The sequence below is a fragment of the Hemiscyllium ocellatum genome, chromosome 9 (genome assembly GCF_020745735.1).
Source record: "Hemiscyllium ocellatum isolate sHemOce1 chromosome 9, sHemOce1.pat.X.cur, whole genome shotgun sequence".
In the NCBI taxonomy this organism is placed as follows: domain Eukaryota; kingdom Metazoa; phylum Chordata; class Chondrichthyes; order Orectolobiformes; family Hemiscylliidae; genus Hemiscyllium; species Hemiscyllium ocellatum.
The window spans coordinates 66,110,850-66,399,207 of NC_083409.1; the positions used below are offsets into that span (position 1 = coordinate 66,110,850).

Here is a 288,358-nt window from a genome sequence, read left to right on the forward strand (position 1 = left end):
CACTGTAATCTTTTGCTATAAATTCTGTGTCTTAAAATTGTGTACTCCACAACCACCTGACGAAGGAGCAGTGCTCTGAAAGCTAATGCTTCCAATTAAACCTGTTGGACTATAACCTGGTGTTGTATGATTTCTAACTGTGTACACCCCAGTACAACACTGGCATCTTCAAATCAGTCTCAGGTAGAGCCTATAACCCACTCATGGTCATAAAGTTGAAACCTTGTCAACTTCACTCAATTGAGACATTCACACTGTCTCTCTCTCTCTCTCTCTCTCTCATATGCAGGTGCACACACATATATATCCATGGGGTGAATTTGTATTTGCAGATACATTCTATTTTGCTCAATCTTTAGGCAGTCAATTTATGTAATATTTTATAAATTCCTACTTTGGAAATAGAACCAGTCTGAATCAAGATTGGGATACAGACTGACTCTAATGTCACACTTTTAATGCACTGTCTGAGCTGAGATGTCACTTTTTTTTCATAAAACCTTAAGTTATCTCCAGAATGTGACTTAAAAGAAGTTCTGAGATTTACATATTAATGAACCGAAACCTGCAACCATTCTAAAAGATGAAATACTTAACAGCAATCTAGATATGTTCACGTATCTGACTTCAGTTGCATGACACTGTAATCTTTTGCAATAAATTCTGTGTCTTATGATTCATCATCAGTTACATGATGCTGGAACAGCACTCCGAAAGCTAATACTTCCAAATAAACCTGTTGGACTATAACCTGGTGTTGTTTGATTTTTTAACTGATTCGGTAATGCTTTACAGATGCTATCAAGTTAGATTTTAAATATTTTTAATCAACCTGCTCACATATGTTACTACACACCTCTGGAATAGGTATTCTATTCTGAACCTGGGCTTCTAACTCCAAAGGAAGGACAGAAAGTCCCTCAGCTAACTCCCCTGATGTAAGATAAGAACTTTGAATCTGCAACACACATTTGCATACGTTTACATGGCCCAGAGCTCCATAATGAAGCATGACATTTGATGAAAATTGGGTCCTCTTTAAAACTGTGTTCTCTTTGTATTTTCATTTATCTAATTTTGTATTAGTCTTTCAGGTTTACCAGGAGCCACGTTGCCCTATCTAAATGCAGTGTTTTAATAAATAAGACACCTTTTTAAAAAAGCTTTGAATGGAGGTAGATAAGGGGTTAACAGTCATGCAGGCATCAGGGCTTGTGAGGGCTCAGACAAATGATGGACACAACAGAGTTAGCCAACCCCAAATGATGTATGTCACCAAAGGTAGGTAGTGAAAGGAGGAGAGAGAGGATCCAGGGAATGAGCCACCATCTTCTTGGAAGAAGATCAGGAGTTCCTCTACATCAGCCCAGGGAAGAAGAAAAATGCATGAAATTAGGATTAACACTTCCATTCTAAAACTACCGCCCTGATCCCCCATTTCATTTTGAAAACATTGTACTCCTAATAGGGTAGTGTAGCACCCTCAAAATCTTCTTTCAATGCTTGTAGAAGGGTAGTTATTAATATAACACAGTTCAATGAGGTTTCATGCTACACAAGAAGTACCAAATATGGAATCTTGAACCAACTTCCAACAGATCTTAAAGGGAAAGGTACACGAGAGAAGATAGTGGCTTACCTTTGTGGAGTGCAGAATGTTACAAACCTTTGAAAAAGAATGTTTCTCATGTGACTACTTTTTCAAGGATCCTGACTCGTACCTTTAAAGTAGCTGCTAGAAACCTGCCATTTATCTTTTGTGGGCACTGGAGATGTTTGTATCCAGTGATCTCAGGGTATATGAGCATGTCACTGCCTGGCTGCAGACTGCTGCATGTTAGCCACTGCTGCAGCTTTGTCCAGCTGCCTAATAAACACCATAGCAGCTATTGGTTGAGTGGATGGAAAGAGAACAGGCATGCTGCCATCATGAGTGAAAGCAGCAATTAGCATTTGTTGTGCTATTCCTGGCCTGACTGGAAAGCTGGCGGGCGGCACGGTGGCACAGTGGTTAGCACTGCTGCCTCACAGCGCCAGAGACCCGGGTTCAATGCCCGCCTCAGGCGACTGACTGTGTGGAGTTTGCACGTTCTCCCTGTGTCTGCGTGGGTTTCCTCCGGGTGCTTCGGTTTCCTCCCACAGTCTAAAGATGTGTGGGTCAGGTGAATTGGCCATGCTAAATTGCCCGTAGTGTTAGGTAAGGGGTAAATATAGGGGTAGGGGTATGGGTGGGTTGCGCTTCGGCAGGTCGATGTGGATTTGTTGGGCCGAAGGGCCTGTTTCCACATTGTAAGTAATCTAATCTGGTAAGGTGGATGCATTCCTTTTATTGGAACAAAAGCTAAGCAGCTCAACATCTTACAAGGAAAACAATTTATTAATAGGATGGACATTCACTCAAGTAAATCACATGTAAGCATGCATTTTCTGTCTACATTGAATTTAGATGCTCAAAATGTCTCCTGTTGGACATTATTTCTCTTATCATGTTTAATGGATTGGCTCTGTTCACCACTTGAACTCAGCAATTTTCATTCTATCCCAATTCAAAACCCAGGCTATTTTGTATGCAGTTTTTCTGCTGTATGCTTTCTGTGTCAAACTTGCAAAGACACAGCTGCATTTTCAATAACTCTTTTGTTGATCAAACTTGTACAGCCAGAGGCAGTTTTCTGGCAGACATTCAATTTAAGGCACAATGCCTTATTCACTACATTACGATTCAATTAGGCATACATATTATCTTACAGTATGACCTCTGTATGTTGAATGAACTTTCAACTTCCCAATGGTCTCCCTGCTAAGCGCCTTTTTTTAAAGGCTTCTCAACTGCTCCTCTACTTTTTACTCTGCCCAATAATGTAGTTCAACAAGGGTGCTACTTCTCACTACTTATGGTACTCAAGTTTTTTGATTTCCTGTTTTATTCCAGTTTTTTAAAATAAGTTGATCAAAGTGCAAATGACAGAGAGCCAAAGCTTGTGGCTTTTTGTTTTGCCAAAGAGCAAGTAACGTTGAGTTCTGTGGAGTAAGAGCTGGATCCCAGGTGGAAAGGTGGCGAGGTTGAAACATATCTCCCCTTTAATGCACAGGTTGCCCAAGTAGGAGAGAACCCCACTCCAGTGCCCATTGCCGGGCTGTAGACATAATCACCAAAGTTCATGCAGCAGATTGTTCACAAAGCCTGACTCCCACCCACCCTGATAAAGTACCAGCAGCACTAGGTTAAGGTCCAAACATGGCACTTAAGGGGCTCATTTCCCCTTAAGCCTGCATTGACCCTACCCAGGAGAAAGTGGGGACTACAGATGCTGGAGACCAGAGTTGATAAGTGTGGTGCTGGAAAAGCACCCTAGCCACCCTGGATTGACTTGCAGGAGGAATTAGGAAATTGATGAGGTCTGCAACACGGAACTTCTCATCTGATTATATAGCAGCTCCCCTCCCAGTCCACCACCAGGGAATATTAAATTCTACCCCATGTTATTTGGTCCACTCCTTTCTGGATTATTTTTGTCATTAAGTCTCTCATTTCTAGCTTCTTCCTGGCTATCATCTAAAGATCTATCAATTTATTTTTCCAATTTATCCAATGATCTCACTAACTGCACTTTTCTTTGTGTTGAAATAAAGGATCTCCCTCTTGCTGATTAGTGTTGGATAATATGCCTTTCAGTTCCTCATCTCATTATGGTCCTATCAGCTCAGTTCGTTCAGACAAATCTGATAGGCTTAACCCTACAGGGTCATCTTCTGCCAGGCCTGGCAGTCTTGAGCACCAGCAGTCTGCAATGTTTGTTCCTTGGCCAGAGGTGTCACAGGGAAATGTACACCAGATTGAGCTCCCACATCTTCTAAATTTAATCTGAGGTGTTGGTATCTGGAGTGTGTGTGGCGCGGGGTGGGAGGTGGTTGGGGGTGTGGGGGCTGGGGAGGAGCAGTGACGAGTGGCAGCCTTGTTGATACATCATCTAAGGCCCAATTATTCTCATTTCCAGAGGCCAAGGGGATCTTTCTTCGGGAGTAATTCATTTCTCCAGCTGTAGCTGCAAGATTTGAGAGATGGTTTCATGGCTAGAGGTTAGAAGTGGCATGCAATGAATGAAATTGTCAGTGGTAGACTGGCACTAGCATACATAGAACCATAAGATACAGGAGCAGAATTAGGCCATTCAGCCCATCAAGTTTGCTCTGCCATTTGACCATACCTTTGGATGTCCGTAGAGTGACAAGTTGTTCCGAGAATGACGAGTATGAAGATGGTGTAGAAATCAAACATGTGAAACACCACAGGAGTGTGGTTGGTAACTAATGCAGTGAGTTGGGGAAGTTATGGTAAGAAAACCCACCAGGCTTCATGCTGAGAAACTTGTCATAAAAATTGGATGCAACTTAGCCAATTAAAAAGTTAGACTCAGCCCAAAGTCCTTATTGTGATTGCACATTCTGAATGGAATAAAATCAAAATGTGTCTCCTTCTCACATTTGGGTTTCTTAAACCTGTGAAACTTATCCAAAAAAGATAAAGTCAATATTTACACCTGTCTGAATCCAGTTATGTATCTTGTTTGTATTCCATAGTTTCTGGGCTGCCTCTTTAAAACTCACCTCCCTTGCTGGCTTAGTAAATGTAACCATTGAATTTTAATATCCGGGTTATTGATATGAATCAGAAGACTAAGCCTTCACACTTGATCCTTCCATCATGCAGACAGAAGATGGGGCTAGAGGAGCAGCAAAAGTCAATCACATCTAGATTTGTGATTTGGAGATTCCAGTGTTGGACTGGGGTGTACCACCTGATGAAGGAGCAGCGCTTCGAAAGCTAGTCCTTTCAATTAAACCTGTTGGACTATAACCTGGTGTTGTGTGATTTTTAACTTTGTACATCTAGATTTATCTCCTTACAATATTACCATCCCACTGTGAAATCTAATTTCTCCTTTCTTCTGTTCTATTAGACCTTTTTGTTCTTTATCCTCCCTCTCACTGCCTCTGTACTTTCATAAACATGTCATGACTTTGACTTGTTTCATTTGGATCATCACCTTAAAACATTATTTCTGTTTCTCCCTCAAACATGTTTGCCAAACCTGTTGAGTATTTCCAGTGCTTCCTAATTTTGTTTCCAATTTCTAGCATTTGAAAAATATTGTCTTTGTGAATGAAGATTGGAAACTAATGAGTAGTGAGGGATACATAGTTTACTTTGTTACTCACAGTCAAGACAACTTTCATTACCAATCTTTTACGGGATCTTTTGGATATTTGACCATATGACAGTATAAGCTTAACTAAGTCAACATGGGTTGTCACTCCATCAGGTTTGACCTAATATCAGATTGATTGTTGTTTTCCAGGCTTTTGAACTACCGCGTTGAATAGTTGATTCAATTATTTTGTTCAATTTGAGACAGATGAATATCTAAGAGAATCCTCCATGTGATCTCTGGGCTGGATCGAATTGAATATAATGTGCAACATCATGGCCCAGACCAGACCCTCATCATCTCTTAGATAATATCACATAACCAGACCAGCTACTTGTATGTAGCATGCTTTGTCATAAGCAAAAGTGTCACAAATGTAACTTTATAAGCAAGATTTGTTACTAATACAACTCACAATGGCAAGATTGGATTTTTCAGCGCTTGTGAGACTGAGAACAAAGAGAAGGAACCAGCCGAAAGCGAAGCTGAATGTGAGACTGAGGCTCCCCAGTTTAAAATACACATCTCTTCACTAACATCTCCTCACAAACAGAAATAATATCTTTCCAGTAATTTTAATGTTATTTTTTCCCACAGCAGGATCTGACTGGTAGGTAGTTCTCAGGATTGCTTGACTTTCCACAGTGGTAGAAACAACAGTTTTGAAAATCACTACTTTAAACGGATGGAGATAAACAAAAGTGTCACCTATAAACAGAGGAATGGTCCCAGTTTATCCTGCTTCTTTGCTCCTTTCACTTTATACATTTTTTATTTTAATAATCAGGGCTTTCCTTCTTGCTAGACTTGCCTTGTGTCAACTCCATTGGCAGTAATAGGAGTTGTGACTTAAAATTACCCAAAGTGTTTGTCACGGGCATCTAAACCAGAAAGTACACATGATTGACTTGAACTCAAACCCATCCAAGATTCACAAGGCTGGAATCAGCTATGGGACTGAATTGACAATCAGTTATATTAACTGGACAAACTCAAGTTTGCTTTCTATTTGTGGCACCATGAATGGCCTAATAACCTAGCAATAAAGACTCTGGTTAAAAAAAGTTACCAGATATTTGATAGGAAACGGGATAACATTATGTTCTTTGGATTGACATAAACTTTCACTGCAAGTATTATAAACATCCAAGAGTATTGAGAGATATGCAAACACCAGAATTATCCGGCGAATTCATTTTTGTGTTATGCATGAACATTTCACTGATAAGAAAGGAAATCCTGAACTGGTTGATGAGAAGTTCGCATCTGGCAGATTTCCAGTTACATTGGTTGTTGCTAAGCCAGTGCAAGAATGTTGAAGGCCAAATCAGGCAGGAAGACAGTTCAGCCTACATCTCAGCTTAGGCACACATCAAACCGTCAGAGAGCATACCGGATTGATTCCATTTCCAGATTGTGTTTATTACCAGGATTCCAGAGCTTTATGTTTTAACGCACAGCAGTGTTTTATTGCTCTGTTTGTGAAATGTGTAGCTTGGAATTTACCAATCGGCAAGATAAATCATGTTCAGCCAATGGCAGGTTTTGATCAGAGATTTTCTATAAAAAAATGTCACTTCTGTCCAAACAGCTTTTGCATTTCTTGGAAGGAATGGGTAACAGTATTAGTTGGGAAATGGAAATAAAGAATCTTTCCTGTTTAAACTTAATGCCAAGTTGATGTGGTTTCCATTTTTATTTCTACTATTTGTGTTCATTTTCATGTAGGAGGTTGGAATTCTCCATACTCTGGGTGTTGAGGATTTCCCATTTGTCTTGTTGTGTTGTCATTTCTTTCTGCTGGGTTCAAAGGAGCATCAGATTCAGTTTTGCAAGATAATGTGCAAATATATGTAGTTGTGAGAATATGAATTAGTACAAGTAAATTAATTCTGAAAATATAGTAGAAAAATTGTACTTCATAGTTATTGAAAATAGCTATTGAAATTAGTGGAAACTTATTGTAGGTCTGTCAATATTTGTAAAGAGAAAGTACAATTCTTTTTTAAAAATTCAAATTGAGGTAACCTATAGATCCACCTGACACCATCTGATAAGCAAATTATCAACAGGAAATATAGTAATATTTTACTCCTGTCTTGGAACAAATAAACTGGGGGTAACTTGCATATACATGTGTCTAAAGCATGGATCAAAGGGTCTTTGCATGCAGTAAATAAGTTATAGACTGGAGTTAATAAGGCAAGCACAATTAATAACCAAAAGAATGTTTATGCACATTTAATACCTTTACATGACATATTTTTGTAGTTATTTAAATGATACATTAACGCATTATAATTAAAGTTATTCTTTGATTGAAATAAAGAGGAATGTATTTGCATGCATTTAGCATTCATACACTAACATTGACACAATGCAAAAATGATTGTCCAAAAGGGTTGGTATTTGTGACTCTTCACTCATCTGCCTGCCACAGTATGACAATGGGGTGAATAGAAGAGCCAAGCTCCAAGGACTGCCTCAGCTATACATGAAGTTGCCTTTATTGGTCAGTGCATTGAATATTGGAGTTGGGAGGTCATGTTGTAGCTGTACAGATGTTGGTCAGGCCACTTTTGGATTACTGCATTGAGTTCCGGTCGCTCTGCTGTAGGAAAGATGTTGTGAAACTTGAAAGGGCTCAGAAAAGATTTACAAGGACGTTGCCAGGGTCAGAGGGTTTGAGCTATAGGCAGAGGCTGAATAGGCTGGGGCTGTTTTGCCTGGAGCATCAGAGGCTGAGGAGTAACCTTATTTGTAAAATCACAAGGGGCATAGATAGCATGACTAATCAAGGTCTTTACCGCAGGGTAGGGGAGTCCAAAACTAGAGGGCATAGGTTTAAGGTGAAGGGAAATATTTAAAAGGGACCGAAAGGATAACTTTTTCATGCTAAGGTTTGTGCCTGTCTGGAATGAGCTGCCAGAGGAAGTGGAGGATGCTAGTACAATTACGACATTTAAAAGGCATCTGGATGGTTATAGAAATAGGAAAGGTTTAGAAATGCTGGCAAATGTCACTAGATTAATTTAGGATATTTGCTCGGCATGGGCACTTTGGACCAATGGGTCAGGTTCCATGCTGTACATTTCTAAGACTCTAAAATGTAATTGTCTGAACTATTGAACAGTATAGAATAGAGGAAAGGGTCGAAAAGAGCTTCCACTGGATTTGAGTCAGGCTTTGTTTTACAAGAGACTGCATTTCACATCACTCAGGTGTCCTACCCTCATGGAGGAGCTTACAAATGTTTTGCTGGATAAGTGTAGCAGGTCAGGCAGCATCAAAGGAGCAGGAAAATTGACGTTTTGGGCATAAGCCTCATGTTTGGCTTCAGAGCTACCTAACGATAGTGAACATACACTATCTTGATGCTACCTTTATCATAAAAGTAATGTAGGGGGCAGGTTATGCTTAGCTTGTTTAATATTAAGGATCACACAACACCAGGTTATAGTCCAACAGGTTTATTTGGAAGCACTAGCTTTCAAAGCGTTGCTCTTTCATCAGGTGGAAGAAGCAGCACTTCAAAGGCTAGTGCTTCCAAATAAACCTGTTGGACTATAACCTGGTGTTGTGTGATTTTTAACTTTGTCCAACACCGGCACCTCCAAGTCATGTTTAATGTGGTAACATCTGGAGAAATCGTTTGCAGCCTAATATGGCTATTGAGTGGAAACTTTTTAAGCCAGAGCAAGGTGAATCTATGGAATTCACTGCCACAGAAGGCTGTGGAGGCCAGATTATTGAGTTTATTTAAGACAGAGATAGATAGGTTCTTGATTGCCAAGGGGATAAAGGGTTATGGTGAGAAAGTGAGAGAATGGGGTTGAGAAACTTATCAGCCACGATTGAATGGCAGAGCAGACAGTATGAGCTGAATGGCCTATTTTCTGTGCCTATGTCTTATGGTCTGATAAAAATTTATAAACACAAAAGGTGTAGAACTCCCAACTGTCAAGATCTAAATGCCCTTTGCATGAAACAGGGAGCTGTCTGGTGAATAAGCAATAGATTCAAATGAATCTGACTCCAGCTCAGTCATCCTGGGAATAGATAGGTAGAAGGTTGGCTCTGACCTCTCTCTCTGCAATATATTTCTCTGTCCATCTCTTGTGGATGGCACTCCTGGTAAAACTCCTGATCATTTGCCTCCCTTCATCCTCTGAAGATTCCTTTAGATAGTCCTTTCAGCTGAATCCAGAATATTTGTGTTTTGCTAGTCCCAGTTGTAAAGGGTACAACATGCCACAATGATATGGCACACTGATTCTGGGCTGTAGTGCAGAGCGCACCCCCCACCCCACCCAACCCCAACCCACCCCCACACCCCACCGTCACCACCTCCAAAATAAAGTCCACGGATCAAAATCTCATCTTAAGGAGACCTATGAAGTGTTTCACTATAGCCCTGGTGGAAGCTTGAGTGGCATTATATGTTCATTCTGTGTCAGTCTGAGGGTTCTGTAAAGAGGTAATGAACCATGTTTGGACAAGATTGTCCATGTTTCCCAGTTCCCATCCCTGTATGGCCCAAGGACCTTGGAAAATTGACTTGTCAATTCTGAAGTACCTAAAAGTTATTTTAAGTCACAGGATATCTGGGGCTGACCCAGATTAGTTGAATACTATAATGCTAAAAGTTGGTGTCAAAGCAACACAAGTATAATTAATAGTACCCTGCATCCAGTGGTGAATCGAGTTGTCTAAGCTGCTTGACTGTAATTGCCAAGGAGGAAGGTAATGAAGAGGCCTGCTTTGGCAAAAATGGTATCAGTAACAGCCTGAATAAAGCTGGATGTTATGCCCTCACGCACTGTGGCATGGAGACTTCCCAAAGAGATCATTGTAATATCTCAATATGGAACTCCAAGAAAGGTGACCTTATCCATTGTGGATAACCAGTTTTTCTATGTTCCATTGAGAATGGACTTCTGCTGGCAACATACCATGCACCATAAACTGCCTTCCTTCAATATCCTTGTATACCTACTTTTCAGTGCAAAATTCTTGTCACTGTGATGCATGGTGTTCTGTACTTACCATGAAACGTCACTGACAAACAGAAACTTCAGGTTCTGTTTCTAATACCTGGATACGTGAACACTTGTTGAGCTTAAATTACATGGAAATAATCAGTGGGCAATTTAATGCTCATGATTGCTTGGTTTCTTCATTCTGTGACAATTATTGATGTCTAGATGATGTGAGCATTGAAGGCAGATGGGTCGCATTGCTTAATCAGTGGAGGACTGATTACTGCAAGTGTCCTTTCAGAAGCCTCAAAAAATGTCATTAACTCCACCCTCCAGATGTTTCCACAGCACCTTGTCTGACTATGTATAAAACCTGAAATGCTTTCACTGTACCTCGAGAACTGACCAAGGCCCAATCCCCAAACATAGATCCTTGCACTCACAAAGGAGCAAGCACCAGTGTGACAGCAGCTAGTCCCCTGCTGTGAAAACAGAAGATTGTGATGATACCTCCTGATTGACAGGAAGTCTACCCTCGCCCCACAAAGCTGTCTCATACTTTGAGTGGCACACCACCATTTCCTTCACAATGTGTTTTTTGGGTTAGATATTGCACATGCTGTGGCCCTGATGTTAAAGTAGTACTGCATGGTAAAGAACATAGAACAGTACAGCATAAGAACAGGCTCTTCAGCCCACCATGATGTCATTCCAAACTAATCACATTTGACTGCACGTGGTCTTTATGGCCCTCTTCTCAGCCAGTTCACCTATTTGTCTAAATGCCTCATAAATGCAGACACCTACCATCTTTTGTATTAAAAAAGCCTGTTTTGCATATTTTCTTTAAGTTTGTCCCCTCATCTTAAACCTATGCCCCCAAGTATTTGACCTTTTCACCCTAGGAAAAAGACTCTGACTATCAACCCCATCCATACATGGGAAAGTGATAGCCCAGAGAGGAGGGTGGAGCAGATAGATGGGAAAGACGATGGATGGGTCAAGAGGGCGATTCCGAGTTGGAGGCTTGGGACTGGGATTGCTGTGCTTTTCCAGTACCACACTTTCGACTCTGATCTCCAGCATCTGCAGTCCTCACTTTCACCTAGTTATCTTCTGCGGCAGTCTATCATGAGAGGCCTTATCAAATTCTTTACTAAAATCTGTGCCGTACCCTCAATTGTCTTCCTCAAAATACTCAAACAAATCTATGACATGATCTTCCCCATTCAAAGTCATTCTGACTATCCTTAATAAGTCCATTATTTTCTAAATGTCTAGATTAGAGTGGTGCTGGAAAAGCGCAGCAGTTCAGGAAGCATCCGAGGAGCAGTAAAATCGATGTTTCAGGCAAAAACCCCTCATCAGGAATACAGGCTGTATTCCTGATGAAGGGCTATTGCCAGAAACGTCGATTTTCCTGCTCCTCGGATGCTTCCTGAACTGCTGTGCTTTTCCAGCACCACTCTAATCTAGACTCTGGTTTCCAGCATCTGCAATCATTGTTTTTACCCATTATTTTCTAAATGCCCATCGGAAACTTCTCCAATAATTTTCCGACTTCTGATGCAAGGTTCACTGGCCTATAATTTCCTGGATTATTCTTGTTGTTCTTCTTAAACACAGGAACAAGATTGGCTATTTGCCAGTCCTCTGGGACCTTGTCTGTGGCTAAAGAGGATACAAAGATCCCTGACAAAGCCCACGAAATCTCTTCCCTTACCTCCTGCAATATTCTGGGGTACACCCCATCAGGCCCTGAGGACGTATCTATCTTAAGGTTTTTCAAGACACCTTCTTGTTAATATTGTTAATATAATTAACAACTCCTTTTTTTAAGTATTGACACATCATTGCATATCAACATACCCTTCCCTAATTTCACCATCATCCATATCCTTGTCCTTGGTGAATATCAATGCAAAGCACTCATTAAGAACCTCAATCACTTCCTCTGGTTCCACACAAAAATTCTCTCCTTTGTCCTTGAGTGGACCTACCATTTCCCTAGCTACCCTCTTGCTTCTTTTATTTATATAAAATGTCTTGGGATTCTTCACAAACTTATTTACCAATTCCCTCCTATTTTCTTGTTTAAGTCTCTCCTACTTCCTTTGTATTCCTCAAAGGCCTTGTCTTACTTCAGTTCCCTAAAACTTACAAATGCTTCCTTTTATTGATTAAATTTTCAATATCTCTTGTTATCCAGGGCTCCTAAACCTTGCCATCTTTATCTTTCATCCTCACAGGAACGTGGTAGACCTGAACTCTAATTGACCCGCCTTTAAAAGAAACTCCGACATGTCAGATGTGGATTTACCCTCAAATAGCCACTCCTAATCTAATTTCTCCAGTTCCTGCCTAGTACTTTCATTCATGGAACAGTTTTAATCTTATCCATAGCTGTCTGAAAACTTAAATAATGATCACTGTTCCTAAAACTTACACCCACTGAAACATCAATCACCTGATTAGGCTCGTTCACCAATAGAAGGTCTAGTACCGCCCCTTCCCAAATGGAGTAGGCCCTTCAGCCCACTGTGTCTGTACTGACCATAATGCGAATCTAAATTAACATCTCTGCCTGCACATGACCCATATTCCTTGTCTGTTCATGTGTCTGTCTAAATGCTTCTGAAACATTGCTATCATATCCAGTTTTACCACCTCCTGTGACAGTGTGTTCCAGGCACCTACTACCTTCTGTGTGAAACAACTTTTTTCTGTGGAGTATAGGAGGTTGAGAGGTGACTTTGTAGAGTTTGATAAAATCATGAGGGGCTTAGATAAGGTGAATAATAAAGGTCTTTTCCCTAGGGCAGGGGAATTCAAAACTAGAGGGCACAGTTTTAAGGTGAGAAGGGTAAGATTTACAAGTGACCCAAGGGGTAACTTTTTCACATAGAAAGTAGTGCATATATGGAATGAACTGTCTATTGAGTTTTTGCACCATTGTGTTTCTCAGTAGAGGCAAGGCAAATTGTGAGTGCAATGTGAATATGGCAAGTTGGGCTATTCCTGAGATGTCAGCGCAAGGGAATGGGCTTGTCTTCACTTGAGGATGAGATTCTAAAAGAGAAGATCTTTGAGAATGTCAATCAGATTCTCAGTTATGAAGCGAATAAACAAAACTGATCCAGGCAAATAATATTATTCCCACATTTAAGACAATAATGGTTAGATCATTGTTAAACAAATACATGCTTTCTCAGATTAAACAGAGCAAAATGTACAGAGTTCAAAGGGCCCAATATTAACACAAGCCTAATGCATGGATTTGAGGTGAATCATGGGAATGGCTTTGAATTTGGCTGAAAAGTAGAAAGCAGTTAGTAATGGTAAGAGGAGATATGTTTAGGTCAGCAAAATACAAAGAGGGACACTCCAAAATTGGTGTTGGGATCCCTAAGATTTCCAATCTGCATGATTTGAATACTTGGGATTTAATGCATTTTAGAGTGAGTGTGTCTAGCTTGTGATTTAAAGAGTTTGGTAGTAACCCTCATTTAATTCTTGCAGGCTGACTACCAGGATGACAGAGCCAAAACAAAGCTGCTGCAAGAGGTTAACTTTGGATCACATGCCTTGGAACCCCACTAAACTTAAAATCAAAGCAATTTTTAAAAAGGTTGTAAACTGGAAGAACCAGCTCAGGAAATGGAAAATAAACAAAACAGATGATTGGTCTGCGGGATGGTACATAAAAATATTGTGCAGAAAATGGTAAGGTGTTACACAGGAAAGGAACATGAGCAGAGTTGTTTGGCAGTGCAGAACATCAATCAAACAGAATATTGAATGACATAAATATAACAAGACAAAATCACATTTGGAGCTATCCTTACATTTGAACTGTTTAGAACATCCTAAGTACTATGCCTAGCTTTGATCACTGAATCTCAAGAATGACATTTACTCTAGAGACTGCACAAAGAGAGACATGAGTTTGGTACCTGAGAGTTAACTGTAGCTGACCAGTGGGTAAGGAACTGATGCGATTAGTCCAGACACCTGTTTACACCTCATTTGATTTTATTATTCATATAATTAATACAATGTAAATTGGATTTGGTTAAAATTACATCCCCATAAAACTATCAGAAAGAACCAATTGGAGAGACAAAAAACCTGGCCTACAAAACCTCACTGACAATGTATTCAAAGTAACACCAACTAAGATACATTTTTATACATCCTGTGGATGGGATGAATTAAAAAAACTTGTTTTTTTTCTGTCTTATGAGAAGCACATTTCGAGGTTATGTTATGTACAGTGCTAAATGGCACTGAAAGCACAGATTTTCAGTGTAGTCATTAGAATAGGACAAGAGGAAATTTAGGACTTGTATTGGAAAGTTCTATACATAATGGAATGATTAGAGCACTGGAAATAAAACATATGAATTCTACATGAAAGGAATATTTGAATAAATGAAACATTGTTTGCAAAGTGACTTTATGTGTATCTATATTATGATCTCATAATTTTGTTTAGCTTGTAAATGATGTTTGCATTAGTTTTTAAATGGATTACAGTAATAACAGGAACAATAACAATGCAGTTAGTTTGGCTATCAATCAGCTTATGACTGTCCAGTGAAACAGTTATTTGGGGAAAAAAGTGTCAATTTAGATCAATACTTATGTAGGGCAGTGCATTTTATGATAACAAGACATGTCAAGAGATTAATAGGAGACATGAAAGGTACTTACGGTAAAGATAACAAATAATAAGTTATTGGAAAAATAACTACATATTGCACTCAGAGTTTCATTAAATTCTTAAGGTTTACTATGTGGTTCTTGCTGCCCTCTAGTGGTGTTTTGGGAAATGTCCAAACCAGCAGTAATTTAAAAGAACTGGCAGCTGCCCTCACCTGTGGTTATGGGGCAATCTTATTGAAAAGTACTGAAAGGACTATCAGTGATCATAGATTCCCTACAGCATGAAGGGTAACCCACTCCGACCAATTCCACTGTCCTATATTTACCCTTGACTAATGTACCTAACCTACACATCCCTGAACACTATGGGCAGTTTAGCATGTTCAATGCACCTAACCTGCACATCTTTGGATTGTGGGAGGAAACCAGAGCACGTGGAGGAAACATATGCAAACATGGGGAAAATGTGCAAACTCCACACAGACAGTCACCCGAGGCTGGAATCAAACCCAGGTGTCTGGCACTCTGAGGCAGCAGTGCCAACCTCTGAGCCACTGTGTCGCCCCTGATTTACACAACGGTACAGAAACATACAAAACAGGAGCAGGAGTAACTCAGTACCCTGTCCCTTCTCATACTGTTTGATCCCTTTAGACCTAAGAACTATGTCAAACTCCTTCTTGAAGGTCCATAATCTCTGCAACAAAAACAGCTTTCTGTTCTGTTGCACAGGTTCTGAGGGATTTAACACTCACCTCCATCCAATCTGATGAGGTCATACATTAGATTCTAACTAAGTAGGTAAAGGCAACATATGTATTCTGGACAGCTCCTGAGAGACCTTAGTAACAATGCCTAGTTATATAAACAGTACTTTTTGCTATGTGAAATAAATTGCTTTGTTAACTAAGACTAATGCCTCTTCTGTTTAAACTTGTCAGTGGTCTATCCAAGACATAATATAGACAAAGAAGGATTGGTGGTAGCAAACTACCCTAATTGAGCACCACATACTAGCAATGTTCGGTGAATACCACATATCCTGGCCAGAAACATTAAGGCAAAGCAGAGTTGAAGATTTACACCTAGAACAATAAAAAGTGCATCTTAGAATTCAAACCAGGATAAGGATGAGCAGAGAATGTGTTGATTAATTACATTTTTTCCATCGTTTTGTGCTTGACATTTTGGTATTTGTTTTTCAATATACATTTATACACATGGGACAATAAAAATGTCAGAAGAATAGCACAAAAAGGACTAAAATGGCAGACATTTTGCATATGGCTTGATTGGAACAGTGTGGGAGTCAAAATAGGTGGTCCAGAGAAAATCCTTTGCATTCTCTTTATCCAATAGCAAGTGGAACCTGCAGTGTCTATCCAGGTGGATGCCAGAGCTGTACAAAAAGTGGAATTACTTCTGCTTGTATCATGCTACTTACAACGCAAATTGAAGAATAGCCAATATCTATGGCACTATTGAGACTATTATTTTTCACGTGAATTTAAATTATGATAGCTCCCATTCGTCACATTGGTGGTTTCTCAGTCAATGTTAAATTCTAGGACTATTTATTACAAAAAAGCCATTTAGAACAACTTGCATTAATGTAGTATCATTAATATAGACAAAAAGTCCAAAGTGACTCACATAGTCCAAATAGACACAGCCAGAAAAAAATAAGCAATTAGGAGAGAAACCTTTGATAAAGAGATGCGTTTTAAGATGAGTATTAAAGAAATGATTTGGAGATGCCGGTGTTGTACTGGGGTGTACAAAGTTAAAAATCACACGACACCAGGTTATAGTCCAACAGGTCTAATTAGAAACACTAGATTTTGGAGCGCAGCTCCTTCATCAGAGGAGCAGTGCTCCTAAAGCTAGTGCTTCCAATTAGATCTGTTGCACTACAACCTGGTGTTGTGTGATTTTTAACTTTATATTAAAGAAAGGCTGAGTGTTGGAGAATTGGAGGGATCAGGGATGGAATGCAGAATATGGCAAATGAGTGATTGAAGGCATGACTGAAGTAATGGATTAGTGTCAGTGGGAGTGGGGAACTGGCAATATCTGAGGGATGAAATGTTTGTTCAGGGAGGAGGCTTTAAAACTGAAGTTTACAGAGATTGCCCATGGAGAAGATTAAATTCTAAAGTTTAAAGTTGAGGTCCTGAATACTGGAAGCAAACATAGGTCAACAAACAGAGGTAACACGTGAGCTGAACATAATAAGCAATAAGAAAGAGAAGGCATCATTTCAGATGAGCAGAAAATTCTGGATTATAAGGTATGAGGTTTCCAGGAAGGCACTAGCAAGTTGAAAGTCTGATGATGACAAATGTTCAGGTGAGGATTTCATCAGCAGTTGCAATGAAGTGGGAATTGATGTGTAATATTTCACAGTCAGTATATCTTTAAGAGACATGCTCATGGTATGTTCACTTCTTGTATAACAAATGCTTATTCTGTTTTACTGAGACCATTTGAAGTATGACCTGCTGCTGAAAGCATGGCACCCTTTATAATCAGAGAGTTTCATGTGAGTCAAAACTCTGATGTATATGTAATGTAATATTCATATACAATAGTGAGCTATAGTAAACATCCACTGAATTCTTCAATCCAATGTTATCCACACTAGTTTCTTACATACTAGAGACAACATAGGCATTGCTATTGTTACGACATGGGGTAAACCCTCCTGCTAAATTTAAAACCAGCAACACAGAAAATTCTGTAAAATTTCAAGTGGCCAGGAACTATTTAAAGTAAAAATCAACAACTTTATTTCTTAAAGTAAAACAGAGGGTAATTAACTAACAGCTATTTACAAGTCCTTCCTCTAACCTATCTTTTACCTTCACTTCTATAATACTAGTCTGATAAAACTCCCAATTAGGATTTGGAGTAGAATTCAAATGTTAAAACCAGCCAGCGGTTGAATCTTCTCTTTATCTTCTTTGGTAGATTGACTCTCCAGTTCAGTGTTGATGTTTTTCTCAGTGCAAGCTCCTTCTCTCGACAGGTACCCCTCAGAGAGTTCTGACTAACAGTCTACTTTGGTTGGTCTGGTGGCAGTTCTCCATCCAACTGTTCAATTTTACCTGGTCTTATACCCCAAAGCATTAGATTGTGTCATTGGCTTTTAAGATTATTAATATATTCAATTCAACCTTGATTGGAATTTGGTATTTTTTGGGGTATAATTTAAACTGACTGGCCTAATTCGGATCTGTTTTGTTGTTTCCAGGCAACTAGCTACCCCAGTAGCTGGAGCACATGTTACACTGTGTCTTATTGAAAACACTTGGTGCTGTCACTGCTAGCGTTTACTCTCTTAAAGGTATAGTACACCCTCATCTTCATAACACTATAACAAATAAAACATTGTGCTGGAAGCAAAACATATCACAGTTAGCAGTGGCAGACATCTATGCGAAATAACTCCAAAGTATTAGTGGCAGACATTTGGAAAACTAATTAATGACCAACTGGATAACAGCCTTAGACATCATAGTTACAAAGACAATAAAAACTATAGGCACATTCCTGTAACAGTGAGCACTCTTTATTTCTCCCTTTAAAAAAAAACAATAATGTATTATTCTGATTCGAAAAGGCAGTTAAGTGGTCCTGACAGAATAGCTAAAAAATTCTTCTAAAACAAAATAGGTCTTTAAAAACATAGAAACATTTTATTCCTGAAGAAGATTTACCTCTGTCCAGACTTCACTGGTTCTGCCATTTTCTTTTTAAAAATAAATTGACAAAAAAGAGCCCATGTGACACCACTTGGTATGAATGCCATCGAGAGGCTGAAGCTGATTACTACTGCCTGCAATGTTCAGACGACAAACCCAGGTTCTCAAAACAACACACTTAAAGCAAGTAAATGGGCAACAACATGCAAAATCAAAGGAAACCAGAGGCAAAAATGTGAAAGAATAAAAGGAGAGCAAAGCAAAACAGGTTAAATAAATAAACAAAGACTGCATGGTGTTCTACTTTTTAAAAAATTAAACACCTTGCAAAGAGAAATGGCAATTGGCCACTTACTTATGAACTGTGCATACAATGATAAAGTTACTTATTTAAACTTTCCAAAGAATGTTTGCAGTTCTGTTTTATAGATCAAGCAATAGATGATCCTGAGAAAAGAGTTCAGAATATCTTCCTTGACATTAAGAATGAAGGGCTTTGCAGAATTTGCTTATCTGGTCTTTCTGTGGTCGTATGCACAGAAACTGAAAAGATCTGTAAAGTTCTCAAAATCATCTGAAGGGAAGAATTAACTTTAAGCTTAATAGACTCCAATTCACATCATACAGAGACTAAGGCCAAGAGTTCATTGACCAGTTTGTCAGAAGATACCTCAGGAAAGTGTATGACTTTTTGAAAGTGGAACTTGTCAGAGGCGCTCATTGAATTTGTCATCACCTCCACTGCAAATAAAACCTTTGGGAAGGATCTTTTTGGCAAGAGAAAGGGCCATACAGTTAATATATTACTTGAAGATGGATGCAGGTATGGAGCCATATTGTGAGATCAACAACAACATCAAGTGATAGCAATCAGCAGTCAGACAACCAAGTTGTCAACCAAGTGCAAAAGTGAACAAACCCCTCACTTGATAGGTGTATAATCACTCAATCAAAACAACTTTGGGTAGAACTGCTCACATTTAGTGAATAGGGAGTAATGCTATTGCTGCTACCTTAGCAGCCCTGGGCAGTACCCGATCTTAATCCACTCTGTGTCAGAGATAGGTCACTCAGGCCTCATTAAATTTGTTCTTTGTGAGATTAACCACTTTGTCAGCTGACTGTATTTTCTGGAGGAGGGTTTCTAGTTGCTCTGAATGGGTTTTGCATGTGTCTCTGTATACTATGAACTTGTTACAGTACACTATGGTATCAGGTATGCTTCCTACTTTCTTTTTAATTAGCCTTTGATAGATAGCTGAGTTATTTTGGAGTACAAATAACATGCTCAATGCTGGTAAAAACCATCTGGAGTTATGAATGTTGAGATTTTCTCAAAGGTGTCTGCTAGTACCTCTTGAGTCCATCTAATCTGGTAACATAGGTGGTATTTTAAAAATCTATTTCATTCACAGGATGAAGGCATCATTGGCCAGGCAGTATTTATTGCCCATCCCTAATCACCCAGTGGGCAGTTAAGAGTCAACCACTTTGCTGTGAGTCTAAAGTCACATGTAGGCAAGACCAGGTAAGATCAGCAGTTTCCTTTCCGAAAGGACATTAGTGAACCAGATGGGTTTTATTTGATAGACAACAATCAATTCATGATCATCATTCGACTCTTAATTCCAGATAGTTAATGAATTCAAATTCAATTCGAACCTGGGTCTCCAGAACATTATCTGGGTTAACCATTCAGTGATAATACCATTGGGCCATCACCTCCCACAACAACATCCATGCAATTGTCCAGCCAGTGTCAGTTAGAAGTCAGCTCTGGTCAATGCAGAGTCTTCTAGAGTCATCCAATTTGGATATGAGCACAATTGGGGAGCTCTAATTACTGTTGCAGGGCTCAGACGGTTACTGCTCCAGTATGTAGTTCATCTCCTTCCGAACCTGGGCCAACTTTACTGAGCCTGGCTGACTGGGATGTGTTATGGCACAGGCTGGCCCCACATCCATTTCATGTAGAGCTGGCCTGGACTGACTCACTTGAAAGCATTGAGCAACCTCACTACATTTGCTCGCTGTTCTGTACCTAAATGAGTGAATAAGGAATCTATATTTGCTAGTATTTCTGTACTGGAAACTGCTGCTGCCATCTTCCACGAGGTCAGTGGCCATAGCTCAGACAGTTACTCCTGCTTGGCAGTGGTATTGTTTTATCATGTTCAGGTGATAGAGCCTTTACTTTTGTCCCCAGTCTGCAATCACAATCGGGTAATTCACTTTCCCAAACTTCGTTGCCACTCCATACATGCTACCCCTGCGATTTAATGGTTCACACTGATATTTGTAGGAGTGCTATCACATAGTGTCTTGGCTGAAAGAATCAGGCCTGATATGTTTGTCTAGCTGTTTCTTCATCATTGTTTGGGAGATTTTCACATTGCCTTAACTACTTCACAGGTAAAAGTCACTCTTGGAACTCTACACTATTGTCTAACACAGAGACTTCCTTCTTCTCTTCCTAAAACTGTCTTTGAGTAGTTTCAGAGACTCTCACACTCATTCATTAATGAATTTAAATGGAGTAAAAGCAGTGAAACTTGGTGGTGAATCGAAAAACATCTCCTTTATCCCAGTCATGGGGATGCCATGGAAATATGCCCTGCTCATTGCTTTTAGGGGCTGCTGGTGGCTGCTTCATGCCTAGGTTACCTATCACTTGCCAGAATATTTTGGGGGATGAAATTTGAGCTGTGGTCCAATTGGATATCAGTGGCAGACCAGATGGGTGACAAATTATGCCAATTTCCTCACTGCTGTTTTAGTAGATTATGGTTTTCAGGGGACAGCTTGTATCAAATGAATAGCCACATCATGAGAGTGAGAATATGCTGGTAGTCCCCATTTGTTTTGGGCTGAGGTTCTGCACAGTCCGCTAACACTTTGCTGAATGGCTCAACAAAAGTTGGCACAGGTTAACAGGTTGACCTATAACAGGTAAAGACTTTGCCAGAAATTAGGAAGGCTCTGCAAGATGTTACTATAGTAAAACTGCAGGCTGATGTGGATTTGGTTTTACATGTGTTGTGAAGTAATACAGGGGACTGTACCTTTCAGAAAATTAAAAGCTAGCAGAACTACCTGACACAACACCAAGTTTTCTGGACAAGGTAACAATGTAACATTTGGTCAAACAGCTAGTTGGGTTGCCTGAAGACAAAAAAAATTTCAAATTCGGCTCATCAGTCAGAATTTTGTGGACATTGTGGAGGGAAACAACTCACTCATTGAATCTTAAGTGTCAGTGTGGAGACAGAAAACAATGAGGAATCTTGGAGTGACCTTGTGGATTGAGCATCTAGGGGATGCATCTAATGTGGGGAGGCCTACTCCCTCCCAGGAAATTGGTGCAGGGAAGACTTTCCAGGAGGTAAAAACTGAAGCAACAAGTGCCATCAATCATACAAGTGCTGGAGCTCTGACTGACCTAGACCCCAACATAGTGATTCGCCACAGAGTCTGGATCCCTTAGAAAGTACCAGTGTGGGTAAGAGGCTGAGATGGTCTGTTTTGGCAAATGCCAATATCACCCCAACCCTTACCAAATGCAAGGTTTGTGAAGCAAAAACAGAATAATGTGAGCTGAAACATTCTAGCCATCTTGGTGCAAGTGAACCTGCTAAAGATGCAACTGCTGAACACAAAGTAATTGTGTGCTGCATGGCAACTTGCAAACAGGGAAATGCATAACAGGACTTCCAACAGCAGAGGGCTACTGTGATGGAGGGGCATTGAGGTTCCTGAGCAATTCATTGGTACCACCACCAGCTGGTGAGGGAGGGCTGCTGAAGCAGTATAATGGATTCATGGTGGAAAAAAAAAGTGACTTTGGTGAAAGGAAGGCAGATGAGAAGGGAGATAACATAGACAAAGGATTCATAGCTGGTCTCTCATTTTGTGCATTTTGTTTCAATAATCTTCTTGGAAGATACCTGCTCATCTATCCAGACTCGCTGACCTGTGCTTCCACCCATCTGGGAGACAAAAGGCTTGAACATATCCTCGTTGTCAGCATTCTGGTTAATCTGACATAACTGAATACGTTCCCTGGCACTGGAATGAATTGAGTTCAGTAACAGTCCAGTGAATTTAATGCATTTGTGGTTGCTGGTGGTCTGCTGGGTCAAGGGCACATGTCATATCTGAAAGATGGATTGTTCCACTATATAATGAAATTGATTAACATGAAGTTATGCTTTCTGCTCCTGCTACATGCATGACCATATATCAGTCAGGAACTAGAATTACTCAGGTTTCTTCAGCAACTATAAATATAGAAGCTTTATTTTATTGATCTCAGGAAAATATTGCTTGAAAACTAATGGGCACACGGTGGCTCAGTGGTTAGCACTGCTGCCTCACAGCACCAGTGTCCCAAGTTTGATTCCAGCCTCAGGTGACTGTCTGTATGGAGTTTGCACATTCCCCCCGTGTCTGCGAGGGTTTTCTCTGGGTGCTCCAGTTTCCTCTCACAGTCCAAAGATGTGCAGTCAGGTGAATTGGCCATGTTAAATTGCCCATAGCGTTAGGTGCTTTGGTCAGAGGGAGATGGGTTACTCTTTGGAGGGTCGGTGTGGACTGGCTGGGCCGAAGGGCCTTTTTTCACACTGTATGGTATCTAATCTAATCAAAACCCATTGGAGAAAGGCTTTGCACCATTCTATTACCAACAGGGCATTTGCCAAATTGATGAAGATCCAGGTTGGCTAGTGATTTTTTTTCCCACTGGATGAAGAACAAAAGGAGATTTGGCACCACTTTGGAGAGGAGAGGGACGGCAGAGAAAGAGAGACAGTGACAGACAGAGGAAACAAGAAGGATTCGAGTGAGACAGTGGAAAAGGAGAAGTTGGGGGTTAGTTAGATGGGGAAACAGATGAGGAAATATTGCAATTTTAAGAATTCATATTTATTTTAAGCAAATTTACCCTGAATAATAATAATTTTACACTGAACTTAAGCTGATTGTAATTTGCATTTTGTTATGTTCTATTCACCATGCCACCATTTTTGCTGTGACTGTTGATCCTTGCTCATACTTGCCTTCAATTGACATGAAATATATCACAGTCTGATGTCTGTAAATGGCTCTGAGTTCTCCTGTACTTGCACAAATGCTAAACTCATTGGTAAATTTAATTTTCAGTGCAAACCTGAACCTTGAAACAAAGATTTTGACTTTACAGGAATTGGGCACAGTTACTCTTAGGATCGAATGGAACAGTTGCTCACAAGACATTACCAATGTACTGATCTTAAAATACCACTTGGTTTAGATCCTATAAAAAAAAATTCTGCCACAGTTTTCTTTACAGATTTGGATCTTAGAAATCCTTTCCCTGACTCCACAATCATCACCCTAAAATGCTAAAATTAGCATGGAAGCTTGTGTCAACATATTATCACTATAGTAAGGTAAGGTACCTCAGCAAGTGGTCAAGAGTGTGGTGCTGGAAAAGCACAGCAGGTCATGCAGCATCCAAGGAGCAGGAGAATTGACGTTTCAGGCAGGAGCCCTTCATCAGGCATGCCTTCATTATTCCCCCAGACTTCCCCCTCACTGAGGACCAACATTTAGTTCTAGTAAAGACCTCACCTTTATCCCTCTATGGTCCCAGATTAATGGGTTCAACACATGCTGCAACCTTGATCATTTCTTTCATCGCTTCCGCTGCCTCAACCTCCTGGCCCACTTTTTAAACCAAAATTCCCACCCACTCACTAAGGAACCCTTCATCAGTCTCTAACACACCCCATCCATCTGGACAACCTGTCCATACCCCTCCCCCATTCCAACCTGCCCCCCCCCCTCACAATGTGCAGCCCTCCACTCCCTCTGCTCCAATCCCAACTTCACCAACAAACCAGCAGACAAAGAGGGTGCAGTGGTAGTTTGGCGCACTGACCTCTACACAGCTGAAGCCAGGCACCAACTCGAAGACACCTCCATCTACCGCCCACTCACCAAATCATCACCTCCTATCACCAAACCATCATCTCCCAGACCATACACAACCTCATCACCTCAGGGGATCGCCCATCCACAGCTTCCAACTTCATAGTCTGGGAACCCCACACCGCCCGATCCTACCTCCTTCCCAAGATCCAAAAGCCTGACTACCCTGGCCAAACCATTGTCTCAGCATGCTCCTGCCCCATTGAATTCATCTCCACCTACCTTGATACTGTCCTATTCCCTCTAGTCCAGGAACTCCCCACATACATTTGAGACACCAACCACACCCTCCACCTCCTCCAAAACTTCCGTTTCCCCGACCCCCAATGCCTCATCTTCATCATGGACATCGAATCCCTCTACACCTCCATCAGCCATGACGAGGCCATCCAAACCCTCTGTTTCTTCCTGTCCCGACGTGCCCACCAGTACCCTTCCACTGACACTCTTATTCATTTGGCTGAACTGGTCCTCACCCTCAACAATTTCTCCTTCAAATCCTTCCACTTCCTCCAGATGATAGGGATAGTGATAGGCACCTGTATGGGCCCCAGCTATGCCTGTCTCTTTGTTGGCTACATAGAACAGTCCAACTTCCGGAGTTACACTGGCACCACTGCCCACCTTTTCCTCCATTTCATTGATGACTGCATCTGTTCCATCTCGTGCTCCCATGAGAAGGTTGAACTGTTCATCAACTTCACCAACACATTCCACCCCGACCTTAAATTCACCTGGACCATCTCTGACACTTCCCTCTACTTCTTGGGACTCTCCACCTCCATCAACGATGACCAACTCAACACTGATATTTTTAACAAACACCTCGACTCCCACAACTACCTGGATTATACCTCCTCCCATCCTACCTCTTGCAAATATGTTATCCCATATTTCCAATTCCTCTGCCTTGGTCACATTTGCTCCCAGGAGGACAAGCTCCCCCATGGAACATACCACATGGCCTCCTTCTTTAAAGAACAAAATTTCCCCTCCCACGTGGTTGAAGATGCCCTCCAACATATCTCATCCATGTCCCGCACCTCTGCCATTGAACCCCACCCCTCCAACTGCAACAAGGACAGAACCCCCCCCAGTCTCAACTTCCACCCCACCAATCTCCATATACATCCATCATCCTCTGCCACTTCTGCCACCTACAAATGGGCCCCACACCAGGGATATATTTCCCTCCCCACCCCTACCCACTTTCCATAAAGACCATTCCCTCCGCGATTACCTGGTTCGGTCCATGCCCCCTAACAACCCACGCTCCCCTCCTGGCACCTTCCCCTGCCACCATAGAGAATTGCAAAACCTGTGCCCACACCTCTCCCTTCACCCCCGTTCAAGGCCCCCAAACAGCCTTCTACATCCATCAAGGTTTCGCCTGCACTTCCACACACGTCATCTATTGTATCCGTTGCTGCTGATGCGGTCTCCTCTACATTGGGGAAGCTGGACGCCTTCTCGCAGAACGCTTCAGGGAACACCTCTGGGGCAGCCGCACCAATCAATCCCACCACCCTGTGGCTGAACATTTCAACTCCCCCTCCCACTCTGCGGGGACAGGCAGCCTGGACCTCCTAAAAAAAAAAGATTCCTGATGAAGGGCTCCTGCCCAAAATGTTGATTCTCCTGCTCCTCAGATGCTGCCTTACCTGCTGTGCTTTTCCAGCACCACACACCCTCAACTCTAATCTCCAGCATCTACAGTCCTCACTTTCTCCCATCTCAGCAAGTGGTGCACTACAGTACAGCCTACAAAAGTATTGTATGGCAGCATAGAATGAATCATCAATTCTATGCATTGCAGACTCTCACTATGGTACCAGTACACAAGTTCATCTTGCTTTCTGAAACCTTCTGTAGTCTAGCATTGGCAGGATGCCAGTGTGCACGGGTTTCAGTGTAGTCGCAAAGCAAGCCACACCCTCTGTCAGAGCAGAACACACATGGTGGAAATAATTCAGTCAACAATGTGGAAAGAAATAATGTTTAAGTGAGATATAAGCCAGGTACCAGGATAAAATACATCTGTGTGAATTACTCAACCCACACAAAGCCCGAGATATCCTTTTTGATCTACATGTTGATGGTCTCATGTATAAAGTTAAAAAGCTTTCAAGCTTGATCTGTTCCACTTTGGTCACAGCCAGCATGAGCAGTTGTAATCAGTACTGCCAAAGATGAGCAACTATAATAGTTGCAGAAAAACATTATCCACAAATGTTCTTACAGAATTAATGAAAAAAGTTGAGAATATCCATTCATTTTGGCCACATGGTGATGGACCTAAAATATCATTACAATGATGTGGGGGTGCTGGTGCTGGACTGAGGTGGGCAAAGTCAAAAACCTGGTGTTGTGTGATTTTTAGCTATATCACAACAAGTCATTTTCAAGGTCATAACAGTTAAAATAACAAAAACATCACGTTATTAAGATATCAAGTCTGTGTTACTTGAGGAAATCATTTTGAGTGCACAATATGTCTAAAATGAGATATTGTGTCCTAGCCTGGGAATTAATCAAGATCTTGCATGACTCATCAATGTATGTGAGGAATGCCAAATGTATTGATTTTAGCCACTGAAGGAGCCTCTGGTTCTATACAAAGTTCCATTCGCTCCTTAGATGGATGTAGCAACAGACCTGTTCAGAGTGCACGGGGAAGTTTATTTGTGATGGATTAGTTCTCTTAAGTTTCACATTGTTCAATGTCTCAGTAAAAGAATGAGCATGACAATCACTCAAAGGATCAGTGCTATTTGCAGTTTAGTCAGTGTCCTAGAACAGACAGTACCTGACATCAGGCAAAAGTACATAGGCGAATTACTTCCAGAAATGCACTGAGTAGGCAGTGAGCCATATGACATTATCCTTGGTCAAGTTGTAAATTTGAACATTTTCAAGTTCTATCAAATAAGTGATTGTTAAATATTCAGTGAAAAATTAAAGGTTTTTCATTGTACTGCTGTATTTTCCTGCAATGAGGTTGGAGAAGGTATAAACATTTCCAGAACAAATTATGCTTGAAAGACAAATACAAATGATTTTGCCCAGAAACCAATTGCATCACCATTTTTGAGACACAAGTAATTCTTCTTCAAAGACAGACTGATTAAAAACCACACAGTAGGGTGGAGCATAAGTGAAGAAATAATGGAAGTTTGCCAGAAGGTCACTGGGTTAATCATGGAAGATAGTAACCCACATGTAGACTTGAAAGGTTGGATGGGTAAAAGGCAGCCATAATGAAGAGTTCATAGAATATTTTTGGGATAGTTTCATAGATGTTCTGGAGCTGACCAAAGGTGGGTGGGCTGGCGATTATAGCTGTGCGGTGGTGGCAGGGGCTGAAGGGGTGGAGTGTGGTTGGCTTGTGGAGGCTGTGTTGAACAAATTGTAACTGATATTGTACAAATTAATCACCTCCCAGTGGCAATAGTGACCATAATATGAATAAATGTTGCCTTCAGGCTGAGGAAGAAAGCAATGAGCCTGAGACATTTAAAAAATTTAAATAAGAACAATTTGTTTTAACCCCTACAATGTGGAAGCAGGCCATTCAGCCCATTCAGTCTGAAGAGCATCCCACCCAAACTCATCCCTAAAACTCTGCATTTCCACAGCTAGCCTACACATCCCTGGATACTATGGGCAATTTTACCTGGGCAATCCATCTAACGTGCACATCTTTGGACTGTGGGAGGAAACCCATGCAGACACGTGAACAATGTGCCAACTCCACAAAGACAGTTGCCCGAGGCTGGAATCGAATCTGGGTCTCTGGCACTGAGGCGGCAGTGCTAACCACTGAGCCATCATGCCATTATGAGGACATGAAAACTGAGTTGGGTAGAGTGACTTGGAAAATTAAGTTAAAGGTTAACTCTATGTGAAATGCAGTAGCAGATGTTCAGGGGATATTTCAGAACATGCCAACGATGAGGAAAAATTCAAGGGATTCATGGTAGAAAACTCAAAAGATTAAGGATAATGTAAAATTAAAAGAAAAGCATAAAATTGTGCATAAATAGGTAATATGTCAGAAGATTGGCCAAAATATAAAAAACAGCAAAGAATAACTAAAAACTTAAAAAGCAACAATAAAAAGGAGCACAAGAGAAAACTATCTAAATATATAACTGATCGTAAGAGTTTTCAAAAGTTTTTCTTTAAAGATGTTAACAAAGTGAGTATTGGTCTTGTAGAGAGTGAACCTGGATAATTAGTCATGGAAAAAAAATTGGCAAATGAATTGAACAAGTATTTTTCATTGGTCTATGCTATAAGTAACATCCCAGAAGCAGAGATCCAGCAGAGAAAATAGGAAGGAGGAACTCAGGAAAATCACAATAGCCAGAGCAATGACACTATATGAATTGTGATTAGTTGATGCATTGGTTTTAATTTTCCAAAAGTTTCATGATTCTGTAAAGGACCCATTAGATTTGAAGATAGTGAATATTTCTTCAGAAACAGGAATCAGGAAACTGCAGACAGGCTAACACTTATCATAGGAAAGATGTTAAAACCTATTTTGAGTGAAGTTGTAGCAATGCACTTAAATAAGTTTGAGGTAACCAGGGAGAGTCAATATAATTTCATGATAAGGAAATTATAATTAACCAATATATCCCTGAGTGTAACAGTGGTGATGAGGTAGAGATGATCAAAACTTCAAGTTCCTAGGAGTAAATGCCAGCAACAATCTGTCCTGGTCCATCCATGTCGACACCACAGTCATGAAAGCACACCAACACCTCTACGTCTTCAGAAAACTAAGGACTCTAACCTTATCTATAGTGTGCCATAGAAAGAATCCTATCTGAAGGCATAACAGTGTGGAGTAAAGTACTCTACCCAAGACTGCAAGAAATTAGAGAGTTGTGAATGCAGCCCAGTCCATCATGAAAACCAACCTCCCTTGCCTTGCCTCAGGAAAGCAACCAATATAATCAAAGACATCTCCCCCCTGGTTATACACATCTCCATCCTCTTCCTTTGGGCAGGATATACAAGTGTTTGAAAACTACCAATAGATGCAAGAACACCTTCTTCTCCACTTATGGAGGGACCTCCCAGATATTAAAGTTGATCTTTCCCTGCATCTTCTCCATAACTGGAACACTATATTCTGCATTCTGTTCTATTACCCTGATGTACTTATGTTAGAATGGTTTGCCTGGATAGCATACAAAACAATACTTTTCTGTATACCTTGGTACATGTGGCAATAATAAATCAAATCAAATCAAATTTATTCAATTTTCTTTGAGGAAGTAACATTTGCTCAGTAATTGGTGGATATACTGTAATTAAATTTTCAGGATGCATTTTCAAATGTCATTGCAGAAGACAAAAACTTGATGCCAGGTTAGATTCAGGGAATGGATAGATGATTGGCTGGTTAACAGGAAGCAGAGAGGAGGCATAAATGGATCTTCTTGTTGACAAGTTGGTAAATGAGTGGTGTGTCACATGGATCAGTGCTTGTACCTGAACTGTTTACAATTTTTGACATAAATTACTTTGATGAAGGAACTGAAGGTCTGCTTGTCTAATTTGCTGATGACATAAACAGGTAGTAAAGTAAGTTGCTAAAATAGTGTAACGTGGCTATATATATTTTTAAAATTGGTTAAGAGAATGAGAAAAGATCTGTCAAATGGAATATAATGAGTCTGGAAACAGTCTATTACCAATGGATGTTTGGGAGTCATTTTGACTTTGGTTGACCGTGAATAATGATTTTTGTTTTTATTGTATTATTATCCAAAATCTAAACTACTACCACCTATACCAACAAGTCCAAAGATCATAAACCTAAGCCTTTCCAATGAAATTTGCATAGTATTGCCCCTATAGCATTAACACAACCTCAAGGTTGCCCTTCAGTGTTTGTAATATTTAATGCTGTGCTTTACAGATGGCAGAACAATAAGGCAAATGCATTGCAGGTGGTATAAACCTAACAGCCTGAAAGTTATGAACATTCCAGTATTCTAAGCACAGCCACAGGACACCTGTGTCTCTGGCAGAGAGTTTGAAACACCAGCGCCAATGTTATTCTTGATTAGCACAGGACAATATTCCTGTTGCATGTATAATTATCAGCATTTGTTTTAAAACGCCTGAATCAGACACAAGTTTATTAGAAATCTATTTCAAAAAAATGATATGTTTCAGTGATTTGCTATTGTTCTTAATTGCTAGCTTGTTTCTCCCCATCTCTTTCACAGCTGTTGGCCACATCTCATGGTAGACGTCATTAATTATTTGATACCAGGATAGAGTCTTTTATCGTTGGTTTCCATCTTAATACGTGAATGTGTTCCAAAATGCTGCTGTTTTTTGCATGTGGATCACAAGGGTCACCAGCTGCAACAAATTATCCAGTTAAAGCTCATAACTTATTAGAAAGCAGAGCCAGTCTACCATATTTACCCACAGCTGTGTTGGCTTAATTTTCATGACGATTAAATATAAAAAGATATAGTCTGCTTACTGGAAAATTATTGGCATTTTTTCCTGCTCTTTATTTCCTTTACTACACATCCTTGTTTACTGAATGTCTTTTTCAGGCTTCAGAATCCACTAAAATGTTCTACAAACCAGTGGAATATTACTCTGTTAATTTTTGACACTAAGTGACTTGAAATATGTAAGCATTCACCCTCCGATGGGCTGAGTACCAGCGTGATTTTTAAAAAATAGTTAATCAGATAGCTATTCCTTTGTTAATGCTGTGCTCATACGATCAGAATAATAATCAAGACAGAGGAGGTGGCAATATGGTCTGTCACAACATATAACTTGTAATGATCTTTTTATTTCTCTGTTTTTTCTTCTCCCTCTATTCCTAATTTTAACACCATCTATCTTCATTTGGAAGCATTCACTTAAGCTTGATTCTCTGTGTGGTAAGCATATAGGTATAAAATTTAACTTTGGTAGGAGCTACAATATCGATCGGTTCACCCACTCAACATTCCATTCAATTCTCCCTTCTAGGGAAGACATTTTTAGCCCCTACATTTTTTCCAGATTCACTTCAATCCACCATATATTATTATCCCCTTTCTTTTTACAGATTAATTAACAAGCTGCCTCCAATTTTCTACCTCTAATCCTAAAGATCTGATGTATTTAGCAACACAGCTTTACTGCAGTATTCTGTCCAAATTTTGAGTCTGTTCTCACTGGATATCCATCTATTCATATGTAGGAGTCATTGGATAGTAGAATGCCAATTGACTGGAACTGACTGAGCCTTCCTTTCTTCAGCCTGCATGTCACATAATGCCCTACGGATGACCTGTTTGTGACCATCTGATTTGCTAAGAGATCTAGGTTTAAATCTGAGTCAGTCCTGCCTGTGTGGGGATTACATCTGCCAGTTCCAGTCTCTTCACCCTCTTACCATTCATCCTCAGTTTCTCACACTAGTTTTAATATTTCCATTTTCACCCCTTATAATTAGAATTGTTTTTGCACATTAGAGAGATCTGATCACCTTTAACCCCGGAGTTATATGTCAACATTTTTAAAAAAATTGTTCAATGACAATCTTTTCAACCAGCTCGAGAAATAAATAAAGCTTTTAATAATGATTTGCATTTCTTCACTCATTTCCTATTTATTCTCACTGATTGTGACTTAAGAAAACTGCTCCAAAAATATGTCAGTGTTCAATTCTGCAAGTGAGCAATTTTCATGTTGTCTGGAGGATTTGTAGGAGACTTGGAACTATTTTGTTTTTGGTCTAAAACATAAGAAGAATTGTCATTAATCCTACATTTGACTGATGTAGTTGAATGGGTAGTGAGACTGGGAGCTGACTGCATAGTAGGACTTCAGCCTAGTGTACAAATAACTGGAAACAGTTTTGGAAAGTTCACATTGAGACACTAAATAAAGAGATTTGATTTAAAATAAGATTTAATGAAAAGATTTAATGAAAAATTATAATTGTACAGAAAATACATTACTTTGTTTACACATAAGATTGTTTCAAAATGTTTCTGATGAATGGAGCATAGATTCATAGAGATGTACAGCACAGAAACAGACCCTTCGGTCCAACCCGCCCATGCTGATCAGATATCCCAGGCCAACCTAGTACCACCTGCCAGCACCCGGCCCACACCCCTCAGCATCCTTCCTATTCATATATCCATCCAGATGCCTTTTAAATGTTGCAGTTGTACTAGCCTCCACCACTTCCTCTGGCAGCTCACTCTATACACGTACCACCCTCTGTGTGAAAAGGTGCCCCTTAGGTCTCTTTTATATCTTTCCCCTCTCACTCTAAACTTATGCCCTTGAGTTCTGGACTCCCTCACCCCAGGGAAAAGACTATTATTCCTATCCATGCCCCTCATAATTTTGTAAACCTCTATAGGGTCACCCCTCAGCGTCTGACGCTCCAGGGAAAACAGCCTGTTCAATCTCTCCTTATAGCTCAAATCCTCCAACCCTGGCAACATCCTTGTAAATCTTTTCTAAACCCTTTCAAGTTTCACAACATCTTTCCAATAGGAAGGAAACCAGAATTGCATGCAATATTCTAACAGTGGCCTAATACTCTGAACAATAAAAGAAAGCATACCAAACGCCTTCTTCACTCTCCTATCTACCTGCTACTCTACTTTCAAGGAGCTATGAACTTGTACTTTAAGATCTCTATGTTCAGCAACACTCCCTAAGACCTTACCATTAAGTGTACAGATCCTGCTAAGATTTGCTTTCCAAAAATGCAGCATCTCGCATTTATCTGAATTAAACTCCATCTGCCACCCCTCAGCCCTTTGGTCCATCTGATCAAGGTCCTGTTGTAATCTGAGGTAACCTTCTTCGCTGTCCACTGCACCTCCAATTTTGATGTCATCTGCAAACTTACTAACTATACCTCTTACGCTGACATTCAAATCATTTATATATAAATGACGAAAAGAAGTGGAACCAGCACTGATCCTTGTGGCACTCCACTGGTCACAGGCCTCCAGTACATTTTGTGGTCTTTTTATTATTATAGAATCCCTACTGTGTAGAAACAGGCCCTTCAGCCCAGCAAATCTACACTGACCCTCCGAAGAGTATACCACCCAAACAAATTCCCCAGTACTCTACATTTACCTCTGACTAACGTACCTGACTTACACATCCCTGCACACTTTGAGCAATTTAGCATGGCCAATTCACCTAACCTGCACATCTTTCGACAGTGGGAGGAAACTCACGCAGACACATTGAGAGTATGCAGACTCCACACAGACAGTGGCCCAAGGCTGGAATCAAACCCGGGTCCCTGGCACTGTTAGGCAGTAGTACTAACTACTGAGCCACCATGCCTCCCTGTCTGGCAGAACTATTAAGATCGGAATAACCGATACTTTGTTAATGTTTTGAAAAGAGAAAGTTTCCATAGTCCCAGGAACTCCTCTTTCATCAGAGAGATACAGTGGTGGTGAGTTGAATCTGAGGGTCATCTGAGAGGTGAAGTTGAGAATCCAGGATCTTAATGATAACCTTAGGCAGCACCAGAATTGAACCCTTACCTTTACTACACTTCCTCTGCATCATAGATGAGCTGTACTGCCAACTCAGTTAACAAACACATGAGAAGTAAGCTATCCTTTTTGATTTGAACAGAAATGGAGCAGAAGAGCAAGAATACAGAATTGTACCTAAGACTCATACAAACATAGTCATTGCAATCCTTTTCATCAATCCCATCCTTCTAAACTTCTTCCCTCCATTCCATGCCAATTTAATAGCGCAATTTTAACTTTTGGATAATAGGCCTCATTTCATATAAATGACAAAGTTTACTATATAAATTTGCCATAAATGATGAGGAAGGCAATGGGTAGGAATAGGATTTTTGAGTTGCAGGAAGGCATCAGGATCCAACTATATGACCCCAACATTAAAGTAAGTTGATAGGTCCAATCATATTTGGGGGTGGGGAGGGGGGTTGCAGGGAATGGACAAGGAGGCCTTGGAAAAGGAAGTCCAAAGCTTTCTTTGTATAACTGGACTGAAACAATCTGAAATAAAGACAGAGTGTGCTTGAGAAACACAGCAAGTCTGGCTGCAACTGCACAGAGAAAAACAGAGTTAACGTTAAATCCAGTAACCCTTTGTCAAACCTGCAGTTTAGCAACTGGGGATGGGTAACAAATGTTGTTGCAAACAGAGACAACGATGTCCAATGAATGAATTAAAGAGAATCAGTAGAGATGTGACTACTGCAATTATCCCCTAAAGTGCCTCAAAGAAATGTTGCAAGATTTGTTCCCAGAGATAAAAGTTTAACATGCTCCTCCTGTTTTCGTGATGGCCCCAGCAACTGAAATTATTTTGCTTTTGATTTCTAACTTCATGTGAATGTGACGTGCAGACCTTGCCTACAACCTAAAAAAATTCCTCCATTCTTCATGTTCCTCTTTGTTTTGCCATCCCTGTGGTCCTGTTGATGCTTTAGCCTCTACCCAGTTTTGGTTGTGTTCCTTTACATGATTAGAGTGGTGCTGGAAAAGCACAGCAAGTCAGGCAGCATCCAAGGAGCAGGAAAATCGACGTTTCAGGCAAAAGCCCTTCATCAGGAATGATCTTTTGCCCGAAATGTCGATTTTCCTGCTCCTCAGATGCTGCCTGACCTGCTGTGCTTTTCCAGCACCACTCTAACCTTGACTCTAATCTCCAACATCTGCAGCACCCACTTCTACCTAGTCCCTTGCCTTCTTCACCCCCAGAGAACATGAATCTGAAGGTTCCTATGCCCCTGATGCTTCTACTCTCTTCACGTATAGTGGCTGGAGTAACTGGAACCTGTTTGAATCCACCTTCCTTCAAGACCTTCCATTTCCCTGCCATTTATTATGAGACTCCACTCCACTATTGACAATTGCCCTCTATCCCAGCGACCATTTCCTTTATGAACCAATGCAACCAGACACATCCCCAGACTTGAGTTCATCACTTTACCCACAAAATCAAGGACTTCTTTGATAAACCTTTAGACAAGGCACAGCCCAATCCCTTTCAATGATCATGTGCTCCCCCAGACGGATCCCTTAACTGCACCTCAATGGGTGTACATGTCATCCTTGGGTTGCTTGACCTTGTCCTTGAGGAGTGACTATGCCTAATCCACAGACTGCAAAAGGAAATACATGAGCATATAGACTGGAATCAGACGAGCCCCTTGACTAAGTAGAGACACCCTTCACCCTGGTAAACATTCATCCCTTTGAATCCACACATTTTCTTCAAGCATATGCAATGTGCTTGCCAGAGTGTTTGCTGGCTCTCTGACATTGATGTAGGTGATACATTTATTGTCCAATACTCCTCATCACTCCAAGCTTCCTGCCTCTCCTTCTGCAGTAAAAATCAAGTACTGAGGCTACCTGCCTCTAAGAAAGGACTAAAGATCTTCTATACTAACAAATAAAATAGAATACAGAGGATGCCAGTCTCTATGTTAGTGTTATAAATCCTGTAGAAATATACAAGATGTCTCGCTGTCATTTAGATTTAAAATAAATACTGTGAGACCTCAGGTTGTATCTGAGTTAGGTCAAAACCAAGACATGATGATGTTGTGAGACTGGTGCTTTTAGAATATCAAATTGCATGGATAAAGTTTGCAGCAAGATTATAAAGACCATAAAATATATGAACAGAATTAGGCTATGCAGCCCATCAAATCTGCTCCACCATTCAATCAAGACTGATATGCTTCTCCATTACATTCTCCTGTCTTCTCCCCATAATCTTGATCTTTTTGTGAATTAAGAAATATCTATCTCTGTCTTTAACACACTCAATGACTTAACCTTCACAACCTTTGCAGCAATGAATGGCAAGAGAGTGCCATTGACCAGGGAGAAACTGTGTACAGAAACAGCAGCTCAATATAAAGGGAGGCTCAATAGCCAAGAGTGGGTGCTGATGAAAGAACTTGGCAGGCACCTTCACTATTGTACAATTGAATTATTGAGCCATTGAATTTCTAGATTGTGTAAAGGAAGATCGAAGTGTGATGCCAATATAGCAAGTTGTGTAATTAATGAGATGCAAATACATGGAGATGAGCTTCTCAACAGATTCTGAACTTCATCAGGCGAGAGTTTCATGCCATTGGGAATCTGATTTTTGTCCTCACGACTAACCACATCAAATCACTCATTCTCACCAGCTCAGAGGGATAATTCTGCCATGAATTCCTTATTTATTATTTGAGCCACATATTAAATTTCAATGTAACATGGACATAATTAAGGAATGCAGTGGAATTTCTTATATAAAGTAAGGTAGGAGGTAAAACAAGGATGCATTAAGAATCAAAGCAGCATTGAAAACTCATAGCATCACAGTTAGCAGAATTAGCAAAATAGTTAGCAGTATTTCATAGAGGACCAGTACTCGGTCAGGCTCAAAATCTGTGGATTACAATCTGAAACATGAACTGTATTGAGAACCAACTGTCTGCTCTCTAACTTTGGTGGTATTGAAGGTGATTGCTCTACATTCATCCGGGTGTTAACTGGAACACCACACGACTTGGTCACTATGACAATAGGCAACCAAAGATGAAAAATCAGTGAGTCCCCCTCAATACCAAGGTCTTCTTGCACTCCAATCCTCACCAGCAGCTATTGTATTTCCACATTGCTTCTCTCAAGGTACAGGACATCACTAAATACAGACATTAATTGATGATCAACAATTTCCAAACTTTAAGAGTTGATACGGCTGATCTGTTTAGAATTATACCAAAAGTTGATTCTCTCAAAGTTTAGAAAATAACCCCTTAGTTTAAAAAGAGGACAATGATTGAGCCTATGATTAAATAAAATAGTTTAAGTCCTTTCACCTGGCATAAACAATGCAAAAGAGTAAAAATTGAACTGAAGCAATTATCATTTTCCATACCATCATTTTACATCTGGTGCTTTCATGGGAGGTTGAGGAGTCTGCCTGTAACAGGTCATTGGGGAGTTTGCTGAATGTATGCTACACCCTGTATTAAAATCCTCCATATAATTCTCAGGTCAATTGTGAAAATATTGCTTGATAAACACTCATAATTAACTCGAAGAATCACATTGAGGAGCACAGTTTAACAGGAGACACCAGTTCAAATAACACACAGTTTAAAGAAACAAATCAGTGAGCAAGTTAGTGCTAAAGGGTCAACATCTGCTTGTAAGGCAGTTGTTCCTTATTCACTACAGCAAACTGGCAACTTCCCAGAATTTGTGGCTGCATCTTCAGCAGAAAAATAGATAAATGTGTTACATTTTTAGATGAATGTGAGCAACATTGGAATAGCAGTACATATTTATTGCCCATCCCTAGGTGCCCTGAGGACATTTTCAGTAAATCACACAGATTTACAAAGGGGTGAATAATGGCAGGTTCCCTCCCAGAGAGACAGCAGTGAACTGTATTTTACAACAGTATTTTATTGCATTTTTTTCTTTGACTGATCCACAAATAATCTGATTTTTAAAAAATTAGTTTAACAGTTTGAAAGCTGAAAGGATTTGAACCCAGAACCTCTCAACTACAGGTTCAGTCCCACTGTCTAGTGATTACTGTACTGTACTTCTATACTAATCAGCTTATAGACTCTACCAACCTACTTAAAATCAATGCCTTCAAAAATGATTTCCTTACGTACTTGTTCTTGTGTTGTGCTGGAATTATGTGCTATCTGTTCTAAATTTTGTTTTTTTTTAAAATAAGCATATATTAAAACGTGAGACAGCTAACCAGAAAACCTTATGTTTGAGGGGTAGTCCATTCATTGCTTGACTATGGACACTTTTTCATTTCATGGTATCTATACATGTCCCTTAGCAACATACCATCATGTCTAATCAGCTAGAAATTGTGCCTTTAGGTTTGATCAGCTCTTCGAGTTTCTCCATTTGCCAATTTTTCTGAACTCATGCCACTAGTGGGCAACCTTGCCTGCTGTAAACACATTTGTAAAACATGGGTCACATTGCCAATGATTTTCTGATATGCCCAGCTGCTGGGCAAGGTTCCCCACTGATGGTGTTAACTTGGAAAATTATCCCCTTAAAGCAAAACACGATACATATTGGAGAAATGTAACACAAGTAATTCTGCCTGCATGAGAGCAAGGCCCCAGCAGGGGCTGCATGACAATAAACAATTATATCCCTTACCCCAACCCCCCAAAATGATATGATAGACAGATGATAATGTTTTGTTTGTGTTGATGTGCTTTAGTCCTGTAACTTGAATATATTTATAAATATAATGTACTGTAACTTCCAAAAATTAGCTTGCAATAAATCCTCCATTTATAACAAGTAAAAAATACAACAGAGATGGGAAATAATAATTTACATTACTTGTCAGTCAGGAAACCCACCTGAAATCAGTTGCATTGCTGATTTTACAATTTGTCCAACATTACTGAATTAAATTAGCTTCATTGTCACATATAGTCAAATAAGTACAGTGAAAAGTTTGCAGTCACCACATTACATTGCCATCTTAGGTACAAAGATGCCTAGGTATAGATAGGAATAAATTAGAAAAATAAAGAAGTAAAACATTAAGGATATCAGTCTTTCCAACCCAGTCCATGCCAGCACCTAGCATCAAGAGAGAACTCCACCACCTAGTTCAATGAAGATTAAAAGCAGACAGTGCGTAAAATCAGTGTTATACTCAATCTCTTCAGTTTCCCAAACAACCCAAAATTTTGAGCTAATATCCTCCATCGTCCTTGCAATGTTAGGGGAGCACTTCTCATATCTTTTAAAATTATAATGGGTGAATATACCAGTCAAGAAGTGCAAAAGTTACATTTAAACATGAAATGGAAAGTGCTTAAACACTAGATGCAAATATCTGAAAGAACAGAGGTTGCTGGATATTTAAAACGAAAACAGCAATTGCTATAAAACTTAAACATTAAACATCATTGCTTAAGCATTATCGGTATACTGGGGCAGTCAAGAGGATTATGCAAATCAAGCTTTTCAGATTCCTGAAAATTTGTATTTTAAACCTCAAATGTTTGTTCTTCAACTTTTTACTGATGTCTAATGGCCCTGATCATGTGCTAGCTGGCATTACATTAATTATCATGAGGGTACTCACGTTGTATCATTTGCTATCTATAATTGTAAACAGCGCTTTATATATCCTTCAGTTCTTATTCAGAAAGAAGAACATTTGCTATTAACATCCAAAAAACTAACAATTTTGATGCTGATGAATTATGAAAAGGAGAAGAGCAAAAAATGTCACCTAATGGACCAGTTTTCTTTTGTCAACACTAATGGTTTGAAGTATGCATGAAGAATTTTGGAAGCAAAAGGATGTATACCTTGCTTTGGATTGTTTCCCACAATATAAAAGGGCAATTACATTATTCATAAGTGTAACATAACAATGTACACCCCTTTAACAATGGTCTGTACATTACCTCTCTTCCAGGTTTCAGAATGGTTGTACCCAACCAAAGACTATATCTAAAGATAAGAATAGTTGGTTTTGATTTTTAAATTGTTTAATCCATTTTGATACATAATGAATCTCAAAGAACATTTGATTATTCATGGCATAAACATTCAAATTTTCCTGAAAATGATGATTGAAACAATTTTATTTACTATGAAAAATCTGGAAACATCACACATAATAAGAATGGAAATGTAGTTACATTGTGGAACAATAATCGATAAGTTCAGATGTAGCTTGCTATGTCATAACTAATACAACCTAAATAAGAATTTAGAAATGATTTTCCAGGATAGCATTTTCAATCAAAAATCCTTTCTTCCTTTTACTATAGGGTATATATTTCTGCACAACTATTTTTAAAATTCATGATATTATAAATCATTTAACATGCTACTATGTACAAGCCTCTTACTAACTTATATTGAAGCTTTTTTAATATGTTCTTATGATTTGAAGTATCACTACATGAGAGAATTTTAAACCTAAATGCAGTATAAAATGCTTGTCTGAAGAAAATAAAGGCAAAAGTATGCTATTGATGCACATTACTATTTTATTTATTGAAAAAAATAATGTGTTGATATTACATAATGTGGATATCAGCCGAAGTTTGAAAAGAGTAGGAGTGAAGTTTTGTGGTCTTAGAAGACTAATTGGAGTTGAATTCCATGAGATAAATTTTAATTTACAAAAATACAAGAACATTATGTACTTCTTGTGACTGCCACAATGACAAAACCCTCAATCGTGCTGATAAGCAATAATTTCACACATGCTGTAGTTTCATTGATAATTTCTCTGAAGTGTTGTTGGCAGATGCTGTAATATCAACAGCAAAGGATATTTAATACAAAGCTCTGGCTAATATTTGATTCTATTTACTGGGGAAGTAAGAGTGTGAGAGGAATGAGGAAAATTCCAGTCGGAAGAATCTAATGTTTGTGTTGAAATTACATAAATGGGTAAGAATTGTTTCATCACCACATGCAGCAATATTTTAGGCATATTTATAAATTAGTCCTCTGGTTGTTAGTTCAAAATAAGTCATAAATTTATCCTTTTAGGTAATACATGTGAAAATATCTACAGAAAGAATAATTTTCTGCAAATTGACAATGTTGCAATACACTGGCCAGAACAATTCAACTAATCCATGATTATTAAACTGAATAGCAAATTAAATTGCAATATTGGGCTTACCTCAAATTGAATTATTTTTCTTGTAGAGATAATTATTTTGTATCCTACTTGTATCTGAAAGATAACTTTAATTATTTGATTTTTTAGGAATTTCCACTTGCAGGCATCTTTTACTCACTTTAATGGTCATTATATAGGGATTTATCATTCACCATTGAAATTTAACATACATTCAAAATATGTTTTTTAGTACTTCACAATAAGTCACTCAATAGGGCATAAACAATAGAGTCTGCATTTTCTGTTTGAGCAGCTGGCTAACAATTATTTGAATGGCAAATACCTGAAAGAAATATTTAAGATTGTCATTATTTGCATATAAAGGTAGTCAGCGATTCTGTATTTTGCATTTTGAAGCATTTACCCTAGACATTTGCAAACACATAACCTCTCTTAAGGTGGCCTGGTTAAGGTCTTGATACAGAAGTACAGCAGATATACCTATCCTTTTTTTCATTACATAGTCTAGTCACCCATTTGCCTCCATGTTGGACAAGAGTACATCTCAGCTGAATATTTCCTCGTATTGAAGGCTTATTTTTCTTCCAGTTTGTAAAGGTTACTGGTCTTCCATTAGTCCATCTCCAATTTCCAGAGCCAGTCTCAGCTATTAAACCTGCAATGGAAATATTTAAAAATAATACAATCTACCTTGCCAATGTGTACACTGCAATTTACATGTGACTTAATATACACATTTGTCTATAACACATATAATATTTTTTTAACCAGATCAGTTATCATACTTTTGCAGAAGCTATATTACAAGTATTTACATTGTTAAACACTCACGTATGCTCATACATGACTATCATTTATCAATAAATTGTTCCATTTCATTCTAAAACCATTGATGATGCTTCTCAAAAATTATTTGCTGTAAATGCAGTCTCCTAAAATACCCTAAATTGAAGCCTGCATCCCCCTAAATGTCCTTAAAAAGTTGAAGGTCAACAACAAAAATGCCAAAAAACACTGCAGTTGATTTTGATACTTGGGTAGTTTTAAGGGATTAAAAGTAAAAGTAAAGTCACCACTGTCTTTCCACACTATAGGGCTGCTCTCTCATTAGAGAGAAATGACTGTTAACCTGAGGGTCACCACACCTAAGGTAAAGGGAGAGGTTGAGGAGGAGAGTCCTTTATGATAACCTGAACCACTGAGGAAGTGAACCCACACTGCTGCCATTTCTCTGCACTGCAAACCAGCCATCCAGCCAACTGAGCAAACTTACACCAACATCCACCTTAATCACTTACTGCTTTATACAGACTGCTATAATGGTTTAAAATTCAAGGTGGAAATGATGGGAACTGGGATGGGTGATGCCATTCACTCGTAAACCTATTCTTTTCATGACTATACTCATGAAGATGAGAGCACATTTTATTCTAATCATCAATTCAATTATAAAACTTCACATAGCACACAATGGCTAGATCCCTGACCCCTGTTTTCCAGCTGACTGCTCGACTCAACATCTTCCCATCTATTCAACCAAGATTTTGGTTTCACAGAGCATAACTATTCTTATAAAGGTGTAAAGATGTATAAATTAACTTTGCTGTGGTCTAAACGATTGAAATTAATTTGATCATGCAATAATGATATCTTGTTGAAATGGAGTAGTTCTGCTCTACACGGCAAAAGTTTGAGAAATCTATAACAAAAGAAAGAGGAGCAGGACCAGGCATCTAGTCACTGTTATTATATAAGATCACGATTGATCTGACCCCGGCCTCAATTCCTTTTCCATATCAGCACCTCATAAGCTTCAACTCCTTGAAATGTCAAAAATCTACCTAACTCATCTTTAAATATGTACTGTGAACTAGCTCCACATTAGTCTGAGGTAGAGAATTCCAGACATTCACTGATCTCAGAAGAAATTTCTTCACATCTCAGTTTTAAATCAGTGCCCCCTTATTCAGCAACTACGTCCCTTTTCTCACCCCACGAATGGGAACAATTTTCAGCATCTACCCTATCAAAGTCCCCAATAATCTTAAAAGTTTCAATCATTCTACCCCTTATTTTTCCAAACTGTAATGAATAAAGGCCTAACTTGTTTAGCTGTTCTCGATAAGTCAAACCCTTCATTCTAGATATGAGCCTAATGAATCTCTTTTGAACTGCTTTCAATGCCAGTACACCATTGTTAAATACCAGAACCAAAACTGTGCACAGCACTTCAGTTGTAGCCTCAACTGCACCTTATACACTTGTAACAAGATTTTCCTGTTTGTGAACTCCAAACCTGAGCAATAAAGGCCAACATTCTATATGCCTTGTTAATAACTTGCTGGACCCACATACTAACTTTTTACGTCTCACATACAAGAACACTAGATCCTATTCTCTGCAATTCTTTGGTATCTTAATCAACAGAAAAATAATACTTTGCCTTGTGATTCTTCCTGCCAAGTTTTTACCCACTCACTCAACCAATCTATATCCCTTTGGAGATTCTTTATGTCCTCATCACAACATGCCTTCCAGCCTGAAGAAAGGTCACTGAATCCAAAATGTTAACTCTGCTTTCTCACCACTGATGTTTATCTAAGAGTACAATGGGATCTTGATCAACTGGGCCAATGAGCTGAGGAGTGCCAGATGGAGTTTAATTGAATAAAGGAAAGATTTTGCATTTTGGTAATATGAACAAGGACAGGACTTATACAGTTACTGGTAGGGCCCTGGGGAGTGTTGTCCAACAGAGAGACCTTGTGGTTCAGGTACATATATCCTTGAAAGTTGTGTCATAAGTAGACAGGGTGGCAAAGGAGGCATTGAAGACACTTGCCTTCATTGCTCAGACCATTAAGTGCAGGAGTTGGGACATCATGTTGTGGTTGTACTGGACATTAGTGAATCTACTTTTGGAGTACCGTGTCCAGTCCTGGATGCCATTCTATAGGAAGAACATTATTAAATTGAAGAGGGTTCAGAATAGATCTACAAAGACGTTAACAGGATTGGACGGTTTGAGTTATAAGGAGGGACTGGATAGGCTGGGATGCTTTTCACTGCAGCATAGGAGGTTGAGGGGAGATCTTATAGAAGTTTATAAGTTCAAGACGGGCATTGATAAAGTGAATAGCAAAGATCTTTTCCCTAGGATAGGAGTGTTCAAAACTAGAGGGCACAATTTTAAGGTAAAAGAAAGCGAGGACTGCAGATGTTGGAGATCAGAGCTGAAAATGTGTTGCTGGAAAAGCGCAGCAGGTAAGGTAGCATCCAAGGAGCAGGAGAATCGACGTTTGGGCATGAGCCCTTCTTCAGGAATGAGGAGAGTGTGCCAAGCAGGCTAAGATAAAAGGTAGGGAGGAGGAACTTGGGGGAGGGGCGTTGGAAATGTGATAGGTGGAAGGAGGTTAAGGTGAGGGTGATAGGCCAGGTGGGGGTGGGGGATGAGAGGTCAGGAAGAAGATTGCAGGCTAGGAAGGTGGTGCTGAGTTCAACGGTTGGGACTGAGACAAGGTGGGGGGAGGGGAATTGAGGAAACTGGAGAAATCTGAGTTCATCCCTTGTGGTTGGAGGGTTTCTAGGCAGAAGATGAGGCGCTCTTCCTCCAGCCGTTGTGTTGCTATGGTCTGGCGATGGAGGAGTCCAAGGACCTGCATGTCCTTGGTGGAGTGGGAGGGGGATTTGAAGTGTGAGCCATGGGTGGTTGGGTTGGTTGGTCCGGGTGTCCCAGAGATGTTCTCTGAAACGTTCCACAAGTAGACAGCCTGTCTCCCTAATATAGGGGAGGCCACATCAGGTGCAGCAGATGCAGTAAATAATGTGTGTGGAGGTGCAGGTGAATTTGTGGTGGATATGGAAGGATTCCTTGGGGCCTTGGAGGGAAGTAAGGGGGGAGGTGTGGGCACAAGTTTTGTATTTCTTGCGCTTGCAGGGGAAGGTACCGGGAGTGGAGGTTTTGTTGGTGGGGGGTGTGGACCTGACAAGGGAGTCATGGAGGGACTGGTCTTTTCGGAATGTTGATAGGAGAGGGGAGGGAAATATATCCCTGTTGGTCCGTTTGGAGATGGCGGAAATGACGACGGATGATATGATGTATATGGAGGTTGGTGGGTTGGTCGGTGAGGACCAGTGGGGTTCTGTCCTGGTGGAGATTGGAGGGGCGGGGCTCAAGGGCGGATCAGCAGGAAGTGGAGGAGATGCAGTGGAAAGCATCGACGATCACGTCTGGGGGGAAATTGTGGTCTTTGAAGAAGGAGGCCATCTGGATTGTTTGGTATTGGACTAGAGCATTGTACATAAATACATGCAATAAGCAAAATGAGGTAGATGAGCCCATAGAGCAAATTGAAATTAGCGGGTACGATGTTCTGAGTATCACAGACGTGGCTGTAAGTGGATCAGGGCTGAGAGCTAAACATCCAAGGATACACATCCTATTGGAAGGACAGGAAGATGGGCAGAGGGGGTGGGGCTTCCTTGTTAGTAAGAAGTGAAATTACATTGATACGAAGAAGTGATATAGAATCAGAAGGTATCAAATTTGTGTGAGTAGAGTTGAGGAACCTCAAAGGAAAAAAGATCCTGATCAGAGTTATGTCCTGGCCCCCAAGCAGTAGTCAGGATGTGGGGCAGAAAATAAATGAGGAGATAGAAAAGTTGTGTAAGACACTATTACAATAATCATGGGGTACTTCAATATGCAAGTGGACTGGGAAAATCAGGTTAGTAGTGGATCCTAAGAAATGGAATTTGTGAAAAGTTGATGAGATTTTCTTTGCAGCAACTTTTGGTAGAGCTCACTAGGGAACAGGTAATTCTGGATTTGGTGATGTATAATGATGGAGACTTAATTAGGGAGCTTACAGAGTTAAAATTTAATCTATGGTTTTAGTTACAAATGCTTTAAATTTTCCCCAAAAATTGAACATTTGGCATCAGAAGCCCATCCAAAGACAAATTCAAATGCTGTTACTTCAATGTACTGTATTTCTACCCTTAAGAAGAATGTACATATATCACAATTCCTAAATTTCTGTCCATATACATACCAATCCAAAATGACTGTCTTCTGGCAAACTTCCAAAGCCACTTCAGTTCTTTTCTGGAATGTACACTGACTAAATTAGCATTAAACCTATACACAGAAAATAACAAGAATTAATTACCATCCCTTTCTTTAAAAAGTAACTGTTTAACATATTATAATTTACATTGTGTCAATGCCAGAAGATGACAATGGAGATAGATTCTAATAAGAAGCATTATATTATTAAAAGCTAATATTAAAATAATTTTCGGGGATAAACTGCAGAAGGTAGTGTGTGAAGTGCTTTTTTGTGTTGACTATTTGGCTTACTTTATATTCTGTATCAGTTTGAAAATAAATATTGGGAAGTGTTTAAATCATATAAATGTACTCATAACCCCGAAATATCCAAAGGTGCTTTTTAGCCAGTTAAGAACTTCTAATTAATTACTACACTGATGGAACATTAGTTGAGGCTTCAACTGAAAGATAGCACCTCTAATCATTCAGTGTTCCCTCAGTGCTACACTGGATTGTCAGCCTAGATTTTTTACTCAGGTCTCTAGAAGGGGACTTAAACATATAATGCCTGAGGAGAAAGTGCCATCCTGCATATTGACTGCTATTATTTCAGCATCTTGTTAATCAAATAGCCATCGTCCATCTACTTCACATTACTCAGACTACGTTTTCACAGTATTGTTACTTCCTATTTCTCCTTGAAATCAAGAAGATTTGCTGAAATCAAGACCTTTGCATCATCTCCTAGTTTAATTACTTTTTATAATGATATTCAAAACTTAAGCCATCCACCTTAAGCTCAAGCTAAGTTCTATGTTCATTCAGTCTTTCATCTTTCTACAATGGAACAGTTTTCAAAATCCAAACTTGGCTTCACTCAATTATGATACTACAACTTTTCTAATTTTCTGTCCTATGTATTTCAACAGTTGGTGATATCTCAAATTATACACCTTGCTTCCTTAACTAAAATGTGAGTTGCAGTACACTCATCCAGGATAACGTATTACTAAATCAGTTACCAGATCTAGGAATATATAAAATAGGTTACAGATGGCTTCATGACAATGTTATCAATTCACTAAAGAAAGGACTAATTAAATATAGATCTGAAGTATGATACAAAACTTATCAACATAGTAATTTACTGTAAATTAATACTATATATTATTAAATAAAATGTTGTGTAGTAACACCAACATGTTTTTAACTCAAAAGCCATTCATCAACTCTAATATTGGAACAGTCATAGTAATGCAGTTCCTGATAAAAAGAGATTAGAACTGCCCATTATTCTTGAGAGAGCAGTCCTTTGTTTTCCTATCATTAATTGTCTACTACTGGCTTAAACTTGATATCCTTACGTAGGTGCCTTAGAGGTTTTGAAATGAACTTCACTGAGTGAATCTTTATTAGTCAGTTGACAGGAATTGCTCACATTTGCCTACAGGCCATTTCAGCTCCTTGCCAGGTTGCATTTCTCTCAGGATTCAAAATATAACAATGTTTCTTGTGCTGGGTCCAGCCTGAAGGACATTCCATTTGTTGATTTGCCTGTAAGTATGCAAAATTGTAATTGCTGCTTAACATTTGTTTCAAATATGCTGTAGTTTTCAAATAAAAGTAATTGAAATCTCCTTGACTCTGAGGTAGACCAAAAATGTATACTTTTTGAAACTTTTTAAAACTCTAAGCACTGAGGATATGCAGAACACATGCAGGAAATGAACATTACGCCAGGTTTAATCCCTCCTTCTGTTCTGAGTTAGTGGATCTCAACCAGGGCACTGGGGCAGGGAACAATAATTAGATACATGGCCCCAAGGCTAAAGAGGGGAAACAAAGTCATGTTCCCATCCTGATTACAATCTAATGGCCCTTCCTGGAAACTGAGTACTTGGACATTAAATGAGAAGATAACCAGGTTTAGTCATGATGTACTCTGTGGTTTCAATGTTTACTGTCTTGGCCTCAAACGTAGAGCATGATTACTTTTGGGAGATACTAAGTGCTGCTACCTCTAATAGAACTACACGATGGTTAAGCTTTCATGAGACATGGATGACAGCAGGAAGAAAGTGAAACAGCCTCTCTGTTATTATCAAGTGGAAATCACCACTGCTCAATGTCTGTGTTGGCAGAAATTTAATGCCCTCCCCCAAAGGAAATTGGAAATAGGGGCATTTCATGTGCTCGGAGAAAGTGAGAACTGCAGATGCTAGAGATCAGAGTCAAAAGGTATGGTGCTGGAAATGCACAACTGGTCAGGCAGTATCCGAGGAGCAGGAGAATCGACGTTTCGAGCATAAGTTCTTCATCAGTGCGTTCCATGTACTGAAAGGTAACGATTCGGAACCCTGCAATGTTCTCACCTCTGCCCCAGCTAAATCCATGGTAGAAAGGCTCATGGAAACCCATCCCAGCCCACTGACAATTGAAACTATTGAGTAGACAATTAATACCCATTTAAGGACGTCTTCCCGCACTTCTGGAATTTAGCCAGAAGCTGGCTAGGCAGTCACCTTGTAGAAAACCCAGAAGGTAAGCTTGTTAAATGGGGATTGAGAGAGGGTTAAGGGACCCGGCTTCAAGAAGGATGGGCAGTTGCCCACTGAGAGCCACCTCTCCTGCTCTTGATACGGATTCCATTTCCTCCACTCCATGATCCTCAAGCTGTGCTTGTTCACCTATAGCTGAAATCACTCAGTAATCCTAAACCTCTCCCTCATGCATCACCAGCTGATGCCTCTATTCTTCCAGTGGCATGGCCTGCAACTGGCAGGTGCAGGTCTCTGGTTGGCTGCAGTCCCAGGTAGTGGGATACCTGCCTCCAGTGCCTTTTGTCCTGGGGAAGACCTGCCACTTACCACTTAATACCAGTGGACTTTTCAAGAAGGGAAGAAGTTTCTGTTTACTTGCCAGCCAATGGGTGAGATCTCATCAACTGCAAGGAGTGCATTGCTCCTAAAAGAAAAATAATTAGCTGCACTCTTTGCTTGTCCCTAACTGCCCAGAGGGCAGTTAAGAGTCAATCACATCACTGAGGATCTGGAGTCACGTGTAGGACAGACCAGGTAAAGATGATAGTTTCTTTCTCCGAAAGGACACTAATGCACCAGGTCGGTTTTTCTGACAATTGACAATGGTTTTTTGGTCATCTTTAGGCTCTTAATTCCAGGGATTTTGTTAAAAATTGAATTAAATAAAATCAGTGGCAGTTTTGATCATAATTCTGGGTATCCCAGTTTAAGATGTTCTCAAAGCCTTTGAGGAGATAAAGATGAGATTAGGATTGATGGTTATTATGAGGATAAATTAAGTAACCTGAGATTGTACAGTAGGGGACATTCATAGAGATGTACAGCATGGAAACAAACCCTTTCGTCCAACCCGTCCATGACGACCAGATATCACAACCCAATTTAGTCCCACCTGCCAGCAACTGGCCCATATCCCTCCAAACCGTTACTATTCATATATCCATCCAAATGCCTCTTAAATGTTGCAATTGTACCAGCCTCCACCATTTCCTCTGACAGCTCATTTCATACATGTACCATCCTCTGCGTGATAAAGTTGCCTCTTAGGTCTCTTCTTTATCTTTCCCCTCTTACCCTAAACCTATGCCCTCTAGTTCTGGACTCCCCCATCCCAGGGAAAAGACTTTGCCTACTTACCCTATCCATTCTCCTCATAATTTTGTAAACCTCTATAAGGTCACCCCTCAGCCCCCGATGCTCCAGGGAAAATAGCCCCAGCCTATTCAGCCTCTCCCTATAGCTCAAATCCTCCAACCCTGGCAACATCCTTGTAAATCTTTTCTGAACCCTTTCAAGTTTCACAACATCTTTCCGATAGGAAGGAGACCAGAATTGCACACAATATTCCAACAGTGGCCTCACAAATGTCCTGTATAGCCACAACATGACCTCCCAACTCCTGTACTCAATACTCTGATCAATAAACGAAAGCATACCAAACGCCTTCTTCACTATCTTATTTACCTGTGACTCCACTTTCAAGTGCACTCCAAGGTCTCTTTGTTCAGCAATACTCCCTAGGACCTTACCATTAAGTGTATAAGTCCTGCTAAGATTTGATTTCCCAAAATGCAGCACCTCACATTTATCTGAATTAAACTCCATCTGCCACTTCTCAGCCCATTGGCCCATCTGGCCCAGATCTTGTTGTAATCTGAGGTAACCCTCTTTGCTGTCCACTACACCTCCAATTTTGCTGTCATCTGCAAACTTACTAACTGTACCTCTTATGCTTGCATCCAAATCATTTATGCAAATGACAAAAAGTAGCAGACCCAGCACTGATCCTTGTGGCATTCCACTGGTCACAGGCCTCCAGTCTGAAAAACAACTCTCCACCACCATCCTCTGTCTTCTACCTTTGAGCCAGTTCTGTATCCAAATGGCTAGTTCTCCTTGTATTCTGTGAGATCTAACCTTGTTAATCAGTCTCCCATGGGGAACCTTGTCGAACGCCTTGCTGAAGTCCATATAGATCACATCTATCGCACTGCCCTCATCAATTCTCTTTGTTACTTCTTCAAAAATCTCAATCAAGTTTGTGAGATATGATTTCCCACGCACAAAGACATGTTGACTATCCCTAATCAGTCCTTGTTTTCCAAACACATGTACATCCTGTCCCTCAGGATTCCCTCCAACAACTTGCCCACCACTGACGTCAGGCTCATGGTCTATAGTTCCCTGGCTTGTCCTCACCACCCTTCTTAAACAGTGGCACCACATTAGCCAACCTCCAGCCTTCTGGCACCTCACCTGTGACTATCGATGATACAAATGTCTCAGCAAGAGGCCCAGCAATCACTTCTCTAGCTTCCCACAGAGTTCTTGGGTACACCTGATCAGGTCCTGGGGATTTAACCACCTTTATGTGTTTCAAGACATCCAGCACGTCCTCCTCTGTAATATGGCCATTCTGCAAGATGTCACCATCTATTTCCCTACAGTCTATATCTTCCATATCATGTTCCACAGTAAATACTGATGCAAAATACTCATTTAGTATTTTCCCCATTTTCTGCAGCTCCACGTAAAGGTCGCTTTTCTGATCTCTGAGGGGCCTTATTCTCTCCCTAGTTATCCTTTTGTCCTTAATGTATTTGCAAAAACTCTTTGGATTCTCCTTAATTCCATTTGCCAAAGCTATCTTATGTCCCCTTTTTGCCCTCCTGCTTTCCCTCTTAAGTATACTGCTACTTCCTTTGTACTCTTCTAAGGATTCACTCGATCTATCCTGTCTTTACCTTACATATGCTTTCTTCTTTTTCTTAACCAAACCCTCAATTTTTTTAGTCATCTAGCATTCCCTATACCACAAGCCTTTCCTTTCACCCTGACAAGTATGTACTTTTTCTGGATTCTCGTTATCTCATTTCTGAAGGCTTCCCATTTTCCAGCCGTCCCTCCACCCGCAAACATCTGCCCCCAATCAGCTTTTGAAAGTTCTTGCCTAATACCATCAAAATTGGCTTAATTACCATCAATAGAAGTTTTCAAAATTATAAAGTATTTGATTGAATAAATAAAGACAAATGGATTCCATTGGCAAATGGGTTGATAATTAGATATCAGAGATTTAAAATAATTTGCAAAAAAGTTAGGGGGGATCTAAGAGAAATATTTTTGCACAGCGGGTTGTTAAAACCTAAAGCATATGACTTGAAAGAAGTGGAAGTAAATTCCAGCAGAATTTCTGAAAGCTGATTGGAAATGTATTGAAAAGGAGTAATTTGGAAGGTGTCTCAGTGCATTAAAAAGTTCTTTGAAAGAGACAGTACAAACATTGCATAGCCTGTTTCTAAGCCATGAGAATCTATGATTTTACAATTGCAGACTTATCATCCTTACTCAAAAAGCCATTATGGATATTGATTTCCCTGGTGTGAATGTTTTATTTACTACTGCACTCAGCATTTCCAGATCCTTGGTAGCATTATCATTATCATTATCCTCGAACCTACACAGCATCCCCATTCAACCCAGTGGAATACAGCCGGATTAGAAATTGGCTGGAAACTAAAGACCCAACTTTGTGAAGATCAGACATGTCTTCTAGGACTTTTCCCAGCAAATCCTTTCTGCCCTCCTGTCAAGTTTCAATACATTCATCAATCTCTGGGCTCTGATAGCTGGGTTCTTGTAAACTAATATTGTCTCATTCATTGTGCTCATAAATGCTTTCACACATATTTCCGTCAGTCAGTTGGTCCTGGATAACTATCAGTGATGCAAAGTTTTGATTTTTTATCTTCAAAATCCAATTGTCTCTGCTACTTGTGATTCTGCCTGGTGAGGGAATACTACTTGGAACTTTATAAAGAGTCATAGAATCATATAGCTTGGAAACAGACCCTTTGGTCCAACTAGTCCATACCAATTATGTTCCCAAATTAAACTAGTCCCACCTGCCTGCACTTAGGTGTATGATGCAGTGGTCCTTTATTGACACATTTGTATTTGATATGAAATGCTTTCAATTGTTGTCACTATGAAACCTTTTTCAAGATCCAATCAGATTGAAAATGACTTACTTTCTTCTAAGCTTTATTAAAAATAGTTTGGCATACATGTACAACATGAGATTGGAATACATGGAATACTCAAAGATCAGAAAGGAGGGATTCCTTATCCCGTGGCATCAGGTTATTACAAACATACAGGGAAATTAAGGTTAAACAAAGGAAATTTTGATGAGGAATAAAGCTTGCAATTTACACCGGATTGACAAGTCCTTTATCTGTCTGTTCCTTCTTTCTATGTGATCACCTTCCCCAAAAGACACCCTTTTTTTCCCCAAGGGAGTCTACTTGACTGTTTTGCACAGCACCATCCCTCTCCATTGCCATCTACCACTAAAAGTCCCATTACGCAAAGTTGAAAGAAACCATGGCTGCCTATAAATGGAGCCACAGAGATGGACAGTACAGAATCAGACCCTTCAATCTAACTCATCCATACTGACCTGATATCCTAAATTAATCTAGTCATGTTTGCCAGCACTTGGCCAATATCCCTCTCAACCCTTCCTATTCATATATCCATCCACATGCCTTTTAAATGCTGTAATTGTACCAGTCTCCACCAATTCCTCTGGTAGTTCATTCCATATATTCACCACCCTTTGCTTGAAAAAATTGTGCATTAGGTCCCTTTTAAATTTTTCCCCTCTCACCCTAAACCTATGCCCTTTTGTTCTGGACTCACCCAACGCAGAGAAAAGATCTTGTCTATTTACTCAATCCATGTATAAACCTCTATAATATCACCCCTCAGCCTCTGATACTCTAGGGAAAACAGTCCCAGCCTATTCATCCTCTCCCTTTAGCTGAAACCTTCCAACCATAGCAACATACTTGTAAATTGTTTCTATACCCTTTCAAGTTTCACAACATCCTTCCTATAGAAGAGAAACCAGAATTGCACACAATATTCCAAAAGTAGCCTCAACAATGTCCTGTACAGCCTTAACGTGACCTCCCAATTCCTACACTCACTGTTCTGACCAATAAAGGAAAGCATACTAAACACCTTCTTCACCATCCTATGTACCTGAGACTCAATTTTCAAGGAGCTATGAGCCTGCACTCCAAGGTATCTTTGTTCATGATGAATGTCAATCTTAAGTATGCATTTAGGAATCCAAAACCAAATTGGGTGTTTGAATTAATGCTTAAACTATACATTCCTGAAAATGAGTGGATCTATGGCCTTGGCAATTCCAGGGTCCATCCACTATAAGCATCTGCTCTAAACCCTGAGAAACTGTCAGGTGTTGTGATATCTCCCCACTTTCTTAGAGACTAAAGAGTACTTGTGCAACAAGGAGTGCATCTCAGGTCTTCTTGTAATGGAATGTTTGGGAATTCTACAGCCAGCTGCAATGAAGAATGATATCTCAGCTTCTTACACTTCCTCCTATCCCCCACAAACACAACAGATTGAAATGTCATTATTAATAATGTGAAAATAAAAGATTTGTTGCCATTCTTTCATTATACACTCAGCCTGCTCTAACAGATGGGACCCATTTCTGCTCTTTGGCTGGATTCAGTAGTTGTATTGCTTGCATGATCACTCTGAAGCTGGAGGTCTGGGGAAATTCTTCTGTTTGGAGTTTTTACTTCTGTGCCTTTTGATACCACAGAACTTATAACAGAGAGACAAACTTTCTGCTCCTTTCATGTCAACTGAATCTGCCATTTAAAGATGTAGCCAATTAACCTGGGCCATAGCTACAGTCCTTTCATCAAGGATGTGCACAAGGAAGCAACAGGAATATCTTTGCTCCTTTACACAGAAGTTAGCAAATGCTATTTGTCCTGCTTTAACAGATAAAAACAAAGAAAGAACTGTAGAATTAAAAATCACTCTGGAGAATCATTTTCCCTCAACTTGTGCAGGAGTTTAAGGAATGATAACATCTACCTGATCGTTGTTGCTGATTGATTGAATGTTTTCAGCTTTCGATGGGAGGTCTTTCTGGAGCAGGTCTGGTGCCTGATATTCTCTGGTTTGAGAGAAGTGAGGCAATTTTCCTTCTTCAATTCTTATTGGCACCATCCCATGATACTAACAAAAACAATGTAGTGGTAACCATTTAAAATCAAAATCATCTGCATGCTGTTTCTCAGAATGTACGTTTTAATCCCTCTGTTACATCTCTGTTGTAATTCTTTAACTGTTAAACTATATTGAAAAAAATGCTGAAATGCAAATATGCATATTTTCAGAAAAACTTACTCTCCACACAATCTCCCCATTCTCTCTCTGAATCGATGAGGGAGGAATCTGCAAACAATTGCAAGTTAAATTACTCAGCTTTATAATCACAACAGGCAAAATGAATCAGGAAAAAAATAATGTCAGATAAACAATAATGATTTTTCAATTTCCTACTGTTACGATGATTAGGAGATTATAATATCTTAATGCATATTTCATATAAAAAGAAATCAGTGAGAGGAACAATCAAGATTGTATCTCTAACACTTTAACTGGAAATTGTCATTTTTCCATACCACTCTGCTGCTTCCAAAAGCCTGAAGTTGTGTACTGGGTGTCACTGGAGAGACATCATCTCTGATCCGTGTTCCATAATAGTCCAAAAAATGGTCCATATGAGGAACATCACCCCTTGGAGGGTGAGTATGATGATTCTTGTGCAGATCGGGGTCTGTGAATAATCTTTCTCTCTCATTGAATATTCCTTCTTTTTTATCAGTGGGTGAGTTGGCAGACGTCTTCGTGAGTTCACTTAAACCACTGTCCATGTGACCATTATAATCATCTCCTCTTGTTTTCAAATCAGTATGATCACATCTGCCTGTAGAGAGATAATTTTAGAAATTTGCCCACAGGCATTAGGTTTTGTGGAACAGATTTCTCTGTTCTTGTTGATGAGATGACTGGATTGTCTGGGCAAGTAAGAATGAGACAATCAAGTGGAGAAAACTCCAGAACCGTGATTCACTGCCAAATTAAATTAATGGACAGAAACTTGGATGGGTTTGCACTCTTTCATAAGAAACAGGAGCAGAAGTATACCATTCAGCCCACTGAGTCTGCGCCATCATTGAATGAGATCACAGACCACAAGATACAGAAGCAGAATAAAACCATTTAGTCTGCACTGCCATTTGATCATGGCTGATATCTTTCTCAAATCCATTCTCCAGCCTTCTCCCCATAATCCCTGATTCCATTTTTAATCAAGAACCTATCTGTCTGTCTTAAGCACAATTAATGACTTGGCTTCTAAAGATTCACGACCCTCTAGCTGAAGAAATTCCTCCTCATGTCATTTCTAAAGGGTCGTCCCTTTTATCCCCATTCTCTGTCTACTGCTAGTCCGCGAATCCTCTATCCATGCTAGTACCTTGTCCCTAACACCATTGGCTCTTGTCTTATTTAGCAAACTCTTGCATGGAACTATGTCAAAGTTGTTTTGGAAATCAAAACAGATCATGTACACTGGCTTTCCTTTGTCTAACTTGACTGTTATCTCCTCAAAAAGTTCTAACAGATTTGTCAGGCATGGTGTCCCTTTTGATGAAGCCGGTCTGACTAAGCCCTTTTTTTCCATTTCCAAGAACTCCACAAACTCTTCCTTAATAATGTAGTATAAAATCCTAATAACAATTGAGGTCAGGCTAACTGGCCTGCAGTTTCCTGTCTTCTGCCTCCTTCCCTCCTTAAATTGAGGTGTTACTTTCAGCATTTTCCAGTCCTCTGGGATCCTTACTGACTCCAGTAATTCTTGCAAGATTACCACCAAAGCCTCTACACTCTCTTCAGCTATCTCCTTCAGAACTCTATGGTGTCAGCCATCTTGTATGGACGTTTATCCACACCTTCAGACCTTTCAGCTTCCCCAGCACATTTTCCTTCGTGATTGTCAATACACTCACCTCTGTCCCCTGACTTTCTTGAAGTTCTGGTATGCTGCTGGTGTCTTCCATCATGAAGAATGATGCAAAGTGCCTGTCCAGTTCCTCTGCCATTTCATTGTTCCCTGATACTACTTCGTCAATTCATTCTCCAGTAGTCCAATGTCCACTCTTGTCTTTTATATATCAGAAAAAAAGTTCTTGCAATCTTCTAAATTATGAGGTAAGTTACCCTCTTATGTCATCTTCTGCCTCCTTATTGTTATTTCAGTTGTCCTCTGGTTTTTAAAAACATCCCAATCATTTGGCTTCCCACTAATCGTCAGCACATTATATGCTTTACTTTTTGGCTTTTGTACTGTCCTTGACTTCCTTTATCAGCCATGGTTGCCTCATACTCCACTTAGTAAGTTTCTTTTTCATTGGGATCAATTCCTGCTGTTTCTTCTGAATTACCCTTCCACAGAAACTCCTGTCATTGCTGTTCCATTGTCTTCCATGCCAAGCTCCCTATCTAATCAACTCTGGCCAGGTCCGTTCTCATTTCTTGTAGTTACCATTACTCAACTGATATGCCATTACACCTGATTCCAGCTTCTCCCTCTCAAACTGCAGGGAAAATTCTGTCATATCATGGTCACTGCTCCCTAGGATTTCCTTCACCATAAGTTCCATGATCAAGTTTGCCTTAATACATATTGCAAAATCCAGAACTGTCTGTTGCCTAGTGGATTTCCCACATGCTACTCCAAAAACTATCTTGTAGACAGTCCACAAATTCCTTTTCTTGGGATCCATTACTAACCTGATTTTCCCAGTCCACTTGTATATTGAAGTAGCCCATGATTATTGTAATATTGTCTTTCACACATCTTTTCTATCTCCTGATTTATTTTCAGCCCGATATCCTGACTACTGCAATGAGGCTTGTACATGACTCTCATTGGAGTAGTTTTCCTTTGAGGGTACTCAAATTTATCCACACAGATTCCATGCCATCTGATTCGATGACATTTCTTGGTATCAATTTAGTTTTACTTCTTACTGACAAGACAACCCCACCCCTTAGCCCATCTGCCTATCCTTTCAATAGAATGTGTATCCTTGGATGTTTTGTTCCCAGCCCTGATCCCTTTGCAGCTGCATCTCTGTGATGCCCAGAACTTCATACCTGCCAATTTCCATTTGCACTATAAGCTGAATTACCTTGTTCTATATACTGCATGCAATGCCCTCGAACCACTCTCATAGTTGCCCCATTAACTGCTGTGTCTGAAGTTAAATTTCTGACCTTTTCCATACGCTCTGTGCTATTACTTGTTCTGGAAACTTTAATAACCTCTGCTGAGCCCTCAGTCCTTTTAACAATTTCCATGGAACTGAACTCCCCCGCCTCCACCCCACCCCACCCCACCCCACCCTCCAGCACTGATTTCTGTGGCACTCTTATAATTAAAGTTTGTCCCCGTTATCCCAATACACTGTCTTCTTTTAGTTAGCCAATCTTCTGTCCATAGTAAATATTCTACTGCCAACACCATGGGCTCTTATTTTAAAAATTAGCTGAATACATGGTACCTTATTGTATGTCCTTTGAATATCTACATATAGTAAACCCATCACTTTTCTTGTACATATCCTGCTTGTTGCCTCCTAAAAAAAGTCTAGTAAATTTGTCAGGCATGACTTCCCTTTCATGAAGCTATGCTGACTCTGCTTGATTATATTATGTGTTTCTAAAAGGTCTGCTATTAAATGCTTCATAATGGATTCTAACATTTTCCCAATAACACATGTTAAGCTATCTGCCTATAGTTACCCATGTTTTGTCTTCTTCCTTTCCTCAATAAATTTATTACCTGGGCAGTTTCCGAATCCCTGTTCAACCCATTGAGTCTGTATGACGAAAAATGCACTACTAGCTACATTAGTCTTGCTTTCCTGCACTTTGCCTATAGTCTTGAATGCTTTGACACTTTAAGTTATCATCCAAGTACTTTTTAAAGGTTGTAAGATTTCTTGCCTCAGCTACCCTCCCATGCAATGCATTCCAGACCCCCACCATACTCTGGATGAAATAGTTTTTCCTTAATCCTATCTAAACCTCCTCCCTTTCACCTTAAAATTATACCCACTTGTTACTGACCCTAAGGGGAACAGTTACTTCCTATTCACCCTTTTCATGCCCCTCACAACCTTAAACACTTCCACCAGGAGCCCACCCCCGATCTCAATTTTTCTGATACAAAGAAAACAAGCTGAGTTTATCCAGCCTCTCTTCATACTTAAAATGTTTTCAGGGAAAATCCCAGCGTATCCCCTTTGCACTCCCCCCAGTGCAATGATGTCCTCCAGTAGTGCACACAATTCGACAGCTGTTGTAGGCAAGTTTCCTATATGCTTTTTTAATTATTCACTTAACCTAACTAGCTACCTTTGGGATCTGTGGACAAGCACCCCAAGATCTCTCTGTTACTCTGAGCTTCTTTGCCACCTGCCATTTATTGAGTACTCCCTTGTCTTTGCATTTCTTCCAAAGTGCATCAGCTTATATTTATCCACCTGCTATTATTTGTCCATCTGACCATCCTTCTGTAACCTAATGCCTTCCTCCTCACTTTCAACAACTTGGCAATCTTACTTATCAATCTCCCCATGTTCTCATCTGCAAAATTTATGAATATTACAAACAATAAGGGACCCACCAATGATCCCTGTGATAGACCACTGCACACTAGGCTCCAGTCACATAAACAGCTTTCCAAACCCCTTTCTGCCTCCTTTCTTGGATTCCTGAAAGATTACCACCAGTGTATCCATTATCTCTGTTGCTGCTTCCTTTAATAACCAAGGAATTATCCTGTCATGTCCATGTAACTTATTGGTTTTTAACCCCATTGCCTTCTCCTGACCCAATTTTCCAATATTTACTGCATCTCAATGATCCAATAATCCTTGGCTCTGGAATAAGATATTCTGTCCTTGGAGGTTCATAAAGATTCCTGCGAAATTCATTGAGGTTGCCTCTTCTCCACCACACAACCCAGTTTTCAATCAATGAAAACTGCTGAATAAAACAACAAACAAATCAGGATAAACTGAGAGAGGGAATGTTCCAAGAGATTTTGATGTCACCAGTTGCAGCAGCAGTAAAGAAAGCAAACCATATGTTGGCCTTCATAGCGAGAGGATTTGAGTTACAGGAACAAGGATGTCTTGCTGCAATTACACAGGGCATCTTCACGCAGAGAGCGCTGAGCCTGTGGAATTCACTGCCACAGAAAGTGGTTGAGGCCAAAACATTAGGTGTTTTCTAGAAAGAGATGGATATAGGTCTTGCGGCTAAAGGATTCAAAGGGAGGGAGGGTGGGATTTGAATATTGTTCTTGATGCTCAGCCGTGACCATATTGCATGGGGGTGGTGGAGAACAAAGATTCATCAGGCTAGTGTGGAATTACCAACAGCAGGGGGTCAACTGGGGATAGGCAACAGGGGTTTTATCAGACGGGAGCTCCTGGAATTCAATCGAAGTGGTATTGATAAAGGAGCAGAAGAGATTAAATTGGAGGATGGGAAAGGAGAAGTAGAAGATTAATCAGGTGAACCTTAAGCACGTTGAGGGAAGGGAGTGGCAGATCCAATGCAGAAGCTTGAGGCCTTGTAGTTGGCTCAATGGCAAAGAGAGGTGATGGGTTGGAGACTTGAGGCCTTAGGGAGATAGAATGTTGAATGCCTCAAGGTAGAAGATCTCAGGACTTGTTATAACTTGGGTGATTGGGGGAGGGTGTAGTACAACAAAATAAATGAGGCTATCTGGGGAGAGGGATCAAAGTTCAAAGACAGGAATGAGATTGGGCTGCGGGAGTTGCAAAATACTGTTTGATGAGAAGAGTGCTGTATAATTTCAAATTGCTGTTGTTTACACTAAATGTATTTCATGCTTGTTGCATGAGCCTTGGTATTTATAACTCATACCTCCACGCAAATCCACAATTTCCACCAAAGAGACATCCTTCTGCCCAAGGATGGCATTCATTGGTGTCTTCAGCTGCACCTTCAACTTTTCATTATTCTCTTCAAGTCCATCATTGTGAATAAAAATATTCCACACCTTTATGGAAATACCTATGTTCAAAGATTACATTTTAATTATAGGTGATCATATCCATTAACTTTACTTCTCTACAACATATGCAAACTGTTCTCACATTGCTTAGAGGACAAGTCAAAACATTCATTTTTTTCTCTTTGTTCTCTGGAAGTCACCAATATTTAGACACAACGTTTTGTGAAAATTTCACTGTTAATAAAAGAATTGGGAACCTTGAATTCACAATTGCAGATATGGTTCCAATCAAGAACTTTGTGTACTTATTGTTACTTTTAGATTGTTTTCTATAACACTTGTTCTTTTCTAATTCTCTCTAATCATTTGGCAACTCTTTTGAAAAATGGTGAAAATTGCATTAGCAAATTTCAAAACTTAGATCATGGATGAAATTTTTTTTTCCAAATACAATAAACTAAAAATGGTTGCAGCCATCAGATGACTACAGGTTGAGTCAACTCATGAAGCCATCAATAAATAATATCCAGTGTTAACCAAAATTAACCTCTTTATCAAAAGGCATTAAAACACGGGTACTGTTTGACTTACGCTTTTATTGATAATTTTCATATTTTGAGATGAAAGACTGGGGGAAGAAACAGGAAAGATGGCCTGATAGGACTGTCTGCTGCTCACCCACAAGGCTGCAATGGAGCTCAAACTCCCTGAGTCACAAGTGAATGACTGACAGTGGCTAAGCTGTATGTGAACTGTACCCCTGACAGGCAGCTGCCCCATCCTCACGTACATTGAGATATTATTTCCCAGTGAGGTCCATACTGACAAGCGTTGTCTGTGTGTTTGTGCTAAAGAGCATGGTCAGTGAGCATCTGGCTGTAGCACCACTGTAATAACAAGCTTTTCACAGCATGGTAAGGAATGGATGTTGTGAGCATGTAGCTAGGTGCAAAGTGAGTGATCAATAAGAGAGAAGGTGAGCCACCCTCATTCCTGATGAAGGGCTTATGCCCGAAACTTTAATTTTCCTGCTCCTCCAATGCTGCCTGACTTGCTGTGCTTTTTCAGCACAACACTCTCCACCATGAGATGCTGCCTCTTCAAATTTAGGAGCTGGCTGCCTGCCAGGTGTGTAAAATGCCCTCTTGAATTCTTTCGATATTAGTGACCTGCAATGTGAGTCTGTGCTTCCTGAACGATGAGATGCTGTAGTCAATGAGAGAAGTTGGCATATATCAAATACCATTGAATGAGTGATGAATGCAGTTGATGCTCATTGATCATGAAATACTGGTTGGTCATGTGCAATATGGAGGTTGTACAGAGCAAGCAGCAAGTTGAATTTGCCAGGTAACTGCTCTAGTTTCCACGTTGAGATTCCTTGATCTCTAGCTGATTTGACAAGATTGATAAGATAGACAGCTGAGTATTAATAAGGTGATCTGGACCATCAATAAGGCATTTAAAAAGCAATACTTTCCCACTATTAGCAACTCACTGCTGCCTGGCAAGAATCTTGCCATGTGGTTTATGAAAAACATTGGGAAGGGCCTTGTCAGACTTGTCATCTGATTCTTCCACAAGTCTCACCATAGCCCACATCCTTTAGAGCCCTATAAAATTCTGCCATTATGTCTTATTTTCCATAGGATCATTGTAGTTACTCCTGTACTTTCACTTAAATAAATTGGTTTGTTGTTTTGCAGTTACACTCAGCTGCAATGAATGCTTTTCAGTCCAACTTTAATTTTTAAAAAAATGAGTTTAGTTTGTATGATATTACAGTAGTTAAGGTTTCTGGACACATCAGCTACAATATTGGATTATCTACTGTCCATTTTTCAGGACATAAATTGATGCTGGAGGGGCGACTGTGACATATGCCTCATATTCCTTTATTTCGCCAAGGGAGGACCCTGTAAATCTAATGGATCAAGTAGCCTCGGTCATCCAGGCTGCACACATGAAACAATCTCTGGTTCTGTTTCCTATTTTGGACCCTTTTCTGTATTGAATCATGTCTGATTATGGGTTGTGCACATTGGGCTGGGAGCAATCAATTCATTGGTCCTTAAAGAGATTGTTGGAATCGGCCACAAAAAAGCAATGCTTAACAAAAATCTTCCTAACTCTGGATTCAGAAGGAACAGGTAAATTATCAAGTTCTGAGTGATTGGGAAGCCTTTGCAATGTGATGTGTTAGATGTCACAATTACATTCAGAAAAGATAGAGCAATCCATATTTTCCCGCATGTCATTTCCATATAACCTTGAGCCGGGAGAAGAAATACCAGCTCAGGCTTCAACCCTTACTTTTTGTTCAATGCTCTCTCCTGGAAAAGTTAAAGTGTAATCTCAGGAGGGTTAAGGATTGGACACAAATGGATTGATGGCCAGTACTGATAAGCTCACTGTCTTGATTGTTTGTTTCTCATGGAAGTCAAACTTTGGGTAAAAGAATTAGAGAATATATTAAAAATCCAGCTAAGATTTTAAGATTCTCATTTTTGTATCAACTGTAGAACTCTTTATTCCCAAGGTAACAAGCAATATTATGGTCATATTTCAACAGTACTCAGTCTCATATTAATGTAACTTACCAGGATCAAACTGAATTAAACTCGCTGAGCTATGTGTAAAGTCTCTGCCAACTGTAGCTGATAACCCCTGAACCTGCAGAAGACAAAATGCACTGAGATAATGCATAATTCACTTTTATCTTGCAGCAGTCTGTCAAAACAAAATACTGTTTGGGACAAAAAAACATGGAAAGAAGTGAACAATAAATCTTAAATTGATGGACCAAAGAGAGATTTAGTGCTGTAAAATTAAATATTTTTAAATGGAAGTGTTCAGGCAGAAAAAAGCTATGCAAGAGGCAAATTGGATTCTGAGTTTTATGTACAGTAAAATTGAATATCAAAATAATGAAATTTATGTTCAATTTGCAAATTGGCTTGGCTATAGTTATATTGCAGACAGTTCATCACACTATCATAAAACAATGACGAAGAAATTATACAGCATCTGTATCTTATCAATGATACTGCAACATGTATATTGATAAATTCATTACTTTCAAAATGCAGTTATAGTTGCAAGCACGCAAACACAGCAACTAACTTTCACACAAACAAAAAAAATCATAGAATCCCTACAGTGTGGAAACAGGTCCTTCGGCCCAACAAGTCCACATCGATCCTCCAAAGAGGAACCTACCCAGATGCACTCCCCTTACCTTATATTTACCCTGACTAATGCACCTAACCTACACATCCCTGAAAACAATGGGCAATTTAGCACAGCCAATTCACCTAACCTGCGCATCTTTGGACTGTGGGAGGGAACCAGAACACCCCATAGAAACCCACACAAACAAGGGGAGAATGTGCAAACTCCACACACAGTCGCCTGAGGCTGGAATCAAACCTGGGTCCTTGGTGCTGTGAGGCAGCAGTGCTAAACAACGAGCCACCGTGCCACCCCAAACCTTTGTGTCCCTAACAATTCTATCGCCTTATAAATAATATTTCCAATTCAAATACTGTTATGCAGTGTGCATATGCTCATTCAAAACTGCCTCAAGATAGCCAGACTTATTTTGTATTGGTTCTGTCCGGCTAACAGAGCAACATTTTATGAATGTGAGGTTTGATAAGATTGATACATTCTCTGCAAGCCATTGAACAGGATGAAGGAGGGAACACAGACTTTGGTTGGAGAGTTGCACCCCAAAACAAATCAGGGGGTTAAGAATCATTGGAATGGACCTTACAGATGGTATTCAGTTCAGAATTCTGAAAACTGGGATCATTTTCATCTGATGATCACTTAACACTATGACTTGGACAACAGGGTGAAACAAGTCTTCTGGAAGCTGAGAATAATGTTGGATGCATGCTTATAAAATCTGCAGTTCTTTTCAATAGTGAGCGGTGAGGTTTAATGGATGTGGGGTTTTGGTCATATTTTAAAAAATGAAGGGAGGGATGTCTTTTCTGTACTTAATGTAACAGTTGGTGCAAGTAATGTTTAGTTAATGTTGCTGTTAGTTGATTTGTAACTGTAGAAATTTTAAAATGTCATTAGCCACCAAGAACTTAAATCTCTTGTTTAAAATAATCAGTCTATATGGGAATTGTAATGCACATTTCTTCAATCACTATATGGAGAAATCAGGTGTTATAACTTTTTTGTCATAATTTCCAAACAGACAGCACAGTGATCAACTGAAGGTTGTGACTTCACTCTGTCATTAGATCTTACACAAGTAATGGCTGATTTTATAAACATGTTTTCTGTCCTATTCTGTGCTTACAACTTCTGGGAATAGGGTCAATGGTTAATATATGTAACAGGATTGTATTTTACAGTTAGTGCACGAATGTCCCATCATGGAGGTTAAATAAGCTACTTTAGAGCCTAAGCTCTTTCAGTTGTTACTGATAAACTTATCGCACAAGAATGACTATAGGTGATTTCAAACGCATCACAAATAGAGATACTCTACCGTTATACCAATGTAAGAGGGATCAGCACTGAATCCTTTCCTGATAACCTTTATGGAGAGAGTTCCGATGTTCTCACAGACTGTATAGCAACTTGCAGACATTTCAATCCTGGACCACTTCAGTTCCATTCTACACAAAAAATTCAATTTCTCTTGTAAACGGAAGTATTGACTATATGACTAATCCTTAACTTGCTTATGAGTTAGAACAGCCATGTACATTCCATAAAGACATCTCAATTTATATCACCCAACACAGAAATACTTAAAACTACCATATTTTTGATAGAGTCTCTGTCATTCATCCAAGTTTATACATCAACCTCAGTCTTTCTGTGTCAGACTGCTGTTCTCTGGAAGCTGTTTCTCAGTTGCAGTTGTGTGCTTGCTCTACACTGAGATCACCTTGCATTAAGCAGCACTGCCAGTGGTTGCAAAAATCACTCAGCCTTTACATTGAATGAATTGTGCTTCTTTTGGCCCACTCTACCATGCACTCCATTGGGGACCAACTTCCACCATTTACATCAAAGGGAGAAAGGACAAGGCTGGGATTCCCACCCCTTGGCCAACTGAAGTGGCAAATTAAGGACCACTTAAGGGCCACATCGGACATTAATACCACATTAATTGGTATTAAGCATTGGTCGGCAACTCATGTCAATAGAATAAGTATACCACAAGGTGTACTTCCTGTGGGCTCCAAGAGAAAAGCATGTTCACCCAATAATGTGCCACAAGAAAGGCCCACTATTGAGAAGGGACCTTCATCTCACTTAAATACATCATAACAATTTCCCTGCCACCTTTCGTGGGCCTGTCTGACTGGCTGAAATGAAGTTACCTTAACTAGCCATTTTTAGGTTCTCCATTTCTAGATGCAACTCTGGGCCTCATGCTCCCAGTGTGAAATGAAGTTTGAAGAACCTCTGGCCCTCTGATCAATTAAGCTCTTGTGGAAGAGGACTCTATACCTTCAAAGGCCCAGGAATTCTGATGGCAGCTGTCACATTGCACTTAATCCTGTCAGGTTCCCGGCTGGGATACCATTAACTTTCTGACAGTGAATAAGGACACTCCACAGCTATTAAATTCAGCCCCTACATTGCAGATTTAGGAAAACATCTTACATTTGAGTTTGCCTCCTACCTCCATCCCAATTTCATTTATTTTCTTTCTGATTTTCAAAAGTCTCACTGCTACAGACTCTGTTCCTTATACTGTGCTACTGAGCTAACCTGTGGAGAGAGGTCTCATTAATTAGAGGAGCTCTACCCTTCACCATAAAACAGCACAAAATTCACTTTAACACCTATGAAATATGGAACTAGTTTGTCTTGTTGTTTCATGCCTGCATGTTGGATTGTCTTTCAATGCATTTTTATTAATCATTCCTTCCCCATCCCTGGCTACCAGTGCGTAAAATGCCTTTTATCACTAGAAGAAATTTTGCCACATCCCGTTAATTTTCAGCTACATGGTGATTTTCTGGCCCCTACCCTCCACCAATTAGGCAAGCTTCATGCACAAAGCAGTAATGGGAGCTGTGAATAATAATGTACATGTAATGCATTAATTTTGGAATATGGTGCACTCACTTGCTAATGAGGATTTCTGCCAGCAATAACAGGTTTAATCAGTGTGACGCACATCTGGAGCACTACAACACTCAGGCATTGATTTTCATCATACAGTAATTTTGAAGTGTTCACAAAACACACAGACGGTACACAAGGACTCAACGAGACTCAGTAAATTGATGTTTCATAACACTTCAATACAGCTGGTGTGAGCATAGCATAGGCAGCAATATGCAGGCTATGGTTTCCTTTCTAATACAAAACTTGAGGAAAGGACTCTTGTTGCTCCTCAATAATGTGATGTGTAAAAGCATTGCCAAATGTATAGCAGGATTGCCCAAAGTTGATTCCTGATTTGTATTGAGCTGAAGAGATTTTAGCTGGAGAGCAGAGGCAGAACATTTTGGGATGAGACTTTACATCTAATGGGGACTAGGTTACCATTGACTTTTTTTACTACTCCGTGCACTTCATAGAAGACATTGAATATAGGATTATTTGACTTGGTATTTAAAGTGAGCCATATGCTTGAAGGTTTGTGTAATAGCGTTATCTTATTTGTAAAGAGTCAGGAGCTAAGAATGATGTGAATGTGCCAGGGTGCTAAATATCCTGCTGTACTGCAGTCAAGTGCTGAACAACATTATATTAGTCCACAAGTCAGGTGACAGATTGTAAGAACTAAAATACTGGACATCCAGCAAATTTGAGTCCCAAAGTGTGACTATTGTAAACTCTTGGGAACTGGAATACATAACATGATGGCCTCAGATGGTTAGTGAGTCAGATTGAAACATGCTTAATGGATTTAATGTTGAATTAGATTGAGAGAGAAAAAAAACAACAACCTGACTTATTGTCAAAGAACGAAAATGTGAACAAATGTTGCAAAAATGAATTATCTGTTCTTTTATTCAAGAACAACTCTTGCCTATATGAATTGGGAAATTGATCATGTTATAAAGGCATCTGAGAAGTTTCAACAAAAGTATGGACTGGCATTTGATACCACTCTGCTACATTCAATCGTAAATGGTGATGAAAACTGAGACAGAGGTAATGGAGGCTCCACAATTATTCCCATGTTCAGTGAGGGAAGAGGCCAACAATCAGTCTTAAATAAAAGGTTGTGTTTATTCTCAGCCGGAAGTGCTGAGTGGAAAATCCATCACTGCCTCCTCTTGAAGTGCCAGCATTTAGTGCACAAAGGAGGAGCCCATAGTAAAGAAGATACCATACTAGTATGGAGAGCTGATTGGCTAGTTGGCAGAGAATAGAGAGATGCATAAATGGGTCTTTTTCAGATAGTCAGGAGTCAACAAGTGGAGTCCCACAGAGGGTCTATGTTGGGTTCTTCACTTTTTACATTTTATATGAATGACTTGGATAAAGGGACTGCAGATGACTGCTGATGACTTAAAGATAATCAAGAAAGTATTTTGCATAGATGAGACAACCTATCTATATCCTTGTTAAGTGACAAAAATTTGATAGATGAAGTGTAATGATGGAAAATATGGAATTGTTCACTTTGGCAGGAAGAATAGTGACTGCTGTTTTGTCCATATATTGGTGCAACTGTTCCAATCATTAGTTTATTGAGTATAGCTAAGAGACAGACTATGAAAGCATTCCAGATTGCACTCATCTAGACAAGCACAAAATCTTAAATTTCAAAGGGAGCAACAATTTTATTGTAGGTCTGGCAGCATCTGTGAAGAGAAATGAGAGTTAACATTTCAGGTCCGGTGACCCTTGCTCAGAACTTCTGAAGAAGGATCATCGCACCTGAAATGTTAATTCTGATTTCTCTTCACAGATACTGACAGAACTGCTGAGCTTTTCCAGCAATTTCTGTTTCCGTTTCTGATTTATGGCATCTGCAGTTCTTTTGGCATTGACGTAGGGGCGTTTTAGAAAAAAAAACACAGGATGCTATTGGTTATGTTATTTATATAGAGCTAGGAACTAGCTACATCAGGCCATATTTGCCAAACAGTGGCAAACATAGAATAGCATTCTGCTCCAACTTTTTCACACTAAACCACAGAACCTACAGAATATCAAAGCACTACTTTAAATTTAACTGTGTCCTCATGGTGTGGGAGAGTCAAGCAAAGGTAAACAACGCCTCATGTCTCATGATGTCGAGATGCCAGTGTTGGGCTGGGGTGCACAAAGTTAGAAATTACATGACATCAGATTATAGTCCAACAGGCTTTTGGAGTTCTGAAAGCTTGTGATTTCAAATAAACGGGTTGGACTTTAAACTGGTGTCATGTGACTTCTGACTCATTTCTCATGGCAGCAGTTGCTATATGCTTTGACAGTTCCTGTGTAAGAGTATGAATGGAAGGTAAGTGTGTTGTTAAGATGGGTCCAAGTTAGGTTGAGTAACAGATGGAATAGGGTGCCATGTTGGAGTAGTGATAAGGCACAAGGCAAGAAGGCTTTTGGAGAAGAGTCACATCAGACTTGAATTTTTAATGCTGTTCTTCTCTTTCACGGATGCAGCCAGGCCTGCAGAATTTCTCTAGTACTTTGTCTTTGTTTCAGATTTCTAGCATCAGTAGTATTTTTCATTTATTGAAGGTAATAAGGGAGCCAAGTAAGTGATCGAATGAATTAAAACAAAGAACTGCAGCTGTTGGAGATCCGAAACAAAAGCAGAAATTGCTGGAGCAACTCAGCTCTGAAGAAGGGTTACTGGTTCGAAACACTAATTTTGCTTTCTCTCCACAGATGCTGCCGGCCCTCCTAGTGATGGGGTAGCCACTTTTGGGGGAAAGAGGAGAATTGGACCTAGAGGCAGAGGAGTTTCTGGGCAGGAATAGTGGGTATATGGTCATGTGGGTATTTGCGAACTCCTAAGGAAATAATTTTTATGTTGCTTAGCACTCATGCTTTGCTGATGAGTGCTAAGCAACATTGCATGCCTGTAAGAAATACATTTGCTGAAAATCCAGAATTCTGAATCCAGAAGTGCGATTATTTTGAATTCTTTGGAATGAATACATAACAATTTCTTTGAAGGCTGGAAGGTGAGTTATGTATAAATAATGGTTGTATTTCTATCACGTGATAAAACTAAAACATTCCTAAGTGATCAAAACAGAACCACGTTAAATGCAGTCAGTTGAGGCAAAAGCTCTTTCACAGTCATAAAATGATTGCAATCAAAGCCGTATTAAGGATGCATTTGCTTGGATAAAGTTCAGTTCTGCCTCATCTATGCTGTATTCCATTATACATGAAACCATACTCACCTCTTGCAAAGTAACCTCCACAAACAATGCCCTGGCATTAGCCCTGACCCCAAAATGACAATTGCCCTTTGTTGCAACATCTCAGTGTTTTTTTCTAGCTCAGGCTCTTCCTCCCCTGGGTCCTTGAAGTCCAACCAGCCATCTGTTTTAAATAGTTCATATATTTTTTCCTGCTGCAAACTTCCACTGCTGAAAACATATGTGTCCATTTGAGATCTGCTATGGCATCAGAATTCCCACCCTCAAGGCTGCATACGTTTTGCATTGAATTGAATTCTGCTATAACCACAAAGGTGTGAGTTCTTCCGAAGAGACACACATATTCCAGACCTACCACTAATGTAAAATGGTGTTCTTTGAGGAAGCAGAAACAAATTGACCGTTTTGGGGCAACACACCTGAAAAAGAGCAAATTCTACTTTGCAACAATTTGATTTGCCTGAAAAATCATAAAGGCAGCACCTGCTCTACAAAATGCAATTTCTTTGGAAGACCAGGCATTGTACAAACATACATTTCTGGTGCATTAGAGTTTCCTGCAGTGTCAGATACTTTGAACTCAAAGCTGTCAGATGTCAGTTCTATGGAGGGACTGATGATGTAGCGAATTGTACGTCTGTCCACCTCTTTCTGGGTAAATGAGCCTTGAATGTATCCACCTGCAATATATCATTTTCATGCCAGAGAGTTTATTTTGTATTCACCATCACTGAAGAAAGATGCAGCAATTTATTAACACATTAGACTCTTTGGCAGTTTTGCCATTCAGCATAGCCAGTGTGAGTGGTGTAGAAGCTTTTGCCAGATCTCTGCCCACTCATTTTAGCATGCCCCACAGTGAAAGTTTTAGCAATATGAAGAACAATGAAAATCATATTAAAGTGAATGCATGTCGAACTCCCCAATTTGTATAGAACGTGTGGCACCCTTGATTCATGCTTATGAAACAGATGAAGGCTGTTTTCTAAGGGAGAATAAATTAAACCTAGCAACTGCATTAAAAGTTACAGAAAATCGAGGGCCAGAAAATCATTAATTTTAATGATGTAATTTTATTCATTCCTTTACAGAAACACCTAAACACGTTGTTCTGGTGGTAGGTGAATGTTTTGCACAATGACAGGAGAACAAGTGGGAAGAGATCTGATATCACTGTGCTGCACCCAATTTATTGATGGGGTCTACCTGACAAATCCAGAAATCTAAAACAACAACACTAATATTTTCTATATTTTGCAAAACAAAGCATTTTCCACACTGTGAAAATCAAATAAACGTTTCAACATGAGATACCATATTAATGCCAAGCATTTGCATGTATTTGCAATTATAAACACAACTTCAATTGTTTCAGATCTTTAGAAAATTAATGTTCTGATTATCATGTTTGCATCAATTAATTGAATACCTGTAGTAGTACTTTCCAAGTATCCATAGAAAGGTGGACGGAGAATCGTATAGATCAGCTCCTCATGTTTGCTGTCCACATCTGAGGATTTTAAGTTCTGGGCTGTGATGTAGATAGCAAAACGTCCATCTTTCAGTTTGTGAACTGTAGTTGGGCTTTGATTGATGAGGATATAGGGAGAAGCTTTGTCAACTTGCTCCACCTGCAATTAATATACTGTTAGATATGTAGATTGTTTTCTTGGGACAGTCTTTATCAATGATCCACACCTTCAGAAACTGTTAATCAGATTATCCTAATTCTGTTTTCAAATTCTCTGTTGTTACTTTCCATAATCTTTGCCAATATTTTAGTCACCTTCTCCTATTTACTTTTATTGAATGAATCATAGAAAATAGACATCACTGAAAGGAGCAATTTGCTTCATTGTGCTTATCAATTCAAGATCTTGCTTTGGCTTGTGGAGTAATGGTTTGAGCCTGAAGGATCATAATGTAATGATTATCTGACATTATATAACTGAGAAAGTGAGTTGGAGAAAAGGCCATGAGGAGACCCTCTGAGCTTGTATTGATCCATATGTAGTTTTACACTATAAATAAAACATTTTCGATAAAATGTACTCTTACTTCTGCAGAGACATTTAAGGGACAAATCCTCCTATCATGTCAACCAGAAGACAAAAATTACCAATGTGTTATTATTGTTCATTGTGTTAATTGATCACTAAATTAATAGTTTAAATTTCTATTATTAAAATTTCAATGTCTTTTTCTGCTTTTGAGAATGTTTCAGACAATATAATACCATCAAGTTCTGAATTGCTCCTTTTAATTTGTCATGAGCAGGTTGCAGAAAAATAATTCCCAAAGAAAACTGTGGGTGGAATCTTATGGTGGTCTGAAAGATGTGGGCTATGGCAAGATTTAAGGCATAATCAGGCAAGACATTTGGTGAGGCCCTATCTCCCAATCACAGACAGCTCACTTCATCTTTTATGCTTTCGATAAGCAGTGAGGTGAAATCTGGAAGTATGTCACACCGAGATGTCAGTTTAACACTAGGAGTCTGTTGGCCACCGTCAGAATTGGGATATGTCTGACTGCAATTCAGATTTTAAAAAAACTTGCCTCTCCCATCACCTTTCAACTTTCCATTTTTTACATGAAACCTTTCTACCCTAGGAGAAAAACTCCAACTATCCATTCTATCTCTCATAATTTTGTAAACTTCTATCAGGTCACCCTTCATTCTTCGACATTCAAGTGGAAACAAACCAAGTTTGTCCAATCTCTCATCATAGCAATACCCTCCAAACCAGGCAACCTCCTGGTTTCTGTATCCTCTCCAAAGCCTCCACATTCTTCTGGTAATGTGGCAACCAGAATTGTACAAATTTTTCCAGATGTGGCTTAACTAAAATTCTATGGAGCTGTAAACTGACCTTTATACTCTATGTCCTTACCAATGAAGGCAAGCATGCCATATGCCTTCTTGACCACATTATGTACTTGTGTTGTCACTGTCAGGGAAATGTGGACCTGTAAATGCAGATCTCTCTGTTTGTTAATGCTTCTAAATGTTATGCCATTTTCTGTATATTTCATTCTAGGATTAGACCTTCCAAAATGCATCACTTTGCTCTTGCCTGGATTAAATTTCATCTGTCATTTCTCTGCCCAAGTGTCCAGCCTATCTCTATTCTGCTATATCCTCTGGCAATCCTCCTCACTATCCGCAGTTCCCCCAAACCTTGTTTCACTTGCAAACTTACTAATCAGATCACCAACATTCTCCTCCAAATCATTTACATACATTACAAACAACAGGGCTCCCAGCACTGATCCCTATGGATCACCACTGATCACAGATCTCCAATCAAAAAAAAACACCCTTTCACTGAAATTCTCCGTCTACTGTGTCTAAACCAGTTCTGTATCCATCTTACCAGCTCCCATGTGACTTCATCTTTTGAATCTGCCTGCCATGAGCTTCTCAAAGGCATTGCTGAAGTCTGCATTGACAAAATCGACTGCCTTGCTCTCATCAATGATCTTTGTTATTCCCTCAAGAAGCCTCAATCTGGTTTGGGAGACACAACCTCCCCTGCACAAAATTAAAAAGTTCATAATTTTTCTAACTGTGAGTAAATCTTGTCCCTAAGAATATTCTTAAATAATCTCCTTACCAAAGGACTGAAATCTAATCTTGTTAAATTGCCTACATATACAATTCTAGGGGGCTTTTATGCTGTAGTGGTAATACTTCTACCTGTGGGCAAGAAGATCTGGGTCCTAAATTATCTAATCAGGTTGATTAAAATTAATACAATCTTGGATTCTAAGTTAGTTCCTGCCTGGCCTCCAGAAGGAGAGTAGGACTCCATGCTGAATAGGCAGCCTGCCTCGGAGCCTCCAACTCCCTCTTGACATTGCTGACTGGAAAGCGGGTCACACTTTGTCAGAAAGAAGGAAAATTACTGGGCCCAGCTCATAGAGGAACATGTTACAGGACAGGCATATTCAAGTTGCAACCAAAGTGAACTGGTTTTCAATTACACTACATTTGTTAAATGTTGTAAAAGTAATTTTCTCCTGTCCAATATTCCTTAATTTTGTGTGCATGTTTGTGCGAGTGAGCAGGAGAGACAGAGACAGAAGAGTAGTGAATATTTTCTTAATAAACACTGACTTTGATTTCATTTTAAAGATTTTTGCTGCAGCTTTATTTTGAAAAACAGAGTTCGGGGAATATTCTGCCACATACTTCAGTGAGGGGCGGGAATGGAAAAGGAATGAAATAAATCAGACAATGTTTCACGATTGCAGGCTGAAGAGGGGGAAAACAATCATAATTTAAATTCTGTCCTATTCACCTATTCGCATTCAGCTTGTATGTGTCAGAACTGGGAGCTTAATTCCTTAAAGTCAGCTGAAAAGTTGATCAAAAATACAAAATTTTAACCAGTCAAAATTTAAAAATTAAACTAAATCAAAATGAAAGTGATGAATGTAATTCCAACATGAAAAGCTCAGCCAAACTTATTTTTGAAACAAAGAGATGAACTGCAGCAAATCATTTTTGATCTAATATGAGAACAATTGCAAATTATGATGCAAATGCTCTTCCAGAGTGAGGATATATGACTAGTGAAACATGAACACCCCTAACCTAGACCAGGTAAAAGCAGTAGCAAGGGAATAACTGTTAACATCACTGAGAAAAGCCAAAAGCACTGAAATATTCTGGGACATAAGTGAATAACCGAGAACATCAAGGGGCTGGGGTTAGATTCTTTCTTGTTGGAGATAGTCATTGCCTGGTATTGGTGTGACATGAACGTTATATTGCCACTTATTGGCCCCAGTCTGCATATTAGCCCCAGTCTGCATATTAGCCATCAACATGAAAGGAAGTTCATTGTTGAAGAAACTAAAGTTGATTGAGCCTAGGACACTGTATAATACTTTTGGAGAAAAAGTCCTGCATTCACATTGAGATATTCCTTACACGGGATAATCTAACAATTGTGTCTTGTCATTCAATGATATTAACATTGCTGAAATCCACCACTGTCAAAAGAGTGGGGATTACCATTGACTAGAAACTGAACTGTGGCTGCAAGAGCAGCTGTTAAACTAGTCTTGCAACAAGTAGCTTGCCTCCTTTCTCCCCAGTGTCTATCCATAATCAAGAAGGCGCAAGGCTAGAGTATGATGGACTAATTCACACTTGCCTGGATGAGTGCAGCTCCAAAAACACTCAAAAAGCCTGACACTTTCCAAGCAGCCTAGTTGATTGGCATCACATTCACAGGCAATCACTCCCTTCACTACCAATGCTCAGTAACAGCAGTGTGCACCATCTAGAAGATGCATTGCTGAAATTCACCAAGACTCCTTAGTCAATGCCTTCAAAACTACAACCACAACTATTTAGGAGTACAAGGGTAACTGCTATATGGGAACACCACCACCTACCCTTTCGTCTCTAAACCATTCACCATCCTGACTTGGAATATATTGCCATTTTTTCACTGGCACTGGATCAAAATCCTGGAACTATCTTTCTTACAGCATTGTGGGGGTATCTAAACCAAATGGACTGAAGCAATTGCAAAGGCATTTCATTACCACCTTCTCAAGGCCAATTAGAGATCAGCAATAAATACTGGCTCAGCCAGTAAACCCCACATCCCATTAATTTATTTGAAAAAAGTAAGAGACGAGATCATAAACAGTGGTACAGGACAACTATAATCGTATGACACAATTAAGAAATTGAGGATACAATTACCATAAACAAGTTTGGCAAGCTTAGCCTATGAAAAAAACTAAAGGCAAAAGCGTACTCAATTACAAGTGATTTAACAGGTTGGCAATAGGAGATGTGGTTTTGATATTGCAATTGGACTTGTAAGAGGAGGATGAAATCAAAGAGATTTATCTGTAGTCAGAAAAAGATCAGAACTGCTCAACTTGACTAAACACAAGATAGAGCAGAATTTTAGTGATATTAGTCTGAAGTTTTATTTTTGTAATAATTTGGATGGAAACATAGGGAAGAATTTTCCCAGCTACCGATTGATAGGGGCAACAGAGAAAAATTAGATTCTTAACATTGACAAAGAAAGGTTGGATTTTCTGCCGATGTTTTAATGGTGAGATGAGAATCTTGCTAGTGAGTGGCAATTGCTAATGGATATCATGGATGTATCTTTATGTGGGATTTTCAGGGAATCAGTAAAACATCAACTTTATGGTTCAACCAAACCCTGTTGTGTGTGAGTTTGTTCTTCACAAAATCTGAAATTCTAAGAACTATCCATAAAAGAAACAAAGATTGGAACCTCTTAAACATGAACACATTCCATTCTTCCTCTTTTGCTGGACAATCAAGATTGACATTTTGTTATTCACTCATGGAGACATTAGCATTGCTGACTGGGCCAGCATTTCTTGCCTGCTCCTAGTTGCCCTTGAAAAGGTTGTGGTGAGCTGCCTTCTTGAAGTGCTGCAGTCCATGTACTTGAGGTAGACTCACACATCAAAGAAGGAATTCCAGAGGGAGACACTGAAGGAAATGGTACTACATTTTTGAGTGAGGATGGCTTGTGACTTGGAAGGGAACTTACAAGTGGTAGTGTTCCCATGTAGCTGCTACCCTTGACCTTCTCGATTGAAGTGGTTGTGGAGTTGGAAGGTGCTGTCTAAGGATCTTTGGCCAATTTCAGTAGTGCATCTTGAAGGTGGTACATACTGCTGCTGTTTAGCATTGGTGGTGGATTGGAGTCATGGAGTCATAGAGAGTCGTACAGCATGGAAACAGACTCTTTGGTCTAACCTGTCCATGCCAACCAGATATCCCAACCCTATCTAGTCCCACCTGCCAGAACCTGGTCCATATCCCTCCAAACCCTTCCTATTCATATATCCATCCAAATGCCTTTTAAATGTTGCCATTGTACCAGCCTCCAACACTTCCTCTAGCAGCTCATTCCATACACGTACCACCCTCTGTGTGAAAAAGTTGCCCCTTAGGTCTCTTTTATATCTTTCCCCTCTCACCCTAAACCTATGCCCTCTAGTTCTGGATTCCCCGATCACAGGGAAGAGACTTTGCCTATTTATCCTATACATGCCCCTCATAATTTTGTAAACCTCTGTAAGGTCACCCCTCAACCTCCGACGCTCCAGGAAAACAGCCCCAGCCTGTTCAGCCTCTCCCTATAACTCAAATCCTCCAACCCTGGCAACATCCTTGTAAATCTTTTCTGAACCCTTTCAAATTTCACAACATCTTTCTGATAGGAAGGAGACCAGAATTGCACGCAATATTCCAACAGTGGCCTAACCAATGTCCTGTACAGCTGCAACATGACCTCCCATCTCCTGTACTCAATACTCTGACAAATAAAGGAAAGCATACCAAATGTCTTTTTTACTATCCTATCTACCTGCGACTTCACTTTCAAGGAGCTATGAACCTGCACTCCAAGGTCTCTTTGTTCAGCAATACTCCCTAGGACCTTACCATTAAATGTATAAGTCCTGCTAAGATTTGCTTTCCCAAAATGCAGCACCTCGCATTTATCTGAATTAAACTCCATCTGCCACTTCTCAACCCATTGGCCCATCTGGTCAAGATCCTGTTTTAGTCTGAGGTAACCTTCTTCGCTGTCCACTATACCTCCAATTTTGGTGTCATCTGCAAACGTACTAACTTATGCTCGCATCCAAATCATTTATGTAAATGACAAAAAGTAGAGGACCTAGCGTTCACCTTGTGGCACTCATCTGGTCACAGGCCTCCAGTCTGAACAGCAACCCTCCACCACCACCCTCTGTCTTCTACCTTTGAGCCAGTTCTGTATCCAACTGGCTAGTTCTCCCTGTATTCCATGAGATCCAACCTTGCTAATCAGTCTCCCATGGGGAACCTTGTCGAACGCCTTACTGAAGTCCATATAGGTCACATTTACTGCTCTGCGTTCATCAATCCTCTTTGTTACTTCCTCAAAAAACTCAATCAAGTTTGTGAGACATGATTTCCCATGCACAAAGCCATGTTGACTGAATATTCATGGATGTTTGTCCGTCAAGTGGGCTATTATGTCCTGGATGGTATTGAGCTTCCTAAATGTCGTTGGAGTTGCACTCTTCCATGCAAGTGGCGAGTATCATATCACACTCTTGACGTGTGCCTTGTAGATGGTAGACAAGCTTTGGGGAATCAGGAAATGGGTTACTTGCTGCAGTATTCCTAGAACCTAACCTACCCTTGTAGCCATTGAGTTTATATAGTGAGTCCAGTTCAGTTTCTGGTCAATGGAAACTCCAAGGATACTGGTAGTTGCAAATTCAGTGATGAATTTGGAATTGGAGTATACTACTGGCTGGCTTTTCTGAATGTCTATTCAGCGTGCCACAGATTACAGAGACTTCTATAGATATGATACGAAAAACATCTCACCATGAGGGTCTCATGTGGAGGTGGTAACTGGGAAACTTCTAGTTTATGATATCTTTCTCAACTCTTTGGAAAATAGCTGTTTTGGGGACAATGTCACTCTAAATCACCCATCAGGAAACTGTCTAGGTTAGATACAATAAGTATTCAACAGCTCAAATTTTAATCTCTTATGACGCTGATGGTGTTCTTCCCAGTTCTGTGTATATTGCATCCAGTGAGTTAGGTTAAAATTTCTCCTTCACCACACAAATGGAGACTTGGAACTGAAGAGCTGTCAGACGCTGTGAAATCACATTCTAGCACAAGTCAGCACCTTCAGTAAATTAAACAAATAAAGCACAAAAAGCGATGTTGAGAAGTTGTAATTTATAGAATTCAGAAATGTCCTTATTACAAGATTCTTTGGAAGCATACCCTGATAGGCACCCTTTATGGTTTTAAACCACATTCAAATATGGAACATCATTGTGCAACCTTGGAACTGAAGCATTTGAGAATCACAAAGTTAATTTATTCCAGAACATCCACTTTTGAAATTTTGCCAAAAATGTCTCTCAGATTCAGTCCGCATCAGCGCCTGCCTAATTAACCCATATAGGTACTCAACAGACATCCTCTGCACAGGAAACCAACTTGTTTTTCTAGTCACTAACTTCTATATTTATTAAGGGAGGAAATGCTGTTAAAAGAGATAAATATGCATTTGGGTTTGTATAGCTGTCTGGGTCTATAACATACAATTATTTATATAATTCTGATATTTACTGATAATGTTGAGCGTGTGTGTCATCTCATGGAAATGATTTAATAATGCAATCCTAAACATTGTAGATGAATAATGTTAGAGTGAAAGAAAATATTGCAAAATAAAAATATGTCTTCTCTTTGACTCAAAAATATTCTTCAGTGTAGGTCTAATCTTAAATTTTCCTGTAATTTATTAATTGATTTTAATTGCTGTTTAGTAGTTAATTAACCATACGTATGTTTGTTGGCAGTTTTTCCCTTTTTTTTCTGTGGATGCAGCTTAAGTCCTCATTACTATTATTTATTATCAAAATACTTGCTCTCACCTAAAGTCATTATTCTATTTATGTTAATGTGCTTCTTTTAACTTATTGTGTTCAGTTAACGGTTGGAGCCTTGAAGTTTTTCAAAGACTCCAGTTAGTGAGATTGTAATTAAAAACTCAAATGAATCAATGAAATATGAACAATAGAAATGGTCTCAGTTTGTCCTCTGATAAATGATCTAAACCTTAGGTACAATTATCCTCCAGCTTTGTTGAATCTTTCTTTTCTTTCGCTATTCTACTAATATTAAAGTATTGGTAATATTCTGAATTTCCTCTTTGGTTTTCCTGTTCTCTAATTAAATCATCCTCCATGCTATTTCCACTTTTAAGCTCCACATTGTGTTGTCTGATGCACTGAAACTTTATTTTTCTGGAAGTCTCAAACATCTCTGCATCTCACAACTTTTCTTTTATAGTGCTGTTTTTATGTTGTTCTCAGGATGCAACTGTCCTTGGCAAGGCTGGTGCATTTATTGCTCATCCAAGGGATGAAAGGAGACTATGTCTTGCACTACAGCCATGTCATTTGATGCAATTGAACAGGTTACTAAGTCACTTCAAAGGTCACTTCACAAGAGTCACATAAACAATGTGGAAAGTTTCATTCTTTGAAAAGACATTTGTGAACCAATTGAATTTTTAATGCTTTCTGCAGGTTTTCTGATCACTTTTACTTCGATCAGCTTTTAGCCCAGATTTTTAAAATTATGTTCAAATTCTTGAAACTCATGGTGAAACAAATTCACATTGTCTGATTGATCAGTCCAGTGTTTGGAATATTTGTCCAGTAGCATAAGCACTGTACATGATCACTTTTAATCCCACGTTAGGTATCATTTGTCTATGATTTCTTCATTTTCCTTCATCCATTATCTTTTTAATACTGCTAAAAGCCTGCACCAGTTGACATAGGCCACTCACGTTACTTCTCAATATTGTAAGTAAATAAAGATCCAAACTGCACGAGTTCCAGGCAATGGGCAGAACTTCTTCCTCATTGTGTACAAGGTCAGAGACAAATACAAGTGTGGTTGGAGTTAAGGATTCAGCTAGGTGCTTCTACATTTGTGGGTTAGAAGGTGAAAATGGTGACCTATGGGGGTTTGGGGAGGGGTTGAATGGTGTCTTATCAGTATTGGAAGAGTACAAAGGCCTCCCATTCTGACTCATGATTAAGCCTCTTATTGATCTTGAAACAGTGTACCTCCAAGCATTTTAAAGTAGTTTTAACAACACTCTAAAATAAATCAAAAACTGAATTGCTGGAAAAGCTCGGCAGGTCCAGCAGCATCTGTGAACAGAAATCAGAATTAACGTTTCGGCTTCGTTAGCCCTTCCTCAGAAGTTCTGAGGAAGGGTCACTGGACCCAAAATGTTAATTCTGATTTCTCTTCACAGATGCTGCCAGACTTGCTGAGCTTTTCTGTTTCTGATTTACAACATCTACAGTTCTTTCAGTTTTTACTTTTCAGTTTAATGAAGAAAGGAGAATTGTATTCTTTTATTACGCCACAAAACAGTGTTGCAGTGTAGTGCTCAATGAGTTAATTTATTGAAATGTTAAAACAGTAATTATTTGTGTGAGATTCACGGTTTAATGGGCACTGCCTATTAATTTACATTAAAAGCCTTTATTATGGCATACTAGTGATCCCAAAGGATGATGTCATTAAGCAAGCTCACAAACAACCCAAAATAAAAAGGTGTTAAAACAAATAGTAAATTAACTTCCTATTTTGAATATTATTGGTTGCAGCACTGAAATAGCTCTATTAATATTAAATCTTTAGATTAATGCAAGAAAATGCTTAAATCATAACTCGAAAATCTGAACACTATTCATTCTGTGACATGTGATGTGAATGCTAATTTTATTGAGATATTATTTTTTTAACAAGTAGACAATGATGTGCTTTGCTTTTGAAACCAAAATATAAAAATTGTACAAGGACCATTCAATGAAAAAGCAAAAAATAACTAAAAATAAAGTTATCTATTGGCAATATGACTGCTTAATTAGTTTATAAGAATAATTCATTGGGCACCAAAATTGATCAAATTAACATCAGCATGATAAGGTATATTTGAAATCAAAATAATGCTCGTAAATTTCAACTGTACAGCTGCTACACTTTGATATATTCCCTATTTTTATTTTCATGTAGTTGTGGTGAAAGGGCATTTTGTATTGTGATTGCAAAGAACAGATAATAATAGAAATTGGTAATAGGTGTTCCACTAACACTTTTGAAGGAGCATATTGTTTAATTCTTAATATTTGAGTGTTAAGTCAGCACAGAAAGCTGCTCAGTCATCATGTCTGTTTATTTTTTTTCAACTAGAGTTATCCTCATACTTCCCACTCCCTCTCTCTTCCTTGAAGCCATGCAAATGTTTCCTTTTAAGTGTACTTCTGGTTACCTTTTGAAAATTACTATTTAACCTACTTTCCTTACCCTTTTAAGAAGTGTATTCTGGATTATATTTTTTAAGAAAGCTATCAATGTCCCTTGGGTTCATTTATCATGTATTTGTTGCTAAACCCCATTAAGAAATAATTTCTTCTGAAATGACAGCAAATTTATTCAAGATCCATTCTGAAAATTTTTCATTTTCGGAACAGATCAAACATTTGTTTTAATTTAAACAGCTTTTTAAGTTAAATTAATTTAAAATTGATTTACTACGTATTAAGATTTTACAGAGATCCATGTTGTGTTTTAGTCAATGCTGGGGTCCAGGATCAACAGGATAGAGTAAAGTTAAGCTGGAGTCCAATCGTGCCCTCTCTGTACCACCCACTCAAATTATTATTATTAAAAACTATAAATACAAGAAATATTTTAGAAGAGCTGGTTGTAAAGTAGATAAATTAAAATGGTTTGAATGTAAGTATTAATTAAAAATGAAATAGGCAAAGAACAATTTCCAATTTCACCTACTTTAAACAGCTGGACAACAATTGAACTGATGACCGAATGAATATTTCTATTGGTGCAATATATTAAACGCAATTTATTACATTTATGAGTGAATACTATAATACCACCAATTTATTTTATCAGCCATGGATAATTTGTTACTTATTTAGTAAATACCTGCAAAATAATTGATTCTTAAATGAGTTTTGTGTCATTGTATAGATAATATCCACGTACCTGTAATCTGAATATAACAGGCTCCTTTGTCATCTGGCCATTGACTAAAAAGCCATGATTGGTTCCATCAGAAGCAATGAATGTAAAATGGTCAAGCTCAGAGGAGCCTGCTCTGTGTTTGTAGGAAATGTCCAAATTATTCACATTCAACTGTGTGAAGTGGGGCTGGGAAAGAACGTTTTCTTTCAGGTAGATGTTGCCATGCTGAGGAGGCTGGATAATAATGTAGGTTAGGTTCATCAAGGGAGTATCTGGATCTGAGAGTTGAAGATTGTCAGGAGAGATGACCAATTTGGCTCCATCTGGTAACTGAAGACCTTTATTATTGACTAGAGTAGGCATGATATGGTCAGTTCGCTCAATGTTAAACTCCATGGAGCTGTTTTTAACTGTTATCCCATTGCTAATAAAAAATCTGTGGGAAAACAAGAGTACGAATCAGAAAGGACTTAATTCCACCATAGCAGATAATGGCATCTATTAGGAAGTCTCATTTTTAGAGTAATTATCCCAATCAATCCTGATGAAAAGGTTTTCACTTTAAATTCAAATGTCTGTGCCAAGGGTAGTGATTTTGTTAATCATCTGCATCCATCATCTGTTGGTGTTTTTTGGACATTGTTCTACTCGCCCACAAATAGCAATACCCATCTTTCTTTCCAGCCAATTCGCAAGCCCACCCTAATTGTCGATAACAGGATTATTGCTTAATCTTTTAAATATTTTGATGTGGGTTCCTTTGAAATTTCAAAAAGCATATTCTATGTATTCTTTGTATTCTGTTTTTGTAAAATGAATTATGCTCTATCTCTTGCGTCCAGCCTGTGTCTGTCAAAATTGATCAGTGCTCCAACAAGCTCTAATAAGATTTTTTTTGCATCTCTTTTCAAGCTTTAAAATCTGTCACAACTGGTATTAATCTAATCCGAAAGAGAATTGTCAAGTGTTAGTGCATGAACAGGCCCTGACAGTTTGTCTTTCTGCAAACTACAGACAGATTGTGAGTTAGGAGCTGCCGAACAGATGGACAAGTTAGGAGTAGCACAATAAAAAGTAATTTAATAAATCACCTGGAACCAGATCACTTCCAAATGCTGAGAATGAATTATAGCAGAGCTGATAGGGAGCTGGGCTTTGGCACTAGATTATGCCAGAAGGTACCGGCTACAAAAAGTGATAAACATTCATGAAAACCATCTATTTCATCATAGTCAAAGGATAGAAACCTACATAGGCCTCTAATCTAAAAACAACTTTTTCAATATTAGTATAGATTTTTAATTATACGATTTGAATATATTGAACTCTAATCCATATTATGATTTTGCATAATCACAGTTAAGAAACTTGGCATGATTGATACAAATGTTCTCCTTGACAAAGTAAGCAATAAAACATCACAATAGGATTATGACTAGATATTAATCCTTCCACTGCAAGCACTTGGAATTCTCAGTGGTCAGTCATCTCTGACAAAACTACGCTGTAGGATATTCAGTTCAACTAATCTATAGAATTATCTGTATCAAATTATATTTGTGTCATCGCTTGGGATTTGAGAGGCTTTTGTGAGGGTAATTTAATTTCTTGCTGGATTAAAAGAGTGGCATTAAATTTAAATGTAATGATTTTACAAAAGACATTTAGCAAATTTTGCATGTAGATGGTTATGTACAGCAGATTTTGTATTTTTCACATGTGGAGATCAATGTCTAGGATCAACGGTGACTACCTCATTGCCCCTAGTGATGATACAATGCACCCAATCAGCCATGAATCAGCTTATTAAGAGCTGACCGGTGAGCTTCAGCAAGTTTCTCAGTAAATCACTGACCTTGACACTGACATGCTGGATCGCTGGAAGCTGCTGTCCAATCAGACGCATGCAGATTCTGGCTCATGACATCTGCCAATCGATGCCTACTTCTCAAGGTGGATTCAGTGGTGAGAGGGTAAATACTTCACATAGTTTTCTCATGGGATGTGGGTTCGGTATGAGGGTCAGGAAGTTAGCCATTTTTTTTTGACTGCGAGGAAGGCAGGTGATTGAGGAGGTGGTGAGTTAAAGCCAGTAATTAACATCTTAAGGGTTTTCATTTGGGAGAGCGTGAATGTTGCCCATTGACTTTTTCACCCAAAATTTACTGAGGGAGGAAGAGTGAAGGGGGTGCTAAGCTTCTCCCCAGGTCCAAGAAGTGCCGTTATTTTCACCTCTCGCCGCCTCTCCTGACACTTCAGGGAGGGAAAAATTACTTCCATTATGTTTACGTAACATTCAGTTTTGAAAGCTGATTCTGTTACAAAATATATTCTGCCTCATAAGCAAGAACTGACTGTTATGATCAATATTTTTGTGTTTCAATCTGTATTATTGCTGTTCAGACATCTAGACTATGACAGTGCAGTTCTCCTCACCTGAATCCATCCGTGCTGGCCTCACGACTGTTGTCATGGACATAGCAAACCTTCTGGGCTGCTACTTCCAACTGGCTGAAACTGGAAATGGCCACTCCAGGATAATTGATGTACTCGATCTGACCATGTGCAGGTGGCACAGAGATGGCGTACAATAGCTCTTCGGGTTTGCCAGTGCCATCTGTTGCCTTGAGAACATCTGTCGTCAAGGTGACCCTGTCACCCTCTTTTAAAGTTACAGGTTTGGTGAGTACAACAATACCACCTATCAAAATTTTTAAAAAAAGAGAGGGTAAGGGGAAGGAAAATAAAATGTAAAACTCAGATATTGTCACCCATGAAAAAAGCCTCAGCTGTTTTAGTGATGAATTAGCTTAATTTAATTGCTAAAATGCAGCTCTCTGCTTTCATTTGTGAGGGTGGCTTTGATTTTATGAACTCCCTATTGTCAGCACGGTGCAGCAGATTGAGTAAATGTTCAGGATTTACAGTTTACAGATGGCACTCCTCATTCTCACCAGTTGTGACTGTGAATGTTCATCAGAAAACGGTGCCAGGCACAGCCTCCAGAGAGCCGGCTGCTTCTATTTCTCTCGTACCAATCATTTTCTGGCAGCTATGCTGATCTGCAGAAGCTGAACCCAGTTCTCTAGGTTGACTGACACCATTTCAGGGAGATTTACCAGATTTTCTAAACTTGCCACCATCAATCATGAAGATACTCAACTTGTTAAAGAAAAGATATATTAAATGATTATATTCACCTCATAAATTTTGAGGATATGCACTGCCATGGAAAGTGGGAGATCAAAGAGAGTATTATGTGTCAAGCAGCTTGATGTGACATCATTCTCAGAGAGTTCTTTTACTGTATGCTCCAGTACATTAAAGGTGAACACATGGGTTCTGTACACAGCTTCCAGCTGGTGCTCCACTGAGCACAGCCAATTTGCTATGTACAAAAAAACATCGCCATGCAGTTGGGCTAAACTCTTTTATTTCTGATGTGCCATAGAGGGCCCCTACAGTGCTTTTAAATGAATTAGACTTGAACTAATGTTAGAATTAGGTTCGAAAGCATTTCATAGAATGAGAGGAAAGAAAAAGCTGCAGGTGTTCGGAACAAATTTGGATGTAAGATTTCTTTTCCATGAGTGGTGTTCAATACTAATGTTTGCACATGACTGCGATTGCTTTGTTATATCCTCACTTGATTTTGTAGTAACTCTGCTTCTGATCAACCAACATTATGCCTATATAATATATTGAAGTAATGATAGAAAGAAAAACTACAATCTGAAAGAAAAGCAAGATAATTCTGGAAACAAAGTGCAATCTGACCCTGGAGGGTCAAACCCTTTGCTGAGGAGTGAAATTTACTGTCCCTTGCAGACTTTGATAATCTACCATGCAATTCCAACATTTTCTACTTTGTTACAGATTTCAAGTATATGATTGTCATACTTTCTCTGCTGGTCCTTTACATTTAACCTCCTTGTCTATTTATTCACCTTTGTACCTAAAACAATGGAATAAGATTATCCCAAAAAATGTTGAAGGACTTGAAGTACATATGGTAATCCTTCTGAAGATTTCATATTTTTTATCTTGCATATTTATAATATTCAGTATATTAAGTAAAGTTCTCTTTTCAATTGTTATTAGATGATTAATTGCTCGCCTGTGCCAGCCATGGTAATTTATGCATCCACAAAACAATGGTGTTTTCAGATGCTGGCTCCAGTTCTATTAATGGCATTAGTTTTTCATTATCAACCTCAAAAAGTAATTTGGTTTTCTTGATTTAAATGCTATGAGAAAAATACTTAATTCGGTTACAGTTAAGATCACAGCACTTGGTGATAAGCAGTTTAGTTCCACTTCAGCTGATGTACTCACAGAATACTATATTCTCTGATACATACACTTGACACGATGTCTTCATAAAATAATAAACCAATGCTGTTTTTCTGGTGATCAATGAGTGTTTAATCAACATGCAACTCCAATATATGATCTTTGCCACTTAATACACAGTTATAGGCATCATGAGTATGACATATTTCCATATACAATATATTACAATTTCTGATTGAATATTCTGCTGGGAACAGTTAATAGTTTTGTTGATCTTTGTATTTTAAATGATTAACATTGAGAAAAATATTTGGAGATTAGTTATGGCAAAACAATTATTTTTACAATCTCTGCAAAAGCAATTGCCTGATATCCAGACAATTTGATTAGCGAAATATATTTCAACATATAAGGCTGTTTGAGCTAACATTCTTTTTGACCTCATTTGTTATCAAAACAGCTGAAGAACTGTATTCTAGTCATTAGTATCACATTGTCAAAAATAAGTCTAATGTCATTAATTGTACCTTTGGCGCAATGATATATTATTGTGAAGTAAATTGATCATGAATTGGTTTCTGTTTTTGAGTTAATAATGTCTGGGTTTTATGTGTGTGCAAGGTTAATAATTAACATAAGTATTTGTGTGGCCATGTTGATTTCTTTTAAAAGTTTTTGAGGCGTTGCTTTAGAATGAATGAGTTTTTGTGCATCACTAATGGGTTTCTTTGTTTATCTTTGATTGTTTTGTGAACCAGATAGGTAAATAATGGTGTCTCCAAATGTTAGAAAGATCTGGAACTTGTTTTTCTAAGCTTAAGAGAAAAACCCAGACCTTAGAGAGGGAAGCTTTTGATTTCACTTTTATTTTGAGTTTTGAGCAATCCTATAAAATGCTTGGAATAGGATAACTATACAGACCAGTGTTCCTGAGAAAAGAAGGATATAGTACTAGATTGGCATGGAGGAAAGAGTTAATGGCCAGAAGTGTTGTCATAATACCATGAAGAGGTTACTTTTAGCTGAGTACATTTCAAATCAAATGTATAATAGCTCCAGGATGTAGCATATAAAAGTTGAAGTCACAAGTGACTGAAATTGACAAAGGTATTACTTACAGGTAATTGGGCATGAGCATTATTTATGTGGTGCTTAGATATTGTACCATAAGTGTGTTTTGGGTACTATACAAAAATTACATTTTCTTTTGGGATGGAGAATTTTGGGTGATTAGGATTATACTTTCATTGTGTGTTGAAAAATCTTTGAATTATGGCGTATTATAATTAGATGGTTTGGTTTATTCTATTGTTTTCATTTCTTTTGTTAATAACTTCTGTTTTTTTGTTAAAACAAAATTTGCAACATTGCATGTTTAAGCTTCATCAACAGCCCATTTCATTTAAACCAAAACAAATCAAATTTTGATTTATCAAGCCAGATCTTGGATTTGGATCTGAATTGTCAGTAATAACATCAGCTGGAATCAAGGAACTATTGGTGCCATTAGTGTCTTCCAGGCCAAGGTCAATTCAGTACTGTAACAACTGGAAGAACCAAGGCAGCCTTTATGTGGATCAAGCAATGTTACTCAATTCAAATTTGGCATGTTTTAAGTACATTTAGCAATAAATGTAATGAATTTCCCAGTTATTACATTACTGGCTATAATCTGACAAGGGATAATATTCTTGATTAACTGACTACCCCCACTTTTTCCTCCTTTAAATATTATTTTCCTCACAGCCAAACACAGCAAAGTAATCAGGTGACATATATCACATTTTCAGCACCTGTTCTCACCACCATTCAGAATTGCCTTTTCACATCCAGGTCACAGTCCACATGATGGCAAGAAAAATGTCTTGAGTGCTCTTCTTAAAAACGGTAGTTGAAGACAATCAAGAGGCATATCGCTTCTGCTTCAAATCATTAATCAGGCTCTTTAGTGACTGTAGAAGACTAGGTTGAATTGATTTCCAAATACAAAGCCCCTAATCTCAAGTATACCCCTGTAGACAGTTCTGATGTTGACACCAAGCACTTCCCAAAAGGAAAATAATCTATTAGAGCACAAATTGTATTTTCCTGCTTTATTAGTCAATGTTACACAGCTGTATCGACTATGACTGGAGGCCAGGAGCACACAGAGCAGCAGCTATGCCAAAAGGTGAAGGATAAACAGGATCAGTAGCGAGCCATTTGCAGAACTATGCCATCTGCTGCAAGGATATCTGGAGCCAATCTACACCATTGAAACTTCAATGCTATTGGCAATCAAGATCACCTCTCATCCAAACTTTACTGCATCTATCGTCCCTCAATGTATTGTAGGGATCAAATGCGGCTTTAATGAATGACCTGCTCAGACATGCATCAAATTGGAGACATTCAATTCTCAGCATGGCCAAAATCTAATCCCTTTTTACACAAAATAGCAATAGCAGCATTACAAAGCAACCCACACTGCTTATTAATGATTCATTAATGACAGCAGTGTGGCTGTCAAGCTATCGGGTTCCTGCTCTTCTTCTGTCACTGCCAATTTATCTTCATTATAGAAACATAGAATGGTTACAAGCACAGAAGTAGGCCATTTGGCCCACTATATCTGTGCCAGGTCTCTATGAAAGCTAGTGTCATTCTCCCAGCTTTTATCTCTACTGCTGTAAATCTTTTCTCTTCAGATAATTATCCGATATTCTTTCTGGAGAGGCAAACGAAATTTCTTTTCCGAACCACATGAGTGCACTCCAGGTCGTATCCACTCACTGTTTCTTAATATTTCCTCTGGTTCTTTTGTCAATCACTTTGAATGAGTGTCCCTTTTGCCAATGGGAGCAGTTCCCCCGTTGACTCTGTTTGTTCTCTGTGACTCACCCAGTGCTACTTCCTCACACTCATAAACTGCACTCTGAGATATTTGTAATTGTGCTGGTGTTTGCTACTCTGGAGGAGGTTGTGAACAGCTGTCTTGTTCTGGATTTGCTGTGGTACTTGTAGCCTCCCAAAATGTCAGGAAATGGCTGACTGTTTCAGGAGCACAAAATCACCATATTTGATAAATGTAGACCCAAATATTATTTAAAAAGTGATGCAGCTCATAATCAAAACCAGGGTGAAACAGAAGTGGACAAAGGCAGATATATATTATGTTTAGTTTCTTAAGAACTATCATTAGTTCTAAAATTATTTAGGCATTTGGACTGATAGAGGGAGCTGATAACAAAACATTTTGTTCAATGCTTCATACAGTTAAGGAACAGGGAGGCTATGATGAACTTATATAAGTCACTGGTTAGATCTCAGTTGGAATGTTGCATACAGTTCTGGGCACCATACTCTAGGAAGGGTTTGAATGCATTGGTGAGCATGCAGAAGAGTTTACAAGAGCAATTCTCGGGATGAACATTTCAGTCACGAAGAACAATAAGAGAAATTGAGACTGCTATCCTTGTAGAGGAGAAGGCTAAGAGAAGATTTGGTTGAAGTTTTCAAAATCATGAGGGGTTTGGAGACTACACAGGAAGACACTGTTTTGACACATAAAAACAAAAGGCACAGTTGTATAATGTTTTGGAAAAGAAGCAAATGCAAGGTGAGAAAGAACTTTTTCATCCACTGAATAGTTCGGGTCTGGAATGAGCTGACTGGAAGCGTGTTAGAGGTAGGTTCAATTGAAGTTTTCAAGAATTAATTGGATGATTACTTATATAGAAACAATGTGCAAGGTTACAGGGAAAAGGCAGGAGACTGGCAATAAGTTAAAATGATCAGAGAGTCAGTGGAGACACATTGGGCTGAACAGCCTCACTGCATCATAACAATTCTGAGACTTCTATGAAAGAGTTTTAACTTGCCTCTTTCTTTTGATAATTCTTAAAGAAATTCTTGATAGAAAAATACTGCCCACGTAAAATCAATTAGCTATGAAATTATTGTAGAAGGGGAATAAAAAGTTGAAAAACTAAAGATAATACTAAGTAAAAACATGTCAAAAACAGTTTTCTTTACTAGTACGTTGCTGCCTATGTGACAGCTAACACACAATGTTAAATAGGTACAAAAACAGGTACAATTATAGCTACATTTATACAATTAACTCTAACTTAACAAGACCTTCAAGTCACTTCCTGCGGTAACTCAAATTGAAGATGGTACAAATAAACAAATATAACAAAAACCCATTGGCTGCTGCTATTTATGTAGCTCTAATTACAGAGAGTAAGATGTCAGGCACAATCTTACAACAGTCTTAGTGATATAGACAATGGTGAGATTTGTGGCAGAATCACGTGAAAAGTCTGGTGAGGTCTACCTTGATGTTGTGAGCATGTTGCCGCATCTTTTATACATCTGCTGAGTGGCGAGGTATGTTTCACACTAGGCAGTGGTGTGTCGCCAATTAAGGAGGATTAAAGCTTGTTAAACACCTTATTAACACTGCAACTCATTTCATTAATATGCAGCTTTATATGTGATCAAATGCACTGTACAAGCTAGATGTCAGGAATTCTTGACATGGAAGTCAGAGTGGGCACCTGGCAACTTCATCTAACCACATGCACCAAAGGACCTCCACCTCAGGGCACAATCAATGGGCACTGGCCAAATGCAGTTAATGTTCATGAACACTGACACCTGATATGTGCCAACTTGTTGGAATCCTCATGGCAAATCTCTGATGCATTTAGAGTGCACTCTGTTCTTCAATGCTGCCCCAGCAACTAGCCTTGCTTCAGGATAGTATGCACTCAGGGACAAGCACCCAGCTCATGCAATGGATCAGGCTGCATCTCCAGCTTATATGCATACTATCGTAGTGCTCAATCACTCCGAGTCTACCTGGATGTGTTCAGCATCCTTACCCTGCTTTTTTGCACACTGGCCTCTCTGCCAGAAATACCAGATCACCTTACTTCTGCCTTGCCTTGACATTTAGCAGACACAAAGGCAGGAAGCTTATCATGGTTATCAGCAGGCCTCAGTCATTTCAACGAACATTGCCTTTGCTCAATAAGTCTGACACAGTAATTCAAAGGCAGCCTCTAATACCAGTCTTAAGGTTTGTACACAGTCACTCAAGGTGGTGAGATTCAGGCTAGTCTCCACATACGAAGAGGGAGCTGAAAGTCAGAGAGCCCACCACCCACCTTGACTCTTTATGTCCTATTGTGAGCTTTTTTTTTCTCATGGAATGAGACAGAGGAAGCTATCATGGAAGAGGAAAGTGGATAGCAAAGCAAGCAGGGAGGTGCCCAAGCAGGAAAATGGGTAATACAGATGGCACGCAGGCTTAATGGTGATGGGATTTGATGTGGGTGACAGTGAGTGAGGGAAGATGTTGCAGGTGAGAGTGTAATACTCATATATATTAATAAACATCTGTTTGGATTCTTCAATACCATGTTATCCACACTTTGTCTCTTATGTTATAAATGACAATGTAAACATTGCCATATTAGGTAAAGTATTCCCTGCAGGCAAAATCCAATCAGCATAATGTAGGACTATTTTAAGTCAAGTTACTGTAAGTAGAAGAATTATGATCCACTTGGATTCATACCTATTTAAGGGCAAGTCCAGGAAAATGTACCAAGTAGGAGCAAATTACAGCAAATGCTGGAATATATACTGTAAACAACAAATATTGAAAATCACCGCAGTTCAAGCAACATCCATGAAGAGAGAGCAAGCTAACATTTCGAGTCTAGGTGACTCTTCATCACAGCCCACTTTGATGAAGAGTCGTCTAGATTCAAACCATTAGCTTGCTCTCTCTCCACGACCTGTTGTAATTTCTCCCACTTTTTGTTTTCAGTCAAGAAAAACGTATCATTCAGCAAACTTTCACATATTTGCAAATATACAATGCAATGCTATACATCATATCAAAACATCATGATAGACATTGTCGGTTTTCAGAAAGATAATTTTTCCACCAGTTGACAACTCTAAGCTAACTAAGAACATCAAAAAGCTTTTTAATGGGATTTCTTCAAAACTATAATTTACTCACCTTTATTCATGTTTTTGAGCAAAATATGAAAAGACTGTGAAGGTGAGGAGTTATCCCCATCTGTAACATGAAAGCGAAAATTGTCATGACCTTTTAACCCCACAATAGTTGTGTGTAGATACCAGACTCGATTCAGGTCTATATCTTCTTGACTATAGTTCATGCCTGGATATAAATGAATCCATTCAAGTTCAGTCTGTTTCAAAAAAAAAGAGTAGATTTTTAAAATAATGTGCTGGAGTGATTTTGCACAGCTCAGATTACTGCATTCAGCCCATCTTAGCCTTTGATCATTGCTTTCGTCAACTTTGTATCTCTAAATTCATTATGTTGCAACTGGGTACATTATAGGCAGTTATCAGTCAAGAGTATTAGATTGTCAATCATTTCCATATGGATTATTATTGCAATGAAGGGCTTATGCCCGAAACGTCGAACTTCCTATTCCTTGGATGCTGCCTAACCTGCTGTGCTTTAACCAGCAACACATTTTCAGCAATCATTATTGCAATGCAAATAAAGACACATATTTACAATGGTAATTTCAAATCTAATAGACGAGATTTTCTTTTGTGATTTTTAAATTTATTTACTAGTTACATTGTGTATTTGGGCAACTGTGCTTATATCAATATGCTCATAGTAAAAGGGCATTACAAGGCTAACCAATTGTTTTACAATTTTGATCAGGTGACAAATGTTGATGAGGACACCAAGTCAGTTTTTCAAAATATTGCTTAGATCTACATGAGCAGACTGAGATGACTCATGTTTCACATATTTCAACTTTGGAGAAGACATAGATCTCAGTGATCCCACAAATTCCTGGCCACTCTGCCGGCAAGGTGACCTCAAACAGTTGCTGTCAAAGTGCTCCAGTAGGGCTGTTACAGCACCATTTCCCCATCAAAGTTATGGTGATAATCTTGTCTTTGGAATTTGAGACAAGGTATGGTGATGTTAAGGTGGCAGACAAATAATCCCTGTCACGAAACACATGGAAGTGCTGGAATTTTTAGGTTGCATGTCTTGTACTCCCACTTCAACTGAAACAAATTATTGAATGATAAAGGGAGGAGGGCAATTTTTTGGTCTCAATGTTCAGCAATATTTTAAAATGATTGATGTAGTTCATGCAGAGTGCCTCTGGATCTGATTTGCAATGCTCTGACATACCTTTCTTCTTGAACATGTTTCTATTCGAACAAGAGCTACTGACCACAGGGAATCTTCATCAACTTAGCAAAATACTTATTATATCACTGTATAAAGGAGCAGAGGAAGTCTTTCCCCCACTTCTCACTACTATTTAAGAATAATTTTCTGTGATTGATTAATGACCTATGCTTTTCTGAGGAGAATAATCTTAGTTCTTGTGTATCATAGTTATTTAAAGCAATCATTTTTCTGAATTCCTTCGATAAATGGAAAAATCATGGAAGATTCTATCAGTTTTTACCTTGAATTGAAGCTGTCCAAATGTAGGAACAGTATTGATGACATAGTAAAGCTTGAATCGTGGTGTGTCCTTGTCTTCAGCTTCTAAAGCCACACTGGAAATAACTTTGTTTTCCCCCACTTCCACTTGCAAACCAGTGTTTCTGAACAAATAAAGAACAGTCATTGATCCAACCCAGAGGTAAAATTACCACTGCAGTTGAGACAGGAGTCATGTTTGTTAACCATGAGGAGGATGTGGAGGAAGTCACAATGGTTACCAGATGTGGAGACAGGCTTTTTGAAGTATCAGTACTCCAAACCTTTCCCAGATTTAGAAAGACAACAAAACTAAAAACGGCCCTTTTTCTACCTCTCACATTCCCCATTTATGACCCTCTTATATGCTCTATGCCAAGCTATGCCTCTCTACCCATTCCCCGTGCTCTCTCCTGCCTCAATACCAATCTATTAATCTACTTGCTGCCATTTAGAACCCCGTGCCAACTTAATGCTAACTCATGCCCCCATCCATTCCCTTTGTCCTTCTACCATCTCTCCGACTCACCCACTATCTACCATGGACAGACATCAGGATCCATGCTAAAGTTTTGTAAATTTCTAAAGTGTTTATTGATTAATTCATTATTTCAAAACAAAAACAGATTAAAAAAAATTAATTTGGCATCCTACAAATACTTAATTCTCACTAAAACAAACAAAAAAAAAGCATTTGTATTTGATTCATCAAGTACTTTATAGACACTTGGAGATGCCAATCAAACTGTGAAATCACGGGTTTACCACTATAATGATGACAGATTATGAAAACACTCATATAGCACTTATCCTACAGTGATAACCCTTGTGCTATATCTATAATTGAAATAACAAACACGAATTATTAAGTACTGCAGCCAGTTGTTTAAAGGTAGGAGATTTAAATGCCCTGATGGTTCCACTGAGCTAGACAGTTACAATGGGGAAAAATTGGGCAAGAATGAAAAGAGTCAGGTTTTTGATGTCAAGAAAAACTCTCCCAACTTTCTCCTCAACCTCAAACTTCAGAATCCATTGAGTGGTATTCATCATGTTTTCATGCACCTGAATCTCATTAAAACTCACCCTACTAACATTCAACTTCCAAGTCTCCTCTTTTCCATTGAGAAACTTGATGATGAAAATTTCTCACCAATAGAACAGAGTAGGCACCTAGTAGCTGTGCTTTGTCAAATGCCTGGCCTGGTCATCATGTTACTGCTTCTTCTTCACAAAGAACCCTGCAATCTCTATGGACATCATCCTCTTCGATTTTTCATCCATACAACTTCACGTCAATAATCCATCAGTCTCACTCCATGATTATCCTGTGCTTGGATTAGCTCAGCCTCCACTTCAGGCCTTCCTTGAACAATTTGCTTTGTAGTTCAGGGAAATCTATAAATTGCATGCTTCTGCCAAGTTGCTTTGTGTGCAGGGCTAGCCTTGCATCTCCTGCATTTGCAAAGGATGCTTTTGTACTGACATGGATACATGCATCTTAGCTTGTTTTCTTAGAATTCACTTCCTATAATGTTTACTTGGAGGCTGGCAGCTTCTGTGAGGGACATATTACTTACTTAGGTAGACAAGCAGGAGGCTGGAAGAACGCAGCAAAACCAGGCAGCATCAGGAGGTGGAGAAGTCAATGTTTTGGGTGTAACCCTTCTTCAGGACATCCTGAAGGAGGGTTACACCTAAAACATTGACATCTCCACCTCTTGATGCTACCTGGTTTGCCTTGTTCTTCCAGCCTCCTGCCTGTCTACTTGAATTCCAGCGTCTGCAGTTTTTTTATTTTTAACTACATTACTTTCTGAGCACGCCTGCTTTCTTAGCATACAAAGTTTCTGGTGCACAATTACAGGGGCTAGCCTCTGCAGTTTCATTTGCTTTTTGTCACAAAGAGAGAGGCAGGAGGCTTGTGAAGGTGAGCAGACAATCTATCAGTCTGACAGTGGGCGGCAATCCTGCCATTTACGTAACAAAATGCAGAACATTAGAGGTATGGAATGTGTCAGCAACTTATATAGGAAACACTCTGCATGTACCTATACCCTCCTTATATAGAGGCCAAAATTATCATGACATATTTGAACACAGACCCTTCCATTCCAGAGCTACCAGTACTTCCCAATTCTCTGGGAACTCATCCTACAACCAACAATTTTGCTGCCTATCATTGTCACCATTCTTACAGCAAGCCAGTGCAGTGAAGCTCATCCTCATTCTTGAGTTGTTTGCTTTTTCTGGACTCAAGATAATGGTGTGCAAATACCAACAAGGAAGAGTCTTTAGTAGATTGAAGGGGGACTAGAGTCAGGGATGCCCCTATCAGATAAGTGGCTCTCTTATCGCACCACAGGGCATTCACCATGGTCAGTCAGGCACCACTAACTACTAACAGTCTGCGGATCCATTTGCAGTTCTGGTATTAGCTCTTGGTCAGTCTTGTAGTTCAGATATAATCCGACCGAGGATTACAGGTCGGACTGTCAGGGTGCTGTGGAGACAACAGTCTGGGAGTTGGGTCATCAGTCAGCGCTGTCCTGTCAAATTAATCCAAAGGGTAGACTATGGTGACTCCATGGCATTCTGGTCAATAATGGCTGAAGGACTTGTCATGGTATAGTCCATGGAGTCCTGAAAAAGTAAGCAACTCAAGAATGGGGATGAGCTTCACTTGTACTGGGTTGCTGTAGGAACTGTGAAAATGATAGGATGCAATTGATAGTTGTAGGATGGGTTCCTAGAGAACTGGGGAGTGGTGGTAGGTCTGGAATGGAGGGGAGTGGGTTCAAATATATAATCTTAGCCTCTACAGGGGAAAGGTATGGATAAAAAAACTTGGGAGTTTCCAAAGTCATGGACTGTGAGGTAAAGTGGGCACATTGATATTTATGGAGGCTGCTAAAGTCATAGCATATAACACTTCATTCTTAATATAAGTCAGGGTTCGAAATTCATTTTGACTTACTTGATGTTTGCTTTTACAAGCATAGGGTCTAACTGGTAATGCCAGCAGTTGGTTATGAAAGCAGAGGATCTGTGCTAAGGGAAGGGGAGGATCTGTGCTAACGGAACGCAATGTGTTAGTCAACTGGGTAGTTAACCTTAGTTCATCAGTTTGGTTAGACAGGACTTAAAAGCAGCAATCTGATTCGTCTCAGACAATTGATACAAAATCCCCTTGTAGATTGTCCTTTCTTAAGGTCATTGGAGGTCAAGGACCAACCCAATCCAAGTATATAAAATGATGAGAGGCAAGGATAGATGGATAATCAGAGCCTCTTTCCCAAGGTAGGAATGTTAAAAATTAGGGGGCATAGGTTTAAAGTGAGAGGGGGAATATTTAAAGGCGATGTCTAAAGCAAGATTTTCTTTATGCAGAGGGTGGTACTTCCCTGGAAATATACTGCCAGGGGAGGTGGTAGAAGCAGATAGCAATGTTTCAGAGACATTTAGACAGGCACGTGAACAAGCATGGGACAAAGAGATCCCATGCAGGCTTGGAATGTCGACGAACCTCTTCCTGTGCTGTAATTTTCTTTATTCTTTGTTCTTTGGACCATGTGTAGACAGACAGGGATAGTTTAGAATGGAGTCATGGTTGGCACAGAAATTGTGGGCCAAAGGGCCTGTTCTTGTGCTGTGTTGTACTGTCCGAAGTGCCATTTTCTGAAATGGTGCAATCACGTGCTAATTTGGAGGAGCATTTTATTGTACTTTTCCTTTGGGGGTGAAGTAAAGAACTTTTATTTTGAGATCTTGTTTTGCCAATTGCATCAAATATGCCTCGACTTGCATTTCATTGACAAGTCATTCATTGATGAAGAGTAAAGAATAAAAATTAGGCTGCATTTGCTGATACACAGTGTATAAAGGCTATTCCCTGCAAATATGTGCAAGTGTAATAACAGCTACAGTTGTGAATGAGCAAGGCAGGGCGAGGCAAGGATCAGGAGGGACGGCTGGAAGTGAGGAGAGGACAGGACCGGCAGGGGTCACAGTGAGTGCAGGGGGATACAGAGAGGGCAGGAGATGCAGATGGTATTTGGGGAAGGATAGGGAAGGGAAGGGTATGGGAGTGAAAGAGAGCGAGAGGGAGAAAGAATGGAGGAATGGAAAGAATGAGAGTGAAGGGAAGACCACTCTTCTTTCTCCCTCACATTTTGGCTCCCTGCTTTTCTCTCACCAGGCATTTTCCTCCCTCATCAAGTCCTCATTCCTCTATGTGAACCCCATTTCAACATCACACTTTTCTCTGTGCATGTGCAGTGTAATCTTAATGTATGATGTGATGGTGTAGAGGATCTGGCATTGTGCACATTTCTGGATGAGTACACATGCCTACACTGCTAAAAGAATTATGGTTTCAAGCAATTGGGAAAATTACATTGGGCACACAAATTACCTCCTTGTCATGAGAACAAGGACGTTAAAAGTGAACTGAAATTCCAATTTGCCAACTATGTTCCATAGAAAATTTTGGAAGAGAAAACATCATTACAGAAGACAGTACCCTTCTATCTTTGTTATTCTTCAATATTTCAAAGTGCTCCTAGACTGTGGCATTGCCTTGCAATTCTTTACCATCCTAGTGGACCGCCTTCAATCAGTGAAAGGCAGCATTGTGTGCAGCTTGTCCTAGGAGACCAATATGCCATGAGGGAAAGTGAATGGGTGAGCTGCCCATTGCACATCTTCTAGTCTTGAATGACAGTGTATACGCCCATGAAAAGATAACATATTATTATCTTTTCCTGCAGACATATGTGAAATCCTTGCTCTCAGTCATATAGATCTGTGTAAGTGTCCAATCACATTTGCAGGCTAGGCTCCAGCACATGCCCTGCTCAAGGATCTTTAATATCTGAGGCCATTTGCAGTCAAAGAATCTCCTGCTTATGATCGATGGGCAATGCTTGATGAGTATAACTTTTGACATCCTTGGGATTTGTAATGATGCTCCTTATTTCTCATATGGGCGTGACTTAACCAACTCTGACAGTGAAAATTACTCCATAGCAGACATTGTAACAGTACAAATGAAGATATATTAACACTAGTGATATGTTATTTCCAAGGATGAAGTGTTCTCAGTATATTCTTGTCTTCCCTTCCCCCCACTATGTCTAAGTACATGCTTCACAGCTAGGAAGAAGGATCCAGCTATAATGATTGGAATGGTTGGCATGGAATACTTGGATAATCATCACCTGGTGCCTTTGTCCTGCTGAGAGTCTCTGACCCAAGTGCACATTCACCTTCCTCAGATTATATTGCTGCACACTTTGCATCATAGGAGGTGGAAAGCCTGGGCATCTCTGAAGTGTGTTGTGCTTGTCACTTCTCCTCCATGTGTACAAGAAGATACCTGGAGTAAGGTCATCCCCATCACCTTGTCACTGACACTGTAGATCTGATGCTAAAGCAATAGAATCTAGGTTGACACACATGTCCAACAGCCACTGGGAACTCACAGGTCTCCATGGTGACTATAAACCTATCCATGGAGATAACTAGTACACATTTCAGATCCAGAACTATAAGAAAAAGTTGGTGAATTCCTCCAATCTTCTTTTCAGCCTTCCAATTTCTCTCTTAGAGACAAAAATAATGTAGAAGCTGGAATCCAAAGCAGGAAGCTGGAAGAACACAGCAAGCCAGGCAGCATCAGGAGGTGAAGAAATCAACCTTCTGAAGAAGGGTTATACCTATTGAATTTGCCACCTCCTGATGCTGCCTGGCTTGCTGAGTTCTTCCAGCCTCCTGCTTGTCTACTTCCGATTTCTCTCTGGCAAACCTACTTGATGTTCCTGGATCTGATTGACCAAGTAATTTATGGATGAGACCAGGGGCATACCCTTTGCCAAGGGCTGAGCAGGTATCTGGTTACCTGCAGACCTGAGTGCCAGAGACTAGGGTGTTTCTTCGATGGCCAGTTGCAGTGATCTGCCAGTAATGTGTTCATCACATGATGTCTGTAATCTAATCGAGATAATGTACCTCAGAGGTGAAAGATTTCTCAGTGCACCCTCTTGAGGTTTATTGGCTTCCTCAGAGTTGAAGGTTTCTGTATGGTCTTTTTGTGGAGAATCAGTGAATGTGGCTTGTGCCTGCATGAAATAAGATAGATAAGTAGTTGGACAAGATGGGTAGAGGCTTGTGCAGAAGAAGAATATGTTTGGGCTGATGGTAATGGGAGAGAAACACAGCACAATGGCGCCTAATGGGTTGGTGTCCATTGGTGTCTCCTAACACCACATGAGCCATCCTGCTCCTTTTCAGTGAAAACCAGAATATTCTCATCAGAGGGAGTGAGGAACTTCATGTCAGGCAACCACACATCCTTCTCTCGCCAACCAGATTTGGACAAAGCAGCCAGTTTTTCTTTCCCTGCAATGAGACAAAAAGAGGCATTGAGTGCAATGAAAATGGTACAAGAGCAGTTTTTGTTGATGCACAACTAGGGAAACTGGTGGGATGTCCCCATTGAGTGAGTAAGAAATGCAGAGGGTAGGAAGGATGATGAGTTTGAGAAGTTAAAATGAAAGAGAGCACTTGAGTGGATGTGATGTGTGCATTACTAAAGGTTGTAGCTTATACAACTTGGTGAGATGCTTGTACAGTGGCAGAGGTAGAATGAGTGGTGGTCCTGTGCATTAAGTGGCAGTGGAGAAAGGATGGTGGCACTTACCTTGCAGAATACAGGAAGTCATTGACCTTGTTGTGACACTGCAGGCTTCTTTTTCATCTTGGGACATAACAGTGATTCGTAGTACAATTTTTGACCAGGCTGGCTGTGTCTGTTGGCAATATAGTCATCAGCTCAAAAAAGGAGTGTTCTTCTCTCTGTCACTTGATTGGCCAGAAACCTCTCGATCCTTGTTTGGGAAGTGGTAGGAGCTTACCTTTTTTTGTCACATTTTATGTGTCAAGTCCCACATTGTGAGGGGTAGATCTTAGCTTTCAGCATCTGAAGCAGTGTGCAGCTGCCCTTTAAACATGGTGTCAAAGGTGTGGAAGCTGGAAGGTCTTGACAGCAGTGAGTACTCCCACCTCACTCAACAAATGATTACCCAAAATACACTGCCAACATTTTAGTTGCTTAATTCATAAGATGAAAAGCAGAAGATTGAGAAAATATACAATGGTGGAACTCACTCACCACATTAAGTTTGTTTTAAAATTCATAGAACTCACTACACTTTATTGCCATTCACTAATTCAATTGAATCAGAAGTCCTGAATCATTTATTTTGTAATTAAACATGGCCCCTGATATCTTTGGTTTCAATGAGTTCAATGAGTCATTGAATAAGATTCATTGAACAGTTACAGCAGTTCAATAGAGAGAGCAACTCAAAAATTGATGTTAAATCAATCAACATTTGTGACATATTTGTTCCACACTATGAGATTTAAATAGTGATACCAAATGACAGCCCTCAAGACAAACACTGTATGGGGAATATTAATCGAATTTAGGTCTGTGACAGACACTGAAATGTAAAACTGCATCAAATTTCAGAAATTAGCCTATCATCCATTTCCTCCCTTCTCTTATCTCCGTCCCCTCCCCTGACTCCTCCCCACTCTTCTCAAGCTCATCCTTCCTTCCAATCCCAATTATGTTTTGAAATCATGTAGGGTTATGTATTATGGATTTCTCATCAGAGAATTGGAACTTACTTTAAAATAACTGGCTTCTCATCATTGACTAATATAATGCTGACGTGTACTGTCTCTTGTACTGCATGCTTGCCATCTGTTAGTTGAATGGTAAAACTATCCTTCAAGGTTTCTGTGTCATCGTGCATGTACATAAGCTTCATTCCTATGAGAGAAAACAAAATACGGTCATAACAAGAGTAAGAACAAAGTAAATTATCCTATAAAAATGTATAGCACCCTTTAAAAGATCATAAAATCATAACAAATAATAGGGGTAGGCCATTCAATCTATCTAGCCTGGTCTGCCATTCAATAAAATCATGACTGATCTGATTATGGCCTTAACTCCTCTTTCTGCCTGTTCCTTACAAACCATTACTCACATGTTAATCAAAAGTCTTTCTAACTCAGTCTTGAATATATTCAATGAGAGCCTCCACTGCTATCTGATGCATAGAATTCTAACGACAAAATATTCTCTGAGAGAAAGAACCCTTCAACAATGTCTTTAAGAAAATTATCATTTTAAACTGTGCCCCCTTGCTTTAGTTTCCACCATCAGAGGAAACCTCTCAGCATCCACCCCATCAGGCCCCCTCAGCCTGTTTTATGTTTTAATGGGATCATCTCATGCTCTTCAAAATTTCAATAAATATATGCCGAAACTGTTCAACTTCTTCTTTACCCAGAAATAAGGCTTGTGAACCTTCTCTAAACTATTTCCAATCGAAGAACATCCCTCCTTAAGTATGGAAAGCAAAACTGTGCAGTATACTCAAGGTATCATCTCATCACTGCCGTGGACAGTTGTAGTAGTTAGAACATAGAACATAGAACAATACAGCGCAGAACAGGCCCTTCGGTCCTCGATGTTGCGCCGACCTGTGAACTATTCTCAGCTCATCCCCCTGCACTATCCCAAAATCACCCATGTGCTTATCTAAGGATTGTTTAAATCTCCCTAATGTGGCTGACATCCCTGCATTTATTCTACATTTCCCTTGTAATAAAGGTCAATATTCTGCCGGCATTTTTAATTACTTTCTGTACCTCAACGCATTTTTTTTTGCTAATTCATGCACAAGGCCATATAGATCTATCCGTACGAATAGTCCAACTCCATTTAAGTAATTTTCTGATTTTCTAATCTTCTTGCTGAAATGGACAATCATGTATATTCTGACATTATGCTCTACCTGCCAATTTTATCTGCACTCACTTGAATTATCGATAGCCCTTTGCAAATCTTTGTATACTCTTCACAAATTACCTTCCTTCTTATCTTTGTAACATTTGCAAAATGGCTGCAATATTGTCAGTCCCATCATCAATGCCATTAATACAGATTACAAATAACTGAGGCTCCAGTTCTCATGTGTATGGTATTTCCCTAATTGCAGCTTTCCAACATGTAAATTACTTGTGTATGCTGACTCTGTGTTTCCCATGAGTTAGCCAGTCTTCCATGCATGCTTATATATCACTTCCAACTCAATGAGCTCTTATGTTGCACGGAAACCGTTTACATGACACAGTATCAAATGCCTTTTGGAAATCCAGATATACACAGTATCTTTTACCCATCCTGCTTTTACATTGTCGAAAGGCACTAATAAAACTTTCAAACATGATTGCCTTTTCACAAAATTCTGATAGCTTTTTAATTATATAAATATTCTATTTTACCTCATTAATAGTGGATTCTAATATGTGCCTAGTAAACTACACACATCACCCCATACAGTATGAAGAATCATCCAATGCATTTATTAGAACAAATATGAAGAAAAAAATAGAATGTTTCAATTAAAAAGAGTTGCAGAGGCAAGCAATGGTACAAAGGCAGTTCTAGGAGTTAGACACTCAGGAACTGTGATTCGATTTCATTTTGCTCTCAACTGTCAGACATCTTTTGAAACAGTTGCAAGTTATGTCCCTCGTAAAGGTTGCTGCAGAAGGCATTTCAGACCCTGATCAAGAGACAACAGTAAAGCACAAAATCTGAGTGCTCAGCACGAAATGCCAACAATATTGGGACTTTTGAACATGGAAGCCAATTCATTAAGCAAAATAATGTCACTGATATGCTCTTGCTTTGTGAGGGTGCCTGCACCTTCAAACTGCTGCCTACAGCTTACTCCAGCCACACTTTCTGCAACTACAGCTAATTATTAAGCACGGGAGCTGAAAAATCATAAGCAATGCTTTGCCTGAGACAGAAATAATGGGTTGGATGGCTATTTCCCAGCCATTGTCTATAGTGAAATTGATATACTGAGTTCTTACATGAACGTCCACAAAAATGATAGGCTGCATACTAACCAGTCACAGAATAATAAAGTTAGCAGAGGATTTTGCAGGGCCAACAGTGAATGTGTAGCAGGTAGATAGCAAGCACCTTACTTTGGAGAATGATCTGGTAAAATTAGTTAACTCTGCTTGAACAGTCCACCAACTTGTTCCACATAGAACATAGAAGGATACAGCGCAGTACAGGCCCTTCGGCCCTCGATGTTGCGCCGACCGAGTCCTACCTAACCTATACTAGCCCAATAACTTCCAAATGCCTATCCAATGCCCGCTTAAATGAACATAAAGAAGGAGAGTTCACCACTGATACGGGCAGGGCATTCCATGAACTCACAACCCGCTGTGTGAAGAATCTACCCCTAACATCTGTCCTATACCTACCACCCCTTAATTTAAAGCTATGTCCCCTAGTAACACCTGACTCCATTAGCGGTAAAAGGTTCTTAGTATCTACCCTATCTAAACCCCTAATCATCTTATACACTTCTATCAGATCTCCCCTAAACCTTCTCTTCTCCAATGAGAACAGCCCCAAGTGCCTCAGCCTTTCCTCATAAGATTTTCCTACCATTCCAGGCAACATCCTGGTAAACCTCCTCTGCACTCGTTCTAAAGCTTCCACATCCTTCCTATAGTATGGCGACCAAAACTGCACACAATACTCCAGATGAGGCCTCACCAGAGTCTTATACAACTGCAACATGACCTCAGGACTCCGGAACTCAATTCCTCTGCCAATAAAGCCCAGTACACCATATGCCTTCCTCACAGCACTATTTACCTGGGTGGCAACTTTCAGAGATCTGTGTACATAGACACCAAGATCCCTCTGCTCATCCACACTACCAAGTAGCCTACCATTAGCCCAGTAATCCAACATCTTGTTATTCCTACCAAAGTGAACGACTTCGCACTTAGCTACATTGAATTCCATTTGCCACATTTCCGTCCAGCTCTGCAACTTATCTATATCCCGCTGTAACCTACCACTTCCTTCCTCACTATCCACAACTCCACCGACTTTCGTGTCATCCGCAAACTTGCTTACCCAGCTTTCAAGTCCTTCCTCTAGATCATTTATAAAGATAACAAAAAGCAATGGTCCCAAAACAGATCCTTGTGGTACACCGCTAGTAACTGTGCTCCAAGATGAACATAATCCATCAACTACTACCCTCTGTCTCCTTCCAGCCAGCCAATTCCTAATCCAAACCTCTAATGTATCCTCAATGCCATACCTCCGAAGTTTTAGCATTAGCCTACCATGGGGAACCTTATCGAACGCCTTACTAAAATCCATATACACAACATCTACTGCTTTACCCTCATCCACTTCCATAGTCACCTTCTCAAAGAACTCAATAAGGTTTGTGAGGCACGACCTGCCCTTCACAAAACCATGCTGGCTATCCCTGATCACGTTATTCCTACCCAGATGTTCATAAATCTTATCCCTTACCATTCTCTCTAAGACTTTGCCCACCACTGAAGTCAGACTCACTGGCCTATAGTTACTAGGGCTATCCCTACTCCCTTTCTTGAACAATGGGACCACATTCGCTATCCTCCAGTCCTCTGGTACTATTCCCGTTGACAATGACGACATAAAAATCCAGGCCAATGGCTCTGCTATCTCCTCCCTAGCTTCCCATAGGATCCTGGGGTAAATGCCATCAGGCCCAGGAGACTTATCTATATTCATCCTCTCCAATATTCCCAAAACCTCTTCCCTGCATATTTCCAGGGCATCCATTCTAATTATTTGTGATTCCATATTCACATCAGCAACAGTGTCCTGTTCCTGAGTGAATACTGATGAAAAGTACTGATTTAATGTCTCTCCAATCTCCTCCGCCTCCACACACAACTTCCCACTACTATCCTTGACTGGACCGATACCTACCCTAGTCATCCTTTTATTCTTGACATACCTATAGAAAGCCTTTGGGTTTTCCCTAATCCTACCAGCTAAAGACTTTTCATGTCTTTATCATGACTTTTCATGTCATCTATCATGGGCTCTGTTTGGGAAGGATGCTCTGGAATATCAAATAGAGCAAGCCTTTCATATCCACATTATTATCCACATTATTTGTTGGACAGTGAAATAGAAGTTCAGAATCTTGTAACCCTTCATTTTCAACTGACAAAATAAGTCAAACTTTAACATTTTTCCATGGGCTGTTTTTTTTTCCAGTCAAAGAGTTCTCCTATCTAAATAGACCTTTGTTTCCATAGCCTTCCAATGTCTTTGAGTTTTACACTCTGTTGATATTTTTGTAACAAATGTAGGTAAGTTCTTGCCCAACTGTAACCAGCTATGAACATTTCGCACTTTGAGGTTTCTATGGTTCTGCTACTATCCTTTGCTCCCTTCAACTGCATCCTCAGATATTCTTCTTTAAGCAGGTGATTTGATGTCACATTATGAATTTGGGTCTTTACATGGATAGGGTAAAGTCAAATACAGAACAGAGTAGTTGGCCCTATTTGGATGGATAGTTGAGTGGTTGATGGGGGATGTTGGATCTGATCAGGAGTTGGTAGGGTCATCAGGATGGATTGTCAGCTTGAGGTCTGGGAGGTTGTTGGTGGTCAGGAGGGTAGACATTACTGAACCAGATCAGTTTTTATGACAATCAGTAGTTACTCGATCACCATTAGGCCAGCTGTTTGCTGAATTCAGATTTCAGTTTGCAGTAGTAGGATTCAAACCCATGCCTAGAACATTAGCCTGGGGTTCTAGACTACTAATCTAATGTCATAATCACTACACCCTCACTTCCCTTAAATCACATTTATTTATCTTCTCATGTTCAGTTTGAAAGAGTAATGTTTGAATTTCTACAGTCTTTTTTAAAAATCAAAATGCCTGATATCATCAGGTTTGTGTTAGCAATTCTGTAAAATACAAACTTTGTTTGGGTTCTTTAATTAAGACAACTACAGTGATATGTAAGTGATATCTAACTGTTTGCCACAGAAACTGAATGGGCTAAATATTCAGATCTCTAGGTTATCAGACACCAATCATACAACTGAAGATGTGTGTGGGGAGTTGTGGAATTCCTCATATATGTAAAATATCTAACAGGAAGATTCGCTATTGGATTTAATGATGAAGACTGAACCAAAACAGATGAAAGATGTAAAATGAGGCAATGGTCAAACAATATAATATGTTTTCAATGATAGGGAAGAACATAACTATAATGATAATAAAGTTAATCGATTAGAATGAAGCCAAAGTTTGAAGAGCTGAGGATAGAAAGTAGAAAAATAAATGAACAACCATAATATTAATTATTAATGTAGAACAAATGAAACAAAATCATGTTCAAGAAAGTGTGGAAAATAAAATCTAGATGTGATAAATTAGAAGGAAACCAAAAATTAAATATTACTGAGACTCCATGAATGAATAAAGGTGTAAGCGAACAGTTAAGGGTTAGGAAAGAGGCATCCATTATGTACATACATACATTCCTCTGCTGTTTATGATGACAGAATACAGAGATACTAAGAGAGGCATTAAAACAAGAAGTTAGGAAGGGAAAGAGAGTCTGTTAAGTTATCAAGGGATGTTAAAGATAAACAGTTAAATATTTTGCAGCTGCATCAATGAAAGACTGGGTTGTGATGGCAAAACGGCAATTATGAGATAGATTGGATAATATCACAGGCAATGATCAAAAGATGGCAGAAATATTTAACAGTTTTTAACTTTGGTACTTACCAAAAAGGTAAACAGATGGCCATGAAGTTGAAGAAGAAAATGAGTCACAAGATATGTAAATTTTAAATATGTAAGGACATCATGAATTATTTAAACAAATTTATTCAAAAAGGACAAAATCCGTGTTGCAAATGAATTGCCTCCATATAAGAATTTAGGAAATGGATAGTAGAGGCACTACTACATTTTTAAAAAAATTGTTAAGAGTGTGGCAAAGGACAGGCAGATAGTTATAAAATTCCTATATTTAAGAAGGAGGCAAAACATGTCCAGAAAATCAGAGGCAGTCGGCTTATTATCAGTCATAGAAAATATAATGGAACTTTTACTAAACAAGAAAATAGAAGAATATTTACAAATAATAAGTATAATATGCAACACAGATTTCAAAAAAAATTGCATGAGCAACTTTATTGAACTTTTGGAGAAAGAAACAGAGTGACAACACTAATACAGTAGATGAAATTTATCTTATTTTCAAATGATAAAGTGCCCTATAATGTACCAATGAAAAAGTTCAGAGAATGTGGAGTTAGGTGACAAGCAACAAAACAGGGGACAGAAGCAGATTGTGAGGGTGAAGGTATGAATCGATTAAACAAGGATCAGTGCTGGGGCCACTGCTGTTTAGAATTTATATTAATGATTCAGATTTTGGAATAAAATACACAATCACAGGTTAGAAGTTTAAAAAGGACATGTGTATGGTACAGAAGAAGAATATGGGCTATGCAATTTATAAGTTTTTAGAGTTCTTAAGATGTTAAAGTTTTAATCTGAGACCGCAGTTGTTTTATTGTTGACTGGTGACCTCAGCCGTGGCAAGTTTACATATATCGTGCAGTTCTCAGTGAATAGTTTTTTCCTTAACTTGCCTTTCACTAGGTGTTGACTTCTGACAAGCTGAGAGAAACAGAGAGAAAAGCTTCCATTCCTTGCTGCTACAAATTCACTTCTCCCCCCATCTTCTCTGGTCTGTCGAGCAGGTGAAGAGTTCACGTTTGCACATTTAACCCATAAATGTGATTAGGAATACACAATGCCTTCTTTACCCCTTTTGAAAGGTTAACACAGCAGTTAAAATGACCAACCCTACAATGAATATTGCCATTGCAGGGCAGCCTGATGGAGGGAAGCCCATGAAGTTTACTCCCTCTTATCTGAGGAGAGTGCCACTTGTAGTGAGGCATAAAAAGGGTTATTTCAAATGCTTACCAATTTATACCATATGACCATAAAACATTAGAGAAGTAGATGCTCATTTGGCCCATCAACCTGCTCTGTTATTCAATTAAATCATAGTTAATTTAAAAATCCACAACTTCACTTTCCTGCTTTTTCCTCCATAACTCTTGATTCCCTTATTGATTAAAAATCTCTCTATCTCAGCCTTGATTATATTCACCAAATCAATCTCTACAGCTCTCTAAACCAAGCAATTCTGCAGATACACTCACCTGAGAGAAGAAATTCCTCCTCATCTCCGTCTTAAATGCATGATTTCTTACTCTGAGATTATGCATTCTAGTCCAATACTCTCTCACAAGAGAAAACAACCTCCCTGCTTCAATCCTGCTAAGGCACTTAGGAACATTAGATGCTTCAACAGGTCTCCTCTCACTCTTCTAAGCTCCATTGAATACTCGCCAACCTACTCAATTTCTCCTCATAAGAAAATCTCTCCATACCGTAGATAAACTGAGTGAACCTTGATGGACTGTCTTCAATGTCAATATATATTTCCCTAGATGAGGGACAAAATTGTTCATAGTATTCCACTGATGTGCCCAAGAATTGTCCTGACCAAACATACTTGCAATGTAAACAGCTTAAGCAGCTCACTTTTGACCAGTGGTTCAGGCACTTAAAATTTGAGGCCGAGTACAGAAACCTTTTGTGATAATTCTCCTCAAGGAGTTCAAAAACTCTATTTCCTTTCCAACCCAGATGGATGTAGAGGAACAGAGGAAAGCTGCACCCAGACGGGCCAACCAGTCTGGCTAAGAACTATGTGTCAATGCACAGGTTCATAAATTCAGGTAAACTAAGAGCTGGAAGCTCTCACAGATCAAAGAGAGATAAGGATGACCCTGAAACTGAGAAGAGAAAGGAAGCCAAACAGAGAAAGTAGAACAATATTCAATTGTTAAAAGAAGGGATCCAGACGTGAAACCGAAGGGAAACTGCCCATGTGGGAATGGATATGTTGGTTTCAGTTTTTGCTGAAGCCCTTCCTGAAGAAGGGCTCATGCCCGAAACGTCGATTCTTCTGCTGTTTGGATGCTGCCTGTCCTGCTGCACTTTTCCAGCAACACATTTTCAGTTCAGTTTTTGCTACACACTTTGATACAACTGAGGATGCTAGTCAACAACTATGGTTTCAGATTAAAAATTCAGCACATTAGGGATTATAAAGGTTTACAATCTGCATAGCTGCTATTCTTCTTGTCTGTACCAGACACTCTGTACCTTTTAAACTTATTACCTTTGCTTGTGTGGTTGTTTTATGCTACTTTTTGCCACCACAGACTTTGCAGGAAACACAATTCCTGTTCCTTTCACTCAAGAAAAGCTTATAATTACCTTCTTCACTTTGATATGACGACTTCTTATGGTTATATGCAAAAAAGGAAATATAAATATTTATTGTGACGGACTCAGAGAGGATTTAAAAGAGGAAACTGACTTATCCTTCCTCAGATAGTCTTAACAGTTTACATATCAGGAAAGGTTTGAAAGCCTAAGTGATCAAATAGAAGACTTTAAAATTATGAAAGATTTAAATAGACTGCATTCAGTTCAAATTTTGCTTCTTATGTGGAATAGCAGAATGAGCAGCAGTCAATATATGATGGTCAGCAAGAAATCCAATAACGGAGTTCAGAAAAACATTCTTAAACGAAAGAAGGTAAGAACATGCAATGCTTCATCAAAGGGAGCGGTTGAAGCGAACAGTATAGATGCATCTAAGGATAAGCTGGACTAGCATTTAGGATAGAGGTTGATTATGAGAAAAGATGGAAGCTGATTCAGGTAGAGCGCAAACACATCACACTCTGTTTCTGGGCTGTATATCCAATGTAATCTCCTGTATCAATTAAAGGCACATGGGGCAAGCAACCTTTAGGAAACAGCATGATCAAAATTATTCCAGCTTCTAGAAAATTATTGCAGGTTTTGCTTAATGAGTGACAATTTGGTTGTGTTTCTTAACGGGTCAGTTAGTAAATGTGCAGCACAGTGTGGGATTGATTTATAGTAATAATGCCATCCCAGGTGTGATTCTTGTCCATACTCAGTCAGTTGATAGCAAGTTGGGCAATAATGGGGAGGTACAATTTACCAGTTTACCTGGACTAGGCAGGGGGAAAAATTATGGCAATTTCATCTCCCTGTTACTTTGATTCATATAATGTTTTTAATGGTTGCTGCAAACTAAAATTAAAGCACTTACAACAGAGGAACGGGTCAAATATAGCAAGCCACTATGTTACAAATACATTTCTCCAAACAATAACCCTTATCTCTACCATTCTCATGACATTACATGGCCAGATTGGTGTGTGGCATGTGTCATGAAAAGCACAGGTAATGGCAATGTAGTTTTTGTATGTTATTGTTGCAAGTACAACTGTCAGGTAGGACTTTCAATAACTGTGGAGATGAAAATGAAGAAGAGAACCAGCTGAACATGAACCTGACATGAGACTGTATATCTCCAGCTTAGAATAAACATCACATCATTGGCCTGTGATCAAACACAGCACAGTACTTTCCATTCATTCTGTTGAGACTTTTTGCAGTGAGAAACGAGATGGGTTAGGACCAGGAAGTAGAGGACGCAGTCTTTTGCCCTGATGATATGATCTACAGATGAAAAAGTTTGAAAATCATTGCCATAATGACTCTGCATCAGTTAGTCCCAAAGGAGATTCTGAATGGACAATGATCCAACAATGCCTGATATTTGACAGCAATGTTTCAGGTAATCACTGCACATGAGGTGCTGTTTCATTACGAAACAAATAGTAGAATAGTCAGACATTATATCCCTAATCATTAAGTCCCCAAGTTTTCCTGATAAAGATTTATGGAGAGCTTTACTTACAATGCCTAAAAGCAAGATTTGGAAAAAATAAATCCAAAATCATTTCTTTTTGATTTACTTTTATTCTATCTACACTAGCTTTACAATACACACCGAAGCTTATTTCCCACCTTTACTAACACACAAGCTTGCTGATAAGGAACAGATAGTTATATACAGCTATGCAGTAATGTTTGGTGTCCAGCAGAGGACATCTGCAGCACACAGTATACAGACCTTGTTTGAGTTCATCCATGCTAAAACTATGTACCCTCAGATCATTTTGTAGAACTTCAGCATTCATTTGCCTGTATTTGGCAACATCATTTCCATAGATGCCATTCAGAAGGACTCCATGAGCAGGAGGTCTAATCACAGAGAGGATCATTGTATCTTGAGGTATGTCCAGATCCACTGCATTCAGTACTCCAGGGCCAATCACACATATATCACCCTCCATTATCTGCATTGAAAGAAAACTTCACTGATATGTAGTTAAGACTGAAACACACCAGAACTTAAATGCCACATTTTTATCAACGCCACTCTGTAATAGATAAATATTACGACAGCATGTCTTGAAAATAATTCTGCGGAAATTGTGGCCAACTGTGTGAGAGGTGAGGACTCAGAGGAACTGCAGCGTGATATTAGTGGAGGAGACACACAATTTTGAGTGGAACTCAGATCCCCTAATTTTTTTCATTCTTAGGTTCTTCAAAAAATTAATAGGAGTTGAGGTGGGCAGATAATTTTCAGACTTTCCTTCATAACATCAAAAACACCTTTTCAGCTTTCATAAGACATAACACCATGTTCCAAATATAATGTACACAACAATAATGTAAGGGCCAAACAACAGGTGATAAGTCAAAGAAAATATTAGAGAGTAGGCCAAAGAAATGGGTTTAGTGGGTGATATAAAAGGACTAGATGGAAGTGGGAAGCAGATGAGTTTAGTTTTAAAAGGATTGAAGGGACAAAGGTAGGGTAAATGCTCCAAAAAGTGAGAAGCGACAGGGAGTTTTAAGGGAAATGTAAAGTTAGAAGGGATTGGAAGTGATGAGGCCATAGAAGTCAAACACGTGAATTTTAAATTTAAAATATTCATAAAGAATTGCTAAAGTCTTGTTAAAATTAAAAACAGGCAAATTACAGTGCAGTTGAGGAGGACATGAACAAAATTGCTTTCATAGCATAAGACAAATGAATTTCAAGAATATTAACCATTACAGCTTTTATAAAATATCACGAGATAAATCAATTTTATATAGAGTTAGAATCTTTCAAAAGTTAACCTCAGAAATAAGAAAATCCATTAAGACGCTGTAACATTTCATTTGTCTGTTTTGAATATGTTACAATAGGTTATACATTACAGATGTAAACCATGCATTACCACTGCTCCTGTTTTCTAAAATCATAATGGTTATTTGCAGAATGACAATAGTTAGTCAGTACATTATTATAAAGGAATGCAATGGTTTATATAGAGCACTGAATTTTAGAGCAACTCCCCTCTCACACAATGAAGAAACTTATTGGAAAACAGCATTGAAATTTTGCTGCAATTATTATTGGCTAATGTTTGATAAAACAATATCTCTTTTTATCTATCATTACCTGAAGTAATTTGTTAAAAACTGAACTGAGTATACTTTGTGATATAAACTGCCCTTGATAAAAAGCAACCCTAGCAAAACTGAAGACAATGGCAACAAGAGGGAAAACTCTCCAATGGTTCGAGGCAAACCTGGCACAAAGGAAGATAGTAGTAGTTGTTGGTGGTTAGTCATCTCTGGAGGCATATGTCCTTGACACAACCAACTTCAGCTGCTTCATTAATGACCTTCCCTCCAACATAAAGTTGTTAGTGTGAATATTTACTGATGATTGTACAATATTCAGCACCATTTGCAACTCCTCAGATATTGAAACAGTCAATGTCCAAACGCAGAAAGATCTGAATAATAGCCAAGATTAGGCTGAAAAGTGGCAAGTAACAATTGTGCCATACAAATACCAGACAATGGTGATCTTCAAGAGAGAGTCTAGGCATTGCCCCTTGACATTCAGTGGTGTTACCATAGTATGCTCCACAATCAAAATCCTGGGGGGGTTACCATTAATCAGAAACTGAACTGAACTAGCCATTTAAATAATAATATGGCTACAATGGCAGTTCAGAGGCAAGAATCCTGCAATGAATTGCTCACCTCCTGACTCCCAAATACAAAATACAGGTCAGGAATGTGCTGGAATATCTGCCAATTATCTAGAATAGTGTAATTCTGACAATATTCAAGATGCTTGACACTATCCAGGACATCACAGCCTAGTTATTTGTAATACATCCACTCTCTCCACCACTAATGCTCAGCAGTAATGTGCACCATCTACAAGATGCAGAAATTCACCAAGCCTCCATGAACAACAGCTTCCAAAACTATAACCACTACCATCTGGAAGGACAAGGGCAGCTGTTAAATGGGAACCACATCACCTGCAAGTTCTCCTTTAAAACACCCACCATCCTAACTTGTCACTTCCTTCATTGTCACTTGTTCCAAATCCTGGAATTCTCTCCCAACAGCACGGTGGGTGTACCTAAACCAAATGGACTCCAGCAGTTTAAATACTAAATTTAAAAAAAAGAAAGAATGGCGGATGCTGGAAATTGGAAACAAAAACAGAAAGTGCTGGAAAATCTCAGCAAATCTGGCAACATCAGTGGAGAGAAAACAGAGTTAATGTTTCTGGTCCAGTGACCCTTCTTCAGCACTGGACCAGTTCTGAATGCCCTAAACAGGACCAGTTCCGAAGAATTGCCACTGGACAATTGCTAACTCTGATTTCTCTCCACAGAGTCTGCCAGACCTGCTTTAATTTTCCAGCAATTTCTGTTTTTGTTCCAATAGTTTGAAGTGCAGCTCACCACTACCCTCTCAAGGGCAACAAGGGATTGTCAATAAATGCTGGCAATTAATTTTTAAAAATATATCCTCCTGTCTGCTTCTGACAGATGTATAGACAGTGAGGGAAATTGTTTGGAAAAGGGGTTATGCTTGGTCAGCAGCCAGTTCTTTCTCCTCTCCATCATTCCAGGTACAAGTTACGTGCTCCAGGATCATATTGGCCTAATATGGCTCCTTGTTTGTATCTCCACTTCTATGTCTACCTCAGAAAATTCTTAGCGAGGTTTGGTCCACATGTGCAGCAGTAGCCTGGATGCATGTGAGCAACCAAGCCGGGGTGAGAGAGCAAGTGGCTTTCAAGATCATTTTCCTAGAAGCCAGAATCAGAATCATGATTAGACTTAGATTAGACTTACAGTGTGGAAACAGGCCCTTCGGCCCAACAAGTCCACACCGACCCGCCGAAGCGCAACCCACCCATACCCCTACATATTACCCCTTACCTAACACTACGGGCAATTTAGCTTGGCCAATTCACCTGACCCGCACATCTTTGGACTGTGGGAGGAAACCGGAGCACCCGGAGGAAACCCACGCAGACACGGGGAGAACGTGCAAACTCCACACAGTCAGTCGCCTGAGTCGGGAATTGAACCCGGGTCTACAGGCGCTGTGAGGCAGCAGTGCTAACCACTGTGCCACCGTGCCGCCCACATGTTTAGTTCCAACTGCTTGAGGGAATACATCACGTTGTACAAATACAATTGCATGTAATTTATGCAAAAACTAGATTTTTCAATTCATTTTATTTATCTTACAATTTTGGCATAATCAAATTAAAGAAATTTGCTTTAGTTAATAAAACAAAACAATGCAATTTAAATAACTCAATGATCAATGCCCCAAAGATGAAGCAGTGCCTCTCAGTAAGCAGGTCTTAAGAAAAACATAATAAATAAAATCTGTGAGTTGAGTATAGGCTCAAAGTTTGGCGTGGGAGAGGTGGGTTTCACTTCATAGGTCACTGAGTAAAAGAGAGTTGCAATAATGGGATGGCTTTCCGATGAATTCCATTGGGACCAGTGTCGTAGTGAATTGTACAACGAGAACTGTAGAGAGAAATTTAAACCAAATATTGGGAAGAGTGTACATGTTAGGGGCTATTTGAAAATTTCAAGAGAAAGGACAAAGCAGTTTAACAATCCAGGTTATGGCAACCAAATTGTGGCACATAGAGAAAGTTAAACATAACAATGCACAAGCAAATGTGATCAGAGCAAGGGAAAATGGCTTGAAACTAACAGCAATGCAGGAAGGTTTAGATGAGAGTGATTGAGATTCTAAAGTGAAAATTGAAGCATTAGAAAAGCATATTGATGTGATTAAAGACAAGCTGAGTGATACAAGAAGGAATACAGAATTTAACTTAATAGTCCATCAGACAGTAAGGTCAACAATGGGAATATTAAAGAAAAGAAATTGATGTTATTTCATCTGATTGCAGAAAACATCTGCATTAAGACAGAGAATGAGTTACAAAAATGAAGATAAATACTTTAGACTTAATTGCCTTTACAAAGAAATGATTACAGAGCAGACAGAATTGGGAAGTAAATATTCCAGGATGCACAATATTTAAAAAGGACAGACATAAGAAAAAAGGAAAAGGTATACATAGTAAAGAATGACATAAGGATGTTAGTCAGATAAGGCATTAACTTTGAAAATCAAGAAGTAGAATTGATAGAACAGTTGTTAGACCATTGGAGGATTACCCAAAAGTTATTGAAGCATGTACCAAAAACATTTTAATACTTGTACTTCGTATGTATTGGAACAATCAAGTTAGTAGTGGTGGTCTGGAAGACGAGTTTATAGAATGCCCAAGTGATAGTTTCCTGGAGGAATATATTCGGGCACCAATTAGGGATAATATTATTTTACCCCTCCTCCATCCACCGACTGCACTCTCAGCTACTTCTTCCCAGCCCCAACCCCCTCCCATTTATCTCTCTACCTCTGAGGTTCTCAGCCTCATTCCTGATGAAGGGCTCTGGCCCGAAACATCGATTTTCCAGCTCCTCGGATGCTGCCTGACCTGCTGTGCTTTTCCAGCAACACACTCTGAACTCTGATCTCTAGCATCTGCAGACCTCACTGTCTGTATAACGTTACTTTATATCTAGTATTGTGGAATGCAGCAGAGTTAATGAGTAATATCATAGTAAACAATACACAGAGAAAGAAAGTGATAAGATTATATTCTATACCAAGTTTGAAAATGACTTCCTCCAATCGCAAGCATGAATCTTAAACAAACCAAATTACATAAGCATGAGAGGAGAGTGGCCTAAGTTAATAGATTAAAATAAAAGTGATTGATATTTAACCAGGTTAAATATTTTCACTCAGAATTGTTAATCTTAGGAATTCTCTACTACAGAGGGTTGTGGAGAGTGGAAGCAATTAAAGAAACAATTCAAAATGTTCAGCAAAAATATCAAATCAAGAAACAAAGATTTATCTATATTTTTCTAAAAAAGTTAAGCACAGTATTTGATTAAAAGAAAATTTGTAAAATATTGCAAAGAATAGTAATAAATCTAAGGATTGGGAATATTTCAGAAACCAGGAAAGGGCCACAAAAATGTTGACCAAAATGGAAAAAATAGAGTGTCAAAGTAAACTAGTGAGGAATTCAAAAAACCAAATGCACGAGTTTGTATAAATATCACAAAGGAACAGAGTAGCTTAAGCAAATGTTGGTTCCTCAGTCATAGAGATGAAGTTATTTATCACAATTCTAATAAGAGAGAGGAAATTAAAGGAATAAATATCAAGAAGGAAAAAGGACTGGAGAAACTCAATGGACTGAAGTCAACAAATCTCAGGATTTAATGGCTTACATCATAGAGTTCTAAAAGAGATTGCCACAGAGATTGTAGATGCACTGGTTGCAATTTCCAAATGTTCCTACACTGGGATGGTCCCAGCAGATTAGAAATTAGCAAATATAGTACTCTTGTTGAAGAAAGGAAAGAAAGAAAATAGAGAACTGCAGGCTATTTAACCTGTCAGTCATTGGGAATGTGCTGGAATACATTAACGAATTCTTAGCGATGCAATTAGAAAAGTATAATTAAATTAGATTATGGTTCTATGAAATTTCTTAGAGCTTTTGGGGATATAACTGGTTGGGTAGATGAAGGTGAAACAGCAAATGTAGTATTCTTAGATTTCCAAAGGGCATTTGCTAAGGTACCATTAAAGAGCTAGTAAGCAAGATAAAGGTACATGGATTTGGGAGTTAGAAGATTTGTTAATGGACAAGAAGCATAGAATAAGGAAAAATGAGATATTTTCAAGTTGAGAGGCTGCACTTAGTAAAGAGTAGGAAAGCAATGCTCAGAGTTCTTGGTAATGATACAAAGCTGAGTGGAATGAGGGCTGTGAGGAGGATATAAAGTCACAACAGAGAGATATTAACAGTCTAAGTGAGTAATCAACAAAGTGGTAGAGAGAGTTCAAAGTGGGGAAATGTGAGGTTATTCGCTTTGGTCAAACGAATCAGAAAAAACTTTAAAGGTGCAAAACGTTGATGTTCCAAGAGATGTTAGTACACTCTTACAAGGAACACGAATTGTTAGCACACAGCTACAGCAATTAGGAAAACAAATGGTATGTTGGCCTTTATTAGAAGGGAATTAGAGTACAAAATAAAAATACCTTGCTGTAATTATAAGGAGCTCTGGTGAGACCACACCTGTAATATCACATGCAATTTTGTTCTCCCCATTTCAGGGAGGTTATACTTTTAGTGTTGGTGTGCAGTAAAGATACACAAGATTTTTCTCTGGGGTGAGATGGTAGTCCTTTAAATATGAGCTGAGCAAATTTGTTTTATCCTCTGGAATTTTAAGGAATGAGAGGGTTATATCAATGAAGCATTCAAGGCTATAAAGGGCTTGACAGGTTAGATATTGTGACATTGTTTCCCTTGATCAGGAATCTGGAATAGGGTACAGTTTTAGGATCATTTAGAATCAAAATGAAAAGAATTTCTTCACTTAGAATTGTGAATCTTTTGAATTCTCTACTCCAGAGCTATGGGTTCATCAACATTGAATAGACTCCAGACAGATCTCTCAGGGGATCAAGTGATGTAGATAAAAGGGAGATGGATAGATTTTGCAAATGCCAGGAAGTTACCAGCTATGCTAGTTTGCATGAAATAGAAGTTGGGAAAGTTGGGAAACTTTTCCTATAAATTCTGTGTCTTACAACCTTATTCTCCACAATCGCCTGATGAAAGAGCAGCACTCCAAAGGCTAGTGCTTCCAAATAAACCTGTTGGACTATAACCTGGTGTTGTGTGATTTTTAACTTTGTGCACCCCAGTCCAAAATATGAATGCTGTCATCCTAACAATGAACAGGAGGTTCAGACACAACAAAATTCCTGGCATTCTCTGGATTGACACCTCTGCATTACAATCTGTTGGAGGGACAATTGTGGACAACTACCAAAGTTTGAAAATCCCTTCAAGCATGGAGATCTCAAAAAATTGTGATGAGATCAGTCTGAGCCTGTATCACAGCAAGCATAGAATACAGTACATGACCTTTGTCTACAAAGCTAAGATATTGAGCGGCTTCTGCTAATGTTATAATTAAAGCTAACACCAATTACTGCATCATTGGGAGGGTCTGGTCTTGGTGCTACTGTGTTGGCTCCCACTTACTCTGTGAAAACGATGGTCTTCATACACAGTGCGATGTTTTTAGGCCATACAGTCTTGAACTGTTCAACTGTTTGTAGAATGACTACTCCAGTCTGTTTTCTTTGAAATTTAATTTTGCAATAATTTAATTAGTCTTGATTTAGCACAATGTCTCTTTTCTTTTCTTAATTTATCTTGCATTCTCCATGATAAAGCTTGGTGCCTTGCTTCAAAAATACCCTGAGGATTAAACCAGGTTTCATTTCTAAGTGTAGAGCCATTAGGGAAAAAAAAAGGCATCACCTTCTCATGGAAAAGTACTTTACTATAAGTAGGGGTAAAAATTTGCAAAGTCAACTGCTACTTACGCTTGAAAAATTGGTGACACACACAATCAATATAATGGAGAGTATACTTATTTTGATATGCTATTTTGATGTCTTTCCCCTTCAAATTCAAATTAAATATGACTCAACTGATTAGCTTACTGATTAATGGCAACCAAATGGTTATTGTTTTGCTGTGAATGATGAAACATGTGGCAAGATCTAAAACATTTATGGAAAAAACAACTGTCATTCGGAATAAAAGATTAAATAACATCTGAACTACTTGACATAGATTATGAATAAATATAAGTTTTTTTAAGATTTTCTTTCTTTGCTCTGTCCATACTCACTGTGATGTTTCCCAGCTGCAAATCTGGAGTTTCATCGTTGATTGGGTTGATGATGACATAAAATGGCACTGCTATAGATTTATGTACAGCGTCACTAACAGATACCATAAAGTGGTCAGCTGTGGGCTCCATCTGGTTATGTCTGCACTGGACGTAGTTGATGTAGCCTGCCCTGAGGTGCTGCAGACTGAAGGAAGCTATTAAGCCAACAGATTGGATCAAACATCTATGGTTTAAAATTACATACAAAATAAAAATCTTTCAAAATAATTCACATTCATGCTACATTGCTCTTGCGAGAAGCCTGAGAAACTCTCAGCTTCTCACTTCTACAGGATAATACACCTAGACTAACATTGGATAATTTTACAAGATACAACTGATGATGCAATTATGTTACTATCCTGTTTCACCAACTTATATTTGCATTTTATCTTTATGATTACAAAAGATCACAGATCATATCACAGCATTTCATAATTGTATTTAAAATAAAGCTATTATAAAATGTTCCTCAGCTGTTGATTATCTCTCATGAGATCTGCATGAAAACATTCGTAATGCATCTCCTGTAGCGTGAATGTTTCCAATATTTAATGCGATGACGGTGCTAATGACAGCATATGATCATATATTGGTTGCCTTAGGACTGCAACTTAAATGAATTTTCACTGAAGATTTAACAATACCATATTAAGAAAGCAAAATCTGGATTTGGATGTTGATTCTTTCCTAACTCTTCCAAGTTTGAACAGCTCATTATTCAGAACCTGTTTCTTTCAAAATAAAAAAAACATGATCTGAACATAGTCGTATAAAAAATTCTGTATTATTCTAACCACACAAAATAATTAATTTCTCCATGTTACTTATTTATATTACTTTTCATGTCAAGCTCCAGCAGTGATATGATTTGTGGTACATTATTGCAGAAAGTGTAAATCAAATTGATAATAATCCACAAAAATCGTGACTTTAACTTTGGAGTTGCAAATGAAAGCAAAACACTTGGGATATTTTATTAATACATGGAATGTGAATGTTGTTGGTAAGACCATTGTTTATTATGCATCCCTAATTGCCCTTGAGAAGATGGGAGTGACCCATCTTCTTGAAATACCGCTGTCCATAAGGTATCGGCACAAACACAATGCTGTTCAGGAGAGTTCCAGGATGTAGTCTTAGTGGCAGCAAAAGAATTGTGAAATTTTGGCAGTGTGTAGTGGTATTTCCATGTGCTTGCTGCCTTTATCCTTCTAGATATTAAAGTCATGGGATTGGATGACTTTGTGAGTATGCAGTGAGTATTGTGTAACGTACAGATTGCTGCCATTCTGCATGAAGAATGTAGACAATCATGTTTAAGACAGTGGGTCGGGTGCTAATCAAGCAAATCGCCCATCTCAACATCTGACTTAGATTTCCCAGGCATTCTTTAGATATCAGGCAGCAGTGTTCGTGAAATCTTTTGTCCTCACCCATAACATAAAAGAAAAGAACAGTGAATGATTGCTTTGATTTTTGTTAAATTTCCTCTATCAAACTCTTGGTCTCAGAATATACCTAACTAAATGGAAAATGAGTCAGAAAGGAGTGGTCTGATCATAACAATTATGGGTAATGGTTTGTCTTTTTATCTTCATGGGATTCTTCAATGTCATTTCTGTCCTACAAATAAAATATTACTAAGTCAAAAATGAATATGTTTAGTAGTAGTATTCTAACTAACATAAATGATAAAAACATTTCTTACTAAAACAGACGAATGCATTAATTTACTTGGCTCTTAGCAACAAATTCATGACTCCAGTTCCACTTACTAGAGTCCTGTCATATCTTATTCACTAATTATAGGGAAATAAGATGAGATTTTTCAAATAGAAATTTAACCAACAAAGTAATAAGGATAATAACATATCAGAGACCATATAAAGTTAGTGTTGTTGGTTACTTGGGGGCAATTCTCTAAAGCAACTGTAATGCTTAAGAATGACCAGAAATGTAGAGAAAAACTATACTGCTAAATAGCAGCATATTGATCATAATTGTCAGATATTTATGCATTGGTCTTCCAATGATAATTGCACATTGCTAGTCATTGGAAGTCCAAATTTAAAAATTAAAACAATTCGATAGTGGAATGCTATGATAGTGTCGTGATTATAACATTCAGGCTTTCTTAAACTGTCAGACTGAAAAATGTACTCGAAAAACCTGCTTGCAAAATGCAAGGCTGTGGTTCAAGTTTTGCATTATCTTGATGGCTACTCAAGTCATTATTCTTTACTTCTTTGTTTCACCTATTGTTTGTTGTTGAGTTCTAAGCCAGGTATTTATATTCCCAATAGTGCATTTTTAACCTCGCTGGATCACAATATGGTTACTGGCTTGCCTGCTGGCCTCAGAAACGTGCTTCCATTCTCTTAAAGGCATCAGCATGAATGGTATTTGCATGCTGAGATCAGCCAATCCTTGTTAATTCTCATGGCCTATTCTGCAGTTGAAACTATGACTAGCTATTAAAGTTCTGAAACTGAAAAATATGGAAGTGAGCACCTGTCCAAGTATATATTGATTGATAATCTCTATCCAGTATAAGCGAGTCAAACAACCCAGAGGAATCTACAAAGCAAAGACTCATTTGATGGGCAGATGCTATGAATAAGCAGAAGTAGATGAGCAGTAATAGTTATTCCTAAATGAAAAAACAACTTTTTGGTCAGTTTTGCCATCTTCCTATCTTTCTCCTGAAATTGCCCACTGCCCATTTCTTCTGTGTTCCTAAAGTTGAGGAACATGAAAGCTAAAAGGCAACAGTTATATGAGGCACAAGAATGTGCTCTGGATAGGTAAATTGGGAATCCTGTAAGTAAAATGCAGGGTGGGAAGAGAAACTATTGTTGGAGATACGTTGGCTATGGTTAGATAAGTGAAAGTACAACCAAACATGGTCAAGGTATACTTAGCTGGACGATAAAAGAGGGACTTTGGAGTTGTACAGTTTTGTCAATTTTGCCAAAAGCTAAATATGTTGAGGAGAATGTGCATGGAAAATTTACCATGATCACAGTTTTACACTCAGGGGAAGATACATCCAGAATAGTAATCAACATCAGAAAAATTCGCTAGCTGACAACCTCTCAGTTGCTGCAACCCATTACCCTTGATGACTCTGAATTTCCAGTATCCACGGAGCAAGTATATGGAGCAACATTATATTGTCTAACCTTTGATGCTAATGACCCTGCTCCTGAAAGTTCGCATTGCAGCCAGCTCAAAAGCAACCTGACTGGCAGACGTTGTGCCTGCCTTATTGTAGTGGGACAATGAAATTTCCAGGCTCTTAACATTATTGCCAGGTTTTGTTGTCATCTAAAAGGAGCAGCCCAGCAAGTGGTAGATGTGGATACAATTACAACACTTAAAAGATATTTGGAAAAGCACATGAATGGGAAAAGTTTGGATTGATATGGGCCAGGACCAGGCAGGGACTAGTTTAGTTTATATTCGACATGGACTGGTTGAACTGATGAATCTATTTCCCTACTTTATGACTCTATAACTAATTCTCTCCACTATATATTGAAAAGATGAAATGTACATTCTGAAGTTAAAGTTTCACAGAAACAAATTTTAGGTAAAATCTGAGATCATGGCAATTATATATCTAAGTTCCAGGAAATAAAAGGGAATTTTTCTTCAAAAGGTAGACCATGCCTGTTCATTTTGATTGCATAATTGGAGCAAATTCATCCTTAATGTGATAACTAATCACCAAGGTATCTATGATTTATTCTTCAAATTGTGAAAAGAAAGCAAAATAGTCTTGATATTAATTTTAAAAAAGGATGTAAATTGTTAAAATAAATTATTAGAAGTTAATTGCAATTGGAATTGTTACTAGCCATCTTTTTTATTCATTCATCGAATGTGGGCATTGCTGACTAGGATAATATTTATTGCCCATACTTAATGTCCCAGAGGGCAGTTTAGGGTGAATCATATTGTTGTGGATTTGGAGTCACATATGGGCCAGACCGGGCAAGGATATCAGATTTCTTTCCCTAAAGGTGATTATTGAAGTACATTGATTTATCCAGCAAGCAATTATTACAAGATTGTTTTGTGTATGTGTTTATCAAGTGTAAATTGTTAGGAAATGAGACTTTTTTTTACCTATGTTTATTCCAGCATTGCTTTTTTCATACCCTGGTGATGGGAGAGTGTTTTCTAGATATCCAAACAGGGGTAAACTCTCCAACACAAAGATTAGTTTCTCCGCGACTGTGTCTTCATCTGTGGCAGACAGAAATTCTAATGCCAAGCTGGCTTGCGATCCCTCATCAACTGTAAACATACCCCCTACAAATGAAGAGGTAATTCTGTGTTATCAGATTAAAGGGAACTTTACTGTAACAATATAACAGTAAATCTCACAAAGACTGCAAAGAACATGATGGGCCATTGATCAGGCTGAATTTTCCTGTGGGTTTGCGACCTGAATATTTGGGTGAAAAATAGGTCCTGATTGTCTACCCATAGGTCTGCTGCTGCTGAATTCAGTAAAATTCTTCCCCTAAAGCACAGTTTGCAAAGTTTTCAGGTTGTGAACCAGTCAAGCTGTTTTGAATCCAGTTAGATTCAATTAGCCGGTCACGTCCAACCATCCTAAGAATTATTTGAATACTTCACACCAATTACTGCATAAATGCAAGTAGAGTACAGTAAGCTTTCGGGGCAAAAGTCATACTGATGACATTATCATATTAGATGGGAAAAGCACTCAGAAGTCCCTGTGCCTATAAGTCTCTAAGGTGGCATTGCATACATTAAACAGCCATTAGCTGATTTAATACTATACTTAAAAATTTGGACCATGACAGTCCATTCAAAATATTGGCAAGTTACTCACCAAATAACATGCAAGATGTTGCATTTTTAAAGAGCTAGGCAACTAAGTTGCTGTAATCTCGATAAATTCTGCTGTTGCAAAGTTTCATGAACTAACGTGAAGGACTTTTGAGGATATTGATTGTTCCCGGATTTTTCAAGGTGTTTTGCTCCATCTTTGGAGGAAGGCAGAGGATTTGGTGAAGTATTCCAATAAAGATCTGCAATTGCAGCACCTTTGGATCTATGACAATGACTATAAGCTAGAGAGAGGAAAGATGTATGCAATACCATTTGGAACTGGACTCCTCCATCACCCATTATAGAGACAGGAGGTGCTCTGACAGGCCAGCCAATGCAGCAATTCTGTGTGCACCCTCTCCTGTATAATGCCTCATCAAAGTCTTCATCTCTGTCCCCTGTGGCAAAGACCTCACCATTTAGTGAGTTGACACATGAGCCATTGTTACCCCAGCATGGCTTTATTTGAAAGGAGCCTCAAAGCAGAGTTTTAAGATGAGATTAGATTCCCTACAGTGTGGAAACAGGCCCTTCGGCCCAACCAGTCTGCACAAACCCTCCGAAGAGAAACCCACCCAGACCCATTTCCCTCTGACTAATGCACCTAACACTACAGGCAATTTAGCATGGTCAATTCACCTGATCTGCACATCTTTTGAACTGTGGGAGAAAACCGGAGCATCCAGAGAAAACCCACGCAGACACGGGGAGAACGTGCGAACTCCACACAGTCAGTTACCTGAGGCTGGAATCGAACATAAGACCCTGGTGGTGTGAGACAGCAGTGCTAACCACTGAGCCAGCATGCCACCCCAAGCACAAAACTTAATTCAGAGCCACATAAGGAAGATAAGGAGAAGGAACTAAGTGCTTTGGTCAAAAAGAGAGATTTTAAGGAGAATATTAAAGGAAATGAGAGAAGTAGAAATATTTACAATTAGAATTCCAGAGTTTTGGGTCTTGGCAGCTGACTAATACTTTGGTCAATAATGGACTTCTGTTTGTCTTCACAAGGTTATACCTCAGAATTTTTATCAAAGATGGTGGACAAAAACAAAGGAGAAAGAGTTTTTAATAATGCAGATATTGTTAGGGTTTAGGCAAATATTTGTAATTTGGTTTCAAATTATTTTTTATGTGAGGACGTGGGGTAAAATGATGTTTAGATATTTAGCTGATAATCCTGACTCTGCCTAATAAAGTTTAATTAAGTTCACACAATATTATAAATATATGAACATTTCTAAAGCACTAAAATTTTTTTTATATAAAGCACCAATGTAACTTTACATTTTTACGTATCTATCTAAATCAAAAACTGCGTGTGGGCGATTGCCCACAGCTCCCATATGGGGCCTCGCATCTGTGTTTGGTGGGAAACAATATTTGCAGAATCTTAACTTTAAATGCAGTGGACTTGAACCTACCCGTGTATATTAATATTGCTTCCGACTACACAGTCTAGCAGATGGATTGTAGTGTCACCAATGACCTTGATCAGTTTTCTGCTTGAGTGGAATTGCAAAGTCCCTTGTTCATGTTAATCCTTACATCCTGCCTTATGATGTGGTGATAATAATATGTTGATTTCAAAAGATTTTACTTTCACTTATCTGATATAACACAATTTACTACTAAAGTTAACTCCACATTTTTACAATAAACTGGTTCAATATGTTATATTTAGTTATCTATGATATCATTCTAGATGTTAAAGACTGTTTCTATTTGGCCATATATGCCTGGTTTAAAATAAATTTTAGTTTTGATTAAGATCACTGGTGAGGCATGCAACATTTACCAACTATTTGAGTCTAGCACTAGCACTAAGCACTTATTTGTAAGATGCTGTTCAGCTTTGAAGCCATATTCATCTTACCAAACTGCACAAATTAATCCCAAGCATTAAATTATGTCTTACCACTACTACATCATCCAACATTGCAGGTTTTCTGCAGTGAATGGGGTTTATCTGCAGTGAATAATGTTTGTTAGAAAAATTAAGTTGATGCGATAGGATGTAAAAAGTTACAAAATTAAGGATGCTAATGACAGCTTTGCTTAATCTGAAAAATACAATGGTATGATTTCACCACCAAATCAGAAGAAGCTGGATGAAAATGGAAAGGTCAACAGCAAAGTTAATACTGGTGTAATGGACACCTTCAATTGTGTAAACAGAAATCAGGAATATCCATGTAGATTTGAATTCAAGTTAATTTACATAATTTGTGCTTGCTTTATGGTACAATACATCAAAGAGGACATGGGAGGTGATGCATATTCTGAGTTGGTAAAAGCAAGTAGCCATAGTAGTTGAGAGTGTATAGAAGACATACTACACTTGGAGGATAGGAGTCAGAGAAAATCCAGTTCAACATAAAGGGAAAAGAAGGCCTTGGAAATGGCTTGCAATGGACCTTCTGAAAGTCATTGTATTGACTGGCATAAACAGGCTGGTATGGACTGTACTGTAATCTACAATTGATCATTCCGAACCAATATAATGGACAAAAATAGGCTCTATAAGTTAAATGAATTGTAAAATAAAATACAGTCAAAGAAGTAGGTTTAAGCTGACAAATTTAACACTGATTTCAGGAAGCTCTTCTCTATGCAGTGTCATCAACACATAAAATGCATTTGCAGTTAGAATAGAAGTGAAAGCTGCTGAATCACTGAAGGTCAACCAACTACTGCAACAAGCATAACAATGTTAGTTTCATGCTCCATCTAACTATACCAACTAATTTTGAGATGTGAATATTGTATACACAAAGACAAATAGTCATGGACTAACCAACTTGAATTGTAGGAGGTTGATTATTCACTGGCATTACAGTGACGTTAAGGTCATAGAAAGGGAGAGAGCCATGAAGTGGCACTGGTGGTGGGAGAGATCCATCATAACAACAGCTGTCCACTGTGCCTGCTTCGGCGTCAGATACAATTACTGTGACAGTATCAATGCAAGGATTGTATCCTATTTCACCACCTGGAACAAACGAAGAGATTAACATACTTATAAGGTCGATATTCTCAACCAACACTAACATCACAAGCACACTCAACAGATTCTGAGTGAGTCTATAAATCTTATTAATTAATATATGATTTGACGTTCCCTGCTAAGAGTAAACCTATGCAATGAAGCTGCATGGATGACTTATTTTATCTAGCAGTAAACTTAAAGGCCGGTGACATGCCTTAAAGGAAACTCAAATTTTGGTGATTGACTACTCATGGCATGAAGTTAAACCACTGGATTGAAAGCTCTAGATACAGAAAATGAAGGAGGAGGCTGAACATGTTTCTTTATAAAAGGAGTCATTTTGAAGGCAGTATTGAAAAAGAGCTTTTTCTTTGGGGCAGAGGTGCACCCTTTTGAAGACTCTGCTGTATCTGCCTGTCTGGGCAGCAGAAACAGAGTAGGTGAATACAGCTTCAAGTTTGGGATTTGTCATATTTGCTAAGTATTTTCTACAACCACGTTTTGTCCTGCAGTTCTCTGAGAAGAAGAAGTCTCAAAGAAATGTGCATTTTAACAGACCTATGTTCTTAAAAAAGAATTCTTAAATTTCTGAAAAAACTAAGATGTGAAAAGCTATAAATTAAAAGCTGTCACAAACGCAAACAAAAAAAAACCAAACATTAAACATTGAACCAAGTAAATTACAAAATAAACCCAAAATATCAAAATATCAGTTTTTCCCAAACCATTCTAAAACATATATCAAAAGCAAATAAGACCATGAGTTTATTTCGCCAAGGGCATTTACACGGCGCCTAAAGTCATGTTTCTGTGTTTCACCAGCTTTTCGATTTGATATTTGTTCTATGTAGTTGCAAGGACTTTGAGCAATGTAACCCAATCGTGAAACGACAGAATGGTTCAGTTAGACTAAGGTCAGGCCAAAGGAACAAATTTCTCCTGCTGCATTGTTGTACTTTTCATGTGTATCAGAAAGTTACCTTTGTAGTTTTTCAGTGTTTTGTTTATATGAAAAAAACATTAGAAGGAAAAACTAAGAAAATGTCACACATGGCCAAAGCAACTCAATTTATGAAGCAAGTGGAATATTGTTTTGCGCATCTGTTTCCTCATTAAAGTTAACACCATATTCTAACGTCCCTACCGGTGTGCCAATAGGAGATTAAACCTTGGATAATATCCAGTTGTGAGAATTTGTCGACTGTGACGTCATTTCTTTTTATCACTCCATATAGCGGTGAGCGAGCAATCATGTATGTCAGCTTCGTGTCATTACTGTCAGTATCTGTAGCATAAAGATATTCAGAAGTAATGGTGACCCTTTCTCCTTCAGGACATTGGAGACCAGATTTCAAATGTTTCTGTAGCTCTGGAGGTTCATCATTTATTGGTATAATCTTTAAAAAAAACAAAGAGATAATGCATATCAAACATAAGCAGTCAGATTTTCATCTCCTCCAAAGGCTGTGGAAAGCCAGCAGTTAAACAGTGGGGTGGGAGTTGCCAACTCCTTTTAGAGTTCTCCTTGTAGACCAGGAGGAACAATATTCAAGGAAACCTTTCATTCTTGCCTCTACTGATTGTAACCTTTCTCTCTCCAATGCTACCAGAGGTTTGCCTACCATACTTATGTCCTAATCTCTGGCATTGTTTCCTCCTGTGATTGCTCGTCTCCTCCTCACCATTAAGCCCCAATCTCCAGCCTTCCACACCCTCAAAATCAGGAGGAGTCAACCTCAAGTGTCCCTAAGCAGTTGACTGCTGCAGACCCAGAAATAAAGAAAAGAATTGTTATAAAGTCCTATTGTTAAATTCAGCAGGACCATAGAGCGCATGGCTTTGCTATATTTTCTCCCAGGTGGTGCAACCCACCACCTCACGCCTACCCATCCTCCTCCCATCCTTCTCACCTCTCCATACATATTGGGGCCTGAGACTCTACATATAACGAATGGTCTGAGAAAGAAAGGTTGACCTTAATTGGTAACTGAGATGAGAGGCACTGATTACAGTTTTGGTTGGTCATAAAAGATACAAGGATACTACAAAATCAAATACTTTGAAAGAAAAGGCTTTCAAAGATTACTACATCTCAGGAAATAGGCCCTGTCTTCTTCGGGTTTTCTTTTGTATCACCGCGTCTCACTGTATAAAGGTGATCAAGCAGACATTTATTGATCTGATTGGCCAACATTGAAATGAATTTTCCAAGTGAATTGAAGTATCCATGTACACCAACTGAAAGATCCATCAGTGTTGCACTGAGCACAAATCCAGCTGCCTCACAGCGATAGTACACTTGGAGGTGACCCTCAAAGATGGATTGAGAAAGGGAGTTGGGGCATGAGAGGAGCCAGTAGTGCGAGAGGATGAATAGAGCTGAGGTAGTGGTACAGAATGGTTCCAGGTGTGGGTGGAGGGCAAGCAGAACTAGGGCTGCCAGGAATAACATTTTGTTAATTTTCTTTCAAGGGTAGGCAACAATGCGGATTTGACATTCCAATCAGATCAGCCAAGATCTTATTGAATGACAGAATAGGCTCAAGAGGCTCAGATTGCTACTCCTTGTCTTGTTCATATGTTTGGGCATGGAACAAGAATTTGTGTGATAGACTTTAGTGGGGAAGTAAAAAGAGAGCTGCCATTCTGTGGGATGGCAGTGTGTCAGAGTACCAAGTGATTAAAGACCTGAGAGCTCTGATGAAGAGTCATATCAGACTTGAGAAGACAGTTCTCTCTCCGCAAATGTTGTCAGAACTACTGATGTTCTCCAGCATTCTCTGTTTGTTTCAGATTTTCAGCAGATGCAGTATTTTGCTTTTATTAACAGAACTAAGGGAGTACTGGGATAAGGAGTGGGATGTGGTGAGGGAGGAGAAACAGTGGTTGGAGTGTCCTGGTAGTAGACTGTAGGATAGTGAGGGGACACTAGCAGAGAGTGCTGAGGATGATGGGAGAGGGTTGTCCAAGAATCCACCAGGAATCCTAAGGGTGTGGGCATGTTTTCACATGTTTTGTTGACTTAAAGAGCAGTGCTCAACAATTAACTGACAAAGATTTGTTGCATCTGCAGAGCAATCAGTCCCAGTATTTACATTGCTAGATGCACAGCTTCAGATCGCAGCACAAATGGGTTCTCTCAAAGTTCTGATGCAGGTGCAGGCCTCAATAGCAATGAACCACTCAGTCCGCGCTGCTATTGACAATCATTCACTAACTCTTAAAAATGCATTTACCCTAGCAGTTCCCTTTTACACTACAACATTCTTGAAATTGTGAATTCTTCCCTGACATCAGAATAGAACCATAGTTCTAACAGGTCTGCTGTCTCTCATTAGAGAATCAACTGTGGTGGTTTAATCTGAAGGTCACCATGTCTCAGATGAGAAGACAAGCTGAACCAAAGAGTTCTTCAAAGGAAACTCAGCTGATATGAGAATTGAACCCACACTGTTGACAGCAATCTGCATCACAACTGAGCTAACTGACCCTCCAGTAGAGCCATAGTTATTACAGCTTCATGCAAACCTATGCCTGCATTCCTGGAACTTAGAATGGCAGATGATTTAATTGAAATGTTATGATGTTTCTCAAGGTTTTGCCGGAATGGAAGCTAAGAAAATGTGTCTCTTATATTATGGAATAGATTCAAAATTCAGTCAATCCTGTATCTTGAAGGCATAGATCATCAAGTCTCATGTGACCTTTCAGTATCAATATATTTGCATTGCCTTCAGTCACTCTCTGTATCATGAGGTCTGTTTAATGTGTTCAGTCCAGTGTTTGCATAGTAACATCAGTAAGCAGAGAACCTAGAGAACCTCCCCTTCCTAGATGTCTCCATTTCTATCTCAGGCGACCGAATCAACACGGACATTTACTATAAACTGACTGACTCCCACAGCTACCTAGACTACACTCTCTCCCACCCTGCACCCTGTAAAAACGTCATTCCATATTCCCAATTCCTTCGTCTCCGCCGCATCTGCTCCCAGGAGGACCAGTTCCAATACCGTACAACCCAGATGGCGTCCTTCTTCAAAGACCGCAATTTCTCCCCAGATGTGATCGATGATGCTCTCCACCGCATCTCCTCCACTTCCCGCTCCTCTGCCCTTGAGCCCCACCCCTCCAATCATCACCAGGATAGAACCCCACCGGTCTTCACCTACCACCCCACCAACCTCCATGAACATCATATCATCCGTTGTCATTTCCGCCACCTCCAAACGGACTCCACCACCAGGGATATATTTCCCTCCCCTCCCCTATCAGCGTTCTGAAAAGACCACTCCCTCCGTGACTCCCTCGTCAGGTCCGCACCCCCCACCAACAAAACCTCCACTCCCGTCACCTTCCCCTGCAACCACAAGAAATGCAAAACTTGCGCCCACACCTCCCCCCTTACTTCCCTCCAAGGCCCCATGGAATCCTTCCATATCCACCTCAAATTCACCCACACCTCCACACACATCATTTACTGCATCCGCTGCACCTGATGTGACCTCCACTATATTGGGGAGACAGGTTGCCTACTTGCGGAACGTTTCAGAGAACACCTCTGGGACACCCGGACCAACCAAACCAACCACCCCATGGCTCAACACGTCAACTCCCCCTCCCACTCCACCAAGGACAGGCAGGTCCTTAGACTCCTTCATCGCCAGACCATAGCAACACGACGGCTGGAGGAAGAGTGCCTAATCTTCTGTCTAGGAACCCTCCAACCATAAGGGATGAACTCAGATTTCTCCAGTTTCCTCATTTTCCCTCCCCCCACCTTGTCTCAGTCCCAACCCTCGAACTCAGCACCACCTTCCTAATCTGCAATCTTCTTCCTGACCTCTCTGCTCCCACCCCCACTCGGCCTATCACCCTCACCTTAACCTCCTTCCACCTATCGCATTTCCAAAGCCCCTCCCCCAAGTACCTCCTCCCTACCTTTTATCCTATCCTGCTTGGCACACCTTCCTCATTCCTGAAGAAGGGTCATGCCCGAAACGTTGATTCTCCTGCTCCTTGGATGCTGCCTGACCTGCTGCACCTTTCCAGCAAGACATTTTCAGCTCAACCTAGATTATGTGTCTAAGTCTGAGATACAGTAACCACATAAATAGTTAATGTTTTAAGTACATTTCAAGGCATATGTTTTGACAAGAACCAAACTCTGTGATATCTATTATTCATATTAACACAGAAAGCCACAGAATATATCAGCATCCCTGACTGGAGAATCCAGAATATAATGGGCTGGCTTTTTCCATTTGTAGTTAAGTTGTGATAGTGAGTGGTGTCATGGCATCCACTCTGCCATGGCCCAAATGAATTTTCTCAAGTAACCTTCCACTTTTCACCTCATTAGTTATGAAACTGAGATTTTGGGCACATTTCTTGGGAATCTCTGGTGAGCAAGACACAAGTACTTGACCAAGATGGTGGCAGAGTACCAGCGTTGCATTTGAGCTCCTGGTCCAGGGCTCGTCAACATCCATTTGCTTTCTCTGTTTTTCTTTCTTTTTGCTTTTGCTCTTTTTCTTTTTTTTCTCTTTACAAGCTTTTTCCAGCATCTTCTGCAGGACGAGAGCAAGCCCAGCCTCGAGAGAGTACATGGCAATAGCAGCAACAGAGTCTGCAAGACTGACGGGTCAGAAAGCTAGCCCAGTGCTGGGAAGACAGCAAGTCCAGTGCGGGGGAAAGAGCGAGCACAGGACAGGGGAGACAGTAAGCCCAGCACAGGGGAGACAGTAAGCCCAGCACAGGGGAGAGAGTGAACCCAGCACAGGGGAGAGAGTGAGCCCAGCACAGGGGAGAGAGTGAGCCCAGTGCAGAAGGGAGAGAGTGAGCCCAGTGCAGAAGAGAGAGAGTGAGCCCAGCGCAGAGGGGAGAGAGCAAGCCCAGTGCAGGGGAAAGAGTGAGCCCAGCGCAGGGGGGAGAGAGTGACCCCAGTGCAGAGGAGAGAGAGTGAGCCCAGCGCAGGGGAGAGAGTGAGCCCAGTGCAGAGGGGAGAGAGCAAGCCCAGTGCAGAGGGGAGAGAGTAATCCAGCACAGGGGAGAGAGTGAGCCCAGTGCAGGGGAGAGAGTGAGCCCAGTGCAGAGGGGAGAGAGTAATCCAGCACAGGGGAGAGAGTGAGCCCAGTGCAGGGGAGAGAGTGAGCCCAGCGCAGGGGGTAGAGAGTGACCCCAGTGCAGAGGGGAGAGAGTGAGCCCAGCGCAGGGGAAAACGTGAGCCCAGCGTAGGGGGGAGAATGAGCCCAGCGTAGGGGGGAGAGTGAGCCCAGCGCAGGGGGTAGAGAGTGACCCCAGTGCAGAGGAGAGAGAGTGAGCCCAGCGCAGGGGAGAAAGTGAGCCCAGCGCAGGGGGGAGAGAGTGAGCCCAGCGCAGGGGGTAGAGAGTGACCCCAGTGCAGAGGAGAGCGAGTGAGCCCAGTGCAGGGGAAATAGTGAGCCCAGTGCAGAGGAGAGAGAGTGAGCCCAGCACAGGGGAGAAAGTGAACCCAGCGCAGGGGAGAAAGTGAGCCCAGCGCAGGGGGGAGAGAGTGAGCCCAGTGCAGAGGGGAAAGAGTGGCCCGGCGCAGAGGGAGAGAGTGAGCTCAGTGCAGAGGGGAAAAAGTGAGTCCAGTGCAGAAGGGAGAGAGTGAGCCCGGCGCAGAGGGGAGAGAGTGAGCCCGGTGTAGAGGAGAGAGTGAGCCTGGCGCAGAGGGGAGAGAGTGAGCCCGGCGCAGAGGGGAGAGAGTGAGCCCGGCGCAGATGGGAAGAGATTGAGCCCAGCGCAGAGGGGAGAGAGTGAGCCCAGCGCAGAGGGGAGAGCGTGAGCCCAGCGCAGAGGGGAGAGCGTGAGCCCAGCGCAGAGGGGAGAGAGTGAGCCCAGCGCAGAGGGGAGAGCGTGAGCCCAGCGCAGAGGGGAGAGCGTGAGCCCAGCGCAGAGGGGAGAGCGTGAGCCCAGCGCAGAGGGGAGAGAGTGAGCCCGGCGCAGAGGGGAGAGAGTGAGCCCGGCGCAGAGGGGAGAGAGTGAGCCCGGTGCAGATGGGAAGAGATTGAGCCCAGCGCAGAGGGGAGAGCGTGAGCCCAGCGCAGAGGGGAAGAGATTGAGCCCAGCGCAGAGGGGAGAGCGTGAGCCCAGCGCAGAGGGGAGAGAGTGAGCCCGGCGCAGAGGGGAGAGAGTGAGCCCGGCGCAGATGGGAAGAGATTGAGCCCAGCGCAGAGGGGAGAGAGTGAGCCCAGCGCAGAGGGGAGAGAGTGAGCCCGGCGCAGAGGGGAGAGAGTGAGCCCGGCGCAGATGGGAAGAGATTGAGCCCAGCGCAGAGGGGAGAGCGTGAGCCCAGCGCAGAGGGGAAGAGATTGAGCCCAGCGCAGAGGGGAGAGCGTGAGCCCAGCGCAGATGGGAGAGAGTGAGCCTGGCGCAGAGGGGAGAGAGTGAGCCCGGCGCAGAGGGGAGAGAGCAAGCCCAGTGTGGGGGAGACCATGGATCCAATGTGGAGGGGAGAGCGTGAGCCCAGCGCATCGGAGAGAGCAATAGCCCAGCGCAGAGGGGAGAGAGCGGACCCAGCACAGAGGGGAGAGAGCAAGCCCAGCATGAGGGAGTCGGTGGGCCCAATGTGGAGGGGAATGTGAGCTCAGCTCGGGGGAGAGACAGCGGGCCCAGTGCAGAGGGGAGAGTGAGCTTGGTGCAGAGGAGAGACAGCGGGCTGTGCTGGGAAGAGAATGAGCCCATTGAGGGGAAGAGAGTGGGCCCAATGTGGAGGGGAGAGTGAGCCCAGTGCGGAAGGTTTTGAGCCCTGAGGCAACGTCAATGAGGTATACTTAGTGTAAAAGATGGTGCCTGAGGATCGGTGATTTCGCTGTTGGCTATATCCAGCGTTGGTCACAGCAGGATGGCACAATGGCAACATCGACTGCAGCGATAGTCTCCAATGTTGGTGGATGCAACGTGGGCAGTGGCAAAGCTGAATTGGCCCAGTGGTAAAAGACGGTGCCCAAAAATCAGCAACTTCAATGTTAGTTGGGTCTGACGAGGTGATAGTGATTCTCAGCCAGTTCAGAAAGCATGCATCGATGGACTTCTCTTTAAGCTATATCTTTTCCTTTTCTCTTATTCTTAAATTATCAAAATGGTGCTGGATTATGGTGACAAATGAAAGTTTTTCACTGTATTTTGTTGTGTCTCACTGTAAAATACATGTGACAATACATGTTGGGATGGTCTCGCTTTCAAGGTTCTGGCATCATAATTAAAGTTCACATCATATCAGATGCTGCAAGCCAGGAATTACCCCTCCCACTATCATACTTGACCCTAATTACTGAGACAATGTCCCAGCAAAAGGCAAAGTTTGTTCCCTGTTTCTAGGTCAGAGACTTAGAAGTGCTAGTGGATGAGATAGTGGAGAGGAGGGTAGTCCTCTTCCCTTATGACCATCACAGAAGGTTGAGCTGGCCAGAAAAGAACAGGATAGCTCATGTAGGGATGGGAAGACACTAATGGGCATTAATAAGATTACCTATATTACACTAATCTGATATATGCATCACCAGCGCATTTCTAATGCTGGTCTGTGAAGAAACACCGAAATGCCCCCTCTAAAGTAGATTGTTATGGACTTGAAGTCAGCTACATTTGTCCAAGTGCAGGCATGAATACAGCGTGTGGCTGATGGGATTTCAATGTCAAGTTGTGTGGTGTTTTGCAGAAGACTATGATTTGGTGAGCTGCAGCTACTAATATTCTGCCTATTTTACCTGTGGTGTTTTTGCACAATCCACACCCTTGCGTGGAGTAGAGGAGAATTGGGATTGTAATGCAAATAGTGTGCATTGGGTTATGAGATGCAAATACATGGGAAATAAGCTTGTGGCCATTGACAGTGAGATTTTGAAGTCACTATTAAAGGTCTGAGAGGAAAATCATGCCAGTTTTCATCAGTGTCAAGAATATGATATTTTTCTTCCAATCTTGCCCTGTTTAATCACCTCACTTGCCATTATTATTGTCACAGCAGGGTAGTGAAAATTCCATCCGATGCCATGATTTCAACATAATGATTGATTATTTAAACTAAGAGTAGGAGAAGTGTCTTCATTTCAAGAGCTGTGAATCTTTGGAATTTTCAACCCTTCAATGACTAGATGCACATTCATTGAGTCAGTTCAAGACAAAGATTGCTAAATCTTTGGTACTGCGTTTATTACTGAATATGAGGATAGGACAGGAAGAAGGACTAGTCATGATCTTACTGAATGGTAGAGCGGGCTCAAATGGTCATTATCTTGCTCTGCTTTTTCTTATAATATTGTTATGCACTTGGGTCTAACATAGAGATGTCTTTTCACTTATGGAGGAAAGCTAGCGTTGTGATCACAGATATAAGATGGTCCCAAATAAATACAAGAAGGAATTCAGGAGAAACCTCTTTACGTTGAGGTGGCTAGAATGTTGAACTCACTACCACAGCAAGCAAGAAGCTAGGCAAGCACATGACAAGAGCAAAGATGGGTAGGTTGATGAGGTGAGATGAAACAGTATAGGAAGAAGCTCATATGGAATTAAACAAAGCATGGACTTAGTGGGCTGTTAATGCTCTGTAATACTTTAAAACTCACAAAGTAAAACTCCACACTACAGTATTTTTAGGCACTGTCTTGTTAGTGTGGAGAAAAAAGATTGAACTATATATCATAAAATACTCACATCGGGATCAAACTGCACCTTATTGTTGTGCAATGTGATCTAAAGCTTTTCGATGAATTCTTCTCATATATTACAACGTATATTGACACATTCCTTTTGTCCTTACCTTTACTTTCAGCACCTCATCTGCAGTGTTAAATCCATCTGTAGCTGTAAACACAACTAAATCATGCAGTGTTTCTGAATCATCATGTTTGTACCTGTGAACAGAGTGGAAATGACGCCACAAATTAAAACAACACAATCATAAGGGAAAAAACAAACAACAGTTCAAGTGTTACCTTCTATGGACACAAGTTCAAATTACATCCATACCCTATAATTACTGACAATAGGCAGTGACATTCATAATTTCACATGAAACTTGTTGAAAAAAATCTTTTAATTTTAACCAAAAACAAAACGGTCTGTACCTTATTCAAAAAAATACATACAATGCACTGGCCAAATCACACAATGGGACAACTGTGAAAAACATCACAGCAAAGCACTCATCTGATTGACAAGTCGGAAACAGATTGTATCAATGTCAGCAGCTATTGTAGATATGAGGAAGAACGCTCTGCCACTGAATAAATCTTATCTGAAAGTTTATAATGAGTGAATCAGTGTGTCAGCTAACTTGCATATTTGCTGTCAGAGTGTCTGTATCTTTATCTAAACATGCTGTATAATCATCCTGAAGAAGAACATTGCAACATTTCTGATACAAAGTTATTTCTTTTAAAATGAAAGCTTGACAGTAATGGGTTAGAAACTGACCCTTCACTTTGGACAACAGCAGCAAGGAGCCCAAATCTGCTAAAGCAGTCGGCTGGATACTTGAACAGCTTTCAGTTTCTAACTCCACTAGCATTTTTCCAGTGACCTGTGGCAGATTAATGGGGAATGACATGGGGGGAGGGGGTGTGCTACTATTGGGCCCGATGGATTTTTGTGGGTCCTGGACGAACTCTTCTGCTCCTCCTTCTTTTGTTCTGTTTTCAAAACTACACCCATGAGTTTAGGTACAACACAGATTGCTTAAAGAGACTACAAGTTCAAGACATGCCTTCAGACTTGGCTACCTTATCACATAGCAAGATGAAATTCTACAATTGATGATAATCATAGGCATACCAGACTAACTTTACTGTTACATTATTCACAGATTATTCTATTGCCTAATGCTAGTCAGTCCACTCCACTTGCTTCTCTGCAAAAGTTTTTGTTTTCTTTCCTTCTCTTAACTCCACCCACACTGTACTATTTCTGCCCACTGAGGTCCAGCTCCATGAGATCATTGCAAGTTTTCTACTAATCAAGCCCTTATACAACAATCCTGACCCCAAAGAATCCTGAAAAATAAAACAAAAGAAAGCTTTAATATGAGGCCTCCTGAAGGATTCACAATTTCTGCAGAAAGTAGTTCTGGTTTGTTCCAATGTTGGCTAACATTTCTTTTAATGCACTTTGGAATTTCACTGGAAACTGTCTAACATAGTGCTTGCATAATTTGATGTCTCCAACTTGACAGAAATACAGGAAAAGAATTTATCTATAATCTGTTGCTTAGATTGATCCAGAAGGTGTTGGAGAAATTACACTGAAGTGAATTTTGCAAAATGAGTAGGGCCCAAGGTGTAAATGGACACACCAATGAAACAAGAAGTGCCACCTCTAACTATATTTCACTTCAGAACCATGTTCTGTGAAATATTTTTTTCTGGAGCTGCAGCACTATCAAGTGTAATTAAGACAAGTTATGAAAACCTCAACTTTGCCTGTAATTAAAGGAACTTTTTCACTGGGATTCCTAATTGAATGATTTTTTTCAATTACATAATGTCATCTCTTGCATCTCTGGTTCTTCCAGGATAATTTTTAATTATAGTGAATTCCCAGTCGATGTTTGACAGCAAAATATTTCTGGCTGCTCCAGGAACTTAACCAAGCTAAAAAAATTGTCCCATATAATGTGAATATTTTCTATCCAACCACCCATGCTTTTTGAATCCAAATGGACTGAAGGATGTACTCTACAATTGGCATTATTCATTGATCATATATAAAATCAAGAAAAAATGACTCACAACTGGTATATCTGACCTTATTTACTAAGCAACTCCTGTTCCTTCTAGGTTTACCTATAATATTTTTTGACTAAAACTTTTGAGAAGTACAGACGAGTTGTTCATTCCAATCTATTCTTTGCCCTTTCAGATCAAAACATCTCTTTTATTTGTGTCTTGGTTATGATTCAGGCACGGTGCACCTCCCTGCCCCACCAACATCTTTGCCCATCTTACCACCTGTCCTGCAATTTCTTTGGAAGTGACTATCTTGGTCAACATGCAACCTTTTAAGAATCACAAGTTGAGAAAATTGAGCTAGAATGCATCACCTGACTTGAAAGGATTTGAGGTCATCAAGTGTAAACATATCCCCTTCCTGCATGATGTTTCCTTGCAGTTCAATATCTCCATGCTGTGGTTTTTGTTTCAACTGGATTCGGATATCCTCATCAATCGTATCCTTATCTGTCACCATCAGATTATCTGCAGTGATCATGCAGCTTGAACCTTCTTCAGCTTTTATTTCATTAGTGAAAATCTAACAAAAAGAACCAACAAAATGTTCACTTTGCAAATTTCAAATGCAAATCCAAATTCAAAAAAGCAGTTTTCAGAATAAATAAATATGAAAGGGGAAGAGTAAATGAAAAACAACAACAAAAAAAATTTTTTATTCTTGGTGAGGCAGTGGTCCACTGGTATTATTGCTGGACTGTTTATCGAGAGACCCAAGTAATGTTCTGGGCACCCAGATTCAAATCCTACAACAGCAAATAGCGGAATTTAAATCAATAAAACTATCTGGAATTAAGAATCTAATGATGATTGCTAATCCATTGTCAATTGTCAGAAAAACCCATCTGGTTCACTAATGTTCTTTGAGGAAGGAAGCTACCATCATTACCTGGTCTGGCCTATATGTATCTCTAGACCCACAGCAATGTGATTGACTCTAACAGCGCTCTGGGCAATCAAGGATGGGCAATATACTCTGGCCTCACCAGCAACATATTCCATGAATGAACTTTTTTTTCAAAATTACAACACGTGCTTTTAGAGTGTCTTCCATTTAACAAATGTCAAAAGTACTATAGCAGGCTGTAGAGAAGAACGAAAAGCAGAGTTGGAAAAGTAAATTCTGTATGCTGGGTCATAGAGTTGGAAAAAAATGACAGAGAAGAATTTGAAAATGAATAAATTTAATGCACTAGTGAATAAGGGAACCAATTGAGGTCAGTGAGGATGGGCCAACAGCATTGTCCCAGTAATTAGTATCATAAGAGAAACGGAAATTTCAATAAAATTGTTTTAAGATGCATTTCAGGCGACTTGTTGAGGGAGCTTAAGAGAAATCAAATCAAGAGATTATGTTTAAAGTCTTCCCCAGAGGTGGCCAAGAATGGCTGCTGTTAGTTAAGAAGATTCAGCATGGAGTATGAAGCTTAGTTAATAACAGACTGTTGGAGTGCTCAGACACTGAATTCAGTCTGAGGGAGCTACTTGAAAAGTGATTGCTGTCAGCATGAAGTTTTTAGTGAAAGCTGAACAGGAACCCAATATTTGAATACCTGAGTTAAAATAATATAGGAAAGAATTTCATGCTATGGCCTTAAGTGTGTATAAGTTACTAGCCTACGGCATAATTGCAAGAATAACAGTTTTGTGCAAATAATTGCAAGAACAATGAGAAAAGTGGGTAGTAAAACATTTTGATCAAAGACAGAAAGATTGATGCCCACAAGCTGATTCTACTCCAGTAAGCATGAGTAGTGGACCTATATTGCATTCTTTCTCCTTACCCTCCAACACCATGAATACTTGTCAAGTACAATTCAAATAAGGAAATCTTCACTCTGCCCCAGATTATCCGTTTACCTCAATAGGAGAGGTCCTGAGCAGTCTTTCTTCTGTCAGTTTTTTGATTTTGTATTCAAAATTATAAAATTTACAGTACAGATGAAGGGCATTTGACCCATCATGTCTATACTGGTTTTGGAAAGAGATAGTCAGTTAGTCCCACTATCAAGCATTACCTCCATAGCCTTCTATAGAATTATAGAAGATGGCAAATTTCAATTCGTGAACAAATTGACACAATTAACCCTGAGTCCACCATAATTCAGTAGTGGTTCAGGAATTAAATGGGGATCACATGGCACTCCCACAGCCTCAAAGATTGGAGTAGATGAAATAGTTTGTTTTGCTAAAATTATTAAGTTAGCAGGTAAACTGATATATACACAAATGAGGTAAATGGAAGATTAATAAGTTTGCTACTTTTAAAATCAAAGTACTGTGCATTCTACAAATCATAAAATGAAAATTCAAATTACCAACATACATGATTAAATCTCTTTCAATGTTGATATTCCCCAGTGATTATCCAACATTATTTGTTGTTGTTATTAATATGCTTTCATATTTAAGTACCCCACTATCCTAATAAATGGCGATTAACGTCTGATGTATGGTAAATGACATTTTGTGGATGAACATAGGGTAATGAGACCACAGAGGGGAAATAACTGCAGGATATAAACTTGTAATCATCATTACTATTGCTCTTTTCAATAACTATCTTGTATTATATGCCTTAATCCTTTAAATAGTTTTCTAAATAAATATTTTATCATAATTCATCTAATCCAAATGTTTTCTAATTAACATCAATACATCATGACTTTTTTTAATTAAGCAGTTTTTTATGTATTTTAAACACACAACAAGAAAATCAGATCATTCTGGTAGAAATAATCTGAAATGCTGCAGCTGGAAAAGTTTAATTGCCTTTGGGGCTGGATTTATAAATGATTGAAGAGATCCTGCAGAATGCATAGATTAAAAAATTTTTTTAAATAAATAAATGATTTTCTCAAGAATCTATTTCACATTGTTTAATAGCAAACTGTTGCTGCTCTCCCATACCTCAGGTGGTTGGTTGTCCACAGGAATAATGGTGATTTTAAAGACAATTCCAGTCACGATACCTCCTTGCTGATCCTTGACAGAAAATATGAACTGCACCAATAATGGATGAGGCCCGATATCCTCGAGAGGAGGCATGTACGCTACTTTCATGTGGTCCACTGCATGCTGGAATGTAAAATTAGCAAGTGAGACAAATGCAGAAAGCTTGAAAAACAAAGGAAATACCACAATGTCAGGATTTTCCCATTGATTACAGGGTATACATAAAATCAGTACATGACTGGCAGAGTACATACATGAACAAAAAAAATACTTTCAGGAAAGTTAACTATGTGATGTGTCAGCTCCAAGGATGAAGTAAGGCATTCAATAGCATTCATTTGCTGCATTGTGTCAAACTTGCAATTTGGTCTGGGATATTGAATGGACAATATGTAACTTGGCTGACCATTATACATAAATCATCCGAAAATTCTTTTCAGGTCAATGAGCATCATGAGTTCCCTCTCTGCTCACACCCATTTTATGCTCTTCCAAAGTTGAAATTTCTTGCCAGCTTCTCCCATTTGTACTGTTAACTTCTGCTGAAAGATTTATATAATCATTGGATACATGCTGAGGAAACTAACGTATAAGGAAGTAAGTCAAAACTTTACTTTGTCTTTATAAGCACTGCAGGAGAGATATTATTTCTCTATTCTTGTGTGAGGAAGAAAAAAAGAGCTAGACAATCTTCCTGCTTTTGATTACTATACAGAGACATCTGGGAAATGAGTGGGCTTAGATAGCAGATGATAACAAGATTGGACACAGTTGTGCTGATTTCAATAGTCCAAGAGTCTGCTGATGCTCAATATCTACAAGAAAAATTTGTTCCAAAGTGTGTCCAGAGGCTCTGATCATTCATAGTGTGTGACATCTCCTTTAGTAATAGGGGCAGGGGGGCATGACATTTATCAGGAAATTTAAAAAAAAGGTTGAACAGATTTTTTTTACAAACAAGGTAAAAAAACTTCTAAATTGCCAGAAAAAAAGCATGAAATAGGCAGAATAAATTGGATCAAGGAGACACTTCTGGAGAAAAAGAGATTGAGACATATGGTGAGAAGGTGGGTATGTAGGTACATCTGCCAAATAGAGAAAGGTTTGTAGGACGTATTGGCCTTCTGTTATTCCTGAATGTTATTATGCTCTTGAATTCTTATCTCAGTATGTGTAAAAGCTTTTATGTTAATTCTTTCATTGCAATCAGCAGTGATTTTTTAAGCTGGAAATTGCTTTAAAAAGATTAGTTTTGATTATGGCAAACAATAACTTTAAATATTGTAAGGTTTGTTGTGTTGAAAATTTGTCTCTCAGCATTAGAGGCTTGGTGTATTATGGCAGCTTTGTACATCAATGATCGAAGCATAAAGTGCTTTGGAATAGAAATAGAAAATTCTGAAAAACGTTAGCTGGTCAGGAAACAACTGTGAAGAAAATAGCTTTTCAGACGTAGATATGTCTAAACACTTTGAAGAATGGTCTACGACTAAAACATGAACTAGTCTGGTCCATTTGCAAATAATGTTTAACTCGAAGGTGTTGCCAACATTTTGTGTTTCATTTCAGATTGCCAGTATCTGTAGGTTTTCTCCAATTGGTTTGGAGTTCACCCACTGAAGGATAAATGGGACTCCTGGTGCTGGAGAAATTAAACTTGGAGAGTAGGAAGAATGATAATCCAGTTTGTGATCATTCTGAGCAATCTACAAATCAAGGGAACAGCAAGTAATGTAGACAGTTCTTAATAACCGGCTAATGAGATTTGTTTTTTGGGTTGGATAGAATTAAATGCAATAACATTCCTGTACAGAGAATGCATTAAATAGGCCAGAAATTGTCTTTGTAATCTTCAAACTATTTATATGAAATGTGAAATAAATAAACAGCTTGTGATCATTCATTTCCATTGTATATTGGGAGATAATGAAGGAACAGAATTCCAACCTGGAAAGTATGTCAACTGAAAGATGTACAATCCTCAAATTGCCCATAGTGTTATGTGCTTTAGTCAGAGGGAAATGGGTCTGAGTGGGTTACCCTTCAGAGGGTCAGTGTGGACTTGTTAGGCCGAAGGGTCTGTTTCCACACTATAGGTAGTCTAATCTTATCTAATCTGAATGGAAAAAACTGTTAATGGCAGGGAGTATTATCCAACATAGGATCCTAGGGGTTGGGTACATAGTGGACTCGCAGGTAGACAGGGTAGTAAAGAAGTCATTTGGCACATTTACCTTCATTGGTCAGAGCATTGAGCATAAGAATTGGGACATAATTTGTGGCTTTCCATGACAATGGTGAGGCCACTTTTGTATACAGTTCTGGTCGTCCATCTATAGGGAGGATATTGTTAAATTGGAAAGACTGCAGAAAAGATTTACAAGGATGTTGCCTGAACTAGAGGGTTTGAATGATAAGGAAAGACTGGATATGGAAAAACACACATATGATTCCTATATATCCTATACTATTCTTGCTTGGAAATATATCTCTATTCCGTCATCATGACTTTGCAGGTGATGCCAGATCCTGTGGATGAGTGAATCATTAATAACTTTAAGAACATCATTCAAAACCTTTTAGCTCATTGTGTCCATGTACAGGATATCACAATTGATGCTTTTGCTGTGAAGCATCAGGTGGTGTCACCACAAATGGTTGCACAGATGGTTTGCGCGACTGGGGGAGTAACATTCCAATCCCACCCTTATATGGTGTATAGCTTGCAGGTTTTATTAAACTAGCAGCCATCAGTCTGAACTATAGACGTGGCACTGGAAAAGCACAGTAAGTCAGGCAGCAGGACAGTTGACGTTTTGGGCATCAGCCCTTCATCAGCAATATGGAGATGGAAGGGGGCTGAGAGATAAATAGGAGGGTGGGGTGGGGGTGGGGGAAGATGAGTGTGAAGATGATAAGGGGATGCAGGTGGGAGGTAGTTGTGATAGGTCGGTGGGGATAGTGGAGCAGATAGGCGGGAAGGTAGATGGACAGGTAGGACTGGTCAAGAGGGAGGTGTCGAGTTGGATGGTTGGTTCTTGGATGAGATGGGGAGAGGAGAGATTTGGGCTGAAAATGTGTTGCTGGTTAAAGCACAGCAGGTCAGGCAGCATCCAAGGAACAGGAAATTCGACGTTTCGGGCAAAAGCCCTTCATCAGAAATTTTTGCCCGAAACGTCGAATTTCCTGTTCCTTGGATGCTGCCTGACCTGCTGCGCTTTAACCAGCAACACATTTTCAGCTCTGATCTCCAGCATCTGCAGACCTCACTTTTTACTAGAGGAGAGATTTGGAAACTGGTGAAGTCAATGTTGATGCCATGTGACTGTAGAATCCTGAGATGGAAAATGAGGTGTTCTTCCTCCAGTTTGTGGGTGGCTTTGATTTGGCAGTGGAGGAAACTCAGGATTTGCATGTCCTTGGAGAAGTGGGAGGAGGAGTTGAACTGGTTGGCCACAGGGTAGTGGGGTTGTTTGGTGTGTGCAACAAAAGATGTTCCCTGAACCGCTCCGTGAGTTGACATTCTGTCTCCCTGATGTACAGGAGACCACATCAAGAGCAATGAATGCAGTAGATGAGGTGGGTGGACGTGCAGGAAAATCTTCGACGGATCTGAAATTATCCTTTTGGCCTTGGATGGAGGTGAGTGGGGAGGTGTAGGTATGAGGGTTTACATTTTGTGCAGCGACACAGGAAGGTGCCAGGTGTGGAGGGTGGGGGGCATGGTAGGGGGCATGGAGCTAACGAGGGAGTCACAAAGGGAATGGTCTCTGCAAAATGCTGATAGGGGTGGGGTGGGAAAAACATCTCTGGTGTTGGACTTTGACTGTAGGTGGTGGAAATGGTGGAGGATAATTCGCTGTATCCAGGTATTAGTGGGGTGGAAGGTGAGGACTGGGGGGGGGGCGTGGGGTGGGGGGTGTGTGGGGAGGGGGGTGGTTCTATCCTTGTTATTGTTGGAGGGGTGGATTTCGAGGGTGGAGGTGCGGGAAGTGGAGGAGATGTGCTGGAAGGTATCGTTGATTACATGGAAAGGGAAATTGCAGTCCTTGAAATAGGAGGACATCTGGGATGTCCTGGAGTGGAATTTCTCCTCCTGGGAGCAGTTACAGAGAAGGCAGAGAAATTGACAAACAGGAATACTGAATTCAAGGAGTATTATTCTGTATTGTTTGTAGAGGTCTAGGAGAGAAAGATTGGTATACACTGAGCAATATTAAATAATAAGATGATCACATTCAGTGGAATATTATCTTTGTTGACAAACAGTTGACATCCACAAACTAAGTAAATGACAAAATCTTTTCTATAAGCTACAGAGTAGTCCTGTTAATGATACGTGGAATGGACAATCATCATCATTTCCAAACTATTCAACACCGTATCAGAACACAGTTGGAGAATGTTGAAACTATCTGCTGTTGATATTAGCTTCCCGGTAGTCACATCTCCTCTGCAACAGTCACATCTTTAGGTTCTTGCTTATTTAATTGTCTGTCTTTTGTTGTATCATTCATTGAATTACAGTCTTATGGATCACGTAAGCATTTGCACATCTACTTAGGAGTACATTGTAATATGTGCAAGTGATCCATGCAATGAAATAGTTGCTCCAGAAAGATGTATAGCAGCATCTTCTCTCAAGCCAGCATGTCTATCTTTGAGCTGCAAGTCACTGAAAACCAGATCTACTGGATAGAACATGTGGTTAGTTTGTCCACAACCCAACTCTTGAAGCAACTTCTCTACTCAGAGCTTTCTTACAGCAGGAGAGCAATGAAAATCGAACAATAGAAATGTTATGACACAAATAGAGGTCATGCAGCCCATCATATTTGCACTGGCTGGGTAAATTAACATTCCATTCTCATCCCATTTTCCAACACCTGGTCCATAGCCTTGTGGCTTCAGATGCAGATGCAGTGTTTTCACCTCAACTACCAAACTGGGCAGTAAAATCCAAACAACCACTCCCATTTCTTTACTCTCATTTTTCATCTTGGGTCTGTGCCCTTGGTAATTGGCCTCTGGAATAGGTGAAACAGGTTTTCCCTGTCCACTCTATTCAAACTCTTCATCATTTTGTATACCTCAATTAACTCACAGAAAACCATTCAAATTCCTTTTCATTAATTCTCCTTGTTACCTCCAGAAAATTTAATTAAGTTAGTAAGACAAGACCTTCTTAACAAAACTATACTGATCATCCTGATTAATTTTCACTTTAGTCACAATTAATTTCATCTCTCATAACTGGTTCTCACAATTTGCCCTCAGCGAAAGTGAGACTGACTGGAGTACGCTTTAGGAATTTTCTCAAAGCATCCTTGTGAAGGTCAAATATCCATGCTAACTCAAAGGAATCCCTTGCTTGTGACTGATCAAAATGGAGAATGTTCATTATAGAGACCTCCAAATCATGAAGAAATCTTTTAAGGAGCACATGGAAACTTCAGAGAGTGCACATAAAGCTTCCCAAGAACTCCTTTACTGGACTATTCATACACCACCAGCCCTGCATGTGCCATTGACAGCAAATCGTGCATTGGGGATAAGACATCTCAGAACCTATTAGAGTGGAATCAAAGCATTGTGAAACCTGAGAAATTATCTACAAGAAAGAGAATGAAATAATTGCTTTATGACACCAGAGAATTGCACCACATTTTCTATTAGAGCCCAATATTCCTACTCAACCTTAATGGTTTTCATTTGAATAGTACGTTTTCACATTTAGGGTTTGTTTTACCATCATTCACACAACATGTTTTTAGTTCCTTTTACAGACTACAATCATATTTGAGCGATAGTTCTCTACTTTTTTGAACACGATTTCACTTATTTCAATACATATGAAAATTTCACAGCATGTCCAGAAAAATAATGATGATTTACACATTGTTTCAATGATTGGTTCTATCTTATGCCTCCATGGGATTTTTCTCACCTTCAGAAGACAGAATTGCACTATCCTATGTCTTTCTCTTAGGATTTAATTGCCACATAAATGTTATAAGAGCAATTAAACAACAAAACAGTAATAACAAATACGTACATTAAATTTTGATAGCTTACGTATAAGTTAAATAATTTACAAATATCCTGTTATGTTTCATTGTTGTATATGGATGAACTGAATTCGTGATTTTTAAAAGTCTTCATTAGTTCGAGAAATGACTCTACTAGATGAAGCTCACTTGGAAAATTCCTGTTTTTTTTATTTGATTGATTGTTGTCACATGTGATGTGTTGCATTTTGGAAGGTCAAGTACAGATGGAAATTATACAGTGAATGACAGAACTCTTAGGAGTATTGATATGCAGAGGGATCAGGATGTGCAGGTCCACAAATCACTGAAGGTGGGAGCGCAGATGGATATGGTAGTAAAAAGACTTATGACATGCTTGTTTTCATCGGAAGGGGCATTGAGTATAAATTTAGACAAGCTATGCTGCAGCTTTATAGAACTTTAGTTAGATTACACTTTGAATATTGCATAAAGTTGTGGTCACCACACTACCAAAAGGATGTGGATACTTTGGATAGGGTACAGAAAAGGTTTACAGGATGTTGCCTGGTGTGGGGCATTTTAGCTATGAAGAAAGGTTGGATAGACTGGGTTTGTCTCTACTGGAATGCAGGAGATTGTGGAGTGACCTGATAGAAGTTTATAAGATTGTGAATGGCACAGATAGAGTGGAAAGTATGAGGCTTTTTCGCAAGGTGGAAGGGTCAATTACTGGGGGAAACAGGTTCAAGGTGTGAAGGGGAAAGTTTAAAAGAGATGTGCGAGACAAGCTTTTCATACAAAGTGTGGTGAATGCCTGGAATGTACTGCCAAAAGAGGTGGTGGAAGCAGATACAATAGCAGCTTTCAGGAAACACCTGGATGAATATATGAATAGGAAGGGAATAGAGAGATATGGATCCTGTAAATGAAGCCAGTTATAGTTTGGAAGGGCAGAATGTATTGGCGCAGGTTTGGAGGGCCAAAGGGCCTGTTCCTGTACTATATTGTTCCTTGTTCTTGGTTCATATGTATCGAGACACAGTAAAAAAAATGTTTTGCATGCTCTGCAGGCAGATCATACCATACAAAGTGCATCAGGGTAGTAGAACAGAGTGCAAAATACAGTGCTACAGCTGCAGAGAGAGAAAGATTGACATCAGTATTTGAGAGGCCTGTTCAAAGGTCTGATAGCAGGGGGGAGAAGCTGTTCTTGAATCTGTTCATATGTGTATTCAAACTTTTATATCTTCTATCCTGGGGAAAAGGGTGGAAAAGAGTTTAACTGGTATGGGAGGGGTTTTTGAATATGTTGGTTGCTTTCCCAAACAAGTGGAGAGTCAATGGATGAGAGGCTAGTTTGCATGATGGACTGGGCTATGTTCATGATTCTCTGTAGTTTCTTGCAGTCTTGGGGAGAGTTGTGATGCTCTCCTGTTTGAGAAATTACATAGGACAATTACATCTCATGTTGCCTTAGAAGAAGAAGAATCCCTACAGTGTGGAAATAGGCCCTTTGGCCCAACATGTCCACACTAACCCTCCAAAGAGCAACCCACCTTGACCAATTTCCTGACCCTATTATCTTATATTTACCCCTGACTAATGCATCTAACCTACACATCTTTGAACACTATGGGCAATTTAACATGGCCAATTCACCTAACCTGCACATCTTTGGATTGTGGGAGGAAACCGAAGCACCTGGAGAAAACTCACGCAGACACAGGGAGAGTGTGCAAACTCCACACAGACAGTCACCTGAGGCTGGAATTGAACCCGGATCCCTAGTGCTGTGAGGCAGCAGTCTTAACCACTGAGCCACCGTGCTGCCCAAAATATTGTACAAATGAACAAACTATATTATTATATTTAGCTTATTGTATTGCAATGGCATTTAGGAGTTGGACATGATTTTTATTTTTATATAATATGACAAAATTAAACATCCAGTACCAAAAGATATTATTTCTCTCTCTTTGGGCTGTGTTTTCCTCCAGATTTTGAGGTCTTCCCATCATTTGGAGAACAGGAATTTGGCATCACATTTGAAGGAAAGAACCAATATAAATCGGTGTCCATCAGATACTTAGTTGGTCAGCTTCATGGCCTCCTTTGAGATTATCGACTCTGAAGGACAGAATCCCACCTGCAAGAGTTGCTGGCCAAGCATTGGCTGGCAGCACACTGTTGTAAAAAGCAGCACTAGGAGCTGCAGCTGCTGTAACTGACACACTGATGTCAGCCCTAGGATTGATGCTAAATCCCAGTGCACATGTATGAGAGGACGAGGTAAGCATCATGAAGGCAGTGTCATTTGTAATGTCAGAAAGAGGGTGGTCAGAGGAAAGCAAACAGGAGTGGATTTCAACCTCCCATACCATATGGTGGATCATTTGCCTGTACCAGAGTTGTTGTGAATTAGATACCTCTCACCCAATCGACTGCATATAAACTTGGTAGGGAAGTATAGAAAGCTATGAGAGTTTGGAAGATTCCTTGAGCTACCAATAAGATTATCAAATGGCTTATCATTGAGCATAATTGTTTTTTCATCTACTGGCAGGTGGAATTTCTGCATCAATTCTTTCCCACTCTAAGCTAATTAGAGTTTTCCCAAAGATGTAAATCTGATGTGATATCCCCATTCGATCCTGCTGACTCACACACTACCATTCCCACTTCAGCAGGCTCCACTAGATCCAGCCAAATTTCCACCTAAGGTTGAAACAATAATTGGAATCCACCATTTATCTCATCGCTATAAGTACAATTCAAATAATAGTAGTCATAGGACATAAGAGTCATGGCAAATGACAGAGTACGTGGCATTAATATGACAGATGCTCTGTTAACAGTGCTTAGAAGTTGACTGAGTGATCTATTTTCTATGTCTATGGGGTATACTTCTCCAAATGCGTCCTAAATGGGAACATACAGTCAATGTTTCCCTACATCTATCAGGAAAAAAACGTTGAATGATTTTTTTTCTGCTGTTCAGTGCCAAAATGCAAATATTAGGCATATGTCCATGGTTGAATTCTGCATGTAATATACTGAAAGATTTCTCACCTCTGTCGAACCATCTAATGCAACTTAGAACCATTTTCAAGAGTAGAAATCCAGGACTGTGGTCCTAACCTAAGAAGCTAACTATACAAATTACATATGACAGAAGTCAGTGAATATCTTCAGTCAATTGCAAGTAGTGCCAGAAGACATAAAATATATTTATACAGTTTTCAGTGCTCAAAATTATTGACATCATATTTTAAAACTTTTTTTATCCCCATATGCTAAATGCAAACAAATATGTAGAATGTTGCTTGACCTGTAATCTGCGTTCTATTTATTGCAGTGCTTTTATTTCACATCCAGCTCAAAATTAGGATAGATGATTGGGTTAGTTAAGAATGATCAACAGAGAGCTACGCTGTGGAATGTGATTGCTCAGCCAGTTGATTTTAACTGGTCTTAATAAGTCTGCTGAAGTGAACCAAAAAATGTATCCCAAGATTCTTGTTATTGCTAAAATCTAAAATGACACCTGAGTTTATGCTTTCATTTCCAAACGCTGAATGATCTATATACTAGCATTATTTCTAGCGTCAATTAAAATATACAAACAATCCATAGTGATCAGTGTTGATATTAATTAATCAGTTATAAAGAAAATATTCCCTGACAATTCCGATGACTTTAAAATCTAAAAAGAGGCAAATCTGAATGATTTACATATTGGCATTAACTCTAGCATTAATTAAAATATACAATCAATCCATTTCAGATTACTTTAATTAATAGTGGTTGTTAATAGTTTTGTCATTACAATTCTAACATTGCAGAACTGGTTGCCTTTAAATAACACTATATTTCCAGGACCAACTGGAAAGGCATCAGGACCAGTTGAGAATGCACCATCGGTGCACACTGTGGCTGCTGACACATGTAATTATGCTGACACTTTTCTGGTTGGTGGCAGCAGAATCAATGTTATGGAAATTATAATTCCACCACAACCTGGCGAGAATGTTAGGTAGTTACTGGGAGCTTTAATCTCTGTGTCATAATCTTGAGCTCTACATTGGATACATTTTCAATTTAATATTTTTATTTATTATATTTTGAATTCAAAACACTGAACATGGTGATGAGTCTTTGTGGCAGCTGCAAAAACAGTGGCTTACTTGGGAAGAACGGAAAAGCTTAAGAACATAAGATATAAGAGCATGATTGGGCCTTTTGGCCCCTCAAACCTGCCCCATCGTTCAATAAGATCATGGCTGATCTGCCTCAGGTCTCAACTCCTTTTTCCTGTCAGCTCATTATAGTCGTCTATCCAGATTCCTGATATTTCAAAAACCTACTTACCTCTTCTTTAAATATCTTCTTTAATTTAGTCTTCATTAATCTCTGGGACAGAAAATTCCAGACAATAACAACATTCTTGGAGAAGGATTTTCTCATTACCTAAGTTTTGAATGGATGATTTGGAGATGCCAGTGTTGGACTGGGGTGTACAAAGTTAAAAATCACACAACACCAGGTTAGAGTCCAACAGGTTTAATTGGAAGCACACTAGCTTTCGGACTGATTCTAATCTAAAAAGTGAGATAACACAGTTTTACATGAATTCACGCAGTTTTTGAGCAAAGTACAATGTAACTTCACCCCACAAAATATGTGTGCATGTGGGTCTTTGTGTCTGAGTCTGTGTGTGTCTGTCTGGGTTGGAGGTTGTGAGTGTGAGAGATAGTGTATATGTCTGTGTAGTGAGTGTAGAGTGTCTTAAGTCTGTGAAGGAGTGCATGTGTGAGTGTGGGAGTGTGTGTGTTTCTGGGGTGGGGGGTTGTGAGTATTTGTGAAGAGAGTGTACGTGTGTGCGCATGAGTGTAGAGTGGTCTAAGTCTCTGAGAGGATGCCTGTGTGAGTGTGGGAGTGTGTGTGAGTGTTTGTGTGCGTGTTGTGTATATGTGTGTGTGTGTGTGTGTGTGTGTGTAGGAGTGTCTGTGTGTGTGTATAGTGCAATGGTGGTCACCTATAATGTGGCATGAACCCAAGGTCCCGGTTGAGGCCCTCCCTATGGGTATGGAACTTAGCTATCAGCCTGCTCGGCCACTTTTCGCTGCTGCCTGTCCAAAGTCCGGCTTGGAGGATGGTCACCCGAAGATCCGAAGTTGAATGTTCTGGACCACTGAAGTGTTCCCCAACTGGGAAGGAACACTCCTGTCTGTTGATTGTTGTGTGGTGCCCATTCATCTGTTGCTGTAGCCTTTGCTCGGTTTCCCCAATGTACCATGCCTTAGGGCATCCTTGCCTGCAACGTATAAGATAGACAACGTTGGCTGAGTCACATGAGTACCTGCCACGTACATGAAGGGAGGTGTCCCCACGTGTAATGGTTCACACTCTGACATGTCTTGCAGCGCCTACCATGACAGGGTGGTATGGAGTTGTCCTGAAAGCCGGGCAGCTTGCTACAAACAATGATTTGATTGAGGTTTGGTGGTTGTTCAAAGGCGAGCAGCGGAGGTGTGGGGAAGGTCTTGACGAGGTGCTCATCCTCATTGATAAGGTGTTGCAGGTCATGAAAAACATGGCGTAATCTTTCAGCCTCTTGGAAGTACTGAACAACGAAGGGTACCCTGTCAGTTGCAGCACGTGTCTGTCTCCTGAGGAGGTCATTACGGTTCCTTGCTGTGGCATGTCGGAACTGACGGTCGATGAGTTGAGCATCGTACCCTGTTCTTGTGAGGGCATCTCTGAGTATTTCCAGGTGCCCGTTACGTTCCTCCTCATCTGAGCAGATCCAGTGTATGCATCGGGCTTGTCCATAGGGGATGGCTGTTTTAATATGTTTTGGGTGGAAGCTGGAGAAGTGTAGCATTGTGAGGTTGTCTGTGGGTTTATGGTACAGTGAGGTGCTGAGGTGTCCATCCTTGATGCAACACATTATCAATGAGAATGAGCACTTCACCAAGACCTTCCCCACACCTCCACTGCTCGCCTTTAAACAACCGCCAAACCTCAAACAGATCATTGTTCGTAGCAAACCGCCTGGCTTTCAGGACAACTCTATACAACCCTGTCAGGGTAGACGCTGCAAGACGTGTCAGAGTATGGACATGGATACCATGTACGTGGCAGGTACTAATGTGACTTAGCCAATGTTCTCTATCTTATACGTTGTGGGCAAGACCAAGCAAAGGCTACGGCAATGGATGAATGGCCACCGCACAACAATTAACAATCAGGAGTGTTCTCTCCCATTTGGGGAACACCTCAGTGGTCCAGGACATTCGACCTCGGACCTTCGGGTGGCCATCCTCCAAGGCGGACTTCGGGACAGGCAGCAGTGAAAAGTGGCTGAGCAGAGGCTGATAGCTAAGTTTGGTACCCATAAGGAAGGCCTCAACCGGGACCTTGAGTTCATGTCACATTACAGGTGATCACCATTGCACTATATACACACACACACACACACACACACACACACACACACACACACACACACACACACACACACACACACACACACACACACACACACACACACACACATCCTCTCAGAGACTTAGACCACTCTACACTCATGCACACACGTATACACTCTCATCACAGACACCGACAACCCCCAGAAACATACACACTCACGCATGCACCCCCTCACAGACTTAAGATACTCTACACTCACTACACACACATATACATTATCTCTCACACTCACAACCCCCAACCCAGACAGACACACACAGACTCAGACACAAAGACCCACATGCACACATATTTTGTGGGGTGAATTTTTACTTGCAGAGTTACATTGTACTTAGCTCAAAAACTGCATGAATTCATGTAAAACTCTGTAATCTCACATTTTAGATTAGAATCAATCTAAACATCATGGCATCGACAGAAAACACAGGGGGCTAACATCTTCAACATCTTGTCTCCCTATCACCAATTGTTACAGTTAAACTGATAACAGCTAACCCGAGAATGCAATTTTTAAAAAAACATTTTGTGATTTACACATGAAAGAAGTGAAACTATCATGCTATTCGAACAGATGAAAGACTCAACAGACAATCAAGGTATTTTTCAATGTATAATTTCAATTACATCACACTGTAAATTTTTGCTATAAATTCTGTGCCTTACAATTGTGTCCTCCACATTCACCTGATGAAGGAGCGACGCTCTGAAAGCTCGTGTGCTTTCAATTAAACCTATTGGACTATAACCTGGTGTTGTGTGATTTTTAACTTTGAATGGATGAGTGTCCCTTTTATTCCGATAATTTGCTCCTTAATTTGAGATATCCCACTAATGGAAACATCTTCTCAAACTCTACCCTGTTAAACCATCTCAGAATCTTATATGTTTCAGTGAGACCATCCCTCATCCTTATAAACTCCAATGAAGAAAGGCCTAATATGTTTCCTTTTCTTGATAAGTCAATTATTTTTTTCTCAACAACCAGCCAAGAGAATCTCTTTCAAACAGTTTCCAATGCCAAAATATCCTTTTTTAAATACAGGGACCCAAACTGTACACAGTATTCCAGGTGCCACCTCACTGGCATAGTCTATAGTTGTAACCAGACATCCCTGCTATCAAATCCAACAACTGAGCAGTAAAGGCCAAAATTTCATTGTTAACAAAATGTTAATTAGCCTATATTTCTAATCAACCTATTCAGAGATGTTATTACACACATCTGGGCAAGTAGGACTTGAACCCAATTAGTCCAGGGGAAGGGACACTATCACTGCTCCACAAGGGGGCCTACACAAAACTTCATTAGTATTTTTTAATTATTTGCTACAACTGCATGCTGACTTGTGTTTCTTGCACATAAATACCCAGATCACTCTGAGCTGCACTGTGCTGGAGTCTCTCTCTCTCTGCTTCAATAGTAGTCTGCCTTTTTGATTCTTCCTTTTAACAAAGTTTCAGCAGACATATTGAAGCCAGTTAAATGATGAACTCACATTTTCCTACATTAGATTCCATTCATCTACTGAAGAACATATTCATTTGTAGAAAATAGCTAATGTAACTAAATAATTCAAGATTAAGAATCACCAAAATGCCTGGGCTAACTCAGTCATTTTCACAGCATCTGCAAAAAGTCCTATTAATAAAAGCAATGGCACAATGTATTGTAGATGAGAATTTGATTAATAATGGCAAAGGAGTAGAACAATTTTGGGAACCATTAATTTGAACATGATTCTGTTTTCATTGTCTCCATAATAACAGGTTTCAGTTTGCATCTCAAAGTTAATTTAAGCTGTCTGTCTGGACACAGATGATAAAATGAGTTTTAAGGCAGTAGCTGCACTTCAAAGCGTCCCAATTTCTGTGACTGACACTGTATGTTCAACAGCAGGAAGTGCTCCCTCTCCTGTTGCTTACAAATAAAGTAAGCTATACAATAAAATATATATTTCATAGCTCTTTATCACATGGAACACTTCATTTGAAAGACAAGAACTTTTAAACGAAATATTTGAAACAATGCTGTATCTGCTACTAGTGTTCAATTCTAATTGGATTATGTATAATTTTGTTGAGTTCTATGTATAACTTTGCATGAATTGTATCAATTTAAAAGATTATAGTATCTCAATGTGATGTAGATTCTACTTAAGGTACCTGTGTAAATGATCTCATCATAGGGATGGAAGGATCCTTTTTCATATTCTTTGTACTGTCTGTGAAAATTATCTTGCCTGCATCGTACATTCTGTAATAAGGCAAAATCAAGACAAAAGCAATGAATAAGGTTGGCAGCATCTGCATTCTGCATAAATAAGTGCATTTTCTTAAACTTATTTATGATAGCTACAGTAGAGGCACCTGCCCAATTTCCAATTAATCTGGATTATAGATCAGCTCTTGAAACATTTTAAAAAGCACATCAGTCATAAAGATCCAAATTTTGTGCATTAAACTTTTTTACCGTTGTCCTATGTGAAACGGGAACAAAAGGATTTCAAGGATTTATACAAGTGGTAAAGCAATGTGAAATTAAAGCATCTTATTTATGATCTCAGAATTGTTTTCCCAACATCACACCAGATAGGAATATAGAAAAACGAAAATAAAACTAGATATAAGTAAAACATATTTTTCAGATTTTTATGTATAATGTCCCCAACTCAATTAAAGGAGCTGTTTTGCTAACAAGATAAAGAAGTGGATATTTCAGTGAATGAAGTCAAATAACAAGTGCTGGTGTAATTTATAAACATTTCAGTGCAACCTTTTTGAAGCTTTTTGAAGAAGTGACAAAGAAGGTTGATGAAGGCAGAGCAGCGGAATTTGTCTTTATGGACCTCAGCAAGGCATTCAACAAATTTTCGCACGGTAGACTGGCTAGTAAGTTTAGATCACGTGGAATCCAGGGAGAGCTAGCCCATTGGCCTGAAGGTAGGAGATAATGGGTGGTGGTGGAGGATTATTCTTTGGACCGAAGGCCAGTGACCAGTAGTGTGCCACAAGGATCAGTACTGGGCCACTACCTTTTGCCATAAAAAAAATGATTTGGATACAAATTTAGGAGGAATGGTTAGTAAGTTTGCAGTGACATCAAAATTGGGGGTGTAGTTGACAGTGAAGAAGTTTATATCAGAGTACAACGGAACCTTGATCAGATGTAACAATGGGCTAAGGAGTGGCAGATGGATTTTGATTTTGATAAATAGAAGGCGTTGCAGTTTGGTAAGGAAAATCAGGGCAGGACTTAAACACTTAATGGTGAGGTCCAGGGGAGTGTTGCTGAACAAAGAGACATTGGGTGCAGATTTATAATTCTTTAAAAGTGGCATCGCAGGTAGACAGGGTAGCAAAGTTGATAGTTGGTACACTTGCCTTTATTGGTCAGTGTATTGAATACAGGAGTTGAGATGTTATGTTGTGACAACTTTTGGAATACTGTGTTCAGTTCTGGTCTTCCTGCTATGGGAAGGAGGTTGTTAAACTTGAAAGGTTTAAGAAAAGATTTACAAGGATGTTGCCAGAGTAAGAGGTTTTGAGCTTCAGGGAGAAGCTGAATAGGCTGGGGCTATTTTTCTTGGAGCATCAGAGGCTGAGGAGTGACCTTATAGATGTTATAAAATCACGAGGGGCATGAATAGGATAAACAATCAAGGCCATTTTCCCAGGATAACTGTTTGTTCAATCAACATATTTGTTTGGTATAGGTTTAAGGTGAGAGGGAAAAATTTTAAAAAGGACCTGAGAGGTAACTTTTTCATGCAGAGGGTGGTGTGTGTATGGAATGAGCTGCCAGAGGAAGTGGTGGAGGTTGTACAATTGCAGCATTTAAAAGGTTTCTGGGTGGCTATATGAATAGGAAGGGTTTAGAGGGATATGGGCCAAGTAATGGCAAATGGGACTAGATTAGCTTAGGATATCTGGTCAGCATGGATGACTTGGACCAAAGGGTCTGCTCTGTGCTAAATTAAGGACAAGAAAGTTGCCTTTGGGATATGACTTTTATATGCTGTAGTACAAGTAGGTACACAGCTAGAAATAATAAACACTACATTGGAACATAGAAACATGAGTAAGCCATTCAGCCCCTTCAGCCTGTCCTACCCTTCGATGAAATCATGGCTGATGTATGGACTGACTCCATATACCTGGCTTTGTCCCATATCTCTTAATATGTTGATTGAACAAACAATTATCTACCTTATTGTTAAAGTTAACAACTGATCTAGCATCAATTGCTATTTATGGAAGGGAGTTTGAAATCTGCACCATCCTTGTGCTTTCTAACATCTCTCCTAAACAGTCTGGAACTACTTTAAGACTAAGCCACCTAACTCTAGAATCTCCAACGACTGGGGATAATTTATCTCTATCTATCCTGTTTTTCCCTGTAAATATCTTAATAACTATCAACATAGTTTTCTCCATTGACTAATCATCAGATAAACATCAGACCTGAAGCTAAGTATTCATTGTCAAAGGTGTGTTCATTAAGATGTTTAACTAGAAGAGTCAATATTAATAAATACTTTTCAATACCTGGAGATATTTTACTGATGCTAAAACTCTTGTAGGTGAATTACTGCTATGTGGCATTTAAATATAACTACCAATATAATTTCCTCCTTCCTCTATGAGGTATTTGCATTGCTACTGAGAGGCAGTAACAAATGTTACGGTCATCTAGATCACAAAGAATAGAAATTGGACTGCAGGTTGTAGATCAGTCCATGATTATATTTATCATTGGTAGATGTATCAGCAAGTGATTCAGAGGATAAAGAATAAAGAGAAAGGTTTGGACACTACTGAGCTAAAAAGGTGTGGTCATAAATATATGAAAATAGATTAACTATTAGTAGATATATTTAAGTATACCAGCTTCAAATATGTATGTGAAGTTCATTTTAACGACATCCAAAAGGCAACATTAAACAGCATACCTCTGGTTTGTTGGGAAAAAACATGGTTTACTGATTATGTACATCAATTCATTCTCTGGGGATTCTGTGTCTGTGAAATGGAGATGATCCTTTGTGATGTGATTAATTTCCGTTTCTTTTGTTACCAAATAGCGTGTAGCACCATCAACTTCTTTAGGTAACTGATCCTTCACTGGCATTATACGGACCATTGTTATCTGAAAAACAAAACAACTGAAGGATTGACTTTGCTAACTGACTAAATGATAAGAATTCATTGGTGCACCAAAAGACACAGGCTCCTGATAGATAAACAAAAGCATTGTTTCTTAAAGGAAGTCATAGAGCCATAAAGATGTACAGCATGGAAAAAGACCCTTTGGTCCAACTTGTCCATGCCAACCAGATATCCTAACCTACTCTAGTCCCAATTGCCATTACTTGGCCCATATCACTATAAACTCTTTCTATTCATATACCCATCCAGATGCTTTTTAAATGTTGTAATTGTACCAGCCTCCGCCACTTCCTCTGGCAGGTCATTCCATACACGTACAATCCTCTGCATGAAAAAGTTGCCCCTTAGGTCTCTTTTAAATTTTTCCCCTCTCACCCTAAACCTACACCCTCTAGTTCTGGACTCCTCCACCCCAGGGAAAAGACCTTGCCTACGTACCCTATCCATGCCCCTCATGATTTTATAAACCTCCATGAGGTCATTCCTCAGCCTCCAATGCTCCAAGAAAAATAGCCACAGTCTATTCAGCCTCCTCCTGTAGCTCAAATCCTCCAACCCTGGCAACATCCTTGTAAATTTCTTCTGAACCCTTTCATGTTTCGCAAAATCTTTCCGATAGGAGGGAGACCAGAATTGCACACAATATTCCAAGACTGGCCTAACTAATGTCCTGTACAGCTGCAACATGATCTCTCAACTCCTGTACTCAATGTTCTGTCCAATAAAGGAAAGCATACCAAATGCCTTCTCCACTATCCTATCTACCTGCAACTCCATTTTCAAGGAATTATGAACATGCACTCCAAGGTCTCTTTGATCTGCACACTCCCCAGGACTTAACATTAAGTTTATAAGTCCTGCTCTTATTTGCCTTTCCAAAATGCAGCACCTCACATTTATCTAAATTAAACACCATCTGCCACTCCTCAGCCCATGAGCAGACCTGATCAAGATCCTGTTGTACTCTAAGGTAACCTTCTTTGTTTTCCGTTACACCTCCAATTTTGGTGTCATCTGCAAATTTACTAACTATTTCTCCTATGTTCACATCCAAGTCATTTGTATAAATGATGAAAAGCAGTGGACCTAGCACTGATCCTTGTGGCACACCACTAGTCACAGGCCTCTAGTCTGAAAAACAACCCTCCACCACTACCCTCTGTTTTCTACCTTCAAGCCAGTTCTGTATCCAAATGGCTAGTTCGCCCTGTATTCCATGAGATCTAACCTTGCTAACCAGTCTATCAGAAGGAACCTATGCCAAGTGGACTGCAGTCAATTAATAGGAGAACTCACCACCACCATCTCAATGGTAACGAGGTATGGGGTAACAGCTGCTGACCAGATAGTGGTCATTCATTGTTTCATGTCATTCAAGTATATTCCTCATCATTGTAACTGAAATCACATTACTATATATTTAAATAAACTGTAGTTTTCACTACAGTTCAGTAGCTTTTTGGATATGGTAAGAGAGTCAATTATGTGAACTGAAATCGGAGGTAAGGATGCACAATGTAGAAGACTTTCCATAATGGGTGGATGCTGAAACATCTATGTGATTTACGTATTCTGCTCAGTTCAAATTTTATTAAAGCCTGTTGGAACATGAACACGTTATAGTGAGAATGGTTAGGAAGATCTGGCTTTCTTAAGGTAAGACAATAAAGTTTTAATGAAACTGAAGTTTTCAACAAGTCTTGACAACACTGACATTTTTTTAAATACTATTGCCATTGAGGGGACATGGCTTCTCTATCTGGGTCAGCAGCTATCATCCCTAGTTACCATTGAGGTGGTGACAAGTTCTCTTATTGACTGACTGCAATCCACTTGGTGTAGGTAGACTCACATGTTGTTGAGGGCAGAGTTCTAAAATTCTGATCTAGTGACAATTAAGGAATGGCGAATTTCTACAGCGAATCCTGTAGGTACATGCACTGCTGATAACATGTCAGTGATGAAGGAAGTGAACGCCTTTGGGAGCAAGTTACTGCAGATGCCGGAATCTGTACTGGAAACAAAAAATGTTGGAAATCACAATGGGTCAGGCAGCATCTGGGGAATGAGTGCAAGTTAATATTTCAAGTTGAGATGGCCCTTCAGCAGCTGAGGTTTTTGGATATGGTATTAATCAAGCAGTCTGCTTCATCCTGGATAGTGTTCAAGTTTCTTGCATGCTGAATCTGCTCTCAGGGAGTAGGCCACCACACTTGTTGATAGTGGGCAGGCTTTGGGGAGTCAGGAAAGGAGTTATTTGCTGCTCTCATCTGTTCTAGTAACCACAATATTGATATGGCGAGTCCAGTTCAGTTTCTTGTCAATGGTAAACCCCAAGATGTTGATAGTGAGGGATTCAGTAATAGTAATGCTATTGAATGTCAGGAGATGCTAATTAGATTCTCAATTGTTAAAGATGGTGATTGCCAGGTATATGTATCTTGCAAATGATACTTGCCACTTGTGAAACCAAGGTTGAATATTGTCCAGGTCTGTGGCCTTTGGGCATGGACTGTCTCAGTATGAGAAGTCACAAATGGTGCTAAACATAGTGCAATCATCAGCCAATATCCCCATTTCTGACCTTACAATGGAGGGAAGATCATTGATAAAGCAGCTGAAAATAGTTGAGTTGTGGACACTAGCCTGAGGAACTCCTGCAAAGGCGTACTGGTGCTGAGATGACTGACCTCAAATATCCATACCAACTTCCTTTGAACTAAGTATTACACCAACCAGCAGCAAATTGGCCTCCCATTCACAATGATTTCAGTTTGCCAGGGCTGCTTGATGGCGCGTATTGTCAATTGTAGCCTTGATGTTAACAACAGAATCTTCACCTAATCTCTGAAAATCAGCTCTTTTATCCATGTTTAAACTGAGATTACACTGAGTCAGAAGCTGAAGTTGGTCCCTGATGGAACACAACTAAGCGTCAGTAAGCAGGTTACTTTAAGCAAATTCTCGGTGTTGCTGACCTCTTCCTATACTTTACTAATGATTGCGAGTACACAGATGGAGTAGTGATTGGTTGAGTTGGAAAATTCATGCTTTTTGTGTGCAAGAAAACCTGGGACAATTTTCCACATAGTATCTATATTGGATCAGATTGGTTTAGAAGAATGACTGGTTTTGGAACACAAGTCTTCATACTATTGCTGAACTATAGCCATGGCCCATAACTGTTGCAGTGTCCAATGTCTTCATGCATTTCTTTGTTTGCAGTAAATCAAATTGGCTAAAGACTGACATCAATGATGCTGGTAACCTCCAGAGGAGGAGGGTGAGATGGATCATCACATCTGGCTGAGACTCATTTAATCTGCTGCGCACCCCTACCATTGAGGAAGGAGAACCTTATGGACTCTGATCCGCCAGTGAGTTGTTCAATTGTTCACCACCAATTATGATTGGATGTGGCAAGACTGCAAGGGAATTTGGTTGTGTGATTGATGAGCTCTATCACTTATTGTTAATTCCATTTGGCATACAAATAGTTTTGTGTTGAAGCTTCACTGGGTTAACACTTCATTTTTAAATGTTTGGTGCTGCTCCTGGTATGCTCTTCTGTACTCTTCATTAAATCACAGTTGATCCTCTGGCTTGATGGCTATGGACATTGTTGCTGATAGTCGATAATGCCTCACTTTTGTCTTATGATGCTCGACCTATTTGAAATTTATCCCACTCAGCATGGTGATAATGACACACAGCTCCACAGAAGGTATCATTAATGCGAAGGTAGGACTTAATCTACACAAGGACAGTACAGTGGTTCCTCCTACCAAAGATACTATGGACACATGCATCTACAACAGGCAGATTGGTGAGGATGGGATCAAATAGATTTTGTCTTTTAGGGCTCGACTAATTTGGTTACTAATGATATTGCTAAGACACTCATGGTGATGGACATTGAAGCCACCCCATCCAGAATACATTCTGCATCGTTGCCACTCTCAGTGCTTCCTCCAAGTGGTGTTCAATATGCAACTGACTCATTTGCTGAGGGGGATAGGAAATACATTGTAGTCAGCAGGATGATTCCTTGCCCATGTTTGATCTGATGATATGAGATTTCATGGGGCCCAGAGTCAAAGCTGATTACTCCCAGGCAACATCAGTGGGGCAGGACATACCCAGGGATGGGTGAGGTTGGTGTCTGGGACAATATCTGTAAGGCATAGTTCCCTGAGTATGACTATGTTAGGTTGTTGCTTTATGAGTGTGAGATAGCTCCCCCAATTTTGTCATAGCCTCCAAGATAATAGTCAGGAGGACTTTGCAGGGATGATAGACTGTTGTCATTTCCAGTGCCTTTGTTGAAGCCAGATAGTCCATCAGTTTCAAACCTTTGAGACTTTTTAGCACTTTGATAAAACAGAGTGTCCTGCTAGGCCATATCAGAGGGCAGCCAACTACAGTCATGCCACTTTTGTGCTGCTGAATTGATAACATAGAGATGAAAACCTATATTGGATGTCTCAGGGTGACAGTAATATTAAATATTCAAGAAAATATCAATAGAACATGATGAATACAACATAGAAAATGCTGGAGAAACGCAGTAGGTCTGCTAGTATCTGTGGAGAGAGAAAAACAGAGTTAATGTTTAGAGTCTGATATGATTCTTTTTCAGAACTTCTTCTGTTTTCTCTCTACACTGATACTGACAGATCTGCTGAGTTTCTCCAGCACTTTATTTTCACATTTCCAGCATCTGCAGTATCTGGCTTTTATTATAGTGAATAAGGCATAATATTTATCACAAATTATCTATTTAGACTCCTGGTTTGTACTGGTAGAAATTGGTCAGCATAGTTGATGAATTTCTTTGTTTACTAGCCAAATACATATCAAACTGCAGAATAAAGGCTTTTTAACTGAACCAAGTGTAAAGAAGATGGCCATAGATCTTGTCTGGAATTTTGTTGCTGCATACTTTTATTCAATTCATCATTTAAAATGTATTCAAAAGATCTGATGTCACTGGAAATATAGGCTATATATTGCCAATGATTGATTAAAATTTGAGAATGTGGTGGTGAACTATGTTACAAAGTTGATCGCTTTTTTCTAAAAGCTATTTCTTTTCTCAAGGATACTCTCCCCTTTATGTGTTTTCAGAGGGGATGTAAACTGGCCAGGCTCTGATTAGACTCATTTGGCACAGAGATGAAAAGGATTTTGAGAGGCCTTTTGTTTATATGTAAATGAATGAGACTTCAGGCCAAAGTGGTCATGTTTCAGAAGTGACCTGCATAATGGAAGGGGAGTGGTCAGCTCTCTAGCTGAGCAGTTCAGTCCAGAACTAATTGGAAGTTCAACAGTAAGCTGTGTGGAAACACGCTCTCTCTCCTTCTGCCCTTCTAACTTCAATCTCTAAGCATTTGCTCCCTTTGTACTGCATTTTAAAGGGGGATTTGCTTATTGGGACTGTTGTATATATTCAGAACAGTATAATTAAGTCTAATTTAGATAACTGAGTTCTAGAGGGATTCCTTATTCTGTTCTTTGTGTTTCATTGTGTAATTTTGAGAATAACTTTTTGCCCGCTTGAAAACCTAGTAGGCAACCTCGTTAACTTATTCTGGGTAATTTTCACTGTTCACTTACTGAAACCAATTGCAAAGTTATGGTCTGGGCTGCCTGCTTAAGAACGTTTTGAGTGGTCTGGCCAAGTCCATAACAACTATGATACTCCAATCGCAAAGTAGAAACATGTTGAATGGGAATCTGCAGAATCACTCCTATAATGTAAGTTAATTTGTCTATGACCTACAATAGAACAAGTGCAATGCAAAATGGTTATCAATTGAGCAAATAAAATTGTCATGAGACTCTTGACTGGCCTGATGAAATGTATAATATCCTATATCTATACATTATAACTCAACAAAGCCAACATCATTCATGTTTTCTGCTTGCTTTAATCTCACTGTTTAATATCTTGTACAAACATTCCATCATGATATTCCCTAGATGAGAAAACTTTGACCTGATCAATGCAGAAAGAGATAATTTGGACCTCTGCATCAACACAAAATAGAGTGCAACAATAGTTTAAATTTAGTATTAAACATGTGGAGATTGTTTTATATTTACTGTAAAAAATCAAATATGTTTTGCTTAAAGTTGCTACATTTGCAGATTACGTAATTAGCCTCAATACAATGTGGCACCAACAACTGCTTTTACATTATCATCTTTGTACATTTAAAATCTCCTGTTCTCCTAAAATGAGGAAGGAAGATGTTAGTATTCCCTATGTCTTCAGGCATTCTTACAAAATGTCCTATAGTTCGAAGCCTTTTGAAAAATAATTTTCGGTAAATGAGTTAAAGCTTGCCTGAGGGTCTGAAAGGTTTGGAGGCTCATGGCTATCCCACAGAATAAATTCAAATAAATCCTCAAATATTTCGCTCCCAGAATGACGATAATAAATCAGACCACGGAACAGATCCCTCTGTAGAAAACTAGTCACAGGATGACCTGTAGAAATAAAATTCGTGAAATGCTAAAGAAACATATTGGTTTCTGCATGAAAAGAACGGATACAAAAAAAATGATATAAAGTACAATATATAAATATGTTCAGCATGTATGTGTTTTATATTACTCCAGACTTTCTGGCCAGATGGAGCTAGTTACTAGAAGTATTTGCCAGTAATAATAAATCTTATTTAACTCAAGTGAGCTGCAAACAATGAAGAAAAGCACTCTGGCTTTTTCCCTTCCTGTATTTATTTCCTTTGTTTATTCTAAGGAGCTGTGAAGTAATTCTGACATTGCATCGCATCTCTAAATTATTATAATGAAATAAGAGGTTACTATTTGAAAAACAAACAGCTGCAACATAAAGCACCAGGAAAATACACAAGAAGGACAAATTTTACAAGCCGTGCCATTGGCACAGAGGTATGAAAGCATTTGATAAATTCTGGTTTACAGGTAGATCAAAATTCTCACAGAGCTTATTGATGTCCTTTTATGGCCTACAGATATGCACACTGGAAACATTGGTTCATCAAATCTAACCTGAATAACAAAACATATTGATTTTTAAAGGTGTATTGGACTTCAAGGTGAACAGATTTTACTGCATTACTGTTTTCTACTCTTTATTACCTCCTCAAGTAATTCAATAATATGTCAGACAAGATTTTTCCCTTTGAAATCCAATGCCGATTATTTATTATACTTTTCATATCTTGATGTTCCGCTATTCTCTCCATAGTAACATTTCCATTGTTTATCTTACAACTGATGTTACGCTGATGGTCTATAACTCTCTGGACTCCTGTCATCTTCTCAAATGTTGAAATCACATCAGCTATCCACCAGCCCTCTTCATTGCATCTTTTTTTTTCTAATAAATTATTAAATTTGTTAGAAATGCCTCTGCTATCATTTGCCCTATTTCATTCAAAATACATGGACAGGTTCCATCAACAGCAAGGGGTTTATGCTATGAGATTGATATGTTTATTCAATACGTCATTCTTTTATTACCTATCTCATTTCTTTGCTTGTGATTCAATATCATGTTTACTTGTTCAATCTTCTTGGTATATACCAAAGGGAAATAATAATTTCTTATATCAGCAAGCTCTTTCTCATTATCTGTGGTATTATTGTAATTACCTCTTAATGGTCCCATTCACATCACAGCGTTCCTTTTTATTCTTGTGTTTGTAATCTGTCAGATTCAATCTTTGTAGCTGAATATCTCATTTACATGATAGTCTACAGCTCTTGCCTATCTAGGAATTGGAGGAGGACTATGAGAAGGAAGAAGTAAAAAGACATTGTAGCAATGGGAACCTTTTTCAAATGCTCTACTTTGTTTCATCCCTGTTGCCCTGGGGATCTTCAGATCAATGATGTCATCAACTTTCATGAGGAAGAAAGCATGATTAGCTGGATGACTGTTGGAAGGAATTACATCTAAGATGAGTGGAAACATGGTTTCTAGTCACACCATCAGATGGCCTCATGCATAGAGTCGCAAAGGAGTGCCACAAGAACCAGGATTGATTGCATAGATATTTTTAAAAATCATGTTTCCATGCTGTATAGTTCAGACGGATTTTGATTGAGATAAATATGAGGTACTGAATTTTGGAAAGGCAAATCAGGGCAGGACTTATACACTTCATAGTAAGGTGATGGAGAACGTTGCTGAACAAAGAGATCCTAGAATGCAAGTTCATAGTTCCTTGAAAGTGGGATTGCAAGTAAATAAGATAGTGAAGAAGGCACTTAGGGCTTGCCTTTTTTGGTCAAATCATTGAGTAGAGGAGTTGAGAGGTCATGTTGCGGCTGTACATGACATTGGTTAAGCCATTTTTTGGAATAATGCATTCAATTCTGGTCTCCCTGCTATAGGAAGGATGTTGTGAAACTTGAAAGGGTTCAGAAAAGATTTACAAGCATGTTGCCAGGGTTGGAGGGTTTTTGCTTTAATGGGAACTGAATAAGCTGGGGCTATTTTCCCTGGAGCGTCGAAGGCTGAGAGGTGACCTTATAGAGGTTGGCAAAATCATAGAACATAGAACATTACAGAGCAGTACAGGCCCTTCGGCCCTCGATATTGCACCGATCAGTCATACCAATCTGAAGCTCATCTAACCTACACTATTCCATGTACATCCAAATGCTTGTCGAATGACAACTTAAATGTACCTAAAGTTGGTGAATCTACTACCGTTGCAGGCAAAGCATTCCATACCCTTACTACTCTCTGAGTAAAGAAACGATCTCTGACATATCTCCTATATTTATCATGAGGGGTGTGGACAAGGTGAATAGACAAGGTCTTTTCCCCATGGTGGGGGAGTCCAGAACTAGAGGGCATAGGTGTAAAGTTAAAAGGGAAAAATTTAAAAGGGACCCAAGAGGCAACATTTTCATGCAGAGGGTGGTGCGTGTATAGAATAAGCTGCCAGAGGGAATGATTTAAAAGACATCTGGATGGGTACATGAATAGGAAAGGTTTAGAGGGATAAGGGCCAAATGCTGGCAAATGGGACTAAATTAATTTAGGATATCTGGTTAGCATGGGTGAGTTGGACCAAAGGGTCTGTTTCTATGCTGTACAGCTCTATCACTCTGTAATATATGTTCAGGGACGTAATGGCACACCTCTGGAGCTGGTGCAACTTGAAGTCAATTCTTCTGACTCAGAGGCAGGGACATTACTATTGTGCCAAAAGAGCTGTAGTGCATCATAGATACTTTATAGTCAACCTGTTCAAAAATGTCACGATGCAACTCTGGAACAGATGTTGAACCTGAGACTAAGTGGCACAGAGATGGGACACTGAAATTGCAGATTTTGTCAGAAAGAAAAATCCAAAATTAGGGAAATTGAAAAAAATGTACCAGGAAGATAATATCAAGAAGGATGTGGGATAAAAGTTATAAGTTTGAATTGTACGCTTAGGTAAAAGCCTTTTTCAGCACTAAAACATTGGAATCCCAGTGCATTGTATATCAAAGGATTAGCACACAAATGACTAAATTGCAACGATTCTCTGATAATTAATATGCATAATACTGGAATGTGCCAAATGACAATTTTGTCATATAACCTGATACAGTTCTCTTTTGGTAGTACTTAAACTAATATGTGTATTTGCTGGGTACAACCTCAAATGATTTGATAAAATTTTTACTAGGAAACATTATGGAATTTCTATGATCAAAAGTCAAAAATCTGAGAGATTCAAATGCAGTGCTGGAAGACCTGAGATAATGCTGCTGATATAAAAGTAGGCTCATCACTCCAGTAGGAGAAAAGAATACAAACTGTTCATTGAGATTCATAGAATGATCTTTCTGATTTCTGATCTGTTCATTAAGAATGTTTTATTAATTACATCAGCACTTACCCAGTCGATCTGATGAAGTTTTTTTCACAATCTCTCCAGCTTTGGGTGGAACTATAATCCTGTACAATATGTAATCATCACTTGAATCCAAATCGGAAGACAGTAGCATATGGTTTTCTATTAATATAGATGCTCCTTCTGCTAGTTCAAAAGCAAGGTTGTTAATTAAGAAGGGAGGGCTGTCATCTTTGGGCAAAATGTTAATTGGAAACTTGTGTCTGGTAGTGTGTTTGCCATCGAAGATTCGGAATACAATATAATCTTTGGTCGTATCACTATCATCATGGTGATAGTGCACAACTCCTTCCTTAATGTCCTCAATGGTGCACATGAATCCTTTGCCACCTGATCATTGTGAAGTCAGAAAGAGAGAATTGTTATGACATATGAATTTAGCAGAGACAAATCTTATGAATGTTTCACATTTCGTCCCAGTACATCAATCCTTTTGTAAGCCCTTTTCTACAATATTGTTATTTTGTCAATTTATTACTAGCCTCTACAATGTGGGTTTAAAAATATTCAGTATGATCAATGTCACAGTTTGCAATTGAAAGGACAAGTAACCTTCAATTCAATAGATGTTCCCCATTACCATTATCCTTCACCAAAATCACCATGTAGTCTTATTCTCAGTTTGAAAACAAATTACAATAATGCAAACAACTTTCAAATGTATTTGGTTGGTGATAGATCATTGTTAAAATGCTTAGTTTTGTTTTACCTCTTACTGTGAGCCGTCCATGCTGGAGTCCTTCCACTGCTATTAAACGTACATCATTAATATTATCATTGTCTACGATCTGAAAATTTTCCCAAGTAATTGGTCGAGATTGACCTTCCAGTAAGTCCAGACCTTCATGGGTCAAGAATATTTAAATGAGAACATTAAACAGGAGAAGGTCTTACAAAGCCAGCAAATTATAATTAGTAATAGGTATGGTCATGTGCATATAGTAATGATATAGTAATCTGTGGGCAGAAGTAGTAACTCAGATAAAATGGGTTTAATTTTACATCTGGGCAAGGACGAGTTTCCAAATCTATTTAAATCTCACCATGAGTTCAATTCCCAACAAGCCGGTTGAAAATTCTCATCCCATTTTAAAATTTGTAAATATAAAGCTGGTAATGATAAAAATGACCATGAAGCTGGTTAAAATCAGGTTAACTTCTCCCCACCATAGTTCACAAATGCAGAAGCCAATTGATTTTCTTCTTTTAAAAAAAAGGAATGACAATAATAGTGTAATTTCAAAACACATACCCATGTTCCAAGAAACTCTTGGTGCATTTGTCTCTGCTGTTCTTATTGAAAAATGAACCATGATAGTAGCACTGACTTCAAAAAAAGTGTCTATTACTTTAAAATCAACCTATGATAGACCAGAAAAGAAATAATATTGATCATGTAGGATTGCTTTCATTTAAAGACTTTAACATTTCTTTACACTGAATTTTATGCTTGCCATGGTGCTGGCGAATGGAATATTTTTTCACTTTTTGTCACCTTGTATCAGAATCAGGCAAACTGATGTTAAGTTAGCACAGGAACAAAAACAGAAATTGCTGGAAAAGCTCAGAAGTCTGACAGCATCCATGAAGAGAAATCCAAGTTAATGTTTCAAGTCCAGTGACCCTTCCTCAGAACTACTCAGGAGGAAGGGTCACCACACCCAAACCGTTAACTCTGATTTTTTTTCACAGGTGCTGCCAGACCTGCTGAGCTTTTCCAGCAATTTCTATTTTTGTTCCTGATTTACAGCATCTGTGGTTCTTTCAGTTTTTATTAAGTTAGCACAGGGTCGGTGGAAGTAAATAAAAATCCCAATGCAATATCACAATAGTATGCTACAATTTTCTACCTCTGGAGAATATTTTTTTGAGTAAGCCTTTTAAAATTGAACTAATTGTTTTTGTATAGCTGAATTTTAGATTTGTGACTGGTTAAATTACTTCCACTTAGCAAAATCAGAAGTCAGAAAAATATATTCACTTTATTAATCTGGGATGACATTTGAAGCTCATGGATTACGTTTATTTTAATCTGAATAGCGCATTCTACAAATTATCTTTCACATATTCAATTTTCAAATTTGGAATTTCCAGTATGTTTAAAGAAAGGACTTTCAGTATATTGGTAACAGATGCAAGTTTGGTTGTTTTTTTTCTCCTGTTCAAACAGAAGTACCCGAGAGAGGTTGAGGTGAAACAAATGTAAGTCTAAGTCTAAGTCTAATCAAAATTATAACTGATCACATGGCATCAAGGAGCAATTTTCAAATCCTTCAGCTTGTAGAAGGCAGCTCGGTGGCTCAGTGACTAGATTAGATTCCTTACAGTGTGGAAACAGGTCCTTCAGTCCAACAAGTCCACACTGACCCTCTGAAGAATAATCCGCCCAGACCCATTTCCCTCTGACTAAAGCACCTAGCACTATGGGCAATGTAGCATGGACAACTCACCTAGCCTGCACATCTTTGGACTGTGGGAGGAAAACCGGAGCACCCGGAGGAAATCCATGCAGACACAGGGAGAACATGCAAACTCCACACGGACAGTCGCCCAAGGCTGGAATCAAACCTGGGACCCTGGTGCTGTGAGGCAGCAGTGCCTACCACTGAGCCATTGTGCCAATATGGTTAGCAGTGGTTAGCACTGCGACATTACAGTGCCAGGACCTGGGTTTGCTTTCACTCTCAGGTGACTGTCCATGTGGAGTTTGCATGTTCCCCCCATGGGGTCTTCCTCCAGGTATTCCATTTTCCTCCCACAGTCCAAAGGTGTGCTAATTAGATGGATTAACCATGCTAAATTACCCATAGTATCCAGAGAGGTGCTGGCTAGGTGGATTAGCCATGGGAGATGCAGGGTTACAGGAATAGGGTATTGGGTGGGATGCTCTTCAGTGGGTAAGTGTGGACTTGATGAGCTGAGCGGCTTGCTTCCACTTTATAGGAATTCTATGATTCACAAAGGAAGGGAAGAATGAGGAAATGTTGATTTCCTGAGCTTTTAGATCCTGGGAATAAATGAATTGGGAGTTTGTGATTTATTTTTACTGTGTTTTTGTGTGCTTCCCAGAGCACTTTAGTGAAGTTATAGCAACAGACCTCAAAACTTTGAGCTGTAGTGTGAGTGCAGGACAAAGGAAGACACTCTGGGTGGCAAAATCAAGCCCATGGATGAAGTAAAATGGAAATTCTATGCTTAGTGTAGAATATCTGGAAACAAATTAACTCAACGTACCTCATAATTCCTCCTTTCAGTATGACTAACGTTAGGAGGTTGATATGCTATTTTCATTTCATATAAATCCTGCCAGCTGAAAGATGTGATGGATTTGGTGTGGTCATCCAGGTGAGTTAAGTATCCTTCTATAGGAGGGTTGGTGATGTTGAAAACCAGCCTGTCCTTTGGTGTTTCATCATCATTTGCATCAATAGCTGCAACGCTCAATGGTGTCAGAATGAATTGATCAACCTCCAGGATGTACATTGACATGAAGGCGGCTTTGGGTTGCTGATTTGGGACTGCACCTTTAATGTTAACTTGAATCCAAGCATTTTCTACCTGTCAACAAACACTTTGCTTATTCAATATTTGGTTCATTTCAAACAAATTACCAATTCCCAACCTCAGATTTATGCTAAAATTCATAAGCATATTATTACAGTCAATCATCTTCAAGAACAAAGAACATTTTCAACAAGATTGCTGTATCAAGGCTGCATCTTTTCAACATTAAACCATAAAATCAATTGGATACCACTGGAAAAGTATTCCACAACCATGAGATGTAAGCTACACTAATAAAGTCTTGACTCTGAACTGAAAGTTCATTGCAATCTTTTTTTTATTTACTCATGGGACATGAGCATCCCTGGCTGGGTCAGCATTTATTGCCCTTAGAAGATGGTAATGAGCTGCCTTCTTAAACCACTGCAGTCCACATGCTGCAGTTTGACACAATGCTCCTAGGGAAGGAATCCCAACATTTTCACCCCTCAACTGTGAAGGAACAGTGACAGATTTCCAAGTCAGGGTGGTGAGTGACTTGGAGGGGAACTTGCAGGTGGTGGTGCTTCTAAAAGGAAGTAGTTGTGGATTTAGAAGGTGCTGCCTGAGGATCTTTGGTGTGTTTTTACAGTGCATCTTGTAGATAGTACTGCTCCTACTGATTATTGGTGGTGGAGGGAGTGGACGCTTGTGGATGTAGTGCCAATCAAGAAGGCTGAAATGACTTGGATGGTGTCAAGCTTCTAGAATGCCGTTGGAGCTGTTGTCATCCAGGTAAGTGGAGAATATTCCATCACACTTATAATTTGTGCCTTGTAGATGGTGGACAGGCTTTGGAGAGTCAGGAGGTTTAGATTAGATTCCCTACAGTGTGGAAACAGGCCCTTCAGCCCAACCAGTCCACACCAATCCTCTGAAGAGTAAACCACCCAGACCTATTTCCCTCTGGCTAATGCAACCAACACTATAGGCAATTCAGCATGGCAATTCACCTGATCTGCACATCTTTGGACTGGGGGAGGAAACGGGAGCACCCAGAGTAAACCCACGTAGACACAGGGAGAAAGTACAAACTCTACACAGACAGTCACCCGAAGCTGGAATCGAACCTGGGACCTTGGTGCTGTGAGGCAGCAGTGCTAACCACTGAGTCACCATGTCACCTCTGTAATTTATTCACTACAGTATTTCTAGCTTCTGAGCTGCTTTTGTAGCTACTGTGTTTATATGATGAGTCCAGTTGAGTTTCTGGTCAATGATAAACCCCAGGATGTAGACAGTGGGTGATTCAAGGATGGTAACACCATTGAATGTCAAGAGGTGGTGGTTAGATTGTCTCTTACTGGTGATGGTCATAGTCTGGCATTTGTGTGGCATGAATCTTACTTGCTATTTGTCAACCCAAGCCTGGATATTGTCCAGATCTTGTTGCATTTGAACATGGACTGCTTCATTGTCTGAGGAGTCATGAATGATGCTGAACATTGTGCAATCATCTGCAACCATTCCCACTTCAGACCTTATGATGGAGGGAAGGTCATTGATGAAGCAATTGAAAATGACTGGGCCTAGGACATTTCCCTGAGAAACTACTGCAGAGATATCCTGGGGCTGAGATGGCTGGCCTCCATGACCATCTTCTTATGAGGCCAGGTATGACTCCAGCCATTGTAGAATTTTCCCTCTGATACCCATTGCTTTCATTTTTGCTCATGATTCCAACCTCAGTCAACTGCAGCCTTGTTGTCAAGGACTGTAACTCTCACCTCACCTCTGGAATTCACCTCTTTTGTCCGTATTTGAACCAAAGCTGTAATGAGGTCAGGAACTGAGTGGCTCTGGCAGAACCCAAACTGAGCATCACTGAGCAGGTTATTGCTAAGCAGGTGCTGCTTGATCACACTGTTGATGACACCTTCCACCAGTTTACTATTGATCGAGAGAAGACTGATGGGGCAGCAACTGGCCGGGTTGGATTTGTCCTGCTTTTGACGTACAGGGAAATTTTACATATTGTTGAGGATATACCAGTGTTGTAACTGTACTAGAACAGCTTGACTAGGGGAGTGGCAAATTGTGGAGCTCAAGCCTTCAGTACTATTGTTGGAATGTTGTCAGGGCCTGTGGCCTTTGCAGTATCAAGTGTCTCCAACCATTTCTTGATACCATGTGGAGTGAATAGAATTGGCTGAAGACTGGACTCTGTTATGCTTGGGTCCATTGGAGGAGACCAAGATGGATCATCCACACAGTACTTCCGGCTGAAGATTTCTGCAAAATTTCAGCCTTATCTTTTGCACTGGTGTGCAAAATGTCGGCTGGAAAAGGTATCACTCAGTTATAATATCCTGCAGGATTGCATCTTGCATTTCTAATTGGCAACATTGCTAAATGAAAGTAGAAAATAGAAAGAAGTTTATAATTCAAATCCACCCAGGGTTACAGCTACCATTGAGATGTACAATGATTCTCAGACAGCTGTTCTCGCCACATCCTGATACTCAAAATGTCATGTACCCTACAGACACTCTCTTGATCTCTCTCTCTCCATCAGCTTCACCTAACGATATCTCAAACCTGGCCTAGTTCTCAGTTCAATTTCTTTTTGTATCCCATTCGATGCCTCAACAGGAAAGTTTCTCTCTTTTCGGGTGCTAAGGAACAGCAGCTCATAGGTACCAACACTATTCTGGATCCATCATCTTCTGCTTTTCTCTTTGGCTGCATTGCTCCCTCTGTTCCCACTTCATGTATTCATGACACCCACTGATCTTCTGGTTTCTGATGCTGAATGATCTGTGATTAGCAAAAATTCTTTTACCCTTTTTACACTTCCATCCCAATGAATTTCAGGCATGGTATGACATTGAACTCTTCTTCCATCACCTTTACCCTCATGTGCACTTATCAAACAGGATCCCTTTTTACTCTCTGTCTACCCTTTCAAAAGTCTATAACATTCTCCCTTCACCTGAACTCCTCCTCTGGCCTCTTGCTTGTCCTTGATCTACTCATTGATAGTGATCTACATCACATCAGTTGCCTTAATTCCTCTACGTCCTTTACCCATTCTCTCTTAACTTGATGCACTCTGTTCTCTTAGCTCTAACCCTGACATTGTTATCAAATCTGTCGATAAGGTGCTGTTTGGCATCTAACATGCTGACCTCTACCAGGAGAGGTGGAGTGCCAGTTCTCAGACACTTCCTCTTATCTCCTCTTGGATAAACATAGCACCACTGAACTCCAAGCTGTTATTTCCTGGACTGTCACTGACCTCTAGAGTCGAGAGTGTAGTGCTGGAAAAGCAGCATCCGTGGAGCAGGAAAATCAACGCTTTGGGCAAAAGTCCTTCATTCGGGAGGGTTTTTGCTCAAAATGTCGATTTTCTTGCTTCTCGGATGCTACCTGACCTGCTGTGCTTTTCCTGCATTAACTTTCGACTCTAAGCTCCAGCATCTGCAGTCCTCACTTTCATCTCCTCTGAAGACATTCCCTCCACGTATCCCTACTTCCTTCTCTGTTACATTTGTCAGGTTAGGCTATCCACCAATATCCATGAAAGATCCATCATCTCCCACAGTTACCTTGATTATGCTTTTGCACAGCCTGCTTCATGTAAGGACTATTTTATTTCCTCAGTTTTTCTGTATCAGTTACTGCTATTTCAATGATACTACCTTTCATTGAGATGTCTGTGAGACTTCGTTTTTTGCTTAACCCAGAATTCCCCCTCAGTGTGGTCGACAGGGCCCTCAACTGTGTCTGGTCCCCATTTCTTGAATTTCTACCCTGACCTCTTTCCCCAGTCTGACTTTCCATCACAATAGCTTCCGTATTCATTCAAAAGGACTATCCTCTGCCATGTGTTCCATCACCATGGATGCTAAATCAAATGTATTCAAAAACACTGGAGAAATTCAATATCTTTGTTAGCACTGTGTAAGGACCATTCCCTCCATTCCTTTCCTCTGTTACTTTGAACACTTCTTCACTCCACCATGGCAATTTGTCACACAATCACTGAAGATGCAACACTTGCCCTTTTTACCTCCTTCATCCTCATTGTCTAAGACACACCTTGCAGATTAAGCAGCAATTTACTTGTATTACTTTCACTCTAGCAAATTGTATTCACTGCTCACAGTGTGGTCTCCTGTAATTTGGTGAGGCCAAGTGCAGATTGGATGATTACTTTATGGAATATCTCTGCTCTATCTGCAAAAATAACCCTGACCTTACAGTCTCTTACTATTCCAATGCACCATCCCACTCTCATGCAGCCATTTCTGTCTTACGTTATGTTCCAGTGAAGCATAATGCAAGCTCGTGAAACAGCAGGTCATTTTCTGTTTGGGTATTTTACAGGTTTCTGGACTCAACATTGAATTCAACAACTTCAGACATGAACATTGTCCTTATCTTCCATCATGATTATAACATCCACCACCATTGCCCCCCCATAACAACATCTTGCTTTCATGTGTTTCCTCAGTAGCGCTGACATATTTTCTGCTATTAATGCTGATCATTACCACGTATTCTCTATCACCTTTATTGCCAGTAGTACTCCCTTTGCCTTATGTTATAGAATCCACACTATTTGTTTCACTTAATACTCCTCCTTCTTGGACAACAGCCCAAAAATCGCCATAATTTTCCACTCAAATTCAGTTCTACAGATGAGTCATATTGGACTTGAAATGTGAACTGTTTCTGTCTCCAGATGCTACCAAGTGTGAGGAGTTTCTCAAGTATTTTCAACTTTATTTCCAATTTCCAACAGAAAAGGTTTGGAGGGAAATGGACCAGGTGCTGGCAGGTGGGACTAGATTGGGTTGGGATATCTGGTCAGCATGGACAGGTTGAACCGAAGGGTCTGTTTCCATGCTGTACATCTCTATGACTCTACCTGCAGTACTTTACTTTTATTGAAAAGTGAATGGCAATGCTGCTCAGTCAAAATGCTATATACTTTGCAATGCAGGGCATCATCCTTAACGGGGAAAGTTATATCCTGTGCACGTTTTTACAATATTGGCATGCAGTTCATTGTTCCTAAAGAAACAAGAAGCCTCCAGCATTGCTAGTCTGGTAGCTGTTGCAGTGACTGATATAAAGAAATGCTCCACTAAGTTAACTTCACGAATTTTTGATTGCTGATATGCTTTTATTTGCTCCATTGTTACATAAATTTTCTAGAGCCTCATGACAGCTATTTTAGATGCTTTCTCCTTTCAACAAATCATTGGCATTGAAAACTTTCTCTCAGGGAATTCTTCTTACTGAGTTTATAAGAGGAGGGCATGGAGGGATATTATGTGTTCACCTTGCTGGCCACATTAGATGAGATATATTTATTCCCATTTCACTTTAGTAGATGATTACTGCATCCAATTCCTGAAAAAAATGGATCAGTTCACAGAAATTACATCAAAGGAGTAAAGTTACTGGGAAAAATGCTTCAAAGATATTAATTAAAATTTGACCATGACAAATAGATTTTTTTTAAAGCTTGTTTCAGTCACATTTTAGTTAGTTTCAATGCTGTAAAAAAAATTAATTCATTCCACTAGTGCCCTTTCAGGCATTTAATCTGCTGTCTTTGCATGTGACTCTGCAACCATAGCAATGGGATCAACTATTAACTTCCAGTCAGGTCATGTCAAAATATTTCTACAAAGAAAAATGAAAAGTCACCTGACATTGGATACAACAAAAGCACACTCAACCCAGTCAAACCTACAAAGTCCTCCACATTTAGCATCTGCAACTTATGTAAATAATTGGGAGAGTAGCCCCATAGACGCGTCAATCAACAATCTGACATTGCCATATGCAATTAATGATGCCTTGTGATTCCTGTCTGTTCCCCCTCACGTAGGTCACAGAAGTCATTGGTGTCCAATTCAGATCAGTTGGCTCTGAGAGTCTTCAACATTATCTGTAGACCCTAAGAAGTCTCAGAGACAATAAAGCCTTTCACTGACTACCACTTCTTGCCTATTTCAGTACTGCACTGGACCAAACTTTTGTAAGAAGCACTAAGAACAGTGTGGACACAGAACATATACCGGGTGGAGACTTTAATGTCCATGCCCAAAGTGCTTCAGTAACTCCAGTACCATTCATATCTCCAAAGAAACATAGTGTGCAGGTGGTAAATGAACAAGCAAGAGGGAAAACCTTCTTACCCTCAAACTCACTAATCTACCTGACATGAGTGCATTTGTCCATAATAATGACTATTTCAGAGGTAGAGTCATATAGTCAGAGATGTACAGCATGGAAACCAACACTTCCGTCCAACCCGTCCATGCCGACCAGATATCCCAACCGAATCCAGTCCCATCTGCCAGCACGCAGCCCATATCCCTTCAAACCCTTCCTATTCATATTCATATCCAAATGCCTTTTAAATGTTGCAATTGTACCAGCCTCCATCACTTCCTCTGGCATTTCATTCCATACCCATACCACCCTCTGTGTGAAAACATTGCCCCTTAGATCTCTTTTATATCTTTCCCCTCTCACCCTAAAACTATGCCCTCTAGTTCTGAACTCCCCGACCCCAGGGAAAAGACTTTGCCTATTTACCCTATCCATGCCCCTCATAATTTTGTAAGCCTCTATAAGGTCACCCCTCAGCCTTTGATGCTCCAGGAAAAACAGCCCCAGCCTGTTCAGCCTCTCCCTATAGCTCAAATCCTCCAACCCTGGCAACATCCTTGTAAATCTTTTCTGAACCCTTTCAAGTTTCACAACATCTTTCCGATAGGAAGGAGACCAGAATTGCACACAATATTCCGACAGTGGCCTAACTAATGTCCTGTTCAGCCGCAACATGACCTCCCAATTCTTGTACATAATACTCTGACCAATAAAAAAAAGCATACCAGATGCCTTCTTCACTCTCCTATCTACCTGCAACTCCACTTTCAAGGAGTTATGAACCTGCATTCCAAGGTCTCTTTGTTTAGCAACATTCCTTACGGCCTTACCATTAAGTGTATAAGTCCTGCTAAGATTTGCTTTCCCAAAATGCAGCTCCTCGCATTTATCTGAATTAAACTCCATCTGCCACTTCTCAGCCCATTGGCCCATCTGGTAAAGATCCTTTTGTAGTCTGAGGTAACCCTCTTTGCTGTCCACTACACCTCCAATTTTGGTGTCATCTGCAAACTTATTAACTGTACGTCTTATGCTTGCATCCAAATATAAACGACAAAACGTAGACGACCCAGTACTGATCCTTGTGGCACTCCAAACATCTGTCTGTACCTTGAACTAGAGAATCCCCTAACACATTGGTCTCTTGGAACCCAACATATCCCTCATTGCATTAGAGCCAGTCTCAATACAGAAACTTGGCTGTTCGTGCTACATTTCCCTGAGAATCCATCACCCCCTACATTTTCTAAAACAGCATACCGGTTTGAAATGGGTATAGCCATAAAAGACCCCTGCACTAGCTGCCTACCTCTCTTACCTTTCCTGGAGTTAACCTATCTATGTGACTGTATCTGAGACTTTTCCCCCTTCCTATAACTGCCATCCATCACATACTGTTGCTGTTGCAAATTCCTCATTGCTTCTAACTGTCTCTCCAACCGATCCATTTGATCTGATAAGATTCGCAACTAACAGCATTTATGGCAGACATAATCTGCAGTAACCCTTAAGATCTCTTTAAACTCCCATTTCTGACAAGAAGTACATATCACTCTACTAAAGGCCATTTTTGCTCCTTCACAATCTACAGACCCAAAAATAACAAACACTTCCCTAGGTTAAAATTAATAGCCATGGCTTATATTTTAAGTGTAATCAAGAGACATATCTCCAAAAACATATAATCAAGAAAGAACCCGCTCTACTCACACTGCAGACTTTCTGTCGGCTACACTTAAAACAACTCCAACGCTAATCTTTATTTTCCCAGTTTCCTCATGTGGTTCTACAATAGTTAAATCCAAAACATAGATCCATCCATGTCTGTAAAGCCTAATTCCAATAGGCTATCTGCAGTTTTCCAATTCAAACTCGGGAATTTGGTAATCATTTTCCTGATCTTCTGTATCTTCTGCAAATGTGGCTCAAGCATGTTTTACTTCTTTTGGCAAGGCTGGCACTCGAGATCATGTTGAATGTACAGCATCTACGGCATGTTTCACATCTGATTCACTGCCTGCATAGACTATTGATCTGGTCAAATCACAAACAAATGTCCTCTGTTCAACCAGTACTATTTGTTTCATGACCTTTTGTCTCCTGAGGTGTTTTCAATTATGTCTGTCACCTATTATTTTCCTCTCGACATCGGTCATGACAAAGAATATACTGAGATGCTTTGCATGCTTTTCTCCCCCAAAGGTATTATTAATATTTGTCTCCAACACTTTTCACTTTTCCTTTAAATTTCATGGCATACAACTTTCTTCTTCCATCATTTGGTACTTTCTGTACACATCCAGATTTTCCTCTACTGGTGCCGAAGTAAGAAAATTAATGTTTTCTGGAGCACAGCTAATGAGGGATGAATAGTAGAGAAATTACACAAGTATTCCTTGGGGTAATGTCCTGCATTCAACTTTCTTCATCTTGAAGTGAGACAGTTCATGAAGATTGATACTTAAATGCACACTGGTCTCTTTATTTGTGGGGAATCAATGGCTTTATGATATCATCATTAGTCTGTTAATCAAGACCCAGAAAATATTCCAGAACCTGGGTTCAAATCCTGCCATGGTAAATGGTGGAATTGAATTTGATTTAAAAAAAGTCTGGAATTACAAGTCTAATGATGACCACAAATCTATTGTTGATTGTCGACAAAAATCCATCTGGTTCACTAATATCCTTTAGGGAAGGAATCTGACATCTTTACCTGGTCTGGCCTACATGTGACTCCAGACCCATAGCAATGTGGTTGACTCTCAACTGCCCTTTGGGCATTAATACTGGCCTAGCCAACAAGGCCCTCATCCGGTGAATGAAAAAAACATTCTTAAACTATGGGGAGTTCCTTGAAGCACAATGGGAAATGTAACCAATGCCAAAAGAATAATGGTATAGGTTTCCATTCTTGTGGAAATTTAGCTACACAGACCATGGGGATTAGAGAAAATTGAAGGTTGAGTTGCCATAGGAACTAACAGAACCATGGCTAAGACCAAGGCTGGGGGGCAGAGGGGAGAGAGATGGGATACATTAAGCTGAGAAGTATAAACTGTTCTGATAATTTTTTATTTTAGAAGAAGCTAAATTGGGTAACCAGGAGAAACTCGTTCTCAGTCGTGTTTGATTTAAACCTCAACAAGCTGCTTCATCATTGACCTTTTTCCCATTACATGATCAGAAATGGGGAAGTTTGCTGATTATTGCATAATGTTCAGCACCGTTCACAATTCCTCAGATATTGAAGCATTCCTTGGCAAAATGCAATGAAACATGGAGCTGAGAGCTGAGAAGTGGCAAGTAACATTCATTCTATGCAAGCGCCTGGCAATGGTCATCTCCAGCAAGACAGCATTTAACAATTACCCCTTGACAAATAATGGCAGAACCATGACTGAAGTCCCTACAACCAACATCCTGGGAGTTCCCATTGAACAGAAACTCAACTTGACTCTCCATATAAATATTCTGGATTCAAGAACAGGTCAGAGGCTAAAAATCTTCAAGTTAGCAACTCTCCTCCTGAATCCTCAAATTCTGTCCACCATGTACGCAGAGCTGAAAATGTGTTGCTGGTTAAAGCGCAGCAGCTCAGACAGCATCCAAGGAACAGGAAATTCGACGTTTCGGGCAAAAGTCCTTCATTCCTGATGAAGGACTTTTGCCCGAAACATCGAATTTCCTGTTCCTTGGATGCTGCCTGAGCTGCTGCGCTTTAACCAGCAACACATTTTCAGCTCTGATTTCCCGCAGCTGCAGACCTCACTTTTTACACCGTGTACGCAGCACAAGTCTGGAGTGTGATGGAATACTGCCTACTTATCTGAATGAATGCAGCTCTATCAACAGTCAGGAATCTTGACAGCATGAAGGACAAAGCAGTGCTTGATGGCATCATTTCCACTAAAATTCACTCCCTCCATCTCTGATGCTCAGTAGCAATGATATGTACCAGCTAAATATTACAAACATTTACCAATGCTCCTCAGACAACACCTATCAAACCCACAACAACTACCATATAGAAGGCAGAGGGTTGCAAAAATGGAAACATCACCACTTGCAAGATTATCTCCAAATTGTTCAACATGTTGACTTGGAAATAAATTACAATTGCTTCACTGTCACTAGGTCAAAAGTTGGAACTCCCTCATAACAACATTGTGGATGTATCTACATCAAATGGAGTGTAGCAGTTAAGGAGGGCAGCTCACTACTACCACATTCTCAAGGACAATCAAAGATGGACAAGAAATACTGGCATAACCACTGGAGAAGGGGAAAGTGAGTACTGCAGATGCTGAGATCAGAGCTGAAAATGTGTTGCTGGAAAAGCGCAGCAGGTCAGGCAGCATCCAAGAAGCAGGAGAATCAATGTTTCGGGCATGAGCCCTTCTTCAGGAAGCCCATTGAAGCCCACGTTCCCAAGATGAATAATAAAAAAAGTTAAAAGCAAGGATATAGTTTTCTCTGATTGCCTTTATGAATCAAAAAATATATTCATCTAAAATGTTACCACAGAAGATTACATTTAAATTTACAATGACATTATAGATTGTATTTTGTAGAACAAACAATTTAGATCTTACGTTTCATCACTGTGTGTAATCTTGTCCTCCTAACTATATAGCTTAGTTATATAAAGCCACCTCATAAAGTGTTCATTAACATTTAAACATTTATTCAATCAATTTAAAATGTTTTGATAAGATGGTTACCTGAAGGAGGTATCTGGTCCTTTTATCTCTGACTTCGACTCTAATTGGAATATAGTCAGTATCAGGAGAGGGTGGACTGAGGTGTTGATATTTCAGCTCCATTGCTAGGAACTCTTCACAATTAACCTTTAAGAATCGCACTTCCTTAACACCAGTTAGGCAAGCCTTGTTGTTGGGACATGTTATTTTAGCCTGTCTTACTGAAGAATTGAAATTATGAATAACACTTTGTGTACATACACGTTTTTTCATTACTGAATTGTTGCATTTATTGATGCGGCTAGAAGTAACCACTTCAACATATTATTACTTAAATTCACATATCATTTCTGTTAGATGTTTCCTCTTTATCTTCTTCATTTAATTCCCATCTCTAAGTTATTAAATCAGAACAAATAAATCTTTTACACTGTATAAGGTTCTTCAATTTAAAATAAAACAAAGTGAGAAATTACCTTTTCTAACGTTCTGCTTCAGCACATCATCTCGTACCTGTCCTTGGTCATGATACCTCGGATCATCAGCAATAAGCTGACCATGGGCTGGAACAAAGGCCTCTGTTGATAACAATTTTACCGTACAAGTTATGTTTGCGTCGTACTTGAAAGACACAACATTTTTGTCAATAGGATTTGATATCCCGTAAAACTCTTGAACCTGAAGGCCAACCAATCCAAACTTGATTATACTGGATTTTGGTTCTGTAATTTGTATGTTCAATAGAAATGTTTCCATAAATGTCTGAGTTTCTGTGAATCTGGAAAGAAAAGAGAAAAATGACACATTCTGTATTCCTGCACATTTTCAGCCAGCTTTTTAATTGTTGTTTAGCAGAGACCCATGCATGTTGTAATTAGCTAGCAGCAATAAATTTTAGTTCTTTAATATTCAAACAAAGTCTTGAATAATAACTGTATTGAAGGTGTATTGTTATGCCATAGGAATAAGCCAAAGGAAGTGTCATGAGTCTAAACCTAGTTTCCAACAACAGTATGTTTTGTTAAATGTGGCATTAAAATCATGTCCTTTCATTTGCTTATGTTTTAGATTTTTTACTGATACTATTTTAAAAGTTCTGAATTATTGCTTAACATTGTTGTTGATTAACCTCCAGGCACTACAAATATGCCATGAATAAATGTTGTGACTGGTGTGGTATTGACTCAAGTAGAGGAGCGTGGACTTGGCTTTGTTGGCTGGTATCTGTTAAGTGAGGACAGTTCGATCAGTCGTATAGTCACCAAATCTGGACACAGTATTCCCAGACTAAGGTTTCCAATCATATTCGTTAACCTGTCTACTAAAAGATGCACATCAGCTTTTGACAAAGTAGGAATTATCAACAATAATTTCCAATGTTCTATAGCTTTACCACATGCGATCTTCAGGGTAACTGATAAAGAATAGTAATTGGAGAGGAAGGCTATTCTAAAAAAATTGGAACACACAATAAGCCAACTTTTTGAAGGGGAAAAGGGAAAAATTTGGAAAGAAAAAGGTAAATTATTATATCTGCTAGTGAATCCCATTGAAAACAAAATTCTGTTGCCCTACTTATTAAATATTTTATTATTGGAAGGAATCTCATTTTATTGGGACTTTCTGCATTATGAGAGGCAGCTGAGTTCACACATGCCATCAAAGAAAATTATGGAGATCATTCGAAAAGGAAGTTTTTTTCTTTAATCTGGCGATCATGAGGTACATGGATAGGATGAATTTACCAAGGTCTTTTTCCTAGGGTGGGGTAGTCCAAAACTATAGGACGCAGGTTTAAGGTGCGAGGGTAAAACATTAAAAAGGAGTTGAGGGGCAATTTTTTCACGCAGAGGCTGGTATGTGTATGGAACGATCTACCAGAAGAGTGGTGGAGGTGGTTACAATTACAACATTTAAAAGACATCTGGATGGAACATGAATAGGGAGGGTTTAGAGGGATATGGGCCAAAGGATGGTAAATGTGACAAGGTTAAGTTGAGATGTCTGGTCAACTCAGATGAGTTGGACCAAAGGGTCTATTTCTGTGCTATATGACTCTATAAGGACATTGCAGTGGTCATTTCTACCAAAACTGCTATGGATGTGAGCAGATACACTGCTGACAATGAGGTCACATAGATCATTGACAATGAGGTCAAATAGAATTTATTTCACAGGTTGCTTCCTTCAGGAGCTGCTTCAGACCCAATCTAGATTATAACATTTAGGACTTGCTCAGGTCAGTTGTTAGTAGTGCTACTGAGCCACTATTGATGGCCGATATTGAAGTACCAATCCAGAGTACATTCTGATACCAGGCCACTCCAATGGTTTCCTTCAAATGCTGTACAACATGAAGGAAGCACTGACCCATCAGCAGGGCATTGTGTCAGAACATGGTTTCCTTGCATAGGTTTGACTTGATGCCATGAGATTTCATGGAGTTTGGAGTGGATAATGAGGTCTTCTAGGGAAACCCCCATTGAATATCAATGTGCTGACACCTCTGGTGGATCCATTCTGCTAGTAGGGCTAGACATATCAAGATGATGATGTTTATGACAGGTCATTATTTTTATGATTCTGTGAGTATGACGACATCAGGTTGTAGATTAACTAATCTGTGAGACAGCTCTTCCAATTTTGGTACTGTACACAGACAATGTTTTGCAGAATCGACATGTCTGTGTTCACCATTGTCATTTCTATTTGCATTCATTTGTTCGGACTTCGTAGCAGTTTGATACAACTGAGAGGTTTGCTAGGCTAAATCAGAAGACAGTCAAGCGTGAACTATATTGTTATGGGTCTGGAGTCACATGTAAGCCACACCAGGTAAAGATGGCAGATATTGTTCTGTAAAGGATATTAGTGAACAAGTTTTTAAAGACAATTGACAGTGGTTACAATGTCACCATTTAACGAGCTTTTAATTCTATATTTAATGCATTCAAATTTCACTATTTGCTATGTTGGGATTCAACCCATGTCTCCAGTCCATTCACCTGGGCTCTGCATTACTGGTCCAATGACTTTACTACTGCTGCTGCACTGTCTCCTCTCAACTATATCTTTACTACATCTCAAATTGCACCTACATTTCCACAGATACAACAAAATGCAACAAATGTTGGGAAACTCCAGGGTAAGGTATAAGAGACTGAATTGTGAAAATATAGTAGACTGGAATGTTTGGGAACATCATGCTATATTAAGAGAGTTTCTACAATGTTCTGATTTTAAAGTTCCTATATGAGTTGAGGTTAAACAGTCCAATCAAGTCCCTAATGCACATTTGTCATCAACAAAAAATGTTCTTAATTTTAGATTTATTTGACCATCCCATTCAAAGACACTGCTGGGAGAAATAGACAAATGTTACTATAAACAGCTGAAATAAGGTTGAAGCTGAAATACATTGTTGGAGAAGTAATACTAAAGACATGTGTTCCAGAAATAGCTCTGCTTCTAACTAAGCTGTTCCAGTGCACTGACAACCTATATCAGCTTCAGAAGATGAAAATTGTCCAAGCATCTCCTGACAGAAGTAAGCAGGAGAAATCCAATCCAGCCAATTATTGTCCCATCAATCTGCTCTTGATCATCAGCAAAGTGATGGAATGCAGTGTTCTTAAGCAGCACTTACACAGCAGTAACTTGTTCACCATTGTTTAGCTTCGGTTCCACCTGGACAGTTCATCTCCGACCTCACTAAAACCCTTATCAAAACAATGGAATATGAGAGGTGAAGGAAGAATCATTGTCCTTGATATGAAGGCAACATTTGACTATGTATTGCATCAAATAGTTCTTTGAAGCACATAGCTGATGCCATATGTGGCAGAAAAAAAAGATGGTTGTGTTTGTTGGAAATCAGTCATCTCAGCTCCCAGGCTGTCATTGCAGGAATCCCTCAGGGTAGCTATTTTCTAACCAACCTGTTTGGAAATGTTATTACATGCCTCTTATGTCAGAACGCTACCACCATACCACAAGCACCCTTGTTCCTCAGGATAGTACCCAAGCTGCCACTATTTTCAACTGCTTCATTAATAACTTTCCCTTCAGCATAAAGTCATAGATAGTGAGGTTTGGTGATGATTTAAAACCATTCATTTCTTCATAGAGACTGAAGAGCATGTGCCTGCATTCAACCAGAACTGTATGACATTTACTGGGCCAACAAAAGGCATAAAATATTCATGCCAAACAAGCCCCGTTAATGACTATCTCCAACAAGGAACCATAGGGGAAGTGATGATATAGCAGTAATGTCACTGGTCTAGTATCCAGAGCCACAAGAAAATGGTCGAGGAACATGGATTTGAATCCCATCATAGCAAAGAATGAAATTTTATTTCAGTAGTAAATTCAAAGCTGGTTTAATGGCAACTGCATAACCATGGCCGATTGTAACAATCCATCTGGTTCACTAGAGAAGGGAGTCTGCTTTCCTAACCTGGTCTTGTCTACCTATCATTCGAGATCCACATCAAATTGTTCCACATTTAAATGCCTCTGAACAAGTCACTCAGATTCGGGAAAATAAATGTTGGCCCAGTGAGTAATGCCTACATCACAAGAATTAATAAAACAAAAGCTCCCCTTGATATTCAATGGCATTACCAGTGCTAAATGCCTAATCATCAACAACCATCAATTACCATTGATCAGAAATTTAACTGAACAAGCATTATGGCTACAAGGACAGGTCAAAGTTAGAGATTCTGCAGCGAATAATTCACCTTTTGAATTCCCAATGTCTGTCCAATCTGCAAGACGTTACTCAGCAATATGATGGAATACTCCCACCTTCCACCACCTGAGTGCAGCTCCAACCATACCCAGGAAGCATGACACCATCCAAACCATAGCAGCTGTCTTGAAAGACATCCTAACTATTACCTTCAACATTCACTTCCTTCACATTCAGTGGACAATGCAACTGTGTGCACTAACCTACAAAATACACTGCAACAACTTGCCAAGTTTCTTTTAACAGCACCTTCCAAACCTTTCAACTCTATCACCAGAAAAACAAGAGCAGCAGATACATGGGAACATTACCGTCTGCAAGTTCTCTCCCAAAGCACGCAACATACTGACTTGGAAATATATCACTGTTCATAGGTCAAAATTTTAGAACAACCTTCTGAAAAGAACTATGTGTGCCTCTATACAAGATTAAATGCAACAATTAAAGAAGATAACTCAACATCACCTTCTACACACTCTGGGAAGGCAATTAATGTTGGTCTTACCAGTGAGATCACATCGCACATGAACATCCCTTATTCAGCTGATCTCAAAATAAAGCCAAGTACAGAGAAACAGATAAAGTTAATTTGAAATTATGCTTTACATATACACAATATGGATAATACACCCTTAGGAATGACTCTATTCTCCACATCATATGGCATGACAATTAAAACCTGTGTTTGTTGTAAAATTAATTGATTAGGTTAACCGTTCATGCAGTAAATAACACGATTATTATTTGGATAATCTATACATTACCCATAGATCCTTAACATCACGTTATCTTCCTTTAACAGAGGGCAGCCATTATGGGTATATTTCACTTCATGAGGGAGGAAATGGCAGTCAAAAACCTGCTCAGAAAAAAAGTCATTCATTAGTAATTTTTATTGTTTTGAAAGTTTAATAAAGTTGTTCTTCAAGTTCCTAAAATAAATGTGAAATGTTTGAGAATGCTGGAAAACTGAAATTAAAGCAGAAAGTGCTAGAGAAACCCAACATCTGCTGTGTAGCAACATAACTGCCTCTGCTATGAGTCCCGAGATTGGTGATCCCATGGGTGTTCCGTTGATTTGTTCATATATCTGGTTGTTGAATGTAAAGTGTGTAGTGAGGCACAAGTCCAGTAGTTTAAGTATGCCGTCTTTGTTGATAGGTTCCGCCTCCTGTTTTCTGTTCTGTATGTCCAACAACTCACTAGAACAAAGGACCCGATACCCAACATGAGCAAAACTAATATAGTTTACAAAATACCATGCAAGGACTGCACAAAACACTATATTGGACAAACAGGAAGACAGCTAACAATCCGCATACATGAACATCAACTAGCCACGAAATGACACGACCAGCTATCCCTAGTAGCCACACACGCAGACAACAAGCAACATGAATTCGACTGGGAAAACACTACTATCATAGGGCAAGCCAGACAGAGAACAGCCAGGGAATTCCTAGAGGCATGGCATTCATCCACAAACTCCATCAACAAACACATCGACCTGGACCCAATATACCAACCACTACAGCGGACAGCTGAAACTGACACCCGGAAGCGGCAAGGACAGACCACTATAAATACCGGAAGAAACATCAAAGAAGCGCTTCGCAGGAGGCTCCAAAACACTGATGATGTCGCCTAGCCAGGGGACGAAACGTTTGCAACAAAAACTTCCAGCTCGGCGAACAGAACCACAACCTTTCAAACTCTCTTCATATATCAGTCTAGTGAATCTTTGTTGTACACACTTCATAGCTTCCTCAGATAAGGAAACCAAAACTGTACACAATATTCCAGGTGTGGTCCCACTGAAGTCCTGCAAAACTACAGCAAGGTATCCCTGGCTGTGTACTCAAATCCTCTCACTATGAAGACCAACATACTTTTGGCTTCTTCATCACTGCTGCACCTACCTTCTTACTTTCAGTGATACTGTACAAGGACACCCAGGTCTCATTGTACCATGCTATTTTCTCCCCACCCTCACTCTCCTCTCACTTATCTCTCCACCCTTCAGGCTCTCTGCCTGTATTCCTGATGAAGGGCTTTTGCCTGAAACGTCGATTTTCCTGCTCCTCAGATGCTGCCTGATCTGATGTGCTTTTCCAGCACCACTCTAATCTATACCCTGTACCTCCCCCTTTCTCAATCCAACACCATTCAAGCAATAACCTGCCTTAATGTATTTTTCTATCAAAGTGGACAACCTCACATTTATATTCAGTATACTTCATCTGCCATATAGTTACCTATCATGTGTGCATTCTTCTGACAGTTCACCCTCCCAACCAGCTTTGTGCTGTCTGCAAATTTGGAGATACCACATTTAGGTCCCTCAGTTAAAACATTAATATATATTGTGAATAGAGTCACAGAGTCATAGAGATGTACAGCATGGAAACAGACCCTTCGGTCCAACCCGTCCGTACTGACCAGATATCCCAACCCAATCTAGTCCCACCTGCCAGCACCTGGCCCATATCCCTCCAAACCCTTCCTATTCATATACCCATCCAAATGCCTCTTAAATGTTGCAATTGTACCAGCCTCCACCACATCCTCTGGCAGCTCATTCCATACATGTACCACCCTCTGCATGAAAAGGTTGCCCCTTAGGTCTCTTTTATATCTTTCCCCTCTCACCCTAAACCTATGCCCTCTAGTTCTGGACTCCCCGACCACAGGGAAAAGACTTTGCCTATTTAACCTATCCATGCCCCTCATAATTTTGTAAACCTCTTTAAGGTCACCCCTCAGCCTCCGACGTTCCAGGGAAAACAGCTCCAGCCTGTTCAGCCTCTCCCTGTAGCTCAAATCCTCCAACCCTGGTAACATCCTTGTAAATCTTTTCTGAACCCTTTCAAGTTTCACAACATCTTTCCGATAGGAAGGAGAACAGAATTGCATGCAATATTCCAACAGTGGCCTAACCAATGTCCTGTACAGCCGCAACATGACCTCCCAACCCCTGTACTCAATACTCTGACCAATAAAGGAAAGCATACCAAACGCCTCCTTCACTATCCTATCTACCTGCGACTCCACTTTCAAGGAGCTATGAACCTGCACTCCAAGGTCTCTTTGTTCAGCAACACTCCAAGCACTAATCCCTACAGTACCCAACCAGTCACTGTCTGCCACCTGAAGAAAGATGCATTTACTCCTCGTCTTTGTTTCCGGACTACCAACCAGATCTCCATCCATATCGGTACATTACCCTCAATCCCATATGCTTTAATTTTATATGCTAATATCTTACGTGGAACCTTATCAAAAGCCTTCTGAAAATCCAAGTAAACTATTTCTACTCGCTCCCCCGATCATCTTTACCAGTTACATCCTTGAAAAATTCCAGGAGATTTGTTAAGCTTGATTTCCCTTTTGTAAACCCATACTGACTGTCCAATCCTGCCACTGCAGTTCAAGTGTTCTGCTGCTATTAATCTTTTATCAGGACTCTAGTATTCCCCTGTTGCTGATGTCAGATGATCTGCTCTGGAAACCTTTGTTTTCTGTCTATCTACTTTTTAAACTTATTGGGATTACATTAGCTACCCTTGAATCCATAGGAATTGTTCCAGAGTCCATAAAATCTTAAAATATGGCCACCAATACACCCACTATCTCTAGGACCACTTCCTTATTTCTAGGACCACTTCCTTCAGTACTCTGTGTGGCGATGCTGTCACTTCAAAAGGTTATTTTGTCCTGGGTGTTTTTTGAAGACAGGTTATAAGAGCAAAGGTGACGAACTAGCTACTGAAGATGGATTAAGAAAACTACATATGAGGCCTTTAGGTTATTTTAAAAGTTAGAACAAATCTTTGAATGGGAGTGGCCAGCTCTCAAAGTCAGGCTTTCTAGTTTTTTTTCAGCTGTAGCATCAGAGGCTTTTTGGGGGGTCAGAAGAGTCAAAAGCTTCAGGGAATGATTCCTAGCAGCTACGTTCTCTGGAATTTCTCTTGGATTGAAGAACTTCATGTGAGAATTTGTGTCTGAACTTGCTTTGTTGCTGAGAGGTATGTTTATGGGACGTCAAAATAATGGAACAGTTAATGGGTAATAGGTACTGTACCTATTATTCTGTTAAGTTATCCAATAGTTAAGTTATTCTAAATTCCTCTTTCTTTTATTGGTATTTTAACTATAGTGTTTAAATAAATTGTGTATTGCTTAACATTGAGCAATTTGCCCTGTTGCGTCACATCTGGAACATGCAATTCATATCTACCTTCAAAATAAGTAAAAGTTAAGGTCTAGGGTATCTTCCTAAGATATTTTGAGGGGGTCTTGTCTGGTCCATAACAACTGGGGTATAGATTATTGGGTGGTGTGGATTTATCTGCCTTCGATCCCATCAATTTCCCTATCAGTATCAGCTTTTCTAATACTAATTTCCTTCAGTTCCTCTCTCTCACTTGGCACTGCATTCCAAAACATTTCTGGGATGTCATTTATTTTTGCTCTTGTGAGGTTAGTACCAACATGTATATTTAATTTGTCTGCCATCTCTTTGTTCCCTGTTATAACTTCCCTGTTTCTGACTTCACTAAAATGAAGTTTTGTCTTTGCTAATCCTTTTCTCTTCACATATCTTTAAAAGCTTTTACAATTGGTTTTAATGCTCCCGGCAAACTTACTTTCAGACTTCATTATCCTCCTCTTAATAAATCCCTTTGTCCTCTTTTGCTGAAATTGAGCAAGCATGACCCAGTCAGGGCCTATGGGCAGGCTGCCAGATTGATTAAATCTCTGATCTAACAGAAGCCAGCAGAACAATGGCTCACTAACGTGACCTCAGGTTTTTCTATACCAGGTTTTCCCTACCCACCTACTGACCCATGTGAATCAAGTCCAACACTTGGGGAGGAGTGAATTACATTTTTAAAAAAGTATTGTAAAAATGATAAAGAGAACTACCCTAAGTAACTCACGTGAGAATGTATAAAAATGTTCATCAAAGCTTATGACAGGAAAAAAGCCCAGGGGTTTGTTGTGTAAGGGTTTTAGGACCCTGGTCTAATGAGGTTTCAGGGCAATTCATCCAAGGGCATAAATGTTCAGTGTGAGCAGAATTAGATAGAAAGAAAATAGTTCAAAATGGAATACTGTTACAGTTCACAGAGCAGTCTCTTAACAATGTAACAATGAGTTCAAAACCTGGTATCTCTCAGAATGTTATGAATATAATATGCATTAGAGTTTTGCAGAAACTGAAACTTGAATCACCTGCAGAGACCTTTTATTCAGTCTGTTGACACTCCATAGACACCATTTGTATGTTTTTTTTTTATCTCTCTGTCCATTGGTCTCTCTGTCTACAAATTCTGTACTTGTGCGCTTCTCTCTCACTTCACCTGATGAGGGGACAACTCTCTGAAAGCTTGTGATTACAAATAAGCCTGTTGGACTGTAGATTGGTGTTGGCTGATTTCTGACTTTGAACCCAGACTGTCAGGTGTGGCCCTGGTGCCACACAACAAAAGACAAACAATCCTGACTGACTGGAGCCCAAGCTCCCCAAACCGACAGCAGGCCAAGCAATTGGATTCCATGCTCTGGGCTGAATGGAATATACCCTTGCTCCAATTAAGTTTCCTCTCATTCACAACTCATGGTTCCTTGCTCCTCGGACACTGTTCATCTCTGTACCAGAATCATGGGAATGTCATTCAAACATTGCCACCGTCTATCTTTACCACTCTGGTGGTTCCATATCCTTCATCCCAACCAAATACCCATTCACCATATATACGATACCCTGCCTTTCATGCATAGGTGCCACCTTTTTCATTTATCAGTTGGGCTTTAAAATCATCCAGGCAGTCAATCTACATTCCCTTTTGAAAAGTTGACTGGACTGGAGAACTTACAGTGCAAGTGAAAGAAAGCTTCATTCAAAGCTGTGCTGTTAAAAGGAAAAGCAGCTAGTACTTATCCCAAAATACAGAATGAAGTGCCAGACACACATCACCAATCCTGGAGTTAAGTATCCCCCAGTATGTGTAGGGAGTGCATTGCTCTTTGTTATGGAAATAACATTGGGTTCATGCAGTCCTGTATAGACCAAGGCATGAAATAAATCAATGATAAAAGAGCTATTAAACACTTGGTGATTCAGCAGTGTGACAACAAGAGTGAAACTTGAGTTGAAAGGAAAACAAGACCATTGCCTGGTCACTGCACAAGGAAGAAGGATGGAGACTGATGAGTTCAAGATCCAGGCTTATAATTAATAGAGATAACCGCGAGTTGTTTGGTGATTGCAAGCTTCATTCAAATCATAGAGCAGTTTTTAGTGGAGAAATGCTAAATTGTAGCCAAATCACAGATGTGATCATTTGTTTAAGTTTCAATCAATAATTGTAAAGAGGTTTTGTGTTAAATTCCACACAAATTATGGGAAGACCAATACTTGGGAGACAATCTTTGAGTTCAATAATTGAACAAATGTGATGTTGAGCTAACTCTTTTTGTGCGTATTTTGTCTCACAATTCCTGTAGTCCAAAAGCTATATTAAAGGCGAGCTTGCAGGAATGGAAATCCTTACTTGTTTCTTAACCCATACTTTCTCAACTGCCAATCATTTGCTCTGTATTATTGTCTTTAAAACTTTGCCATTCCCAATATCTTCGAGTAAAAAGTGAGGTCTGCAGATGCTGGAGATCAGAGCTGAAAATGTGTTGCTGGTTAAAGCACAGCAGGTCAGGCAGCATCCAAGGAACAGGAAATTCGACGTTTCGGGCCGGAGCCCTTCATCAGGAAGGTTGCCTGGGGGGAGCAATGCCTCATTTTCAGCTCATTCCCAATGTCTGGCTGACTGGCCAATAGTTACCAGACTTGTCTCTGTCACTTTTTTGAACAACAGTATAACATTTCCAATCCTCCATAACTCTGGCATATCTCTATAACTAAGAATGGTCAGCAGATTGTGGCTGAAATCTTTGCAATTTACATCTCTGCTTCTGTTGGCAACCTATGATGTACCCTATCCAGACACTGGGAGGCTTTCTACATTAGGAGCTATAAATACTGTAATTGTTTCAATCTCTTTATTAATATTTAATCAACCCAATTTCCTCACGACCTCCTCCTGTACTGGGCATAGGCAGATCCTCTTCTGTAGAAGTTTCACCAGCGCACCATATAATTTTACTGTACTTCGTACTATCCATATATCAAATTACACATTCTGTGGACGTATATGAGGTCAGTTGAATGTTTTGTATGAGCTTGGAACTGAACAGAGATGTCCAAACCTGTGCCACTGGACTTTGTTTCTCCATTTCAGAGAGTTAATCATGGTCCATTAGTGAAATTGTCAAACACCTTTGCTTCCAGCTACCAATCAGAACTCTTCCTTCCAGCTACCAACCGGATTCATTCTTCCCATCGACCTACCAGGTCATGCCCTCTACCTAAGTTCACCTATCCCTACCTCACCACCTCACCCCCTCCCTACCCAAAACCCTTGCCCACCAGCGTCCCTTAACCTTTATCTGCAGCTCCCCCCATACCCGCCCCCGGTCCTGAAGAAGGGTTACACCCAAACCATTGACTTCTCTACTTCCTGATGCTGCCTGGCTTGCTGTGCTTTTCCAGCTTCCTGCTCATCTACCTTGGATTTCAACATCTGCATTTTTTTGTGTCTCTGTTTAAATTAGAAGCCTGGCATCATCAAAATCCCAGTAGAAAGCATCATCAGCAATTCTGAATGAATACAGAAAGTGCATAAATGTAATAAAAATATGTGTATTTCATATCATTATTCACATATTTTTAATTTATACAGTTTATAAGGCAGTGCATTTACAAGAGGAAAGTAGTTGATTTGAATCTTTCTCTAAATGTTAGAATTAGAAAAGATCAGCTTCAGTATTTGAAATTGAATTGTTTGACAAAATGAATGAAACCTGTTTTGCATTACAACATATTCAAAAAGACAGGTATGGGGATATTTCAGTTTGATTTTTATACAACATGGCATTTATAAAGTTTAAGATTACCTACCTGAGGAGTTAATTTTCCAACTCGTTGTGTTATAGGTTCATTCAGTACAACCTCGACCTTGCAGGAGTCTTTGGTTTTGGGAATGTTGAACTGCAGGTCATTGTCTGTCACGTATGTATGTTGCCCCCTACCAACTATAATCCCTCCATTCAGATGAACAAGTCCATCTGCCTCAGTATGTGGGATGTAGAAAATTATCAGTGTTAACAAACTTAGAAGCATCTTTATTCTAAAGGTTTTTTTGGACAAATCATCCTTCGGAGGAATCAATATTAGATTAAAATAATGGTGTGCAATCAGTAGAGGAAGAAGCTTAAATCCAAAATGAGGAACAGAAGCTGTAAAGATTTCCCATTTGGTGCAGGTCAGATTGAGGTAAGGTGACTTCCAGTTGTTACCCACTTGCCTGAATAAAGTCCAACATGGGTTTTTGTTTTGTAATTTCCTCACTCAGCAGTCACAGGGCTCCCATGCCTGCACAATGCATGAACTGTTTCTTTTGATTCCAACTTTCATGTGGATCTGTATCTGTCAGTGAAATAAATAAAAGTTTGAATGGCTCAGGATATTTGAAACATTTCACAAACATTTTCACTATTTACTTTACAGAAAAGAATCAGAACAAAATATTTTTAAGACCATAGGACATAGGAACAGAGAAGATGTTTTGGCCAATTAAATCTGTTCTATCATTCAATGAGATCATTAGATCATAGTGATCTCATAATTCTCAATTTCACTTTCTTACCTTTTCCCATAATTCTTGATTGCCTTACTGGTTAAAAAATCTGTCCATCTCCACCCTGAATATACTGAATGGCTCAGCCTTGTTAGCCCTCTGTGGTAAAGAATTCCACAGTTTCACTATCATCTGAAAAGAAATTTCTTCTTATGTCTGTCCTAAATGGGAAATACCATATTCCGAGATTATGTTTAGGAGAAAATGAGGACTGCAGATGCTGGAGATCTAAGTCAAAAAGTGTGGCACTGGAAAAACACAGCAGGTCAGGCAGCATCCGAGGAACAGGAGACTCAATGTTTCAGCCATAAGCCGTTCATCAGGAATGTGGGGGTGCGGGGTGGTGCTAAGTGGGCTGAGAGATAAATGGGAGGAGTGTGGGGATTGCGGGAAGGTAGCTGGGCATGCTATGGGTAGATGAATGTGGGGAGTGATAGTGATTACTCAGAGTGGAGGGTGCAGTGGATAGGTGGGATGGAAGATGGACAGGTGGGACAGTTCATGAGTGCGGTGCCGAGTTGGAAAGTTGGATCTGGGATAAGGTGGGGGGAACCGAGATGAGGAAACTGATGAAATTGACATTGATGCCCTGTGGTTGGAAGGCCTCAAGGTGGAAGATGAGACATTCTTCCTCCAGGCATCGTGGCTTTGATTTGGCAGTGGATGACTCCCAGGACTTGCACGCCTTGGCAGAGGTGGAAAGGGAGGTCAAGTGGTTGGCCACCCAGGACGGGGGTGGGCTATGGTAGTTGTTGTTGCGTGCATGTGTTCCGGAGATGTTCTCTGAACGGTTCTGTTTTTCCAGTGCCACACTTTGAGATTATGTCGTCTGGTCCTCGATTCTCCCACAGGGGGCATCAACATCTACATATCTATACTATCAAGCCCCCTAAGAATCTTAGATGTTTCAACAAGGTTTCCTCTCTTTCTTCTTAACCACATTGAGTACAAGCCCACCCTCCTCAACATCCCCCCATAAAGAAATCTCTCAATTCCTGGAAATAACATAGTGAAAATTCTGTCAACTTCCAATGTCAACATATCTTAGATAAGGGGATAAATCTGTCTGCAATATTCTAAATGTCGTCTGCATAATGCCTCATGACTTATTAGCAAGACTTTTGCACTTTTATATTTGAGTCCCTTTGAAACTAAGATCAACAACCCATTTGACTTCCCTAATACTTGCTGAACTTGGATTCTAGTTTTCTGTGATTCATGCACTAGCATCCCTGACTCCCTTTGTGCGACAGGTTTCTGCAATGTATCTCCATTTAAATAATATTTAGCACTTCTATGAATTTTTACCAAAGTATATAACCTCACATTTCTCTACACTATATTCCATTTGCCAAGTTTTTGCCCACTCACTTTAACCTCTGAAGACTCTGTGTCATCCTCAGCATTGTAGCTTGGCCTTATTTTTTGTAACAATTTTATGTTAATTTTTGTTTTTAAGGCAACATTCCCATGCCAGCCTATGCCAATTAATACACTTTACACATCAACATGTAGAAGAAAGTGAGGACTCCATTTAAATAATATTCAGTACTTACTATTAATTTTTTGCCAAAGTGCATAACCTCACATTTTCCTATACTATATTCCCACTTGCCAAGTTTTTGCTGACTCACTTAACCTTTCTGTATCCCTCAGAAGACTCTGTGTCATCCTCACCACTGGAGTTTGCACCTATTTTTGTACCAGTTTGCTGTTAATTTTTGTTTTTCAGGAAAACTCCCTATGCTAACCTATGCCACTTAATAAACTTTATACACCAACATGTTGGAGAAAGCAAGGATTGCAAATGCTAGAGATCAGAATTGAAAAGTGTGGTGTTGGAAAAGCACAGCAGGTCAGGCAGCATCCAAGGAGCAGGAGTGTTGATGTTTCAGGCATAATCGCTTCATCAGGAAGGTGAGGATTGGGTGGACGGAGGAGACTGAGAGATAAATAGAAGGGTGAGGTTGGGAGTAAGGGGAAGGTAGCTGGGAAGGTGATAGGTAGATGCAGGTTGGGGGGAGTGATTGTGATAGGTCAGTGGGGAGCGTGACCTGATAGGTGCGAAGGAAGGTGGACAGTTAGGACAGGTCAGAGGGCTGTGCTGAGTTTGAGGGTTGGATCTGGTGGGGCAGGGGAGATCAACACGTACCTCCAATACCACCCACCCCAATACCATCCCCCTCAAGACTCCATGCCAAACTCTGACTGTTGGCTCTTCATCAAACCTTTGCCAGCTCAGTGGTAACTTCATGCCAACTCATTTTCCCCACCTAGCAACATATAACTTTTCACCTCTCATGCAACTTACCTAATATACACGTTGGGGCAAACTCAGGACTTTTACACAGATGTAAAAAGGAAAGCTCTATTAAATAAATTATGTTGCTGACTTCATTATAGTGAGAAAAACACTTACACTCATAAAAACATGTATTACTTTTAAATTCCTTCGCCACAATAAATTCTTACAAAAGGTATTTAATCCAACTGCAACTAGCATTCTAGATTAAAAAGTTCAAAATCTCATGTAGCTGTCAATCAAACTATTAAATGGAAGGCACCCCACTATGATAATGGAACCAAGTGAAATCAGTCATGCCACACTAATCTGGGAATGGAATTCCTCTGATTAATGTCACCATTTTGAAATGGAAAACATTCTTAAAAGAACTCTTTGGATATTCTTCTTCAAAAGCTAAAGAGGCTGGGGTTTTAAAAGCCTTCACTGTCTTTACAGAGTCTTGACAGTACTTTGACAGTAAAAAATGAGGTCTGCAGATGCTGAAGATCACACTTGAAAATGCGTTGCTGGTTAAAGCACAGCAGGTCAGGCAGCATCCAAGGAATAGGAAATTCGACGTTTCGGGCATAAGCCCTTCATTCCTGATGAAGGGCTTATGCCCGAAACGTCGAATTTCCTATTCCTTGGATGCTGCCTGACCTGCTGTGCTTTAACCAGCAACGCATTTTCAACAGTACTTTGACAGTCTCAAGATGTTTCTGCACTTCTTTCCACATGTATATCTAATTTTAAGAATCTCAAAGAGTGCCTGACCTCTCTCAAAGGGTGTCTTACTTCCACCAAAGATCAGTTTAGCATCCCTAAATCCAACCTGGGATAAAATTCAAAAGGACACCTTTCTTTCCAAAGAGCATTTTGGCTATCCAAATGACTCCACAAGGTTCAGACCTGCATTTATTTGGGCTAAACAGCATACTTTGACTTTCGGGCAGGTAAGTACTTCACAAGAATCATGCAAATATGAAAGCAGCTGACAGTTTGAATGGCCAGCTCTCTCCATCAATCATGTGACACTATTCCTGCCCCCTGAAAAAGGGGAATGATGTGTTTTGGTGCAGGACTTGGGATTTCTATGAACCTCCTCTATTTTTGCCAAGTCGGAGAGATTCTTGATCATAGTGAAAATCTGAGCCTATGAGTCCTTATGATTTTCATTTCTACTTTTTCTTATGATATATCTCAATGCGGCACATTTAAAACTTATCATCATGTGGTGTCTTATGGCACTTCCATTTCCATATTGATCTACTTGTGGTCTCATTGGGGTTGTGTGATATGTGACAAACTATGGAAACCAATGGAAGTAGCAACTTGTAGAGCTTTAACAGAGATGCTGTCAAAATATCACCTGTTTTATTCTAATGCCTAAGGTCAACATCCACTCAATTGTATGAAATTGTAAATTTACTAGTGAGAAACAGCAATAATTTAAGGCAGTTTTGAGCAACAGATCAACTACTAGTAAAAAATAGTTTAAACTAACTTCAGAAAACTTTGCTTTTCTACATGACAAAAGAAAATAGCTTGCTAAGAAAACAACTGTGTAATAGATGGTAGTGTGATTGCACATTGAAGAATATACTTTTAAAAATCCTGGAGTTTAAGTAGGCATTCACTGCACTCGAGAATTGATATAAAATTATAAAATACAGTTTGAAAATATTGAGTTCCTTTTGAATTTTCATTATTACTTAGATAAAATAGGGAACAATTTTAGTGACATAAAATAGTTACATTCTATACAAGTCCAAATATATGAATAATATCATTAATTTGCCACTTTTACTGGCTTATAGTTCAAACTGTTCTATCCTTACTATAGTATCTAGATCTGAAATATGCAGCGTACCAGATGGTTGAATTTCCTCAGGCAAGAACACTTCTGAGTTCTTCTTTCATTGCACTTTATACTTCACCTACGGTAGTTAGCTTTCTACATCCCAAATTAATTATAGAGAATGCCAAAATGGTTGATTTTTTTTGTGCCAGATTTGGCTTCAAGGTCTTTTCCAATATTAAAAATGCAGAGAATCTAAATAAAGAATGTAGTGATGGAATGTCGTCACATTAGTATTCCTGTTTCCTTCAGCAGTATCACTTCACAAATTCTCAATTTAGCTGAACACTGAGAACTGTAGGAAAATAAATAAATTGTTCCATTCAGAAGAAACTGAGTTACCAATGTATGTGCTTTAACAAATGTTACCTCCAATTAAGTTATGTTTTTTCACTATACAACATATGTATCAACTTTGAATTATATCCTAGTTCATTTCTTTGAACTCTTTTGAGATAAGATCTAACATTTATATTCCACATTAATTGTGAAAATTTGTTATTAAGTTAATAATAATTTTCTCATGCTCAACAATAAATGATTTATATTTATATAAAGCCTTTAATGTATGAAATATGTCAAGGTAGTTATTAGCAGCAAAAGGATGAAAAGGTTTGGGGTGCAATTTGAACATACGTTTAATGGTTTTGATTTTGCAACGTTGTTTGAAGAAAAAGTAAGGAAAGTGTTTCATGGAGACCCTGAGGGTATGTGGCCAAATTAGCTAAAAGTTGACCTACAGTAAGTTGAATAGTGCAGGACAGAGGAATACAAAATATAAAGGATGAGTGCTAATGTGCTCTGGTGCAGGCAGCAATCTTTTAAAACAGGTGGCAGTGTGAATTTAACATGCCACGTATGTCACAATGATTGGGTTCAGGTCAATCACAATCCCCATACTTGTTTAATGGGTTAGTGAATTTATTTCCAAAAATGAATATGCCATGTGAAAAACTATTTTGTAAAATCTAAGGAAAACCAATTGTTTGTTGATCAATGGTGCAATGACAAAAAATATCCCAAAAAACACTATACAATGTAAAGGGTAGAGAGTTATTGCTTTTAATTTAACATAAAATAATATCTTAATTAGGTCCCTTTCATTTTATTGAAGTAAATCTTCCTTATGTTTTAAATTGGGCACTGTTGATTTCAAAAATTTTTTTTTAAAAACTTAATTGTAGTGAATAACAATTTCATTTGTTTTAATAATTGGTATCCTTTCTCCTTATTTGTTTCTTCTGTTATTTAGCTGGTGAACAGTGTACAGTTGAGGGTTAATTGTGTCCTTACTTCAAGAATAGCTGTGGAGCATTGGCAAAAGATTCAATGTCAGTGTGACTTCAAATAAAGTAGAACTGGAATCTGAGACTTAAGGCTGCAAAAGTATTCTCTCTTTTCTCATTTCTTTTAAGTAATTAAATTAACAAACTTTATTGAAATTCACTTATAGACTACACTTTTCTACATGGTAACATACAATGACTGGACCAGCAGGTAAAGAATAACAGTCTAAAATGAAACCCAGAGATATTACAGTGTTACAGATTAACCACAAGGCAAACCTAAATTCAAATGCAAGATGTGGTAGAAATGCCTGACTAGAAGCTCAATGGTCATAGGGGCCGGTGAATAATGAATTTGAAGGTCTACGAGGCACCAAACAATGGGGAGGTTCCCATGCAAAAGCTGAGAAAATACAGCAGAAGATCCACAATGGAAAATGCGTGGAGCACAAGGAAAAAGAAAATGAAAAATCAGTCAGACACAGTGAGTAAAACAATACACGAAGTTGCAAGTACTTACTGGGAAGGGGAAGAAATAAGCACTCAGAAAATCCACCAAAAGGCACATGAGAAGAAAGGGGCTAGTTAGAAAGTCCACCAGAGGTATACAATCCAGCCAGCTTTATATACACTCACAAAGACAAAGAGAACAAGAGATCAGGTCACAGCTGTAGCAGCACAAAAAATTAATCAAAGGCCACAGCGCTCAGTGAATGTCCCACTAGTAGGGGACACAGAAAAGGAAACAGGCCCTTTGGCCCAATAACTCGACACTGACCCTCCGAAGAGCAACCCACCCAGACCCATTCCCCTACACCATGGTCAATTCACCTAATCTGCACATCTTTGGACTGTGGGAGGAAGCCAGAGCAAACCCACACAGACAAGGGGAGAATGTGCAAACTCCACACAAGACAGTCGCCTAAGGTGGGAATTGAACCCAGGTCTCTGGCGCTGCAAGGCAGCAGTGCTGACCACTGTGCCACCGGTGGAGCTACACGTATGGCTTTAAATATACATTGGTTAGCTGAATCCAGAGATGCTAAAGTCCATTCATCATGCCAGAATTCACTTTCTGTGGCAAGCATTATAGCCCTAGGCCAAAAAAAAGGTCATGTAGTTCTTTTTTTCACCAGAAGGGTAAAAGGCTCCAAAGTAGAAGGTCATGAGGACATAGTTACAGAGATTCATGTTGTCCATTTAGTACAGGCTGAAACTTTGAACCCTCCTGTACTTTTATATTTAGTTGCTATGGTTTCAGAACTCCCTGCTCTCTCATCAGTGATCATCTTGAAGTAGATAAAGAGGTAAATATGCCATAGCATCAATTGCATGAGACATGAAAATGCTCCTCACTGTGTAGAATTCTGAGTCACAACAGAGAAATGCTATAATAAAAAGGACCAAAGCTTTAAAGGCAGACAAATTTTTGGTGCATTGATTTGAGTAATTGAGTAATCAACCCATATTGCTTTTCTTAAAAGATGGTTTGCTAACTCTACTACTTCTCAGCAGTGTCCCCTTAGTGATTTCAGGAGAAGCCATGGAAGGCTGATTTTGCTTAGTTGGAACCCTTAAAATGGTCATGACTAGCAACATCTGCAGACTGGAGCAGTTCATCTATTGCTAGGGCAATCTGGCTCAATAAGTCTCTGTCACTGTGAAATGGTGGAGAAAGGGAAATGTTGGCATTCAGAGTGAGGGCAACATATGCTATAATGAATTCAAATATAACAAAATAAAGGGCATATTAGTCGCATTAGTAATGGAAATCTGCTGTCCTCACCTGGTTTGGCATTCTGTGAAAAACATAAAAATTTAGTTGATTCTTAATTGCCCTGTGAAATGGGCTAGCAAGCTACTCTGTTGTATCAAATCTTATAAAGTCTGTTGCAAGGAATGAAATTGGATGGATCAGGTGGCATTTACCTCATCACAATTGTGATGACAATGGGAAACCTAGCCCCCCTCAACTCTGCAAAGTCCTCCTTACTAACATGTCATAGAATTCTGACAGTGCAGAAGCAGGCTGTCCAGTCCATTGAGTCCGCACTGACCCTCTAAACTGCACCCCACCCAGATCCACCCATATATCCTATCCCATGACTAACTCACCTAGCCTGCACACCTGTGGACACTATGGGCAATTTAGCATGGCCAATCCACCTCACCTGCACATCTTCCGAATGTGGGAAGAAACCGGTGCACCCTGAGTAAACCCACACATACATAGGGAAGAGTATCTGTGTAGAGTTTGCACAATCACTCAAGGGTAGAATCGAATCCAGCTCCCTGGCACTGTGAGGCAGCAGTGTTACCACTGAGCCACCAGGCTTGTGTTGTCTCACAGATTACTCAAGCAAAGCCTGACATAGTCACAGTCATGGAATCATTCTTTACAGACCATGTCCCAGACACCAGCACAAGTAGAATACAAACCATCAGCAAGCAGGGTAGATACACGAGAGATGGCAGCATAGTGTTATATAATCAGAAGGAAATCATTATTCGGAGATTCAAGATCCCAGGAAATCTCATGGGATCAGGTAAAACATGGGCAAGAAAACCTTCTTTTTGTTACTTCCTACACCACTTCAGCTGATTAAACAATACATTCACATGTTAAATAATACTTAGAAGAGCAATGAGGGTGGCAACAACAAAGAGTGTGCTGGGTGGGAGACTTCAACATCCATCAATTGGAGTGGCTCAGTAGCACCGCTATTGAATGAGCTGGATAAGGATTGCAGGACACAGCTGCCAGACTGGCTGTGCAGCAGGTTGTGAGAGAACCCATGTGAGAGAAAACATATTGACCTCATCCTCGCTAGTCAATGTTCTGCAGATGCATCTGCTCATGATGGCACATACATTAACTGTGGATACAATGTCTTATCTTCATATGGAGGAATTCCTCCACCATGTTCTGTTTCACCTCTGCCACATTAAACAGGAGACACTTTTAACAGACGTCGCAACTCAAAACTGGGCATTGATGAGGCACTGTGAGTTCTCAACATCAGCAGGATTGTATTCAACCAAAAATTGTAACTTCATTCTTGAGCATATCATCCACTGTATCATTATATCAAGGTATATGATCAAGGGATTGAATCTAATTCATTGTTGAGTGCAGGAAGCACATCAAAAGCACTGTCAGGCATACCTAAATAAGGAATGCTAAACTGCTGAAACTATAACATATATGGTGACAGCTGATTTAGCATGCATTAGCAGAGTTAATTGATCCCACAATCAATGGATCAAATCTAAGCTCTGCAGTCCTGCCAGATCCAGTCATGAATGGTGGTAGACTAACATATCACAATCAGGAGATGACGGGTCTACAAGTATCTCTAACATCAACAATGAGCAAGCCCAGCACATTAATGCAAAAGACAAGGTTGAAACATTCATATCCATCTTCAGAAGCAGTGCCAAGTGTATAATCCTTCTTGGTCTACTCCCAAGGGCCGCAGTAATACTGATGTCAGTCAACAGCTAATTTGATTCTTTCCTGATGGCATCAACAAAGGAATGAAGACACTGGACAAAAGCTGGCATTCCAGAAATACCACTGAAGACATGTGTTTCAGAACTAACCATATTCCGAAGTACATAGCTTTATTACAGCTACAACATTGACTTCAACGTGATAATGTGAAAGATGACACAGGTATGTCCTCTGCTTGAAAAGCAGCACAAATCCAACCCAACCAATTGCCATCTTTTAGCTCCATTCTCAATTATCAGCAAAGTGATCAAAGGGATCATCAACAGTAAAATGGCATCCCCTCAGCAATAACGTTCTGACTGACAATGAGTTTGGGTTCCATCAAGGTCCCTCAGCTCCTGACTTATTTACAGCCTTGGTCCACACAAAGACAGAAGAGCTGAGCTCAAAATGGTGAGATGAGAGTGACATCTCCAGGACTACAGCAATTCAAGAAGGCAGTACACCACCATCTTCCCAAGGACAAGTTGGGATGGGCAATAAATGCTGCCTTAGACAACATCCACAGCCCAAGAATTAAATGAAATTAAATTTCTACTTCACACTGCTACTCCCAAAGGATCGAGACTCAGCCCATCTACTGATCCTTCATCGGTCAGAGTATTGAGTGCAGGAATTGGGAGGTTATGTTGGGGCTGTACAAGATTAGAAGAGCCGGAAAATAGACATTTCAGGCAGGAGCCCTTCATCAGGAATGAGGTTGGAAGCCTCTGCAGTGGAGAGAGGTCAGACCCATGCGCCCCAACAACCCACCCTTCCCTCCTGACACTATTCCCTGCCACAGCAGGAATTGCAAAACCTGCGCCCACACCTCCCCCCTTCATCTCTATCCAAGGCCCCAAAGGAGCCTTCCACATCCATCGAAGTTTCACCTTCCCTTCCACAAATGTCATTTATTGAATCCATTGCTCCCGATGCGGTCTCCTCTATTTTGGGGAGACTGGACGCCTTCTCGTAGAGTGCTTCAGGGAACATATCTTCCAGCCTCATTCCTGATGAAGGGCTCCTGCCCAAAACATCGATTTTCCTGTTCGTCGGATGCTGCCTGATCTGCTGCGCTTTTCCAGCATCACTCTAATCTTGACTCCAATCTTGAGCATCTGCAGTCCTCACTTTTGCCTTCTGATAATCAGTTTGAGAGCAGACTCCTGAAGAAGAGTGATGCCTTGAAAGCCCCTAATCATTTTGTCCATCAATCTGTTCAAGGTGGATAGGTGTATCTCTAAGGGAGAGCACAGATTGGAGCTAAAAACCTGCTTGATATTTTTCAGAATTCCACCAAAGCCACAATATTGTAATAATTGAATCCTACTGTGGGAGTGGAACAGCAGTGTTTCTAGGACAATACTGCCTGCAGAATATAAAGATCTTGACATTTGAGACCACGTTGAAAATGGACTCCTATCTATTTTCAGTCAAAAAGTCATAGAGATGTACAGCATGGAAACAGACCCTTCGGTACAATCTGTCCATGCCGACCAGATATCCCAACCCAATCTAGTCCCACCTGCCAACACCTGGCCCATATCCCTCCAAACCCTTCCTATTCATATACCCATCCAAATGCCTCTTAAATGTTGCAATTGTACCAGCCTCCACCACATCCTCTGGCAGCTCATTCCATACACGTACCACCCTCTGCATGAAAACGTTGCCCCTTAGGTTTCTTTTATATCTTTCCCCTCTCACCCTAAACCTATGCCCTCTAGTTCTGGACTCCCCGACCCCAGGGAAAAGACTTTGTCTATTTATCCGATCCATGCCCCTCATAATTTTGTAAACCTCTATAAGGTCACCTCTCAGCCTCTGATGCTCCAGGGAAAACAGCCCCAGCCTGTTCAGCCTCTCCCTGTAGCTCAAATCCTCCAACCCTGGCAACATGTTTGTAAATCGTCTCTGAACCCTTTCAAATTTCACAACATCTTTCTGATAGGAAGGAGACCAGAATTGCATGCAATATTCCAACATGTGTTGTGGTTCTGTTCGCCGAGCTAGGAGTTTTTGTTGCAAACGTTTCGTCTCCTGTCTAGGTGACATCCTCAGTGCTTGGGAGCCTCCTGTGAAGCACTTCTGTCATGTTTCCTTTGGCATTTATAGTGGTTTGTCTCTGCTGCTTCAGGTTGTCAGTTGCTGTCCGCTGCAGTGACCGGTATATTGGGTCCAGGTCGATGTGTTTGTTGATAGAATCAGTGGATGAGTGCCACTGATTCTATCAACAAGCACATCGACCTGGACCAATACACCGACCACTGCAGCGGACAGCAACTGACAACCTGAAGCTGCAGAGACAAACCATTACAAATGCCAAAGGAAACATGACAGCAGCGCTTCACAGGAGGCTCCCAAGCACTGAGGATATCACCTAGACAGGGGACGAAACGTTTGCAACAAAAACTCCCAGCTCGACGAACAGAACCACAATGAGCACCCGAGTTACAAATCTTCTCCCAAACTTTGAATTCCAACAGTCCTAACCAATGTCCTGTACAGCCGCAACCTGACCTCCCAAATCCTGTTCTCAATACTCTGACCAATAAAAGAAAGCATACCAAATGTCTTTTTCACTATTCTACCTACCTGTGACTCCACTTTCAAGGAGTTATGAACCTGCATTCCAAGGTCTCTTTGTTCAGAAACACTCCCTAGGACCCTACCATTAAGTGTATAAGTCCTGCTAAGATTTGCTTTCCCAAAATGCAGCATCTCGCATTTATCTGAATTAAACTACATCTGCCACTTCTCAGCCTATTGGCCCATCTGGTCAAGATCCTGTTGTAATCTGAGGTAACCCTCTTTGCTGTCCACTACACCTCCAATTTTGGTGTCATCTGCAAACTTACTAACTGTACCTCTTATGCTTGCATCCAAATCATTTACGTAAATGACAAAAAGTAGAGGACCCAGCACCGATCCTTGTGGCACTCCAATGGTCACAGGCCTCCAGTCTGAAAAAGTCCCGGCCAAAAAGAAAAAGCTCCTTGATAGGCCTTCCATGACCTGACAAAAACACTTGGGTGAAGTTGCTTTCTTGTGCTTACTGGGTCCCTGAGTTCTTCAAACTTTGCTCCATTGAACAGAGCTGGAGGGATCGTTGCATTCAGTGAGTTATGTTCTACTCATAAACTATCTCTGAAAGTTGCCACCCAGGTAAATAGTGCTGTAAAGAAGGCATATGGCGTACTGGGCTTTATTGGTAGAGGAATTGAGTTCCGGAGTCATGAGGTCACGTTGCAGTTGTAGAAGACTCTGGTGCGGCCTCATCTGGAGTATTGTGTGCAGTTTTGGTCACCATACTATAGGAAGGATGTGGAGGCACTGGAACGGGTGCAGAGGAGGTTTACCAGGATGTTGCCTGGCATGGTAGGAAGATCGTATGAGGAAAGGCTGAGGCACTTGGGGTTGTTCTCATTGGAGAAAAGAAGGTTTAGGGGAGATTTGATAGAGGTGTATAAGATGATTAGGGGTTTAGATAGGGTTGACAGTGAGAACCTTTTTCCGCGCATGGATTCAGCTGTTACTAGGGGACACAGCTTTAAATTAAGGGGAGGTTGGTATAGGACAGATGTTAGGGGTAGATTCTTTACTCAGCGGGTTGTGAGTTCATGGAATGCCCTGCCAGTATCAGTGGTGGACTCTCCCTCTTTATGGTCATTCAAGCGGGCATTGGATAAGCATATGGAGGTTATTGGGCTAATGTAGGTTAGGTAGGCTTCGGTCGGCGCAACATCGAGGGCCGAAGGGCCTGTACTGTGCTGTATTTTTCTATGTTCTATGTTCTATGTACTCTGCCCCTGCTACCAGTACCGACTGAGTCAGTCACATTAATACTGCTGATTAAATTGATTGAACTCTTGTACAACAGAACAGATTTTTTTGTGATTTCCCTCAGGTTTGCAGTTCGGGCCCTACATATTTAAACAGTCTCATGCTCATTTAGATGGGTGAGCTATTCATCCAACAACAGGCCTTCTTAAATGTTGAATCAAGTTGGACTTGGGCATCAAATAGGTGGCTGAAATTGAGACAGTCTAACTTTCTATCATTTGCAAACCAGATGGTCTTGACTGCACTTCCACATCATATTTCATGAAGGTGACATTTCAGAGGTCTGCCTTACTTTTAAGGGACTGTTAGCTTTTGCTAGGTATGTTTTGATGAGGAACTTGGTGTGTGTTTAATCACCATAGAAAGATAACACTAATTATGGCACAATGTCATCAAACTGCACCAAATTCTTTTTAAAAAAGCTTTGAATTCACAAACACAGATCATTAAGTACTCATTTTTCAGGCCTTTCCATCATTGCCATTCAATTGTACACTGTTGCTATCATTTTACTATTTAAATGAATTAAGAATAATTAGTTTCCAGACATGTAATGGCTTTAATCAGACAGCAAGAAATCATCGACTTCAATTAAAGAGGTAGTCTTAACAAGGCCATTTAACTAATTACCTCTGCTGTCTGACAATGACTGTTAGGCGGGCTGTTAGTCTCTTTTGTCTGCTTCACAATAATATTTCAATTACTGCTATGTTCCCACTGCATAAACATCTGGGAAGGCAGTAGAAACAGAATATTGTAATCATTATAATTTATACAACCTGCAATATCAATAAATCTAAACATTGTTGCTATTCGTTACTCTCTATTGACCAGCTCCCAAACTGACCATATTCTTCCTGTTGATGAGTGAGCTTAACCTCTAAAGGTCATGTTTAAAGAACAGCTTTTCATTTTCTGCAAACAGATGTCCAGCTGTCAGGTCCATTCAACTGAAAGCTGAGGTTGGCTGTTCATGTGCCTGTCAGTAGATCGAAAGCAAACTCCTGACTGATGAACAAAGAAAGCAAATAGTTTGATCAAAGCCCACCTTGAAAGAGATCTGATTCAAAAAGGCTTGGTAAAGGGATTACCACTGCAGGCTAACAGCAGACATGCCTCGCTCATGATCTCCCACTGAGACTTTTAAATCTCGCAACTTCTTTTTTAAGTGGAGCCAACATGTATATTCAAGAGAACGAGCAGAGGTTGGAGCTGAGGGGCAGGAGCACCATCCAAAAGCATAATATGAGTTGACACATGTACACAATGATACCCAGCTCCACCTCACCATCACCTCGCTCAACGCATCCTTTGTGACTAAATTACCCTCACTCCTTATCCAATAATGGATGACAAACATTTCCTTCAGAGAAATATCGAGATACCTGAAGTATTATTTTCAGTCCCCACCCTAAACTCTGTGCCCTTGCTGTCACTCCATCCCTCTCCAATACTCAGTTTGTTTGCAATTCTGGTATCATGTTTGATCCCATGTTGAGCAACTCACTTCATAATCATAATCATGTCATCAATAAGATATGTCCATCTCTATCTCTATCTAATGTCCTCACTTCATCCTGTCTCAACTTATTTGCTACTGAAAATCTCTTTCTTTAAATTGTAATCATTCCAATGCAGTCCTGAGTGATCTTCAACATTTTACACTGTAAACTTGAGGTCATCCAAATTGCTGAACTTGTCTTAATTTGCAGCAAGTTCTGTTCCACTAATACTCTGCACTCCATGAGGTACGTGGATCCTGGTCAAGCATCATCTTGATTTTAAAATTCCCACCTACATTTTTAAATCCCTCTTTGGCCTTTCTCAGCTCTAACTCCTCCAACATCCTTTGACATCAAAAATATTTGCATCCTCTAATCTGGCTTCTTCTCCATTCTAAATCACGCGGACTCTGCCATTGTTGGCAGTGCCTTTGGTTGCCTTGCTGGTGAGCTGTGGAATTTCCAGCCCACACCTCCCCATCCATCTCCCCCGATTTTCTCCTTCAAGGCACTCATTAACATTTACCTCTTTGACTATGTATTCAGTCACCTGACTTAATCCACTTAAGTGGCTATTTTATAAGGTTCCTGGGAAACACCTAGGAATATTTTGTTACGTTAGGGGTGCTACAGAAACATAAGTCGTTATTAGGAGACTGTAAGGACTACGGATGCTGGAAGTCAGAGTCAATAGATGTGAAGCTAGAAAACCAAAAAAGGTCAGACAGCATCAAAGAGGCAGCATAGTTTCAGCTTTGAACGTTGACTTTCCTACTCTTTCGATGCTGTCTGACCTGCTCTGCTCTTCCACCCCTATATAAATTGCTGTTAATGTTGCTGTAAACTGGAAAAAGCCCAGCTTCTGACTACACTGAGTATGGCTGAAAGGCATATTTTATTTCTCTTTTGAGGAATTCAGAGATGACATCAAGAAACCCCAACAAAATTGGAGTCAATGGAACTCATGGGAAAACACATCACTGGACAGACTCATACCTATCACCAGGGGTTAAAAAAAAATCCCTTTGTGTTTTTGAGTGGTCCGTATAAGATTTTTCAAGAACGTATTTTTGATTTTTGGAGGCTACTCTTTTTAAAATTTATTTTCAAAGGCTATCTTTTCATTCTCACAAATTCATTTACTAGGTGATGATATCGCATACTAATTTGTGTTTGTGTTTACATATGCTGTTTTTGGAATCACAGACAAGCAGAATTAACCTCATTAACAGCTGTTACAGTGGATGATTCGGGTCTCACTCACTTTGGCAGTTCAGGAGTTATTCAGAGATTCTTAGTTCAGCATTAGCTAAAAGAAGTTTATCCAGTTTCTCCCAGTTGCATTGCTGCTGATTTGACCTGTTTTTAAGCGATTGGAGATCTCATTTCATTTGATCTGTTCACACGGAGCTCTCAAGTGGAATTTCTCTGCTGTGTCCCTTCACTGCACACTTTATCACAGTGGAACTTGACCAAACGTTAGCAATACTAGCGCACACACTCAAACACATTAGCACACAGAGACACGGGGTTGCAGATGGTTTTTAACCTCCTTTCTTGTCTATGCCTGGAAATGTAAAACACACAAACATGCTTTTCACCCATAACAACCTTCCTTTCAACTCATATCATGTCTGCAGTCTGCAACACAATCCAGTTTTTTTAATGGCATCTTTCCCTTTGAAGTGTTGTCTAATGTTTTCTTGACAATCTATGTATCTATAAAGTTAAAAATCACATAACACCAGGTTATAGTCCAACAGGTTTAATTGGAAGCACACTAGCTTTCGGAGCGACGCTCCTTCATCAGGTGATAATGGAGGGCTCGATCGTAACACAGAATTTATAGCAAAAATTTACAGTGTGATGTAACTGAAGCACCATGGACTACTCTCAACTATATGTCTCATTCTTGGACACATGCATCTCCATCAAGGATGGACACCTCAGCACCACACTGTACCGTAAACCAACAGATAACCTCACAATGCTACACTTCTCCAGCTTCCACCCAAAACATATTAAAACAGCCATCCCCTATGGACAAGCCCTAAGCATACACCGGATCAGCTCAGAAGAGGAGGAACGTGATGGATACCTGGAAGTACTCAAGGATGCCCTCACAAGAACGGGGTACAATGCTCAACTCATCAACAGCCAGTTCCGACGTGCCACAGCAAGGAACTGTAATGACCTCCTCAGGAGACAGACACGTGCTGCAACTGACAGGGTACCCTCTATTGTTCAGTACTTCGCAGGGGCTGAAAAATTATGCCATGTTCTTCGTGACCTGCAACACATTATCAATGAGGATGAGCACCTCACCAAGACCTTCCCCACACCTCCAATACTTATCTTTAAACAACCACCAAACCTCAAACAGATCATTGTTCGTAGCAAACTGCCCAGCTCTCAGGACAACTCCATACAACCCTGTCACGGTGGACACTGCAAGACATGTCAGATTGTGGACATAGATACCACTATTACGCGTGGAGGCACCTCCCACCTTGTACATGGCAGGTACTCATGTGACTCAGCCAACGTTGTCTATCTTATATGTTGCAGGCAAGGATGCCCGGAGGCACGGTACATTGGGGAAACCGAGCAAAGGCTACGACAACAGATGTATGGGCACCACACAACAATCAGCAGACAGGAGGGTTCCTCCCAGTTGGGGAACACTTCGGTGGTCCAGGACATTCAGTCTCAGACCTTTGGGTGACCATCCTCCAAGGTGGACTTCGGGACAGGCAGCAGAGGAAAGTGGCCGAGCAGAGGCTGATAGCTACGTTCGTTACCCATAGGGAGGGCCTCAACCGGGACCTTGGGTTCATGTCACATTACAGGTGATCACCATTGCACTACACACACACACAGATATTCCTACACACACACACTCTCACATACACACGGACACAAGTACACACAGACACACACACAGGCACCCACACACACCTTTCTAGACACACACACTCCCACACTCACATATGCACCCCCTCACAGACTAAAGACACTCTGCACTCACTACACACACACATACACAGACACACAGACACACTTTCTCACACTCACAACCCCCACCCCAGACAGACACACACACCCAGACAAAGACCCATATGCACACATATATTTTGTGGGGTGAATTTGTACTTGCAGAGTTACATTGCACTTTGTTCAAAAACTGCATAAATTTATGTAAAACTCTGTTATCTCACTTTTTAGATTAGAATCAATCTAACCATCATGGCATAGACAGAGAACACAGGGGGCGAACACCTTCAACATATTGTCTGCTATCACCATTGTTAACAGCTAACCCGAGAATGCAACTTTAAAAAAAAGGTTTTGTGATTTACACATGAAAGAAGTGAAATTATCACTGTATTCTAACAAATGAAAGGCTTAACAGACAATCAATTTTTCAATGTATAATTTCAGTTACATCACACTATAAATTTTTGCTATAAATTCTGTGTTATGATCGAGCCCTACACTATCACCTGATGAAGGAGTGTTGCTCCGAAAGCTAGTGTGCTTCCAATTAAACCTGTTGGACTATAACTTGGTGTTGTGTGATTTTTAACTTTGTACATCCCAGTCCAACACCGGCATCTCCAAATCATGTATCTATATGCCATCATTCCTCTCAGGGGTTTTATTGAATTTACATCCACAGCCATCTTTTGGCTTGTAAGTATTTCTTTTGAAAAACACACGTAAACAATAACTGACATATACCTCTGCATATAAAACGCATGTCTTCCACAGAATGGCCTGGTCTCAGCTAATATGTTTCTATTATACATGTACAATGTTGTAATATTTTAACCAACAGTTACAAGTCTATTCACAGTATCTCAGATCACAATCTGAAATTTAAATTTAATAATCAACTGTGTTAATGATAATCCCTAATACTTACATTTCACCATGTATTGTACTTACACATCTAATTGCAGGGAATTCGTAAACTCAGGTTTGAAGAGTTCTTGGATTTTTTGATTTACTTAGCTGAGTATCCATTTTGGTTTAAACAGATTTGAAACTATTCTCCATCCTTTACAGTTTCCCTCTTCATCCATATCATTCTTGCAGCCTTTTCTTCCACTCCACACCTCTACTATCCTGCATTAACCCTCACACTCTTACAGCCCCTTCTCCTATCTCCCCTTAGAGCGTCTTTTCTCCTTACTTAATCCTTCTTCTCTCTCCCCAAACACTTGTTCAACTGTCTGATTCTCCCATCCTGAACGCTTCTGGACTATGCCACAACTGAGGGGTGTACACCCAGGAAAAGGCCTTTCCAGCCTTGGAAAAGGACCATGCAGCATCCTTGCCAATGGTCTTTCCTGCTCTTAGCAGCATCCCAAACTTCCACCCTCACCCCAGCTCTCAACCACTGGTCCTGGCTGCTGTCTCTCAGCCTCTGGTCTTCCCAGTGATGCTGTCCAATCTCCTCACATTGTTCCTTTTCCAGGATTGCTGCTAATAGACTCACTACTGAAGCTTTCAGAATGAGAGAAAACCAGCCTTTGATTGGAGAGCAGCTCCTCACCATTTCCTTCTATTCTATTTACTGTGTGAGACCTTATCTTTAATTAGTCACCTTCATGAGTCAATTTCCATGACCAACTTTGAGACTTCTGGGGAAGGAATCACCTGCTGTCCATACATATTGTGACCTAGTACAAAGGAAGATGATTATGTTTGTTGGAGGTCAGTCATCTCAGTCCCAGGACATCTCTGGAGGAGTTCCTCAAGGTAGAGTTCTAGATCTAACCATTTCAGCTGCTTCACTAATGGCCTTTCCTCTATCACAAGGTCAGAAGTGGGGATGTTCACCAATGTGTGCACAATTCTCAGCACTCCTCAGATACTGAACCAAACATGTTCATATGCAGCAAGACTTGAATGAATATCCAGGCTTGAGCTAATAATTGTCAAGTAGCAATCATGCACACAAGTACCAGTGAATTATTACCTCCAACAAGAAAGAACCTAACTATCATCCTTGAATGTACAGCTGCATTACTATCGATGAATCCCCCCACGATCATAATCTTGGTGTGTTATTATTGTACAGAAATTGAACTGAAGCAACCTTGCAAATACTATGGTTACAAAAGTAGATCAGAGACTAGAGACACTAGAAACTGTCTCTTCTATGCTATTTGCCAGACTGAAGTGTCTGATGGAACACTCCCTAAAAGCCTGAATGAGTGCAGCTCCAACAACATTCAAGAAGCAGGACAGCACCCAGCTGAAAGCAGCCCATTGGCATGCCAATATTTACATCCTCACCCCCAAACGAATAGTGTCATCATGAACCACACAGTAGCAGCAATGCATACCATCTATAAGGAACATGGCAGGAAACCACTAAGGATCCTTTGACTACAGCTTTCAAATCCATGGCCCCAGCCACCTGGATGGACAATGGCATGGGTAGGTTCAGCTCCAACAACACTTGAGAAGTTTAACGTCATCCAATGAAAAGTCACTCACTTGATTGGCACCCATTCACCAACTTGAACATTAATTTCTCTTCACCACTGATGCACAGTGGTAGCAGCGTGTACAATCTACAAGATGCACTACGGCGACTCATTAAGACTCCTTTGACAGCATCTCCCAAACCTGTGACCTGTATGACAGCAGATGTATGGGGAAAAACACCACCTACAATTCCCCCTCCTGAAAATATTTTACATTTACTATGTTTAAAACCTTTGCATTTTTGTTATAAATAGTTAGTTTTATTTATCCTTCATTTTATTTTGTCTTCATTTCTTTTGTTAATAAATATGTTTTATCGTTAAATCAAAATCTATGATATTGTGTGTTTATGTTTCAGCATGATTGCCCTTTGTTGAAACTAAAACAAATCAAACTTTTATCTAACAGGACAAGTTTCAGTCTGGAATCTGACATGCTCAGTAATACATGCTCAGCTGGCATCATAATATTATGGAATAATTTATGATTCTTTCATTTTTAATCCAATATTCAGTTATTAAACTGTCAACTTAATTGGAGCTCAGCAAAGAATTGAATAATAAATGTCACTGTCAATTATTTATCATAAGGCTCTGGACAGCAGCAGTAAGTGTATTGAAATGTGAGATCAAGAAAAATCCGCTGGCACAACTATGACCATTCTAATGCAATACGTGGAGAAATAATGTGCATTATAGTTTCTTCTGCTGGAATTTTAGGACATTCTCCACTGTGTTCTTTCCCAATTCAGGTTAGAATGCAGGAGAGAACTTATATTTGATAATTATGTGATAAAAATGAAAAAAAAGAATAGCTGAAATACAACAGGGGAATGAAAAAATAAAGAAACAAATCAGAAAGTGAACAAGTGAAAAAGAGAAAATGGTAAGAGAAAAGGCAAACAAGGAATACAGGTTAAATAGAAGGGAGAAAATAGGAAGACAGAAAATTTTAAGGAATGGCAGGAATGAAAAATTGTGGGGATACTTAGAATCATTGAATGATGTTTACACAGAAGTGGTTTATTCAGATTATCACATCTGTGTTGGATTCTGAAGGAGTAATTCAGCTTGATCCTGTCCATTCCCAGTAATGTTGTATTTTTTCCTCTTTAGCCAGTAATCCAATTCCCCTTTGAATGCTTAAGTCTTAACTCTGAACCTAACTGCCTCGCTACACTCTGAAACAGAGCATTCTAGACCCTAACCGCTTACCTCATTTAAAAAAAAATCCTCGTCACCATTAGTTGTCTTGTCAATCATCTTAAACTGGTGCCCTTTGTTTCACAACCCTGATGTCAGTGTGGACAACATCCTAATTCTCCAGTCCTTTCATGATTTTGAATGCTTGTGTCCATGGTCACAGCCTAAGTAGGGCAATCGCAGCTCTTCCAAACCATCCACATAAGTGAAATCTTTCATTTTTGCGACCAAATTTGTCACTCTTTCTAATGACTTCCCTTATAGTTTTGCATCCTTTCTAAAGAACAGTGCCCACAATTCATTGGTTGAAGCCAAACCAATGTTTTATAAAGATCTATCGTATTTCCTTTGTTTTGGAACCAATGCCTAGATTTATAATACCCAGATTTCTGTTTGTCTTTTTAATCACTTTCTCAAGTTGCTCTACCACCCTCAGCCATTATGTGCATACATCCCCAGTTCCCTTTGTTCTTGCACAATCTGCCCTTACCATCTAAAATTGTGCCTTTTACTTTACTTCATGTTCTCCACCTATAAAATTACAAAGTTACAAATCACACAACACCAGGTTATAGTCCAACAGGTTTAATTGGAAGCATACTAGCTTTTGGAGCGTCATCCCGAATGCTAGTGTGCTTCCAATTAAATCTGTTGGACTATAACCTGGTGTTGTGTGATTTTCAACTTTGTACACCCCAGTCCAACACCGGCATCTCCAAATCATGTATAAAATTACACCACTTCTCATTTGTCTACATAAAATTCAAATGCTATATGACTTCCCATTCTAAAAATTTATCTAGATCCCTTGGAAATTTATCACTATTCGCCTTACAGTCTACAATACTTTCAAGTTTAGTATTTCCTGTAAATTTTTAAAACTATGCTCTGCACACCTAAGTCATTGACATACATCAAAAAAGCAGTGTTCCTTGTATTAACCCCCAGGAACCCCACTTGCTTCCATCTGCAAAGTAATTAGTCAACATGACTCTCTGTTTCTGGTCATTTGGTCAACTCTGTATCTGTGTCCCATTGTCTTTTTTATTGAAAGTTCTTCAGCTTTAGTAACAAGCATATGGTGTGGCCTGTAATCAAATGCATTTTGGAAGTTCATACACATCACATCAATATAATTTCCCTCATCAACAAGTTAACTTACCTCATCAAGCTAGTTAAACAGGATCCATTTTTTAAAAACTATACTGACTTCTCAGAAATAATTTGTATTCATCCAGTTGACTGATCTGTTGACTCTCTTATAGATCAAGATCTTACCTAATAGCCTTGAAGATGTTCATTGGCCTAGTCTCTGTTGCTGACTGTGGCAGAAAATTTCAAAGATTAAAGATCCTCAGGGCTTTTTTGTCACCTCCATCTTAAGTGAAAAACCCCTTATTTTGAAAATGTGCCCCCAAGTTCTATATTCGTTGATGGGAGGAAGTACCAGCTCAGCATTTGTCGTTTTAAAGTCCCTGGGAATCTTGCATGATTCAATAAGATTAACCCTTATTCATCTAAACTCCAATAATTATAGGATAAACCTGCCCAACTTTCCACCATAAGACAAGGCCTTCCTTTCAGGAATCAACTTAGTGCACCTTCCCTGAACTACAATCAATTCAAAGACATCCCTCCTTAAGCAAATAGAGATTTTCAAAAAGGAATTGTCAAAAAGGAATATGAACTAATTCATATTAGTTCATGAATTGAAGAAGAGGCACAATAACAAGAGAAGAATGAAAGAAATAATTGAGAATTGAAACAGATAGCTTCAAGCAAAATATTTCAGAAGTCATGCTCATGAGCTAATTTTTACAATTTTTGAGAGAATACACTTGTAACTTATTAATTTTATTTTGGTATTTATAGTTCATTCAGGGTCTATGGGCTTGCTTACTATTTCAGCATTTATTGCCCATCCCTTTTGGATGTGAGCTGCCTTCTTGAGATGCCGCAATTCATTGAACATGGAAACACTCAGTTACACATTCTTTCATCCTTTGATGAGATGGAGGAAGGCATCACTGGCAACGTTTCCCATCCTTGACCATTTTTAAGCAGTCTTTCAGATGTAAGTACATTCAGGAGCAAATTGATGCATTTTACTTTTGTTGGTGTTTGCATTTTGCAGAAAGGATAATTTTTCAAACTCTTTCTTGGGTGTCAAACAATCAACCTACATCAAAGAATCAACTGACTCACAGCAATTGGGATACTTCCTCCCATCGACAAATATAGAACTTGGGGGAACATTTTCAAAATAAGGGGTTTTTCACTTAAGCTGGAGGTGACAAAAAAACCCTGAGGATCTTTAATCTTTGAAATTTTCTGCCACAGACAGGAGATTAAAATATTTCACTTTCCTCTGGAAGACTTCAGTTTCATTTTGATGGATTGTTTGATGCGTTATAGTGCAGATTGACAGACACTGATATCTACAGTAATTAAATGCAGAGTGCAGAGCGTGGATTACAGTATTGTACACGGAACATATTTGTTAGAACCTGCAGTATTGCTTACTCCAATAGGTGGTAGTCTAGAGTGTTTTTTTTTCGCCCCATGTTAAGCAATCACTCTATGACAAATGACAGCTGCTATTTTATGGTTTGAGTATTTCAGCTCTCAATGAATACAATCTGTGCAGTGGATTCCCGCAAATCCAATACCACTTCTCCTCATAATGAAATTTCTAGCATCCAAAATAAGGCTATAAAAATGTTCTCAGCCTGCAAAACTTTTATTCGTGTTTTGTGTCTTTTAATATCTTGTTAAAGTTTTTACTCACTTGACTCAAGGTCTCCCAAAGATCTGAACTTCTCAGTAACATTTGTACTGTGAGCTGTGACTCCATGAGCTTAATTTGGGTTTGATGTATATTTTATTTTGCAGGATACATCAGTTCTGCTATTGGGACATTTTTCTTTGGCAAGTAGCTTCCTGCTGAGAGGCTTTTCTTTAAATAATTTTGAAAAAAGGCCAAATTTCAAAAGCTGCTTTATGTTTTAATTTAATGGGTGAATGTACACATACTTATGTGTTTGTATTAAATTGACAAAGAGAGAGAAAAAGATTATATTCAGAGACAAAGCTATCAAAGGCTTGGGGCAGGTAGCTGGTAACTGTCACAGCTCAATCAAAGCTGGGAAGCCATTTCTAACATGGAATTATTTATTCACCCCAACATTACTTTGATCTTCAAAATTAGATATAAGTTGCAGTTGAAGTAAATTTACTATTTTTACCTGTTTTTAATAAACATAAACATAAAAATAAACATTGGTAAGACTTCCCTTCCATTGAAATGACCGAATCTATTATGTGCCAGGGAATAGATGATTGGGAACCCCTGGACTGGTCATGAAAAATTGTTTTTACTATATTTGTTTATGACAGGTTGAGTAAACACTGAAAGCCATTAGCATGTTTTCATTTCCAAATAGTCAAGGATTTATTTAGCTAAGGAAATGCAGAGCTTGGAAGTGTTTAGGGCATTTCAGAATAAACTTGACTAGCATTAGAAGAAAATATAGTTTCTCTCTGAGAAAACAATACAGGATAGTTCAGGAAAAACACAATTACCTATGTAGAAAAGTTAATTTTGCAACTTCCAGACCAGGGGTGTATGTTTAGAATCTGCAGGTTATTAAAAGCTGAGAAAATGTAACCATGTTTTTTTCAATATTGTGCAAGAAGACAATCCACAGAACAGAAACAGGGCTAATGTAGTAGAACTTAGTTTTGATATGGGAAGCAATTTCTCTGGATGTGAGGCTCTGTAATGGATCGTGTTGGGAAATGGGTTGAAAATTTTTTTGGAAGAAAGGTGTAATTAATTCTATTCTATAAATATATTGTTCTTTTTTGTTTCGTCTCCTGTTAAAACTTCTGTTTCATTGTTAAAGAAATCTGTAGTTATTTCAATGAGCGACCAGCAAGTTAACTAAAATTTTTTAAAAATGCCAGATTTCATTCTGGGATCTGACTTGTCCAGTGGTACCATCATCTGAGATCATAAGACCACCCTTAGGCTGCAGAGTAGCAACTCTTCTTGTTGGCACTGCTTTCCAAATCAGCACTTCCTCCTGAGTGACAGGCAGAAGCCCCACCCCTAGGTTATGAATGACCACAGAGCCACCCCACCTCCACCAACATTAGTCGTAATGCATTCCCTCATTACTATTTTGCTGGTGGGTGTCTCAAAAGATTCTGCTCATTGTTTTCTTTATTAAGTAAGAAAACAATAACTCATTGGTTAATTTCATAATGCTATTGTTTATATGCTTAAAATCTTATTATGGACACTTATAAGCATTGAAGTTGAGAGAAAAAAGAGAATGCATTTTTTTTCAGTGATTTAACTGGTTCATCAAATTGCTACAGGAAAATACTCCTGCAGGATTCTCCTATTATAAAATGGAGACATTAAAGGTGTTAATCAAAAATCATGATGTACAGCAAAACATGAATGAGAGGGGGAAGCATCTTCCAAGTGTAAGACTTTTTCCTCTAGTGCAGAGCCATATTAATTGTACGCAGGGTAATACAGGTCCTACCAGGAAGAAGTATATTCACAAATATATCTCTGGAGCAAGATGGAGTCAAGTAACAAATGCAATCATCCAGAAGATGTTGTGAAGCTGGGATAATTCTATATTATAGATGAACACAATCAAGTAGGTTTCACAAAGGAATTCCTTGTAAAGTAAAAAAAAGCATCATTATCTTGAAGACTGAAGACGGGGACAGAAATGATGAAGAGCTGGGGGTTTAACTGTCTTGTGAATCTATCACTCAGTTATTCAGAGCTGGTAATTCTTAATGCCCCCAATCGCTTTCAGCATATTAGGTGTGGTTAGCTCTGCAGATGCCCAAAAGACCCCAAGGACATATTTCCAACCAAACTATTTGATGCACAAGTAACATGGGAAATTGGACACAATATTAGTCATTGGCAAATTGGCAGTCAACAGTTTGAAAACAAGTGAAGGGAGTATGGAAGCAATTTATCCATTTAATTATTAGTACAATTGCTGCCTAATTTATTTTGTGATTCTATTGGCTTTTTCCAGCATAAGCATTGTTTCAAATAATGTGCATTTAATGAATCCCACAGGCTGCACATTCCACTTACAACAGAGGTAGAGGTCAAGTGACTACAGCAGGCCAGCTAGTCAACTACAATGCAATTGCATTTCTCCAAACATACCTCTCCGAAAAATATGCACTATCATTTGCAGTTCCAAATTATGCAAATTACACAGTATAAATGGCCATGAAAAAAATTATTATTCATTACTAAACAATTTATTAACTCCAGTAGCATTTGTACTATACAAATGCCTATCTCCAATAAGAGACAACCACACATCCCCCCATGGCATTCAATGCTATTACCACCAATGAATCCACTACTACCTATATCCTGGGAGTTACACCATTGACCTGAAATTCAACTGGACTGGCTATATACATACAGCGGCTACAAGAGAAGCTAGGACTCCTCCAATAAGTAACTCAACTTCTGACTCTCCAAAGCCTGTCCACTATCTACATGGTAACATTCAGGAGAATATTTCTCACTTTCTTGAATGAGTGCAGCTCCAACAACACTCTAGAAGCTGACATCATCCAGGACAAAGCAGCCCGCTTAATTGGCACCACATCCACAAGCATCCACTCCCTCCACCAGCAAAGCACAGCAACAGCAGTGTATACTATCTATGAGATGCATTTCAGAAATTCACCAAAGATCCTTCGACAGGACCTTCCAAACCCACAACCGTTTCCACCTAAAAGGCAAGAGCAGCAGATCACCTGCAAGTTCCTCTCCAATCCACTCACCATTTCAACTTTCAAATATATTATTTTTTTTTCAATGTCGCTGGCTGAAAATCCTGGAATTCCCTCTGTGGGGGCATTGTGAATCCCCCTACATCATGTGAACTGCAGCAGTTCAAGAAGGCAGCTCACCACTACCTTCTCAAGGGCAACGAAGGATGGGCAATAAATACGGGCCAACTAATGACACCCACGAGTTAATAAAAAAACTCACAGCTTTTCCAAATATTGCCATGGGACCCATTAAATCAACTGTTAAATGTTTCATCCAAACATGGTTCCACATTAATGTAGCATCTCTTCAAATATCTTCAAAGCAGTAGTAAGACATTGAACCAACAAATTTCAGACACTATTTGTTGATGTAAGTACACATGATCAGATCATTGAGCTGAATTTTTCAGGAGTGATTTCATTACAAGTACCAGTTATGGATTAGCAACAATATTTACCACAGCAGCAGCTTCTGCCACAGGAATGACACACCCCAGAGAAAGAACATCAGCCTAGGATTGAGTTAGTACCAAAAGTTACACATCCAAGTAACATTAAAAGACTTCTATGACTTAAAGACAATGTTTGAAATTTATGCACGGACTGTTGAAAGTGAAGCCAACTTTGCTTTGAGTGCCAGCATTTATTGGCCCATAGTTGGTCTTGAGATGGTGAGCTGCCTTCTTGAACCATACATCTTTGTGGTATAGATACATCCATATGCTATTAACTCAATAACAATAACACTGCAGCTTGTATTGAGCTTCACTGGAGTATTGCAACAGAGGCCTGAGAAAGAAATGGTAATGGTAAAAATGATAATATGGCAGTTTCTGTCTGTAAAAATGACCCCAAACTTCCACTTGTGTGCTACTCCAATACACCACTATGTCAGGTAGCATGGTGGCTCAGTGGTTAGCACTGCTGTCTAGCTCTTTGAAAGTGGAGTCGCAGGTAGATAGGATAGTGAAGAAGGCATTTGGTATGCTTTCCTTTATTGGTCAGAGTATTGAGTACAGGAGTTGGGAGGTCATGTTGTGGCTATACAGGACATTGGTTAGGCCACTGTTGGAATATTGCATGCAATTCTGGTCTCCGTCCTATCAGAAAGATGTGAAACTTGAAAGGGTTCAGAAAAGATTTACAAGGATGTTGCCAGGGTTGGAGGATTTGAGCTACAGGGAGAGGCTGAACAGGCTGGGGCTGTTTTCCCTGGAGTGTCGGAGGCTGAGGGGTGACCTTATAGAGGTTTACAAAATTATGAGTGGCATGGATAGGATAGGATAGGATAAATAGACAGTCTTTTCCCTGGGGTTGGGGAGTTCAGAACTAGAGGGCATAGGTTTAGGGTGAAAGAGGGCATAGGTTTAGGGGAAAGATATAAAAGAGACCTAAGGGGCAACTTTTTCATGCAGATCGTGGTGCATGTATGGATTGAGCTGCCAGAGGATGTGGTGGAGACTGGTACAATTGCAACATTTAAAAGGCATATATGAATAGGAAGGGTTTGGAGGGATATGGGCCAGGTGCTGGCAGGTGGGACTAGATTAGGTTGGGATATCTGGTCGGCATGGATGGGTTGAACCGAAGGGTCTGTTTCCATGCTGTATATCTCTATGATAGTGCCAGGGACCTGGGTTTGATTCCAGCCTTGGCTGACTTGTGGAGTTTGCATGTTCTCTGTGTGTCTATATGGGTTTCTTCCCACAATCCAAGCATATGCAGGTTAGGTGAATTGGCCAGGCTAAATTGCCCATACTGTTCAGGGATGTGTAGGTTAGATGTATTAGTCAGGGGGAAATATAGGGTAGGAGAATGGGTGTGTTACTCTTTGGAGGCTGGGTGTGGACTTGTTGGGCCCAAGGGCATGTTTCCAAACTATAGGGATTCTATATTCCCTCAATGCAAGCTGGAGAAGTTACGCATCATCTTCCACCTAGGTACGTTCCAACTCTCAGAATTTGACACTAAGTTTAACAATTTCAGAACTGGAACATTTTTTAATCCACCCCCACATCCCCAGACCTGTTCGGAAGGGTACGCCCTGCAAAGTCGACACATTTTCAACTGCTCAAATTTCTTGTTAGTACTGATTCACCATTTATCTCCTTCTTGGCTTATCACCAATCCTTTAGTTTGCCTCTCCTTTTTGTCTTTCACTGTCTCAGCAACACCTCCATGTATTCTGCCCACTCCTTACCACTCTCACCCCCAAACCTCACTAACTCCTCATCAGCATAAATACCACCATTTCCCAGCTGCTTTCACTGTCTAATGGTCACTGGACTCCATTTATCTCTTTACAGATGCTGCCAGACCTGCTGTGTTTCTCTGGCATTTTCTACTTTTGTTTCAGATCTTCAATGTCTGTGGTTTTAATTTAACTTACAAAGTACCTCTGGCTGCAAAGCATTTTGGGATATTTGGAACATATGAGCAGTTTCCTAAATTATACTTGAAAGATTTTGTGGTTTGGTGGATAGAGTTCCTGTCCCCATGCCAGATGTCCAGATTCAATTCCCACTCCAGGACTTAATGGCCAGGGAAGGAGTATTAATAACATTCCCAAACAAGTTCATGAGAAAGTTATAAATCTCTTCAACATTTGTCAGTGGCAGTAGGAGAGATTACTATCGTCTATATGATAGAAAGAGCTGGACCCTTTACCATCACTACTGTACCTTCAGGCTACAACATGCATGGAAAATGCTCAAAATGCTTGGCAGGTTGCTTTGGTTGGCCAGATAGCTGGTGTGGATCAGATTAGTGCCAATAGCACAGAGTTTGATCCCTATTCCAGATGGTGTGAACTCAGGACCTACCTCCTTACCCTACCCACGGTGAAAATTGTGGTGCTATGGATCAGACATGCCTTCAGGCAGAGAACTTATAAAGAAGAAATAAAACTTTCACATAATAATTTGAAAGTCAGATTTTATGAATACGATGGAATGGGCTCTCTTTAAAAGAATTACTACAGCGAAAATAATTGGTCAACAAAGCAATGTTTATTGCATATATTTGTAGTCATATGAATAAGGGTGGACCTGGTTTGCTAATTTTTGCTCCAATGCAATCCAATATTAACCAATGTGATATGATCTAATTGATATTATGAAAACACAGCTACAGGGTGCAGACTGGAAATTGAATATTCCAAGACATTCCTCATTTACGAAAAACAGGCAAAATGGGAAAGGAGGTATGCTGCGTTGATAGTAAGTGATGGGATCAATACATTAGTAAGAGTTGATCTCAAATCAGCATACAATATGTGAAATCTGTCTGGATAGAAATAAGAAGTAACAAGGGGCAGCAAGAATTGGTTGGAGTTTTTTGTAGGCCACCAAACAGTAATTTTAGTATGGAGCATGATATTAATCAGGATATTAGAAAAGAATGTAGCCTGGTATTTCAGTAATCATGAATAACTTTAATCCACATGTACACTGAGTAAGTCTAATGAACACTATTGCTATGAAAGTGAGTTTCTGGAGAATGCTACATATGATTTTATTCTTACAGAGCATGTTAAGGAACCAACAAGAATGGGCTATTCTGGATCTACTATCATGTAACAAAATATAGCTAGTTAATCTTGATATAAAAGAATCTTTGGGAGTGAGTGACCATAATATATAGAATTTTACATTATTACAGAAAGTCAATTCATTCAATTTTAAACAGAATAGTTCGCATGACCATGGGTCAGAACCCCAAAGTATTGCGTACATTTATAATTTGAAATAGCAAATGTGCTTTTTTTAAAGAGAGGGCACATATGAAAAAAGGCAGCTACAGATATATATTAAGTGGCTGTCTGAAGTGAGACATGCACAGAACCCGCACAACTCTGAATGAAATTTCAAACACCAGCCTTCTAAAGGAAAAAAAGAGGTGAGTCAAAAAAAAGACTGAATTATAATCTTTGCTGACTATAAATATAGCAAGGGGCTGACGACCTCTTGTAAAACAGCAAGCAACAATCGATGGATTATGACCCAACTGCAAACACATTTTCTATTTTTCACCTTGAAGAATACACAAGATTTGGTTAAAAAGCAATTTGAAACTCTACTGAAAGTATTAGCGGAACTGAACGTTCTCGTGTTTGAGTGTTAACATGCAGTGAAGGTTATAGTCAAAGAATAATATTGATCTTGCCCAGCGCACATTCTGTGTGGTGTAACCTGTATGCCTTACTCTGTCCAAGTTCTATTTCACCCTGTGATCAGTATGTCCTTGCTTACCATGATCTGCCTGTGCATGCTCGCATACAAAACTTCTCACTGTACATGCACACATGTGACATTAAATCAAATCAATGAATATCAATGATCCCCTTGTTACTCCTGTGTTGCAGATAAAAACTGGATCACCCTCAGTGCTAGAAATCATCTACCTTTACTGCCAAGCAAAGGGAAAACAGGACAGCATAAAGATTCTCTCTTATCCTGAATTCTGGAATTCAATCATAGTTGGAAGGAATCAGAACTACAGAATCTCAACTAATCTGCAAAACTAAGGATTGTGAAACTCGCTGTTCAACGTGAATGTCAGCATTGCCAGTACCCTCCAATGCACCAGTCACAATATTCAACCATCTGCTCTTTGTCAACAATTCAGGGACTGATCGCTACATCTGTTTTTTAAACTTTTATCTTTTTGGCCTCATTCTTATTTCTAATATGTGCATGTGAGTTGTGTTATTAATTCTTCCCATGTTTAATAATGAGTGAAATCGTTGCTAACTGAAGATAGTCTGCTTGACTTAGCTCCTTTAAAAACATCAGTAAAGTTTGGTCTGGGAGAAAGGTATCCACAAGGAAAGAGATCTTTCATAAAATAACATTGTTGCAAACAACCAGGGTGGGGAGGAGGGGTGCTGGAAAGTGAAAAAAAGGAAACCCTATTGCTAATCCTAATTCTAACCACACCAGGTAATTAGGCTGCTGTTTTTGCTCCCATTACCTTGGGAAGAATATTATGAGTATTGAGGGAGTGCAGCAAAAGGTCAGGCGTGTTCTGGAATGGTGGGATCAGCCTATGAAAAGACATTGGAAAAACTAGGTCTGCATTCTCTTGTTTTGGAGAATGAAAGGGTGATTTCATTGAAACTTACAAAGCACTTTAAGGGACAATTAAATGGGTGCAGAGTCCTTTTGTACATTTAAGGTTGAGTTAGATAAATTTGTGATCAGTTGAGGAATCAAGGTTTATCGGGAAAATGAAGTAAAGTGGATATGAGGAATATTAGATCAGCCATGATCTTACTGAATTGTGGAGTAGGCTAATGGGGACAGTATGGCTTACTCCTGCTCCTAGTTTTGAATGGTGTTATGGATTGTGATGAAATGTGAAACACATATTCTATTTGGAATTGGTTTTCAAAATAGGGGCAGCTGGTTGCAGGTCAGTTCTGCAAAGGCTGTTTTTTTTCTAAAATGCATGTCAGAAAGGCTTTTGGCCTATGACATAAATACATTAGTTCCAAGTAAGCAAGTAATTGCAAAAAACTGCCTGAGAGAATCCTGTAATGTTAATGGATAGAAATACTGTTGAGCTTATGATAAGTAAAGTAAACACATCAAGACAATTAGTTTGGTTTTAAATTCAGAGCAGAAGACTCAGTTTTAGTTCTGAAGAACCTAGAGTTCGGTTCAGAAAACAAAAGTTTCTCCTTGTATAACTGTCTTCTACATACATATTTTCATTAATTTATCTATTTTCATTTTATAATAAACTTACGTTTTGAACTCAAAGAACACCAGCAGCCTCATATAAAAATATTTCAGTGACTAACCATTCCACTAACCAACTGCAAAAATTAAACATACAATCTAACAAGCCAGGTATCATTCTGGGATCTGACCTGTCCAGTATCACCATCAGCTGAGATTAAGCAAGATAGATGGGTAGATGTCCTTTGTCATTGTAGAACCAGACAACACAATTTCATCATAAGGTTGGAAAACATTCAAGACCAAGATGAGGTGAAAATTTTATACCTACAGGGTTGTGAATCTTTGGATTTTTCAACCCCAGAGGTCTGTGAAAGCTCAGCCATTAAGTACATTTAAATGTGACATATTTTTGAATACCAATGACATAAGGGAATGTGGGGATATAATTGGAAAAAGGTACTGAAATGGATGATCAGCCTTTATCCTATCGAATGGCAGAGCATGATAGACTGGCTGAGTAGCCTATTCTGGTTGTTACTAACTGCAAATTTATCGTTAATTGCCATGACGGGTTAAAAAAGATAAGTGACTGACAGTAAAGTATACTGTGTGTTAAACAGGTCATTGGCTTTTCAAAATATTACTGCATAAACTAAGAGGTTAATCAGGTAAATATATTATAATATTTAATCTATCCCAGATTAAGTTTAAGAAAGAAAGATAATAAAAATAAAAAAGCTGTTTTGGAATAAATTAGTTGAGAAAATTAAAAGTTCATTCATTCAAAAGGTTTCTAAACGTTGCATCTTTAGAAATAAATTTAGAAGTAAATGCCACAACATTGATGCAATTTCAATCTCCTTTGTTAAATTGATGTAAGTTTTAAAATCATTTTCAGCTTTTAAGCAGTTTCTGCCCTGGCTCATTTCAGTGAAACAGATGTCAAGCAAGTCTTGTGAAGAGTGCTCAGTAAATTCATTACATTCCACAGTCTCAAACTAAACACATTTTCAAACTCGCTATCCTGACAAGTATTTGTGCAACTAAATTCACATTAGTTTTTACCACAAAGCAATTTTCTGACAAAAACTCTGAAGAGAAACTATGATTGTTTGTTAATTTGTAATGTCAGTTGACCTGGCAATAAAATACACAGATCTGGCTATAATTAATCCAGCTGAATACAATTGATTGTCCATAAGATTTCCATAATTTAGAACTTATGTTGTTTAACAACGTTTTCTGATCTGCTGACACAAACTAAAACAGCATTTACAAGAATGAGGTGGTATTAATTTACAAAAAGATTAAAATTCATCCGAAAAAACAAACGTACAGTGATATCAAAATCCACAGTCTGATTATTACTGAACCCCAGCCAAATTATTTTAAAGCCTGTCAGAGCAACAAATGGATAAGTGTTGAATCATTTCAAATAGTTCATGGCATTATTTGCCATGTGTGTTATATTCATTCACTGAACTCGACACCAGCTTTTAATACATCAAAGTTGTTTTGGAATGAGCAGAGAATATAACAAATCATTGCCAAGAGGAATGTTGAAGACATACCTGTGGTGTACTTCCTTGTGGTTTCCTATTATTGTTCCAAACTGCAAAAAAAGGAATAGTTCTAGCAACTTTAGTAGGCCTCCTTAACAATATCCTTTATTTTCTTTCTTCTGATATAATCAAGTGCGTTTTAACAGGAAGGCCCTTAGAAATGCCTCTCAGTACATAATTTTGAGGGCAAGAGGAAAGAGTGCTAAAACAAGGATTTTTTTGTGTGTAATACTCCTTGCAGAATTCCCACACACAGATGTTACTGATTCTATGGGATGGAAATTCCCAACTCCCCAAATGGATTCCGAGTCAGAAAATAGAAAAAGGCATTGGTTGCTATTAGATACGCATTCTAGACTACAAAAAGTGTGTGCAGTAATGAATCTGTGGCCTGGATTACAGGTTCCATGGTCATTAAATAATGACATGCCCAATCCCTCCTGGGCCATTAACCACAAAGTTATAGGGTTAAATAAACAGTCAGTAGCCAGAAACAGTGACCCCCCAGGCAAACAAGGCAGTGAATTAGTCTGAGTCTTTTTTTTAAATTTCCAGCTGTTCTGTTCCACCATAAATGTAATTATATACACAATCACAAATAAACCAGACAATATAACACTCACTTACAGTTGGATCTTTACAGAACTGAACAGTACATAATTGCATTAATAAATGCTTTTAAAATCTATTTATTTATGTATTCTGACTGGAAAGAAAAAAAGAATGTTAAAAAAGGATAGGATGGGGGATTTGTAAAAGTAGGATTTGAAATAGTACAGTTTACTGGTTGCATTAACGTTGTATTCATTCATGCTGTTCTTAATCCATATAGGACATATACCTATTCCAAAAGGTTAACCACAAAATAACCCAAATAATGATTTTTTTCCATAAAATCACAATAAATGAACATGAGAAAATCAAATCGCCAGATATAGAAAGAAGCTACAGACCTCCCACTAGAACATTCAGATATAAATTAAATTATCTCAGTGGTTCAGTACTGCCTTTGGAGCCAACTCATGCTTTGGTCTTTTTTATGTGCTCATAAGAACATCTTAATAAAGACATATACGAAAATCAGAGGGTTTGGTAGGGTGGACAGGGAGATCCTTTTTCCAAGTATGGTGATGGTGAGCACAAGGGGGCATAACTTTAAATTGAGGGGTGATAGATATACGACAGGTGTCAGAGGTAGTTTCTTAACTTAGAGAGTAGTAAGGGTATGGAATGCTTTGCCTGCAACGGTAGTAGATTCACCAACTTTAGGTACATTTAAGTTGTCATTGGACAAGCATATGGACATACATGGAATAATGTAGGTTAGATGGGTTTCAGATTGGTATGACTGGTCGGCGCAACATCGAGGGCCGAAGGGCCTATACTGCGCTGTAATGTTCTATGTTCTATGTTAACTTGGCTTGACCAGTATCAAAAGGAGTTTACATTTTATTCTGGATACACGGTGGCAGCTACATTGGTCATTTTACCACTTTTTTTGGTGATTAACCTTAGTGACAGTTATTCGACAAGAGAAATACAGGGAGGAATGGTTGTTAGAGACAGGAAGCATGCATGGAAAAACGGCAGTGAGAGAGAAACTGCAGAAGTTCCAAGGACGTGGGCAGCCTGTGAATTAAACGGAAGGATTTGTTACTAAAATGTTTTTCTCCCATTTCCCTTTCATCAGTTCGTTAAACTGACAGACTAACCAGGGCAGGAAGGCCTGCAACAGGAACCCCAGTCAGGGTCCTACAGGAATGGGATGGATGACAGTTGTTATGGGAGAGTCTGAAAGCCTGAAAAGAAGAAAGAAAGAAGAAAGATTAGAGCTCAGCTCTAATGGAGTTGGAATGTAAAAGCTTGGCAATGATTGGCAAAGATCATGTCTGATAGGAATATTACAATCCTCTAGCTAGCTCCACCAGAACAGAATATATGTGTTTCTTTTAAAAAAAAGTTTCTACCCACTATACATTGCTTCATTCTCCATCATAAAGATTGGACATTTTCATGACCACTTTAAAATATTCTCCATTTGCTTGATTTGATGAAAGAGCCCAGAAAAACCTGGGCATCATTAGCAATCATCACAATTTCACTATAATTATTCAAATAATTATTTTAAAAATTGCAGTTAAAGCTAGCCAACAGTGTTTCAAATCCTTCTCTGTAACTATTCACCCATTGATAATACCCTTTGAAGGAAAAGTAATTAAGGAATATAGCAATGATCAATGTTGTATCTGGCCTTTTCTCTGATGTTTCTGAAAAGAAATTGCTGGTTTTAAAGGCCTGCCCATGGTAATCCTTGCCAGTGGTAATTCTGTAGCAGCAGCTTTCAAGCATGCTACAAAATAATTTCACCCACCAGCTGAACCTAACAGCAGCAAATCACTCAGCAAGCAAAGTAGATCTTGCTCAGAGTGAAATCTAGGCAAGGGGTTTAATGAGTGAATGGATGAGTAGTGAGATTAAACATCAATTCTGCCATGATGTGGACTACAGATTTCAGCAGTAATATGGAAAAGCAGTTGGAAATTTAATAAATGAGGTGTGTGTCAATAATACTTATTGCTTTGAAGTAAACAATACAAAAATTTGAGAGTCACTGAATTTTGCTGTGTAATTATGAAATATGTTTCTGGGGAAGCTAACATTATTGATATTTTCATTCAAATGTCATTACTGTGACATGGCTTTGATATTGAATCATGTCACTTGCAACAAGTGAGCTATTGAATCATGAGAAACCTGATGAATAAATCCACATGCAATCCCTCCCTACCTCTCCTAAAGAATTCAAGTCATTGTGAGACAGATCACCATGAACACTGATGGATGTTGAACATTCTCTTTATGTGTGACCATAAGCAGCAAGGGCTGCCAGGCTTTTCACCAGTAGACAAATACCATAACTGGGCCACATGTTTTTACAACAAAACATCCAAACATTTCTCTCAGAGGTAACCTGATATCAAATTCCAAAGCTAGAACCCTGTCTTAATGCTTTTACTTTCATCCATTAGTATCTGCAGTGTTTCCTTTTTGAGATTGCTTAATTTAGTCCACACCAGGGATGGGGCTGAGATTGGTCTGTATAGTTCTGTATCACAATAGGGTATTTGCTCATTGACTCACTGACAGCCCCTCCAACATTATTTTCATATTCTTGCAGAAATAAAACTGATAAAGTTGCATAAGATATTAAATAGAATGAATATCTATAATTTCCAGATGTTCCAAAATGCTTCATTGCCAATTAATTATTTTAAAATGTAATCACTGTCATAATGGAGTGAGGCTTTGACTTGGTGGTCATGACAAGAGGTTGGGTTTTTGGATTGTTAGAGAGGAAGGATGATTACATAAATCCACTTCCACCTCCTGTGATGGCAGTGTCCCCACACAAGAGCAGCATACACAGATTTCCAGATATATCATTGGGACCTGGTATACAGTACTCACAACTAAACGTTGTCAAGTTATTAACAAGCCTATTGTCAGCTTGTTCAGGAGACAAATTGGGATATACAGTTTTTAACAGATCAATAGAACCAAATTATAACATTGGAGGTTTAAATTTCATCAGTGTTCAGTTAAGGAGGTTTCTCAATAGTGAACATGTTATATAAGTAGAAGCTTTAGTTACTGGTAGAAAATGTATCCAAAATGTTAATCTGTGTTTTCTCCTGGGGTGGTTTGTCGACCTACAGTGTATTTGTAATACATTAGCCCTGACTCCTTTGGCTCAGGTTGTGTTTCCAACTTGTGGACAAATGGCAGCCTCAACAATGGAGTCCCTCCTGCTTAAACTGGAATCACTGTCACCTGAGTCCCATCTCCTTCTGCATCCCCAGATATTAATTCGGCAGTGAACATGGCATTTGAGCAATCAAATATTTTATGTCACAAAACTTTGATGCATCTGTAATTTAACTTCAGCTTGGGACTGAGATTTAGAAACTATTGTACAATAGATGAGGGAGCAAATTACTGCAGATGTTGGAATCTGTGGTGAAAAAAAATGCTGCACGGTGGCACAGTGGTTAGCACTGCTGCCTCACAGCGCCTGTAGACCCGGGTTCAATTCCCGACTCAGGCGACTGACTGTGTGGAGTTTGCACGTTCTCCCCGTGTCTGCGTGGGTTTCCTCCGGGTGCTCCGGTTTCCTCCCACAGTCACAAAGATGTGCGGGTCAGGTGAATTGGCCAAGCTAAATTGCCCGTAGTGTTAGGTAAGGGGTAAATGTAGGGGTATGGGTGGGTTGCGCTTCGGCGGGTCGGTGTGGACTTGTTGGGCCGAAGGGCCTGTTTCCACACTGTAAGTCTAATCTAATCTAATCTAATCACGGTGGGTTAGGCAGCTTCCAATACCCTTCTACACCTTGTCGAACCAGTCCTCACCCTCAATAACATTTCCTTCAACTCTTCTCATTTCCTCCAAATCCAGAGGTGGCCATGGGCACTCCGATGGGTCCAAGTTATGCCTGTCTCTTTGTCAGCTACGTCGAACAGTCCCTCCTCAGTACCTACACAGGCACTGTGTCACAACTCTTCTGCCATTATAGCGATGACTGCATCAGTGCAGCATCGTGCACCCAGGCTGAACTGGAGCAGTTCATCGACTCTGCCAACAACTTCCATCCCGCCCTTAAATTCAAGTGGTCTATCTTGGGCACCTCCCTCCCCTCTCTTGATCTCTCCCCCTATTTCTATTTCCGGCAACAATCTACAAATGGACATCTGCTATAAGCACACAGGTTCCCATAACTACCTAGACTACACCTCCTCCTACACAGTATCCTGCAAGAACTACATCTGTTTTCCAAATTCCTCCATCTCTGTCGCTTCTGCTTCAACGAGGAGACATTCCACTGCCAAGCACCCCAGATTTCCACCTATTTTGAAAACTGTGCTTTTCCCCACTCTGTCATCTAGACAGCTCTCCACTGCACCTCCTCCATTCCCTGCTCCACTGGTCAATGGGCAGTATGGTGGCACAATGGTTAACATTGCTGCCTCACAGCTCCTGGGACCCGAGTTCAATTCCAGCCTTGGGCGACTGCCTGTGTGGAGTTTGCACATTCTCCCTGTGTCTGCATGGGTTTCCTCCAGGTGCTCCGGTTTCCTCCCACAGTCCAAAGATCAGGTGAATTGGCCATGCTAAATTGCTCATAGTGTTCGATGCATTAGGCAGAGGGAAATGGGTCTGGGTGGGTTACTCTTCAGAGGATCAGTATGGGCTTGTTGGGTCAAAGGGTCACAGGTTCCACGCTGTAGGGGACCTAATCTAAACACCACCCCCTTAAAACCTAATAAAGACAGGGTCCCTCTTGTCCTCACCTACCACCCAACCAGTCTCCGCATCCAATGGATCACCCTTATACACTTCTGCCAACTCCAACTAGACCTCGCCACCAAAACCATCTTCACTTTCCCACCCCCTCTGCCTTCCGCAAGGTCTGTTCCTTTTGTCACTCCTTGGTTCATGCCATTGTCTCCACTGAACTCCCAGGTACCTTCCTCTGCAACCATAAAAGATACAAAACCTGCCAGTTACCACACCCCTCACCTCTATCCAGGGCCCCAAAGAGTCCTTTCGGGTGAGACAGAGGTTCACCTGCCTCTCTTCCAACCTAGTTTACTGTATCTGGTACTCCTGATGTGGTCTTCTCTACATCGGTGAGACCAAACAAACTGAGGGTATATTTCACCGAGCATCTCAGCCAGGTCCATAAGGGCAAGATTGACCTGCCAGTCACCGCCTATTTTAATTCCCTTTCCAACTCCCTTTCTGGTATGACAATCCTCAGCCACCTCCACTGCCACAGTGAATCAGACTGCAAATTGGAGGAACAACACCTCATCTTCAACCTGGGCAGCCTACAGCCCGGGGGAGTCGACATCAAGTTCTCCAATTTCAAATGACCTCCCTTCCCATTCACCAAAACTCCCTTCCCAGCCCTTCCCCCTTCCTTCCATTCTATTTGCTGACCCTTCCTTCCAGCGACCAACCAGATTCATTCCACCCATCAACCAACCAGCTCATACCCTCTGTGTTCACTTGTCACTACCTCACCACTCCACCCCTCTCCCCACCCAACTACCTTATTCCTCCCTCCCACCACCTTTATCTGCAGTAACCTTCACACCCATTCCCATCTGAAAATCGGTTATACCCAAAACATTGACTTCTCCACCTCCTGATGTTGACTGGTTTGCTGCATTCTTTCAGCGTTCTGTTTTTCTTCCATGGAGAGAAAACAAGCTAATGTTTTGAGTCTAGATGATTCCTCTTCAGAGCTCTGATGAAGAGTCATGGAGATGTACAGCATGGAAACAAACCCTTCAGTCCAAGTCGTCCATGCTGACCAGATATCCTAACCTAATCTAGTCCAATTTGCCAGTACATGGCCCATAACCCTCGTAACCCTTCCTATTCATATACCCATCCAAATGCTTTTTAAATGTTGTAATTTTACCAGTCTCTACCGCTTCCTTTTACAGCTCATTCCATACACACACCACCCTCTGCATGAAAAAGGTTCCTCTGAGGTCCTGTTTATATCATTCTCCTCTCAACCTAAACCTATGCCCTCTAGTTCTGGACTCCCCTACCTTGGGGAAAAGACCTAGTCTATTTATCCTACCTATGCCCCTCATGATTTTATAAACTTGTATAAAGGTCACCCTCTCAGCTTCCAACACTCCAGGGAAAACAGCCCCAGGCTATTCGGCTTCTTCCTGTAGCTTAAATTCTCCAACCCCAGCAACATCCTTGTAATTTTTTTCTGAACCCTTTCATGTTTCAGAACATTCTTCTGATAGGAAGGAGACCAGAAATGTATGTAATACTCCAATCCAGACTTGAAATGTTAGCTTTCTTCCTGATCCATTGTGATCTCCTTCATTTCTTTGTTTCCAATTCAATAAGTGAAACCAAAATCTCAGTGAACAGAGATCAGAGCTGGCTTTATACTTTGTGTTGACATACAATGGGATATTCCCACTTTTCACATACATGGTAAGGCTAACTATTCTGCCACCTTGTAGGAATCATCTGGTTCAGTCACATTATGACACACTCTGGGGCAGGTGGGTCTTGTGCCTGCATCTACTGGCCCAGAGGTAAGGGCATCACCAGTGCACCACAAGAGCCCTCACTGCTGTTTTGCATAATGACAATTACGAGCACGGACAAATATCCATATCACAGGCTGTTGATCAGCCTGCAAGTTGTTCCTCTACGACATTCTCCAAGTGAATTTATGTGATGATATAAAAACACCCGTTTTAGTGTGGGGAAATATGGCAGCCAGTTTGCAAGATTGATAAACAGTTCCATTTAATGATGTTCTTTGAGATACGCTAGTGCCCTTGTTGTTCTACAATGTGAGATCCTTCCCTGAGGAGACAGTCCTGATCTTGGTTCAATTCTATGACATTATGACTCTAATGACTAATCAAAAGATGCCACTTTCAAACTGTACTCCCCCTCAGTGCTGCATTGAAAATGCAGTCAAGATTATAGTTACTGAAGTGGGGCAATATGATAAAAATTTGTCCTAATTAATTTTCAGAGCTCAGGATGTTATTTTTCAGCTCTCTTTGAATATAAGCAAAGAGCTTGTCACACAAGGGGGACTATGTCCTTTCCAGCATCTGGTCTCTTTTCAGAATTTTGTACAAGACAGTGACCTGAAAGGGTTAACTCGGAAGTTCAGAACAGCTTCACGCACTGATATGTAAATGGTAGTCTCTGAGAGAAGCAAGTCAGTCCCAGTTTATTTTTGAAAACAACAAATGCTGGAGATCACAGCAGGTCAGACAGTATCCATGGAGAGAGAGAGCAAGCTGACGTTTCAAGTCTAGATGATTCCATCCAAGCTGAAGTGAAGTGCGGAGGGGATAACATTTATGCTATAGTTTGGGAGGTGGGTGGTGGGGTGGTTTGGTTGTAGGATGCTGATGGAGAAAAGATATTGATAGTTCACATTAAGTGATCAGAATGTGAGAGTGGTAGAACGATGCTGTGTCTCCTGCCAGACTTGAAAGGACAGTAAGTGGAATGGGGGGAGGGGAGGACACAATAACAAGCTAAAAGAAAGAGAAGAAATGGGAATTGGTTCACAATTTAAAGGTGTTGAACTCAACATTAAGTCCAGAAGGCTGTAAAATGCCTAGTCTGAAGATTTGGAGGTGCTGGTGTTGGACTGGAGTGGACAAAGTTAAAAATCACACAACATCAGGTTAAAATCCAATAGGTTTATTTGGAAGCTAGTACTATAGCCTGGTGTTGTGTGATTTTTATGTCTGAAGATGAGATGTTGTTCTTCCATTTTGTGCTCTGATTCCCTGGAATACTGCAGCATGCCGAGGACAGACACGTGAGCATGCAAGCAGGATGCTGTGTTAAAATGACCAGCTATGAGAACGTTGGGGTCATGCTTGCACACAGGCCGGAGGTGTTCTGTAAAGCGGTCAGCTAGTCTGCGTTTGGTTTCTCCAATATCTAATTGAAACGTACAGAATACTGAATGGCTTGGATAACATAAATGTTGGGAAGATGTTTCCATTGGTAGGAAAGACCTACCTGAGGGCACAGTCTTAGAGTAAAGGGAAGACCTTTTAGGTTGGAGATAAGAAATGTTTTCAGCCAGAGTCAATGAATCTATGGAATATATTGCCACAGAAGGGTGCGGGGGCCAGATCATTGAATGTATTTACGAGTGAGATTGATAGATTCTTGAGTATCAAGGGAATCAAGGGAGAAAGGGAGAGAAAATGGGAGAATGGGTTGAGAAACTTATCAGCCATGATTGAATGCTGGAGTAGACTCAATGGGCTGAATGGCTTAATTTCTTTAAGTAGGCCATATTGGGTGCAGTGAATACAATACACAAGACTGGATGAGATACAGGTGAAATGCTGCTTCACCTGGAAAGTTTGTTTAGGCCCTTGGACAGTGAGCAGGGAGGAGGTGAAGGGGCAGGTGTTGTACCTTCTGCAGTTACATGGGAAGGTCCCATGGAGAGGCGGGGTGATGTTGGTAGTTGTGGAGTGGACTAGGGTGCCCTGGATGGAATGATCCCTGTGAAATGCAGGAAGGAGGAGTGAGGGGAAGATGTGTTTGGTGGTGGCATTCTGCTGGAGTTATCTGAAATATTGGAAAATGATCCTTTGAATGCGGAGGCTGTTAAGACATAGACTGGGTGACCACTTTATGGAACATCTCTGGTCTGTGTGCAAGCAGGACCCCGAACTTCCCATAGCCGGTCATTTTAACACAGCGTCTGCTGACATGCTCATTTATCTGTCCTCAGCCTGCTGCAGAATCAATAAGTGTGGTGCTGGAAAAGCACTGTAGGTCAGGCAGCATCCAATGAGCAGGAGAGTCAATGTTTCGGGCATCAGGAATATCGGGGGGGATGATGGGGCCTGAGAGATAAATAGGAGGGTGGGGATGGGGAATGGTGAGCTAGGTAGCTGGGAAGGCGATAGGTAGATGAAGGTGGGCAGTAATGGTGATAGGTCGGAGCGAAGGGTAGAGCAGATAGATAGAAAGGAAGATGGACAGGTAGGACAGTTCAAGAGGGGGATGGCGAGTTGGAGGGTTGAACCTTGGATGAGGTGGGAGGAGAGGAGATGAGCTAACTAGTGAAGTCGATGTTGATGCCGTGTGGTTGGAGGCTCCCAAAGTGGAAGATGAAGGCATCGGGTGGCTTAGATTTGGCTGTGGAGGAGGCCCAGGACTTGCATGTCCTTGGTGGAGTAGGAGGGGGAGTTGAAGTGATTGGCCACAAAGTAGTGGGGTTGTTTGGTGCATGTGTCCCAGAGATATTCTCTGAACCATTCTGCGAGTTGGCGTCTTGTCTCCCCAGTGTAGAGGAGACCACATCGAGAGCAACGGATGAGGTGTTTCAATGTGCAGGAAAATCTCTGCTGATGTAAAAGGATCCTTTGGGGCCTTGGATGGAGGTGAGGGGGGAGGTGTGGGCACAAGTTTTACACTGTCTGCAGCGTCAAGGGAATATGCTAGGAGTGCTGGGTGGGTTGATGGGGCCAGGAACCTCACGAGGGAGAATGCCTCACCTTCAACCTTGGGGCCCTCAACAACATGGCATCAAAGTCAATTTCACCAGTTTCCTCATCTCCCTTCCTCTCACCTCATCCCAGATCCAACCCTCCAACTCAACAATACCTTCTTGAACTGCCTCACTTGTCCATCTTGCTTCCCACGTATCCGGTCCACCCTTCACTCCGAGCTATCACCATCACCCCCACCTACATCCACCTATCACCTTCCCAGCTACCTAGACCCCTCATGCCCACCCCCATCCTTCTATTTATCTCTCAGCCCCCTTCCCCCTGCCCCCCACATTCCTGATGAAGACCTTATGCTCGAAATGTTGATTCTCCTGCTTCTCGGATGCTACCTGACCTGCTGTGCTTTTCCAGTGCCTCACCTTTCAACTCGGATCTCCATCATATGTGGTCTTCGCTTTCTCCTCAGCATGCTGCAGTATTTCAGTGAATCACAGCACAAACTAGAGGAACAATATCTCATCTTCAGACTCGGCATTTTATAGCCTTCTGGTCTTAATATTGAGTTCAACACCTTCTCATTGTGAACGAACTCCCATTTCTTCCCTTTCTTTTTGATTTTTATCATGTCCTCCCCTCCCCCCACCATTCCCAGTTACTGTCCTTCCAGGAGACATTCTCACCATTCTCACATTCTGATCACTTGATGTGAACTATCAACATCTTTTCTCCATCAGCATCCTACACCCCAACCATCCCATCAACCCCCTCCCAAACTATAGCATAAATGCCATCCCCTCCACGCTTCAACTCAGATGAAGAGTCGTCTAAACTCAAAACGTTAGTTTGCTCTCTCTCCATGGATGCTGTCTGACCTGCTGTGCTCTCCAGCTTTTGCTGTTTTCAGTACAGATTCCAGCATCCGCCATAATTTGTTCAACAGACAAGTAGGAAAGACCTTGTTATTAGCTTTCAGGAAATAGCAATGTCTCTTTCCTAATGTAAATATAGTTGACTAGTCTTACGCTAATGTAAACTGTCATTAGATTCCCTGCGTATCATATGCTTTGTAATCTTGTACCTGAAGTATTTACAGTAGAGTTTTAATGACCACTGTTTGTAGTCATAGAGCTGTGGGTTAGGCCAAGGTTTTTACCAATCCATGAACATGCATGACACACTCTCCAACTGTTCATAACTGAACTTTTCTTCAGACTCTATGTATGCCATATGTTATCAGTTGATGTAATGAGAATGGCCTTATTCCTGAAACAGAAATGGCAGTGGCCATATCTACCTGATAAAGGAGCAGCGCTCCAAAAGCTAGTGCTTCCAAATAAGCTTTTTGGACTATAACCTGGTGTTACATGATTTTTAGCTTTGCCCACCCTAGTCCAACACCAGCACCTTCACATCATATCTATCAGGAAAGTGGACTGATAGTTGATGCACTCCCACTTCCTCCTTACCTGTTCCTGCCAGTCAGAAGCTTTGCAAATTAATCGGATAAAGCTCCTAATCTTCTCATGGAACACTTTTTGCAGATTGCCCTTAATACAATAGGTTGGACTGCTTTATTTGGGAGGTGATGGTCAAATGGTGGAAAACCCAAGTAATGTTCTGAGGGCGTATGCATGCTTCTCGCCAGAGCATATTAGATTACTTACAGTGTGGAAACAGGCCCTTCGGCCCAACAAGTCCACACCGACCCGCCGAAGCGCAACCCACCCATACCCCTACATTTACCCCTTACCTAACACTACAGGCAATTTAGCATGGCCAATTCACCTGACCCGCACATCTTTGGACTGTGGGAGGAAACCAGAGCACCCGGAGGAAACCCACGCAGACACGGGGAGAACGTGCAAACTCCACACAGTCAGTTGCCTGAGTCAGGAATTGAACCCGGGTCTCAGGAGCTGTGAGGCAGCAGTGCTAACCACTGTGCCACCGTGCCGCCCAATAATGGGACTGGGAGTCTAATAATGACCAAAAATCCATTGTTGGAAAAACCAGTCTGGTTCATGAATGCCCTTTAGGCCTTTCTTAACTGGTCTGGTCTATGTGTGTCTCTAGACTCACAGTATCATGAATGAATTTTAACTGTCCCCAGGCAATTAAGGATGGGAATAAGTGCTGACCTAGCCAGTGACACCTACATCCCATGAATGAATCTTAAAAAATAGCCCCTAATACTTGTTCTGCTCTTTTAAATTACTTGTAAGCATGACTCTTTATCTAAGTTTCACAATAAAAATGAGTCAGATCCCTTGGTACTTTCAGATCCAGGGTTTGCTTTACTTATGGATTAGCAGCTGGGATCTGACCTTTGCACAATGTCATTAAATGCACTCACATCCAAGTCCAGATGTATTTAATTAACAACAGCATTGCTTTTCATATAACAGAAAAATGCTTGAAATATATTTATGATTATGAAGCAAAAAACAAAAAAAAGTTATTTCCATCACATTAGAGCATTCCCCTGATGGATATGGTGAGTAATATCACAAAAAGGCAATTCCAATTTTCATTAACAGATTCCACATGTATGCTGATTACACTCTGCTGACCCTCCATTGTCTCTGCATTATCACACTGCTTGTCCCAGATGATACAATGGTCTTCCAAATAAACATGAGGACACAAAGAGCGGTTGTTTTCAGAGTCATAGAGTCATAGAGATGTACAACACCAAAGCAGACCCTTCAGTTCAACTCGTCCATGCAGACCAGATAATCCCAACCTAATCTAGTCCCACTTGCCAGCACTTAGCCCATATCCCTCTCAACCCTTCCTTTTCACATATCCATCCTGATGCCTTTTAAAAGTTGCAATTGTACCAGCCTCCAATACATCCTCTGGCAGCTCATTCCATACATGCACCACCCTCTGCATGAAAAAGTTGCCCCTTACATCCCTTTTATATATTTCCCCTCTCACCCTAAACCTATGCCCTCTAGTTCTGGGCTCCCCCTCTCAAGGGAAATGATTTTGTCTATTTATTCTATCCATGCCTCTCTTGATTTTATAAACCTTTGACACTCCAGGGGAAACAGCCCTAGATTATTCAGCTTCTCCCTATAGTTCGAATCCTCCAACCCTGACAACATCCTTGTAAATCTTTTCTGAACCCTTTCAAGTTTCACAATATCCTTCCGATGGGAAGGAGACTAGAATTACAAGCAATATTTCAAAAGTGGCCTAACCAATGTCCTGTACAGCTGCAACATGACCTCCCAGCTCCTATGCTCAATGCTCTGACCAATAAAGGAAAGCATACCAAATGCCTTCTTCACTATCCTATCTACCCGCGACTCTACTTTCAAGGAGCTATGAACCTGCACTCCAAGATCTCTTTGTTCAATAACACTCTCTAGGACCTTACCATTAAATGTATTAGTCCTGCTAAGATTTGCTTTCCCAATTTGCAGCACCTCACATTTACCTAAATTAAACTCCATCTGTACTCCTCGGCCCTTTGGCCCATTTGACCAAGATCTTGGTGTAATCTGAGGTAACCTTCTTTGCTGTCCACTACACCCCCAAATTTGGTGTCATCTGCAAACTTACTACCTATATCTCTTGTGCTCATATCCAAATCATTTATATAAATGATGAAAGGTAGTGGACCCAGCACCGATCCTTTCGGCACTCTACTTGTCACAGCCCTCCAATCTGAAAAACAATCCTCCTCCACCATCCTCCATCTTCCTGCCAGTTCTATATCCAAATGGCTAGTTCTCCCCGTACCCCCGTAATCCATGAGGTCTAACCTTGCTAGCCAATAGGAAAATTGACATTTCAGGCTGGAGCCCTCATTCCTGATGAAGGGATCTAGCCTGATATGTTTCTTTTCCTGTTCCTCAGTTGCTGCCTGACCTGCTGTACTTTTACAGCAACACACTCTCAGCTCCATATAGATCACATCCACTGCTCTACCCTCATCACTCCTCTTTGTTACTTCTTCAAAAACTTTAATCAAGTTTGTAAGACATGATTTCCCACGCACAAAGCCATGTTGACTATCCCTAATCAGTCCTTGCCATCAGAAGGAAATGCATTTAAAAGATATTTCTCTGTTAAATGACTGCAATGGAGAACAGTAACTAGAACTTTTTTTTTCCTCCAAGGCCCCTGTGTTGCATAAGGCTCTGATAATGTTAATACTTGATTAATGCAGAAAGCCCTGGCCACTTTGGTGATGTTCACAGGGACTTGGTCAGAGTAAAGAAGGAGCTAGTAGGAGACAGATCTGAGACTACTGTGCTCCCAGTAATCTCTTTCGTAGTGTAGATCATATTAATTTAATCTGGAAGTAGTTGTCATAATGTAATAAACGTTCTAACGCCTATTTAGCAATACTCTTCCAGCTGGACCCAATAGGTGGCTATCTTCATCTACACTATACTAAAACAGAGTTCAGAAGAAGGGTCACTGGACCCAAAACATTGACATTATTTTCTCTTCACAGCTGCTACCAGCCCTACTGAGCTTCTTCAGCAATTTCTGTTTGCGTTTGTCTTATCTACACGATATCACTTTGGACTTCAATGAACCAATAAAAACAATGTTGTGACCAGTGGTGTGATGGCAAGGGTGGGCTGTCCGGCAACACAGTGAGGAACAGTAATCAGCGCAAATTCTAAGTGATGCCAACTAAGAGAAATCAGATCTCAGGGATTAAAAAACATGTTGATGACCCAAAAGACTTCAAGACAATCAGATACAACAGATAGATAAAGTTGATCTGATTACTCACAACAGCAAGCCCCACAAACCCCATGGGTGCCATGGTGGCTCAATGGTTAGCACTGCTGCCTCACTGTGCCAGGGACCTGGGTTTACTTCCAGCTTCGGGCAACTGTCTGTGTGGAGGTTGCACATTCTCCCCGGGTCTGCATGGGTTTCCTTTGGGTGCTCCGGTTTCCTTCCACAGTCCAAAGATGTGCAGGTCAGGTGAATTGACCATACTAAATTGCCCATAGTGTAAGGTGCATTAATCAGAGGGAAATGGGTCTGGGTGGGTTACTCTTCAGAGGGTCAGTGTGGACTGGCTGGACCAAAGGGCCTGTTTCCACAGTATCAGGAATCTACTCTAATCCAGAAATACTAAATGCGGAGAATACAGAAAATTTTTCAGACCTGATAAAAATTATTATAATCACATCCTGTGTTGTTATTGAGTAAGTCAAATCCCAGACTGGGTTGCTTTTATATTTTTTTTCTATTAGTTTTAACAAGGTGGACTCTTACTGAGACAGAAACATGAAACATTGTCGATTTTGTTTCAATGATAAGACAGACGTTTATAAAGCATAATAAATTAAGATAAAACAGAAAAAAAGCGATTTGCTCATAATTTAAACTGTTTAAACACATAGTAAAAGTCTAATCCTATTAATCCCAAAACTTTCCTTTCCAGGTTTAAAAATATCCCTTGCACAGTACTCAGCAGCAACGCTTGTACGGTACTCACACCAGAATCACCTCTTTAACACTTCAATACATTTAAGGTAACTGTGGCTGTAATTCCTGGATTGGGACCTCTGGCAGCTTATTCCTATAGTTTAAACAAACTCAACTTCATGTCCTCTTCAAGTTCCAAACTTCCAGTCTGGGACGACCACAAACTCTTTACTTCTCAGGATACTGCTCTATATTTGCATTTTCATGAAAGGACTTCAGAGATCTGCCCAGCACAAAGCAAATTTGAAATTGCTCCCTCGAAGCTATGGATATTTCCCCTAGTTTTAAAAATATGCATTTACCCTAAGATTAAATCATTCTTGAGGTGTAATTGCCTACCTTGCTGGTTAGTAAAAACCTAACACAAACAAAAGGCCATTAGACTGACAAAGTCACCTTGACAATGTTTTAATATAAATTACCATGGCAATAGAAATATTTAAAAATAAATTATTAACTTCAAACACAGAAACATGTCAGTTATGAGTTCAAAATTCAAAAGCCAAATTTTAAATAGATAAAATAGGTATTAATATTAAAATATATATGTAAATCAGACAATTTGTATCATACAACACACAGGAATAAGAGAATTCTGCAACTCCAAGGCAGAGGTATAGATTTAACCACAAGGTTATGGCTTTGGTTCTGATCCCAAATCTAAGTTAAGACAATGAGCTCGCTAGACATTTATGATCACATTAATCAAAGTAAAAATTCCCTTCTCCAAGAGGAGAAGCTTTAAATGTCATAGTTCTTCAGGCTGAAAGAGCAGCAATTTTTTTAAAAAGTTGCAATTCCAGTCAGGTGTCACTGTCCCAGCAGGCAGAGACCATGAGGCAAGGCTAAAGTCCTGAAATAGAGAGCCAGGAGAGGAAACACTTGCATTCTGGCAGTGGCCAGCATGGAAATCGTTAACAAGACAATATTCCGCACAAGGTCGTAACCCCATTTAACTTTTCCTCAGCCTCTCAAATGTACATCGCCTTGTCTGGGGATGGCCAGCACTGATAACCCAGGCTTACCCAAAATCCAGCCTCCATTAGCTAACTATCTTCAGGAACTGATTGTGGTCCGACCTTTCTCGATGCAGTCACCTGGTGCTGCTAACACTACAGAGTTGCTAGTCCATCAGATCGGAAGGCAGGTCTCTAATACGGGACATTCCCACATTCCCCGAGTAAAGATCAATAGTCACTTCTCCAGACAGTTAATGTTCCATGGAGTGTTTCATGTTTGCAGAACAGCTAGTACAGGCAAGGATGAGATTCTGCTGATACATCTTATTGTGGGACATGGAGAAACCTATCCCAAAGGCACAGCAATGCAGAAAAACACAAAGGATTCAATATGGTGAAGAGAAGCAGCTTCTATCACTGTATAGGTCCAGGAGAACTATTTTGTGGTCACAGTCAAACAGCATACTTGTAAAAGTTGTGTTCTATTCTGAAAGGCAGGGAAAAGGATTGACAGCACTTTTCCAGATTTAAGGAACACTGGTAACTGAGATGGGGCTTGCTTGTAGAAGTCTGTTCTGCATTACTCCATCTGAGTGGAACAATGACCAAAAGACACTGTCAGATTCATTTTGGTTGACAGAAAGAAGTGAGGCTGCCTGAATCTGGAAGTATTTCGACACTTATCTTATCACATCACACATTGGCCAGAAGCATGATGCAAAATAAACCAGACTATGCTGCCTATTTTGTTTGATTAATCAGTTAATGTAAAATAACATTTTCTTTAAATTGGTGTATTAGTTGCCTGTTAAGTGATGTTTGATCCATGTTAATTTTAGATTGTCACATTAAAGTCTTAAAACACAAATTTTGAACTGCCATTCATTTCATTATGACTTTTTTTGTTGTTTTAGCCAACAGAAAGGAGTAACAATACAGCTGTCAGGGTTTTCTCAGAATTGCCAGGTGCTTTTGTCAAAAGCGGATTGCACAACCTCAATAGATGTCCTGTGAATGCATCCTGCAAATATGTTGGGTTCTTGGGAAGCTATAATGTCTTCATTATACCGAGACAGTTTCAAGCCCATTTTCTTCACCCCACACTATTCACAAGGCTGCATCACTTTTATTAGGCATTGTTGCATCACTGGGAGGCCTGCGCATGCATTTATCCATGCGTCTGGTATTACTATTATTAGAGACAGGTTTAAAATAGACATGAGGGGCAACCTTTTTACATAGAGTGTGATTAGTGTGTGGAATGATTTTCAAGAGAAAGTGGTGGATGCGGGTACAGTTAGGACATTTAAAAGTCATTTGGATACAAGTCTGGTTGAAGATTTGTAGCTCGGGTGTCTGTTGTTGTGGTTCTGTTCGCCGAGCTGGAAGTTTTTGCTGCAAACGTTTCGTTCCCTGGCTAGGGAACATCATCAGTGCTATTGGAGCCTCCTGTGAAGCGCTGCTTTGATGTTTCTTCTGGTATTTATAGTGGTTTGTTCTTGCCGCTTCCGGGTGTCAGTTTCAGCTGTAGTAGTTTGTATGTGGGGTCCAGGTCGATGTGTCTGTTGATGGATGTTCTTGCCGTTTCCGGGTGTCAGTTTCAGCTGTAGTGGTTTGTATATGGGGTCCAGGTCTATGTGTCTGTTAATGGAGTTTGTGGATGAATGCCATGCCTCTAGGAATTCCCTGGCTGTTCTCTGTCTGGCTTGTCCTATGATGGTAGTGTTTTCCCAGTCAAATTCATGTTCCTGGTTGTCTGAGTGTATGGCTACTAGGGATAGCTGGTCATGTCGTTTTGTGGCTAGCTGATGTTCATGGATGCGGATTGTTAGCTGTCTTCCTGTTTGTCCTTTATAGTGTTTTGTGCAGTCCTTGCATGGTATTTTGTAAACTACATTGGTTTGGCTCGTGCTGGCTATTGGGTCCTTTGTTCTAGCGAGTTGTTGTCTGAGTGTGGAAGTTGGCTTGTGTGCTGTTATGAGTCCTAAGGGTCGCAGTAGTCTGGCTGTCAGTTCTGAGACGCTCCTGACGTATGGTAGTGTGGCTAGTCCTTTTGGTTGCGGCATGTCCTCGTTCTGTGGTCTATCTCTTAGGCATCATGGAAAACACTACCATCATAGGACAAGCCAGACAGAGAACAGCCAGGGAATTCCTAGAGGCATGGCATTCATCCACAAATTCCATTAACAGACACATAGACCTGGACCCCATATACAAACCACTACAGCTGAAACTGACACCCGGAAACGGCAAGAACATCCATCAACAGACACATCGACCTGGACCCCACATACAAACTACTACAGCTGAAACTGACACCCGGAAGCGGCAAGAACAAACCACTATAAATACCGGAAGAAACATCAAAGCAGCGCTTCACAGGAGGCTCCAATAGCACTGATGATGTTTCCTAGCCAGGGAACGAAACGTTTGCAGCAAAAACTTCCAGCTCGGCGAACAGAACTACAACATCATTTGGATACGTACACCAATAAGAAATGTTTGGAGGGATATGGGCCAAATGCAGGCAGGTGGGACTAGTTTAGCTTGGGGATTATGGTCAGCATGGTCTGGTTGGATGGAAGGGCCTATTTTCATGCTGTTTTACCCTGACTCTACTAAAAAAAACAAAGGAACTGCAGATGCTATGAATTAGAAACAAAAACAGAAGTTTCTGAAAAAGCTTAGCAGGTCTGGCAGCATCTGTGAAGAGAAGTCAGAGTTAATGTTTCGGATCCAATGGCCCTTCCTTAGAAACTCTGATTTCTCTTCATAGATGCTGCCAGACCTGCTGAGTTTTACCAACAACTTCAGTTTGCGTTGTCCATGACTCTATTGACTGGTTATGGTGCTCTGTTAATACACTATACAGGTTTTCTGTGAAATACATTTCTGGAACGCATCACAACCCTTTTATGTGTGGCATTCCCAGCTTGCCATCATAATGTCACTTTCCTTGGCAGCTCATGTGTACGCTATGTGCACAGTAATGTACTCCGACACTGTACCAGACCTATGCTCCTCTTTGAGCTCTGCCAGCCAATAAGTCTGGCTGGTTTTGTACCTGGGACTAAAACATATTTTGTCTTGTGGTTGCCAGAATTTCAAAATAAATGCACATTTTTATCAATAGTTGTGACAATCCACACTGGTTACCTACAATGCAGGCAGGACTCCCTGCGCTATTTGTTGACTACACAAGAGAGCAGGGATCCAGTCTATGAATGCCTTGCATTATTAAAAATAGCCTCCTCCCCTTAAAAAGGAGATTATATTGCAGGTACCAGTAATGCTAAGATCACTCTGAAGATTGTGCAATGACAGAATCAACACTGGGTAAACAAAGAAGAAACCATAGACCATTGTAGTGGATGTTACACAGATACTTGAGAAAGAGGTGAGAAAAAGGGAAAATATTTTTTGTTCCCAATGGCCCAAATGGTCTTCCAGTCAAACAAAGGCAACTAGATTAAATGTTAGGAATGTGGGCCCAAGGACCAGGAAACAGCACATAAACATCTTTAATGATCTCTCACATAAGGTGCTAGCAGTTTTTGCATGCACATACACAAACTTTTTCGTGAATATTGAGTCCGGCTCAGAGTATTACGTCACGTGTATAATTTGACTGTCCATCTTCAACCTTTTCTATTTCAAAGACTAAGATAGTCAAGGGAGTTAGATTTTTTCATTGTGACTCCTCTCTCCAAGTGTTTTTGGCAAATATTTTTCAGGGTTACAATGTTACATAGAGGCAACAATTTTAACGACAATGTCCATATTAACTAACCACAACAGATAGCTTAAAGTTGTCAATCTGAATACAGTAAACATTTTGGGAAGTCATAGAGGTTACCTTTAGTTTCCATACTGTCCCAGTATAACTACCATTGCTTCAATATAATGCTAAAATATTTCCAAGGGTTCTATTGAGCCCCCTTGTTCAGTGTTCCTACTTTACACTGCTCACAAAATTATATTTGCCTGAAACAAACATGTGCTGTTCAAGTGTACCATTAATATAATGCATGCTATTGACACAGTCATCCACAATATTATTCTGTGACTAGAATTTAGAATCCCTACAATATGGAAACAAGCCCTTCAGCTCAAAAAATCCACACTGACCCTCTGAAGAGCAACACACCCAGACTCACTCCCCTCAACCCTATATTTACCCCTGACTAATGCACACAGCGTACACATGGGCAATTTAACACAGCCAATTCACAAAACCTGCATATCTTTGGACTGTGGGAGGAAACCAGAGTACCCAGAGGAAACCCACGCAGATACAGGGAGAATGTGAAAACCCCACACAGACAGTCGCCCGAGGCTGTAATCACACCCGCGTCCCTGGCACTGTGAGGCAGCAATGCTAACCACTCAATCACCGTGCCACCCCTATTACTGATCTAACTTTTAATGCCATAATTCCATGATTCCAAAAATGAGAATAAATCAATATCTATACCAATGCCTTGGTTGAAGTAACTGAGATCTTAATGAGGTAGTGCTAACAAGACATATCCGGCAGTAATGTTTCGCCAAAGTAATTTTGATTGTTAACCACTGACTTCCTTCCATTAAAAGGATTTGCTGTCAGCTGGAGCAACCATTTGTTTTTGTCATTATCAGTGAAAGGAAACAAATTAGATGAGGGGATCTTACTATGACCAAGAGGACCAGGTTTTGAAAATGGCTAGAATGAAATTTGAGAAATAAAAGTAAATTTGAAAAAAAAATCACTGTAGATCACCACAGAAAACTAATTTAGAAAAACTAAACAGGAACTCTTTCACAACACCTCCACCAAAATCTAACTCTCGGGTTGAATTTGATGTAATACTTCAACATGTTTAATTGTAAGCAATTTGAAATTTAAAGTTCATTAATAGGCTGTGACTGCTGATACACAGGGACTATATACTAGCAATGATACCTCACATAAATATATTAAACAAAGATTGAAAAATACCTAAATGAAGAAAAAAATGAAATGTATATTGTCCAAGAAAAATGAAGATTTAAACTTTTTAATAGAATTCTTATTTTTTTAAAATTGGCGTAATACCACAGATGCAAGTATGTGCAGTCAGTCATAGTTGGCAGTGAGCATCTGAACTGTCAGATCGTTCAAATGTTGGTATCAGCAAATGTATCAATATCATGCAGTCAATCTGATCATAAAGGCCTTGAATCATCACAGACTTTGTTGGTCTTTACCGAATCTATATTAATATTTTAAAATGAAAAAAATATGAAGAATCTATGATATTTCTTAATATTACACAATTGAATAAATGCTGATACCATCTCTTGACAGGTATCTTGGTCTAATCACATGACCATTACCATTGACAAATATCATTACCATCAATCAGAAACTCAACTGGACTAGCCATATATCTGCCTACAAAGCAGATCAATGGTGAGGAATATTGTGAGCAACTCACCTCCTGACTCCACAAAGGCTATCCACCATCTCCAAGGCACAAAACAAGAGTGTGATGAAAGACTCCCCACTTACATGAATGAATTCACTCCAACAGCAATCAAGAATATTGACACCATCCAGGCCAAAGCAGTCGGCTTGATTGGCAGCACATCCACAAACACCCAGATGCTAAACTTTCACCAAAGCTCCTCAGATAGCACGTTCCAAACCAATGACTCTTACCATCTAGAAGGACAAGGGGATCAAGTACATGGGAACGCCGTCACCGGCCTCCAAGTTGGCCTCCAAGTCAATCACTATCCTGACTTGGAAATAATCACCAATAATTCAGAATTGTTGATCAAAATCTCTGAATTCCCTCTCCTTTTAATCATACTTTCTGTTTTCTGCCTGCAAATCAATTCTCAACCTACGTCAGTATATTACCACCAAATACGTATGCTTTTAGTTTGCTCAAAACTTCCAGTGCCGTTGGGTCAAAATCCTGAAACTCTCTTCTTGACCACAATGTGAAGATGCCAGTGTTGGACTGGGGTGGACAAAGTTAAATATTCCACCAGTTATCTGATGAAGAAGCAGTGTTCCAAAAGCTAGTACTTCCAAATTAACCTGTTACACTATAATCTGGTGTTGTGTCCTCTTTAAATCTATTCTTAACAGCATTGTGAGTCTACCTACAGTGAATGGACAACAATGGTTCAAGACGCTGGCTCACCTTCCCAAGGGCAACTAGGAACTGGCAATAAATGGTGGCCCAGATAGCAATCCCCATATCCCCTGGATGAAAAAAAAGACAGTATATTGTTTATATCAAGCTTCTTGGTTAACCATGATTCTTGTTGAAAACAGAATTCATAAGAAATTACAACAGTACACACACATACATTCATGCATTTTTAAGGTACTTTAGATTGCTTCTTATCTTGAATGAACCAGATGCTTTATTTGAAGTCATTGCTTTTTTCTCTTTTTATAAAATTTATCAGATTAAGAAAGATTTGTAATGATCACATCTGTGAGCCACTTGTGTTATTCTAACAGAATGATTTATTAGCAAACGTTAACAGTTGAAAAAATCAAGTTTTGCTATTTTCAATTCAGAATCATATGAAGTTATGTACTTGCTGTAGCTAGTTTTCATTTTGTTATTGAAAATGAACTGATCAGGACATCAAAGAAATGATACAACCTTTTTTGTTTTTGTAATAGATAAATGGAAAAACAAATTCTTGCTTCAGCCTCTTGTACATTTTGTGTGGTACAAGACGCAAACTAGTTTAAGACTTGCACGCAATCATTGAACTATTCTATAGACATTAACTCTTCTGAAAATTCTCACTACAATACTCAATGAGTGGCTGACAGGATTCATTGCCAGAACATGTTCTCTAGTGCTATGTCCTCTGCACAGTTAAATACATTGCTATTACATGTGTCTGTTAGTTGTCCTGTTCTGACCTTTACTTTATTATACATTTAATGATATTTTCATCATGTGCTGTATTTCATTCTTTGTTGCAATAATGCCTCTAGTACAGGATTGAAATGGAAGAAAACATTTTATATTGTAATAAAATGAAATTACTTATTTCCCAAATAAAGAGATATCAATCTGGAACAGGTTGCTCAAGTAGTTACAAGTGGTCTATGTACTGAAGAGGAAACATATTAGACTCTAAACACTAACTCTGTTCCCTCTTTACAAGTGCTGTCAGACCTCCTGAGCTTCTCCAGCACTTATTGTATTCTCCTGAATTGTTCCAGTCCATGTTTTATTCAGTGCTCGGATAAATATAAAACAGCTGCTAAATGGCAATAATAGTTTTACTTTGAGGAAATGACATTTACACTGGTGATTCTAATTCTCATACCAAGCCCTAATTTTAAGATGAATTGTGCTGATTCCATTATTGGATTGAACCAATGTTAAAAGTAAAACATGTACTGGATTATAATAGCTGAATAATTCCTCAAAACATATTATCTTTACTTTAAAACTACTTTAGCTTTGGATGGCATTTAATGATAAAGGATTGATACAAGTCAAGTTAAACATGCCATGTCAGTTAATTTGTTTTTATTTAGAAAATATTGAATGCATTTAGACTATAGAAGAACTACAGCAAATAATACAGTTCATATTTTAGGCCACAGACTACTCCTGAGCTATGTCACATGAGATCAATCAATTGTACATTAGAATAATAATTGGGTTTGTTTATTGTCTTGGTCAATAAGGCCAATACCAATTAGCAGCCTCAAATAGGTTTTCAATATATACTTTTAATCAACTTGTTCAGATGTTTTTTGACATATCACCCTATTATCATAGTCAAAGTCATTTTTGTTCTATGTCAACGTAAGTCTGTGATGCTTAGGGAAAAATAGAATGTACAACCACAAGGCTTTTGAAAAGCTTTCCAAAGATTTTAAACAAAAAAAAACCTCAAGGAACTGTGGACTCTGGAAATCAGAAGCAAATACAGAAATTGCTGGAAAATTCAGCAGGTCTGGAAGCATCTGTGGAGAAAAAGCAGAGTGAATGTTGGGTTCCGAAGAAGGGTGACCGGATTCGAAATGTTAACTCTGCTTTCTTTCCACAGATGCTGCCAGACCTACTGAGTTTTCCCAGTAATTTCTATTTTTGTCTCCAAAAATTCTGCTGTCCTGAAGTGCAGTTTTGCTCCAAGTAAATGAAATTTATTCTGCAGTTAATTTGCACAGTAACTGATCTGGAGCTGTCTTGTTAAACTGCAGCAGTCCATTTGGTGTATATACACCCACAATGCTGTGAGGGAGACAATTCCAGGATTTTGATGCAGCGACACTGAAGAACAATGATAAATGTACCAGCAAGGGTTGTGAATATCTTGGAGGGGAATATGTCAGTGGTAACACTGTCATGCATCTGTTGCCCTTGTCCTTTGTAATGGCAGACGTGTGGGTTGGAAGGTGTAGTCTCGGGAGCCTTAGTGAATTTCTGCAAGCATCTTGTAGATGGTACATACTGCTGTTACTGAGTGTTGGTGATGGAGTCACTCAATGTTTGTGGATATGGTGCCAATCAAGGGGGATCCTTTGTCCAAGATGATGTCAACTCCAACTTCTATTGTTGGAGCTGCACTCATCCAGGTTAATGAGAAGTATTCCATTACAGTCTAATATGTGCTTTGTAGATGGTGGACAAACTTTGGAGATTCAGGAGTTGAATTACTTGCTACAATATTCCTAGCCTCTGATCTGCTCTTGTGGCCATTGTATTTATGTGGCTAGACCAGAGCAGGTACTTGTCTTCGGTAACTCCCAGGATGTTGATAGCAGGAGATTCAATGATAGCAACACCATTCCTATAGAAATTAGCCTCATAATTCCTGAAGTAATTTCTAGAATGAGTTTTGTGATTGCATGAAAAGCATAATGAACTTGTTGAATGTGTTTAATTTCAGTCAAAGACTTGGGGCAGAAAACTTCGTTTTAACCAGCACCTTATCAATTGGCCGTCTTGATGAACTAGCAAAAATACCTCAAATACCATGATCTACCACAACGTATGAGTATTTATGCTGTAAATAAAGTATAACAATGATGTCTTTACCCCCTGCAGTACATTTCTATTACTTAATCAGTGTTTTTACGTTGATTTCCGGGTTAATGCTTTTACATCGGTTTTTTGAGCAACGTTGATGCCTTGAAGCTTCGCTTGGTCAGGGTGTGCTGGAGTTATGTGTACCTCTTAATTATCCAGAAGATTTGATCAATCAGCATACTCCTGTTCCCATAGGTGCCAGTTGAAAAAAAGTTTACTGTATTTGTTTTGGATTTCTCTCAAAGGTTAATTTGTAGTGTAATAAGATTATGATAACATGGTAACGTATATTGTAAAGTAATTATGACATTCACAGTCATGTGCAAGAGACTGTGAAAAAAATCAGCACTTGTGAAAGATGCATTTACAAAGAGCAGTATCATGTACAATAAGATAGTTAATAGAACTCGAAAGACTTACTATTTTCAGACTCAGTCACTCAGGGGCAATAGGGAAACCATGCCAGGCCACAAACTACTACAAGAGACAAGATAGCCATCTTTCCAGTGTGCAGTACAGATTCATATGCCTTGTGTCAACACAAATCATAATTCACATATTATTTGGCAATAAGTGCTTGAAAAGGATTTGGAAAAAAAATATTTATATAATAACCAAAGGATGCAAAAAACTATTTCCTTCTAAAGGCAGCCAAAGGAAAATACTGATCCAGAGCCCTTACAGCTGAAAAATGGAAGCTGTTTCCTGTCCTTGTGCTGATGAATGTTTTTGTATATCCTCCTCGAAAGTGTTCTCTTATGCTCAATATCTAAATACCCATTGTTCTTGAGTCTTTAAAATTGCCTTTTCCAGGTGGACTATGTGATATGATGTGACATGATATGCTATGAACAAAATTAATTTGGAGTAATTCATCTTAGACAGCCCAGTAATTAATGGTATTAGAAGACAGAATGCATTTTTAACAGAGACAACGTGGACTATATTCAGCAAAGTGTGTCATCAAATATATCAGTAAGTAAGTAAAAGGTGTAAATATTTTAATGAAAGGAAAATACCTCCCATGTAGTGGCAGCACCAAGGAATCTATCATGTAATGTTTTGATCAACATGGATCTAAATCCAGCAAAGAATTGCTCCCTTCAAGTCCAGGCTGTCTGATTTTCGTATTTTCTTATTTTCTGTTTAATTCAGAAACAACAGATTCAGATGTTAAAATTTGTTAAGATGATGAATTAAATATGCTGGATTTGAGACTGCATGGTTGCTTTAAAAAAATCCATTACATGGAGTATGCTACAGTTCAATAATAATAATAATAATAATAATATGCCAAATGGATAGGTCTACTTTTCACAACTTTAATTATATAACTGTTTAAATGGAACATGATGCCCCAAAAAAACTTCACAGCCACATTTTAGAACAAAATGTGATACCAAGCCACATGAGGAGACAGTAGGGTAGAGGACCAGAAGCTTGGTAAAACAGATAGATTTTAAGATTTGTGTTAAAGGCAAAAAAGGAGGGAGAAAGGTGAAAAGTAGAGAGGGAGTTCTTGAGTTCATGACACCGGTAGTTAAAGGTACAGCCACCAGCAGTTATAATTGGAAATGCTTAAATAACCAAGTTAGAGGCGTGCTGATACCTTGAAGTATGGAGAGGTTGGATGAAATTATTGAGATATGGAAGTTTGAGGCTACTAAAGGACTTGAAAGCAAGGATAAGAATTCCAGAATCGAGGCATTATTTAACTTTGAGCCAGTCTAGATGAGTGAGCACAAGAGTGCTAGGCGAACATGAATTGGTGCGAGTGTGAATGACTTCAGTTACACCAAAGGTAGAGCCAGAATCAGGGATTGAGACAGTCGTGTAAATCAAGGCAGCCCTGAGACTCTGAGGGATCTGCCCACTGTTCATTGCATCAGGGACTGGGGCAGGTGCTCTTGTGAAGGGAATGGCCCACTATGCTCCAGCCAGAGTCAGGAATAGGGTTGCTGGTCTTGGGTCAGGGGAAGGACAGCTACATCAAGCTGGCAAATGAGGGCAAGGCTATTGTGCTTAGGTTGACAACCTGCCAGATTCAGGTCAGACCCAGGCCCAATGCACTTGGGTCATGTTTGGAGGCCCAGGCCAGGAGTATCACTAGGATTTCTGTCTCTGGCCCTAGCCAGGGAGTGCATTGGAACAGTCAGGTCTGCAGGTAACAAAGGCATGAATGAGACTTGCAGCAGCTGAGACATGGCAGAGTCATGTGACATTCTGGAGACAGAAACAGATACACTTAGCAATACCAGGAAGATACAGTTGGAATGTTAACATCAAGTGTGATGATACCATGGTTGCAAACAATTTGGTTCTGGTTCAGCTTCAGCTAGCTCCAAGTGTGAAAAATGGAGTCAGTGAATGGGTATGTAGTTTAAACATGAAAACAAATCACATTCGTTTGCAGTTTCCATGGTCCCCAAATATTGCAATATCTGAGCATCTTCTACATGATTATTTTGGAATTCCCTTCCTTTGGCAGGGCTTCTGAAGCATAGTTCTTAAATTACTTCTTTTTTTAAAATTTTCAAATCCATTTATTGACTTAAAAGCCAGTTTGCCTGAAAGAAAAAAAATTCTGCAAATATTTACAGAGCTGTAATTTTATTAGACATGGGACAACTATCAAACCTCAATTGTAGATGGTTTTTGCCATCTCTTGCTGAATGACATTGAGATGAATGATCATGCAATTGTTATAATTAACTGAGATACATGTTGATCCTTCTTTAATTATATCATATAATTTTGTGATACAAATTTTATTTACTGATTAAGCATCAAAACAGACTGATGGTGCCATCTTCTAAAATATAGCTGAGCTATTTCATGCTCTTTCTCTCTATAGAACAGCAATGCCTTGAATCTGTTTGCTCAATAGGCACATCAGAACTACACTGCAACTAAGCTTTTATCTGAGGTTGACTGATCTTAAATTAAAAGTTTGTCTACTTTGAAAATTTCAGGTGCTAAAGGCATTTCGACAGTAAGAAGATCAGGCTTGCTATTGTTAAAATAAACCACCCGTAGAAACTGTCTATCTTAATTAAGTGTTATTGTGTCATATTAGGAATGCACTAGCGCACAGAATATTTAACTAGAGCTTTCAACTGTCAAATAATGCAGAGACAAGTACTAATTATTCACTTATCTAAAGCCATGTTTAGAATGTCGTCTTCAAACTGGCGTCACTATAAATTAATTCAAAACATTCTTCTATCAAATCAATTGTGATATATGAGTTAGCTTTTTATTTAACAAATATGAAATAGACAGGACATGCCTAACTACCAAATCTAGAATGCATCAAAGCTATACTATTATTCTTTTGTTTTGAATGTAGTTCTTGTCTAGATTTGTTGTTGTTCTTTTCTCAGTTTCTGAGTCACACTTTGCAAAACATTGCTTATAATTGGGAAATTCTAGACCAATAAATGAGTGTTTTATAATGCCAATTTCCTAATCAAAGTTATCTAATTCAAAAGCATCTCTAGTGCTTGTCTCAATCCAGAAATGTAAGCATATAATCCAGATCTGCAATCTTGAGCCACAGAGTTCTGCAATGTCAGAGGTACTGTTTCTCAGATGAGACCTCAAACTTAACTCCCAACTTATTTCTCAAGAGGATATAAAATGTTTAATTCCAATATTTGGAAAAAGAGCAGGACAGTTTTCCCAGATATTATGGTCCAAATCTACCTCTCCAACAGCGTCACTAATATTGATTATTTAGTCATTTGTCTCATTGCTTTGTTTTTACGAACCTGCTGTATGGAAATTGGCATCCACATGTCATATACTCATAACTTTGATTAAACTAACAAAGTACTTAATTAGTTTTGGGATGTCCTGTGGTATACAAACTCATATACCTTTCTACCCCTGTTCAGAATAAATGTCACGTTAATTCTGCCTGATTTTTCTGACCATGAGATAATTGCATATGTAATGTTTGTTTTATCCCAGATGACCACCTCATGGTATTTACCAATTCTACCATATGTGGTACTCAGTAAGAGTTGTTTGATTTAGTTCATGACCACTTATCCCTGTTTATTTTATCATGGCTTATCTAGTGATTAATGGTAGAGGATACCCCATCATAGTGTACCTATAGAAGAGTCACAGATCTTACATGACAGGAAGGTTTATTGCATGGTAGCAATAAGTACAATTACAGTTCTCAGGCGTGATTACTAGCACTGTAGGGAGCATGCCCTGATACATCTACTCCCTTTGAAAACCTATGTAGAACTCATTGTCTCCATTGACAGATTATGTGTGATATCTGTACAAAGAACAAAGAAAATTTACATCCCAGAAACAGGCTCTTCGGCCCTCCAAGCCTGAGCCAATCCAAATGTATTGTCTAAACGGTCAATTCCTAAGCATCTGTATCCCTCTATTCCCCACCTACTCATGCATTTATCCAGACACATCTTAAATGAATCTACTGTGCCTGCCTCTACCACCTCTGCTGGCAACACATTCCAAATGCCCACCGCCCTCTGTGTGAAATACTTGCCGTGTGTATCCCCCTTAAACTTTCCACCTCTCACCTTGAAAGCATGACCTCTCGTTATTGAATCCTTCACTCTGGGAAAAAGCTTGTCTCTATCTACCTTGTCTACACCTTTCATAATTTTGTAAACCTCAATTAGGTTCCCCCCTCAATCTTCTTTTTTCTAATGAAAATAAACCTAACCTACTCAACCTTTCTTCATAGCTAACACCTTCCATACCAGGCAACATCTTCGTAAACCTTCTCTGCACCTTCTCCAAGGCGTCCACATCCTTTTCGTAATGTGGAGACCAGAACTGTACATAGTATTCTAAATGCAGCCGAACCAATGTCTTGTATAATTTTAACATGACTTTCAGCTCTTATACTCAATACCCCATCCAATGAAGGCAAGCGTACTATATGCTTTCTTGACCACTCTATCCACCTGTGCAGCAACCTTCTGGGTACAATGGACCTGCACTCCCAGATCTCTCTGCCCATCAACTTTTCCCAAGGCTCTTCCGTCCATTGTATAATTCACTCTAGAATTAGACTTGCCTAAATGCATCACCTCACATTTGTCTGGATTGAAACCATCTGCCACTTTTCTGCCCAACTCCCTAGTCTATCTATATCCTCCTGTATTCTCTGACAGTCCCTTACGCTTTCTGCTACTCCACCAATCTTCGTGTCATCTGCAAACTTGCTGATCATACCAATAGTGCCCTCTTCCAGATCATTTATGTATATCACAAACAACAGTGGCCCCAACACTGACCCCTGTGGAACACCACTGGTCACCTTTCTCCATTTTGAGAAACTCCCTTCAACTGCTACTCTCTGTCTCCTGTTGCTCAACCAGTTCTTTATCCACCTAATTAGAACACCCTGTACACCATGTGACTTCACTTTCTCCATTCGTCTACCATGGGGAACCTTATCAAACACCTAACTAAAGTCCATGTATATGACATCAACAGCCCTTCCTTCATCTATCAACTTGGTCACTTCCTCAAAGAACTCTATTAAGTTGGTAAGGCACCATCTCCTCCGCACAAAACCATGTTGCCTATCACTGATAAGCCCATTCATTTCTAAATATAAATAGATCCTATCCCTCAGTACCTTCTCCAGCAACTTTCCCACCACCGACGTCAGGCTCATTGGTCCGTAGTTACCCAGAATATTCCTACTACCCTTCTTGTACAGGGGGACAACATGAGCAACCTTCCAGTTCTCCAGCACCTCACCTGTATTTAAGGATGCCACAAAGATATCTGTCAGGGCTCCAGCTATTTCCTCTCTTGCCTCCCTCAGCAACCTGGGATACATCCCATCCAGTCCTGGGGATTTGCCCACCTCAATAACCTCTAGCATACCCAACACATCTTCCCTATTTATGTCAGTGTGATCCAGATTAATCAACCTTCTATCTCTAATCTCAACATTCATCATGGTCCTCTCCTCAGTGTACACTGATGCAAAGTAATCATTCAGAATCTCACCCATTCTCTCAGGTGCAACACACAGCCTTCCTTTGTTATCCTTTAGTGGACCAATCCTTGGTCTAGTTATCCACTTGCTTGTTACATAAGAATAAAATACTTTGGGGTTCTCCTTAATTCTGCTTGCTAAAGCTATTTCATGACCCCTTTTAGCCTGCTTGATTCCTCATTTGAGACTTGTCCTATTCTTCCAGTATTCTTCCAGGTCCTGTTCTGTTCTTAGCTGCCTAGACCTTATGATTGCTTCCTTTTTCCTCTTGGCTAGTCGTACAATTTCTCATGTCATCCACGGTTCACGAATCTTGCCCTTCCTATCCTTTACCTTCAACGGGACATGCCTATCGTACACTATCTTTAACCTATCTTTGAAAGCCTCCCACATCTCCCACATGTGGACTTCCCTTCAAATAGCTGTGTCCAATCCACATTTCCAAGCTCCTTCCTAATTTTGATAAAATTGGCCTTGGCCCAGTTTAGTCCTCTTCCCTTAGGACCATTCTCTTCTTTATTTACGAGTATTCTAACACTTACAGAATTGTGGTCACTGTTCCCAAAGAAATTCCCCACCGCAACTTCTACCACCTGGCCTGGCTCGTTCCCCAGTACCAGGTCCAATATGGCCCCTACCCTCATCGGACAATTAACATACTGCTCTAGACAACTCTCCTGGATGCTTCTTACAAATTCTACCCCATCCAGATCTCTGACATTAAGTGTATCCCAGTCAATGTTGGGAAAATTAAAATCTCCCGTCACCACTACCCTATTGCCTCTACATCTTTCCATAATCTGTTTACTTATTTGTTCTTTTACCTCACGCTTACGGTTGGGAGGCCTGTAATACAGCCCCAATAGTGTGACTGCACCTTTTTTATTTCTCAGCTCCACCCATAATGCCTCACTACCCAAGCCCTCCGTAGTGTGCTCCTTTAGCACAGCCATGATATCATCCTTGACCAGCAATGCAACTACACCCCCCCCCCCCCATTTTACTCCCCTCCTTGTCTGTCTGAAGCATCTATATCCTGGAACATTTAATTGCCAATCATCGTGCCCTTCCTTCAGCCAAGTCTCTGTGATTGCAGTAACATAATACTCCCAGGCACCAGTCCAAGCCCTAAGTTCATTTGCCTTACACACTATACTCCTTGCATTAAAATAGATGCATTTCATGCCACCAGTTTTTTTGCGCCCATCTGCTCTCTGCCTACTCTTCCCTTTATTAATGCTATCTTCATAATTCTTACAGTCTCCAGTCTCCACCTCACTGCCAACTTGTTTTCTCTTCTGGTTCCCAACCCCCGCCACATTAGTTAAAACCTCCCACCAGCAGTAGCAAAAGCTCCCCCAAGGACATTGGTTCCGGTCTGGTTCAGATGTAGACTGTCCATTTTGTAATAATCCCATCTTCCCCAGAACCGGTCTCAATGTCCAACAAATCTGAACCCCTCCCTCCTACACCATCTCTCAAGCCAGGTATTCATCCTGCTTATTTTTTCATTTCTACACTGGCTAGCAAGTGGCACTGGTAGTAACCCCAAGATCACTTCCTTGAGGTCCTCCTCTTTAACTTCTCTCCAAGCTCCCTGAATTCTTCTTTCAGGACCTCATCTCATTTTCTACTTATATTGTTGATGCCTGTATGCATCAGGACAACTCGATGTTCACCCTCCCCTTTTAGAATGCTCTGCAGCCGATCGGTGACATCCCTGCCCAGAGCACCTGGGAGGCAACATACCATCCAGGAGTCCTGTTTTCGGCCACAGAACCGCCTATCTACTCCCCTCACAATAGAATTCTCTATGACTATAGCCCTATGAGTCTTTTACCAGCCCTTCTGAACAGCAGTGGCCGCCACGGTACCATGATCCTGGCAACTGCTGCCCTCCCCTGATGAGCCATCTCCCCTAACAGCATCTAAATCGGTATACCTGTTTTGGAGGGAGATGACTGCAGGGGACACCTGCACTGCATTCCTACTCTTTTTCTATCTTTTGGTCACCCATTCACTGTCTCCCTCAGCAATTCTAACCTGTGGTGTGACCAGTTCACTAAAAGTTCTAGCCACGACCTCCTCAGCATTGCAGATGCTCCACAGTGAATCTATCCGCAGTAGAATGAGGGGAGCTAATATATTATGAACATTAGTCCCCTTCAGAATCAGAAACTAATACATTAGGCTTTCAAGCATTTTGGGGAGGAGCTGGCAGACAAAAAGGTGACAAGCTCTGGAAACCTGCTAGAATGTAAAGGGACAACTGTGAACTGCCATCAGAAATTTACTATTGCACCACATTCGATCTCTTGCTGCTGGATCCTACCAAAATACTGAGAACATTTACAGGAACTTCCTTCCAAAAGAAAATCCTTAAGCCTTCTTCACAGAATAGGAAAATCCAAGGGCTAAAAGGAAATCCTAGCACCTGAGACCCACTGAGAATAAACTGCCCAGAACATAGCTGAAGCTCTGGCTTCTTTTGTTTTAATTTAGTTAGTATTCGTTCAAGATCCACTCAAGAAATATCAGGAGATTATCAAAATAATAGTCCCTCATGCAAGTATTTTATAACCAAAGAAGCCAGTGGCAACACTTGCCCTACCAGGCTCTCAGTGCTGGTTGTTGTATTACGACCCTTTGCCCCATATTCTGTGTAAGACCTTTCGCTCTGCATTTTCTACAAAGACTGAAGATTTGTGATGCCATATCTGGCTCTGAAGTCAGTTCTGCTAAGACCTGCTCTCCTCCAGAGTGTTTGACTCAGAAATCCATCCTTTGGTTCTTCTTTATTAAAATATTACTTTGTGGGGCTGCCTGTAATTCTCTTAATCAATTAATTCACTGATGCCTGCACATTCATTCAGTTACAAATTTACTGGATCCTGCTGCTCCACTAATATGTTGCCATGCTCATTGCTGTTTGAGCTGAATAATTCTCAAGTACCTGTTTTTCCATCAGTTTATTAATTGGCTGAATTTGCTAGTGCTGGGTTAGTTTGTTAATTTTTGGCACTTGCTGCCTTTTGATTGTATTACATTACTGATAGTTCGTGTATTTAAATATGAACATGGTTCATATGCTATGCATCTGCTACCCTTGATCTTCTAGGTGGTAGGGGTCACAGGGTTAGAAGGTGATGGAGGAACTTTGGTGAGTTATTGCACTGCATCTTGTAGATGGTGTGCACGTTTGACACTGTGCACCAATGATGAAGTGAGTCGATGTTGAAGGTGGTGGAAAGGATGGTAATTAAACAGGCTGCCTTACTCTAGGTAATGTTGTTGGAGCTGTAGCCATCTAGGCAAATAATTTGTAACAATATATTCTGACTTAAGTAAAGGGTTAGGGGTTGGGTTCTTGCTCTATGACTAATTCATTCATTTAATGGTGCTCTGTTAATTATTGACTTGTTAGTGTGCCTGCCATTCTATTATGTTATCATTTCATTGCTGTTCAGTGTTCCATTAATTTACTAATTCCCACTGTATTATTTTTATATTGTTTGGAGCCTCCTGTTGTATAAATCTATTTGCTTAGTGATGTTAGGTAGGCTAATAAATAATTAATCATTGGTTCCAATTCTTTAGTATGTCTCCACTGCAGTGTACATTAGCAATCTTTTGCTGTTGTTTGTGATTGATTGTGTCCATAGTTTTGTGAGTCAAATTGTTATGTTGCAATTCTTTAATGTCGATCAAAACTGATAATGCGTTTTGTTGTAGTTAAAATTATTTAGTTTATTATGTTATTTTTTCATCATTATTGTGGCATCTTCTGTACTATCATTATGGTAACCTTCAAAGCATGGGGTTTATGCATTTAGTGACCAGTTATCACATTCTTAACAAGCAAAAAGCACAATTTTCTTTTCATTCATGAAATATGAATATTGCTGGCTGGCCGACATACCATGAACAAATTATTATCCAACCCTAACTGTCCTGGTGACAGTAGTGTTAAGCTGCCTTCTGGAGCCACATCAGCCCTTGGTGTGTAGGGACATCCACAATCTTGTTAGGAAGGATATTTCATGATTTTAACCCAATGACACTGAAGGAACTGCGATATTTTAATGCAGTCAGAATGATGAATGACTTGGAAGGGAATTTGCAGGTAGTAACACTCCTATGCATCTGCTACCCTTGATCTTCTAGGTGGTAGGGGTCACAGGGTTAGAAGGTGATGGAGGAACTTTGGTGAGTTATTGCACTGCATCTTGTAGATGGTGTGCACGTTTGACACTGTGCACCAATGATGAAGTGAGTCGATGTTGAAGGTGGTGGAAAGGATGGTAATTAAACAGGCTGCCTTACTCTAGGTAATGTTGTTGGAGCTGTAGCCATCTAGGCAAATAATTTGTAACAATATATTCTGACTTAAGTAAAGGGTTAGGGGTTGGGTTCTTGCTCTATGACTATGCATTTCATCTGAAAAACAATATTGACATGTACATCCAATAAACCGTTTGCATTGATTTGCCAATTTCATATGCTCCCACATCTTTTTGTTCAGTTTTCCTCAGTCATTTTGAACACAAGTACCAATTTAAGTCCCAAATGTCCTCTATGTTCTTAGTACTATTGAAGGATGTATTACACATAAGAGTAAAGCTATCACAAAGGACATGCCTAATTGTCAATTTTGTGGCTCATGAGAAGAGGGTTGTGGAATTTATGATTATGTATTGTTCTTGACTTGGGAGATGAAGTCAATGTCTCATAGCATGCAGCAGATTTATTTTGACCTCAGGGTGCATCTATGTGAAGCATTAAAATAAGTGAAAGAGAAGCTATGTACCACATCAGTCTCAATTATATAAAGTGGCAATATCCCATCATCTCAGTTAAAAAGTCTGAGGGAGTCTGCAAAGGGGAACCTTGGCTTCCCTGGGACCATTTGGCTGTTATAGGCTGGAGACAGTACTTTAGGAACAAGACCTTGGTGTACTGCTAGCCAATCAGAAGCTGGCAGCTTTCCATCACTTTGGAAATGGAAGTGCGTGGTCATATAGGGATTTGCATAAATGGGTGTCTCGCCATAGGCAATCCCTGGCGATGGGAGTGAGGAGCTGGGATTTGAGAGGACAACAGGTGGTCAGGGTAACCAGGGCAGAGAGGCTGGCAATTGTGAGACCCTCAAATGGGAGGTTCCCAACAGCGCTAACCTGCACATGAAATCAGATGGACTAGCTACTCATTTTTTGCCTGTCCTTCTGTCAGAAGTTAACCTAGATGAAGCACATAAGTGAGAATTAACTGCCAACATTAAGGTGCCAATTGGCCCAAAAACCATCTGATGCTAACACCATCACTGGCTCAATTCCTGAGGCAGTGGCTGATTAGTAGGTGGAGAGCAGGTTGCTGGTGGTTTAATGAGTTCCCACTGATTTTGAACCCACCAGCATAGCAGCATAAAATCCAGCCCTTGATGTTTGGAGAGAACAGTTTTGGTTTTATTGTGATGAACAGATTTCATATAATTATGCCTTGCTTTTAAAAAGATTTGAGTCATAGAGTAGAGAATACATTTACTTGGTGTTGATTTGGTCACTTAGCTAATGATTATCAGCATACTTATTTACCAGCAAAGAGAGATTATTTTACCTTCTGTTTATGCTCGCGATTTGATGAAATTTTCTTTTGTATTTTTTTTGACAGAAAGGGATAGGATCTTGTCAAAGTTGGACTCTTCTGCACAGAAAAGACTTCAGTGATGAGATCTTCTCTGATACCCCTGCAGCAGTCGTTGAGATGTAATTTTCATTTCTCCAATGGCTCATATTTTTCCTATGCAATTTATTCAGAAGCATTAAAGGCCCATACTTAAATTAGGCACGACGTGCTGAAAAGGTACCTTTCCTGCCTGGACTGGTCTCACGACTGCTACGCAAATGCACCCAGAAAGACAGTGTAATGATTTAACACTGCCGTTTTGGGGGACATTAACATGTCCTTCACCAATGATCAGTGCAGTCATGTGCTAAAGGACACCAAGAAGGGGCAATAACATCTGCCCACTAAAGACCAGAGGCAGCACAAGAATCGCAGCAGCAATTGATTGATGGCTTTCTCCCCTGAGCATCTGCATTAAGACATTTGCCATATGTTAACTTTAATGATGTATATCCTATCTGCCTGCCCAATGTTGCCTTACATCTTACCAGTTGCTTATCAATGTGATGTTATCCTTTATTATTAACAGAGCAGGCATAGGCAGCATGACATTTTAATTAATAGCAACATTTACTTAGCACTAATGTGTATAACTACACAAACCCCTGTGATGGTTTCATGTCTTTAGTAGAATGTAGACTTGTTATTTACTGTATTTCTGTGCAACGATTTATGTGTAAAGTAAAGCAAATAGGTGCCATCAAAAGAATGAGCGACACGAAGATCTCACATTGTTTTATTGTTCCTTCTCAAAACTGCCCATAATCATAATTATGCCATTGTTCATTGCTAAAATGTATGGAAGAACACACTGCTTCTGCTGTTTCTGCTATTCTTGTAAGATTCCAAAGATCAGGCCTCTGATTCATTTCCTAGGAAGAAGTTGTACAGGACATTGGTTAGGCTACTGTTGGAATACTGCTTGCAATTCTGGTCTCCTTCCTATCGGAAAGATGTTGTGAAACTTGAAAGGGTTCAGAAAAAATTTACAAGGATGTTGCCAGGATTGGAGGATTTGAGCTATAGGAAGAGATTGAATAGGCTAGGGCTGTTTTCCCTGGAGCATTGGAGGCTGAGGGGTGACCTTATAGAGGTATATAAAATCATGAGGGGCATGGAAGGAATAAGTAAACAAAGTCTTTTCCCTGGGGTGGGAGAATCCACAACAGGAGGGCATAGGTTTATAGTAAGATGGGAAAGATATAAAGGAGACCTAAGGGGCAACCTTTTCACACAGAGGGTGGTACATGTATGGAATGAACTGTCAGAGGAAGTGATGGAGGCTAGTACAATTGCAACATTCAAAAGGCATTTGGATGGGTATATAAATAGGAAGGGTTTGGAGGGATTATGGGCCAGGTGCTGGCAGGTGGGACTAGATTGGATTGGGATATCTGGTTGGCAAGGACAGTTTGGACCGAAGGATCTGTTTCCGTGCTGTACATCTCTATGGCTTTATGACTCTAAGTACATGGGTCAACGTGAGATCTTAATGATTCTTTACATACATAGCATAAAATATTTGTTCTCAAGGTGTGGACAACTTGCAAGGTAAAATGTATTGCTCATCACTAATAGTCTTGCAGTTTTCATGTTGGTCCCATTTACTTCTGATCATTGGTGATTCCAGGATGTTGCAGGACAGTGTTACTGCTGGTGAAGTTTGGGGTTAGATATTTTGACGTTTGTTTGTTAGAGGTCACTGTAGTGCAAATGTTACAAGGCAAGATTTTGTCTAAAGCCTGCTATAGACTGGCATGGACTTCTTAATTATCAGAATGGAGCTAAACCCTACAGAATCATTCGCTGCTAGCATTATTTCTGAATTTACAATGGAGGCAAAATCATTAATGAAGCAACTGATGAAGTTGAACTGCAGAAGTTGTTCTGAAAAAGTACTGCAGTTATTGCCTTGATCTGCAATATTGGTCTGCAATGACAACAACCATCATCATTTTTTGTTGAGCAATGATCAAACAACCAGAAGGATTGTCCTCTGATCTCAATACACTCAGATCTGTTAGAGTCCTTCATGCCAATAATAAATATATTAAGAATCATTTCATTCACAGCATATCAAATGACATGAATAATAGTGGGGAGAGAATAATTGTTTGTGAGATGGTTCATGCCAGCTCTTGAAATGTGAGTTTAAAATAAACTAGTTGTAGCTGCTCCATATACATGCATTTTTGTAACTGGTTTATGCATTCATTCAACTGTTAGCCCATAGCCACATGATTTGATGATAGCAATGTCTAATCAGTACTGTTTTCACCTTGTCATAGGAATCTTCATTATACATGTTTGTCCTATGGTTTCTCATCTATTTCTCATGTGAGTTAAATTTGTATGCTTGCATTTTCTCCTTACCATACCAACGGTCTGAGACAGATTATTAGATTTAATAAATAGTTGACTGAAAAATCACCATTGTGACAGGTGTTGAATTCTGATGATGATAAAAGTAAAGCTTGTAATCATTATTCATATCACAGATAATCATTACAAGAAAACTAAAGCATAAAATAAAGGGATTTCACAAATTACAAATATTTTTGCAGACAAATAATTGCAATATGTTGCAAAATGCAAGTCTCCTTCATTTACAAAATAATCACGTAAGGACTTCTGCATTCCACAGTTTGTATTGAAGTCCATAGATTATATATTGTCAGTTTGAGCTCATTCAGTTCTCAATCATTTACATATTATTTATTTATTGGTTTTCTAAAGCAGGGGATGTACTATCTCATAGTCTACATATTCTATATCTTAGTCAGAGAATGGAGTATTTTCTCTTTAATTTTATCATGTAATTTTTTTGCATGATTGTGGCAATAGGAAATGGAATGCAAAAGCTTCCTAGCCAAGTCCAGAAAGAATCTTTTTTTCTGCCTTTCAAAAAAGAAAACTATTCAGTTGTTTGTTTGTGTCAGAGGTGATTTGGTACATTATCCAGTATCAGTTTCAGTGCACATTTTTGAATGTGTTTGAACATGTTTACATGCTTGTTGGCACAGATAGCATTCAAAGCAGGTCTTTTGCATTCAATGATGGAGTTTGTCATAAAGTATCGATGGATTCTTATGCACTATGGTAGTATTCCTGTCTCAGAGCAAGATAGCTCAGGTTCAAATTCTACCTGCTCTAGTGATGTATAGTAACATCTCCGACCAGAGTGATTAGGAATACCCAATTAGGATCCCAGAGTTGTGATGGTAGTATCCATAGCTCTGAACCAGGAGGCCTGGGTTCAAGTCCCACCTGCTCCAAAGGTGTGCCATTACATCTCTGAACAAGTTGATTATAAGATATCAACGAATGTATTAAGGCACAATGTTTGACTTATGAAATGATGCTTAAGAATACATAGAATGAAAAATCTTCAGTTTTCAGCAAAGGTAGTGCTTACAATGGATAAAAATATAATAAGGTTTAGTTTGTGAGATTCTTGTGAGATCTCATCGTGTAGTGTTATCTAAATGGATTCATGTCGAATACTTTACTGTCAACTGTTGTGACGTTTGAAAGTTAGGTTACACATGACATGCTCATTCCTAAACAAAGGCCATTGTTGATTGGGATTTATGATCTACACAGTCAAAAGCATCACCTTGTACTATTGTTGATGATATTTCCAGTTTGATAGCATTACAGTATGGCTGATTTCAGAAACACATCATGCACTTTGTTGACAAATCTATAAAATAATGTTGATAAATCTATAAATTTCAATCCCATGGCTTAGTACTGACAATTCCTACTGACCTTGAGTCAATTTAACTTTTACACTGAATAATACAGTTATGACTTGGAAGCCTAGACTGTAGTCTCTGCAGCTGTCTCAGTTAAATTGCACTAGAAGTCTGAAAATGATTTTTTCTAGAACTGAAGTCTTTAGCAAACGTAAAGGCTAAAGACGAAGACTTACTTTCAGATAGAACATTTGAATTGGAGTTTTTTAAGAAACTTTTCTTTCTTTACTCATTTATGGGATAAGGATGTCACTGGCTAGGCAACATTTGTTGCCCATCCCCAATTGCTTAGAGGTCAGTTAAGATCCAACCAAGTTGCTGTGGGTCTGGAGTCACATGTAGACCAGACAAGGAGAGGATGGCAGTTTCAAAGAATCATAGAATCCCTACAGGAAACAGGCCATTCAGCCCAATAAGTCCATACTGACCTTCCGAAGAGTACTTTCCCTAAAGGACATTAGTGAACCAGATTGGTTTTACCTGACAATTGACAATGGATTCATGGCCATTGTTAGATTCTTAATTCCAAATATTTATTGAATTCAAATTCCACATGGCAGGATTTGAACCCTGGTCCTCAGAATATTATCTGGGTCTCTGGATTAACGGTCCAGCAATAATATCACTAGGGTATCGCTTCCCCAAGAGAATGCTAAAGGATGATGTTTGAAGTCCATACTGACATATTCATTTCCAGTGTTCATGTGACGCAAATGAGCTCGTCAGCAATGACACCCACTATGGAGGATACCATGCTCTGCATTTCAAAACTATTCAAACTTGCCATCCATATGGCTGTCAGAAAGATGACTTATAAGTGAGAAGGGTGAAGTTTAAAACATTCTTGACAGCTATAAGAGGTGAAAGGATATCACTGTCTGCAGTTTTAGTCATTACACTATAGGAAGGATGTGACTTCACTGGAGGGGTACAGATGCGATTCACCAGGATGTTACCTGGGATGGAACAGTTTAAATATGAGGAGAGGCTAGAGAGCTTTAGATTGTTTTCTTTGGAATAGAGAAGGCTGACAGGGGTTCTGACTGAGGAGAATAATGTTATGAGGGACACATACAGAGTAGATAGAAAGCAGCTGTTTCCAGTCGTTGACTGGAATGGGGAATAGTTTTAAGACAAGAGGCAGGAAGTTTAGAAGGGATTTAAGGAAATGTTTTCATCTAGATGATGGTGGGAATCTGGAATGCACTGCCTGGGAGGGTAGTTGAGGCAGGATAACTCAGAACACCAGTTCATGTTGGTGCAGACTCAAGGGACTGAAGAACCTTTACTGCACTGTATAATTTTATTATTCTAAGATTTGGGTGATTCTGGAGGAAGATGAACACGAGAATGGAGCAGTTAAGAGGTCTTTCAGATGACTGAAAATGACTCAAAGTATCATAATGCCTTCAATGATCTAAAAAGTATTCAAAGGATTTTTGACTAGTGATTTTGCTGAAAACCATTCAAAGTCCACACAAGACACATGACATAGAAGGCATGGAAAGGGAGGACAATACTGATCAATCAGAAGGAATCATATGGCTCATCAGAAGTTGCTGTCCTGTCAAGAGCATCCTAATCACAGATTTTTCAACAGAGCAGCTGGAGATAGTAGGTGGATATTTCTGGTATGTATAGTGGACTAGTCAAAGTGTAATGTGAATTGTTTAAGTAAGGAGGGCTGAAGCAACATCAAAGAATATGACCATCCTACTTGACTCTGGTTCAATGCTGATAACACATTGAAATCACTAGAAACTGTCATAATTTTGTGAAAGACAGAGGGGAAATCACTTCATAAGTACTGATGTAATATCCAGTGAAGTACCTTTACTATGAAAATAATCATTCAATGGAAAGAGCCAAACAAAGTTAGACATGGAGCATGATAAAGCAGTTGTCTTTGGGAGTAATTTTGCAATTTATACAGGAGATTATTACATTCCCTTAACTAAAAAGGTCTCTAAGCAAATACTAAAGAAGTAGTAATGGCTTCCAGGGATAGGGATGTTACAAAGAATCAGCAAGTTATTTCAAAATTGTGTCAAGAATTTGCAATCCAGCTTGTCATAGCTAAAAAATCCATTTAAGGTTGTATAGGTACTAGATGAGGAATACACTAAACTTATCCAGGATGTTAACAGTAAAATATGTTTTCTTCTACGTTTGTTGATAAAGCAACAAGATTTATCTAAAAGGTAGTTTGTAGCAAAGATAAAATTGTAATTTTAAGCAAAATAATTAAAAGATGGATGGGAGTAAGATTGTGAGATCGACTAAATTCATAACAGATAATGGAGGAGAATTCACCAGTGTAGAATTCAGGGTAGATTTAAGAGTTTGAATAGTGTAACAACATGCACAGGGGCAGAAAGTCCTTCTAGTAACAAATTTGTGAGGAAAATCATGCCATGATCTACATAAGTTCTTTCTAAATTAAGAGGCATTTTATTTTAAATTTATAATTTAACATAAATACCAGTTTCCATCTTTCCCTTCTGGAAAGCCCACTTCACAATCGAGAAGAACCAGCTCTTTTTTTTAAAAATTAGATCACTTGTGTTACTTCTTAAAAACATTTTTCTCCATCAGCATAACATCTCTGTTTCAAATTACAGGAAACAGTTACAAGCATGCAGTGCAACAAGTGAGGAAAGGTAGGGAGGGCTCTCAATTAAAATGGAGTTGGAGGGGGTTGAAGCCAGCTCTTTCATTTTTTTTATTTCCAGAAATGCTCTTACACACAACTGAGTGGCTCCTTTCTTACTGCCAAACCATTGTACTCTTGACCTGTTATCCAACACCATTAAATCATCCATGTTTCCAATTTTGCAACGCACTACCTGCTCTCATTTAACTCTGGAACTATTCTGTTTGACTCTTCAAGGGACCTGCATTTCTAAAAGGGTGTTAGTTAGCTGGATGACTGCTTTGCAATGCAGAATGGTCCTAACATCATGGTTTCAAATGCCATACCAGCTGAGATTACCATGAAGGACTCTCTTTCTCATCCTATCCTCTCATCTAAAGCATGGAGACCCTTAGGTTAAACCACCAGTCACCTCTCTAATAAGAGTGGAACTATGATGACTGCACTTTTTTTTATTTCCAGTACTGATAGTAGGGATATAGCTTAACAAGTGCAAGAGCCAAAGAACAAATGAGATTCACCAGAAGAAGTAAAAACCCATATAACCAAGATGCTCTCACAACAACCAAGAAGTGAAACTGGTAAAGGAGAGTAAACAAAAAAAAACTTGATTTTGGTGTATTCGTGGAGGGCTGGGTAATGGATAGCAAATATTCACCTATAGATGCATTAATATGGAGACAGGATTTCCCAATTGTACATAATAAACTAACCAGACTTGTACCTCAGAAATGTAAAAAAAAAGGACAACCAGGAAATGAAGGTTAGAGACAAGAAAAACACTGCCGATGCTGGAATCCAAATTAGACAACCAGGAGGCTGGAAAAACACAGCAAGCCAGGTAACATCAGGTGGTAGAAAAGTCAACATTTCGGGTATAACCCTTCTACAGGACCAGGAAATGAAAGTAGCCTGCCCAACAGCTGGAAAAGTAAGTTTAAAGATTTTCCTAGCATTTTTAGCAATATACTTATGGGTAAGTAAATCTATTGATGTCAAAGCAGTGTTTTTGCAAGGGGAGCAATTTCAAAGATGCATTTTTAAAAATTCTACAGTTTCTGGATGAGTAATCTAGCTATAATACCACTACGCCATCTCCTCCCCCAAGATTTCCACCTTTGATGGACATATAAAGAATGAAATTCGTCATCTTTAATGACACCTCACATATTAATCTTCCTGATGATTTTTCACATGTAATAGAATTCTTTGCATGTTAATGGACAACATTTATCATTTCATTCCATTAGCTTGGGTATTGAAAAAATAAGGACATTTGTAAAAAACACCTGAACTACAGAGTTCCTTGTGCTGATAGAAGCAATAGATATGGCTGTGTATTTGATGAGAATTTTAAAGACATTCCTGGAAAAGGGGCAACTGGGGAAAATACGTTGCCAAAGTATTGAGAACTGTTTGTTCAGAGATGATGTCCACTCGACAAAGTGAAACGGAAAAGAGATTGAGGATTGATCTGGTGACTTTAAAAGAGGCTTTGGAAAGATGACATTTCTGAAATAAAAGGAGTCAAATCAAGCCTTTAGTAACATACTGTATTACAAAAAACAGCGCATATCCAATGAAATTGTTGGATGACCTTCCAACCTTGTGTTCTGAGTAAGTATGAGAACATTGAAAAATTTTGTGTTGTAATCTTATTGAAATTTATTTTGTGTGCAAGATGGGAATACAGAATATAGTACTGATTGATCGTATAACATACTAGGATTTAATTTCTTTCTTATGAAAAGTTTTTGTTAGGGTATTAACTTCCTTTCGAGAAAAAAAACCAAGGAATCAGTTAGTATCTAATAGTTTCTGTTGATAGATGTTAAATATTTAATAGTTTAGTGTAAAAAGCTAAAGAGGTTTTGTATGTTGATAAGTTAATTATATCTATATGTGTATATAAAGAAGAATTGGCTGGCACTGGATTGGGAAGATTGTTTAGAGTGGTAATGTAAACTCTATGGCAAATAATAAACAGTTGCTGTCCAAGCTTTCTTGTCTCAGTGCATTGTTTACAAATAGACTTGGAGGACCTCTAACAGTCATAATCAAATATAGTTATTTTTTATTCACAGGATGAGGGCATCACTGGCTAGGCCAGCATTTATTGCCCATCCTTAATTGCCCAGAGGGCAGTTAAGAGTCAACTAGATTGCTGTGGGCTGGAGTCACGTGTAGGCAAGACCATTGCCTCCTCATAAATGCATTTAAATGAATAGAGGTAAGTTGGAAACACTGCAAATCTGAGATTAAAAAGCAGACAAAAGTTTGCAGTTTCTTGAAAATAAAAACATAGGTCAATGTTTCACATATAGTCATTTGAATGAAACAGGAACCCGAACAAAATGGAGGGAGAGAAGAACGGGGCATAGTTTAAAAACCACAATTGCTGACTCTCATCACAGAGTAGTACTTAACAGACATAATGAAAAACAAATAGATTGTGAAGAGCTATTTTTCCATTTTTTTCTTGAAAAAGTGAAGTAACACAGCTCTGTTGGAGAAAGTAGTTTCTTCTCATTTCCAGTTTCACTTGAAACTCATTATGTCTAAATATAAACTACCTTAATTGTTCTTTGATCAAAGTCTAAATCAAGAAGGCTTCAAATTATTTTAACTGCACCCATCAGCATTATAAAAATCTGGATCATGTTCCTCCTCAATCATATTTTTTTAATTAAAGTAGTCTGAGTTGAGTCTTTCTCCATCTATTAACTGTTCACTTTAAACTTTCAGTTCTGTTCCCACAAATATACATCTCAGATGTTATCTGTCACCACACTTGATTATCCTAACCTCCACATTCTTTCACCCTCCAAAATGTTCTGTTGCTGTGTTTTTCCAAGCTGACATTTCATAAGATCGCAAAGTTGATGCAAGTTGTTTCTCAGTTGATTACTGTTTTTGTACTTAATCATACTGCTTGACAATATAATCTCTTGAAAACTGAAGGATGCACTTTCAACTGAGACTGCCTGTATTAAAGGCTTAACATGTGGTCAACAATTCTTTTCATAATATTATCAACAGTTGTTGAAAATTTCCTGATATTTCAATTATAACCTCATGAGTATATTATCTATATAATTGGTGGATTTATAAAGAAACAATGGAACTTTTTAGTTCAATGGCTTTTTTACATTCCTAAAGAATCCTGTGGTTTCTGCATGTGGAATAAAATGGTATTTTAGACCTATGAATATTCTGCAGCACATTGTAGTTCTAACACTTTCTGTTTTTGCAAGAGAAACTCTAATGTAATGTCATGGTGGTAATGACATGCTGAGATGGATTTTTAAGTCACTGATCTTATCAGAACAAACGTAGGACGGATGTAAAAGTGGTGGAATGACCTGATTCCAGGAATCCCACCTGCACTCCTTGTCCCGCCAATTTTCAATGAGTCTGGATAAGGGACAAACCCACACTTCCCAGCTCATGGTGCCGATATGGGGTTAATCATCACCTTATTGCCTGTAATGTTTGTGGAATGGGGCTAGATTCTCCATGACTCATGTTCACAATCCTACGAGTTGTGAAGCAAAGTCAGGTTTAAGGAACCTTTTGGAATGTGAAGTGCAAAGCTTTACCCATGTACCCATGGCAATGACCCCTCATACTCTCGATGCTACCTTATGACCCACCTACCCGAAAGACTCCTCAGACCTTTCAAACCAACATATGCCTCCCCATCCTCTCACCTCATACTCATTGTTATGATTTTTTTTCTTTATTCATTCATAGGATGATGCTATTGCTGGCTAGGCCAGCATTTATTCTCCATCCCTAATTGCCCAGAGGACTGTTAAGAGTCAACCTCATTGCTTTAGGTCTGGAGTGATATGTAGGCAGGATGATAGTTTCTTTCCCTGAATGGTACCCATGAACCAATGGGTTTTTCTGACAACTGCCATTAGACTCTTAATTTCAGATTTTTTATTAATTGAATTCAAATTCCCCCATCTGCTAGGGTGGGATTTGAACCTGGGTCCCCGGAACATTACATGGATCTCTAGATTAACAACCTAGTGATAATATCACTGGGCTATTGCCCCCCTTGAGGCTTGGTTGGAAACTCAGATTCTGTTTCAAGAAGTTCTTTTATATGGTTGAGAAGGGAAAACTCTTCCTGATTGACAATTTTATGGTATTACAAAATATTTTTTTCTCTGTAATTTGTTTGGTCAGTGGTTCAATGTCTGTTTGCATGAGATAAAGAGGTGTCAAGTTGCTCATGCAATGATTTACAAACTGAGGTCATAACCCCCATTGAGTCACAAAGTGAGATGTGGGGGTCACAAACTGTAAGTCAGCACAGCGGCCATGAAATTCAGACTGCATGTTGACAATACTGTGAAGACTATTTAAATGCTTATTTTGATTCTGCGTTGCCTAATTCTCTGCTCACTGGGACACAATCACTGCTAAATCACAGCCTGTATAAAAGTAGTTTTTCTTATGTCTTTTTTAGGGTAAACCCAGCAGTTTTAAAGCTGTCCTTAGTTCAACAACTCACCCCTCATCTGCTCCACTCAACAACTACACACTCTAACCTACTCTGGTCTACAACTGTCTACTCCTCACCCAGTACCAACAACAACTTCTGCCCTGTCATTAAATCACTTTTAACCTTCCCAAACAAATGTCCTTCGGGGTGAGTCTTTAAGATGAGTCACACTGGAAAAATGTTTGGGAAACGCTGGCCTACAGTTCTGAGGAAGTGTTGATACTGTGGCTCAGTGCTTAACACTGCTGCCTCACAGCAGAAGGGCCTTGGGTTCGAGCTTACTTTCACAATCTGGACTCCCACCCACCTTCCGGGGACAACTTCGCTCATCTCCAACACACTGCATCCACCTGGACACCCCGCGCTGGCCTATTACCTGCCCTCGACCTCTTCATTTCCAACTGTCGCGGGACATTAACCACCTCAACCTGTCTACCCCCCTTCCCCACTCCAACCTCTCACCCTCACAACGCGCAGCCCTCCAATCCCTCTGCTCCAATCCCGACCTCACCATCAAGCCAGCAGATAAAGGGAGTGCAGAGGTAGTCTGGCACTCTGACCTCTACACCGCTGAAGCCAAACACCAACTCAAGGACACCTCTTCCTATCGCCTCCTCAACCATGACCCCACCCCCCATCACCAAATCATCATCTCCCAGACCATACAGAACCTCATCACCTCAGGAGATTTCCCACCCACAGCTTCCAACCTCATAGTCCAGGAACCCCGAACTGCCCGGTTCTACCTCCTTCCAAGATCCACAAGCCTGACCACCTTGGCAAACTCATTGTCTCAGCATGCTCCTGCCCCACTGAACTCATCTCTACCTACCTCGACACTGTCCTATCCCCCCTAGTCCAGGAACTCCCCACATACGTTCGAGACACCACCCACGTCCTCCACCTCCTCCAAGACTTCAGTTTCACCTGCCCCCAACGCCTCACCTTCAATATGGATATCCAATCCCTCTACACCTCCATCCGCCATGATCAGGGCTTCCAATCCCTCCGTTTTCTCCTCTCCCGACATCCCAACAGTACCCTTCCACTGACACTCTCATTCGTTTGGCCGAACTGGTCCTCACTCTTAACAATTTCTCCTTTGAATCCTCCCACTTCTTCCAGACCAAAGGGGTAGCCATGGGCACACGTATGAGCCCCTGCTATGCCTGTCTCTTTGTTGCTACGTAGAACAGTCGATCTTCCGTAATTACACCGGCACCACTCCCCACCTCTTCCTCCACTACATTGGTGACTGCATTGGCGCCACCTCATGCTCCTGCGAGGAGGTTGAGCAATCCTGCAACTTCACCAACACATTCCACCCTGACCTTAAATTTACCTGGACCATCTCTGACACCTCCCTCCCCTTCCTGGACCTCTCCATCTCCATTAATGACAACCGACTTGACACTGACAATTTTTACAAACCCACCGACTCCCACAGCTACCTGGATTACACCTCTTCCCACCATACCTCTTGCAAAAATGCTATCCCGTATTCCCAATTCCTCCGCCTCCGCTGTATCTGCTCCCAGGAGGCCCAGTTCCACCACAGAACACACCAGATGGCCTCCTTCTTTAGAGACTGCAATTTCCCTTCCCACATGGCTAAGGATGCCCTCCAACGCATCTCGTCCACATCCTGCACCTCCGTCCTCAGACCCCACTCCTCCAACCGTAACAAGGACAGAACGCCCCTGGTTCTCACCTTCCATCCTACCAACCCTCTCATAAACCAAATCATCCGCCGACATTTCCATCACCTCCAGAAAGACCCCACCACCAGGGATATATTTCCCTCCCCACCCCTTTCTACCTTCTGCAAAGACCGTTCCCTCTGTGACTACCTGGTCAGGTTCACACCCCCCTACAACCCACCCTCCCATTCTGGCACCTTCCCCTGCTACCGCAGGAATTGCAAAACCAGTGCCCACACTTCCCCCGTCACCTCCATCCAAGGCCCCAAAGGAGGCTTCCACACCCATCAAAGTTTTACCTGCACATCCACCAATATGATTTATTGTATCCATTGCTCCCGATGCGGTCTCCTCTACATTGGGGAGACTGGATGACTCCTAGCAGAGTGCTTTAGGGAACATCTCCGGGACACCCGCACCAATCAACCACACCACCATGTGACCCAACATTTTAACACCCCCTCTCACTTTGCCAAGGACATGGAGGTCCTGGGCCTCCTTCACTGCCACTCACTCAACATCAGACGCCTGGAGGAAGAACGCCTCATCTTCTGCCTCAGAACAGTTCAACCCCAGGGCATCAATGTGGACTTCAACAGTTTCCTCATTTCCCCTTCCCCGATCTCACCCTAGTTCCAAACTTCCAGTTCAGCACTGTCCCCATGACTTGTCCGACCTGCCTATCTTCTTTTCCACCTATCCAATCCACCATCCTCCCTGACCTATCACCTTCATCTCCTCCCCCACTCACCTATTGTACTCTATGCTACTTTCTCCCCACTCCCATCCTCCTCTAGCTTATCTCTCCACCCTTCAGGCTCTCTGCCTTTATTCGTGATGAAGAGCTTTTGCCCGAAACGTCGATTTTACTGCTCCTCGGATGCTACCTGAACTGTTGTGCTCTTCCAGCACCACTAATCCAGAACCTGGGTTCAATTCCAGCCTCAGGTGACTGTCTGCACATTCTCCCCATGTCTGCATGGGTTTTTTCTGGTTTCCTCCCATAGTCCAAAGATGTGCAGGCCGGGTGAATTGGCCATGCTAAATTGTTCATAATGTTAGATGCGTTATTTAGAGGGATGGGTTACTCTTCAGAGGGTTAGTATGGACTTGCTGGGCCGAAGGGCCTTTTTCCACATCTTGGGATTCTAATCTAATCAATTTAAAAAAGTCGCCGGACATGAAACATTAACTCTGATTTCTCTCCGTAGATGTTACCAGACCTGCTGAGATTTTCCAGTAATTTCTGTTTTTGTTACTGGCTTATAACTTATGTTTTTGATACTTTAAAGGTCTTGTTCATTTTCAAAGGGCTTGTTATGAAAAATAAATTATGATAAATCTGATTTATGCAGTTTTATACAAGCCTTCATAAACCCTATGATTACTGACCCTGGTGGCTGCTTCAGCCTGTTTCCAGCAGTGACGGGTTTGACTTAATTCTGCCATCCCCACCAGCAAAATTGAAAATTGGGCTTGGCAGTGCACTGGACTTCCAGAAAGCATTTGATAAAGTCCCATTTAAGAGGTTACCAACTAAGGTAGAAGCCCACAGACTCCTCCACTATCAACATTCTGGGGATTACTATTGACCAGAAGCTCAACTAGCCTTATCATATAAATACCATGGCTTCAAGAGCAGCTAGGAATACTGCTGTGAGTCACTAACCCCCTGGTTCCCCAAAGTCTATCCACCATCTCCAAGGCACAAACCATGAGTGTGATGGAATACTTCCCACTTGCCTGAATGGGTACAGTACTATCTACACTCAAGAAACTTGACGCCATCCAGGACAAAGTATCCCATTTGATTGGCACCACATCCACAAGCATCCATTTCCTCTATCATCGACACTCAGTAGCAGCAGAATGTACTATCTTTAAGATTCACTGCAGAATTTCACCAAAGATCCTCAGACAGAACTTTCCAAACCCAAGATTACTTCCATCTAGAAGGACAAAGGCAGCAGGAAAACACCATCTCTTGCAAGTTACCCCCAAATCACTCACCATCTTGAATGGGAAAAGATTTGCTGTTCCTCTAGCACCACTTGGTGAAAATCCTGGAATTCCCTCCCTAAGGATGTTGTGGGTCAACCTACAGTACATAGAATGCAGTGGTGAAAATGTGTTGCTGGAAAAGCACAGCAGGTCAGGCAGCATCCAAGGAACAGGAAATTCGACATTTCGGGCATAAGCCCTTCATCAGGAATGAGGAAAGTGTATCCAGCAGGCTAAGATAAAAGGTAGGGAGGAGGGACTTGGGGGAGGGGCGATGGAGATGTGATAGGTGGAAGGAGGTCAAGGTGAGGGTGATAGGCTGGAGTGGGGTGGGGGCGGAGAGGTCAGGAAGAAGATTGCAGGTTAGGAGGGCGATGCTGAGTTTGAGGGAATCAACTGAGACAAGGTGTGGGGAGGGGAAATGAGGAAACTGGAGAAATTTGAGTTCATCCCTTGTGGTTGGAGGGCTCCCAGGAAGATGAGGCGCTCTTCCGCCAACCATCGTGTTGTTATGTTCTGATGATGGAGGAGTCCAAGGACCTGCATGTCCTTGGTGGAGTGGGAGGAGGAGTTAATGTGTTGAGCCACGGGGTGGTTGGGTTGGTTGGTCCGGGTGTCCCAGAGGTGTTCTCTGAAACGTTCCGCAAGTAGGCGGCCTGTGTCCCCAATATAGAGGAGGCCACATCGGGTGCAGCGGATGCAATGGATGATGTGTGTGGAGGTGCAGGTGAATTTGTGGCCGATATGGAAGGATCCCTTGGGGCCTTGGAGAGAAGTAAGGGAGGAGGTGTGGGCGCAAGTTTTGCATTTCTTGCGGTTGCAGGGGAAGGTGCCGGGAGTGGAGGTTGGGTTGGTGGGGGGTGTGGACCTGACGAGGGAGTCACGGAGGAAGTGGTCTTTTCGGAATGCTGATAGGGGAGGGGAGGGAAATATATCCCTGGTGGTGGGGTCCGTTTGGAGGTGGTGGAAATGACGGCGGATGATACGCTGTATACGGAGGTTGGTGGGGTGGTAGGTGAGAACCAGTGGGGTTCTGTCCTGGTGGCAGTTGGAGGGGCGGGGCTCAATGGTAGAGGAGCGGGAAGTGGAGGAGATGCAGTGGAGGGCATCGTCAATCACGTCTGGGGGGAATCTGCAGTCCTTGAAGAAGGAGGCCATCTGGGCTGTATGGTATTGGAACTGGTCCTCCTGGGAGCAGATGCGGCGGAGACGAAGGAATTGGGAATATGGGATGACGTTTTTACAGTGGGCAGGGTGGGAGGGGGTGTAGTCTAGGTAGCTGTGGGAGTCAGTCGGTTTATAGTAAATGTCTGTGTTGATTCGGTTGCCCGAGATAGAAATGGAAAGGTCTAGAAAGGGGAGGGAGGAGTCTGAGATGGTCCAGGTGAATTTGAGGTCGGGGTGGAAGGTGTTGGTAAATTGGATGAACTGTTCAACCTCTTCGTGGGAGCACGAGGCAGCGCCGATACAGTCATCGATGTAGCGGAGGAAAAGGTGGGGGGTGGTGCCAGTGTAGTTGCGGAAGATGGACTGTTCCACATATCCAACGAAGAGGCAGGCATAGCTGGGGCATAGAATGCAGTGGTTCAAGAAGACAGTTCACTACCATCTTTTTAAAGGCAACTAGGGACAGGCAATAAATATTGGCCAGCCAGCAATACTTATGTCCTCCCAGTGAATAAAAATAAAACATAAACAACAGCCAGAGACATAGTAACGAAACCTATAGGAAATAATCTCTAGAATATTACAAAAGTTATGTGCCAGTTGGCAGATGGCACATAAGATTAATGGTGTGGTTATGTGGCTCAAAGACTGGTGCAGGAGAAGTAGGTTCCAAAAGATAAAAAGAACAATACAGCGCAGGAACAGGCCCTTCAGCCCACCAAGATTGTGCTGACACATGATGCCTTTCTAAACTAAATGTCTTTTACCACCATGCAGTCTGGATCTCTCTATTCCCTACCTATTCATATATCTGCCTCAAAAACATGCTGCCATTTCCTTGTCTTTCCACCCAACTCTTCTCTGCCTGTGTAGCCCTTACTGGTGGCATGACATACTCAGCTTCACGGATGCTCCAGATGTTGGGTGGTGGCAAAATGGGGCTATACCATTGGGATGGTCTGCACCTGAACCAGACTGTGGAGAGTATTCTCGTAAACGATGCAACTAAAGAACCAGAAAAGCAGACCATTTGTAAGCTAAATAATGGTAGTGGCAGTGGAGAATGAACAATTAAACTTCAGTAGTTGCAGCAAATCAAGAGGTAAAGTCAAAGCAAGAGGGCAAACTATTAATTTCAGAAGTTAAGATCAAAGAATAGCAGGAAGTGACAGAAAATATATCTAAGAATACACGAACTGTCAAGGATAAATGTTAAAAAGGTGACAAAAAGACAAAAATAAATGATCGGTGTTAGAATTCACATCATCCACCTGATGAAGGAGCAGCGCTCCAAATGCTCATGCTTCCAAATAAACCTGCTGGACTATAACCTGGTGTTGTGTGATTTTTAACTTTTAACACCCCAGCCCAACACTGGCATCTCCAAATCATGAACTCACAAGGCTTTCATCACAAGGTAAATTAACTTATGACCTATATTACATGTACACTGACAGCCATTCTAACATCATGGTTGTATGATGATAGGGATAGGGTGATGAATATTGAAGGATTGATGACATTCAAGAAGAATAGAAAATTAGGTAGATGGAGGGACAGCATTGTTAATTGGTGAAGGCACTGGTGCAATGGTTAGAAACAAACTTGGTTCAGGAAATCAGCATGTAGGATCAGTTTAGGTGGAGTCAAGGAATAATAAGAAAAATAAGTCACCAGTGGGGATAGTCTACAGCAGCCCTAACAGTCACTGCAATGTTGGACTAAGTAAATAAAATAAACTGTTTGGTGCTTGTGGGAAAAGATGGTAGTAATCCTGGGTGATTTTACTCTACATAAAAACTGGAAGAATCAAATCGGCAAAGTGGTCTGATGAGTTCATAGAATGTTTTTGAGATTTTTTTTCAGAGCAGCACATTCTGGAACCAACTAATCAGCAAGTTTTATTAGACTTGATATTGTGTAATTTGACAGGATTAATTAATTAGGTCAGAGGTAAGGTACCCCTAAATAGCAGTGACTCACAATCTAATTAAATTAAGGGCTCAATTTGAAAGGGAGTTAGTTGAAGACTAGTACTTTAAATTTAAATAAGAGCAACTGAATGGCTGTGAAAGCTGGGCTATCTTAAGTGAAGTGAGATATGAGGCTTGAGGATGGATAAATAGAGAAACAGTGGTAGACATTTAAGGGTATAATATTTTATAATCAGAATACTTAATAAATCCAAAGGAGAGGGCCCACCTGCTGTGGTTAATTGAGGAAGTTAAGGCAAATGGTAAACCTAAGGAAAACAGCTTTTAATTGCAAAAAGAGAAGTGGCAGATCAGATGATTGAACAGAATATGAAGAACGATAGAAGTGCCAGGGGCTCTGCTGATTCTGGAGCTGTCTCGGTGTGGAGTGAAGGACTCTGCTCTTTTCCCTGTGTTAAAAGAGGAGAGGAGACTGATGCTGTGTCCTCGCATTAAGGAGGAGTTTATTTTGAAGTTCTTTGTTTTCTCTGTATTGTTTATTGAGATTGTTTGTTTGTTTTCTGGGGGGAAAAAAGAAAAAATATATAAAGAACAGTAAAGAATGACCAAATGTTAAACAAGAAGAATAAATTTAAAATATGGGAGGAAACTTGGTAGCACAATGGATAGTGCAAGT

General features: G+C 39.9%; 1 protein-coding gene across 3 annotated transcripts; it reads right to left on the reverse strand.

Moving 5' to 3' along the window:
- Window positions 1-40,547: 40,547 nt before the first annotated feature.
- Window positions 40,548-232,858, reverse strand: frem1b (Fras1 related extracellular matrix 1b). 3 transcript variants are annotated; one of them, XM_060830422.1, is made up of 36 exons: window positions 232,759-232,858; window positions 197,960-198,487; window positions 190,707-190,801; window positions 185,663-185,964; window positions 185,208-185,407; window positions 174,043-174,366; window positions 172,061-172,169; window positions 171,518-171,649; window positions 170,794-171,138; window positions 167,250-167,392; window positions 160,684-160,880; window positions 157,898-157,988; window positions 143,187-143,354; window positions 140,591-140,799; window positions 138,314-138,407; window positions 129,668-129,920; window positions 128,332-128,526; window positions 124,797-124,982; window positions 120,621-120,817; window positions 112,544-112,769; window positions 102,192-102,336; window positions 94,480-94,621; window positions 93,021-93,216; window positions 85,145-85,409; window positions 82,730-83,144; window positions 71,525-71,726; window positions 70,631-70,775; window positions 65,271-65,400; window positions 63,361-63,433; window positions 60,670-60,819; window positions 55,326-55,630; window positions 55,048-55,095; window positions 54,733-54,876; window positions 47,706-47,821; window positions 46,269-46,354; window positions 40,548-41,869 (listed from the first exon to the last, which is right to left on the reverse strand). In XM_060830422.1, the coding sequence occupies exons 2-36, from the start codon at window positions 198,179-198,181 to the stop codon at window positions 41,661-41,663; spliced, it is 6,459 nt and encodes a 2,152-aa protein (XP_060686405.1). In that variant the 5' UTR covers window positions 198,182-198,487; window positions 232,759-232,858; the 3' UTR covers window positions 40,548-41,660. The 3 variants fall into 3 exon arrangements, with proteins under 3 accessions (XP_060686405.1, XP_060686406.1, XP_060686407.1); XM_060830423.1 differs by lacking the exons at window positions 40,548-41,869; window positions 46,269-46,354; window positions 47,706-47,821; ... (10 more) ...; window positions 93,021-93,216; window positions 94,480-94,621 and adding an exon at window positions 100,821-100,895; XM_060830424.1 differs by lacking the exons at window positions 40,548-41,869; window positions 46,269-46,354; window positions 47,706-47,821; ... (19 more) ...; window positions 140,591-140,799; window positions 143,187-143,354 and adding an exon at window positions 154,258-154,556.
- Window positions 232,859-288,358: the final 55,500 nt, after the last annotated feature.

What these genes read in the sequence shown, in the direction of transcription:
- frem1b (XM_060830422.1), bottom strand. Translation starts at nt 198,181, where the DNA reads ATGCTTCTAAGTTTGTTAACACTGATAATTTTCTACATCCCACATACT. An exon ending in CTGAAAGGAGGAATTATGAG is followed by an intron (nt 172,170 to 174,042) that starts GTACGTTGAGTT and finishes GGTCTATCATAG; the next exon opens with GTTGATTTTAAAGTAATAGA. An exon ending in CAATGCTGGAATAAACATAG is followed by an intron (nt 120,818 to 124,796) that starts GTAAAAAAAAGT and finishes TTGGCTTAATAG; the next exon opens with CTTCCTTCAGTCTGCAGCAC.